The following is a 218,259-nucleotide window of genomic DNA, read 5'->3' on the forward strand; positions in this document are numbered from 1 at the left end:
CCTGAAATTTGCCCAGATTCTGTTCTTTCTTCACTTTGCCTCCAGAAAGATAAAGCCACGCACGACCTCTGAGTGATGGAGGGATGCCCTTCTGACAACGCAACTTCACCTTCAGAGAGGCGGAGAGAAAGACAGTGGGATTGTACACTTGTATTTTAGGATGACCTACAACCCTTAATGGCCAATGACATTTGCCATTACACAAATATTAAATGAAACTGAGAACTTGTGCTAATAAGCCTCATTTATACTTCTGTGTGAGTGCTAATTTAGTGTGCTTGCAAAACTCACTACCGCAGCAGTAATAGATTTTTTTTTTTAAAAAGAGCATTTCATTTCTATATTTGCTTAAAATTACATTATTTTGATGGCAAAATGTAACTGGAATAAAACTGGACATCGCAAATATTCGCAAAAGGCCTTGTGGAGCTGAATTACAGTAATTATGCATGAGCTGCAGATGTGGCGTCTAGCTGCTGTTAACTTGTGAAATGACTAACTCAGTGTTTTGTCTGGAAGGTTAGTCACTGAAGAGAGATTCGGCACCAAGAGAATCATCAATGAGAATTATAAAAGCAAATGGTAAAAAGCCATCTAACATTATTGTAGAGACTAGTGTCGCAGAGTTTTTTTGCGGGCCTGGTCATAACTTTATCTGATTCTATTAAACAGTTTGTGAAGCAAACGGTGTGTGAGATGTGTAGTCAAATTCCTAAGATAGCATCATGTGGACATAATTGCTGTTGTTGAACGTTTCGGCATTCTCTAAAGAATTTGAGCGATTCGAGAACAAAAGTAAAACCTGTGGACAAACACAGGCCTGATTGCCAGAGTCCAACCTTCTTGTGTTTTTTGGCCATCCACTTGTCCCAACTGTTCAGCATATCCAGCCATTTGGCTTCTCTCTGCCGGATCACGTCTGGAGGAATATCATCACTGTATCGAGAGAGAACAAAGAGAGATTAGATCGTTTATCTGATATAATATGCATGTAAGCACACCCACACATACAAAATCACGCATGCTAGCAAATATGGGGTTAGGAACAGAGAACCGGTTCTTGTTCAGAACAGACGTTCATGACAATCTGTTCTATTAATGGTAATTGTGTATCTGATCTGTGTTTATAAAAAACACCCTGACAGTGTTTTCTCAAACGCTATTCACCAGCAGAGCATCACTGCTACTGAATCTACAATGGCAGTTTTAATCAGCCTAACAACTCACTTCCTCACTGAACCGGTCAGAGCGCTTCTTCACCAATCATAACCACGCTTTCTTCATGTCCAGCTCAACAGGGAACCAGAAACCTGTTACTGTGTTATGTGTAGTTAAATATACATTTCTTAAAGTTGTACAATACAATCTGAAAAGCAGATTTAAAGAAATAAAAAATGCTTCTAATCCCTAAATAGTACATTTAGAAGCTCATCCTTTCATATTTACAAGCTCATCCCGATTTATTGACAAATTCATAAAACATTTTTTTTTTACAAATTCATCACTATATATTTACAAACTCACTTCCATTTATATACAAACCCATCTTTATATCTATGTTTAGAAATGAATCCCTATGCATTTACAAACTCGTCCCTATATTTTTAGACATTCATCTCTATATATTTGCAAACTCATCCCTTTGATTAGAAATTAATCCCTATATATTTACAAACTTGTCCCTATATGTTTAGAAATCCATCCCTATATATTTACAAACTCATCCCTATGTTTAGAAATTAATCCCTATATTTACAAATGCATTCCTATTACAAACTCATGCCCGTTTAGAAATGCATGCCTTTATATTAACAAATTCATCTCTCTCTCTATATATAAACTCATCCCTAGGTTTAGAAATTCATCTCTATACATTTACAAATGCATCCCTATTCATCCCTGTGTTTAGAAAATCATCTTAAACACAGGGATGTCTTTACAATACATTGTCGATATACAGTAGTCAACATTTGAAGTGGATCAAAACCTTTCAAAAACCTTTTTTGATCCACTTCAAATGTTGAATACTGTATTTACAAACGCATCCCTATATATTAAACGAGCATCCCTATGTTTAGAAACGTATTAAATTGCTATTCATTAACAAACCCGTCCCCATATATATTTAGAAGCTTGTTAACTCTTGACCTGATATGTCCACTCCAACTCAACTGTTTGAAAAGCATAACGTGTGTGTCAAATTAGCTCAACTGAATCAGAGTCCTGTACTGTAGGCGTCATCATATGTTCACAGGAAGTTCTTCTGACGGAAACTCAAAACACAAGCTGCTTTCCACTGATGAAGAAAAATCACCCATTTTTAACTACTACCGTCATGTTTAGCAACTTACATGTTTTCAAATAAATTACTTGGTTGCACAACCTCTATGTGATGTTAATGTGGGATGACTGTTTATGAGAATGCTCTGGGCAGATAGATGGAGATCACAGGGGAAAGCCCTGTTTCTGGGAATCTTTCTGTCTGATTGTGTTCATGTGACCCCAGCACCTCGGCCTAAAAGCCTTTTTATTACAACCAGCTGACAGACACACCCTTGCATATGAGATTGAGTGGCTTTATATCAGATAAAACACAGGAAAATATTACAATACAGAGATTTACAGTCATTTTCCTCCAGAAAACGTGAGCGCATGTCTGTACAAAACCTGCCACTACAATTAGGGTTAGGGGTAAAAGCATTAGAAACAACACTTATAATGGCTCTGGTCCTGCTTCTGTGTGTCACAACTGTAGTGACCGAAGCTCTGATCGGTGGACTGACTCAGGTCAGAGGAGATCCGACATATTAAGCACTGAAGATATATTTTGACAGTGCTTTTACTTATCAAATGGGAAAAGATTAGCATACACTGAATGAAAAAAGATTACACGATTATTACTCAAAGCCCCCGCTGAATAAGAAACAATGACATGATGCTGATTAACCATATGAAAACAATACAAACAAAAAAAAAGTACATTTCCAAGAATGTGGGACATATTTTTTCATTCTTTTTCTTTATTTTGGATAATCTTATTTTTCCCTGATGGTATGAAAAGTATGTTGGGGACGTCCATCCCTGAGAAACCATCCAACCCACCCAATAATCCTTTGGCAAAAGGTTAGAGACCGGACAGGCTGCGTAAACCCTGAAGGCACACGCTCACGCACGGTCTTGAAATGGAAAGCAAATATACTCGCACACACACTGTGTGTACACAGATTACGCAGTCCAGATTGGATTATCATCAGCGATCAGATTACAGATGACTGCGGTTGTTCAGATCTATAGAACAGAAACAGGGCCCGCCGTTCGCCTGTTTACTTTTCCCGTGTACGCAGGTCCAGCTAATTGTGTTATGCTGAAAACACAAAGACAGAGATGAATGTAGGCTGGAGGACGGACTGAAGTACAAGAGGAGCGGTCTCATGTAAAGGGTAGGGTAGTGCACTTTCACCCAACAAGTATCATATAAGTACTCTAAAAGTGTTTCCTTTCACCCTATAGACACGTTCTTCAGGTCAAAGCAGAAAGCCTGCAGTTAGTTAGGAAAACAGGAAGCACATGACTACAGCGGGAAAAATCCCTTCGTTCCCTTCCTGGTACTCACTATATATGGGCAAAACAACAGGCAGGCAGACAGACAAACAAGCTGACTAAAGAACTGAAAGTGTCAATATAAGTTACTTAAATGTGTGTGTGTGTGTGTGTGTGTGTGTGTGGGGGGGGGGGGGGGGGGGGGGGGGGGTTATATGAAATATTGCAAACAATAGCCATTTTCCATCAACCTATTTTTAAGCAAATTTTGGGATATCGCCAAAAAAAAAACTTGATGAAAACACCAAGATGTGCATAAAAACTTATGTGCTCAACTGAGTCGGATCATTTTTTTTATTCGATAAGAAGACATGTGCATAAACTAAAATGGAAACACATTCACCAAATATATATACCCTGATGCGCAACAAAAAAACTCACTTGACTTTGCCCCTACAGAGGATGTGATTGGAAAACTGGACTAACCAGTGGACCAATTTCATTGCACAGCATCTCAGATGTTGTTTTTACGGTGGCCGAGAGAGCTCAACGCGCTGCAACTGAAGAAAACACATGCAAATACAAAAACACCTGCAAATTAAGAAAACATCTTCATCAGTTTCACAACACAGGTGTGCTCCAAATACTCACAACACAACCAAATACAGAAACACGCTGCAAATAACACAGACCACAACAAAAATGTTTCCGGGGACCCCAATAAGTGATGAACCCGGCAGGGATGTGCTTATTGCTCGTGTGCATCCCTATGCCCTACTCCCTTCGAAGGGCAGACGGCAGAGCTCTTGAAGTGGGACTTTGGAGTGAGCAGGGCACTAGTGTGCCATTATGTAGCCGTTTGGAAAGCACTTGATGAAGGGAGCACCGAAAGACAACGTAATTTCCTCTTTGTTTTCACCTGGGATGTTCCCATGACAACACAGCACTGTTTCCATCAGCTGAATAGCTGTTCTTACCAGAAATATCTTATTGATGCTGTTAACATAACTGTTGCAAATAAATATACATTTTATACAAAAAAAAGTTTTTAAAATACGTGTTATTTATCTGTGTGTGAGTGTCTCAACTTTAAAACTTGCCGTCTCATCTTTGGACCCTGCATTACACTAACATTTCTTATGAAACTTATTTAAACATGACAACATTTGTACAATGTAACTGATGTATAGATTAATATCTTTACCTCATGTTCTTTTTCTCTATCTTTTTTATTTATTTATTTGAGTTTTCAGCTCATTGTTCTTTTCTCATTAGTATTCTGATGACATTGACATATTGTTAATACATTTAAAATAAAATCAAGTAGACTTTGAAGTGTAAGCATGTCCCAGCCGGGTTCGTCACTTATTGGGGTCCCCTGGAAACATTTTCGTTGTGGTCTGTGTTATTTGCAGTGCGTTTCTGTATTTGGTTGTGTTGTGAGTATTTGGAGCACACATGTTGTGAAACTGATTAAGATGTTTTCTTAAAGGGGTAGTTCACCCAAAAATGAAAATTCTGTCAGTAATTACTCACACTCATGTTGTTCCAACTCCGTAAGACTTTTGTTCATCTTCGGAACACAAATAAAGGTTGAGAGCCGGCCCAGAGAGTTAGTAAAGACAATGTTTACAATGTCCAAGTGACTACAGTGGTTCAACCATAAGTTTATCAAGCGACGAGAATACTTTTTCATCAGAACGTAGGCTCACTATTGGCCGACGCTGGTCATGTGTGTAATGGTGTGATGCTGGCCAATAGTGAGCCTACGTTCTGACGTACAGCCCAGAAGCGCTGCGCTGTTACACTACGTGAACTCACTCAGAGGCCCACACAGAAGAAAATGAATAGTTAAATAAAGTCGTTATTTTTGGGGGTTTTTTTGCACACAAAAAGTATTCTCGTCGCTTGATAAACTTATGGTTGAGCCACTGTAGTCACTTGGACAATTTTAAACATTGTCTTTACTAACTTTCTGGGCCGGCAGATGACATTACATAGAAGCCTATGGAGGAGTGATCTGAAGAGCTCTAAGATTTAATCAAAAATATCTTAATTTGTGTTCCGAAGATGAACGAAATTCTTACGGGTTGGAACAACATGAGGGTGAGTAATTACTGACACAATTTTCATTTTTGGGTGAACTAACCCTTTAATTTGCGGGTGTTTTTCCCAAACACCAGGCATCCGAACGCAAGATAACATGACAGTGTTTGTTGTGTTTCGTTCTGTGCGCTCTGAGACGCAAGTCATTTATGATGTAGGATAAAAGAGCCACAGCGTCTTCCCCGCCAATTCCCCAGGAAGTGACGAGATCGTTCTCTTGAACAAATGGAATGGAAACGCATCTTTATTTCCAAATGATTTATGCGATATTCCAATTTTGCACTTAAGTTAAATTCGCACCTTTGTATGGAAACATAGCTATTGTTCTACATTACAGAAAAATAAACCACTAAACCATAATAATGAGCCTTAAGCACACACATTAAAGGAGAACTCCAGTCAATTTTAACATTGAGCTCATTTTTGTGTAAATTTGGAGTGCTGTCAGTACAGAGAACAACGACAAAAATCGGTGTTGCCTACACAGTGTTATCCTCTTTTTAAAATTTGCACGCTGTTGACTTCAATGGGGCCAGTTTTAAATCTGCTTTTAGCCTCTTAACATCCTTGATGTGTCATTACAAGTGCCCAGCCATTGTGAGTGATTCCTTCAGAGTGAACGCGGTGAATCTGACTGCAGTAGATGTGAAAGACATGAATAAAAAGGGAAGTTAATTCAGCCAGGTACAGGTATGAGCGCTGGCTGAATTAACTTAATTTTTATTCATATCTTTCACATCTACTGCAGTATTTTTTTAGTATGAACAAAAAATGTGTTGGTCATCACATTCAAAATAACATTTATATATAATAGTTTTGAAGTGCTGGAAAAAGATGAGTAGTACTTGTAAGCGTTTGACTATTTCTGTCACATTATGATTACAGTTACTACATTAAATCCATGGTGAATGTTGCTGATTCAACAGAAGTGTTTCTCCTGGTTTCCACGTCAGCGCTGTTTGATCTGATATCTATGGTTTAGAACAGAGAACTCTGCACCGAATTGGAATGTTTCTCACTGGATCTCGCAGCTATGATGTTATTCTGAGGCGAATTCAATGGATTTATTCAATGGATCTCCAGAGTCTGGATCTCCTAGTAACAGTGTCGCGTGATCGAGGTCGGCCCGCAAGCGATTTTTTTTTTCCCAGGATGGTAGGGGAAGACTCATGAATATTCATTAGGGAAGTCATCCCTGATTGGTCTTAACCCCAGTGACGGGTAGGTTTAGGGGAGGGGTGGGGTTAGGGGTAGGTCATCAGACCAATCAGGGATGACTTCCCTAATGAATATTCATGAGTCTTCCCCTACCATCCTGGGAAAAAATATATCGCGGCCCGCAAATGGCAAGTTCGGAGCGCGGAGCGCTGCGCTGTCTATTATTGGTCCGAACTAATAAACAGTCCGTGAAGCATAAAGGAGTAGCGCATTTTCGTTCCGCTTTCATTTTGTTTGGATTCGCTGCTCGGCAACGTTGTGGTCGCGCCAGCGTGACCTAAATAAATATTTGGTCGCACCGGCAGGAAAAATGGTCTCAAAATGCGACCAACTGGTCGCAGTCTGGAGCCCTGACAACTGAGGCACCTAACCCCCAATCGCTCCACAGGCGCCGCAACAAAAATGTCTGCCCACCGCTCTGGGTGTGTGTCCAATACTCACTGCTGTGTGTGCGCACTTGGATGGGTGAAATGCAGAGCACTAATTCTGAGTATGGGACACCATACTTGGCTACACTTCACTTCACTAATAATAGCGCATATTTATCTAGGTTAATGTTAGAGCAAGATAAGATAAGCCATGTTTGAGGTTGATGAATGATAGGCGAACATTTGAATTTCCTGCCCAACATAATTACCATATGGGCCAGCCGTGTTACTTTGACTAGTGACTTTGCCACTTCCTGTGCAGGTTTTTTTTTTTGCTACCAAAATTTGTGTGTATACACAAACAAAACAAAAGCACATGAAGGGAGCATTAGCCTCTTCTAAACAACTAATGTTTGGTCGACTATTAGATGGCAACCCTAATCATATAGATAGTTCAGACTAAATTCAGATTGGATGAACCATGTTCAAAGTGAGAAACCGTCAAAAAAAACTATTTTTGGCCACAAGTTAAGTCAGTTTAAATAAAAAAGTTCCTATTTGTAAAACATCTCAAAATCAGAGAACATCATAAGACACAAATACAGATGAAGCTCTGTTGTGTGCTTGCCGAACGTGAACAGGTTCACTAAAACGCTCCCCAGAGGCTTGGCGCTCAGTTTCATCTCCATGGCAGTAGTAAACAAACGGAGGGAAACAAAAGCCAAGAGGTGATTTGTCATAAATGAGTCTTCTCCATAGAGAAGTGCAACTGTCATTGTCAATTGTGCAGACAAACTGTCCTCGTTGCATAAGCACAGTCGTCTTTCTTTAACAGACTTAATTTCATTAAGCATGAATGATTTTTCTGTCATGATGGTCCACAGCAAACACAGAATCCTCAAAGACCTCTTTTATATGATATTCGATGGGAAAGAAAGAGCGATGTGTGTGTGAGAGAGAAGGAAAATTGGAGAAAAATGCAATTTTCCAATACAAATGCACATAAAGGGCTAAAGCAGATTTTTCCTACAGTCGAAGTCAAAACCAATGTAATGCATTTCTTATAAGATAGAGAATCAGCATATTTCTGAGGAATGGATTTTGATATAAAAAATAAAAATAAAAAAAAGTATTGAGAGTATTTACACAAATGAAAAAATCTTTACTATATTTCAAAAGTTTGGGTCGTGAGGTCTCTTTGATGATTTGAAAGAAGTCTCTTTTTCTCACCAAGGCTGCATTTATTTGATCAAAAACAGTAAAAACAACAATATTGTGAAATATTATTACAATTTAAAAGAACTGTTTCCTATTTGAATGTATTTTTTTAAACTGTAATTTATTCCTGTGCTCAAATCTGACACATGATCCTTCAGAAATCATTCTAATATGATGATTCGATGCTCAAGAAACATTTCTGACTATTATCAATGTTGAAAACAGTTGTGCTGTTCATATTGTGTATATATATATATATATATATATATACATACACACACAAACTGCAAAAAAAAAGAAAAAAGAAACATCCCTTTTTCAGGATACTGTATTTTAAAGATAATTTTGTAAAATCCAAATAAGCTTTACACAGTTTTATTGGAAAGTGCTAAACAATTTTTGCACATGCAGAACAGTCCTTAAAGGGTTAGTTCAACCAAAACTGAAAATTATCCCATGACTCACTCAAGCGATCCTAGCTGTATATGGCCTTTCAGATTTTCTGCCAAGCAAAATGTAAATCAAGCATTTCATTATGTTACACAAGATGTGTTATCTGCCAAAGTATTACATAAGTGAACATGTGGGGATCAGTGAATGTAAAGAATTTACAGAGCTTTTGTGAGGATCTGCTAGCACTCATCAGAGTTTAAAGCAGACCCAATGTCTTGAGCTATTTTATCAGCGAGTAAAACTATTTAGACGCCTGACCGCCACACTATTGCCTGTAGAATGAACTAAATGAGTCACTGAGCAGTTTTATTTCACAACTGAAAACACTTGCAGGGAGTTTCTGCCAAAACAAATCAATGAGCCATTCTGAGTGCTAAAGGGAGTTCACAGCAAGAAGGGAAACGTCCTGCATGAGAGCCTAAATGAGAGACTGGAAAGAAACATTCTGTTACAAAGGGAATAAGGGAGATTCTTCATGTGAACTGTAGAGGACTGATGTGCCTTTCTGTGATTAATTCAACAGCAGATTCATTTGATACGAGCATGTTTCCTTGGCCAAACAGAACTGCATTGTCCCGAGCCATTAGAGACACTCATAAGTCAATGCAAAACAGACAAGTGTTTGTAATAGATGCATAGGAAGAGAATGCAGGCAATTTACTTGATCATCTAAAGAAAAAATAAATGAATTTGGCGTGAACATTAGTTTGTACAATTATATCCAGTCTTGTGACTAATACACTATAGTTGTATGGGGTGAATAAGGCTTTTTATTTTGAAAGATATAAATTGTTTTATTGCACAACTGGATGCATTAATTTGTTAGACATTAATGATGTTACAAAAATGTTTATATTTCAAATAAATGCTGTTCTTTTGAACTTTCTATTTTTCAAAGAATCCTGAAAAAAATCGTATCACATTTTCCACAAATATATTAACCTGGAATAATGTTTTTAACATGATTAATAATAAATGTTTTTTGAGCATCAAATCAGCATTTTAGAATGATTTCTGAAGGATCATGTGACACTGAAGACTGGAGGAATGATGCTGAAAATACAGCTTTGATCACAGCAATAAATTACATTTTAAAATATATTCGAATAGAAAACAGTTATTTTAAAATGTAATAATATTTAAAAATATTGCTATTTTTACTGTGTTTTTGATATTTTATATCAAATATTTTTTATTTATTTTTTCAAATAAATGCAGTCTTGGTGAAAATAAGAAACTCCTTTCAAAAACATTTAACAAATCTTACCAAAATGGTAAATGTGTAAATTATACCAATATTTACACTTTTCTGCTTCTTTGGGCCTCCAAATAAATAGTAAATTCACAAACAAATTAAGAACATGGAAAGCAAATGATATCACACAGACACAGCTTATGATATTACATAAGAATATCCGTCCGGTATTACATGGCTGGAGGAACGTGAGCTGACCAAGCACTTCTCAAAGCTAGCTAGTCGGCTTAGAAGAACTCAGCAAGAACTACCACTGGGGACTTTAGTGGTGTTAAAGACCTGTCAACTCATCTGCGCTCACATGGACGAGGACGAGGACTTTCAGCAAAGACTGTCCTCAGAGTCCACTTAATGCAGATGTGAAAATGTGGCACAAACTCACAAAAAACATCAGTAGCTTCACAGTAACTTTCATGAGGAGATCATTAACAAACATTAGTAAGGACATTTTAATATATGTGTGTGTGTGTGTGTGTGTGTGTGTGTGTGTGTGTGTGTGTGTGTGTGTGTGTGTGTGTGTGTGTGTGTGTGTGTGTGTGTGTGTGTGTGTGTGTATCTATGTATCTATGTATCTATGTATCTATATATCTATATATCTATATATGTGTGTGTGGAAATATGTGAAAGTTTCAAAATCACATGACAGTTATAACTATTGTGCCTGTTAGGTATTATATGACGCTGAATAATATTTGTAAATGTTATCAATGAAAGGTAGTATATAGTGTTAACGTTACTGATTCTCTGGCATAAACTGACAGGTATTTATGGTTAATGTCTCTCTTTTCTCTCCATAAATGTGACTGCCACTTACTTTTCTCCTGCGCTCTGTTGAGCTCCTCCTATGAACCCATATCTGTCGGTCTGGGTCTCCGTGTTGGCGAACCCGTTGAGCTCGGAGTCTGAGCCCAGAGAAGAGCTCTCGTGCTCGGCCAGATTATCCGGCGTGGCCCTCGGACTCCTGCTGTCCCTCCACTGCACTCCGTTCCCCGACTGAAGCTTAACGTTAGCCATGATGAATATGCGCTCCAAACGCGACAAATGAACTTGCTTTTGGCCCAAGCAAGAATAAAATGTCTTTTGACACACAGATAGTGGATTTCCTCCTGACAACCGCCTCAAACTATCAACACACTGAGATGTGAGCCTCACAGCCTCCAGTGACACTAACGATACGCCATATCTGATGGTTAAGACATTAAAGTGAAGTAAAACTGAGGTTTATCTGACCCTGACAGGCCATTGTGGATATTTACCACCAGCTATATCTATAAACGACAGTTTCACAGAAGACACGTACATAAATACATATTATTAATGAATGTATTAAATTAGCTTAGCAAAGTAATAATATCTCTCCGTCTGAGGAAATCTCTAGAGCTAGTTTAGTATGGCTGAAACAAACTGGAACTCGACTGAATGTAAGTTAATGTTTGTCTTCTGTCAGATTCTGTCAAACAAACCACAATTGTAAGTTATAAGCTAACAAGCTAACCTGACGTACAAAAGCACAGCTTGACAACTCTCCGTATAGACGAATGAAACTCAGACTCACTGTGTTGTAAAGTCAGCATTTGTATTATGTTCTGACGCGATGGTTTTAATCTTATTTCATATAATCTGTGTTTATGAGCGTTTGTATGTGACTAACTGAGTGGCTTGAGCTAAAGTCGCAGTCGCGAGCTTTAAGGAGGCGTGGCTGATTATGCGCAGTACAGCGCGCGCGTGCACAATGCAGTATTATTTACATCACCTTATAATTGCAAGTGCAAACATTAACATAATAAACATAATAATTAACTCTATTGATTGATAATATACACAGATTTTGAAATATAGATATTTGTACATCGTTTTTGGTACATAACAAACAGCAATTTATGTAATTTATGTTTATTTATATATTTGTATGGTGTAGCTATTACACATAAAATAATTATATTATTAAATAATAGTAATAATAATTGGCGTATTAAAATAATTTAATAATGTTTATTTATTATTTATTTAACTGCTTATTTTACATCCTAAAAGGCTTTCCAGTTACTTCGAGCTCAATGGTTAACCATGTCATCCGCACTGATTATTGCCTCTCATTATGGCAAAGCAATTATACGTGTATCCTTCACATGCGGCTCTCATGATTGTCATAAAAGTGCCCTAAGGGAAGTCGACTCGTGATGAACGTTCTTACACATTCAGTTCACATGAGCACGAACACACACACACATTCGGATGTAGGCCTACTTTGTGTTTCTGAAGAAAGAAAAAAAAAAGAGAGAGATTTTGAATGAATCTTCTATATATAAACATATATTTTCAGATTTCAGTGCTGGTAGGTCATTATTCAGTCCAAATGAAGCTAATGGCTGCCCTCCTGTGGGTGACTCAAATATCACCATGTGCCAGAGGCACGTGAAGCTTGATTCACGTGCAGGACGAATGCAAATGATGGGAAAGCACAAATAAAATCTATAGTAAAATCTGAATCATAATCAAGCCGAGTGCAAACAGAATTCAATTCTGCTGTAAAGAAGCTCTAAAAAGACATTAGTGTCATTATTCAGTTCAGTGTTGATTCGGTTGAGTTCAATAACTGTGTAAAGTTCGTCAATTGGAATCATGAGTTCAATTCAGCTTTTAAGGCTTTAAGCAGTTCTGGAGAAAACAATGATCTCATCATCCATCTCAGTGGTCTCATCTATAATATTGCAGAATATTTAAGGTATAGTTCACCCAAAAATTAAAATTCTGACTTAATTTACTCACCCTCATGTTGTTCCAAACCTGAATGAGTTTCTTTCTTCTACTGAACACAAAAGAAGATATTTTGAAGAATGTTGGTATATCTTCTTTTGTGTTCAGCAGAAGAAAGAAACACTACAGGTTCGAAACAAGTTGAGGATGAGTAAATTATGTCAGAATTTTTATTTAGTATTTAGTATTTATGTAGTATTTTTGCTATTTACAAACACACATGCGTTCTCTTGAGCTCTGTTTAAACCACACGACACCTCATCATGTCATTTTTCTGCATCTCTTGATTTTTGTTCAGATTAAGTTAACATTTCACTCTACCACAGTGAATTACACACTGTAAAACAAAAGTTGCTGCCTTAAATTTTTTAAGGACAATCAACTTGGATGTTTAAGTCATTTCAACTTAAATTATATTAAACTGACTTTTAAAAAATTAGTCAATGAGATTTGTAAAACTGTAAAAAAAAAGAAAAAGAAAAAAAAGTTAAAATTGCTTAACTTATTTTGATAAGACATAACTGTAAAAACATAACTGTCATAACTTATTGACCATAAAATATTTACAGGGCAGTAATGCAATTTTATAATAGTCACATTCTTTGTAGGCTACTACAATTATTACTTTATGTGTAAGTTTGATTTAAATTCTCAGTGATTTATTTTAAATTTTTAAATGCATTACAATTATGTTTTTTTGTTGTTGTTTTTTTTTCATGTGTTTAGAGAAATAAACAGTTTTATTCTGCAGAAAAGCCAAGGTTGACTCTGAAAGTAAGGGAGAGATTGGATTGTATAGCGTTATTAAACAATAGAGGATAAAAATGAACTCAGTTTCTAAGAGTTTCCTGGATAGGTATATATACTATATATATATATATAAGAATTATAAAGAATTCTGACCATTTTAGTATATGACCATTTATATATATATAAAAGCCCTAGCCTTGAGCATCACATCTGGGTCCTCTGTCCACATGTAGGCCCTGCAGATCGACCCTTACACCCCAGGTCTCGTCCTGCAACACTTCCCCTCACGTGTGTAAGTGTGTAACTGGCAGGAAGTGTTTCATCAAAGCAAATGAATGCAGCTTTGCAGATTGTGCCCCAAACGTAAGAGTTAGCAGGCTCTGTCCACTCTTCTCTCTGTCTTACACGTGTACGTGAGTGTGACAGGAGAGAGAGATTTCCAGCGGGCTGAGAGATGAGATGATCAGTGTTCACTCTCTCTCTCTCCTCTCACTGGCACGTGCCTCAGCTCTCCGACTGAGAATAAAGGATCGGAGACAATGTGCAGCCAGCAAGAAAAGTAGACAACTGAGGGTTTCCTCACAGATACTTCTACATACAGGACAACAGGGATCACGTTTCCCTCTGTGGCTGATTCTTCAAGGTTTCTGAAAACTTGAAAAATAAAACTTGTGCAAATGATGTTTTATGTGACTAGTAATTTTGAGACATTTATCACATGCCCTGTAATGAAAATCTGACCATAGCCTTGGTCCAATGTTGTTACTGTTAACTAAAACTAAAGGTAATAAAAATCGTTTTCGGTCATTGAAATAAAGCTATGATAAAAAAAATTAAAAAAAATTATTAGATGAAAAACTTCAATGTAAAATTAGAAATGTTGCTTTGGCAACTAAATGAAGTTTAATTTAATTTGCTAAAATTACTAAAACTGAAAAAAAATATTAAGCTTAATTGTAAAAAGCTCACAGCAAAAGCTCACAGCATGAAAATGGAAAATATAAAAATAAAAGCTCATTTAAAATATTAATAAATACTATAATTGTAGGCTATATAAATATTTCTAAAATAACAGTAAAATAGTAATAAATAAACAGTTATAACAGTCTTGGTAGTAAAAAGTTATACAAGATTAATCACATTTTTAAAGTTAGTTTAATGCAGTTTAAGTTGAAATGACTTAAACATCCAAGTTGATTGTACTTAAAAAATTAAGGCAGCAACTTTTTTACAGTGACTGTTATACGGTTCGGTTTAGTATTTGACATGTATTTGTAAAGTTATTTACAGTCAGTAGAAAGTCTGTTTGGGAGCATCAAAATAAAGTGTAAGTAGATATTAAGCAGACAGTTTACCAATACTCTTGACATGCAGTTGCAAAGTTACTTATAGTCAGTATAATATCTATAGTGGATTGAAACAAAGTGTTGCTGAATCTTTTAATACAGAATCATTGTTGACATAAAAAAAAAACTTAAAATAATTGTAGAGGAGACAGAAAAGCAGTGTTAAAACTTTGAATTAGCTTTTATTTTTATACGCTTATGTATTTTTATTTAAGTTTCAGTTTTAGCCATTTTGTTTGTGCATTTGTCTTCTTTTTTTTATTTCAGTTCTAGCTTGTTTTTTTGTTTTTGTGTACACCAAGTTAAACTAAATGAAATGGCCAAGATTGTTTTTATGCTTTTAGTTTTCGTTTCAGTTATAATTATATCCCTTCAGGAAAGTTGAGGAATCGCCCTCAGCCTTTAAGCAGTGATGGGCTTTCCCCAATAACTCTAAGGCAAGCTGAGCCACATTATCATGAATCACTTTGCTGCTCTGCTGTTATTAAGTTTCCTTTGGTTGACACCTTCTTACCACAAGCCAAATGCGAAGACAGCACCACCACATATGTGCGATTCGTGCATTTTAATGGTTCATAATGACATAAGGGTGAGTTTCATTTTTATGTCAACTGTCCCTTTAAATGCAAAATATCTAGAAGCAAAAAGCCATTAATATTAATGTGAAACATATGTTGAGTTCAAAGAATACTCATTGCACAAAAACAGTGACACAATAATAACTCAGAGTCATATTTTAGTATAAACACTATATTTTTATTTAAATATTTTACAACTTGGAAAACATATTTACAGGAACTTATCTTGCATTGTTACACTGTACACACAGAAAGTGTAGTTCTCATTTGCACATTGTCTGCTTCAGAGACTGAGAGACTCATCTTGACTGCAGAAGCACCATAGAAACAATAAAATAAGAGAAGGACAGATGATACAACCGAAAGTGACGACACTGCTGAAAGCGACACCCAGACGAGACACGCAAGCTTTGCCACACAAAGGCCTCTGGATGGGACAGTATGAGATTTTAAGGCGTCTATGGTGTGTTGATTTGTATAATGGAGCCGCTGCCATCCAGGTTGACTCACAGTGAAACACAGACACAGATTAGCATTCAGCCCAAAGTCAGGGAGGCAAGTTTCCTTAAATTAGGATGTAAGAACATTGCTCTATATTAAAAGTGCATCTGATTTGATTGGGATGGGCCATAACAAAAGCCTTTGGAAAAAAAAGGTGTGTGTGTGTATGACAGACAAAGTGGCAAAACCCCAGACACAAGTCACAACATCATCTCATGCAATGACACTAACTAAAGGAAAAATGTGTACTTTATGCACCACCAGTGATGCCGAACAGAACTGCATGTCTTCAAACCAGTTTAATTGGCTTTGTTCACACAAATAAGTCCGATTTATTTTTCATATTCTATCCCTAGGACTGCATCGTCATTTTGCAAAAAATGAAGGTAAGGATCAAATCAGATTGTTCAGTCAATAAATCGGTCGAGTAAAGTAATGAAATGATACCAAATACTTTCAGATACAACAAATGAGAGTAGCTGTCTGTGTGGATGGAGAGGACGGAAAACTGAGAAAAAGAATTAGTCGAATTTTGCAGTAACATTTTAGCATTTGAATGATGATATATGTGGTGCGTTCATAATGACTGTAATCGGATTTCTTAGACTAGATTTATTTATTTTTATTGTTTTATTTATAATTTAATGATTTTTTTTCCTCGTTCCTGACACAAACAAAAGTAATTCTTATTGCTTGTCTGAACAAAGCTAAACACTGACATCACAGTAGAGCTGGTCAAACAGACTGCACTTCTGTCCGCTGCCTCTAGAGGCGCTGCAATTACACACATCACCTTTGGCTAAAATAAGATGACTCATTTTGTAATTGTCAAGTACACAACTGATCTTAATCATTGCACATTACTGGCTGTTCCGTTGATTTCCATTTCATTTATCTAGAAAGAAAAGCGGACATGGGACACAATGGTGATTCCGGCAGATACTCTCAACATTTAACGATTAGTTTGCAGTCTTCAAAGGTGGCACGTTGGGGGAGACCTTGGCCATGCTGGTCTTATGGCTTTCCTGCTTTGGTTTTCTTTACAGATTAACACAATGTGGATTTGAGACATCGACTTCAACATGACCACGACCCACAGTTCTGGTCTAATTGTGTTGGAGGCACAACTGAGGACTTGATTATAGTCCTCCTCACTATCTGTAGGTGAAGAACTAGAGCCATGCCTCTGTGGAACAAAGGCCATACATACATCAATCAGTTTTACTAATCGAATGCATACTTGACTGACGTTTGCCATCCTGGGGCATGCATGCTTGGGAAACTGGAAAAACTCTAACTAAAAAGACGCATTTTTTCAATAACTATTGCTTGATGGTTTCCCAATCTCAATAAACTGGACAAAAATATAACCATTGTGTGTAGTTTCTGCTTTTCATACAGTAGAATCTGTGCTCCATTTTATTGAAAGACTGCAAGGCAATTACTCTCGACACTCAATCAGCTTTTGTCGCTTTTTTGTGAAATGAAATCGTCATCAGCTCAACCATTTTATATTTTACAGGTAAAAACATTCATATAAATAAATGTAGTCACTCACACATTTATAATTTACAAAAAATTAAAGCAGCACATGAATGTGAAAATGGTCTCTAGAACCAATCTAGAGCGACACAAATAAATGTGTTAGATACCCTTCAATCAATTAAAAAAATAACCCAAGCCTCACTAGGGAGCACAGAAAACACCAACAGGCCTTACAGTCGATCCAAAGTTCCCTAGCTTATGCATTCTGTTGAATCTTGACCACTAAAAGCTAAATATTTATAAAAATAAACATTTATTTATATACCTGACCTTTCGATTCATGAAAAGCATTGCCAGATGCTAGCCATTTGTGCATGTAGACTTTCAAACTCAAGAGGTGAAGTCATGTAAATATACATCCAACACGGAATCACAGTCAACGTCAACATCCACCGTCCCCGTGAGCGAGTGGATCCGGGTATTTGCGGATTGTGACATTCTCTGGTATGACGTCTGTGCAGTTTAGTTTCCATCTCTTATAAATCAAACACGATGTCATTTATAACCCAACTCCTTCCCGCCCTTGAACTTGCAATCCATTATCTGAGACCTCACGAAGTGACAGTGAAGGCTGTATAACTCTAGAGGCAGACATGCTGGCTGAACACAACTAGTCAGCACATACTAAAGCACTTGCATTTCCCAACATGTTTAAATCTAGCCAGGCCTCCCTCTGAACATTAACTGACCTTTCGTTTACAGCTTAACCAAAGCCGACCAACAACCAAACAGGACACTTGTACACGTACACACACGTAGAAGCACTTCAGCTCATATAAACTTCAGAGACGTTCACATTTTTCTCTCAAGGTATAGACAATCAACAATTTAACAACAAAGACTACTTTTCATTTGAAATATGACACATCTCCTTCCATTAGAAACCCTTTTTTGTAGTAATGCATGGCCCGCCTTGCCCCTTGAGAAACTAGAAATGACACAGATTAACAACACAGGTGAAAGATTCTCAAAATCATTTTGGGAGTGAGGTCATCAATTTTGGACTGTTTGTTGGCGATGTAGTACCACTTGCATCACCACCCGACCACAGGTTCGTGCTCTCCTCTCAGCGTTGACTGGAGATCTACTCGAGAAATGGAAGAATGGAAAGGGGTGCTTGGAGATGTGAGATGGGGAGCAGTGCAATAGGACGGGGTGGAAGACACAGGTGTACGAGAGGAGCAAGCTCCACTGAGCGCGCTCAGTCTGTGTATTCTGCCACAATGGACAGCAGCACTGTGATGTCATCAGGCTTCCCCCCTGAAATGACAACAAAACGATGACAAGGTCAGTCTCTCCGATTACGGACATTCAAAGAAGTTTTGGGATCACAACGGTAATGGAAAATCGAGGACCTCTTTTTGTAGACTCACCTCTTACATTCAGCCCGTTGTCACAGGCAAACTGGGCGAAAGGGGACATGTAGTTGGGGTCGTAGGCCAACTGATGAGCCTGTTCAGCGATGCTGCGGGCAGTCTGCTGGATACTATCATAGTTGGTGTTCTGAGGCAAAATAAATAGAAAAAAATGATTGGAAAACGTAAGAATACAGTCTTAGACCAGGGGATTATTTGCCAGTTATACAGCCATTTTGAGATTATACGAAATGGGCCGATAACTTGAAGAAGAAAAAAAATTAAAATGTAGAAAGCGCAAAAGTATAGTGTTAGACCGACATATCAGACAGAAGGATTAATCGTCAATTACACAGCCATTTTGAGATTATCAGAACAGGCCAAAAAACGAAGAAAAAAAAGAATGAGTGCAAAGAAAAAGTGCAAAAGTACCCAAAAGTATATTGTTAGACCGATATATCGGCCAGGGGGATTAATCGTCAATTATACAACCATTTTGAGATTATCAAAACGGGCCGATAATCTGAAGATACATTTTTTTAATAAAAATGTAGAAAGTGTAAGAGTACCGAAAAGTATATTGTTAGACCGATTTACCGGCCAGGGGAATTAATCATTAATTATACAGCCATTTTGAGATCACTATAACGGGCCGATAACCTGAAAATAAATCAAATGAAAAAGGTGGAATGTGTACAATTAACCAATTGTTAGAGCGACATATCGACCAGGGGGATTAACTGGCGGTTATCCGCCTGCATTGAGATTATTGGAAAGGGCCGATAACCTGAAGAAAAATGAAAAAGGTGGAAAGTTTACATATAACCAAGTATGGTGTTCGACCAATATATATTGGCCAGACAGTTTTATTTTTGAGATTATTGGTATCGGCCGATAATCGTGGACACTGGTCTGCTTGGGTCCAGTTTTGTCTTATTTGCCATCATAACGTGTTATATACATATATAAATGCAATATATTGGCCACTCCATTCTCTATAATATTGGTATGGGCCAAAATACAAATCAGTTGACTGTCACCCCAATAGTTTCACATTTATTGCAACTATTTTCTGTACCTTCAGCTTCTTGAGTTCTTGCAGGATCATGTAATCTGGCATGTTGTCAAAGAGGCCATCGGAAGCGGTCAAAATAATGTCCCCTAACTGGACATCAAAGGAGGAGCTATCTGCCGCCTCAGGACTGAAAGAGAGAGACAGAAAGAAATGCAGTTAGACTTCTGCACAGTTAAACCCAATATAAGATGTACATGGCACATGTCAAGCATTCGACAATACCAGTGTATTTTAATGACTATTACATGGCACCACATACAAACAAATTGATGCCAAGTCTGGAACATTTTTATAAAAAATGTAATGTAACCTTCTGAATTTCACTGATAAAAAAAAAAAAAAATCTAATATGTCAAGTGTTCTACAGTTCTAATTTGTATGGGCAATGATCCAGTCATTTTGTAGAAAAGTTAATGGGGAAACAATGATCTAATCCACCGAATTAGAATGAGACACTTGATGAGGGTTGAAACTCAAGTAGTGGGGCAAGAGGGTAACAGGGCACAGATCAGTCTGACCTAAACGGCGGGTAATGGACACTTGGGTTTAAGAGAACTCGTTCAGACCCAACATGACCTCTGGAACAAATTCAAGCAGTCAGGTTGTTTTCTTGGAAACTAGACTGGCCTCTTCTAGCTCCAAATCCCTTGAGGCAGAATTTTAGTTTAATCCATCTTAGTGCATTGGGCAAGTATTGGAGCTCCGATTATAGGTCACATATAAGGTAAAATGAGGACACAAAATATCAAGACTTTAGAAAGAGATATTTTACTAAAATCTTGAGTCACATTTACCTTTGTATAGACAAAATTCTACATACAAAATGCAGTCATCTCAATAGGAATTGACTGGGAATTTTGGGTGAGAAAAGAAAGTCGAAAGTTTCCCATTTTTGTAGTACACTTTTGACATTGGGTAATGTTTTGCCAATGTGACTGCTCTTTAAGCAGTGCATGGAAATTGATTTGATGTAAATACTTGCTCTGATAACTGTCACAATGTTGGCCACATTGGTGAGAAAAATTTGTAAATGTACAATCTGTTTAAAACTTGCTGCCACTATGCTAGACACCTGTGGTTGTTTTCCAGAGCTCTGTGTCAATCTATCGCATTTAGCCCAAAATTTGTAAGTCTGAATGCAAAGAAAACACAGCTCTCCCAAACAAGTTGCACAATTTGAAGTATTATTCATGTCTTTAGCCCAACCAGCACTGGATAAGTTACGTACATCAGGATAGAAGATTGTTTGAATCCTTAATCTGATTTTCAGTCAACCGACAAAGTACAAAGTCGCTTTCCAGAACCTTTACTATCTCTGATACTCTGTGGTAGAACGAGCTTCCAACCTGATTTGCTGAGAATATTGCAACCTTCAAGAAGACACCTCTACCACAAAGGCACTCTGACAACTTTGTGGTACTGAGACTATTGTTGACTCTTGATATGATAAATTGCTTGTGGTGCTCCTTGTACTGTATGTAAATTGCTTTGGATAAATATGTCTGCTAAATGACTAAATGATCAGTGCATTTTTCATCTTACAATATCTGCAGCGCATAAACTGTTAATGGCAAAATATCTTTTGCAAAAGATAAGAACATTCATTGGCCATTTCGCAATGAAAATAATGTTAACATAGAACTCAAAGAGGCTGCAAAAGTAAATGCATGAAAATGCACTCGGGTGACACTCAGGTCAGATTCCCTGCAGCACATCCGCACATGAGAAGGTTAGATGAGTGTTTTCTGTGGAGGTCTGCCATAATGACCTCCGGACGACACACAAATCTTAAGGTCCCACGTAAATTTAGCAGGACACAAGGAGCTTAAAATAATCACACCCTCTACTTCGACTTGAAAAAAAAAAAAAAAAATGACACAAGTTTTCAGCACATCCCTGATTGGCTGATTTGCTTCACCACCCTCTCTCTTTGATTGGAGGTTTTGGGTTGTTTGCGTGTGTTTGCCCTGGCAAGACTGCGGCAGTGAGGCTAGAATCACATGGCCTTGACATTGAGGATTTGGGCAAGCAAGCACACACACACACACACACACACACACACACACACACACACACACACACACACACACACACACACACACACACACACACACACACACACACACACACACACACACACACACACACACACACACACACACACACACACACTACTACAGGGTTCAGGAGAATCCCAGCTAAAATCTGCAAACTCTGCTCAATCTAATCAAGTGGAAACTCATCTAATAAGCATACCAAAAAATATATTTTTTAATATCTAGTTTTAAATGCATGTTCAAAGTTTTTAGAAATGTATTATGTATATACATGCTGGATTCAAAGGGTTAAAAAAAAAAAACTTTCAGAAAAGTTTACACTTAATGACCATGATCAAGTATTAAGTTAACATATTTCCTTATGCCTTATTAAAACAATATAGTTTTTATATTTTAAATAATAATAATAATAATATTATATATATATATATATATATATAAAATTGTTTTATTATTATCCTTTTTCTTTATTATAATACCATAATCTCCCCCCAAAATATAAAAATCGTACAATTCAGAAATGAAAAACATGCTCGCTATAGGTATATTCAAGTCATTATATGTATGAACTGCATTTTATAAATGTATTTTTTAATAATAGATCCAGTAGAGAAAGAAAAGACAGGAAATGACAATGGTAAGAGGAGGGAACGTGATGAATCAAACTCAAGCTCACGTGGCCTGCATAAGCACTAGATGAATGTGTTGGCTCCTACACTGGGTGCATTTTACACTATTAATTGAAGTAAAAGCCACACGGCCCCCACAGACAGACATCTGTGACGCTGATCTGTAACAGGCCACCATCTGTGATACTGCAGTGAGTGTATCGGCTATCACCTGTCACTCAACACCACTCCCTCAGCCCCCGGCGGCGCGATGGACAGCTGGAAGGGTGTGTTGAAGTAGTGCTGCTGCTCATCTGACCGATGGACCACCTCTCCACCTCGAACCACCAAGAAGCCCGAGTCTCCCAGGTTACAGGTGTGTATCCTGTGACTCTGACGATCCAGAACGACTATACAAGCTGTGCTGCTCCCTAGATGAGAGACAAAGAGAATGAAATATCAATATCAACTACTAGCATCAGAGTTGAAGTTGAAGTAACGAATAAAAGGAAAACATTATTTTTTAAATTTACACTATAACGTGTGAAATTAATTTTTGCTTGCACATAAAACAAATTATTAAATATTTACATATAAAAACAATTGAGAACCTTTGTCCCCATAACATAGTCATGTGACCTATATACTATGCATGACACCATGTCATCACTGCAAACGGGTGACATAATGCATTGTGGCTCCTATTATATAAGAAGCGGTGTACACTGCGAGCAGCGTGACGCCCATGCAGGGTCAAATCGTTGCGTGTAAAGTATGTCAGGGAGACTAACATGTCCATGGCAAAAAAAACGTAACATGCTAAACAACCACAAGCAAATAATCACATCTAAGAACAAAAGTAAGGCCAAAGTAAAAGTAATTTATGTGACATGTTCTTTTATAAAACACAATCAGTAATGCTTTACAGCAAGGTTCAGTTTGTTAGCATTAAAAGCAAACAATAAACAACTTTTTACAGCAATTTTATCTAGGTTAATATTGAATATATATATAGCCTATATATATATATATATATATATACTATTGTTCATTTTCAATAATGTTTGTTCATTATATTTTAATTAATGAATAACATTTAAAATATTTTAAAAGAAATTACAAATCAAAAGGGTCAGTAAGATTTTTTTTTTAAAAGATACGTATCTGCATAAATAAATGTATGCGTGAACAAAGGTGATCGTAAAGACATTTATAATGCTAAAAAAAGATTTGTTTCAAATAAATACTGTTCCTTTGAATTCTCTATTCAAAGAATCCTGAAAACAAATAATAAAAAAATAACTATTTGTTTTCCATCAAAACTATGAAGCAGCACAACTGTTCAGCAGATAATAATTATTTCTGAAGAATCATGTGACAATAATGATGCTGAAAATTCAGCAGGAATACATTTGAATATTTGAACTATATTTTTGATCAAATAAATGCAGCCTTGAACACTGAGCAGAAGAGACTTTTTAAAAACATGAAAATAATCTAACCGTACGCTTGTGCATGTAAACATTAATGATTCATAAATGCTGCAAAAATATTGCTCATCATTGTTCGTTCATGACACCCAACATGTTAATTGACGTTAACAATTTTTTAACCATTTTGTTAACCTATTCTTTTAAAATAGCATTGATCAGCTTTTAGGTTTAACACTAAAAATACAGGCGAGGGTCTCTCAGTTTATCACTAAACACAACCTTTCCTTCTCTCGATCCCTGGCCAAAGCCTTGTAGCCCAGCAGCCTTGTCCTAGAACGGTCACCTACAGACCTTTATCGCTCCACGTGCCTTCCCAAAATAAAAGAGGCAAACAACTCAGCAAGACGAAGAACATAGAGTGACATTTCTGACAGCCCTTGATGTCAGGTTTCAGCAAAAAGACGACCAGTTGCGTGCTTGGTAATCCAATAAGAATCTAACTTAGGCTTTGCTCTTAGTGTCACATCAGAAACATGCGAGGTTAAAACCGCATCCCGAACATTTGTTAACTTAAACCATTAACATTTCTGCTCCGTGAAAACTGTTCCATGACAACACTAAATAATATTTACATTACAAGAACAAGATAGTTTCAACAATAAACACACTATTGCAGTATTTTAAGATATTTGAAATTGATTTTTGAAATTTTCCTGATGAGACCTTTGTAAAAGTATCCAATAAGGAACTTTCAGAATAATATGTTTGTCTACTGATATTAGAGGCGGGACAGTTCAGTAAAATATGCTTAATGGAGTCTTACAGAAATCCTTTCCGAGATGGAAGACGAATCAAGAGAAATGGATTATAAATACACTTCATTCAATGCAGAAATCAATTGATAAATATTAATTCAAACTTATTTTAAATATTTTAAAATAAGGGGGAGGCTACTAAGTTACTTGCTTAACCCACAAAATAGGAGTAGTTTTAAAGCTTAGGAGCCTGGCTTTACAGTGATTATAGGGAATATGACCATCACTTAACAAGTGCTTTAAATTTGCTGACATATTAGAAGTGCTCTATTTTCATAGCGTAAAAAATAACTGTAAAATCATTGTACATAACAGATAGACGTGTCATATATCGTTGAAAATGTCTCAACTAGCAGAAAACAACAAGCATATTTGTTTCAGTTAGAGAACAAACTATACCAAGGACTTCCGGGATCCGATCGTGTCGCGATCCTGACGCAGTGTTTGCCAATGTCATTTGAAAGTTCAACCACTGGAAGCTGGATCTCAGGTGTGGTGAGTGGGTATAGTGGGGACGATGTGAAGAGGCCAATCGGATACGGTTTAACAGCTGGATTGGATCGATCGCTCAGATTGACAGGTCTTGATTTACTGTGCGCCACAGAATAGGATCTAAAGCTGAAACAGCTCTGGAAGATCATCACTCATCCACCAGGATCTTATTACTTGTTCTTTATTCTATGTACTTCTATTGTGGCGTTTACACAAGTAAGTAGTTCTTAATTACCTCGTGTGTCTGCCTCACGTGTTCTGCACATGAGCACCTCAAAACTACACACCCATCATTAAGTTTGATCAATATCAATTATAATCAACAATTCATCAATAATCGACTAATCGTTAGCATCCCTACTCGGAAACTAACTGAAATAAAATAAGTTGAAGTACTAAAATGTAAAATAAATAAAAATAAAAGCTAAAAAATAAATTAAAATAAACTTAAGAGTAAGACCAAACTTATTTTGCTTCAAGCTTATTTAAAATATTAATAAATTCTATTAAATAATGCTAAAATAACACTCTATAAGACACCTGACAGCAAAATTTCAGACACCGGTTTTCAGCTCTACAATTGTCCAAAAAAACTAATCTTAATATTATGGTGGAAAAAACCTAGACAAGAATCAATCCCCTACATCACGACACAAGGCCAGTGAGTCATCCTGCAGTGGTTTAATTCACTTACCCTATACCAGCAGCAGTGAGTGTATGTGTGTGTTAGTGTGGATATGATCTTACCCAGCAGTGGTACTTTGTTCTGCAGGAGTTCATAGTATCCGGAGGTCAGGATGCCCACGGGGCTGCTGGGAGTGAATCGGCCCTCCTTCACGAGCCGTTCGCACGTCCTCATCAGTGTGGCGGAGAACTGAGATGGGTCAACGCCGTAATCCCTCCAGCCCCCGACGCCATCCGCAACACCTGGGACAGAAAGAGCGGGGAAAGATATTGTTTTATTGTATTGTTAATGCTAACCTGAAGGTTTCAACACCTAAAGATGAGAAGAAAGGAAGCGATGGCAGTTTTTGATGCCGCAGAGACAGATGGCAGCTATAACAAACCTCTTTCCTGGCCTACCGACTGACTGCGCATTGTGATGGTAATGCAAAACGGCTGTCAGTGTCTGCAACAGCGTGACTGACGCCTTCATTCAACAAAGAGGTCGTTAGATGCTAGGGGTGTGTGACAATATATGATGTCACAATATATTGCAATACAAAAATGCAACAATATGTATCGTGGATAGTGACAATCTGTATTGTGTATAGTTCAACGAAAATGAAAATTACTGTGTGAGAAAAAAGTGTGTCATTATTACTATATTAAACTACTATATATAATGATGAATATAGTGTAAAATAATGCAATGGGGGAATATTTGTGGGTCCTGATAATGGCAAATGCCTTATGTTAACAGTAAAAAGTGGCCTACACTATTTTAAATATGTCTAGTCCAGTGACAGAGAGCAGCCATATTAGTCTAAAATAATTCTGTATATAATAATATACAGTATTATAGTATATAGTTATAATAATTCAGCTTCAGAATCATGAATATTTTTATTTCTGGTGTCTCCATTGTCCCGTGCATTGGGATACCAGCACCAAGTCCAAGCCTATTCATTTACATCCACAATCATGTAACGCCAAATTTTGTATTTTAATCTTACAGCAAATTTTTTTAACCTTTTATCATATGTCTTGGAGTATCACAATAATACCGTATCATGAGTTCAGTATCGAGATAAGTATCGAATTGTGACACGAGGGTATCGTTACACTCCTATTAGACGAATATCTTGTGAAGCCTTTGAACTTTCGTGTAGGATTTACTATGAAAAAATGCTCATTTAGATTCCACGAATAATGACAAAGAAACGGCAAGCAAAACGCTGAATTAAATGTGAAATTGGGCAGAAAAATAAAAAATTCTCTTGTAAAATGTACTCCAGCAATCTTTGTTTTATTTACAACTTCGAAAACTTCTAGTAATTGCTGGTTATTCTTTACAAAATCTAAACTCAAGGACTGCCAGTTTCTCATTTTGAAAAAAGAAGCAGCTATTTACGAAATTCAACCATTTAGGATTTGTCACAAAGATAATTATAAATGTATCATTTAAAATCACCACCATTTGTTTTAAAAAGTAGTTAGCTACACAACAGACAAACTAACAGCTATTTACATTGAAGATATTTAAGGAGACTATAAATAACTATCTGATGAAATATTATGAAATATGAAACACCTAAAGGCTGTGTGTGTCCAATATAGCATAGCATAAAATGCTATATGCTATGTTGCTGTGTTATGATGCGCTACACTGCTACTTTCCTTGTTACTGGAAAGTTCCACTGTTTTGAAAACAGCTGAGATACTGTCACACTGCTGGAAAATGTTGTCTACCCAACTCTGATACTGTGTGACATCTTACTCTCACTTCATATTGTAACCACACACGGAGAATTGAGAGATTGCATAGGCACAAAAGGAGATCCAGGCTCAAAAGGAATGAAGGGCAACTTATCAGAGTTAAACATGATTTAGAGCAGCACAAGTCAAGCCACCACTAACATCTCAATGGAGCTTTGCAAACAAGACCAACTGGTCATCACAAGGATGCAAACATACTGAAGTTAGAGTAGGAACAAATCTTCAAAATGCAGAAAGAATGTGACATTATAACTTGCCGTATACTGTATCGTAAGACTTTGCAGGAAGAAATGTTTATTATTACTGTCATATGACGTAACATTAAATGTCTAACAGCCAAGCCAAATAGCGAAGTCAGATGAGTGATTCAATGACTCAAATCTTTATTCAACAAACGTTCGTATTTAGTTTCAGAAACATTAACCTGAGATGGACATATTTACTATAGCAAATGGCTAAAGGGAACGGCTCTCTGAGGAAACGTCCATCTGTTTACACCAGCGAACACTTGAACGTATTGAAAAACACGTATTGTTATACTTCGTTGCACAACATTACATTTTTAGAGTCATTAATCAAAGTTAAAACGTTCTTGAAAATAGTACAAATAAATCCTATGAAATGAAAATTAAATAATATAGTTTTAATGAATCCCAACACTGAAAAAGTGTTTCATCCAACTGCTAATGTGATTTCAAAGGTTCACACCCCCCTGAAACTTCCTCATGAACCGCTGAGATAACAGCGACAACAATAAGGGCTCCAAATAAACCCTCTAGCTGTTTCTTAAGGGCAGCTCATTAAGCTGACTGGAAAATGAAGATCACCTACAACTGACCTTTAAAGACTTGTGATAGGAAATGTAGGAGTTAACCAGACTAAGTGGGCAGAGACACAATTAAATTTAATTAAGTATATGTATAAAAAAGGGCAGATGATATTGCAAAATCATCTCTGGCTAGGGTGATCAGGACTATTATATACATGACTGGACCAAGAAACCGTGTGCAACAGTGGCCATCCGCTCTTTCAGTGGCCTTGGTTACAAAAGTAATTTTCCCATTCATTTTTCTCATACGGCGTACAAGGAGAATTAAAATATCACAAACTTAGATTTGCAGCAAAGTTATTTGAAAATCAGACCCAATAAAAGTACAAAACTGTGTTAAGAGTGAACTACAATCCCATGAAGCATTGTCAATCAAATAAAAAAAGGTGAATAAATATAAAACTATTGATTTAAATGTTTATAGTGCATATAGAAACAGTATATTTTATGTTTATTGCAAAATCTTTTTTTTAAATAAGTAAGTAAAAAAATAAGTGTGCTGATGGCTTCTGCAAAAGCATATAGGCTACTATTAAACCTGGTAACAACCTGGTAGCTCTGCCTGTTAACGTTTTATAAGTTATCGTTAAAATCAATTCCCCTATGAAAAAAACATATGTGATTTTTACTTCCGAACGTTGCGCTCTAAAGCTGCGGAGACACTAGACTTTGAGCACACGAATGCCGTGTCCCGATTCAGAGGCTGCATCCTTCAAAGGCTGCATTCGAAGGCCGACTGAGTCGCAGCGGTGCGACGAAGGCTGTCCCAAATGCGGCCTCCAAATGCATCCTTCGTTTCCCGTGAAATAAAGGATTCAATAGATGGATCCTTCATGGCATTCCCTACCCCAGAATTCATTGCGCGCCAGTGAAGACAGGACTTTTTTGAGAGAATTTGCCAAATTACACTTTTAAATTTAAGTATTAGGTTTCAACTTACTCAAATATCTAATGACACAGCGTCTTTTTTTTTTTTTTTACAAACATGAATTCAACATATAACAAAACATACAGTCGACTCTACTGCAAAAATATGCATTCTTTAAATTCAGTCAAGCGGTCACGCAATGAGGTATCGATCTTCTATTGGTCACACGTCTTCACATGATGCGAATTAGCAGTTCATAGTTCACCAATCTTAAATTTAGGAAAAACTTCTTTGAAAGAGCTTGCGTTTCCAGTCTGATACATTTGCGTATGAATGGAATGAAAAGTGTAGTGTGACAGTCTCTTAACAACAACGACCTGGAATGGTGACAGTTTTGTACCAGCACGTTTTTGCACTTACATTTAGAAGCCAATAAATGCAGTAACTTGTATTTTGACCTAAGTTATGTGCAACCACAGTAATTTTAGGGCTGAACAGCTGGTCTGCTGCTCACGTGCTTATTAGTCTGTAACAAAAGCTGGAGAACCTTCATTGTAGCACATGGATGTATTAGGGAACTCATTGTTTTCTTGTATTTTGAATCACAGCACATTTTCCCCATGAAACCCCTCCGGTATTATTATTTTTTAGGATGACTATATTATGTTGCAGAAACATAAAGAGGATAGTCTTTGGGTCAAAGTAAGGACAATGAAGCCGCCTGTGTGTGTCGCTGTCACGTGGAAGCGAATAAACAACATGGCGGCCTCCATGCTCAACCGTTCTGACCTTTACAAAGAGCTCCTGCACAATGTACAAGTGAGCCCTCAAGCCTCCTACATGTTATAATAGAGTGAAATTATAGCTCATATCGTTCTTTCAAGTGATCAAACTACTTAAAACATTAATATTCATAGTGTACAGTCATCAAATCAATAGAGGCAAATAAAGTACACTCGATCGGAGAAATCTATTCATGTTCAGCACACCTGACCTCACAACATGTCATCTATATCCATGTTTCCGTGATGGAAAGGTTTTACATGGAAATGATTCTAGTTTCTGCCGCTAGTAGCGCTTAAGGGTTTCAGCAGCCTTTCTGGGTGAAAGGTCAACCCGGATTACCCAAGCTCATTTTGCATAAAATTTTGATTTTATATGATATATAATATGTATAATCGGTTGCCCGGCTGCTCCTTATTTAAAGAAAGTATGTTAAAACTACCAACGCAATCAGGAAAATCGCAAAGATTGAAAAAGAGGGAGGTTATTTAAGGTGAGGGCTGGACTGATCGTCCCTCACACCCTCTCCATCATGAAATGAGTGCTGACATTAACCCGTGAAGGTCATGTTCGTAGTTAAAAGCCCCTAACAAGTGCATATATATGTTATCACATACATTATCATTCACATACATGTTATCAGGTTCATGATCACTCACCCAAGACGTCCGCGGACTTGTGCCGGGCAATGAAGCAGGCATCATCGCCGTAGCACATGCCTTTCTTCAGGATCCCCTTCCGAAAGTCCTTCCCGAAGCCGCAGCTGGCCGTGATCAGGCTGTAGTCTCTGCCGTCCGTTTGCGAGAGTCCGCCCAGGACAGCCCTGGCAACGATCCTGCCATAGGAAAGTACCGATAACATTCCCCTCCTCCGGTAAACGGTAAGCGTTTAGATGCCGAGCCCGTGTCCCGTGTGTCTAGTATCCGCGCGCGCGTGCACTACCTGCGCCTCTGTGCTCCAGCATTCGCAGATCAACCACACAAGTCAAACCGAGCCCGTTTAAAAGTGATACAGGGTCTTCTTTACTGAAAGCCGGACACGTTAAATATATGGCTGTTTTATGTCTTCGCGGATTTAACAGACAAAGTTCCTCCAGCACACTCCATCCTATCGCACATCCTCCCGTGTACTCGCTCGCATTCTCGGTCACCACAGTAGCAGCGCCCGTGTTCCGGAGACGAGCACATACGGGACCCGGGGGGCGTCACGTGACCCGCTGCGGTGACGTCAGAGCGTAGTGGAAACCCAAGGACGTAGTGGAAGAACACGTGCTGCGGTCTGCTGAGTATTGATTACTCCTGCGACTTCTGTGAAGGCTTATTTTTCCAGTGCATATATAGAGAGACAGCCAGACAGCCAGCCTGTTTGTGTGTGATAAAAAAAAATAAAAATAAATGTATATCAGTAAACTATATTATAAAATGTAAAAAAAAAAAAAAATATATATATATATATATGTTTGTGTGTGTGTGTGTACTAAAACAAATAAAAAACTTTATTAAATCAATAAACCATATTATATAATGTAATAATAAAAAAATTATAATATATAAGTATATGGCATTAATAATAAAAAAAAGTTCACTGTAGTGGTTGCGAAAACAAAAATAAATCACTAGAGATAGATTTCTTGTAGCCTAAATATTACAGCCCTGAACAAAACTATTCATAGACTTGACAACATCTTGGATCACGCTTTGCATAATTAATAATCAAAAGAGTATGGCATTTCTGAATTGTTATAACCAGGTAGACAGTTTGACCTATTCATTTATTCAATTATATTTTACTGTTATATATAGATGAGCCACGGAAATTGCTTTGTTTGGATTTTAATGGGATCTGCAGTGTAATCCCACAATGCATTTCACTTCCTAGATACCAGTGACACACTGCGCTGTAACCAAGCATGGCGGCGTTATGCTGTCTTATTATTTTGACATATTTAGAAACCGCGTTCTGTATTGAAGACACGAACACTACAGGAAACATTAATGTTGCACTCAGAGACACAAACGACACGTCTTCCGATCGAGATGAATCGCTTAATTTCACGGAGCTGGGAGTCAGTTCTACTCCGTCTGATGTCCCTCCTTCAGCAGCCTGGACGCCCGAATCCGTGACCGCATTACCGGAGCAGACCGAGAGCTCGGAGATCGTCATTCCCGACCCCGACGCGACGCCCGAGTCCCCGCGAGCCGCCGCGTCAGCACCGCCTCTGCTCCTGTCGGGTGTCCTCCCTACCCCGCTCACCGACGGTAGGGGTGTGAAGCCTGAGTAATCTGACCGAAACAGTGTGCTTGTTTCCTCGTTTCAGCCTAACTCAGTGTGTGTTCCCGCAGTCGTGCAGCTGTGCCCGTGTAACGTGCAGCGCGAGCAGTGTGACATCAACTGCTGCTGTGACCCGGACTGCGCGGAGGAGCTGTCTCTCTTCACTCGCTGCTCACCGGACACTGTCAGGTCAACACACCGGAACAGTAGATGACATTATCCCTTTTCATATCCATATATATAGATATAGACTCACTGTTTAGATGAGGGTCCAGTTCTCTCTAACTAACTAATAACTACGACTTTTGCCTCAATAAACCCCTAATTACTGCTTATTAATAGTTAGTAAGGTAGTTGTTAAGTTTAGGTATTGGGCAGGGTTAAGGGACGTAGAATATCGTCATGCAGAATAAGCCATTAATATGTGCTTTATAAGTACTAATAAACAGACAACATCAGTAATATGCATGCTAATAAGCAACTAGTTAATAGTGAGAATTGGACCCTAAACTAAAGTGTTACCATCAATTAGGTGAAATAAGTAAAAAATAAATGACATCTATCTATCTATCTATCTATCTATCTATCTATCTATCTATCTATCTATATGTCTGTCTGTCTGTCTGTCTGTCTATCTATCTATCTATCTATCTATCTTCTATTTGTCTATCTATCTATCTATCTATCTTCTATTTGTGAATCTATCTATCTTCTATTTGTCTATCTATCTATCTATCTATCTATCTATCTATCTATCTATCTATTTGTCTGTCTGTTCATCTATCTATCTATCTATCTATCTATCTATCTATCTATCTATCTATCTATCTATCTATCTATCTATCTATCTATCTATCTATTTGTCTGTCTGTTCATCTATCTATCTATCTATCTATCTATCTATCTATCTATCTATCTATCTATCTATCTATCTATCTATTTGTCTGTCTGTTCATCTATCTATCTATCTATCTATCTATCTATCTATCTATCTATCTATCTATCTATCTATCTATCTATCTATCTATCTATCTATCTATCTATCTATCTATCTATTTGTCCAATTCAATCAGTCTGTCTATCTGTCATTCAATCTTTTTTGTCAATGTTTTAAAGGTTAAAAAGTTGAAATAGATAAATAGAAAAACAGACAGATAGACAAACTTATCTGTCTGTTTTTCTATATATCTATCGGTCTGTCGTTCTATCTATCTATCTATCTATCTATCTATCTATCTATCTATCTATCTATCTATCTATCTATCTATCTATCTATCTATATACCAAGTACCATAATTAAAAATAACTTTTTATAAAAACATATTCTGAGTAGTAATTTATAATTTATAAAAAAATTATAATCTAACTCGTCATTTAAATCCAATGTTCATTGCATTATTTGACGATTTGGGATTAATTAGGACTAACATTTTTGTGATATTGCAATCAAATGTTTATGATGGGGCATTTATTACCGTTTCTGACTTGATTTTGTGTTTGTTTTTGTATTTTGTTCTTGACAGTAATTAAATAATAATTTTATGAAAAAATAAATCCTTCTATGATCCTTACAGTAATGATCCCAGACTGTGCAACCGGGAGTCCGTGGTCTATTCCCTGAGCTCTACACCAGAGGGGTTATCTCGAGTTCAGTCCACTGTCCAGCGACAGCTCAACCCTGATGTCTTCTGCATTCAGACTGCTAACTGTACGGCAATCTGGGAAATCTTTACAATTCATTCTTCATTCCTAAACTCTAATACACCTATAGTCTATTAAGCAATAATGGATTTAAAACAATTTAAAGTGGATTTACAGTATATATTGACATTCAAGACATGCTGTGAATGGTTTTAACAAGCAAATGTTTTCAATCAGTTTAAATTTCTCCCTCTGTTCCTCCTAAGATGAAGAAGGCTTGACGTTTGCGACACCAGAAGTTCCCACCGAGGAGAATTTTGACTCCCTTTTTGGCCGATTTTTGGGATTCTTCTTTGGCCGTCAGAGCTCGACCAGTGCACTTCAAAGTCCTGATGTGGGAAATTCATCAGGATACCAGGTAAACTTTTTGAATATTTGTAAATGGGATATTTGTCGTTAGTCCTGTATGGCTTTCTTTCTTCTGTGAGTGTGACAGATGCTGTCTAGTCCAGTAATCTGGATGACACTTACATTAGCATCAGGTTACATGTAGGAAACAGCGCTGGAATAGATTTAATGTGATTATAACCGATCAGTGTCTGCACTGATATACAGTTTCACCCTCTCTGCCAATGTTTTCACTTTTATTAAAAAACATATTGATTTTTAAAATGTCAGGATGGTTGTTTTTCTGCAGAAGTGGAATGCGTAACTTTAAAAGAATCGGATTAATGTGTCCATTCCCCATTTAACATGACAGCTTGTATTAATGTTCTCTTGAATTGATCACTCTTGTTACCAATGTTTAAGCAGTCTCTGTGTCTCTGTTCTGCCCTCAGTATGGTGATGTCATTCACACAGTGAATGCGGAGGGGGAGCAGATGTTTTTCACCTTTCCTGCCGCCGCGGGCACAGCTCACTGCTCAGACGCAAACCCTGCAGGTAGACAGAACAAATATTTTAGAAAATGTTAGTGCTGCATGTCCATAAAGTTAAGCTAAGGGATTTTTTCATCTATTTTAATAGCAACGACAGCAAGCTGCATGGTTTGAGGTAATATTAGCTATGTTTCCATCCAAAGTTGCGAATTTAACTTGTGCATGAAATTGGAATATTGCATAAAACATTTGTGAATAAAGCAGCATTTCCATCCCATGTGTTCAAGAGGATGAAAGCGTCACTTCTTGGGAAACTGGTGCAAAATATCTGTAATAAAAATGGAAGTTGCTGCAATCGGGGAAAGCCACTGTGGCTCTTTTATCCTACATCATAAATGACTTGCGTCTCAGAGACGAAGCGCTATAAACACTCGTGTTATCTTGCGTTCGGATGCCTGGTGTTTGGGAACGCAATCGTGCGAGACGCTTCTGGGAGGTCGTTAGTTTATGCGTATGTATTCTTATTGGATAAAAAAATGATGTGCCTCAATTAAGTGCGTACGTTTTTTAATGCACATTTTCAGAATTTATGCACATTTTGGCGTTTCCATCCAATGTTTTTATGCAATATCCCAAAATTTGCATAAAACAGGTGGATGGAAACATAGCTATCTTTAGCAGCAACAGTGTGGGACAATTCACATGTCAAAGTGTAATATATAGGTTTAGAGGTTTGTACATATATTTGTTCATATGTTGGGGTTGAACCACTTGCACCAGACTAGATCTTCTTATCTTTTGCTGAACAGATTTCCCTGTTATTTTACAGGTTTTCTGAAGGATCAGACAAGCAGATGTATGAGGAGCTTTGATTTGGCGCGTGATTGTGCAACACTTGAAGCTCTGGCCTTGAGGACTTATATTAATTTCAACATCCGTTCTGTGAGTTCCTTGGTCTTTAAGGCGGCTTTATTTACCATTTTGATGTTACTATGTCATATAACAACCTCTGTTTGTTTTCTCTAGGGGAAAAAACAGGAATCTCAAGTAAGTGTTTGGAATTTCACATGATGAATTATTTGCATTTAAAGACATCTTCATGTATCTTTACATACATTTTGTTTGTTACCTGAGGTCATTGGTGTGGAAGTGGCAGCCATTACCCTGCAGTCTTTGGAGGGCACGCGGACGCCAGTGGACCCAGCTGACAGTGCCGCCTATTTTCCTTTGCTCCTGGAGTCTGGTGACATCTGCAACAATGTTGTTCAGGAGGTGTGCACATAATGCCCCTATTACTAGTATATCAGAAATCTGAAATGTGTCAGGATTCGTAAACTGTTTAATAAGGTCGTGACTATTCTGTCAGGTGAAATACACTTTCAGGTACAGTGAAGCTGGGGAAATCCTGAATGTGTTGGCATCGTTTTTGCTGGGAGCCATTAAAAGCGTCACGGTGCCCATTCAACAAGAGTTTCATATTACATTCATGCGGGTACTTAATTCTACCCTTTCAATATTTTCTTGAAACTTCTTGGATCTTATCTTATCAAGATGGAAGTCATAGTTTTGTGTACATTCTTTGATAGGAGATCTCCAGCACAGCAGGGTTACGTTTCAGTGGCAATCCTGGCTATGTGGTGGGACGGCCCCTTGTGGCCGGAACAAGAAAAGCCGAATATCCTTTATTAGAACCTGTTTGGGCAGATGTCTTACATCTTTTATTGAACACCACTAATTTAGTCCCTAAAATGTAAAAAAAAAAAAAAAAGGATTCAACTGTTTAAACATATTTCTCATAACTACGTTTTTTTGACAACTAAAACAATTAACACAAACATCATAGAAATTTTAAAGTGTGCAATAAAGCACCACAAAATGTCCACCACAATGTTTTGGATATTTAAAAAAAAAACTAATCACATTTGAATATTAATTTTAATATATTCAGTAAATTAGTGCATTTTAGAAAATGAAGTGTTCTTTCACCATAGTCCACAAGTTAATTTATTATTTACATTAATAATTTGTATATTGGTGAAATTTCAAACAATCATTATTAATATTGTGTATTAATGTTTCTGAAAATATGTTGTGTCTATGACATCATGTTAATTCAGTGAAAATGAAATTGAAAAATATTATTATTTATTTAGAATTATTTCAAAAGTGTGCTAGTGTTTATTTTCCATAATAGATTTTAATTAATAAATGCAAAGCCTGTCATGTATCCAAACATCCACCGTTGTGGCACAGTCCTTGACCCCTGTTTTACTGGGATAGTTCAGTCCACTGACCCAAAAGGATCACTCACTATCCTCCAAAACTCTGGGAATCAGGATTGCTTGCTTGGCTCGTCTCAGCGCTCCCCTGTCATGTTTGGGATTGACATGGTATCAGGCTGCACTCTGAAGTAAGAGGCTTTTGTAATAATAATAATAATAATGATTATTAAATAATAATGATTTGTGTTTTGATGAATATAGACAAGCATTGTCCAACAACCAATTATGTACTATTAAATGTGCATTCATGTCCTCCCTTCCTTAGGCTGTCTGATGGAGTTAATTGTTCTCTGGTATCTGAAGTCATTTTATGGACACTAAAAGGACAGAGCTTCCCCGATCATGTGGCCTCGTTTGGGAATTCCTTGCCTCAGAACCCCTTGGACTGGGTGCCAATACAAAACCAAACAATAACATCGGTAAACAGCATACTTGTCATTTTCTCTGTGTGTGGAGTGGAGAACTCATGCTGAAGTTTGGAATTTCTTTAAAGAGAAGTGTCTAAGTTAGGGGAAATGTTGACATGTAAACATGGCTGGCAGTGACCATGATGATGCAAAGCTGATTTGTAAGCACTGTTTATTCTTTTAACGAATGTCTTGTGTCACTTTATGGTTTACTAAGGGCACACAAGTTTGCAGCATACCACTGTCTTATCATCTTGAAGTAAAATGGACCAAGTACGGAACCTTGGTGAACCCCCAGGCTCAGATTGTGAGCGTCATGGAAACAATCATTACTAACACCAGCAGTTTGGTAAGTTAACATCCCAGAACATTTTTCATGACTTTTAGCCATTATGTAAAACTTTTATTTATGAAAACATAAGCTCATTTTTTAGGTCTTTATTAAAACCATTAGATATTATACGTGAAATCAGGGGCCAGTTGCACAAACATAGCCACTATGTTAGGAATGTGTCTTAAGAACTAGTCTGACCAACCAGCAGTTAACCAAGGGGTAATCAGTCATATCTTTTGGATTCAAATTACCTAACTTTTTTTATGTTGGGGGGAGACTAAATTGTAAGACTAGTCAAGCAGTTTATGCAACTGGCCACAGATATAAAGTTAACAATGTAACCTTTTTTGTTTAGGCCCTCCTTACCAGTGCCAGTGGTCTTCTGTCTGTCACAAGCTCAGTGCGTTTTATTGATGTGTCCGCATCTGCCAGTCCAGGATTCAAAGTTCCTCCTACAATTGACGCTAAACTGCCCTTTGACTTTTTCTTTCCATTTGTATAATGGAATATTTCTGAATCTCTTTTGGCAACAGCAAGAAAGACCACTTATTTCTCTGTCCATTCTCAGGTCTTTTTTTTTTTTTTTTTTTTAGAAAAAGGTTGTATATGGTGTATAATAATAACCTTTGGTGTATAAAGGTTGTATATGGTGTATAATAATAACCTTTGGTGTATAAAGGTTGTATATGGTGTATAATAATAACCTTTGGTGTATAAAGGTTGTATATGGTGTATATAAAGTCATGTTGTATATAATGTGCTGATTCATATTTAAAAACAAATAAAGAATACTTTCATACCAGTGTACTGATCTGAGACTATATAATACATAGGTATCAGTACACAAACACATATATTTTATATATATATATAATGTGTGTCTAAACAATTAAATTCAAAGATATGTGTGCACAGTGAAATGAACATTCATTTTTACAATATTTACTCAAAATTCACTATAAAATGTGCACTATTCATTGTAAAATCTGTTGTTTAATGTTTGAACTGTTACATTAGTGAACTACCACTACTGTTAATAAGCCATTTCATCAACCAGGTAGATATGTTGGTCAATCAATATTTCGTTTTTATTTATTTTTTACAAAACAGTATTTATTGCATAGCTTTCAGTTGCTCAAACACATTGACAATTAGAATGAGAAAAACGTTAAGAGAAAGTGCAGTTCATAGATAAAACAGCAATATTGGATATGATATTTTGGAAAATAGTCATTCAGAGAAAAAAAAAAAAATCAATCAATCTATTGAGTTTAAATTTCCAGTATATACCTTGTGCAGTTTATATATTTCCTTTGTTTGTTTGTTTTTTATTTTTTTATTGACCTACATGGGTCACTGGCTTTATTAACCATCTACCCTTATTTGTGCCACTAAAGATCTGCCAGGGGACAGAGATCGAATGACAATAAACATCACTGTAACATGACCTTCTTCACATTTCATGTGGAATGAATAGACATGATTAGTCTTGAGCTCATTCTCATGTTGTGATATGCGTTTAATGAATAACCCTGGTGCTTCAAAGCTCAATGTTGTGCTGTTTTAAGAGCACACGAAGCCTGGCATTTTCTTCGTCCTGTTGAAAGATTAAATTAATTAATTTAATAATTAATACAATCATGGCCGCGGGAACTAGGGGTGCTGAGGGTGCTGCAGCACCCCCTGACGACAGCTGTTTCACTACATTGGAATTTAAGATGACATGACTTTTAAATTACTTTTTGTTTTTCAACCTGTTTTTTAAGAACACCTTCAACCCATATAAAATGACTCTAAAGATTATTTCGATTTTATATGTTGTCGAATAGGGTTGTATGACTCTAAAAGAAATGAATATATCATAAGGCAATTAGCCGATGTCGCATGGAGTGAGTGACGTGACACTGGTTGAGGACCAGCATCTCAGAACTGATTTGACACTCATTTAAAGGGTTAGTTCACCCAAAAATTAAAATTCTGTCAGTAATTACTCACCCTCATGTTGTTTCAACCCCGTAAGACTTTCGTTCATCTTCGGAACACAAATTAAGATATTTTTGATGAAATCTGAGAGCTGACTCACTCCTCCACAGGCTTATGGACACTATAACTTGCTGGCCCAGAAAATGTATTAAAGACATTGTTAATATAGTCCAAGTGACTACAGTGGCTCAATCTTAAGTTTATAAAGCGACGAGAATACTTTTTGTGTGCAAAAACAAACAAAAATAACGACTTTATTCCACTTTTCATTTCCTTCTCTCTGGGCCTCGAGTCTTTTCACGTAGTGTAATAGCGTAGCGCGTATCACACACATGACTAGCGTCGCCCAATAGTGAACCTACGTGGTGACGTCAAACACAGACGCGCTACGCTATTACACTACGTGAAAAGACTCGAGGTGGAAAAGTGGAATAAAGTCGTTAATTTTGTTTGTTTTTGCGCACAAAAAGTATTCTCGTCGCTTTATAAACTTAAGATTGAGCCACTGGAGTCACTTGGACTATATTAACAATGTCTTTAATACATTTTCTGGGCCAGCAAGTGATAGTGTCTTAGAAGCCTATGGAGGAGTGAGACAGCACTCAGATTTAATCAAAAATATCTTAATTTGTGTTCCGAAGATGAACGAAGGTCTTTACGGGGTTGGAACAACATGAGGGTGAGTAATTACTGACAGAATTTTCATTTTTGGGTGAACTAACCCTTTAATGCATGTGAAAAAACTAAATATAGATGTATTGAATTAAGCATTCATCGGCATTAGGGGCTGTTCACACAGAACGTCAACCATTCCACTCTGCTACTTTTCCATTGTTTTTCAGTGTGAACGCACTACTCGTGTTTAACTGATTGTGCTCACGTCTCGCGCATGACACAGCATTCTCAAAACGCAGCACTCAAGTTAAAATAAGTTCAACTAAAACGCGCCTCGAGACCTTGCGATTATTACCCCCCTCGTTGAAGTCAGTACCTGATTGCCTAATCCTAACCCCTCCCCTAATCCTAACCCCTCCCCCACAACTAATCCTAAATCTACCAATACTAGGGGGGTAATCATTTGGCGGGGGTCGAAATTCGGCACAACACCGGCACTCCTGAGTAAGTATCATAAGGTAATATGCAGATTTGTGTGCTGTGCTTTTTTAAATGTATCATGAGTTCTGAGCGTTCTCACAACTCTGTACTCATTCATTTGTATGTTCATCTTTTTGTTTGGGCTGTTTAATATAAGGATTTTGTTTTAAAAAACTCTACCATTGCACCGCCCCGCAATATCAAGCCCCGCCCCCAGCACCCCCCTGATAAAATATGTTCCCGCGGCTATGAATACAATTAATCATTACTAATGTTAAAGAAGAGCTACTCACCATTTTTGAGTTCCGCTCTTGAAGTTCATTGACTTGATGAACAAGGTTTCCATTGATCTCCTTTAGTTTCTGAACTCTGTGATGGGCACGATTTTTCACCGACAGCAAGATACCTATAAGAGAGTAAACAAGTAAGAAAAGACACAAAAAAATGTAAGATACTAGAGTGCAACAGTGGGTTCCAGAAGTATAACAACCTATACATTTTGTCTGTAGAGATTTTTTTGTGTGATTATGTACATAAACATATAATCAATTACTTAAGTAAAATGGCCCAAGTACGAAACCTTGGTGAACCCCAAGGCTCATAATGTGAGCATCATGGAAACAATAATCACTGATTCCAGCAGATACCGAAACATTCATGACTTTCAAATGTTTTCAAAAGTTTTATATATTTATTTTATTAATTAATTAAATGCCAATAATTTTATATTTTACTGATGTTTTTGACTTGATTACACATTTGCAACAATTATTAGGATGAACAATTAATTTCCTTATTAAAGAATTTAAGTACTTTAAGTACCCTAAAAAGAAAATGAATGGGAAAAACACATCCAGATCCAGGGTACCTGAAAAGTGAGTGATTATTGTTGCACTCAATTGCTGGGTAAAAATCATTCCCGTACCATTAATGATCCTGGCCACTCTCCACAGCCTGAGCAAGATCAGAAGCCCCATGGCATCAAATGCATCTTCCTTCGTGATATATACAATATCCAGGATAAAGGATACCACCACCACAATCCCATCAAACACCTCAAACTTATGGTGGAGGAATTCTAGGCGATAGGCAAAGATTTTTCCACACAGCTCCACCATGAAGAATGTGAGAAGGGCGAGGCTGAGATAGTGGAATACCTGGAATGATGAAAGCAATAAATTGGATAGTGGATAATTACAGAATAATTGCTGACATCTCATATTTCTGTTGAAATATGACATTATCATCCATATTTAGTGCTGACTGGGCTTCTGAAGTGCACTCACCTGTGGGGCGATTCTGTGATGATCTGCTTGAATGATAGACAAGTCAATAAGCAGCTCGCATAGAACGAAAATGGCATCCAAGACGACCAAGCACACAACAACGATCTAATCAACAAAATAACAGTCCAAAGTTATGTTCATTGATGTAAAAAAAATATATCTATGTATATAAATATTCATATACATATCAAGAGTGTGATCGTTTACCTGAAACCTCTCTGTTCTGTAGAGGCGGCGTAGGGAGTCCCTGAAGCTGACCTGGTCCAAGTGCTGCCCTGTGGCAAGCTCGATGTCTTCACTGGCATCATGTGGTTCCTCTTCATGCCACTGTCCGGCGGTGCTTTGCTCATCGCCCACCGCTGTGAAATGCTTCAAATAACGGGACATTTTCCTCAGGGGTCACATGAGTTGAACGCTACACAAACGGAACAGCACCTTGAGCATCAGAATCAATGAATCTGATTTATATATTCAGTATTCAGATTTGTGATTTTTTTTAATTGTAAAGAAATTTCATCATGAAGATGGCTTGAACCAAAGGTGAGACCAAGGCTAGTTGTCTCACTTTTACTCAAGTAATTATTTTAAAGTCAGTTTATGTGGGCACAATCTTGTTCACAATTTTTAAAAATAAATAAATACAATGTAAAAAGTGATCGACTTACCTTTAAAAAGTGAGGAAACGTTGCCTTAAAATTATAAAGTAAATACACTTCATGTGTAATTGAAAAAAATTGGTTATGTGGAATTGTCAAGTTCACATAACTTTTTTTTTCAATTACGCATACTTAATCATTTTAAAGCAACTGGTTTCCTCGCTTTTTATAAGTTAAGTCAACTGCATAAACTCTTAACACTATACAAAAAACATACACTGTACAAAAAAACACTATACTAGCAAGGCTAATTGTTGTCATATCCATTCAAGGCGCAATTTTAAGCAACATTAAAACAGTATTAAATATAAAGCAATGAATGAAATAGCAAATTGTGAACGGTAACATGCAGAAAAAGCTAATATAATCAATCATACATTTTAGATAGTGGTTTCATTGTATGTTGCCTACTAGCAATTACATAAAATTTTGATGATTCTGAAATTAGTTTGGATGACTGAATCATTTTTTTTTTTTTAATTAAGAGGCAAACGTTAATCAGATCTAAAATAGCCTATTCTATGCATAAATAACAGTAGTTCAATAGCCTACATGTTATCGCCACTTTAAATGGCGTTTCAGTAGGCTATTCAAATCTTAAGTTTGAAGAAAGGTTTTGCATGCCACATCTACAGAAATCTTCAACAGATGTCTTATTTTAAGAGACATTTCAAAACAATTTATAACAAAAGTGCAGTATTTCTGACTAAATAAAATGACAGTATTTTTCTGTCTATTAAGCAGAGCCGACATGCATCATGAAACACTCACTTTTCATCCGTGACTTGAGCTTAACTCGTGATTTCCTGTGACATTTGAACATTTAAAGTCAACGAATTTTACACGTGCAATGTTTACGAGTGACAACAATTAAATGTAAGACATTTGACTTATCTGGTCATTTTAATTTTTGATTTCAGCTGAAGGAGACAGTGTCATTAAAATTTTTCAGATTATTCAGACAGTCAGACTATTTAATTCGGGCACAGTTCAAAAAGAGAGAAAGGTTACAGTGCTAATAATAATAATAATATTTACCAGTTTTGTTGCTGGAACAATGTTGCTAACGGCTAACGCAGCATTTTTTCAGGAGCAACAATCCGAATTCTGTGAAAAACTTTGACCCTAAACTCCGCCTCTGCAACATGAACGTGATCCTCTGCACAGGATGCAGTCTGAAGGAAGTGACATTTCCCAAATCCTTGACCACATTATAGGGATATGCACGAGACCCAAGAACTGTGGCACTGGCTTTATGAAGTAGCCTACTGAAACGTTGACATTTATAATTTAACACGAATTTGGATGTTTTAAAGGTTAAAAAGTTGAACAGTCAGATAGCCAAGATAGACAGACAGACAGACAGATAGATAGATAGATAGATAGATAGATAGATAGATAGATAGATAGAACGACAGACAGACAGACAGACAGACCGATATATATAGGCTATAGCCGCTATACAGAAAAACAGACTGATAAGTGTGTCTATCTGTCTGTTTTTCTATTTATCTATCTATCTGTCTGCTATCTGACTTTTCAACTTTTTAACCTTTAAAACATTGACAAAAAAGATTGAATGACAGATAGACAGACAAACAGATTGAATTGGACAAACAGACAGACAGACAGACAGATAGATAGATAGATAGATAGATAGATAGATAGATAGATAGAGCGACAGATACAAATAGACAGACAGACAGACTGAACGACAGACAAATAGTCAGATAGATGGAACGACAGACAGACAAATAGACAGACAGATAGATTGAACGACAGATAGACAGACAGATAGATAGACAGATAGATGGAACGACAGACAGACAAATAGACAGACAGATAGATTGAACGACAGATAGACAGACAGATAGATAGACAGATGATAGACAGATAGATAGTTTGTCTATCTGTCTGTTTTTCTATCTGTCTGTCTATCTATCTGTCTGTCTGTCTATCTATCTGTCTGTCTATTTGTCTGTCTGTCGTTCCATCTATCTGTCTATCTATCTGTCTAGGCTATCTGACTTTTCAACTTTTTAACCTTTAAAACATCCAAATTCGTGTTAAATAATTTTTTCGCCATTGAAAACAAAGAAAATGTTTTTTAAAAGGCTCAGTGTTTTTTACCCATAACATAAAAGTCAATGGGGCCCAAAACTGTAAGTTTCATTCAGGCTAAACTGCGCTGTGCTTCTCTGTGTGTAAGCATGCTTGTTACCAAGTTACTAACTGAATGAATGAAGTAACCAGTGTCCCCCTCTGAAAATGCCACAGCTCCCATATCTCACATTTTGTAGCAAACACACTGGCTGGAGATCAGTAACACACATTAGCCAATTCTGTGGTCGACCTTTGAAATCCTTTACAGCCTGTCAACATTTTATTCAGCTTCAGTCGGAGTTCCCTTTCTCAAGAATGTGAAATGGTTTGTGCCGTTGATTTGTACACCCCAATGACCAATTGGAAATACAATATATATGTTGTTTGTTGGTGGTATATTACAGGGTGTGTGACAAAAATGTCAATCAAGTAATGTTCAAACTGAAAGGGCAGAAGCTCCCATCAGTATATCTCAGTACATCTATCTTAAAAGTTTATGGATGGCATGTAGAAGTTTAAGGATGAAAGTGTTTAAGGATTATGGCAAATTTGGTTTATCTTTTGTTTAGTTAATCACTAAACGGGGGACTTTTGCCTCACACTGAGCAACATTTAAATGATTTTTAATCATTGTTGCGTTGTGTTGTTCCATCAATATTGAATATAAAGATATTTTTGGATCGTCAAGCACTTTGTGAACATAAAAAGGTAGCATTTTGCTCCAAAGTGTCCTGCTGTGTCACTTCTGCTGGCCAGTAGGAGGCGCTGTTTAGCTAGAGAAAAAGCGAATGAACAAACTTTTCATTGCTGTTCTACCATAGACTGTAAAAAAATTCTACACATTGTTTCCAGTTTAATCAGTGTAGCATTTACAAAGGTCATACACATTTTACTGCAAACTAGAAAATATAGACTACAGTTTAGTCCAAAAAAGCACTACCATCGAACTTGATCTAAACAGGGTAAAACCCTAAAATAGACCTCAACATATGGGATGAATAGCTTCAACTGTTACCCAGTATGAATGGGGTGCATACAGACCAGTCCAGAGACCCGAACTCAGTGAATCTGTAACTGTGTTGAACTCTGTTTTTTTTTTGTTTTTTTTTAGTAAGTTATAAAACAAGGACGCTTGAATAATTTAATAATTAATAACCGAATCATTTTGGGGGCATCCTATTCATTATTGCTGAACTCTCTTAAAGGGATATACTCCACCCAAAAATGGAAAATTCTCTCACATTTACTCAGCCTTATCCCGTCCAAGATGTATGACTTTCTTTCTCCTGTGAAACACAAATGGAAACTTTTAGAAAAACAGGCCTATTCCATCTCTGCGAGTTCATATAATGGAAGTGGATGGGTCCCTCAAGTCGACACTTCAAAAACCACACTAAGTGAACATAAGGGTAACCCATTCTACCACAGTAGATGAGTCAATAGTGTCTTCTAAATAAAAGGTCTGTGTGAGAAAAATGCTGATGTTTTAAACATCACTTCCGTTTAACTGTCAGTAGCCTACTCTGTGAAGCTGATGTTGTCTGGGTGAGTAAATTATGAGAGAATTTTCCATTATTTCCTGGGGACTCACTCACAGCTCTGCACATTTAATATGTCTCCTTTATCTGACACACCCAGTTCAGTTCATAGAGCTCTTTCCTAACGAGCTGATGATCTGAATCAGGTGTGTTAAATGAGGGAGACATATAAAACTGTGCAGAGCTGTGGGTCCCCAGGACCTGTGTTCGGGAATCTTTCACCTTCACGCAAAATTCCCAAATCGGATGGATTCCTATAGAAATGATTGGATTTCCACCATGTAAATTCGGCACTTATAGTAAGTGCGTAAATCCGCTCCACTCATATACGCTGCTCCAGTCCGGCTGTTTTTTTCTTCTTGCAAAACATGTTGACGTGTTTATTACATTAACAATATGTTCAATGTTATCAGAATACAAATGAGAAAAGAAGAGTTAACAAAGAGCTGAAGACAAAAAAAAAAAAGAAAAGGGGAAAAAAAAAGAACATGAGGGTAAGATATTAATCTCCGGCTTTCTTGGAGACGTGCAAAGATTGGCGCTTTTGAGCTTTTCGATTATGTAGAAGAGAAATACCAACTAATTCGTCCATTTTATAATTTAATCAGGCTATAGCAGGTTACTTATTTTTATAGAACTGTTCTATAAAACATCAAATATAGTTAATATCTGCAAGGTTGTGACAACGTCTGATATTCAGTACAGCAGCGCTCTCGCGCGAGTGATTTGGCTTAAATTGCGCGTGGACTATTTGCTTTTACTTATTAAACAGGGACATTAAAAGAGTGCAGGGCAGAAAATGAATATACTGATGGAGCTTAAGAGAAGAAACTGCCGCTCGACGGAATAAATGCTGCAGATAAATAAGTTTCTCCTCCCAGAGACTGAGAGAAGCGTGCGGGGCGTCAGGAGTGTGTCGGACTCGGCTGCAGGTAACACAACGCACCCTTTATGCGCGCGCTGGAGGCGGGAGCAGCTCTGGGCTGCTGGGGTGGGGTGTGACTGGACCGGAGGATCCGGTTTCGCCGGCAGAGAGAGAGAGAGAGAGAGAGAGAGAGAAACACACACACACACACACACACACTCACTGGTTGGCCGTTTCTCCTCTCACTCTCCACCGCACGCTGTTCCAGCACACAGCGCGCTGTTCTGGAGGACTCTGGTCCATGAGACACGCTGTGAGTGACTGCTCATCTTCTCTGGTGTGTTGGTAAGCCATATTCATCACACTCAGCAACAGATGCAGACTCGAAGCATTGCTGGAGGTCCTTATAATAACAATTTCTGTCATTCTTAACTACTGTTTGGAACAGTTATTGAACGGTTTATGAAAGCGCTAGGGCTAGTTATCACGTGAGGAAGTTGTCTCAAGATCTGTATAGGACAGTCGAGTCTATAAAGTCCAATTAAACAAATGATTGGTTTTCTAACAGTGGTTTTGTATGTTGGTTTCAAACACCTAGTTGGTTTATTAAAGCATCCTAAATTAGGGATCTAATTCTATTCCCCAAAGCTAAAATTACATTATGCTATCTTCCTATTTTTGTAATAGCTGCAAGTCAACACAATAAAAAAAGTCATTTTTTAAAAACTTTGTTCAATTTATTTTATTACAGTATTTGTTGGTCATTTAATATTTTGTTAATGTTATATTTTACTTGTTAGCTGGTTTATAAATGTCTTAGTCTACGGTTTTAATTTTGCAGTAAGGCTGTTTAATGGCAGGCTCCATTGAGACGTCTTACCCTATATAGTACGTCAACATGTTCCACTATAGGATCAATAGTGTGTTAAATGAACTGTATCTTTCTTGTGGGGCAATACTAGTGGAAATGTTCAAAAGTGTATAGCCAAGTCATTGTATGTACAGAATCTGAATTCCAAATATGTGCACTTGTAGAGGAGTCAGTTTGTTCAGGGGAGTTATCTGAGTCCTGTTAGAAGGAAGATTTGAACGGTCACTTCAGAAACTTATCTAAGTGAAAAATACACTATTGTTCAAACGTTTGGGGTTGGTAAGATTTTTTTTTTTAATATTTTTTGAAAGGAGTCTCTTAAATGCTCACCAAGGCTGTATGTGATAAAGCATGTTAGAATTTTGGCAATATTGTGAAATATTATGACAATTTAAAATAACTGTTTTCTGTTATAATAAAAACAATTCCTGTGATCAAAGCTGAATTTTCAGCATCATTACTCCAGTCTTCAGTGTCACATGATCCTTCAGAAATCCTTCTAATATTTGATTTGATGCTCAAGAAACATTTCTTATTATCATCAATGTTGAAAGCAGTTGTGCTGCATGCTTAATATTTTCGTGGAAACCGTGCTAAAATTTTTTCTAGGGTCTTTGGTGAAAAAGTTCAAGATTTGTTCGAAAAGGAAATGCTTCGATAAATTATGTATTTACTGTCACTTTTGATCAATTTAATGCATTCTTGCTGAATAAAATGATTAATTTCATTAAAAAAAACATCTCACTGACCTCAAACTTTTGAACTGTAGTGTATGTACAAGGAAAGTGATGTTACTAAGTGCCTTTTATGCCACACATACTGATAAAATAACAATGATTTTTAACACACTAATAAGAAGTACACAGGCGTTCCTCATTCCAGTTGCAGGTTAAATCAGGATCAAACAGTCATTTGATCTGAAAAAGGAAATGCAACCTAAAACATTTACAAAACTTACAATGAATTCCTTCAGATAAACACCGTTTTACTTTTTAACTGTTGGGCCGTCTGCCAAACTGAATCTACTTCCTCTGCACTAACAGAATGATGGGTATTGCTCAAAGCATAGGATGTAGCATTAGTTAAATAGTCATTTCATTCTTAATAGAGCGCTGTTGCACGTCTAGACATCAAACTCATTTGAACATTCAATGGCAGCTTTAAATCAAAACTCCATTTTAATCTCAGTCCCCACTTAGTTTCCCATACCGGTGAGTTTTTTTTTTTTTTTTTTATAATGTCTTATTAAACTTTGTCTCTCTGATTATATATGAAAAAAAAAATCCTCACACTAATGCCCGCTTTCTTTTTCTCTCTCTCTCTCACACACAAACACACACACATTCAAGCTTATTAATATTAATTTCCTGTGCTATCCTGGGTTTGGAATATCTGGAGTGTTTGCAGCAGTCTGTAGGTGTTTATTATACATTATGCGGCACTGAAACAAATCACTGCTAATTCCCTGACAATACTGGCATGCAAATTCAAAGGCTTATCTAAATCTTCTAATCTTAATGGAGACTGAAGGTGAAAGTGTGATTTCTGCACCGCTGGCACCACCAAAACAAGACTGAGTCCAGTAGCGTGAGTTTGAAGCAGAACTGCCTGTTTATCATAAACAATGGAGAACAGGTAGAGTTTTGCGGCCCTATTTGATGTCGCAGCAATTGCACACTTTTTAAGGGACCGTTCACCTGACTTTTTGTTCATACAATAGCAATGGGATCCATTCAATGATGTTTTGGACCCCAATCATTTAATGGACAAAAACATTCTTCAGCATATATTCTTTGTTGTTCCTCAGAAAAAAAGTTCAGGTTTGGAATGACATGAGGTGAGCGAATGGTGACAGAATTTTAATTTTGGGGTGAATTGTCCCTTTAAAGGTGCTCTAAGCGATGTTGGGTGATGTCATATCTTGTTGACGTTCGAAGTATTCTCAAACAAAACGGAGGCTAGCTCGACCCTTGACCCTCCCTCCTCCTCATCCCGTCACCCTCCCTTCCGTGCTTCCTGAAACAGGCTTTTCCAATGTGAATTTGGGATTTCGCACGTTCCTTCTCCTTTTTCCCTCTTCTTTGCTATTTGTTGATCGGAACGTCGTCTCTTTTGTCGTGTGTCGGCCATATCAAAATTCAAGAGAATATAATTCTAACGTTAGTCGTTGTTAGGACATCTCTCCTCTAGCTAACTTCCCTCTTCATGCTTTTCTCTCCTCCACTCCCCACACCCCCCTTCATGTGCACGCGCACTAACCCCCACCCCCAAATCATTCTTGTCGGTTATTGGCTGGAACACTGTTTGTTATGTTTCGTGGTCCAGGCTGGGCCAGTTTGTTTTTGTTGCTGTTTGTGGAGCCTGGGCTGTCTACAGAGACCGCAATTTTTTTACAGTGTGTTCCCAATGTGTATAGTGAGGAGATGTTAGCTGTATGTGACAAAAAATGTTTCAGCCTAAAAAACACGTGACATCGCTTAGAGCACCTTTTAGTTAAATTATTTCATGGAATGCTCCATCATATTTATCTGCAATTACTGGGAGTCTTTTTGCTCTTCATGGTCAATTCTTTGAGTCCCAAAGCCAGTATGTTGTAGGTTTCTCTCTTGCTTCCAGAAGACGAATCTGGTGTCCGTCTCATGCTTAAAAAGCTGTCACTATAGCCCTGCCAACCTGTTGAGGAGATTGCTATGGTGACTAGGTGTCCTCAATTATGTGATCTCTATAGCAATGAGCGGTCCTGCTGTTTTGGGCTGAAAGAAGCAGTTGACCAATTGAGACATGCCACAAAGCTTTATTAAAGAGAAGGAAAATTAAAAATCAAGTTGACGCGTTGCACTGCATTGCGACTAAATATTATATTTAGCTTGCATTCATAGTCTATTAATGTGAAAGCCTTTGTGCAGTTTTTGATTTTGAGTTATTCAATATCATGTGATTTAATTAGGCTGTGTTTGAAATTGCACAGTGCATTAACCATTTTCAACAATATGCAATAGTTCAGATGGTATTTGCAACATTTAAAGTGATAGTTCTCCCAAAAATTTAAATTATGCCATCATGTACTGACCTTCATGTTGTTTTGAAACTGTATTACTTTCTTTCTTTTGTGGAACATAAACAAAGATATAAGAATGTTTGGAACCATACAACATTGGACCCCATTTACCATTGTATCAAACTAAAAAATGCAGATAATTTTCTTTTGAGTGAACTATCCCTTTAATTCTGCAAGTGTAGATCAAGTTAGTGTAGAAAATGTCTTTGCGTACTGAAAGGTTAATTTGCATAATAATCCAAGCTGGTCTTAACTTTTTGCAATCCTATCAAATAGTGACTCAAGAAAGTAGGTAAAATGATTTTAGTTGCATTCATTCACCATGCTGGCAATAGAAGGTCAAGTCAAGAGCAGTGCATTATGGGATACAGTATTTTTCACAGTGATCTCATATACAGCACATTTTGGCCATACGAGTATTCAATACATTGAACATTTGCATAAGGTGTACAGTATGTATCTGTAAACACAGCCGGTGTTATATTGTAAATTCCAGATCAGATTCTTATAGTGCTAGGCTGATGCATTGCTGGATCTCTCTTCTGGCTGAATTAAGAGCCACTTGTTGTACAAATAGGCAGGATTTTCTGTTCTCGCTGCTCTGTTCAAGAGCATATTTGTGTTTTATAAAGATTTCAGGGTTGAGAACATTTTTATGAACAAGTGTCCTTCAATTGTGGCTGAAATGTGGGAAACATGTGGCTAGTGGCTTCATGGTAAACCATGATCTGTCAGTACTCATTCTAGACATTAAAATATGTTTTTTTCTTTTTTAGGATTCATTCTTCCATACACCCAATCAAATCTGCTGTTTGAAACAAATTGGTTATGTATATCACAATGAATTATATACTGTATAAAAATGCTTGTGGCTTGTTTGGAAGGGAGGTCTGAATGACAGAGACATAAATGTTGTCCTTCTAAGACTGCATTGAATGAAGACAAGTGTCCTCTAATTTTCCTTTTCTGTGAGTTCTGAAGGCGTATTGTTCTTTTTTTTTGGGGGGCTGAGGTTGACCGTAAATATGAAGTGGCTTTGAATTAAGAGGCTGCTGGATGTCGGAAACCTCAAGTTGAAGGAGGTGCAGATATTTTGTCGTAATTAGAGACTGGTGTGTTTTTAAAGTGCTGACATAATTTGAGATGTGTTTTGTTGTATGTTGGTTTCAGGAGGAGTATGAATGGTGGTTGTGTATGAAGGGGCCTATTTGTGTTTAAGCTAACATTAAATCAAAATTCAGTCTATTTGCATTTCTAATTGATGTCCAAATGTTATTGTGAATGATTAAATAGTGCATGTTTTTCCAAATACATTTTTTCTTTTTTTGTCTTCATAATCTTAAAATATAACTTTCTTCTCCTTTAAAATGACTTTTCCGTTGACTTCACCAACCGCTTTCCTCCAACTAATGGTGCGATCATGTCTGAAATATTGTATTTTCAAGCTAAATGAACATGAATGCCACCATAAAGTGGTAATTATGAGTGGGAAACTCTGGATTTTCTTTGAACCTCGAGTTGGGACTTGGGAGCATGTAAAAGAAAAATATGAATGGATTTAGTGTCTGTAAATTACATTTAAGTTGCATAAACAAAATCTGACAGTATTGTACAATTACAGTAGTATTTTAAATTACATTAAGCAAAAACTCACACCTGGTGTGCATTTCTTTATTTACCATTTTGTAGAAGTAGAACCAAAAAATATTACTGTATTTTTTGTAGAAAAGGTACATTGCCATCCGACAAAAGTGACTTGAACACACTTGTCATCATATTTACAAATTCCCAACTCATAAACTTCCTAGTATCACGCAGAACAGACTTGACTCACAGTTCATTTCAATAGTTTGGCATTAGCATGTTGCTAAGCTAGCAATACTCTAATATAAAAATACATAAGGCACATATATTGGATAAAACAGTATAAATTAGATCCTTGATTAAAACTATTTTAATCATTTAATTTGTGACTAATAAGTGTTGCACTGGAATTTTGGCAGGCTTGAATATTTGGCTGAAACAGCAAAAAAAATGATTAATTTTCAGTTTTAGCTGAAATAGTTTTGGAGGGCCAAAATCAATGAAACAGTGACATTTATTTAGCACTTTTCTGGTGACACATTTTCATTGTCTTGGCGTCTATTTCATGCAGACAAATGTGGAAAAGCTACAACAGGTAAACTTGTCAGCAATGTGGACACATTCTAATAACTATAAAAATCATAACACAAACATTCTGGGTAAAAGTCTTAATTAGATCTATTTTTAATTATAAGAATTCTAAGTGAAAATGTGGTCTCTTAGGAGGAAATATAAATATGCTGAGACTCGCCTGAAACTGATTTCAGTAGTTTGGAATAAGCATGTTGCCAAGCTAATATATCACTTTAAATACTAAATTAAGTGTTAGCCATTTCACAGTTTAAATATTGGCACAAGCCAATATAAATATGAAATAAATATAAATTCCTGATAAAATCAAGTCCCACCCTACATCCTCAGTGAACATCCTGTTTCACTGAGAAATGTGTCGCAAACAGACATAAAATGGCTTGTGAACACTGTTTTATGTTGATTTTAAAAGCAGGCCATGTGATAGGTATGATCTGGCTCGCACACGAAGATATTCAACTTAATTAAGGGGAATGAGAATCACCTGAGGCCCAGAAGGACATCAAAGAGGCCTTTCTCTCTCTCTCTCTCTCTCTTCTGCTCTGTTTCTCTAAAGCTCACACATTCCCTGGTTTTCCACGATTAACTTCTTTCCGTCCCCTTTAAATCCGGTACCAACCATCACATATTCATGTTGGTCCACACTGTTTAAATCTGGTCCACCAGCAACCAGCATCCCATGCTGGTCCCAGCATGCTAAACATACCTTGCGCTGGTGACCTTGTGTGTTTTTCAGCGGGGCCTCTCTTCCCCCTTGTTTTCCATGAAAGGAACATGAGCAACACCTGGAATTGCTTTCTCTGGTGTCCTCCCTCTAATGCAGCAGTGAAACACCAGGACTTGACTTGGCTTGTGTGTCCGTGGACTCTCTTTTTCTCAATCTGGATACCCCACCTTGGTAAATTAGCTGGTTCAGACAGTTCCTCTTCAAAGACATCTCTGCAACCCTCAAGGGAATGCTGATGTCTTCTTTCAGTGGTGCTGATGTGCTTCTTTCAAAAACAACAGGCGCTGGGTGTAGAATAGATTTCCAATAAAATATTTTATTCCAGTCGTTGTGATTCTGCAGCATTGCTCGGTTACACAACCCGAAGCATCTATTATTTATATAAGCATTGACAGTTTAAAGGAAAGTCGTGGATCAGGATTTTAGATCATTCATTTATGAAGAAAAATGCGAAGCTCTTTTATGTTCCTCCTTGCCTTTTTCGTGTGTGCGTCAGGCTTGTCTTTGATGATGGGAGCTGTACTTACACAGGGAAATGGACATGCAGCTGGTGCTGTCTAATTTAATGAGGGACCAACAGGAAGCCCATGTCGGACACCCGTGCCCTGTGGACACAGGAAGTAGTTTAATTAAGAGCAAAGTCGCTGCATACAGAGTGATGTTGAGGGGTTCTCTTTATTTCCTTCTCTGTCTATCTCTTTACATCCCCTGTCTGGCAGTAAAATTCATTTTTAGGCTGTCATGCCAGAAAAGTAGTGCAGTTGGTGTAGTTGATGCTCAGAAAAAATATTTTAAAAGGACGTCACACCTGTCAAGTTCCTAGAAATGGACTATTTCTATTTATGTTGGTTTCATATGGTATTGGGAAACTGTTTTTATACCATTTTCAAAAAAGTTTAAATTTGGTGTCATCTGGCACAACCATCAAGTAAAAAAAGAATGTATTTGTCTTAACACCTTTTCCTTACACAACCTGTGAGTGTATACATCTAAGTCATTAAAAAGAGTCAAAAGAGCTTTTAAATATATTTTTCAAGGTAAAAAGTATGTTAACAGATATTGTGAATTAATTAATATATATAATTCCTTTCTGGTTAAACCACATGACACGTTCACCTTTTGATCTAACTTTTCCTTGTCATAAAAAGGACAAATCTGTTATTTTAAAAGACGTTGATCCTGAGACAGAGGCTGCGTCCGAAATCGCTTACTCACTTGAGTAGGTACTTATTTTGAATAAGTGCGTACTTCGCGACCGCTTAAAGTATGTTCTATATAGTATGAACGTGTGTAGTATGAATGTAATACATCCGCCATGTTATCGTCATCATGTGACTTACCAGCGTCAGTTGTGTCGCTTCACTGCAATTCATAAAATCCTCTCCCGTGGCCTCATGGGATAGTAAAGTGTCCATCTTATGCACACTTCAGAATCTCGCTGGAAGAAGTAGTTCATCCGGGAACTTTTTGCCTACTCTTTTGTTTTTTGAGTACTGTGAATTTGAACATAACACTTTTGTCACATACAGTTTGTTTGCCTACAGGGAAGTATGCGATTTCAGATGCACCCACAATCATGAGGCTCTCTCTCTATGACGTAATTTCCTGCATGTTTTCACATATTGGTTGCACCACATGACTTTGCTAAGTGGTTTGTTAAAATATCAAGAATTTAATTGTTTTAACAAGGCTTTTTTTAATATATTTTTTTATTGTGATATTTGCACAGTTTAGGTATCCCAAAAATCTTAAAATTAATTATAATTCAGGAACATATAAGTGGTGTATTAAAATAATTGTACGCTTTAATACACAGGCATGCAAAATGTCTCTGTGTTTTAAGTCCTCTCTGTGTAAGGCTCTTACTGCAGTCAGGCGCAAGGGTCAGCAGAAGCCTGTGAAAATGAAAATTGCAAAATGAGGAAAAAAACACACCATTTCCTGACTGCACACCACAGCCAGATAGTATAACTGCAGCTGACTCTGCAGTTGAAGGCTTGTGAAAGTAATTGAACTAATGTAAATGCGCTTGGTTCTCAAACCAGACGATACTCATAGACGCGCTAGAGCTTTTACACTGATTAAGATCTTTGAGGAAGTTGTAAGAAAATAGTGACCTGAAACAGAAGGCATTAACAGCATTGCCGCAAAATTTTGTGCATGTAGTGTTTTTTTTAAAACTGAAAGTGCCACCTGTAGTCAGTCATTTTATGCCTTAAAACTAATCTTTAATCACTGAAATTACATACTTAAACGTTTCCTTGAATTTTTTTTTCATGCCTTAAAGGTGGTATCAGTGATTTCAGGCCCAAAAATATTTTTATCACATTCATCTAATCTTTCCTAACGAAAGATTGGTTTCCAACCAATCACCGACAGGAGGAGGGTGCTGTGAGGTTTTGTGCTCGTGCACGGCTGCACGCGAAGTCAGAGCTGAAGAAAAAGCTGGCTCAAAACCTCACAGCACCCTCCCCCTGTCGGTGATTGGTTGGAACACTATTTGTTTTGGTTTTGAGTGTTTGGCTAAACCATTTGTTTTTGTGTGCAGATCTCAGAGCCTAGGCTGCCTACAGAGACGCGGTTTTTTGACGGCATGCTTATGGGGCGGGCAGCTAGCGGATCGTTAGGAAAGATTAGATGAATGTGATAAAAATATTTTTGGGCCTGAAATCACTGATACCACCTTTAATATAGCTTGAATGTAACTCTACACCCTTGCCTCATTTAGTATACATGGTTCTATGAATATGCAAATGAGCCCCGCCTCCACTCACTCACAGCAGCTCAGAGATCCACTCTTTGACGATCACACGTTGACATGATTGGTTACTAGGTAGTTTGTGACGTCACAAACGCCAGCAATTTCAAACCGTGTTTTTGAGACTGTCTTTGGTTCACTGCAGTTTTAAGGAGAAAATACTCAGCAATGGTGTTGGCTTATCAATTTGCACATGGTTTGTCTTAAAGCATATTAAAAACACCACATAAACATATGTCTAATTTATTTCTGCTAGGAAAGCAGCTTATAAGCTGGTTGCTGTATTTTGGAACAAGGTATTTGGCGTTTAAGAGCTGGTAGATCATCTTAGACCAGCAACCAAACAAACAACATTTTGGTCGTACTAGCTCAAGGAGTTCAGGCTGGTTTATTAGAACATGTTGGCTGGGCAACCAGTAAATGACCAGCTTATACCAGTTAGCATGTTCCAAAACACAGCTGGACTTTCCAACAGGGATGATAAAGTTTGACCACAGAGTAGGCCAACATTTAAAGAACAAGCTGTTGTTATAGCAAAATGGCAAATCACATCTATTAAAACAACACTCTTTTTCAGAAGGGAATATTGAAGTGTCCCTTTCTCATTTGTTTGAGGTTGTCAAGCCCCTCCTAACTTTCCTCAGAGCTGTTCAGCCGTGTGTTTGGTCCGTGGTCTTGGCTCTGGTGTTGTGTGGCATTGGCACAGCGGGGAGAATGAATTGCTGGCAGACTCGTGCTGTGCTCGTCCTGGCCGCCGTACGAGTGAGCTGGAACAGCACAACATGGTGTGAGGCGTCTTTTGCACCACTCATGTGTGAGCTCCTAAATGAGACGAGGAGAAAGAAAAGATTTGTCATCTTATGTCACCACCGTGAGAGAGATTCAGTTGCTGAATTATACAGCTGAATTATACAGCAACTGACTTCTCTTTGCTGTTGTATACAATATCAAATAGGTTCAATATCAAAAAAGGAAATCCTGATGTAAGAGTGATGATGAGTGAATAATTAAATTAGTAATTGGGAGTGAATAATTAAGTGTAAATTAGTAAAGAATTTAAAGGTGAGTGGGTGAATGAGTCTGTCAATTATACGAGTGAGTGAATAAATGAAAAGGTTTATGAATGGCACCCTACACCAGATACGAGTGGCTGGACGTATCAAAGGCCAATACAACCCATTATAATCATATATAATACTGACAGTGGTTGTGCACAGGTTAAACATTGTTAGTGTGAACCAATAAGTGATTGAATGAATCAGTCAGTTAGTGTAAGAATGAAGGAATAAGTGATTGAATGAATCAGTCAGTAAGTGTAAGAATGAGTGAGTACATCATTAAATGAATCAGTCAGTAAGTGAAAGAATGAATGAATAATTGATTGATTGAATGAGTCAGCCTTGTAACTGTTGCATCTTGTGCACTCAATAGCCACAAACAGTCGTACAAATACAACAGCTGGGACTAATTAAACTAAATAAAAATGTCTCAACTCCTTTTCACTGCACTTAGAGTGAGTGAGTGTGTTAGTGAGTAAGAGAGTGCGTGTGTGGCTGAGAGTGCGTGTGTGACAGAGTGCGTGTGTGACAGAGAGTGCGTGTGTGACAGAGAGTGCGTGTGTGACAGAGAGAGTGTGTGTGTGAGTGAGTGAGTGTGTGTGAGTGAGTTTGTGTTTGTGTGAGTGAGTAAAATAAAGAAAAGAGATTACATTAACTAGACCATGAGTAAAATAATGAGTGAATCAGTAAGTGAATGAGTGTATTGGGAGAATCAGTAAGTGAATGAAGGTGTAAGTGAATGAATGCATGACTTATTGTATAAATAGGTGAGTGAGTGAATTGATGGTTGGATGGAGTGTTTTAATAATTGAGTGGGTTCATATTTGAGTGCCAGTCTCAGATAAATAGACATCCCCCTCCTCAGTGCTGGTCTGTGTCCAACTCCCCTTGATACAGTCCAGTATTCACCACTAACATAACTAATCCTTTCATTAAATCAAGCCTCCCACTAACCTATAAAGAGCTAATTGTGTGGTGAGTCAGCACACACAAACACACAAGCACTCACACATATTCAGAGATTCCTACATCTCTTTACACCCTTTTTTTCACGTTGTATCTTTTACCACCACAGCTTTCCAACTTGCTAACACAGTGTTCCTGTGTGTTCCCGTGATCACAGATACACATGTGTTTGTGACTGTGGGCATATGCACGTGTGTATGTCTATGAATGCTCTGCCTTTCGTGTATGTTTGCTCAACTTACAGTGCGGCTGTTCTTCCCCCGTGTGAGTTGTCAGGTGTGTTCCCATAAGACTGCTTTTAACACACATCTCTTATTTTCACACATCAGTGACAGCACTGTTCTCCAGAACTGGAGCCGTCCCAGAATGCTTTGTTGGCTGCCTAGGTCCTGAATTTAGACCTTTAGGTCACTTTAAAATAAACACGGCGTGTTTGCAAATAAGAGACTAACTTGAACCCTGTCTCCCTCATCTCTGTTTTGTCTGTTTAATGGTATGATAATGCCAAGCTATCAGTATTGATGTACTTTGAAGCCTGACTGATTAACATACAGGAGACCTTCATCCACCTACGGATCTGTTTCTACAGAACATAATGAATTTAATCTTCCTTTCTCTACCTTTTTCTAGATAAATCTGTGAAGAACAGAAGCTGCACATGATGAAACATGCAGAAGACTCTGAAGAGATTAAGGAAGTCATAGAGACTGCCTGAAAACTCTTTGGGAAACAACATTTTTGTCTTTTCAACAACATTGGACTGTTATATGGAGTTTAAAGAAACGGATGGCATATGAGCAGCCAACAAATTTTTAATGGACCAAAGCCATTGACGTTTAATGGCTAAACCTGCAATGAATGGTTTTCTCTTTTGGGTCATTGTGAGTGCTGTAGAATGGAGGATCCATTCCAGACATTCTCTCGAGGGTCTGTCACGCTACCTCCAAGAAGAATGAGCAATTTTCACCAGATGGAGATATGCGCATGTCGCTACTGAACTGGTCAAATGGTTTATTTGTCTGGACAGAGAACTAAGAGTACCCTGAAGAGGAGGAAGTGGCCGTAACTTGACCCATGACAAAGTATGTGGCTGAAGAGCCAGGCTGAAGTTTAAAGAGCGGGTGAAATGGTAATCGACAGTAAAAATTTGAACAAAACTTGCTTTGTTGTCTGCACCTGGGAAATATGAGACTTTAGTCAACAGACAAAACACAAACACTTCTTCTTCTTCTTCTTAATCAAAGACATATACGCTGGTGACTTAACAAGCAGTTCTGGCACAGGCAGCCTTTGGCTGATCTTTGTCTTGTTTTTGATGGTACACACAGATGCCCCAACTTTATTGAACTACATCTTCTTACCCGCCTTGTTGTTGAGGTTGTCCGTTGTGATGCTGCGCAGGGGTCTGCTGTTCTGGCTCTCACGTGTGGGTGTTCTGTTAGTGGTGGTGTGCTGTTGCCTTTCCCTCCTTTATGTCATCTCTTGCAGCCCCCACGCTGATGAGCCCATGGCTGGGCAACCCCTTCCCAGGCCTGGAGGGATGGCTATTGCTGGGGGTCCAAGCAGGCCAGGTGGTGTTGGAGGTGCCCCTATTGGCCCTGCTGGACGTGAAGGGTTTCAGGCCCTGCTTCAAGAGCGGGAAGAGCAGCACCGGCAGCATATTGCCAGCTTGAAAAAACAAATTGCTCAACTTAAAGAGGCTCTCCAGGAACGGAGCGAACAACTTAAGGGCATGCAGAACTCTTTGGAGAAGACAGCTGGGAGGGGCACGGGGGGTGACGTGGCTGACGAGCGCAGTCACAGCGACCTGCAGGAGTTCCTACGCAGCCAGCTGAGCCGGGCTGAGGTACACAGTGGCGTGCGACTGCCAAGCGAGTATGCTGTGGTGCCCTTTGAGAGCTTCACCTTACAACGCGTCTACCAGCTGGAAATGGGGTTGACCCGTCACCCCGAGGAGAAGCCGGTGAGGAAGGACCGCAGGGACGAGCTGGGGGAGGTGGTGGAGAGTGCGCTGCAGTCCCTCAATGCCCCGCATCAAGGTGGAGACAGAATGAAAGCCAGTAAAGTCTACACACCATCAGACTTTATAGAAGGTAAGAAGCTAATATTCCAGGCTCAGTTCAAGTTAAGCTCAATCGACAGCCAATCTGTAAATGTTAAAATACTGACTGTTTCAATAGTATAGCCACAATATTTTAGTGTTACATGGTGTAAGTTAAGAGTGGTTTGGAAAGGATGGTAGGAGTTTTTTGGAAACATTATTTATGCTATTCCATTTAGTGCTGCTGGTGCAGAGATGATAAACTTTACCTTAAATAATGTACCATGGGACATATCTGCATGTCTCTGGGCCATTGATTTAGGTTTTTAGAGCTTGTTGGACACATTTGGAAAAAAAATATCTCAAAATGATATCTGAAGCATGTTGCAGAAGTTGTATACTGTGTTTCTTGCATCCTTAGAACCAAATCAGTAAAACAATAGTGCGTCCCGTAAACCATGGTAACATGCTAGTCAGGATATCCTGTGATGACTCTAGGAAATGAACACAGATGTTTTATATTCCGAGATGTGTCATCTCTGCCATTTCCTCTAGAGAGAAAGTGGCGCATCTCAGTGGTTATAGACTTTACAGGAAATACAATATTCATGTTGCTATGCACCTTGTTTAGTCACAAATAACAGTTCCCAGCACTTGAAACTGCAGTGCTAGAATTGAGCTATGGTTAAATTTGCAAACTTTCAAGATCAGTTAGCTAAGCTGAAAGCACAAGTGAGATTTACCAAGCATTCCTGCTGAAAAGACCAGCATAGAATTTTCATGCTAGTTTATGCTGGTTTGTTGCTGGTCTAGCCGGTGTTATCAAATAAAAAAATAAATGTGTGCATCTTTAAAAAGAAGACTAGGCTATTTCTTGTCAATTCGAGCCTCTTCTGAGTCCTTTTGACTGTATAATTGAATAGACCTACTCTACTTCACATCAACAATGGAGAGCTTGTGAAGAATTCAAAGAGAGCCAAGGCCAAAGTCTTAGCCAGAGGCCCTGTCTGTTAAAACTTACAACGCAGTGTCCAGATACAATGTCAGTTTACCCAGACGTCTTGCTAACACTGAACGAGACTGAATAATATTGTTGGACATTCTAAAAATATTTGGCCCTGAAAAAACACTTAAAGCTTGACAATTACCCCTGAAACAGTGCTTCAGCAAACTGGAATGTTTACAGAAAACGTGTATTTTCTACCCACAAAATAACTTTCCCACCCCGTCCCTCAAGGGATACATGTTTCTCTCTCATTATCCTGTGTCCGTTATCTCTGTTGGCTAACTGTATATAGTGCTCCTTTACCCAGACCTTTTTTGTGGTGACAAGATCCAATTTAGAGAGGGAAAGAAATCCCAGGTTAATGCTAAAAGTGCAATTTTTCCCTGAGATAATGTTACCAATGTTCGGTAACTCACGTGATTATGTTGAGCGAAGAAATGTTTTGTCTTATTTACTGTAGCTAGTTTTTCAGTGAGGTGGAACTCAGCCTGCGGGTTATGCTTTGATGTTTTTGCTGTTAGTAGCTTGTATTGATTCAGATGGCTTCCCTAATGGCCCTGCTTTTCCCATAAAAGCATTTTATGTGTGGAATGGAAAGGGGCTGGACATGATCATTATTCCAGTTTGCTAAGGCAGACAACATCACTGTTGCTGCTTTGGGTTCGGGATTTAGACAAACTTGTGTGGCTTGTTGAATTGTGCTTTAATTTATCTCAACGATCAAACTTGCACATTTCACCAGGCAGACCATAAAACAGGTGAAAAAATCCCACAGACTTCTATTGATAGAAGATCTCGAGACATATCAATGGACCAGAATATTATAAAAGTGGAGTCTGTTGACTTTGTCCAGTAAGCGAACGCATACTGTAGAAACCATCCAGAACACTCAAGCAATTGCATAGAAATGACCTAAACACTGCACAGAACACCATAGCAACTTTCATACAAATTTATCACAAAATTAGATACACATACTTCCCAGTTTAGATCATAATACAATTACCACACTGTGCTACCAAAGCTAATGAAGTATGAAGCTGTGAAGTATACATACTTCATTCAACTCTTAACCAAATGGGACTGTTGTGTGCAAACCTTGAAGAGCATGATATTCTATTTCTCTAGAATAAGAGTCATTATGCCTTTTATAGCACTATCAGCACCACTGATATGGAACCTGAACAATAGGCCTACACATTTGATGCTGTACAGTGCAGATCTCTCTAAAGAGTTTGTCTGGATCATTTCAGAAGCGTGAAAGTATTTTACCCAAGACTCAGATGACCTGGTACTCTCTCAACATCTGCCCAGATGTTTCTTCTGAAATTCATAGCTAGAGAAATATTAGAGTTCAAATTGCAATGTGTGACTTTTCCTTGAAGACTTTGGAGAGAAATCTCGTTCTCCATTGAGTTTCATTGCTGTGTCATTTTTATCCTATAAGACTAGTTAGTTCTTTGTCGCAATTAATGACAATATTTGATTTTGTATGTTGTTTATCAATTATGAATGTTCATATTCTGATAGGAAATAAAAAACAACAAATGAGATATATTTATTATCTCAATTTCTCATTCACTAAGCATTTATAAGCTAAAATATGTTTGTGAAATCTGCGAAAGATTGTCGTTTTCACAAACAAATCATGATTCACAAATACCTTTCATACTAAAACGTATTATAAATTCGCAAAAAAAATCCATAAATGTTGGAGCAACTTAAACCACACATACTCAAAAATCACATGCTCTTTGGCTGCGTCCGAAAGCTTAAAAATGCTGCCTTCCCAGAAAGCATTTCAAGGCACGTCTAAATCTTGTCTCCTGAGATACCTTCATCTGATCGATTTTTATTTTATTAAATTTTTAATGGCAGCTTTGATGTATCCTTCGCTGGCTTTGATATCCCACAATCCTGTGCTTTCCATTCTGTGAAAGTTACATAATAAAAATAAAGATGGCATCTGAAAGTTGTGGTTTCTGGTCAATTTGTGTGTTAATGTACATTTTTGACCAACGTTTTCCACTTTTGATGTAATTTCTAGTAAGAAATTATTATTGTAGTTATTAAATATTCACTTATTTATCACCAAATCTCTCTCTATTTTGCTGTAAATCATTAAAACGTTATGCTGCTTTAGAAGTCTGTCCGAAATCAGCGCAAACGCTGCCTATAAAGTCAGCGAGGCAACAAATCAGCTTCCTAAGTTTTCGAACGCAGCCTGCAGAGGTGGGTAGAGTACCCAAAAACTGTACTCAAGTAAAAGTACAAGTACTTATAGAAATATTTACTCAAAGTAAAAGTAAAAGTAATAATCTTAATAGTTACTTGAGTAAGAGTAAAAAAGTATCCAATGAAAAAACTACTCAAGTAGCGAGTAACTTACTTCGGATCATATAGGCCTCTATTTTATATATATATATATATATATATATATATATATATATATATATATATATATATATATATATATATAGGCTACAGTATATATATATATGAAGACTTCAGATGCAAAAGCCTCTGAGTGCCATCTGAAACTTTCTTCTAAAACAAGCTTTTTTATCAAGCTTGTATATTTAAGTTCAGTAATTTCACTTTAATGACAATTAATAGGTACTTTTCATTGCCATTTAAGTGAAATAACTGAACATAAACATACAAACTTGATAAAAATGCTCTTTTAGAAGAAAATTTCAGATGGTACTTAGAGGCTTTTGCATCTGAAGTCGTCATATATATATAAAATAATATTATTTAGATTTTTTTTTATTTAAATGACTATTATTTTCATAAGTAGATTGGCTCTCTTTGGAACAAAAAACATTATTTCTGCCATCTGTAGCCCGAAAATCATTGCCTGTCCTTTGGTTTGTATAATAGTAACTTATACAACTACATTTGGATTATTAGACAATGTCGAAATGAAGTGAATCTGCAGAGTGTTGCATTCAAAGGCATGTAATTGACACAGAGAAGAAAGAGTTAAAACTCTTCACATGTGCTCGCGCTCATGACTGCTACTGAACATCTGAACACACAAAAACAAACACAAGTACATCGACGGATCTTCTTCTGTCTGTTCTCCAAAATATAATCAAATGTATATTTCTGCAAGCATGTTTAAACTGGTTAACTGTGTGTACGGCAGGCAAAGGCATTCGTTTTCAAGTCGAGTTCGTACGCCACTGCGCAACAGTACACACAAACTACCGCAGGATGGCGGGTGTTCATAAACTGTGAACAATGGTAGCTTATTTAATGTAGAAATTAATGTATTATGTCCAAAAAACGGGTAATGTCATCCTTTCTAGTAGTGCTATCATGGCATAATAATCTGTTTGGTTGTAAAATGTATTACCTGAGTTAAATGAAATCGAATGTATCGTCCTGTGGAATCATTCATTCACAGACAGCTTACGAAGATGTTCAACTAATAAAGATCTTCATCGCTGGCAAATATATGATGCATTTGAAGATTTGCTCTCACTTGACTGTACTGTAGGTCCACGGCCACTTCATCCAACGCTGATGTTCTTAAATCTTCCTGTTACGACTCCGAGTCGAGTGTGAATTGCAATCGCTTCAGATGATTCAGTGCGTGCAGGAACTGAACAGAATCAGGAACTGAATCATTCAAACTGATTCGCGAACCGATTTAGACAGATCTACCAACTTGTTTGATGAAGTCTTTGAACAGAATCGACTCAAAAGAGTGATTCATTTGTGAATTGAGCATCGCTCAAGCCCAGAAAAAAAGATACATCGCGCTTGGAATAAACTACGCATTTAACAACACATTGCATTAAAATAAAGTAACGAGAAGGACGTCGCCCAACGTAACGAAGTAAAAGTACAGTTTTTTCATTAGAAATGTACTCGAGTAAAAGTAATAAGTACCCACATTCAAATCTACTCTTAAAAGTACAATTTTTCCAAAAAAATACTCAAGTAAATGTAACGAAGTAAATGTACTTCGTTACTACCCACCTCTGGCAGCCTGAATGTCCTTATAATCATGTTAAGATAAAATTTGATACATTTCATCTTAATTATATTTCATCACATACAGTGAAACAGAAAAAAGCGACATTAGCTCAGAATACTCCAAATTCATTAACATTAGAACATGGTTAGCAAATTCATGCATGTACACACAATTAGGCAAAATTATTTTTCGTGAGAATTTCTCCTTGGCATATAAATATGAAATAATCCATGCAAATGTTAGTGAATAAGACCCACCGTCTCCTTTTTAGAGTTTTAGAAGAGAATCCAAAAATGTCTCACACTGTCCTCGAATTTGCCAAGACAAAAACATCTAGAGACAAAGTTGCAAATACAATGTTACTTTCCTCTGGGTTTTTCAGGCAAGAGATTTGTGACAATCTTTTCAATGTCTGCGTTTTTAATCTTGATTTTGAATCTAGTCTTCCGTCATGTTTGTGTGTTTATCTTTGAAGTATTTGTCCTTGAGCTTTAGTTTTCTTTGAATTTTGCTTTGCTTGTGCGTGTGTGTGTGCGTGTCCGTGTGGGTGTTCGGGAAAATCGCTCCTTTTCTTCACTGTTCTCCATGTCTTCTCATCTCTGCAGGCATGGCGCGCACTGAAAAGGACAAGGGCACGCTGTACGAGCTGACCTTCCGCGGCGAGCAGAAGCTGGAGTTCCGCAGGCTGGTTCTCTTCCGCCCCTTCGGCCCCCTCGTGAAAGTGAAAAGTGAGCTTGTGGAGACCGCCAACATGCCCATTAACATTGTGCTGCCTCTGTCCCAGAGAGCCGACAAATTCAAACAGTTTATGCACAACTTCAGGTGACACCTCTCATTCTTTTCGTTCTCTGTTATTATCTGTTATTTATCATCCTCTGCCCCCTTCTTTCTTTCTTTCTTTCTTTCTTTCTTTCTTTCTTTCTTTCTTTCTTTCTTTCTTTCTTTCTTTCTTTCTTTCTTTCTTTCTTTCTTTCTTTCTTTCTTTCTTTCTTTCTTTCTTTCTTTCTCACATTCATACATATCTTCCTGGCACTTTCCACGAATAAGGTATGCTTTGGTGTCCAGTATTTTTAAAGCTTTATTTGTTGAATTTATATTCAGTTCATTTTAGCATGCAAACCTAATTTCGCACGATTTACTCAATCACACAAAACATAAAACACCTTAAATAACCTTTAATATTTAAAGACTAATATATATTTTGTAGTATATATTTTGTCTATTTAATTTTGATGTGTATTTAATGTTTTTTAAACTCTTAGAAGAACAGGTTCTATATAGAACTTTAAAGGGTTCTGTCAGGTTCCCATCATGGGATCATGTTATGGATTTAGTTTTAATGAATTAATTTAGTTTTAGTCTTTTTTTTTTTTACACCAAAAATCCTATTTTATAAAATAAGCCATTTTCTATCCCATTTTTTACCCTCTCTTTCGAACACTCTCTTTTTGCCCACTGCTATCAATTGGTAACAGTTTTGCATATTACAATAATTTTCCATGTCCCCGCCATTACATGTGTGGAATTGTTTTGAAAACTTCCGATGTTTAAAAATATCTGCAAGTTGCGTAGTTACAAACACTTGCCAACAATGTGAAACATTTATGCGTATTAAATATGCTTTATAAGTCTCAGTTGTGTCAAATAAAGCTTAAGTATTTGGAGTTACTACAGTTATAATTGACAAATGATAACTTACGGTGTTTCATGTAAACAAATTATGAATGAATGTACCATTGTCGTTCTTATAGGCTATTCAAAGTTCATTATTTTAAATAAAGTGAAAAGGGTATACATTGTCATTTGCAGTGTTGTGTTTTAAATAAAAATGCGGTAGTTGGCACTGCATGCATCATCTTTTATTTTTAGTCTCTGAAAAGCCTGCGTCGAACTGTTTGCAGTAAAATGAAGCGATCAAATGAACGGTCTTACTGACATGATCTGACTGGAACTTCGTTAAAAATAAAGTTTATCCACACTTTCTTAGGATGGTTTTTCCAGAAATTGGCACTTCAAAACATCTTGTGATACAGGCTTTCCTGTAGCTCAGTGGTAAGAGCATTGCGTTAACAACGCAAGGTTGTGGGTTCGATCCCAGGGGATTGCACATACCTATGTATAAATGTATATGATAATGCAATGTAAGTCGCTTTGGATAAAAGCGTCTGCCAAATGCATAAATGGTATATGTAAATCTTGTAATCCTCAGATGTATCTTTATCATTTTGTTGCTGGATTATTCCTGTGTTTTTGACATGACATGACATATGCTAAATGGTGGGCGGGGCTAAAGAGGCAATGATGTAGAAGTAGGTGTTGATCTTCTTCTGCAGAGGCGGTCTTTCATCGCACTATGACGTAATAACGTCCGGTTCAGTGTTTGCGGTAGTCTAGTCCTGCAGTTCCTCTGAAATCCTCCACCTGCCTAGATCTAAATCTGCTAAGTGATTTATGCATCACAGCTTACATGCATACATGCTCACAGCAGCGTGTCTGTGTATCCAATGGCAGTGGCAAGTTCATACAGTCGCAGAAGCAGCGTAGCAGATATAGTCCACCAAATCTAAATATATTAACATTACCATATTCATTAACATGCCAAAACTATTTTGAGAGTTCCTATTTTTTTACCCTATTTGTGAAAAGTTTCTTCAGTCCTTTTTTCCCCTATACATCTGTTAGACTTTCTGAATCATTTTTCTCCAACCTCGACAGCCTGTTTTACATCTAATTTCAGTTTTTTTTAATTAGTGCCTCTGAGCAGTGTTTTAAGAGTCTTCTATTAGGCGTTGAACAAACACTTTGACCTCATTCTCGTTTCAGAGGCATGAGAGGACAAACAAGGGGATTGTGGGTTACGATCAGAATGAGCTCAATGCCAGCAGACCATCACACTAATTTGTTGTGGCATGTACATAGTAGCACAGCATATAGATAGTGTTTGTATACTCAGCCCAAAAACTGCTTCTAGTTTTTCCGTGTGCATGCGCTTTTGTCGCTCAGTCATGATAGAAGATATTTCAGTTTATATATTTTCGTGCCAAGTTGTAGAATAGGATATGAATATATGAATACTGGATGTGCCATTTAAAAAGGCATTAACAAAACCCCATAACTACTGTTCAGAAGTTTCAAATGCTCAATACGGCTGTATTTATTGGATCAAAAATACAATAAAATCAGGATTATAGTGAAATGTTATTACAATTTAATGTAACTGTGTTTTCGAAGCTGAATTTTCAGCATAATTACTCCAGTGTTCAGAGTCACATGATCCTTCAGAAATCAGTCTAATATGATGATTTGATGTTCAGGAAACATTTATCATTATGGTCAATGTTGAAAACAGTTTTGCTGCTCAATAATTTTTTGGAAACCGTAATACATATTTTTCAGGATGCTTTGATTAATACAAAGTTCAAAATAACAACATTTATTTGAAATAGAACATTTTTGTGACATTAAGAATGTTTTTATTGTCATATTTAATGCACCCTTGCAATAAATCTTACTGACCCCAAACTTTTGAATGGTAGTGTATTTATATGCTAATTTATGTTTTTTTTCCCCTCAGAATTATACAGAGGTATTGCACATTATATCGGAGAACTATGAGCTCCAGAGACATTGATAAATGTTTAATAAATAAGGAAAATTAGGTTTGAATGTGGCACGGGCAATATGTTTCCATGCTTCTCTCCATACTTTTGTTCAATAAAATGGTAAGAAGACCTAAAAATGGTAAAAACAAAAAAAGATGTCTCTTTCCCATTCAAGTTTCCCCCCCTCAGGGATTAAACCAAATCTGAACCGCTAAACTACCACTAACCATCAAAAATCATCATGTCACTCTTTAGAACTGAAGCATCTCTGAAGTCTAACCATGCTTTTATTGTGCATTGGACATAAAAAGATCATGTTCAGGATCTTCTCAAAACACTCGCCACACTTCTGTCAGAATGTGGCTGCTTCAGATCAGGAATCTCCCGCTAGCACTGCAGTCCTTGTGTGTTGCGATTGCAGTGGCCCTGTAGGGTGATCTTGTCTTGTCAAAATCTGCAACAGTATCTTCATACATGCTTCTCTCAAGGCCGACTCTTTCATCTTGCATAATTTCTTCCCACTGAGCTCATTGCAATGCATTCTGGGATTTATAATGTATGTAATTATGCTACCTATTTTTATGATGCCTACTCTACCCACAATGCTTTGTATAGTTTTTGTTGTAGTAATGCAAAATATTTTGATTTGGCATCACAGTATATCAATTATGAATAATATCTTGGTTTTAAAGTGTTTTGCACTTATTATATTTGTCGTCCTCTGTTTTCTCTTACTCCGTTTTCAGTCAATGTTCGTTTCGAGCTGGTGCAGCTGTAGATCTCGCTGAGTGCTGACCTCAGTGTGTGTTTGTTTCTGTGCATGTCTACAGAGAGGTGTGTGTGAAGCAGGACGGGCGGGTGCACCTCACCGTGGTTTACTTTGGAAGGGACCAGATGAACGAGGTCAAAGGAACCTTGGAGAACACATCGAGGTATGGCATGTTAATATATATGTGTGTGTGTCCACACAGTGGAGCAGATAAGGCTGAGGTTACGGCTGAGAAATACAGTTATTCAAAAAGGAACCAGAGGGGTTTCATAAGTTCCTTCCAGTAATCCCGAATGCATTATGGGTATCGACCGAACTGTAGGTCTTTAAACTGATCTAATGAGCACACTCAGCTTCTGCTATCAGTAAGTCTACATAGTGCTAATCAACATTAATAATTCCTTTAAATTTATAGATCAAGCAAGACTTAAAATACCCATCTTCATGAATATATTAAATGCTGAACGAGTTCTATTAATAAAAGATGATGATTATATACTGAGTAATAGTCAAATGCACAGTCAGCTTGAATTTTTAACAAATTTTGGGTGGTGTTAAATATATGTCATTTTACAATAGATATTAATGAATATCGGATTATAATATATCTTGTAATAAATATATAAATGTAGAATACATGACATTCATATGTATTACATATATCTTTAACAGTACAAAAACAAGTATAATATAGCTTTTATACAGTACAATAATTTCATAAACAAGCAATTCGTAACTTTCTTGGTCAAACAAAATATATTGTATTATTTCTATTTTTATATATAATATTATTATTATTATTATTATATTATATTATGCTGATGACATGTATAACAGGCGCCCTCTTAGGCCTGTTTCAGACTTGACGTATTTTTTCGGTGCCCATGTTAACAGATTGGATCATTCACACTGTACACTGAGGCGGCGCGGTGCCGTGATCGTTTTGATGCCGAGTCTATTTTTGCTGCGCCACTGAATTAAAGCTGCAGTGCATTGTTCTTGTTAACATGAAACATAACAAATGAGGTGTTCCAGGTTTCACAATCACCATATGACATTCAGCGCTGTGAAGTTTTTTTAATACACGGACACATAATTGCCAGGACCTTTCACCAGACCTTAAATTCAATGAAAGTCTTTGGGATGTGCTGGAGTAGATTTTATTGTCAATACAAGATCTTGGAAAAAAATGTGTATACCTCTTAATAGAAATATCGTCACAACAATTATATCCATCAAGAGGTGCATACATTTTTGGTCAAGATCTTGTATTGACAATGCAATAGTCCATCTGTAAAGTCTCCTCCAGCACATCCCAAAGACTCTCAATGAAGTTAACGTCTGGACTCAGAGGAGCCAATTCATGTGTGAAAATGATTCTTCTTTCTCCTCACAGCCATTCTTTCACAATCTGATCCTGATGAATCTTGACATTTTGTCATCCTGGAATATGGCCATGATGCGTCTTCCTAAGAAATGAAAATCTACACACTCCATCAATTAGGGTTAGAAGAACTGTTACCAAATATATAACATGTAAGAAACATTGCAATAATGATCCAGTCATAAACTCTTAAGCATTTGCCTATTTAAATCCAAACAGCTGCTACTTTTTATTTTATTTTTGCCGGGCAGTGTATATACTGTATATACAGCATGTTATATGCATATAGAGATATATATGTGTGGGACAGTAGGAGAGGGACACGGTCGCATCGCAGCAGAGTATGCTGCCCATCATAAATCAAAGCATATAATGTCGTCGGCCAATGAAATTGGTGTGTTTATCACATGTGCTTCAGATAGCGTACCCCTATAGCGTCAATCCAAGAGCCGTGTTGAAGTTCCCTTTCTCAGGGAGCCATCAGTTAATGTCATAACCCGAAATGCTTTCTAATATTCTTTGACTCTTTGTTATCATCAATCGCACTGGCACACACACCTCAAATCTGTAATCATGAGAGCACAGCTGGGGTTAGCGGCACTGTCGTGATTACAGATTGGAGGTCAGTGAATCTGCACTGTTAGACTGCAGTGACTCTGACCTCCATCCAGTGTGGAAATAACAGGTCACCTCAGATGCTGCTCGGAGGCAGATGAAATCAACAGAGCAGTTGATTGCCTGGAATCCAGCCAGGGTCATGCTGGAAACCTCCCTGCATTGCAGCGGATAAGATATCTCTCAATTCACAGGAAGAAAATGGCTTTTCTCTTTATGCAGAAGCATTGAAATGCAACTGGACTCATTGGTTTTCAGATCTATCTTCTTTGACCAGGTTGTTCCCACATACAAGGACACTTTTTGGAGTGGATTTGTTAGAGAAATGGGAAAGCAATCATGGCCTTGTACCTTTCAAGATAGGGAAGGGCCAATAATCAGCACAGCTCTTGTTCCTTCTGTGGGAATTCATTGGCTTCTCTCTGATCCAGAAATCAAGGGATCTTAATTATTTCTGTACTTTAGACTAACTGGATTCTCCACAATTTCCTTATTGTTCATTCCAGCTCTCTTCCAGACAACTAGAGCTAATTGGTTGTAACTTCCCAGCAGCCCTGCATGCTTATACCTTCATTTCTTAAAGTCATTTTCCTTAAATACAAGTGATAGGATTGACCAAAAAATGACATTTCTCTCATCATTTACTCACCCTCACGTCGTTCCAAACCCCGTTCATATTCGAAACACAAAGGAAGATCTTTTTGATGAATCTGAGAGATTTCTGTTCCTCTATTGACGGCCTACACAACTACCTCTTTCAAGCCCCAGAAAGGTAGTAAAGACGTCATTAAAGTACACAAAGCACTTGCGTAGCTTAATAAAATTTAGGTTAAATCACTGGAGTCACATGGATTACTTTAATGACGTCTTTTTACTACCTTTCTGAGGCTTGAAAGTGGTAGTTGTGTAGACTGTCGATGGAGGGACAGAAAGCTCTCAGATTTCATTAATCAGATTTCATTATTATCAGTATTCCATAAATACCACAGAAAATCATTTTAATCAGTCATTATATCATATTTGCCAAAATGTTTTACAGTGTAGCCCTCCATTAAGTACAGTGAAACCAAAATTATTGCCTTTCTGTGGTAGTGAACATTATTCCACAAATTGTGTCTCCCGGGTCACCTTGTGTGTCCTGAATTTGCCCATATGAGTATTTCTACTAATACTTGCCATAAGGATTTTGGTGAGCTGCAGAACTAACCATTGCCCTTGAACATCTGACCACAACTTCAATGTGCCATTTAAAAAATGAAATGTTTTTTTATTTTGCCTAATACTCAGTTTCTAGCTGATAAAAATTAGCATTCTAAGGGAGAAAGCATATTGTAAATGTATTGTTGCAGTAGATAATGCATCATATCATAAACAAGATGAATGACTATAAATGCATGAATCAAACCCACTTGGAATGATCACAAGTTTTGACACTATTTTCCACACATCATTTTTGTGATTTATGTCCCTGTATGTGGGTAGAGAAAAATAATTTGAGAAGAGGGAAATTGCTCACAGTTGCTATTACCTTCATTTTGCACACACTTCATACAGCATCTGACAGTTGCTGCATTGGCTGACTGATCATTTGTATAAATGCTTGAATCCCACATCACCAAGAGTCACTTTCACTTTTGTTGCCTTGAATGACCAACGCTAACAACTTCTTACTTTAACTAAATGCCTGCTATTAGCCTGAGAGGTTGACTGAGAGAGCCTCGAAATAGCAGAAAGCATGAGACGAAATGATGATGATAAACAATTAGCAGGGTAAACATTTTTTTTTATCATCGTAGCCCTCAAACTGTATTCACTTTATAGCCCTTAATTCTGTAATTGTGGACAAATGTGGGCACAGAGGACTCAGATGTGACCCTATTTTTTATTTATTATAAATGTTATATCACTGTCTTCGATAAAATTTTGTCTATCCATTTATGGTGTGTTTTTTTTATTTTGGGGGTATTTTTGAATTTATTTACTTCAAAAAGTACCATATTTTCTATGTAAATTATGCTTATTTTTTTGAGTGTGAGTTTTTGGCATGATGAGAATGTTGTACAGGATCAGCCCTTCATTTGTGTGTATGTTAGATATGCATTGTATTGGATCTATTGATTTATTTTTACAAAAAAACAAGAAGAATGCTCTAAATTACAGTTTTTGCTCTAAATTACATTACTTTCACTTTCACTTTCACTTTCACCTTCACTGTCACTGTCACTTTCACTTTCACTTTCACTTTTTCCCATTCATTTCTATGGGTGCCCATTTTTGACCCAAATACAAGATTAAGGATTTTTTTTTTTTTACCCACTTAACATTGTAGAATTGAGTCAAAAAAAATTGTGTGTGTTCAGGAGGCAAACTTAGGAAAAGTGGCCAAGTCTTGTACCGCTCAGATCAAGGGAAGTATTTTTAAAAAATAAATCAACATTATTTTGCCCACATTTGTCCAGAATACGGTTTTAGGGTTAATTTCATTTTTCAATGCTCAGACTTCATCCTGTACTTTGTCTGACCAGCACAAATCTAGCAAGTGTTATTATACCACACACTGTAAAACTGCCAGAAATTTACCGTAAAAATACAGTAGAAGCATTTTAGGTCTTACAGATTTAACTTAAATTTACAACATATTTCATTAACTGAAATAATGTTAATATACCAACCTATACTAATATCTGTTTTGTACCTTTGTAATACAATGACAACCACCAAAAATGAGAAAGTCACATGATGAATCAAAGCTCATCACAAGAAGCTTTTCCTCAAGCTGAGAAGGTCAATACTAATATATAGAAGGTGCACAGAGTCATTCACACACTAAACACCATCATGGGAACACACATGACATGAAAAAATGCAATAAATATTCATTTAACAACATTAGATGTAACATAAAACCCTAATGTACATAACTGATTAGGAAAAAAAAAACTAAGAAAAATGGTTATTTCAATTGAAATACATCAAATTTGAAGTGTCACATAGGGAATTCTGGGAATGTCAATTTATGTTTTTTATACTGTAAATTATACAATGACTTGAAATTTAACAGTATTTAACAGGTTAAGGTTAGATAACAGTTATTCACCATAGTAAGTAAACTTACTGTTAAACGGTTCACAGGTTTTTACTGTCACATTTTTACCGTTAAAATCACGATCATTTTTTACAGTGCACAAAAAGAAATGGAAAATTACAATGCAAGCTTGTTTCCTCCACGGAATAAAAAAAAAAAAAGGTAATTGTGACTTTTGACAGTTGTGACAATTGGTAGTTGTGTCGCAGTTACCTTTTTTATTATTATTCTGTGGCGGAAACAAGCTTCCATAAATTGCAGCTTTACAACATCGTCCGTTGACGTGAAAAACCTTGAGATGGAGACATTCTTTTATATCTCGAACTTTTGAAGATAAAGATCTCTTGAAACCACACAATCTTAAGATTAAACGACAATAGCAAGCATTGCAAGAGCAAGAAAATAAGCAGAATTATAAAAAATATAATGAATGTAATTATATATATATATATATATATATATATATATATATATATATATATATGAGTATATAAATGAATAAAAAACTGAAAAAATAATCAACAGAAATGTTCACATTGCTGTTAAAAATCTGTAGACGCTTCACTGCTATAAGATCATCAGTGTCAGTCCTCACAGAAGTAGGTAGATGTGATATCCGGATCTGCCGGGCAAAGTCAATCCATACACATGAATAATTTGTGTTCATTTGAGAAAGGGAAGAGAGTGTAAGTAACACTGCATTATACAAACCTGGTTCATGTTAATATTGATGATGACATTTATAATCCAAGTGCTCATTATGAAATAACCACAATTTCAGCATCACCCTGAAGTGATCAGACATGCTAGGAACTGTGTGTGGATTCATTTAGATAAAGTTTGGGGGACAAATTTGTCTCCAGAATTGAGCAAAATCTAATAAAAACCAGGCTAAGTATACTGTAAACTAGATATAGTGTATATAGTGTAGTCTATTGTGATTTATAATTAGCCCCATATAAAATAGTAGAGGTCCCAAAGCTGAAGTGAAATGGAAAAAATGCAATGAATGACGGAATGAAAACTATCCTAGACAGCCTTTGAAAACAAGTCAGTATCATGCAAGGAAATATTTGGAGAGGTTTTTTTTTTTTTTTTGGCTGATGGTGAATTGAATATCACATGCATGCTGAAACGCCCCGGGCTCTTTTCCAAATCTGTTCCGCTAATGTGACTTAAATCAAATCTTGTTTGTTACAAACGGCTATTTGTAACTGCTCTAAATCTTCAGGACTAGTGGCTCTTGAACACTTTTTTTTTTGCAGGCTATACTGTATGTTAACAATGACTGGTTTTTATTCAGTGCAACTCCCATGGGTTGCAGCAATATTTTCGTGGGTTATGAATCTCGGTCAGGGAAAGTAGGTGCTTTTTTTATTTTTTTTATTTCAGGCAGACATTCTGGCCTATTTTTTGCATTGGGCCAATGAGAGCAGCGGGCAGCCACATGTGACAGGTGCTTTACAAGCATTTTTCTAGTGTCTGAATGCTTGTGGCTCCAGGGTTTTATTGCTTTTTTATGAATACCATCTTTTCTGTCTTTTTGTGTCCTGTTCATGTTTGCATGCCACCAAACCAAAGTTTAGAGTTGGTAAGATTTTTTGTTTTTGAAAGAAAAAAATACAGTAAGACAATAATATTACAAATTAAAACATTTTATATATTTTTTTATTAATTAATTAATTAATAATAATAATAATGATTATATATTAGTATTGATATATTTAAAACTGTAATTTATTCCACTGATGGTAAAGCTGAATTTTCAGCATCATTACTCCAGTCTTCAGTGTCACATGATCCTTCAGATATCATTGGTAACACTTTACTTAAAGCCTTTATGTATAATGCATTATAAACGTATTCATAATGTACATTATAATGCATCAAATCTTTTCATAAATAATTGTAATTAAAGTTAAAATGCAATGTAATGTTTGCAGATTACTTGTTACTTCTGAAATTGGTTGTCGTGTTTTAATGCATTATACTTTCTAAAGGTGTAACAATTAATAGATATTATATCTAGTATTATAATGCATTATAACTGTGGTTACATTTAGTCATGAGACCAAGCAATGCATTACAATGCATAATTCATGTATTAAAATACTTTTATAAAGCATTATGTATGAAGACTTTGAGTAAAGTGTTACCAAATCATTCTAATATGCTGATTTGATGCTCAAGAAACATTATTATTATTATTATTATTATTATCAATGTTGAAAACAGTAAGATTTGTAAGATTATAAATGTCTTTATTCTTGAGTAATTTAATGAGTACTTCCTGATTAAAAGTATTCTTTTTTTTTGAAGTCTTTGCCCAAAATCAAAACCGTTGTAAAAAACAAAAACAACAAAATGTATGTTTATTAAAAAAAGTCTTTCTCAGGCCAAAGACTGATCCTCTCTCCATTAGAGTGGAGTGTCTGATACCGTGGTGATTCACTGCTAGTGATTCAGTAATATAAAGGAAGTGTCTCTTCCTGTTCCTACTAAAACAGCTGTATGGCTTTAATAGCAGGTATTATCTCTGCACTCTGTGTGTGGTGGCATTGAGCTTTTATACAGCTTGGCTCAAGCCCAGCACATTACACTTTAATCATCTAGTGTGTCTCTGTGTGTATGCGGTTGATTGTATTCATAGTCACACAGACTGGCTGAGGATGCCTGTTATTCCCTCTATCCATGAGAAGTGATGCAGGTCACGCTGTAAAATCTGCACCCGCCATCAATCACAGCACATCTTTCACTACCGTCACAATCGACTTAATTTCCCCCCAACAGACAGTGAAACATGTATATTTAGTGCGCTTAGTTTTAGTGGTAATGTACTCTTTGTATTCATGATGGATTCACATGGTTTTGAAAAACTTTGGTACCATTTTCATTAAAATATTTTAAATCTTTTTACAGTCTTTAAATTCTTTAAGATAAAAAGTTTTAGAAGTCTAGATGTGTTGTGATTGGTCGGCTTGATCAGCGTGTTGTGATTGGTCAACTACTTCCAGCGTGTTTGGGAAATGTCCCCTTACAATAACTATGAGTTTCAACACAGTATTAACCCTTTATTTTGCTTATGCCTTGGGTGGGAATTATTTAAATGAGGGATATCCATTTTGGGGGTGGGACTTGGGTGCTGACCATGCTGATTGGTTGAGTTCACGCAGCATTTTGATTGGTTGACTCCACGCAGCATTTTAATTCAATTAATTGTTAAAAGTCTGTCGCGGTGCGTGCAGTAAGGGTTGTTTGCTATTCGAATCAACAATGGAGTTTAAAAAATACGACCGATGGACCGACGACGAGGTTCAGACTTTTATTAAGGTTATATGCGGAGGACAAAATCCAGTGGGAACTGGTCCTACGTCACCGGACTATTTGCCTAATCTTCACGGTACTTTAGACCACAATGGAAACGCAAACAGCAATTGATCTGGGGGAAAAAAGTTCCTGGGACAAATTGTTCCGGGTAATTTCAGTGGAAACGCGGCTATACACACGAAAATTATGTCAAAATACCCGTCTCGGCAAGTATTCTCTCGGTTGTGTCATAAGTGAACAGTTGAGAAAGAAACCGGATGTGTGTCAGTATATGCGGTCCGTGCATTCGGTCTTAAAGTGACAGCAGCCTAATATTCCTGCTGTCATTAATGTTAATAAAATAAAATAAAATAAAAATACAGCTTTAACAAAGATGAACATGCGTTTACTTTTTACATTTTACATGTAAGCAGCTTGTATGATAAGTGTGCCGCATAAAGAGTGAGTACCAAGCATCATCTCCAGGTGCTCCCTTGAGAACCAGACCAAAAAAATCACGTGCTCCCCTGATAATAGGTCCTCTTTAAAGTAAAACAAAAAACAAAAAAAGGTCTAATAATCTGATATTTTAATTGATCTGGACACATAGTCATGAAGGTCTACAGATGCTTATGATTTGTTTCCTGATTTGTCTCTTGTTGATATGACGTTGTTTCCAGAAAAACAGATGTTGTTAAAGAACAACATAAGATAATGCTCATCAATGAGAGAACGTTCCAGTGACCGTTTATGAGACAGTCTGTGATTTTCTTGCAGGGAGCTGAACTTCCGTAACTTCACTCTGATCCAGCTGAACGAGGAGTTTTCTCGGGGTCGAGGGCTGGATGTGGGCGCTCGTGCCTGGAAGGGAGGCAATGTCCTGCTCTTCTTCTGTGACGTGGACATCTTCTTCACAGCCGACTTCCTGAACACATGTCGTCTTAATGCCCAGCCCGGTGAGAGAAAAGAGGAAACACTATATATAGCCCCAAAAAGTATTTGGACACTTAAAAATGGCCAACATTGATGATAATCAGAGATGTTTCCTGAGCAGCAAATCATCATATTAGAATGATTTCTGAAGGATCATGTGATAATTCAGGAATAAATTATTTACCCCAAACTTTTGACCGGTAGTGTAAATACATTTATATTGTTTCTGAGACTATAAGAGAGAGGATGGCCATCTAATAAAGTGCTTTATTGTTGTGTTGGTATCATAGCCAGCTGTGTGATGGCATTGTCTTACTCTGTCTTAGGAAAGAAAGTGTTTTACCCAGTTCTCTTCAGCCAGTACAATCCAGCTGTAATCTACGGCAGCCACGATCACACCCCCCCTGTGGAACAGCAGCTGGTAATGCAACTCATTTCATCAGGAGATTAAAATGCTTCATCAAGTTTGATGTGATTAATTGCCGCATTGTGATGGAACACACAATCATCACGGTCGCGTGGCATTGATATTCTGGACGTGTAGATAATAAAGAGCTTGATTAAATGTGCTGATAATGCGCAAATGCTGATTGAATTGAGAAAATCTATTGGCCTATATATTGGACTATAATAATAATGGACTATATATTTTGCAATAATTATATTTAAAAAAAATTGTTTTTGCTATTATTAGAGTGATGTAATTTAGCTATTACCATGCATATTAGGGACAAATGGGGGGAAGCATATACAAGATATCTCTGTCTCTCTTAACTGCATTTTGCTAAAAAAGACCCTTCATGATTTTGTTCCATATATATATATATATATATATATATATATATATATATATATATATATATATATATATATATATTTTGATGGGTTAATGCAAGACAAATCACACATTTGTGTTGCCACATATCTGGATGAAATAATCCTAAATAAGCCTCTGATGGGAAATGTTCCACTGAGGAAAAAGTTGTTTTGTGTTATCTAGTGGCTATTATTATAGTTACGTTTTTATTTTTAATTCCGTGAAAATAAATTTTTTTGACTGTACTAAAGCGTAAAAGTACCATAATATGGTTGTTGAGCTTTAGGAAACATGCAAAATTCAGTAACACTTTATTTTACAGTGTCATTGTTACATGTATACTTACCATAGTAATAACAGTAAATTATGCATAATTACAATCAGCTAACTCACAACCAAATCATTATCCTACCCTAACATTATAGTAAGTACATGTTGTTAATTACTATTACTCAGTACTTAAATATATAATTACACTGTAACAAAGACATCTTAAAATAAAGTGTAACCCAAAATTCAAATACTTGTTTCTTTGAAAAACAATGCAAGAGCCAGTTATTCTACTTTGAATGTGCGTTCCAGGTCGAAATGGGTTTTGTTTTGGTTTGGTTTGTGTAATCTTGCCCACTGACAGTTTACCCAGTAGTATTTCCACACCCGGGTTGCCAGTTGGTGGAAAGCACAGTGTATTGCAGCCATGGAAACCAGCAAACAAACTGACAGAAAACTCAAAGCCACACTAAGTAGAAATTGTGTTTTTGTCAAACAGCGACCCCTAGAGTCGCTGTGGAATACTTGCACTGTCGTAAATTATATTATAAAATTTTTACATGATTGCAGCTAAATCACAAGTAAATAGTCTATAGTCTAGGCCTACTGTATAATTTAATTTGTGTTGTTTTTATTGGAATGTAAACATTACAAAATGCCAGATAACATCAATTAAGTTAAATGTACGTCGCATTATTTCATAACATTGGCCGTTATGATGTCATTAGACATGATTATTGCAATTTATCATAATAGTTTGCAAATTGTGCTCGTTTACACTATTTACAACCTCTACGTTAGGCTTATAATTATGTGAGATATTGAAAGCTGTTCTCATGATAATCGCAGGAATCAATCAACAGCGTCGTCTGATATCCCTCAGGACTACGTGATAAATACACAGTCACAACACCCGAGTTCAGCTGGCAAACTAATTCGTGAGGCATAGCTATCTGATTTATCAAAACGATTCCATTTACACCTGGTCACAATTCAATTCGATCTTCAATTCTCGCGCTATATGCAGATTTAATGGAGTGCACGTCACCGAGATATGAGCTGCATTTTATAGATCATCAGCTAAAATTTCAAAATCAAAGACCGCAATAAGAGAGAGCAGTAACAGCCCTGGTAAGATCATTTCGTTTCTTTACTTTTAATGATGAAGATTGTGTGTTAAGCGTCTGCGACTTACTTTCACTTTGATTTGCGATAGTTTGCACATTGGCTTGATGCAGTTGCTCCTCTGCGGTGATGCGTGTTCCAGCGCGTCGTCATATCTGGATATAACATAATAGCCTATACAACGCTCTCACACGTTTTTTTTTGTTGTTTTTTTTTGCATTTTTGGGAGGAGTACAATTTACATATGTGGTTTCAACAACCATATGCATTTACACTTGTCCAGTTTCGGCCAGGTGTAAACAACCCCCATGACAAAAACATACGCACGAAAGCCGAAAACAAACGCTGGTTGGCCTCTCACGTCCAAATTTGACGAAGTGGTGGGGGCAGTGACGTATGCCGTAAAGCAGTCGAATTTTGTAGTTCTTTTGGTGCTCTTGTTACTACCCGAACACCGAAGTTACATAGTGCCAGTAAAAGCGATACAGACCCTGTCAGGCTATGGCAGACGTGTCATTCAACCTATTGTAAGTCGATGTACCATCACACGGATCTTGGAAATATATTATGAAGGTTGAAAAGTTACATAGTGTCGCTTTAAAGGCACACTATGCAGTTTCTGTTTTTCTCAAACAGCGACCCCTAGAGTCGCTGTGGAGTACTTGTATTTAACGTTACTGTCGTAAAACCACTCGCACAGAGCCGTCTCTGCACTCGTCCGACCGCGCTTTCCTCGTTTTCTTCGTCGACTCTGCCATGATTCACGTCTGAAATGCGGGCTAGTGTCTTCCATAGAGGCTGCTTCATACGTTGTGCCGTAAAGCTTCTACGAGTTCGTTTACCATCAAAATGATTTTGAAGCTGTTATATTAAGGTACAAATCTTGCATAGTGTGCCTTTAAGACTACAATGGAGGAGTTTCAGGGAGTTCAGAAACCATGCTTACTGAAATAGAGAATAACTCCCTTTGGAGTGACATTGTGCTTTGTTACTTTGCAAACCTTTTCCATGGTCAAACAGCAACTTAACGCCCACTTTCAGTTTACTCAGAAGTATTTCAATACCCTGGGTTGTCAATTGGTGGAAAACATAGTGTAACTGCAGCCGTGAAAGCCAGCAAACTGGGTCAGAGATCGCAGATTCTACCCAACCTAAAAAGCCTCGGCATTCATCTAAAAAGCTCCATGACCAGAGGCATAAATATTGGAGATGCGTTTGAGAGATGGCTCTCTGGCTCCAATATTTTGAATTTGGACTGCAGTACCCATTTCAACCACTAGCTGTCAATATTACAGACCGCACCTTTTAACGATAATAACACTTGTTGAAATTCTTTTCAAATCACCATCATTCTTTGAGTTTGTTATATAGTTACTGGCAACTGGCAGTTTTATTTACTCACCAAATCAATTTTTACACACATTTGCGACTTGGCAAGTGATAAAATTGGACCGTGAATGAGACACAAGATACCCATCAGTCATACTCATACTCATCAGTATTCACTCCTTTACAGATCATTAAAAAGGACACTGGCTTTTGGAGGGACTTTGGGTTTGGAATGACCTGCCAATACAGATCCGACTTCATCAATATAGGTAAATGTCCTTTTTAAGATCATTTTGAATGTAAAAAGCTCTTATGTAGAGACAGTATGTAGAAGTAAAATACAAACCATCAAATAATAATGCAATCTCAGTGAACACAACAGGTCCGACGACCTGTGAGAATCAAGCAGTTCTCATGACTTAACCGATTACCTGTGTGGACATGAGTAACATTACCTGACACAACAAGGGCTGATACTGATGCTTCAGCAGAGTTTAGTAGAGTCACATGACATGGACATCTCAGCAGACAGATGGCAAAAATACCATGCTCCATTAAGGGAAGTCAATACTTTGTTTCATAAGCACAATTAAGCAAATACATAATGTACACCATAAACTGTTCAAATGGAGATTCAGACTGAACAAATACACATTTACACGCTTTCCTACACAATAACACAGGAACAGACAACAGAGCTGTTTGTCCTGAGGGAAGTTCAAACTTCCTTTTAACAACAACAGATGATGCATGTAAACAACGTGTTCATTCAACATTTTCTTTTTGGCGGATGCATTATTGCAGCTGACCGCATTAACAATACAGGGGTCAGATTTAAATGCGCTGCTGCTGCCTTAGATAGGAATAATAAGCTATTTCTGCCTGATTGACAAAATCTTTAGAATAAAATTCTTCTTGACTGCCTTTTTCTTCTCTTAAAGGGATAGTTTACACAAAAGTGACAATTATTTAATCATTTACCTAAATTACATTCTTTCTTCTGTGGAACTCAAAAGAATTTAGTAAAAAGGATCTTTGTGGGGTTTTTTGTCCATACAATGATGTTTTGGACCAATGATTGTAAATTGTTTCAACATGGAACAAATATTTCACAATGTTTAATGCTAAATGGTTATAAAAAGGGCACCTAAATATGTATAAATCAACGAAAGTACAGATCTGTACAGAAAGACGTTTAATATAGCGTTGCACAATTTTACTGATTAATCCTTTATCCATGATGTTGATTCACCCATGAATAAACGTTTAAATGTCGGATGGGTATGGACCGAGACAGCTGAAACATTTTTCAGAATATCGTCTTTGTGTTACACAGAAGAAAGTCGTAAAGGTGTGTATGGACCATAGACTGTAAAAAATATGGACAAAGCGTCTGTGACGTCACCCATAGACTTTCTGAAGAACGGGTTTGAAGCCGTTTATGGGGGGTATGGGCGGCGCCATCTTGGAAAATCTTGGGAAACCCTAACCCCGCCCACCTTCTGACGCAGCGCGCGTCACTCAGCTCGCTCTGCTACTCCGGTTATCTCTGTGTATATTTTAGGCAACGAAATATGTTATAAAACACCATACTAACTCTTTTCGTTTTCATTTAAAGAAATCTTAAACATTATAGCCACACAAATGTGGTTCAGGCAACGCGTATTGATTATATTCACTGCACATAACGTTTGCCTATTTATAACAAAACGAAATATAAAACACAAACCTGCCTCTTTTCGTTTTAAATATAATATAAAAATATTAAACATTTTAATATGGTCCAGGCAATATGTGCATTTGTACTAAACAACAGATGTTGCAGTAAACAACATTACAGATCATCTTCGTTGTATTAAAATTTAAAATGACAAAACTCAACCCAGTCTCTTTTTGTTAAATTTCAGTTTTATCAATATTAGCTATTATAAAAGTATAAGTAAAAGGTAAAGTTACAATAAGCTATACAAATAAAGCAAACAATTCAGTCAAACATAAAAAGTCATGCGCTCGATCTAGTCTAACCATACAACGGTACAAGTTAAATATAGCTTATAAAGTTATGAAACTTCCCCTCAGCCAAAACGATTGCCCACGAGACCAAAAATCGCCCGTTAGATATAGACAAGACGAATTATATCTCATGTTTAACCACTACAGAGACGCCAGAGTCAGCGGCAAACCTCAAAACGTCTAGCCGATGAAAGGCTGCTCCAGGCGGGGTACATCGCGCCGAGCGCCCGGTCATCGCTGGATCTCACAACTGGATACAATTTTCATAAATCTTTATAAATAAACCACAGATTTGAGCTTTAAACAACTACATTCTCGCCTGAAAAACTCTTAAAACTACATTTCATGATACAGAAACAGTAGTATTATATGTCAACTGTATTAAAAAATGGCGCTTCTTATGTTGTCATTCTGCCTTTCAGCTGTCAATCAAGCTGTCAATCAAAGTTAACCACGCCCTTATTGTCATACATTTTATATCTAAATACTATCTAAACTAACGAGTTAGAAAAAAAATCACTACCCTCGCCGTTGTCAGGCACTCGGAACCTATCGAAAAATCCAATAAAAGTCCATGGGACCAACCTGTAAAAACATGATTTTATGCTGTGAAAACGGACATTTTAACATGGGGGCTATGGACATTTGCTCCCTTTTGGGACCTTCCCCTAGCGGATTTTCGATGTATTGCAGTTTTTCGCACTTCCGGGTAGGCTTCATTTTTCAGATCAGAATGTTGCCCCTTGGTATGGACAGGAGGAGAGAGTAATTTTTTGGATGAACTGTCCCTTTAAGAAGTCATAGCGATTTTTAGGTTATATGACAAAACAACTGAACATGTTGAGACTATAGCCACTTTCCCACCATTACGGTGAACCATTCTCTTTGCTTAACTGTTCAATTTCTTGCTGATCCGGCCCAGCCGGTATGGATATGGTTTTATTAGTGTGTGTGTGTGTGTGTGTGTGTGTGTGTGTGTGCAAAATTTCTTAAATAGATACATGCATGTTTGTGTTTTTATATATACAAAATAATTATACACAGTACACACATTGTGTAAACAAACTTTTATTTTGGATGCGATTAATCGCTTCACAGCCCTAGATTACTTTTTCAAATAAGTAGTGCAAGTTACTTTGTTTTCCCATGTGTTGACTGACAGGTCTCATGTCCCCATGTTGAGAGAAATCTGGTGCAGAGGCGTTGTGTGTGCTGTAACGGTTTGCAATCGTGCCGTGCCTAACCAATCTCAAGTGGAAATATAACTGGAACCGTTCCTTACCGTTCTTAGAACCATTTGGCCAGAAGAATTTGCTAGAATTTGGATTTTAGTATCTTGAGAAGACATGAGCTCCACATCTCTATTGCTTGAGGGTTCCATCTTTTGCTATTCAAGAAATGTGATGATGTTCATGTTCCTATTGACTGTCTCCTACTCTTCCAGGGGGTTTCGATGTGGACATTAAAGGCTGGGGCGGCGAGGACGTGCACCTGTACAGGAAGTACCTCCACAGTAATCTACTGGTAGTGCGCGCCCCGTCCCGTGGCCTCTTCCACCTGTGGCATGAGAAGCGCTGCGCGGACGAGTTACCCCCGGACCAGTACAAGATGTGCATGCAGTCCAAGGCCATGAACGAAGCCTCGCACGGCCAGCTGGGAATGCTGCTCTTCCGACACGAGATCGAGGCTCACCTCCGCAAACAGAAACAGAGGAGCGGAGCCAAAAAAGCTTGATGGATGTTACCTCTTCTTTACATGCTCTCAAAGGGATAGTTCACATGAGGACATTCTGTCCTCGTTTACTCGCGCTCGTGACATTTGCCGTTCTTTGTTTTGTGGAAGCAAAATGTTCTGGTTGTTCTTTTCACTGCACAATAAAGTCATCATAAAAGGGGTCCACATGAAGCCCAACATTACAAAATCTTGTTCTGTTTCTACCGTCTTGGAAATCCTGGAATATAGCACAAACATTAGGCAATGGGTACTGACAGAAGTTTCATGATTCGATTCCGGTTTGCAGACTGATTCAATCCCGATCTCGATTCACAAGCTTTTCATTTCAGTTTGATCACGATTCAATTTGATTCAATGCGTATACAAACATTTTAATTGAACATTAGGCAGTTTTTATATTAATAAAATTATCATAATAACTTTTAATGATATAATTACTGCAGTTCGTTTTTAAAATATAAATATTTAAAGTCCCTGCTGAAAAAAACGTCAACAAGAAACCATCAGAGAAGTTCTAATATTTTCCACTACGAATACCATTACAAACACTACAAACCATCAACTGGTAACTATTAAAACCATTACCAAATGGTTTCCAGTAGCATAGTTGGCAAGTTGTGAATAACACATAACGGTGACTGTAAAATATGTATTTTAGGTATGGGTGTGGCATATGTTGAGTTTAGAGTTTTGGATGGGGTCATTTGGGCTTGTTTTGGGCTATTTTTGATTGGCCTTTGGGCTGGTTTTGTTACACAGACCTGGCAACCCTGTTTTGAGACATATTCCATTAGGATTTAGTGATTTTAACATGCCACCAATAGAAGGCAACAAATTACCAGTAGAGACCCACAGGGACCATTACAGTTTCCGTCACAACCAATACAATTCCCATTATAGCCATTAAAACCATTACAAATTCAGTGAGGGTTTCTATTCGGGTTTTTTTTTTTGTCAGTAGGGATGTGCCTGTCATAAACACTGTTTTCATGACGTATTTATACAAACATTAAATAGCCTATTGAAGAACAAGTTAAGGAAAAGTATAATATAGTACATAGCAAAATGATCCTTTCTAGAGTAAATTTTTCTAGCTGACTATCGAGTTTATGAATGACATTTTTGACTGCTGCTTTGCTGAAGGCTAGCAATCTGTCACGCCACAGGAAAGAGCGCCAAAACGCCAATTTATTGTTTGAACATTACAATTGACAGAATTGCAAAGCTGAGACTTTGTTTCATATCAAAAGTAGCCATGCAAAAGCTTATTGAGATTTATTGAATGGGAGGCGCGCTACAAATATTAAAGTTTTGTTCACACATCAACTTGGGATTTAATACTCAAGATTGGTTAATCAAAATGAGAATCGATTAACACTGACAAATTTACATGTTCAACCCAGTCCTGTTTAAAATAAGTAGCCTACTTTTGCTGCATTTTTGAAGTTTTAAAGTGCATTGTATTAATCACACAGGAAAAGAGCAACCTGTACATTCTTCAGAATTTCTCCTGCACAGTGATTCTGTTGGAACGACACGAGCGCGAGTAAATGGCGACAGAATTAATTTATGTTATGCATGAGAGGATAAGTGGAGGAATTATACAGTACTGCCTTCAGTGAAGAGCCGGTTTTAGTAAGACTGACGCACACACCCAAACAATGAGATAACCGAGAGACGCCACAGGAACAGAGCATTTAGACAGACGTTCCCTAAAGACAAGATAGGGAAGCGTGGGTGTGCAGCAGAGGACCTTCAGTCTCCTTGGATTCCTACAAAATGATCGAGATGCAGCTCATGCTGTGTCTGTGATGCACTTCACGTGCTCAGTGAGTTACGCTGATAAACTGCTGTCTTTTGGAAAGAGTTCTGTACTATACACTAACTAACTAGTACAAATTACATTTAGATTTATTTTATTTTAATTTTTTTTGGAATGCAATAAAATGCCTTATTGCTGTTAATGTATAATTGTGAATCGTTGCGTAAGGCTATTAAGGGTCTTAATGCATGTATCTAGACAACTGTCCTGACAGTTTACATGACGAGCGGTTCAAAGAACTGCAATTCATTTTATGTTTGATTTATTAATGTTGTGGCGCCGCCTAGTGGTGCCAACTGGTTAGTCGACAGTGACCTGATGGTTTTTATGGAGGACTTTATTTTATACTCAAATGATAACGTAACACAAATTTATAATTGTTTTTGAAATTGGAAATCAAATTCTAATATTTAATTTTTTAGAGTGACCAAGAATCATACTTGATCATTTGTATTGAAGGATTCGATGAGTATTATGAGTACTGAATATTAACAGTATTGGTTAGAGATTATTTAATGATTCTTCCAAATGCTTGTATTTGTTCACAATTTACAATCTACAGATTTAGCAGATTTTTTTTAAGTTCATGCAGAATACAAGTCTGTCGGGTATAAAAATACATCAGGGTGCAAAGCACTTCTATAGCGGTGTACAATGGCTTAAAATAATTATTTATTGGGGGGCCTTTTTCACCCCAAAAACTCAAAGCTTGTATGTCTATTTGTATTCTTTAAATATGTTGTTATAGGGATAAACTCGTTCTCATTTGTTGTAAATGAAAAATCATTTAGATTTTGTGAGGACAAAGCAGAAAATAAAGCAAAAGAATGTGACTAATTTTCATACTTCTTCATTTATTTACTAAAACCATCGACTACGATTGAGAATGCGTTGTGTGGCCTTCACCGCTAGATGGCAGCATTGCATTTCAGACGGGATGAACATTCTGTAGGCCTACTGTTTTCTGATTATGCATAGGCCTACTATATTATTATTTTTGAAAATGTATGACAATACACTATTTATTTTAAATATTTGTATTGACTTAAAGTCATCTTTTCTCATTTTTGTTTTATTCAGTCATTAAATTATTACTAGCCTACATTATTTATTTTTACATAGGCCTACTTTAAACATTGTAAACATTAGATTTTCCTGCTCACTATATTTCTCAGAACCTTCTTATTTAAAAAAATATATATTATAGACATTTGCTACGATAAACATTATAATTAACGATATCATTATTATCCAATATTTCAAAATTAGGCTTTTCACACAATATTTATTTATAAATTCCATTTAGCCTAATTAAATTTGCCTATGTCTCACAGAACATTTTAAAATGACTGATTTGCTCTGATAATCTGTTTGGGTTCAAACTACATGCTATAGTGGATAAATGTTCGTGCATCGGTAGCTTAAACGGTCCTGTAGAAACCGTCAGGATTTTAAAACGTTACCGACTTGGTCCTCCACATTGATTTTGCTCTGCAAGCGTTCTGCACGGTGCAATACAAGACTTTAGCGCACATCGTTTTATATCATGCCAATTTATAAATTCAAGCGATTTTAAACTATAAAAGTAGCTAGCCTACTCGTCACCATGTCAGTAGGACAAAGCCGCCTCTCGCGAGTGTCAGACACAATTAAAACCTATCTGTAGGCCTATTATTAATGAGAATCAGACAACAAAAGAAAAGCTTTAATAAGGATTCATCTATATTTAACTTATACAATTATGACTATGCATAATTAGGAATTATAATTATATTTATAATTAGACTATGAGTTATTTTATATTTGATTATTCAATTTCAGTGGTATTTTTACTTGAATAGGCCTACTACTGTTGCATGTATACCTGAAAAAATATACAGCATTGTTTAATTTGTATTTTTATTCTATTGTAGGCCTATTTATTTATGCTACTGCTTCTAATGTTCTAATTCTTGTTTTATTTCTGACTATTGCAACAAATTAAGGTACCTCATAAAAAACATACATTGTGTTTTTAAAGTAGATGTTGAAGTAGGCTATATATATATATATATATATATATATATATATATATATAATTATTTTATTTTTGACCATGGTGGGCTATCTACTTTGGTATCGAGTATCGTGTAGGCTACTTTTGGTGGTATCGGTATCGACTCTACTCGATTTTTGGTCTCGTGGCATCACAGCTACTAATTACTGTACATATTCAACAGTGTAATTAGATTACTGTTGTAATTCCCTCTAAATAGTAAACTTATTACTTATTACTTTCTAAATCCTATATTAACCTCGACCAGTTGAACAATACAAGGATAGACATGAAACTGCACTTTTAATTCTTTAAAATAAATCAAATCAAATTGCTTAAATTATTCTTGAACCGACCAAAGTATTTAAATGAAGGTTACATTAAAAACATACATTTGATCATTAGACGTTACATTTTGATGTTAAATCCACTGTTGTTTTATAAAGGCTAAGGCTAGATTGTTTTAGTCTACAGTAGGCTACCATTTAATACAATTGCATCAGAAAAAAATAATAATCTCTTACTTTACTTTTTCAAGGGAAAGGTAATTAAATGACAGTAATGAATTACTTTAGTCATTCTTTACAACCAAAACTGCTAAGTAGGTTTATGTATATTTTTTCTTAGATCGTTTCTGACTAGGCTACTCAAGATACAGTTTAGATTAAATTATATGCGCGGATGGGCGTGGTCAGAGGGGCGTGGCTTATGCTGAGAGACGCGATTGGCTGTACTAATCCTCAGCTGTTGTCCGTCATGACAGCTAGCTGAAGCTCTCTTCACTGGCAGTGAGTCCGAAGACACCCGAGACGTCAATATACCGGCTCGCCATCGTTTATTCTTAACCTCATGCGGTGAAATGGTCATCTTATCTAAGGAACTACTACAACCAAGTAGCTCGCTCTACCTCCTCTCCGGCTGATTACTTGTCGTCATTACGCAGTCAATGTTAAGAGTGTGTGAGCTCGCGTTAGTGCGCGTCTCTTTCAGTAGCGCTCTAGAGGTGGACTCTCCGTTAGTCTGTTTACTGTGGGAACACTGAGGAGGACGCCTTAAATAAACCCTTTATCTTCATAACTGACACACAGAAGGACACTGACACGATGTTCGAAACCAGAGGAATCCCCTTTATGTTGCTTGACATCGCGTGCCTAATACTAGGTAAGCATCATTTTGTTAAGTACGATACTGTAGCCTACTTTTTACTTAATTAATTTCATCGATATTGTTTTGACTGCAGTAAGTCTTATAGCGGAGTGACACATATAACCTGTTTATGCGTTCAGAAGTGCTGTACAGAAAGATTTTGAAGGCATAAATACACTAAAGGCGTATCTGGACGTGTCAGTTGTTTTAGATGTTGCCATGCACGTTTTTTAATTGCATGAGATTCAACATTGCAACAGTAGTAGCCTACTCACTTACACAATAACCTCGTAAGACACCCATAATGTGCGTCATAATGCACACTGGAGCCCTCGTCATACACTCATCTTGCGTTATCAACTTTTCCCTAATAACAGGGCGTTACCTTTATGCAGAGATTCTCTTATGCACAACAATGGCACGTGAAACTCAACTGAAAATCCTTTCAAATCCATGGAGAAACCCTACAGCTTTTTTAAACAGCAACCCATATACTCTACTGTAATAATGTATAGGCTATTATTGCATGGTAGTGTAATATATACTACCCCGCATTCTCTCAGAGAATTTTCCATTTTCCTGAGAACAGTTCAATCTGGCAACTAGCCCCGGTCTCCCTTATATCACATAATAATGTGATTTATTCCTATACAATTATTTTAAAATCCTTATTCAAATAATAACAACAGACTGAACACTTCATGGAAATTCATTGGTCAAAATATGTGGGAACCGTGTAATATAATTCTTAATTATTATATGCTTAATCTTTTTGGTCCCCAACAGTCTTACATAATTTATCATGGAAGTTTTGATCTGTATTTTTTCCCCCCATGCACTTGGATATGTTTTTACACAAAGAACAAACAGATTGGACTTTCCACAAAGTAGCCATCTGAGTCATATGAGGGATGTTCGTTCTTGTCCTTTGCTAGATGTACCAAGATGGAGGAATGATTTTAGTCAGCATTATTATTAAGGATGATAAAGTATAATATCCCAACACATATGCTGGTTATTTTTCTCATTTAAAAGTAGCTTTTATGGCTGTCATAAAAGCTGTCACACTCATGTGTCACGTGTCTTTCTTCTTTACAGGGAAGCCTTGTTTGGTTTTTGCATTCGCAGATGTATATTTACATATACCACTGGTATCACCTAAACTCAAACTCACAGAAGACCATCCCACTAGTGTTGGTTTCGCCCTATTGGCATTTACAATGGGGCTTCAGTGGATCTCAGAACAATTAAGTTTTACCTCAATTCAGCTCTTCCTTCTTTCAGGCTTGAGCAGCCAGCTTTATCTATACGTGTGCGTATGTCACATGCACTCAGTGTCAGTAACAGACCCATAGTCTTTTACTGGGAGAGGAGCCTCAGGTTCTATGAATGTGGGTTTGTGTTGTTTTCCCATGATGGTTTGCAACAATAGCCCGAGGCTATAGAGGACTCAAAGTTTACATATGAGCTCTCATGTTAGACTTTAAACCGTCAGGTTGCATTAGTGCAATACGGGACAGATAAAGACATTAGCGTCAGCTAAAATTTAAGAGGCTGTAAGTGACAATAGCAAGGTGTCTGGTACGAGCACTAAGAAAGGATGACAGAAAGCATTTACATTGGAAAATAAGTGTTTGAAGTGTGGTTGTGATCAATTTAGCCCTTGGATTTGGAAGATGGATTATGAAATTAGCACCATTCAAAAATATATTTAAAATATAATGCATAAATACAATACATGTCATTGACCCCTTGTAAAACTGTCATCAGTCACTGTTGGCTTTACATATTTCACTTCAAAATAACAGATATTCAAGAGTAGGTTTACACGACAAATGGAAACGTTTTTCCTTTGCATTGTCAAAATGATCCTGTTCACACGGATCTGTGAAAACGACTAAAAACGCTGTATTATTCATGCCAGGCCAGTAGATGGCGATGTCACTTTGTAAAGAAACACTACACACCTATAGATTAAACACGTAAACGCATGATGTCCCCGTTTTCACAAATTCATGTTTGTACACGGAGATAATAACGGTATCGTTTTCAATATCTTGCACTTTGAAATACGTTATCAAAAGTTAGCATTTTCAGGCCGTTGTCGTGTAAATGAACGGCCAAAGCGCTTTAAAAGTTTTCCGTTTCAGTTGAAAACGGTGTCGTGTAAACAACAGCCCCAAAGTCTAGTACACCACCTGTCTTTTCTGAACAAGCTTTCTCATTATGAACCCACATCCATTATGTAATTCTTATCTCTTAGGTGGCAGCAGCCAATCATCAACACTGGAAATCAGCCCTTGCGTTTGATTGGTTGGTAGACCCTTTATGGAGTTGTTAACCCATTGTTAACCCTTCTTTACCTACAGCCGGCCTCCCGCTTGCAGCGTTTAACCTGGGTAAAATCAAACCGTATCAGCGGGGCTTTTTCTGTAATGACGAGAGCATCAGCTATCCCTTCCACTCCAGCACCGTCACCTCCACTGTGCTCTACACAGTGGGCTTCACACTTCCCATATGTAGTGTAAGTAATCCCAGAGACAGTAGCAAATACACACTACATGCCCAGCGTCCTCCCTCAAAAGTCTGTAGTGCACTCAAGCTTGTTTCAAGGGATTCATCTTGAGAGTTTAATTGACTATTGCAGTCACAGGAAGTGGCCCTTCATTGTAAATGAACAAACAGTCAAATAGACACCGAAGAGCAGCTGTTTCAACATGACTCCTGACCACTGAACAGGTGCAAACTGCAATTTCAGTAGAGCTTTGTTTGGTGGATTGAAAGCAGCTGTTCAAGTCACTTTATCTGTGATCGCATTAGGCCGTCTAACATTGTGTCTACACTGGAAGAGAGAGACCACTGTCCACTGAGGTTGTCTACACTGGAAGTATCAATGGAGGAGTCAGCTGTGGGCTCAAGCCTACACTGAAAATTCTAATTCCTTAACTTTGTATAGGTTATTTTATAAAAGCAAAATAATGTTACACTTAATGATACATGTGGAGAACAAATTGTGAACTCTTTAGGGATGCACAGTATATCAGTGAAGTATCCGTTATTGGACAATTTTTTATTTATTTTAAAATTATACACATTGTTTGATATTGGACATTTATTAGTGCATGCACATTTCCACTATTTTTTATTTACAAAGTTAATAGTTTTTTAAATCACTAATTTAAATGTTAATCATTTTAATGTTCCAATTTTTATACTGCACATTATAACATTGTGACGCCTAGATTCACATGTACATTTACGACAATTGTTTTTAGTAATTTATTTAATTTTATTTAGACAAAATATTTTAGAATTTTAACATCAGGCCATTTATTAATAATCGCCCATAATATAAAAATAATTATCAGCCCTAAATTACATCGAAAGCTACAATTAATTTAAAAAAGATTTTTACGTATTTACAAAGAAACACTTTCTACTTGTGTTTAAAAAATGAGGACCAATGTTACTTACCAATCATAACACTAGGCCTTATATATTAAACATGAGCAAAACTAATTTCTTTGTAAATGTGAACCCCCCCCCCCCCCCCCCCCCCCCCCAAAAAAAAAAAAAACATGATATGCATGCAGACAGTTAAAAACAAAAGCTGACAGGTCAGAGACTTAACAAGCTGGCTCATTCAGAAGTTATTTACAAACATAACAAATAATATTCATCTTTTGTAAATAAAATTATTCCATTTCAGACAACTGGGGTAAATAATAAATAATACTGGTGTACGTCAAAGATAGAATCCATAAACTAAAGGTGTGACATAAAAGACACTTCCAATGTAGACTGTGTATTGTGATGGACTACTTGTGTCCGGTGTAGACATCGTGTTGGGATTGAAGAAATTTCGGCAGCTCTGCTAGGGATACTCTGGGCATGTTGCTTGTCATCAACTTCTTAGCCAAGGATGTCCACCAAGTACAAGGAATTGCCTTTAGCTGTTTCAGATTAGCTCAGGTTTGAGGTATTTTGAGGTTTGAATTTAAACGCACCCTCCTTCAATGCACTGCGGTTTCTTGGGTTTACCCACCAAACCACAGAAACTTCCTGAATATGTTTAGGAAGAGTCACCGTTTAGTCACAAGTCAAGTACTCATGTTCATGCTTTTATGTCAAGTTTATTGTGTAAATATTTGCATCAAAACAGTTTTAACACAAAATTCGGCAAAAAACTTAAATAAATAAACCTCGCCCCGATTGAAGGCGTATCTGGGATATTGTGATCTGTCTGGAATGTGATAACAGTGGATAGTTAATATCTTCTGGAGCACAGATGCCATAGTTTTGCCTTTTCTCCAAAAGTTTCAGCAATACTTTCCTTGATTAACCCCATATGACATCACCCTCATGATTGAGAAAACCTCAAACTTCCCATAGTGCAAGATTTGGGTTTGACCTCTACGTAAGCAGCCCTCAGCTTCCACTCGCCTGCCAAGTCGCTTCAGGCTGCATGAAAATGATGATCTAACCGAGCGATCCGTCCGCTGTGAATGTTACACCGATGCTCTCAATGACTCTGAAATCCTATACGTTCAGACAGCGCATCACAGACCATGACAATGCAGCTTTCACCGAAGATAGCAAGAAGATACGGTGTAATGTTAGGAGGCTTCAGGTAACCTGCTCTGATCCACATGGCAGATTGAGCGGTTCATGGGCGTTCACACGCACACAGATGTCTCAGCAGACCATATTCACTGCATGTTGGGTAAATGTCTTAATCTCTACCACATGCTTTGCTGCCACGCTTGAGTAACCTTCATGTCCCCAACAGGCTTGTAAAGTTTCTGCCGGTCTCACCACGGTCACCCTCTCTGCGCTTTTCTGATGTTTATGTTGCCACTTTAATGCTTAACTGTGGTGGAGCAGCATTTAAAAGCTCTTTTATAACATGATGGTGTGAAAAACCACAGGAAAGGCATATTTAGAGACTATAATGCGTTGTTCACACTTGGCGACCCAGTGTCATTCATCGTCAGTGTTAAGCGAATGTGGCGACTACCAGTGGTGGAAAGTGAAGCTCACATGATCTGTCTCCTGTGATATACTGTAGTCATGACTTGATAAGACTGATAACTTAATTGTACTGTAAGTGTTTATGATGTTCAGTATGATTGACTCTGCCCACATACAGTGATATAATAAAATGATGCATGGAAAACCATGTCAGCAACCTCAAGCAATAAAATTGCTGTCAGTTGTGAACAGGGCTTGAGAGAGAGAGAGAGAGAGAGAGAGAGAAAGATTTCACACCATCTGTTTATCAGAATGTTCTGACGTACAAATACGCAATGTTTTGACAAGATCTACCCCTCACCATAGCGTGCCGTTGAATAATTTGAGCTATTTTTGGCACATTCCACTTCCCCTTTTGACCTCAAAACCAATGGAGAATGAAAACAAAGCAATAAAACGCATTTTAACAAGAATAGCCTGCATTATGCAAAGACAAAGTGTAACTTTTAGCTAAATTCAGCCGGGGCTGCCACACCACGCCATTTTCTAACCCTTTGTTCATTATGTGTTCAAGTAGAAAACCTAATGTCTGTCTAACCCACAGCTTTCCTTTCTGTACGAGCACCTCCCTGAGGAGAACGCCATTTGCTTGAATTGGGGAGAATAGGGTACGAAGCACACTTTTAACCTTTGTTTTGTTTTCTCTCTCAATGCTTCTTTTTTTGCTAGTTGGACTCCCATTCGCAATACTCAATATACAACACAAAACATTCAAACGAGGATTTTTCTGTAACGATGACTCTATCAAGTACCCATATAAAGAAGACACCATTTCCTATCAGTTAGTAGGAGGAGTAATGATTCCTATCACTGTGATTTCTGTAAGTGCCCGTCTGTTTGTTACTTACAGCTCACCCCTCTCTCATCTCATTGTGCCTCTTAATGTTTGTGTGCTTCTCTGGTCAGTACGACTGTTCTCATGCCAGCTTAAGAAACAGAACTTTAAGATCTAACCACAGTACAAAGGACACGCAGTCCTGTAGATAGAGGCTTAAAGGGATCGTTCAATCACATATGAACATTCTGTCATTGTTTAGTCACCCTGTTCCAAACCTGTATAATGTACTTTTTCTGTTGAACTCAAAATGAGATGCTTTGAAGCAATTTCATTCTGTCCAATCAAAGCATACAGTGACCAGAAGCTGTCAAGGTCCCAAAAAAAGTGTCAAAAGTGCTACATCTGGCTCATGTGCTGTATTCCAAGTCATCTGAAGTCATACAGTAGCTTTGTGTGAGGAACAGAACCGAAATTGAATTCTTTATTCACTGCCTTTATGTGTTTGTTACGAGGCGTTGTGACTTCAAACTTGCAACAAACGTGTGACATTAATAACTGCGCACATTGAAATCTTGGAATATCTGTTTACACCTGGTATTAAGGTGCGTTTGGGTCGATCTGATCATTAGTAGACGAGGAAGACACATATCTGTTTACATCCGTCTCTTTTGTCCACTTTCAACCACATCTGTCCTGTTTTCTTCGAGGGGAGGGTTTATGGATGAGTAAATGTATGTTTTTTTTTTCCAGATATTTCAATCTAATGGTCAAAATAAACGGTCATAAACAACCCAAAATGTACGGACAAAACAAAAACATATGGAGAGCAGCAGCTTTCCTTTCTGCTCTGACAGCCGCAAGACCAGCTAAACGCTGTGAGTGTGAGTTAGAAATCAGGAATGGTGAGAGAACATTGTGCTTGGTACGTTTTTTGTCTTTAAACCAAACTTGGGTCTTCAGCCGACAAAGTTTTAATCCCGTCTGGCTAGCGCACTTCCCGTAATGTTTACGCGTTAGGTTAGTAGGCGGAGAGAAGACGGTCTTTTGTGGCTGTTCGAACGCATTCGACCTCATGAGGGTTTACACTATGAAAGCAATCCGGTCTGATGTGTTTTCGACTACCTCTGGAAGTGGTCAAAAGTGGCCAAACTCAAAACGTTTTTGACCAAGATTACACTTGTATTTAGAGTCGTCTACTTCTGATCAGATCGACCAAAACGCATCTTAATACCAGGTGTCTTAATAACAGGGCCTTGGAGTCACATGGACTGCTTTTATGGTTCTTTTTGAGTCCTGACAGTTTCTGTGTTCTTTCAGTGTTTGGAAAAGATGAGCATTCTTGTCAATTGTCCCTTGAAAGAAAGGAACTCAAATGTGTTGAAATTATTTTTGGGTGAACTAACATTTGCAATTTAAGCCATATTTGACCTTAAAGTACTTATGTGGAAACAACGTTTTCTGGTCTTCCACCCACATATATTCTCTCATATACCACAGACAGTCTTGTGGTGAGGAGTTTAGACTAGAGTTGGAGACACTCTCTGTGGTTACATCTCATAACTGTTTCTTTAATGCAGGCTTTTTATCTTGTGTGATACCATCTACAATTTCAACATTGTCCTTTTAAGGGTATTAGAAAAATATGTTTAAACTGAGCTTACCTATTATGGTTAACATTATATACATACTTATATACACACACATTCACATCTGTATAACCTCACAGTCACCCATGTAAGCTCAAAGCACATGTCCCTCTGCCGTAATGTTTTTAAAAACGTTTGATTTAGGTTATTGCTAATGTAGTTTTTGAAAATGCAGCGTTCTATGTATTTTAACCTGCATATTTTAGTAAAGTAAAGGTAAAAAGAAAGCACAACAAATTGTATCATCTTAATATACATTATATATATATATAATAAAACTGTATTACCATCACTAGACCGAGGTCAGTGTAGACACTAGGGCTGCACAATATATCGAAATTATCGAAATATCGCAACAGCTTGCAATAACTGGGGTCATGAACTAAAGACAGAGAAAATCACTCACTGCTCTTGGCTGAATAACTTTAGTAGCTTTAATAAGAATCAGTATATATTTAATTCATACAGTGAAAACTAAGCAGTGTTTATTTTTACATTTGATTATTCAGTTTCTGTTGTTAAATAAACCTAACGTAGGCCTACCTGAAACCCTAAACCCTGTGGTTTACACTGATGTTAAAATAAAATGTATTATGCTACAGTAAAACACTGCTGTTCACTTTTAGAAGCTGTAGGGATGTTTTCTTGTCACAAAAAGAATGTGAAACACAAATGTTGGTTATATCATTTTAAATATATTTTAAAGATAATTTAAGTTTATTTTACACACTTTAGGCATTATCGTGTCTCATATCGAATATCGCATTATTTAATGAGTTATCGCCATTTTTCTTCAATATCGTGCAGCCCTAGTAGACACCATATAACGAGAGAGACGGAAGTACAGTCCATTAAGTAAGTTGTACTGGTGTGTACTTCATTCTTGATTGTTCAGTTGATTAGATTTGAACTAGATTTGAGCTATGGTTGTCTGGTTGTACTGTTGTCCCATCCCTCACAGCCTTGTTAACGTCAAATTAAATATGGTGTCTCCTCTGATCGAGGCCAACAGGGATAACCTCTAAAGGAGGCAATGCAAACATGGGTAACTGTGATGTTAGGGACATTTTAGGGAAATTCCTGTGATAGCTGCATTGTCAAGTGCTTCTACTGTTCGATCTTGTCTTCTATTCTTGTACGTGTGGACATCCTTGTGAGAAACAATCCTCAAATATCCTCATATTACAAATACGTAACTGGTTGTAACAAAATTTTTGACTTCACCAGAACAAAGAAAAGTAATGCTTCATTGCTTCCTCTCCCATCACAGATGATCATAGGGGAGTGCCTTTCAGTCTATCTAAACCGCATCAAATCAAAGTCTTTCTGCAACAGTTATGTGGCCTGTATCTATAAGGCCATTGGCACCTTTGTGTTTGGTGCCGCCATGAGCCAATCACTCACTGACATTGCCAAGTATTCAATTGGCCGACTGCGGCCACACTTCCTGGATGTGTGCAAACCGGACTGGTCGCAGATCAACTGCACAGGAGGGGCTTACATCGAGGACTTCATCTGTACTGGGGACACAACCAAGGTCAATGAGGGAAGGTAGGTAACACTTCCTTTAGGTTCACTAGTTCACCATTCTTCACAGGGGTGGCCAATCATGCTCTTGGAGGGCCACTTTCCTGCAGAGTTAAGCTCTGACCTGCTCTAACATTTCTCCCTGGGCTGCGTTTCACAAAAGCATCGTAAGCCTAAGTTGATAGTATAGACCATTGGTGGTAATTGTTCTGCGATCAACTTAAGCTTACGATGCTTTTGGGAAACGCAGCCCTGGAACTTTCCAATGAACCTAGACCTTGATCAAAGACCTTGATTAGTTGGTCAGTGATTAGTTGGGTCAGGTCATTTGGGGTTGGAGATAAATTTTGCAGGGAGAAGACACTCCAGAAGTGGGATTGGACACCCCTCCCTTAGTTCATGAATGAATTATTCTGTTACATTTTATATAGCGCTTTTCTCTGCACTCAAAGTGCTTTACATATGGAAGGGGGAATCTCCTCAACCACCACCAATGTGCAGCATCCACCTGAATGATGCGACGGCAGCCATATTGCGCCAGAACGCCCACCACACAACAGCTTTTCAGTGGAGTGATGAAGCTAATCAGTATACAGTATATGGGGATGATTAGGAGACCATGATGATGGACAGAGGCCAATGGACAAATTTTGCCTGGATGCCGGGGTTACACCCCTACTTTTTTCCGAAGGACATCCTGGAATCTTTAATGACCACAAAGTGTCAGGAACTCGGTTTAATGTCTCATCAGAAGGACGAGACACACTACTGCAGGGTTGTCCAATATTTCTCCTGTAGGGCCAACTTCTAGCAGAGTTTAGCACTATCCCTAATTAACCACATCTGAACCAGCTAAACCAAGTTCTTGAGGATCACTAGAAACATCTAGGCTGGTGTGATGGCGCTAAACTCTGCAGGCCCTTCAGGAGCAGAATTGGACACCCCTGGACTATTGCGTATCCTGCTCTGGATGTGAGAGTTGTTGTAAGAAAGGGAAGTTTGTCCTTGAGGTGGAAGTAGGAATCCTTCAAATATGTTCTTTAATCTGGTTCCATCCTGGAAACTTCCTACCCAGTCTAGCCTGCATCTGCATACATTATTAGACAAGCTTGTCCCTTAAAATGACTTGGCGTCAGAACATTTTTGGACAGATGGATTCTACATGGAATTAGGCATAGTTGTAAAGATTTACAGGAAGGTGTCTTATTAGCAGAACCAGTTCAGTTGTGTTCTCAAGTGTGCCATGAGTTCTTTGTATCTGGCATTGAGAAGAAACTCCCTCATTAACATTGAAATGAAGGGCTTCTTCTGAAACGTTTATTGTGAACCCTTTTGGGTCAGTTGGCCACCCAGGCTCTTGGTGGAAATCTGTGGTTCACACACTGTAGTGGTCTCTAATCCTGTGGTAAACCATTTCAGAGCACGCAGGGTTTCTGTTTGGGTCCTTGGGACAGACTCAAGGCCAGCAGAATCCCAGGACCTCTCAGAATGCTCTTATTTAACATAGGTGTGGTTCCCATCTCTCTCACCTCTTTAGTGGTTGTCTAGTGTTTGCCTAGGAGACGATGCCATTTATAGAACAAATAACGAGCAGGATGGGTCTGAGCCCAGAATAACCCGGATCACCTTTCACACGGGAGTGTTCTCCTCTGGAAAAAGGGATCTTCTCACTAGGCAAGCAAGTATATTTGCTTGTAAAAGGAGTGAGAGAGTCCTCTAGGTCAAGTAAAACAGTTCAAATATCTGAAGCATGTCTTCATTTCTATGAGTCTGTTGCCCTTTAATGCAGTTTTGTCCTCATGCAGATCAGTCACATTCAGTCTGCAATGCTTTATTGTAGCTTCTCCGCCTCACAGATAATTCACTTTAGCTCTACTTTGTCTCATGACTGGGTCTGTAATTCAATCAGCAGGAATATTGAAGATCTGGCGTCATCATGTTCGCAGTGGATGACTATGGCAGTTAGTTCTGTGCTGCTTGTATTTTTCCAGATTTATTTGCCGTCATTCACTAGGCGGATACTCCTAGTCGACAAGTGGTCTAACCTTAAGTAAACAGGAACACACAAAAGCCTGCCGGATAGCCAGACCACCCTCCCTCTCTGATGCTTTCCGTACTTCCCCTGCCCCGACCCCACCGGTCAACACATGTCTCCCCCAAGCATGCCTTTATCACCCGGAAAAGGGTGTGTGTGTGTGTTTGCTTTTTGTAAAGGGACTGTTTTATGGGACCAAATGGGACAATGTAAATCTTCACCCAGCCTGAGCTTCAGTGTTAAGATTCCATTCCTGCCAATTTGTCAAAGTAATTGTTATTTTGTTTTTACAGAGTTGCAAAACAAATGTCAGCTTCGACTTAAAGGCTTCATGCTGTTGCACAAGCACATGTTTACATGTATTAAGTATAGCCCTTCTGCGTTACCCACATTGATTATTTTTTTGTTTTGCAGACTCTCGTTCTATTCGGGTCACTCCTCTTTCTCCATGTACTGCATGTTGTTCCTGGCAGTAAGTGTATTTTCATTATTCTTTGCATGTCCTTTGTCAGGGGTGCAGTTCACCCAAACGTTAATATTCTGTAATTGACTCACCCTCATGTCGTTCCAAACCTGTAGGAATGAATTTCTTCTGTAGAACATACAAGAAATATTTTTTTTTATATCCCACACAATGAAAGTCAATAGGGCCCAATGGTATTTTGGACCCCACTGACTTTCATTTAATGAACAAACAGTTTAATTATTCTTCAGAACATCTGTTATGATAAAGATAAAACGGAGTGCAGGTTTGGAACAACAAGAGGATGAGTAAATGATGATGGAATAATAATTTTTGTGTGGACTATCCATTTAAATAAAAATTTGTTCTCAATTCTATAGAGTATTCTTGTACTGATGTCCTTGATTAATCAGTTAACATTTAAACCACAATGTTACATAACCGAATAACAACCCAGAACCAAACTGGTCCAGTGAATAGAGTGACCAGGAAATGGGATAAATGGATGTAGATTTGTTTTACAACAGATTTTCCCATTGGAAAATCCCCATTATGTCACAGTGCAGTGTATTGATTCAGTAGAGCAATCTTAAGGATTATTATGTCATTCTGCTTAACTTCTCCATTACAGCCTAGTTAGCAAACGCAACCTACCATAATCTTATCACGAGAGTACAAGCTTTAAAGACATGCAGCCAAAGTTCACAGCACATTTGACCCGGGGTCAATGTTCAGCAACACTCAGAAAGATAACATTGTACTATATTTTGCGTTAAAATGACCCCTCGATACTGAAATGAACTGCCTTACCACGTTCAAATTTACATTACAAGCATTAACCACATAAATCTAAACCAGAAACGATTCTTGAGCTTGTGTGCACTATTTTTACAGATCTCCAAAGATTTCTGGGAATCTTTGCCCAGCGTGGGGGATTTCGTCCCATCAACTTGTCAAAGTAATCCTTAGTTTGTGTTAAGAGTTGCTAAACAAACGTCAGCTTTGATTTTAGGTTTTCAAAACAGTTGCACAAGCACGTCTACATGTAGTGGTAGTTAAACAGACCATGTTTTGCCCACATTGACTCCTTGTTGCAAACTATCGTTCTACTCGGATCACTCCATCAAACCTCTAAATGAGTAATGAATTTGACAACAAGACCTGTAATGTGATCGCATGATGATTAAAATTTAAGGATAATCTACATTTCTTGGAAGCTCAGCATAGTCAACTAAAATAACTTGACTTGGTTCCTGTTAAAGGAAGTATTTACTTTGTTGTTGGAGCGGATTAATGTGGCAGCTTTGATGCGTCATGCCAGAATTTTAGATACATTTCCCTTGAGCATGAGATAAGAAAAATAAGCCACTTCATAAACAGGAAAAAATTGGTTGCATGGTATCTGTAATAACATTAAAACAATACACACAACACTTGCTGAAATAAACATGAATGTTAATGAGGTCATCAAGCCACATGTGCTGTGAGTTTGGCAGGCAGCATATTTGAAACCGCTCTCATATTCAATGAGCTTGAACAGCCTTTTCTTTCTCAAAGCTTTATCTTCAAGCTAGAATGCAAGCTGAATGGGCACGGCTCCTTCGACCCACGCTCCAGTTCTTCCTGATCGCCGCCTCCATCTATACGGGACTGTCCCGTGTGTCAGACTACAAACACCACTGGAGTGATGTACTCACAGGCCTCATACAAGGAGCCATCGTGGCTTTACTAGTGGTGAGTGATTAACCACAAATTGACCAAAGTACACCCAAAAATTAAGTCACTTGTCCTCACATTTATGACTGTGTAATCTCCGTGTAACAGAATCAGTATTATTTTAGATTTTTTTAATTAATGTTATACTAAAGTACTTAATATTTGGAATTAGCTTTCATTTTTATTGTAGGTTTTTTCATGTACATAAAACGATGTTGTCAAAACGATTCCCATTCACACAGTTCCGCAAAAACTATTAAAAACACTTATTCATGCCAGGCCAGTATGTGGCGATGTAACTTTGTAAAGAAACACTACGCACCTATAGACTGAAGATATAGAGAGCCTAAGTCCCTCCCCTTCCGGTTGACCACCATGGGACCTTATTTCGGAAAAATATTGTATGGTAGTCAATGGCGAGAGACAACAAATATTTTGATCTCGTTTGAATTTTTCCCTGAATTACACATATGATGTTTGTCAATTTAAAAGATACATTTTAAAGTCAAGAAAGTCGCAGTTTGATGTAAAACTGTTGAGGTATAAGACTGTGAAAATACGTAATTACAAAGACTACAAAGCCAAAAGGCGCACATGTGACGTCATACCTTTTCTCTCAATGAATGAAGCTAACTTTACTGAAGCTAACATCTGTCATTTTTTCTATAGTCTTACGTTATAATCGTAACGTTACGCCGTCATGCCTGAGTGTTTTGTACCAGACTGCACACATACGTTCATAGTGCGAGACGAGAGATGTAGTTCATTGAGTTATTTTGACATAAAACTAAATGTTACTCTTCTGTTTTATGACAAACTGCGACTTTCTTGACTTTCATAATTATCTTTTAAATTGACAAACATCATGTGTGTAATTCAGGGCACGGTTCAGACGGAATAAAAGATAAGTTGTCTCTCGCCATTGACTACCATACATATTTTTTCCGAAATAAGGTCCCATGAGCCGGAAGCGGAGGGGCGGGACTTAGGCTCTCTATAATACGCATGTGCGTGACGTCACCGTTTTCACAAATTCAAGTTGTAGTAGTTTACACAGAGAGAATAACAGTAGTTTTCATAAACGTGCACTTTGAAGCATGTTTTCAAAAGTTAGCATTTTTAGGCCCCCAAAACGCTGTTGTCGTGCAAATGAACGGCCAAAACACTTCCAAAAAGTATTTTTTACTTTGTTACTGTACTTAAGTTAATTTCAGGTATCTGTATTTTAGAGTATTTTTATTTTGGAAAGATTTGAATTCACTTCATTCCAAAGCATTATATCATACTTCTTACTCCACTACATTTTATAAAAACATGTTCCTCGTTAGTCTGAACCGAAGAAATTGTCACATGCTCCGAGACGTGAACGAGCTTGATTCTTTTCACGAGTTCGCATCGGTTCTCGAGTCAACAACTCACTGAATCACGAAACTGACTAACGACTAACTGCACGAAAAGTTACAAATGCCGAATTTTAGGATTTATTTTTGTTAAAATCATATTTAGGTTACGACTGTCAGTTGTTTCTGACCTAAAATCTATTGTAAAGGGCTGAGCTTGTTTAAGCATGAAAGCATGCTTTGGGTTCTAAAAACTATGCAAATGAATGCCCATTTATCTCCCCTGCTGTTATTTTTCAAATGATATAAAACTAGTAGTTCCTCTTGAAACAAACACATTTTGGCCTGTAACCTATTCAAGCTCCACCTGTGTTAGTACATTTACTCCCTATTTGCAAAATAAATAAAAGTTCTTGATTTTTAATGTACTATGTAAAATTAACAAGAGTAATATTTTATTAGGGCATCTGTACGTTAACTCAAGTCCTTGATTTGTGTACTTCGTCCTCCACTGCTCAAAACAAGGTCAAAATCTGTCAGTTTTGAAGTCCAGCAGCCTCATTAGCCTCAAGTCCTCAAATGCAACTTTGTTTGTGTTCCACAGGAAATGGATAAATATGGGTTTGAGTGACACAAGTGTTATTTTCTTAATACAGAACATTGATATTTCAGGCTCCGCCACTGTGACTAAATTACATCACCTCCTCTTACACCCTACAGGTTTTCTGTGTGTCGGATTTCTTCAAAAAGAAAGTCGAACCTCAGAAAGAGGCAGAGATCCCACACACCACCTTACAAGAGACGCCGACGAATGGAAACCATTACGAGAACCCAAGCTAAGCTGTGACGAACGGAAGGGGTTTCAGCGTGCACCCACTATGAGGGCAGACCACTAGAGTGGAAACCTGTGAATGTAACCTTGCTTTTCAATGTTCTCACGATACCCCTTTCTGGGGGTCCGTTTATGGACACTGTCCCACGTTGCCTTGGCTGGACTGCTTCTGCTGCTACCACAGCTTCCTGTGTATCTCCAAAAACTAATATAAGTGTACCTCTATTATGCCACAAAAGAAAACAACTTTTTTATCTGTATGAAAAAGAATCACTATACAGACTTTTTTTTATTAAAATTGTTAAAACTGTATGTACAATATATTGCGCTTTTATGATGAAAACAAGAACCCATTATGCTCGTTGAACACAAATAAAATAATGTTCCGTGTACATTCTGTCCTTCTGTGTTTTGATGCAAAATGAACAATGACTTAAAAAAAAAAAGGAACTAGGAAAAGCGAGCGGTCAAAAAAAACAACACAGGATTCACAGGTAAAGACTGGCAGCAAACACGATATCCCTCTTAATCTTCGTTATACCTGTGAAAAACAAGAAAAAAAAATGTTTTAAAATGAAACCCACAGCCACCCTCAAAACACTGATATAAGTGGAAACTGGAAAGGCAGTGTGCCTAGTGTGCCGCCTATCTAGGGAGCATGCTGAGGAGTCATAGACATGCTGCACGACACTTCAGGCTGCTCCATTAGGTATACCTCATTTTGGCCAACATTCCCCTACTATTCCCTACATCAGGAACTTTAAGCAACAGCAGCCGATGGAATAGCATAGGCGTTCTGTTGCGCACACGCGACTCTAACGGTTCCTTCCTGACGTTCTACTGTAACCGTCTACTATGGGAGGATAGCTGTTATGTTGCATTTTAACCATGTCATTTATGTACATCATCTGTATATCATTTAATGCCAAAAGCAACTCTTCTCTTGCATTTATTAAAAACAAATTTTTTTGTACTTTGTCAAATACTAAGTTACGCCATCCTGTTTATTGCTGCTCATGTGTTCAAGTCGTCCTGGGAAGTTCATATTCACGAGGTGGGAAGTCGTCTTTAAGACGTCATGCGTGTTCAAGTCATTTTCGGAGGAGTGAGATGGTATCAAGGTTTTTAACTACACTTCTAAAGAACAAAGAATGTGCATCAGGTGTGTTTTGCTTTTGTTTAATTTATGAAGCCAATGTAAACTTTAGCCTTACATATTATATTGTATATTACAATCAGGGCTTGACATTAACTTTTTTGCTCACTAGCCAATGTGGCTAGTGGTTTTCCAAAGTTACTAGCCACACAGCATTTTTACTAGCCACATTTTTGTTTTTGTGAAATAACCTTTTAAAAGTCGACTATGGCGTGCTAAAATTTACTTGAACTAGATTTACAACCCTTTTAAATGTAAAACCACTGTACACACCCAAATCAAGACTACACAAAACAGGTAATTATCATTAGCTCTGATAAGGTTGTGTGTAAAGCTCCTTCTTTAAAATAAAACCATGTATTATATTACATATCGCCACATAGCTCCACCGGCATACACTGTGTGCATGTAATACTTATTAGGGCTGTCAAAATTGCTAAAAAATGACGTTCGAATATTCTCTCTAAAAAAAAACACATAGCCTATATTCGAACTATTCGAACATGGTTGCGCATTTTGTCAATGACTCGCATTACGTCAATAACAGGGCAAATTAATACAAAGAGACATAACTACTTGTATAGGTAGTTTATTTAAGTTTAAACACATTTGACAACCTATTACCTACACAAAAACAAGTAAATCAACTAATGGCCAAGACCGCAGACCTCACTCTCGCTCACTCACTCGCAGGCACTCTTTCTCTCTCTCACCCTCATGCTGCGTTCACACCAAACGCGAATAGAGCGTCTGACGCGAGTGTAAAGACCTTTTTACAGTCTATGGTAAAGACGCGTTTACGCGCGTCTGGAGGTCTTGCGGCGCGAATGAGGCGTCACGCTCTCTGCGCATAACGGTTTAAATGAACAACAATAAGCAAATGTTGAGTGCTGATCAAGAGTTTTCTGCAAGCAATTTAAGGTCGCGACTCTTATATAGCAGGCTTCATTCAGTGATTGAAAAATATTATTAACAATAATTGAAGTTTTTAGCCTATATAGAACCGACATTGAACGCTCCGAGCGAGCTGTGCTGTGGTAAACATGGAACTTTTCCTTGACATGAAACGGTAAATAATCAAACCAGTGGAAGCCTGCAGTGCATGAAACTGCTGTATCTGACCTACCTTATTCATGCAATATCTATTCAGTCATTACAGTAGCCTACACTTTAGTAATGTTTCTGTTTAAAGTTAACGCTTCTTCCTGTTACCTGTCCCTGACCCCCCAGGCAGCGCCCACTCGCGAAGCAGACAGCCGCGCCTCTGCTACCGGGGGCGTTTTTCCACATTCGAATATTCATTTTCACCTTCGAAATTCTGTTTTTTAAAACTATTCGAATATATATTCGAATTTAGAATATTCGTTGACAGCCCTATGGGAGTTGTAGTGTCGTAGTGTCACACTTATTTCAGATGCCTTTTGAAAAGACTACAATTATTCAACCCGCCACAGTGGCTAGTTGGAGTGACTATGTTACCCGCCACGAGCAAAATCCACCCGCATTTGGCGGGTGTTAATGTCAAGCCCTGATTACAATGCTATCATATTTTGTGCAGGCAATTAGCTTACTAGAATAGCCTGAAAATATCACTGCTAAATAAGTATATTGTGTTATATAGTTAAGTTAACTATAAGTAATATAAGTAATGCAAGTTAAATATTGTGTTATTCCGCCATATTTCTCACTGAAACTCGCAGTCCTCCCGTGTCTACCGCGCGCCCGCGCCCGACACGCAAATATTATTCCACCTGTTACATCAAATATTAGCGTGTCACCGTGCTTCAACATAAGCCCGCGTGCAGGACTCAACATAAGGGTATAGGGGGCGATTTGGCATATTTTGCATATCTTTTATAGAGGGTCCCACAATGCATTGCAGCAAACTGGTGGACAACTACAAATATTCTTTTCATTCTATATTGAAAAGTATTGATAATGCAATCCAATTAAAAATGGTCAGCTATTTACTTGACATTTGTCTGTGCTGTATATTTAGACTTGTTAAAATTATTGGCAAGTAGCTTAATAACATACTAACATTCAAATGTATTGGAATTGATTTTGACCTACATATTTGCTAGCAAATCAAATACTAAATTAGCTTAGCAGCATGCTATCATCCAACTAGATTGGAATTGATTTGGACATTTGCTAGCTTATCGTATACCGTGTAATTGGATTTAGCAACATGCTTAAAACAAAAAGTGTATTGGAATCAATTGAGCAATTTTTATGCTTAGCACGTTATTAGCTTAGCAATATGCTAACAAGTCTCCCACTTCTATCTACATGTGAAGATCATTTGTAATCATCCCAGTCAACAGCCAAATTAACATGATCTTGGATTGTGGCTTTATAGTTAACGTTATCTTAGATCTCAACCCCACAGGTTCACAGAATGTGATCAATAATTCAATCTTTCCAAGATGCTTCACCAGTCAAGTGCTTAAAGCTGCCCACAATAAACTGGATACTCTTTGCACATGGCTCTATTTAGCTGAATGAGTCACACCACGAGTCTACAGCATGTCCTACCCGTTGCAAACTTGTTCTCCAGCTCCGTGTTTCCGATGGCCTTGGCCGCCTGGCACATCTGCCTCATGAGCTCCTCCAATCTGCGCATACAGCGGATAATACTGCCTGAGAGAGAGAGAGAGAGAGAGAGAGAGAGAGAGAGAGAGAGAGAGAGAGAGAGAGAGAGAGAGAGAGAGAGAGAGAGAGAAAGAGAAAGAGTAAGTCCTCTCTGTGCTCACTACATACCAATCACATATGGTCATTTTCAGTGCTTGTAACCCATAGTTCCAATGTCCAGTTGCATTAGAAATGTTTATCTCTAAGAAACCTTTCTTGGCACAAGGGGCTTTACTGGCATGATGTTCCAAGATCTCCAATGAGACCAATCCAGTACGAGGTGAAAGGGGGATGGAGGGAAAGAGAATAGGGGAACTTCTACATTTTTCATAGAACATCCCTCCCTGACCACAATTTATCACTACAAGTGCTTTGCTGTTTGCTAATGCACACGAACGCAGCCAAAATCTCACTCAGGGGCTGGAGCACGGACACATGGGGATTTTTTTTTTTTGACAGCAAGACATGAGATCCGTGTTTCAAGGCTTGCGTCATGCTGCGGACACGGCTAAATCTCAGAGCAGAGGCCTCTGGACAAGACATGCTGAAGAGACGTCTTAAACCCTTTCATTTCCCAACATGTCTCATGCTGTACTTAAGTCTGGACCAACAACAACATCGCCGATTCCCACTTTTCTCACAACCTAATTACATTTGTTCATTTCTGGGAAACAGATGATATGAAAATAGTCTTTTTATAGTAGAACTCAAAACAAGCCATTGTCGGGAAATAGAGCTGGGCAATATGGGTAAAAAAATAAAACATTCTTCCCCCCCCCCCCCAAATATCAATAGTTGTGTTAGCTAGTGCATTGAAAGTGTAATTTCTCCCTCAAATATTTCTCCCTCAACAGCCACTATAATCCTGATTCAAAAAAAAAAAAAGGCAAAAAAAAAAGGGAATATACAAACATAACAAAAAAATAAATACATAGTACCAAATGAAATGTCATTCTATGTACCAATATAACTAAGATTTAATAAATAAAATTCCACTGTGTATATTTGAAATATATTTACATTTTCTATAAATATATTTTACACAACACCTTATATGGACTTAAGTGAACATTCACAAAAAATTATTCACTGAAACTGATAGGCTAAGACACAAAACTGGCCAAAGGAAAAGAGCCTTACAATCGCAGCAATGTTCAACTGATATGCTTTAAATCGCAAATATGCGAAAGCTCGACGAGCAGAAATGCAGTATTTTTGTGACGGCTGACTGTTGTTCTGAGGGAACTAGTACCTTCAAACACATCTGTCATTTTGCATATCTGAGCGAACGAGGAGCCGTTGGCCCAGGTGTAGACCACATCCATCAGGTGCGGGCGGAACTGGTTCAGGTAAGTGTCCTCGTTCACGTCCAGCTTGGCCTCTGCGGACACCTTAGCAATTCGCTTGGCACATTCCTACAACCACAGCAGCAGAACACACACATTCAAGACAATATAGGACAATTCCCACCGCAGACAATTTGGCTTCTGAAGCTTGGAATATTATATAAAAATGTGGATTTAGATTTATCGGCCAATATATCGGTTATCCGCTTTTAAATATAATTAAATATCAGCTATAGGCCAAAATGTTCATATTGGTGCATCCCTATTTTTAAGAGTGCCATCTCTTAATTTTATACTATACAGCAAATGTAGTAGTGAAATGAGGCCATCAAACTGTCCTACATGTACCACACAGAAACTCCTCACACACTGTAAAAACAGTCAAACTGTTCAAAACAGAGTCTATGGAAGATCAGACTGACCTATCTGCATAATCCGTGAATGCAAACAGAGGAGGGAGTTTAAGAGTTATTTGGTAAATAGTGTGTGTGATAGTGAGCTTGTAATGTGAAGAATTTCAGGGTGGTTGAACAAGTCCTCCCCCTCGAACACACTACCTGCATCTGTCGCAGGGGTCCCGCCAGCTGCTCCGTCAGTTTGGGCATCTCATTAGCCTGTGGACGGAAAGAGGCAATAAAGGAACACTGTCAGAACAAATATATCACAGTGACAGAGCAATTTAACTTTCAAAATGATGCATAATAGGAATGTGATCTGCCAGGCTTCATGGGAGAGGCTTTCATTTTAGTTTTGAACAATGGATGACATCAAATATGTTTAAAATAGATTAACTTCTTAAAAGCAACAGGTAAACTCATGTGACAAAACCCCTTAATAAATTGAAAGGCTCAAAAAATGTCAATTGGTGTTACACCACAAGACTTAATTTGGCAGGAAAATGTTCTTAAATATTAAGCAGTACAGCAGTAATGTAATATTTTTCCTAAGAAACAATAATAATTGATTATGCTATATTATATATCTACTACTATTTCCTCCTTTTATTTAGGATTTCTTTTCTCATTAGGATTTCAGGACAGCTCTACCACATTTTGGACTTAAAAACAAAAACATGTTTAAAAACAAAATTTTATTCAAGTCACTATGTATGAATTGCATTTCTTAAACATTTGAAATCAATTAATAGATCAGGACTAGGGTGGGCGATATGACCAAAATCTTGTAATCACAACGCGAGTCATTTTATTTAACACTGGACCACAAGGTTTTAGGTAGGGATGAGCGAGTACAGCATTATCTGTATCTGTTAACCATATGAATTATCTGTATCTGTACTCGGACTGGGCGGGGCCTAACCCGGAAGTGGGCGGGATTTAACCCGGAAGTGGGTCGGGGTTGTCTTGAAATGGGCGGGGCTTTAACCGGTATGTTATTTTAAGCATGCAATTGATATGGGTTGATCAGAAATTGTTATATTTATTGCTGATTAGAAAACTATTTACATGACAGCATCAGCATTGAGCTTCAGATCAATGGGTTTGATCACGATAACAAACGAACAACAGAACAAGTTTTGCAACAATGAATACAACATATGCGGTTGCAATTATGAAGTAAAATGTAATGAACAAGAGTTTTCATCTAGGGCTGGGTGATATGGACCAAAAGTCATATCCCGATATATTTAGGCTGAATTTCGATATACGATATATATATCCCAATATTTTTTATTTTTCATGTTTTATTTTTTTCTAAATTTGTTAACACACACACACACAAGTACTGTCCCCCTTTACTTAACATAAATTGTAAGAATATGACTAATAGTAAAGACTAGTACTAATAAACATTAGGCCTATGCTAAAGGTATTAAATAGCAGTCCCAAACTAGTTTTTGTTAATACAATGTTGGTATGAGCCACTAGAGTCATTTAAAAATATAAAAAAATAACACAAAGAAAAATAGTGGCATTTTGGGGTTAATATGGAAACGACAGTTACCATGGTGAATACACAATACTAACAAGAACTGTTAATGAAACATGGAAACTGCTCCTGGTGAATAGAATGAAAATCATCCCTGCATTACTTTTATTTTCGTGTAATTTACAACGTAACGGCGTTGCATGCTCATAGTTTCTTTTGCACTTTATATACAGTGAGGCGATACACAGCGCGCGCCGCCGCATTTGTGCGTGCAATTGAGTGTGCGCTACGACTACAGTATAACGGCTGACAGGACAAGAAAGTTCGTTTTTCTGAGGTGAAAGACTTTATTTCATGTTATAACATAACACGCTCTAAACACGCACGCAAAGTGGAATAGGAGGAGCGGGGGCGCGGGGAGCAGTGCAGAGAGCTCCGGGTCAGCTGGCTTGGAGCAAGGATCACAGCGCAAATTTGAACTATATCGATATATGCGATATGGTCTAATTCCATATCGCATTTAATATATATATATATATTCTTTATATCGATATATCGCCCAGCCCTAATCTCAACATAACTTTCTTTTTTTTTTAATCTGAGCACAGATATTGACTCGTATTACTCGTATAATACTCGTACTCGACAAAAGTGCTTTATCCGTACCGGATACTCGTTTCAGCCGAGTATCCGGCTCAACTCTAGTTTTAGGATATACTTTTTTTTTTTTCATACCATTGAAAATTCATAAATCTCATCACCAGGATTCACTCGGCACTTTCACCCAGTTCCATGGTCAAATAAAACGTTTAAACTCCTCTCTCTGCTGCGGGATGCTTTTCCTTTTTATCCCAGTCTTTCCCACCAGCGTATGGCAGGTGACAAGGCTCAAATTGACAGATGACTACCAAGAATAAGCAGCTGTCCCATGACCAACACGCTTCACAAACCAACATGCACGACGGGATCAGACATAACACTGGGTGAACAAATGGTGTGTTTGAGGTGGGAATATCTGTTTGTGAGATTTTCTGTTTTTGCTACTGCGCCTTTAAAGCCCAACGCAAACACAGCCGAATAGTCTTTCAGAAGTTTGTTTAATCTCTCCCGGAATTTTTTTATTTATTTTTACTGTGAAACAACGTGCACGGCTAATTTGCAGTGTACACAGCATCATTTTCGGCATCAGCATGTATCCCGTTTTTTTTTTTTTTTTTGGCTGCATGTATGGAATTTGAAAACTTCCAAATGAACAACACTTTTCTTACAAATTGACTTACAATATCTATGGTATCAAATCAAATAATGATTATAATGATAATTTTTATGAGCTAATTTCCATATAGTGCAATCATTCAATGAACATGGCATGCTCTTCACAAGTCTCAAATAGAAGCTGGGCCTTTGAATAACCTCATTCCCTGCATTCATGACCATTTCAATACAAACACAACCGGTTATTTGGGCCCATAACTGTCATAACCCATTGACTGCTCTCATATTACATCCTCACCACATCTCAGCATGTGCATGACGACGTTTTGGCCTTACGTTTTCCTGGAAGACGAAGCAGCTGAGGAGAGCGGTGGCCTGCTCCGCCGTCAGGTCGTTGAACAGCCCGTTAAACACCATCTCAGTCAGCAGCAGCTCATCTGCACTGTAAACACAGGAAATACACAAGACGCTTTACACACAAGCCTGAGTACTCAAAATAAGGGCTGTTGGAGTGCAAAATTGGAGTTTTGTTTGCTTTTAGACACATGTCTGTTAGCTATAACTGTTTAGAACAAGGACTAGAATTGTGAACAATGTGAACTAGAATTATTTTTTCTCACCTGCTGATCTCACAGGCCACACGGCCTTTCACCTCAATGACATCAGAGGAAGTGGCGAATCCCAGGCGTCGCAACACGCGCTTTCTGCACTTCAGCTCATCCATCTGCAGCACAGTGCGAGCTCTCTTCAGCTCCCGCTTCGCCGCTTTAATGTCCCCTGCAATCTGACACACACAAGCACAGTGAGAAAACACATATTACAGCTTTAAATGTGGTTTAACACATCAGTTTCCACGTCAACAACTACATGTTCCTGAAACAAACGTACATTTGAAAGACGCATGTTCCAGGAAGAAACAACAGAATAGTAGAGCTACTCATAACACACCTGTCACACGCTCTTGCGTACAAAATACACCATTAGAGCTTTCCACAAACAAACGGCATCTGTAAACACGCACTCGATTTTTTTTTTTCTCGCACTCAGTTAAAACGTTTGCATGTTACTCATCAACAAACTTGACGGCAAAGGCGGCACATAGAAAACAAGGCGGTATCTGAAGTGTAATGATTTAACGCATAGACTTCACACTGTCACAACACACTGAATACACAAAACTAGTGGAGACAGCGCCACCATCTAAGTGCATTAAACATGGGCAAACATTTGTCTAACTTAAGTCATGGTTCTTTGTTCCACATGATGCAGAACATTTTTCTTCAATATCAGCCAATGCATGTGAAGTTACTACTCTAAAACAAACTTTATTTTTGCTGTACGACAAACACCCAAACGGAACTGCTGGTCATGGAGAAGAGGGCGGCAAACAGGAAGTGGGTCACGTTCCTTTTTATATTTTCAGATTTCATTTACATCATTCATTTTATTTAGAAGTATAAGTAATTTTGTTATGTGCTTTTATCCTTTTTATTAGTTAGGCTTCTTTAATCTCTCTATTTAGCTTTATTTTTATCACTGGTTTATTATTTAGCTTTGTTTTTATTTCAGTTTTAGAACTTGAACATTATTTCAGTTAGTTGCCAAGGCAACATTTCTGATTTAAATTTTTATAACTTTCGCATCTAGTATTTATTTATATTTTATTTATTTATATTATTGATTACTGAAAATGATCTTTAATAGTTTATTTTTAACTTAAGACATTGATAATGCCCTGAACTGAAAATATCAAAACACACTTGATTGCAATAATTACCTACGGATCAAAAGTTATAAATTATGGTTCTTGTACTCATAGTCTTTGAACTTAAAATCCTATCAACATCAGAGTGCTATACATTTCAGCACTGACCTGTAGTGACAGAGGACTATATTAAACACTTAGCTACCATTCACTAAAAGAGAAAACCCAAATCAGTCCAGATAGCTAAGCTAATACCAGTTGAGACAGAAAGGTTAAATGGTGTTGGCCTTCTAAGGCACAATTGATTCACCCCTTACAAGACTCTGCCCTAATGCCATTACCCTCTTTACAGCTTATCTGAGATCTTTCTAAAGTGATTCAGGCTCAGACTGAAAACAGGACACTGAGAAGAGCCAAACTGTTCTCAAGCAAAAAGGGCAAGAATGTCTCACTCCCCCAGAAACCACATCCAACAATCAACAACACATTCTTTAGCATTTAATAACCAAACTCGCTGTATGGTGTATTGCTGATGCTAATGTGTGGTCTGAATGGCATGACCTACATTCATGCCTACAACTAGGACATGAGGTCAATGAACAATTGCACCTCACGATAAACCAGAAAATGTGTCAATAACCTGAAAGAGAGTAAAGATCATTCAAATCACCCAAGAAATAAGATACATTGAATATTTTATAATAGACTTAAAAAGCTAAAAACAATACGAGTTTAAATTATAAAAACTAAGTTTTTAAATAATGATGTGCTAAGGTATATTTCAGGATAATCCAATGAATAAATCCAATAATTAATACAATTCTAAGAGAAATAACGATATATTAATTATAATATATACATTATATATTTTAAGTTAATATATAATATAAAAGTTTTTTATAATTTGTACAATATTTTAAGTATAGAAATAATATACTAAGAGAAATAAAAATCAAATGATATGAAATATCATACAATATTTATACAATATTTATTTTAAAGCTGCAGTCCGCAGTTTTTCCTCTTTGTCGCCATCTCTGTTTGAAATCTGCAACTGCAGTTACTCGCGGAATTATCAACTTTACATGGGTTGTGCCTCGACACGGCACAGCGCGGATGAATTAATGTTTTGAGGAGAATGTGCGGCTGTCAGTCGCTGCGCCGGTGTGGATACTGGCATTCGGAATCACAGATTATACTTTTTGGAAGTATGACCAACATAAGAATTTTCACCGGAAAATGTCATCCAACTTTTGTCATCCAACAGTAACATCCACTTTTGTTCTGACCAACTAAGGGAAAAAAAGCATTGCAGTAAATGGCGCTGATTAAATCTAACGATCGCTTATCATATCACGTCAAACCGAGCAAATTATACTTTGTTCTCAAATTGTTAATGTTAACAACATCAGCATTGCGTGACTACATCCTTGTTTTCGCATGGGCCGGTTGCAGTCTCTTTTTTTCTGTAGCCACTCCGAAGTCTTTTGCCTTTTACAACGGGTGAATCTCCAGTTGTCATTGGTGATTGTCGTTTGAACCTTTTATTCAGGATGTGAAGAGACTTTCAATCAGCATAACAAAACATTTCTGGAACAAATCAGCTACCCTGCGTTTAATACAGAAAGTATTAGGTTCTCTAGGCCATAGTGAAGGTTCAGTTCTGGGTTAGTTCCTGTAGATCTTTATAGAACAGGGTTGATCTAACCAAGTCTAATCTGGTTTGGAGGGATTTTCCAAGTCTCCATGATGCATCTGACCATTTGATCCCATAACGCGTACTCCCAACAACAAATATAACCCATGTGCAAAGCCTACAGAGACCGTATTAAAACAAAAACACTTATCCTCTTAATACCGTTGCACAATGTGGTCAACTATGTGGCCGTATGATTGTTGTGATCCGATCTGAGCACCTATTCACCCTGCACTAAAGCCAGTTTCCAGCTTTTGTTTGGTTCTGGTGGACCTTCAAGATTTCAGCTGCAGGAAATGACATCCACCCCTTCTAGCACGCTAAACAATGGAGCCATATTTCAAATGACATTTGTGACTCCTGCACTGACCAGAAAAAGGCTGCGTCTATGAAAATAAATGACACTTATATCATTTCCAGCTTTGACTTCTGCACATTCACGCACATCCTAGAGGACTCACCAGCGCTTTCTTCTCACACAGTGTGTAAACTGCCTCCAGGTTGGGGTCGCTGTGCAGGGGGTGCGTGTACATCCTGTGCTCGAATGCCTCCACCTTCTGAATGACCTTCTTCAGCGCTGGATCCTTGATACCCATGTCATCTATGGGATCAAGCAGCGGAACACCATCTGGGAAACGTTTCTGCACCTCCTGGGAACGAGAAGCAGTCATGTGCTTTAATCTTTAAAATCTCTCATTATTATAATGATCATCACTCAACACCTTCCATTAGGAGAACGGTTGAGATGATCCAACAGGAAAAAGTCGCATGACCGCTCCTAGAGATTAGCGTCTGCAACTGATTGAGGCCAATTCAGTGAAGTGTAAAGGAACTGTGTGATCGTGTAGGAAAGGGTTCAGGACTAACAAGATTAAGCAATTTGCTACACTCGGCACAGAACAACACAGATGTACCCTAACTTTTTGTAGTGTAGTGCATGTGTGGTAGTATGCAAAAGTGGTAAAAAGCTTCAGTATCCCTCATTTGAATAATTCCCACCCAAGGCATATGCAAAAAAAGAGGCAAGTCCTGGTTGAGTTGTGTTGAAACTAGCAGTTATGGTAAGGGGCGCTGTGTTTTCAGAACATTCAAGCATGAAAACCTGTTCTAGCAGAGCCCAAAATCAAGCCTAAATCAAGACTTTGTATAAGGGCATAATAGGTTCCCTTTAATACAGTGAAATGTGTTAAGTTAATACCTAAATACTGATCATTTTGAATTGAATTGTGTAAAAAGATCTTAATTTTTAAATGAGAATTATATATAAAAATACACACGAGTAGTAAGCCATTCAAAATATACCCACTGTGTGTGTGCACGCGCACTGACCTGTATGGATTTAAGCATGCTCTGTCGGTTGTCGTAGGGCCGCAGGTCTTTGGGGATGTAGAGCCGAACAGAGCTAATGGAGGTGATGAGATGAAGAATCACAGGAACAACCTGAACGATAAACAGACAGTTCTGATTGGACGAACCTCTGCATGAAGAACTTCACATCGTGGCCATATATGACCAAAACCCACAGCGAGAAGCAGGAGGGTCAATCTAAACACATTTAGCAGGACCGGCGCAGACATAAAGCAGAGTTTACGAGCCCACAGAGATGGGGAAGAAAAATAAGAGCCATAAGCTAAAGCCATTGAGCCTCAAACCTCTGGAGCGCCGGCTAAATTGCTTAAGGTTTGGGGGAAGAGGTCAAGAGAGGAAAACAATGACAAAATCACAACTGTATCGTGGCACTTTGTGATTTTTATGCTGTGACAAGTTGTCGACAAAAAAACTATTTTCAGGAATATAAAGCAAGCTGAAATTAAATATTAGATCAAATTATTTTAGATATAAAAAAGATTATTTTTACAAGTTGATTGCCTTGGCAACTAACTGAAATAAGTTTCAGCTTAAGTACTGAAATTACAAAAAAAAATTATAATAAAAAAAATCCCTAATGAGCACAAAACAAAATTACTCAAATTTAAACAAATTATAAAAATAAAAGCTAATTCAAATTATTAATAAACAAACAAATCTTAACACGCACATTGCTGGCAGGGTAAAAAAAAAAAAAGTTTGGTTTTAATTTTTGGTTTTTGATTTAATAAAGTTAAATCAAACACTTCACAGTCTCCTTTGCATAAATTATACATTTAATATAGATTAATCTTTATTAAAGCTACAAGAGGTATTCAGGTCAGGAGCAGTGATTGATTTTCTCTGTCTTGTTCTTTGGTTAACATTAATGACATAGAGAGCAGCAGGTTTATTAGGCTGCTGTCACTTTACGATCAGAAAGTGCATGTCACGGATCTGACACAACTTTTTAAGGTCATTTAAGACTTTAAATAATTTAAGACTTTATAAGGATACTCGCCAAAGCGGTATTTTGGCATAGGTTTGTGTATTTTACTGTTTAAGCGCAAAAGAGAACTCTATGCGAAACGGCTTTCTGTGCGCACGAGTCACGTGTGTCACAGACAGGAAATTCACAAACAACACGTCAGTACAGATTTAAGCTTTTTACGTTTTTGCGTCTTATCGTGCTGGAATGGTTTAATAGCACTTGAATGAATGATAGCATGATCATATAATATAAAAAAAATATTAATATAATAATATAAAAAACAAATGCTCTGGTAATTGCTAGCCTGGGTTTCCCCATGCTGCCTTGTGCGCAGCGTGATTTTATTCACGCTGCTAGGCAGCCTGGATTCCATGGACTAGATTTTCGCCTCAGCGAGGGGACCAATCACAGAACTGGGAGGGAGCAGCAACACGATGACGACGTCTATGCGACACACCGAAGCAGTTTGTTTATATCTATGGATCCAACATGGCAGCAGACGTGAAGTTACCTTTCGATGCAGCCTTAGATAGTGTTCTAAGTAGTTTAGAACGCAAGTTTATTTCATCATCTGACGTTAGCCAGGCTAGGTAATTGTGTTAAATACTAATTTATATTTTTAATCGCGTTAAACTAGAGAAAAAAAAAATCTTTTTTCAGCAGCCCTAGTTTCTATGTGAAATCTAAGCAGGTGTGTCAATTCTGGGCTATGTTAACCATCAAATACTCTCACCTGCATCTCGCCCTTTTCCCCTGGGCCTGCTGGTTTGGCTGCCTCTGTGGCCGCGTTCTTTACGCTGTCTTTGCTGCAGTGGACCAGAACCTCCACCACAAACAACGGGTCAACATCACCACCTCCAGCCTACAAAGAACATACACAATTTTTTTCTGCACCAAAAAAAGAAGACGACAGAATTTGTTTTTCCATGACCATTAGACAGGACTCCATGACCTTTAAGGGATCCTATTATGCCCTTTTACGCAGTAGCACCTCAATGCAGAACACGAGATCCGGGGGGCGGAGTTGGATCCAGATGTAAGGGGTGGAGATTGGTAGGTTTAGGGGTGGGTTTAGGGATTAAGGGGTGGAGATGGGTAGGTTTAGGGGTGGGTTTAGGGATTAAGGGGTGGAGATGGGTAGGTTTAGGTATTTGTAAGGTGGGAGGAGTTGGATCTAGATCTAGAGGAGTTGGATCTAGATCCAACTCCTCCCCGTGGATTTCATGTTCTGCAGTGAGGACCATCTCCTTTTACGAAGTCTTGACTTTGTTTTTGGGGTGTACTAGAATGTTATCATGCTATTTTTTAACTTTCTTATACATTATAGATGCAATGTTATCCACCATTAAATCGTGATACTTGTGTCGGAAAACTAAGGTAAAACAAACAGTAATCGATCACTAAACCATGGTTAATTTTCCTAAGGATCTGCGAAGCGTCTTACAAAAGCGAGAGCTTACAAAAGCAACAGAAAACAAGCTGTTCTTCATAGAAATGTGCAGCGCACAGATAAACGTTGGGGTTACAATGTTCAGGAACAGTGTTAAAAATAAATTATAACCACTCAAAGTTCTTCAGCCTTAGGAAGGTCAAAGTTTTTCGAAATGTTTGAGGGGAAAAAACGTCTCTCTGACATGGCACCAACACGGTCTTCTCTAACGCAGCTCATCTAGGCCTCGTCCCTTTTTTCTGCGCATTCCGGGGGCGGGGATTATTTAAACGAGTAACATTGTGACTCATAAGATCCGGAAAAAACGCGTTGTAGTTCTTGAAAAGTGGATTCTGTTAAATAAAATATATCTCTCTCTGGAATGGACTTTGTAACCTTGCAGATCTTTTTTATGCTCAAACAGCAACATTACACACTAACTAAAGTTGAAAAAGTGGAAAAGCATAATAGGACCCCTTTAAAATAATTGTTCTTTTGCTGCTGGGCATTTCAGAACCAAGTGGTGATACATGTCATCATGTCTGATGAAAGAAAGCTGCCTGTTCTTGCAGCTTAAGCCTGGAATACACAACACGGCTTTTAAAAACCGTACAGTTTTTAAAACACTAGGCATCAAACACTTGCTGATTTAGTAAATGGTTACAGAGAAAACTGAACATCACACACTAAATGACTGAGGATCACACACTACCAGACTTTAAGGGCGTGAGTCTACCAAATCATTTGAAAAAAATATGCTTTGGTGGAGACACAGCCTAAGTCTTTCCAAACACAAACTCATGCAGAAAGGTGTCTCATTGCTAAGAGAAACAAAAACTATTCTAAAATTGGATAAAATGTCAAACATGTTTGAAATAATCTGAATGGATTGGATATAATATGTTTTGTGATCTCGGACTGCCCAAAATCTGCAAGTTGTCTCTGACTTTCAGCAACTAGCACTGACTTCACTTTTGCACAGATTTTTTCCACGATTTGTTGTCTAGACATGTAGTGTATTACAGCCTTTAGTTAACTTTTTTCCACTTGGAAGGACATTTTGAGTTCTGAAAGTACAAGAACTAGTACAAGTCTCAAAAGATCAAGGAAAATGTTATTCCTCATGACACATGACCCCTTATAGTTGGGCACTTTCACCACAAAAAGACGGGAAAAAAACCCCAGATAATACCTTGACATTTGCCTTCTTTTGGAAATTGACGATTACACCCCAACCAAAATCCAGATCTTCCTTTTTCACCTGGAAATGAAAAACCCCAAAAGTGCTTAGAATTTTCAGTTTTTGTACAACAAAGTCTTTGTACAGAAAGAGCCACTGGCCACTTACCCTGACCAGTCTGCCCGGCTGCAGGAAGGGCAGGCAATATCTCGGTTTATGAACAAACTCCTCGATTTCCTTGCCCAGTTTGGCCAGCTGCTGACGGATCTTGTAGTAGGTCACCACGCTCTCTTCATTGGGGATTCGTATTGCATTATACTCCTCCTCCAGCTTTTTCATTTCTGTGAGAATCACAGAAAATAAAAGACACGAGTGAGAAACAAAGAAGTTCTGTAACAACTATATGACAACCCAATTATTGATTCTATGTAAATTCTAATGAACAAGAAATCTAGTTAACCAAATTTTAACTTGTGTTGTGCTAACATCATACTGCATATGACTAACAGACTTTTCTATCAAACACAAACAAGGACATTTTGAAAAATGTTCCTGCTGTTCTGTTTCACTGAGAACAACATGATGATGCATAAATGATTACAGAATTTATCTATGGAAAATATTCCTTTAAATCATAATCGTTCTTACTCTCCACAACTCCAGGCACGGCTCTATAGTGCTGGAACTGGTAGAAGGACTTCTCCAGCATGTACTCTGGGTTGATCTCCTCCACACGCAGTAGATTGAGCACCATGTTGTACGTCAGGTGGAATGCACTGTTCAGAGGATCTGCCGTACCCTACGAGAATACAAGGTGTTACTCAATAAATCATGAATCCAACACAATCCATTGACACCCATATGGTGGAAGAATGAGGGAGTTCACTACATTCATTCGCTGTGAACTGAGATGTGGAATATGCCGAAAGTGCTTCGCTTTGAAATATGCAGAGCAAAAGACTATACACTTATGCAGCCTTTTGAGATTTGATAAGGGCACTAAGCCACATCACATTTTTGCTTTTTGTTCACTTGACAGATACATTGCCTAAGCAAAGTCACACAAAAAAATACCTTTTATGTTATATTTGGTTCATTATGAAACTGTGCCAATTCATATTAAACTATGATGGGCCGTCAAGAGTCTAGGTAATAAATGGGAAACACTGATATAATAAAAAGCACATTTACCCACAATTTTTACTTGCCTTAAATGCCTGAAAAATCACATGCATAAACATTACAAGTACAGACAAATGAATAGTCTAATCAGAGTTTTGAATTGAATCACTGAAACAATTTGAACAAATTCATAGAAACACATCAAGGATTCTAATCGTCTTGAGCCAAGGAATCAGAGGGAATATTTTGTTTTGTTTCTATCCTTTAGTTCAAAAGTGTGTGTGTGTGTTCACTTCTCCTAATGTGTGGGTGCACTAACTTGGATGGGTTAAATGCAGAGGACAAATTCTGAGTATGGATTACTATATTTGGCCTTCACATGTCAAAAAGAAAAAAAGAAAGAATTTGGACAGTTGGTGGCACTAGAGGGACTGAGTTAGAGACTTCAAATTTGCTATGGTCAATGTTGGGACTGTCCTGTATCTGTTTGACAAATTTCACAATTTCATTTTTACCATAGTTTTATGGGCTGCCATGGACGCCAGAGCAGAAGAAAACTAATGGATGAAAAGAAAGCTTGTGCTACCAAGCCAAACATCTCTTAAATTCCACAACGCAAATAAAATAAAACATTCAACCAATGAAGCCTTTATACATGAGTAAACAACTGACCACGCTAAGAGTAAGAAAACCACAGAACTGTCTATAAATCAACAGGTTTTGCAACACAGAGTCTGATTCTACGCAGGCCCAGAGAAGAAAATTGAGAAGGCAGTACTGATGTGTGCCAGAAAATTCATTTTAGTGACTTGGCTTTCTCAGTATTCTCTTTGAAACTTACAAAAGAACCATAATAAAAGTACAATTTTAATTCAGTCAAAAGGGCATTGAGCAAGACTTTTTAAAGGACCCCAAGCAGAGATGGGATGTGGGAATCCAAGCTTCAGAGGGGGGAATCATGAGTCTGCAGGGACGAATCCTGGCAGCCAGGCATGTGAGACCGAGAGAGCTTATGTACTTCATGTTAAAGAGTGTATTAATGAATGGGGCGGCCCCTTACAGAGGGTGCCAAGGCTTAGAGGAGGATAAGGGGTTTAGGATCAGAAAGTTTGTGCGTCAGAGTGTGTTGGCCATCACCTGAACAAAACTTGAGGAGAACTGCTTAAAAGAACAGTTCTCCCAAATATGAAAACAAAAATAAAGATTCATCAATGTCATGGCGTGTTGGCATGTTTACCTTCAGTAACTGTTTGCCAATCGCAGGGCTCATCTTCTCATCCACCATGAAAATGACTATTCCCCTCTCATCCATTCCTCTTCTGCCGGCACGTCCTGACATCTGGATATACTCTCCAGAGGTGATCTAATGTGGGGGGTGGAAAAATATGAATTCATTACTATTGCAGAAGTTGGTTAAATTAACCATGCACAGTACGTGTAATCACACTGTTGGCTAAATACGGTTTTCTGAATTATCTACTACAAAAAATCTATAAAATTATATTAAACACTGAACATTTACTTTACATTAAAATTTTTTATTTTGACAAGAAAAACAGTCTTATTTACAGCAAACCAACTGTAAAGGACACACCCAAACATGTAGTGCATTACATTTAATTACATTTTATTTAAATATTAATTAACTTATGTATATCCTGTTTTGTTCCATTTTGTTTTGTTAATGTTTATAGAAATGTAGTAGTTAATAAATGGCTCAAAATAAATGGCTACGAAACTGTGGTTACCAAGGACCAAAATGGATGAAGTGTTCACAAGTGGTTCACAGTCACACTGTTGAAAACAGTTGGGCTAGTAAATATTTTCACGAATACCGTGATACATTTTTTTTTTTAAAGGATTCTTTGATGAACAAAAACAATATTTTTTTTGTTGTTGTTAAATCTTACAAGCCAAACTTTTGAACTGTGGTTTATACTTTATATTTTGCATTTCTCTCCATTGATTTTAATAGATCAGGAAAATGGGCGTTCTGTTAACGTGCATAATGGTGGTAAAATCACCACAAGATGTGGTTGTTAATAGATTTTGCTGTAGGGAAACATCTGCAGTTGCCCAAACGATAAGGTTTCCATCTGAAAGTTCCTAACTGGTACGGCTCTGATAAATCACAATCTGGCACCAAACTCAAACAATGTAACATATCAGCCCATTAGTTTTGCAAATATTGTTTTTGCCTGATAACCCCTCCTAACGTTCCTCTGCTATATTACAGCAACCCATAGCTGACCCCGGATCAGTCTCATCTTCTATTAACTGCTAAAAGTCCCAGAGAGGGGCTCAGTGCCTGCAAACTTTGAATGTTCGTTTTCTGGCAGACTCATGGATACCAGATGTTCCTCACAAAACGTTTTAGATGGCAGCTTCCATCGCTCACTCGCTCTGTGCTGGAGTATTAAGCCAAGGGCCTCTTTTATTCACAACAGCTTGAGTCATTGCCTCACACTCACGCAAACAATACGTGGCAGCTTGGACAGCACCGTTGCTCGACCCTGTGTCCTCTCTGTGCAACGGTGGACGAAGAGGCAAAGAACTGCATTGGGAAATTTGATTAGTGATTTTGGTGAGAAGCAGGATAGAGGATAGTTTGTGATTTACCCAGCGGAAGTCTTTTCCGTCAAATTTGCGTGCACTGGTAAAGAGCACGGTTCGCGCAGGCATGTTGATTCCCATGGCAAATGTTTCTGTAGCAAACAAGGCCTAGAGAGAGAGAGAGAGAGAGAGACAGACAGAGAGAGAGAGAGAGAGAGGTTACACCAAACCATTACCACAGACACACACAAGCTATTATGAACATTTTGGCTGAGAAACTAGTGAGGTGTCTTAAAGGGGCAGTGCACCCAAACACAAATCGCATTCCTTTAGTCAAACCTGTATGACTTTCTTCCATGGAACACAAAACTTTAAGAATATCCTGGCTTCTCCTGGGTGGACGATATGACCTAAATCTTTAATCGGTGTATGTTATTTTCGCTGAACGCTAAACCTAAATTTAAATACACATGCATGCATACATACACACATTGCATCAGTAGATGCATTTCTACCATTGGATGGTTGAATTGAAATGAAGAAAAAAACTAAACTGAAGCCATACAATCATTTTGTGTGAGCAGCGCACAACTCACGGTATTGCTCCAAGAAATTATAGTGGCATTAGATTAATTCAGTTTAAAGTCAATGTAAATCTAAAGTCTTTGGTAAAGTGTCAAAGATGGTGCACTCATTACTATGAATGGGAGAAAGTGCAATGCGTAATATGGCGGAATAAGTCCCGCCTTCTAAATAAAAGAGGCAATCGGTAAAGCCATCGTCTCCCTGCAGCTGCCGCTAGAAGCTCTGGCTGCCAGAGAGAAACAGTCTGTGTTCTGAGACGCACACCTAGGACGCCACATGCACACTGGCTGGTCCAGCCTGATTTGAAGATTTGAGCATTTAGAAACAAAATTCTTGAGACAGCTGTTGTCATTTTTGACAGCTGTTTGGAAACCTTGTTTCCCATGAGAGAATTTTCATACAGGAAAAACAAGATGGTGAGTGAATTGAAAACTAAATAAAGGTTGTCAACTCCATGTTCAGCCAATGTGAAAGTGTTCATCCAACATTACACATCCAGTCACCTTTATCAGACCCTCAGAGAACAGGATCTCAATGGTCTCTTTGAGGATCGGGAGGAGGCCGCCGTGATGAATCCCAATTCCTCTCTTCAGTAACGGCAGAACATGCTCCACCTGTTGAGAAATGATCTCGATTAAACACACACAGCTTCAGGACTCGGACAGGCCATTACTGCGTTTAATCACAGCTCGGTCAGATCAACATAGTGAAGCTAATACCAGCTTAAAGCTTAAACCAGCTTAAAGACCTAGTAACACCGAGGCCGAATTTTCCAAGACACAAACAAGCACAACAACATTTTCAAGGAATAGTTGACCTAAAAATGAAAAGTTGGTCATTGTTTACTAGCACAACTGGTCAAGCTTAACTCTTTCCCCGCCATTGACGGAATTTTCTGGCTTTCAGTGTTTTCACTGTTGTACAGTAGGGGGCGCTATGACATCATCTGAAAGAGTACAGAATCTCCTGATCAAAACACATGCGAAGATGATGCAGAAACAATCGATAACATATGTAATCATATGCATATGTAAAATAACACGATCACCAACAATCAAACAGCATATAAATCAAAACCGCCTAACGTTACTGAATGAAACGTCGACCTAGGACGAGCTATAGGACTGTGAGGCTTTGGGAGTGTTGCTGGACTCGGATTTCCGAGTTGGAGCTGATCTCTTCCATACAATGAGATTTATCTTATTTAAAATGTAAAGATTTGATACATATAAAAATTCAAACAATACGAGGAATAAATAAAATTCAAACAATGAGGAATAAAATTCAAATCTATCATTTTTGTGAGGGTAGTGAAAATATCCGCAAATGCAAATCTGGGTCAACAGCGTGAAGAGCTCAGGATGAGCTTGCAGAAATATAGCATTGAGAACAAACAGGCAGGGGTCAAGTTGAAGGATGGTCCGTTCCTCATAAAGGCAACATTTACACACTGAAAATTTGAACTAGTCCTGTAATCACTCATCCTCCAACAGCAGGCGTTCTGATGAAGGATCATTTTATCTTCACACTGACATAGCAGCGTCCTTGAAGACCATCTGATCTGAGATCAGCACCTCTACTGCATGAGCACAAGCCTAACTCTGCTCTCCTACAACATGCAAAAGGATGACAGCAAAAATGATGTAGGAGTAACAGTGAACAGGAGTGCTGAAGAGAGTGGAAAGTTTTACGAGCCTCTTAAAACCATTTTGGGAATTGCTAACACAGATTCACCTCAAACAAGTTTCACATGTACTTTGCTGTGGTTTGTGTGGTAGGTCTTCAATTAACAAAGCAAGAACTTATGAGTTTAAGTGAATATTTCGGTAAAACAGAAGAACTTTACAAATCGGGATTTTAATTATAGTACAAGAAAGAACATCTTTAAATGTGGTCCATGTGAGGAAAATATTAGGGTAGTCAAAAAGATAAAAATTGATTTATTAGCAATTGTGTATGTGCCACTTACTATCATTAAAAGTATCGGTTACACTATTTTAAGGTGTCATTGTTACAGTGTAATTATATATTTAAGTACAGAGTAATATTAAGCAACAACATGTACTTACTATAGGGGTAGGACTACGGTTTGGTTGAGGGTTAGTTGCATGTAATTATGCATCATTTACTGTTATTACTATTGTAAGTACATGTAACGTATGTAACAAGGACACTAAAATAAAGTGTTACCAAAATATCAAAAGTTTGGGGTAGGTAAAAAAAATGTAATATGAAAATTTCTTATGCTCACCGCATTTATTTTCAATTTATTAAAAAGACAGGGTAACACTATTTTAAGTTACATTTACTATTATTACTATAGTAAGTACATGACATGTAACTACGTCACCTTAAAACAAAGTGTTACCAAAGACAGTAAAACGGTAATATTGCAATCTAAACTAACTGTTTTACTATATTTTAATAAAAAAATATTTATTATTCCTGTGATGGCAAAGCTGAGTTTTCAGCATCATTACTTTAGTAGGGATTTCACGGTGAGGAAAATTCACACAAATGTGCGACAACATCTGTATTACTGATACCACCGGGGGCATCAGGGAGACACTATCAATATGCCAGGTATTGAAATCGCTTTTGAATGCACGCTTGCTTTTCAATTTTGTTTTCAAATTCGTGATCACGTGTACTTAGTGTATAGGGAGCAGTGGTACGGACCACACATTTTACCAGACACTCAGGATCTGTTGCGCATCAAATCCTCCATCATCCTGTCAGTCATCTCTCCATACCCTCTTCACGTGATAAGTGAAATCTGACTCCTGCTGCACTAGTGCTGATACTGCAGCTGAGCCACATGGAGCAGAGCAGATGCTTTCAGTTTTTATTTTTTTCTCTGAATACTTCATCTAAATCTTGTCATTATTGACTGCATTGGTGTTGCTGTGGATGTGACAGAGCATGATGGCGTGTGCTCTCAGGCACATCCAAGTGTTGCAATTTTTTGATTCTTATTGAAATATTTGGATCTTTGAGAGTACAAGTCTGGTGTTACATACATGTGCATTAGCTCAATGGCAGCAATCTAATTTTCAAATTAGATTAGTAAAAAAGGTTTCTTAAAAAAAAAAGAAAAACATTACTGTTGTAAAGATTGTGACTACTTTAAACAAATGTCATGCAAGTAAAATAAGAAATATGACATTAATATGAGCATTTACAATATTCAGGCAGCAAGAAGCATTATTTTCTAAGCAAATAAATATCATCAATTTTATAATTTTATCGTCAACATAGACCAATGAAATGTGATGTATGATAGGTGCAAAAAGTATATGTAGTTGCAGCTTCTGGCTGTAAAATATCGGTAGGCAGATTCTGGGTCTGCTAGTTTATGATAAACATTTTGTAAGCTTTATATTCTTGCTGAACACAGACAGTTTTGGCAGAATTATATTGTCCTTATGTTATTCAGCCTGGGGTGGCGCTCTAATGACAATTGATAGACTTTAGTACTGGTGTTAATCTTGTTAATGAAATCTCACAAAAAAAAAATGTACGACCATTATTCTCCATGACTAATACGAGACGACACCAACATCCTTAAACGATAACTGTGACTATATCAACCTGCAATATCGTTAAGACGAGACTAAAATGTAGTTAAAAAAATTAAAACTTAAGAGACGACAAAACATTTCGACTGTTTTTAACAAGCCGACAGGCTAAGTTCACATACTTGTTGCTCTGAAAAGCAATGCTACAGCCAGTTATTCTACTTTGAAATGTGTTCCGTGTCGGAACGTCTGTTTTTGTTTTGGTCTGTGATCTCGCCCACTGCCAATTTACCCAGTAGCATTTCCACACCCCGGGTTGCCAGTTGGTGGAAAACCGCAAACAAACTAGATCAGAGAGTCACGAATCTGAGAGCTGTCTCACTCCTTCATAGGCTGCTAGGTAATGTCATCTACCGGCCCAGAAAAGCTAGTAAAGAAATCGTTAAAATAGTCCAAGTAACTACAGTGGCTCAACCTTAAGTTTATCAAGTGACGAGAATACTTATTGTGCGAAAAAGAAAAGAAAAAAATAACGACATTATTCAACTTTTCATTTTCTTCTGTGTGGGCCTGACGCGAGTTCACGAGAGCGCCACGACGCATGCGCGAGAACTGCGATGATGACGCAGATGGGTCTCGATGTAGTGTTTAAGATGGTTCTAAAGTGTGCATTTCCTGGATGTCTGAATCGTGAGAAACCGAGAAAACATAAGTGCCTTACCAATGCCGCAAAATGAATGGCTTCCCTTTCACACTTTCCCATCAAATGATCGTGAGCGTCATCATCTCAGTTCTCGCGCATGCGTCGTGGCGCTCTAGTGATCTCAGGTCAGAGGCCCACACAGAAGAAAATTAATAGTTGAATAAAGTCGTTATTTTTGTTTGTTTTTTGCACACAAAAAGTATTCTCTTCACTTGATAAACTTAAGGTTGAGCCACTGTAGTCACTTGGACTATTTTAACAATGTTTTTACTAACTTTTCTGGGCCGGCAGATACAAACAAAGACAGACAGACAAACAAGTAAGCTGGAGTTTAGTGATCTCCATTTGAGATTTTCTGCTTATTTCGTTTTCTGCTGTGTTCAGTCACGAGCCGCTTTGCTGCGACTAAATCTGCGATCAAACCTTCTCAGTGATGAACCGTAATAAATCCAAACATGGATCTCTCGAATATATTTGTGATTGTGGTTGCTGAATAAATGCACTTACGCAACTTCTTTGTGACAACACAGTCTTTTTTGCTGTTGTTTTAATACATTAATGTAATTTGGAATTATTGGATTTCTAGGAATTTTACTGTTTTACCAGCAGGCCTATATAAATAAGGAAACTAGATGAGGTAAAATAAACCATGTGTATGGGTTGACAATCTCTTGATTTGTGCTTGTAGGTCAAAGTGCAATAATCGCAAAAATACATTTCTATTTATTATAATTGATCATAATTCTGAGCAAAATAATCAGGATTAATTTAACCATCATGCAGCATGATGAAAATCGGACTAAGTTTTCATTGACTAAAACTAGACTAAAATACTCCGACTAAAAAAACTTGACTAAACAAAAACAGGACAACTAAGGTTGACTAAATATGATAAAAACTAAAAAGTACATTTTGAAACAGGACTAAGACTACATTTTTTAAAAAGCTGACAAAATTAACACTTTAGTACACACGACAAACTCATAGAATGCCATCTTGCCAAGTATCCTCCGAATGTTGTTTTAAAATATTACAAGTTATGGAGGAATTCCAGTGAGGAAAAGACAGCCATGTCTATTCTCAAACATAAAACAGACACAACAGAACTACGGTATATAAAAGCTATTCACATGAGCAAGTTTAAACTAAAGGGTTTATACTTTCAGTAATTTGATACGCTACTCCACATAGGAAGAACAGACGTGCCAACTAGTAACTGACTTGATGCAGACACACAGCTGAAGCGGACTGATAGTCTTGTTCTGGAGTAAGGTTTACGTAAGGTCACGTAAAAATAAGCGTGACTGCCAGAAATCTGCCCCAATGCCTCTCAATTAGTGTGCGCTGCAGTTCCATTTTTCTCCACAGATTTACATCTGCTGGCCCGCTTAGCATCATGATACATGCCTGCCGAAGCCATGCGCTAAATTTGAATATATCTTGCTATATTGAATATAAATAGTCAAGAATATACAAAATATTGTGTTGTAGAATGCTGAGCACATGCATAATTTATTATTAGTTCAGTGTATACAGAGGTCTATGTTTGCATGAATGTTTTGGTGGGGCTCTGGTGCCACACCTGCCCTTACAGACGAGCCGCGGATGAGTATATGCAAAGAATTTACCTGTGGCAGCTTTTTATCTTCATCAGAGAGGCAGTCTGTGGCGTTGCTGAACACTTCCTCCACCAGTTTCTTCTCGTCATCTGTGATTGGATAGAGAAATTAGAAATTAGAAATCAAACTGGGAATTTCAGAGGACCAGTGCTAGAAAGTGCAAATGGCTTTTGGTAGTTCAGTGTGCATGTGTCAGCTCAAAGGCCTCCGAAACACAACCAGCATTACAATGTTAGGTGTGTGTGTGCGCTTTACACAGCTGCTCAAAGGACTTTCCATGATCGTATGAAAAATCACTACAAACCAGAGAGATATAGACATAGTAGGGTCAGTGTAGACAATGAAAATATCCAAAAAGGGTATTGAGGAAAGGGAGAGTTGCCATGTTTTCCTGCTCCCAACAGAGGCTAGAAACAATGTGTCATGATGGATTAGAACATCTCTATTTCTGCCTGTGGCACGTGGTGTAGTCTGGTCTCACAAGGCTTAGCACATTCAAATTTACAGCAGAAATTAAAAACTAAATTTAAACCAGCAGTTCAACTGGTTTTGCTGCATTTCCAACACAATGGCAAAGTTATCACAAGCAAGTCTTTAAAATAAAACACTGAAATTTTTGAAAACAACAGCAATAAAAGCTTTCAAAGTCATGCAATTAAATGTATTAAACTATTTTTAGCAACATTAACAAATATTACATTTTACAATATAATAATTTCAAATTAACTTGCACTCTTTAAACAGTTCAATTTAGCAGTCTTTAATGGTCATGGTGTAATGTATTAAGTAAAAAGTAATATATTTAATATCTTATTCATAATATAATAATTTTTCTGAATTTTCAAATTTCATTAATAAAAAAAAAAAAAATCAGGTTGTACCAAATTCAATTTAACAACCTCAATTTACCTGCAGGGGTCCTCTTTTTTTCCCTATGATTTTGCATTTTGGTTGCACCACATGACTTTGATTTGGCAAATAAATGTTTAAAATATTTATAATATTTCAACAGCTGCTTCGATGCTTATTTTTTTATTTCCAAGAATAAATAATAAAACAGACAAAAGTACTTAAGGTTTTCTTTTCAAGAATTGTGTTCTTTTAATAAAACTTTGTCTTTATGATGATATCAGGACAGTTGAACGACCTTCACTTTTTTTTTACAGAGTTTATTCAGTTATTCTAATATGCATGACCATATGACCATTACTGTTTTTTCCCCCCATTTTATATACAAAAGAACAGACCAACCAGAACAAAACCACTGATAGAGAGGAACAAGTGCATTTGAATATGGTAATAAGGACACAGCATTACCACAATATCTCTGCAGCGGTCACTGCTGAAGCAATGCCTCAAAAGATCAGAAAACCAAGAGACCAATCTACTTTTGCATGCGGGAAATGATGAAAATGTTCTGGAAACCCAATAAAAATAAAATCACACTTGAGCTGGAAAGCTCTTATGATGACATCTGCTCAGATAGAGCCAATGAAAACAGTCTCCCCACCTAAAGCAAGACTCGCAAAACAGTAACAGCTGTGTGGATGACAGCTAGTGCGGTCCCAAGTGCTCACCCATATACCATCAAAGGCACAGGACTTCAAGTTTTAAGTGCACACAATTCACAACCAAAACAAGTTTAAAAATCCGCAATAATGCAACGCTTCTGTGTGTCACCACATCAGTCACTTTTAAAATAAATTAAATTAAGCCGTGTAAACCAAAGCGGTATGGGAAGTGGCAAAATTTGAGAATGTTAAGAGTCACACATGCTGTCCATTTCCCTTAAAAGAGAACAGAAGGTTTGACACGTCAATAGACCGAAGAGGAAGGGCCACGTTCGTGCATTTGGCTCTGTAACACATTCTGCTTCAAATAGATGAATACTTGATGAAGAACTCCCTGGAACTGTTTTAGAAATGGAAAAATTCCCCAAAGCAACACAAACTTAGCTCATTTCTTTTTCTGACACTTTATTTGGCCATGATTTGTTTTTAAATCTCTTTCTAATTAATAGGAAAGATAAATAATCATCGCGCCAATATCTGAGCAATAAGAGTGAGATTAACCTTAAGTTCTAGAATGGAAAACTAGCAAATATTTCTCCAAAGAAAAATGTTATGCTCTTCCAAGGCCTAGTTTAGCCCTTGCAAGTGCATAAGCAACAGTAATAGTCTTAGCAAGAAGCATTATTAATTATTATAACATTAATACCTGTGTTGAAATCCAGTTTAGCCACTTGCAGTGCATAGGCCTCACATTCTTTCTTACTGAAGCTGAAGATGATCACCGGCTGGAAGTTCCTTTCCATGATCATCTTCACGATCTTGAAGACGTTAGATGGACCTGACCAAAAATACCATAAATAAACAAAACACCAAACCAAAAAATAAAAAGCAGCAATGATATAATACAACAATCAGCATGTTCCAAACATCTAATGCCCTGTTAATGCTTAATATTAATATCAATTCTAAGGCGATTTGCTCACATGTGGATATTGCTAAAACACAAGCGTATATGTGAGATACTGAACATGCATTTTTCATTTTGTAATCCAGTGTTTATTAACCATTTATTGGTTGTCTGTGAATTGTTGGTATGCCTGACAGCAAAATTCAGTGATGGGAAGTTTTAAAAAAAAAATGTATCAAGCTGTACATCCTATCACTAGGCAGTAAGTTAAGCTTGATAAGAATTCTGCTCAGGTCACATTTGTGGCAAATTTAAATGAAGTGCGTTTGGGAGTCTGAAGACTACTTTGTGCTTTATCCATCTCAGCTGACTAGTTGTAACCAGCTCACCTGAGATGAATGTTACTATTAGGTGTAAACAGAGCCATATTGTTGCTTCAGATAATTCAATATGAACAATTCACAGTAAATCAATGGGAGTCCATCTGAGGTTAATCTGAACTTGTAACTGAATTGTGGCCCCTAAATGTACAATATTACACAATAGTACCTTAAAATCAACATGTAACATTTCACAACACATTGTACGTCCATAATCTGATGTTATTTCAATGCAAAAAGGCACATTAAACAAATAAAAGGAATAAAATGTGGGGTTGGATCAAATTGATTGGATCTTAAAAGTGGGTGTCGGATACCAGAATAGAGCAACTTTTTCTGTCCTTGCAATAACATTGATCATGCCATTTTGATTTTGTATTGGCTTTTAAATACTAACCTTTGGTTCCACCCCTTCTGCCTTTGGGGTCCCATTTGCCCCCAGTGTTGCCTCCACTGTCCCCCACATCCCTCAGGACCTGCATAGCGGTGTTAAAATTGTCTTCTCTGAAGTCTCCCTGACAAGAAATGCCCCAAAAAATATGATTACGTAACTGCAGTTATAGTAGGAACATTTTTTTAAACTTGATCAGCTTGTTGCGTAGCTGTGGCTTGGCAGTTATACAAAACACACACGCACTCTGATATTTCAGCATTCAGGATCTGTGCTTAATTACATGTGGATGTGTCATTCTTGAATGAAAGCTCCAGTCTACACCCATGTCAGATAATGGTACACAAATTCCCTTCATTGTAAAACAGAGGGCGGCGCACACACCCGAGATCACACAGGTATGTTTAACCTTCATCTCTGAATAGTTGCAATAAAGCTTTTATTCCGTCATCAAAGTATTTGGCTACTTACGTTCTCGTCCACAACAAGATGGAGTCCATCGCCCCCTGCTGGAAAGACGTAGTGCTGCAGTGGAGTGGGGCGGTAGTCTGTGTACACCACGTGACAGGGCTGCAAGTAAACAAGGAAATCACACTCATCCTGGAGGCATTAAGAACTCAGATCCACTTCCTTTAAACTGAATCCATTTGCTTTAGCAAACATTGCTGATTATAGTAGACCAGACCTTCTGCGCTTGCTCTGTACTGGGTTAGTGGGGCATTTTGAGTGATGGACAACATTCAGTGTTTTATAAATATTTTTTATATACTTATTGTATTTATTAATATTTTGAATTAGCTTTTTTATATTTTCAGATTTCATTTTAATTTTAATATAAGGTTATAATTTTGTTGAGCATTTTAGCTTTAATTTATTTTTATTTCAGCTTTAGCCTTAGTAATTTTAGCACTTTAACTTATTTCAGTTTCCAATTGTTTTAAATGGAATTTTAAATGAAATCTAATATTTATTTTATCTCAATTTCCAAAAACAATTTTCAAATGTTTTAGTTCACAATAACACTGGATAGGAGATTTCTAGGGCTGATAGGCGTTAACGTTGAAAGGCATTCTGGGTGGTGGCTAACATGTTCAGACTGATTGTTTTAACATAAGAGTGATTGACAGCAGGTTGCTAAGGTGTTCTAGATGGTTGCTAGGCTATTAATTGAGACAGAAATTTAGAGCAATTTAAAGCAGATCAAAGGCTTGTGTGTTGACATTTGGATTTTAAATTCATGAACACTTAAGCAGACTTTGAACATTCTATCAATCTTAGTATTTAATTATAGGAACTAAAGTTAAGAATGTTCAATGCAAGTCTATGGGATATTAGACTTTTCACTGGAGGAAAAGCACCAGATCTGTCAGGAAAACAAAAATCAGAATGAACACAATGACCCACCTGTTTATGGAGGTGGCAAATCCACTCTGCAAACTGTCGAGCGTTGGGTATGGTGGCTGACAGGAAGACATGGTGCACATTGTCCGGCAGTAGGATGATGGTTTCCTCCCACACAACTCCACGCTCTGCAGGTCACATGACCCAGAAAGACAAACTCAATGACAGCAAACATGCAATAAACTTACGCACTTCACAATATTTCAGGTAACTTTTGTATTTTCTGCTGATTAAACATTATATACAACCTACCCGAGTCTCTCATGTAATGGATCTCATCAAAGATGACCCATGCCACCTCCCTCATAACCTCTGACCCTCTGTAGAGCATGCTCCTCAAAATCTGAAAGAAAACACCCCAACAGAACAATAAATCAATAAAGAACCAGTCGTTGATGTTTCGGCGGATAACGGGCCGCTGTCTCACCTCGGTGGTCATGACTAGACAGGAAGCTGTGGGGTTAATAGTGACGTCACCGGTCATCAGACCCACATCCTGGAACTCTTCGTACATCTCTCTGTACTTCTGATTGCTCAAAGCTTTGATGGGACTGGTGAAGATGACTCGCTGCTTTTCTCGGAGCGCCAGGGCAATGGCATACCTGCGTGCAGAAGGACACACACTGAGATCTAAAGCAGTGTTTCTCAACCACTGCATCACAAGACCGTTTTGAGTGGGTAGCAGTGTGTAGTCAGACACAACAACTTAATTCTTAATTCACAACAATGGTTTTCTGATGCAAGACTTTTATTTGGAAAGATGTATGTGAAAGCTGTTGACTCTTTCTGTCAGACAGAATGGGTTTTTCCATTCTACTGCACTACTTTTCCATAGTTTCTCTATGTAAATGCGCTAGACGGACGTGTTTGAGTGCTTGCATCTCACGTCTTTTGTGTGTGACACGGCGTTCTAAAAACATGAAGTTAAACTTATAAAACACGTCTCAAGACTTCTGCTTTTTGTTCTACCGACCTGCGTCTCATTGTCCTGATTCAGTCCTGATGTCAAGCTAAGTGTCAGAGTCATTATTCTAACGTTATTTTCATAACTTGTCAGGCCCAGTTCACACAATGCATTTTTGTGGTAAAAATCCTAAGGATGCAATGTTGTTACATTGACAATTACCAAAAAGTACAAATACAGTACGTAACTGGCACATGTGTTAGCTGAGAAGGATTTGCATGCAGGTATGTTTATTCTATTCATCAGAATCAGTGTTTTATTAACGGTTATACAACTGGCTGTTGAATGCTTAAATCTGATTGGTTAACGAACATTCTGAGGTGTGCAATTATTTTCAGGGAAGCGCACGACCGCATTACAGTTACATATCACTTCGCCAAATTATTTCAAACACACACACAAACACAGTAATGTGTTGTCAGCGCTGCTCTGATGATTTTGTCAGTAAAATAGTTTAACAACTTAAAAGTTACAACACATTTCTCACTAACGCTGTTCTTGGAGCAGATGAACTTACAGTTTCACTATTAGTAGAGACGCACACTGTTGAGAGACGCGGTGACTCAGGTAATTCATACATACTTGATAACTCTCTCTCCCTCTAATAACTGCATTAGTCTTATCTGTGGCTCAAGCCTCCTTTTACTATCTCTAAAATTATGTTTTGGGATTACAGAGGCGTGGGATTAGATGCATTTTCTTAACGGCCGTTTCCCACCGCAAACGGCACATATTTTTTCCGGTGTGCATGTTAACCAGTGAGTGCATTCACACCAGGAGCAGGAGCGTCACGTGAGCAGCAGTGAAGAGGGGGTTTCGGCGCAGAGTCTATTTTTGCTGCGCAGCTCACGCTCAATTAAAGTGAAAGCACACTTTTGATGGACAAAACAAAAATTATTTCACAAAAAAGTGCCCAAAATGCACAGAATAAGCATGTCTAGTGTGTTTTAACTAGAACTGGAGAATGTCAGAAAAGAAAAGAAAAATATTTATACAAGATTTACCTCGCTTTTAATTATTCAGTTTGGCTGAAAGTATGGTGTATTATAAAAAAACTACAGTAAATGAGTCAGAAAATATGATATAAACTTTCTTTTAGTTTACCATGTAATAGGCTACAGACAGTTAGCACTACCAAAGTCAAACCTGAGTTTGTGGGATGCGTCTATAGGGTTATCTATAGTTTACTGTCTTGTAAACATATCGAAGTGACTAAAACAACATGATCAGAGCTGCTTTCTTGCTTGTTTACCATTTACATATCCACATGTACACACCCCATGATAACAAACTTTCGAGACTATCAAGTTTACCAACTTCTAAAAACAAATATTGTTGTCTTTGTAAAGAAATGCTTGCTTATATGTAGCCTTGGAGTCACTGCTGTGACGCTGTACAGACACTTCCAGTGTAAACACTCTTGCACGTCTGCAGCGACGAATATTACCAAAATACTACCAATTGTATATTTTTTATGACAGTGATGGTTCATCCCAACTTGTTATTCAGACTAACTTTGTTAACCAGCAGCCATGTCACCCTGTAGCCCAAGACTGGTTGCCCACTGAAGCTAAGCAGGGCTGGGCCTGGTTAGTACCTGGATGGGAGACCTCCTGAGAAAACCAGGTTGCTGCTGGAAGAGGTGTTAGTGAGGCCAGCAGGGGGTGCTCACCCTGTGGTCTGTGTGGGTCCTAATGCCCCAGTATAGTGACGGGGACACTATACTGTTAAAGAGCACCGTCCTTCGGATGAGACGTTAAACCGAGGCCCTGACTCTCTGTGGTCATTAAAAATCCCAGGATGTCTTTCGAAAGAGTAGGGGTGTAACCCCGGCATCCTGGCCAAATTTGCCCAGTGGCCTCTGTCCATCATGGCCTCCTAATCATCCCCATATATACTGATTGGCTTCATCACTGTCTCCTCTCCACCAGTAAGCTGGTGTGTGGTGGGCGTTCTGGCGCAATATGGCTGCCGTCGCATCATCCAAGTGGATGCTGCACATTGGTGGTGGTTGAGGAGATCCCCCTTCTATGTAAAGCGCTTTGAGTGCTGAGAAAAGCGCTATATAAATGTAATGAATTATTATTATTATTATTATTTAATATACCTTGTAATACTGTTTGTTCATCAGTGTTAGTGATATTCTTACAATTTATGTGTATGTTAAGTGAAGAGGGACGTTACTTGTGTGTGCGTCAACCATTTTTGAGAAATAAATTTGCTTGGTTCAAATTCATAAAAATTTAGGTTGTGGCTTAATGACAATGGGAAACTGTGTGTCCGATGGCCGAACCAGTTGAGAACCACTGATCTAAAGAACTGATCTGAAGCAAAAGTGCGCACAGAATATATTTCAGTTTAACGGACACTCACTCTGCACACACTGTCTTTCCTGCCGACGTGTGGGCCGACACAAGCACAGACTGGTTGTTATCGATGCACAGGATGGCCTCACGCTGGAAAGGGTCGAGTAAGAAGGGGTACTCCTGCATGAGGGAAAGCAAACCATGTTCAAACAAAGGCAAAGCATTGATCTTGTCATGGGATGTTCAATGAGGTTCAAATCACCTTGGCAGCTTTTCCAACGCGTGGTTTCAGCGGAGTGTATTCCTCACTGGCAGGAAGAACCACCTGAGAAAGGAAGATGGGGGTCACCACATGATCATTTCACAGAGAGATGTTTATTTCTACTGTGTGTTTATGTGTTTACCTCATGAGTGCAGCCCTCCACGGTCTCCACCTGCTCCGCTTTCACTTTAGGCATGAGCTCTGACAGACTGAAGGATGACACAGATGGACAGAATTACTAGAGGTCAACCAAGAGTGGATTTCACTCAGAGGTATAACTAATGTTGCAAAACAAATAATCAGCCCAATAATAGTTTAAATGAATAATATTAATTGCTATTTCATTTAATGATAACACGTTGCAATAAGGTCTCATTTGTTACCATTAGGTAATGTATCACATAAAAGATTGCAGTGATGAGCATTGAGCGGATGACAGCCTGTTGATCGCGTGAATGAAGATCTTATCATTGCAACGCAGTTTCTGCACTCTCACTAATGATTTCACCAATGCAAACATGATGTAAATACAGTAAGAGCTTCGTTGTGCAGTGTAACCGTCATTGATTTCATAACGAGTTTTGGTAAGTGTCCAGATAAACTCGCCGCGCTGTGTGATTGACAGCTTGGGCGATTGGAAAGGGATTGTTCTTTGATCGCTTTCTGTATATATTTTAATCACAGTTTAAATAAGATTATTTTCATCGTACTAAGAGAAACGATGTGAAGTTGATATTTTAGTCACTGGCTTGATTTACTGATGCATAAACAGTATTGAACGATTTTGAGAGAAAGATTATCTGTCTGAACTTGAACATTTACACATCAGAAATTCACATAACCCACTGGTTCTTCAGAGGCTCGGATGAAGGAACTAGAAAAATACTTTTGTGTACATTTGTACGTCCAAACACTGAGCAACTGCCATGCTTCGCTCGTTTGCAAGTCATGATGTCTCTCGAGGAAAAAACCAATATCACGCTCGCGCGGCTCATTTTCTCATGGGCGGCCAAATTCTCTTTGCGGGCAAAGCAGAGAAAGGGGAGGTGACCTTTCACCTTATGACGACCTTAAGGGGAAGAATCCAGATTCACCCATCTGAGCTTTCATTTTCTCAAAGGCGAAGCAGGATACCCAGGGCTTGGTTTACACCTATCACAATTTCTAGCCACTGGGGGACCATAGGCAGGCTAGGGGAACTCATATTAATGTTAAAAAACCTCATAAAGGGAAATTTTCAAGCCATGAGACCTTTAACTAACATGAACTACAATGAGCAATACCATTTGTTACAGTATTTGTTCATTTTTGTTAACATTAGTTAATAATAATAATCCAGATGTTCATTGTTTGTTCATATTAGTTCACTAACTAATGTTGACAAATACAACTTTTGATTTGAATAATGTATTGGTAAACGTTAAAATTAACATTAAAGATTAATGTCATATACACGTAGGACGACTTGAGGGTGAGTAAATCGTGGGCTAATTTTCTTTGTTGGGTGAACTATCCTTTTAATACCCAGGATTTATTGTTAAACTCGGGTAAATAATGAGCAATGTGAGGCAAGATAACCCTGGGTTTGCATTTTGCAATGACCCAGTTCAAGTTCAAGTATGAAAATCCCTTAGGAAGTATTTCAGACATAGTACACAAACAGTACATCAAGTACACCAATCTTACTTGATCTCCTCAGCTGACACTGTTTCCAGCTTTTGTCTTTTCCCAAGCACCACCTCGTCTGGAGCGTCATTTTCTTCATCTCTTTTGCGGACCGCTGCTGAATCGCCCTGCGGTTTATCGGCTTTATTGAGCGTCTTCCTATTAGATGTAAAGACAACAAGGATTCACTCAACAGTCATCTAGTGCATCAGTACAGATTACTAAACTAAGATGAAGTGGCTGGTAGGATATTCTTGCTGGTCTCCAGGGTAACGTTACTGCTAAAGCATTTTCAAGTAACGTTAGCCTATAATCTAGGTGGTTGCTATTGTGTAGCATACGGAGTGTATTGTGTGTACAGGGAGATCGTCAGGTAGGGGTATTTTAAGTTTCTATCAATGACTCGTCACATGTGTTCAGTAAGACCAGACAAATACTACAATATATATTGATTAGTTCTGCAAAATAAACATATATCGCCAACGTGTACATACCCTGACTGAGCTACGGACTTTGGAGTTGCTTTTTTGCTGGAACCGGCCTGTTCTTCATCAAACACGCTGAACAAATCGTCTCCAAAGGCGTCCGCCATGACTTCAAACCCTACAGACACAAATCCCACACAGACCTCGTGCCGGAAATGACATGCGCCGCGTCGAACCTGTGAAGTGAGCAACGAAAATAGACAGTCAAACTAAATGTTTCTCTCTAAAATAATCACAATAACAAATTCCAGAATACATTGTAATTTAATCAAGGAATTTTCCGTAATTTGAGTTTGGTATTTAATTACTTTTATTTAGTGACTAAAACTTTAAAGAGACTTTAATAGGTTTTGATAGACTACAACAAATGCCTCTGCAACTTTGAACATGTTCATTCTACTGTCCTTTTAAATTAAGTATTTTGTCCTGTTTTTCTCTCTCTCTTAGGACGTGTGGAGGCCCTAAATAAATAGATATTTAGAAAATAAAGGTTTCCGCTGAACTTTTAATTTGAAAGAAGCTTCTGTAGTTTCAGCCTTCACGGACTCTCATAGAGTTGGCTTAGCTGGATGTGTCAGCACAGTCTTCTTTAGCATTTTCCAGATATAAAATGTGTGTTTATAGAAATGTTGATCGTTTTGTGTACTGATCAGTAACAGACACTTGAACTGATTATTTTTGCGATGGGTGGGAAGAAGAAGAAGTCGGCAGCGGTTCCCACGAGTGTGTGTGTGCAGCCGGTTACTGTGAACGCGACCAATGCAGCATCTGAACCCACGGGCAAAAAACCCCAACAGAGACCAAACCATGAGAAGTCAGCCTCGAAGGAAAACAAACCCAGAGGTCAGACGTCCTTTTAAAAGCTGCATTGCTTCTAATCTGTGTGAGGAGTTTGATGCATTAGACATTCACAAGCATTATGTAATTATATGACAATATATAAATCAACATTGTTATAACATTTCTACTTATTTGAATGCAGATGCACTGTGTAGTGTAATAATCAATGAGAGTTATTATACAGTAAGTGTTGCATTGATTCACGTGATGTTCAGAGCCTGTACAATTTTGACAGTTGTCTGCAAATGTCTTTAATATTTGTTATTTCTTTTCTTGTAGCTCCCAAAACATATGGTCTTAACACTAATGCACAGACGGACACAAGCAGTGTGGCTGATAAATCTATCCTGAAGGTATGTCTCACATTCATATAGTTCATGTTTATACGTTCATAACTGAAAACCTATCCAGTCTAAAAATAACAGTTGTTACACAACTGACCTGCATAAATGACTTCTGCAGACAGATTAATACATTTGAACACATAAAGTCACTTTGGGTCAGTTAAATATTTCAGCAAGGATGCTTTAAATTGATCATAAAATGATAGAAAGACATTTATAATGTTTTATTTTCTATTTCAAAATAAATGCTGTTCTTTTGAACTTTCTATTTATCAAAGAATCCTGAAAAAAAAAAAGATATATATATATATATATCACAGTTTCCACAAAATTATGAAGCAGCACAACTGTTTTCAACATTGATAATAATCATAAATGTGTCTTGAGCATCAAATCATCATATTAGAATGATTTCTGGAGGATCGTGTGACACTGAAGACTGGAGTAATGATGCTGAAAATTCAGCTTTGATCACAGGAATAAGTTACATTTAAAAATGCATTATAGTTGTTTTAAGCTGTAATAATATTTCATAATACTGTTTTTACTGTATTCCTGATCAAATAAATGCTGCTTTGGGTGAACATATGCATAAAAAAATTAAAACTTGAAAGTTATTGTACACATCAATGTCTGTTAGTAGTATTATCAATATTAATATCTGTTTTTTTTGCATGTCTCGAAGGTTGTTATCCATCCAGAACTGGAAAGGAAGGTGATCAAGTTGATCAATGATTACAGGCAAGAAAATGCTGATAAAGGACCAATATCTGGAAGAATCACCTCCAAGAAGTTGCTGGTAATTCTTTCCCTTTTTTCTTTTCTTTTAATTGTAAAAAAACAAAGAATATTATTTATTATCTGAGAATTTTCAAAGAACATCATCTATCATATATTGTGTGTCAGGATTTGTACACAGCCTTGCAGAAGTTCCAGTTTAAGACGGAGCACATCGAGGAGGCCATGAAGAGCAGCGTGCTGTATGGAGGAGATCTGCACTCGGCGCTCGACTGGCTCTGTCTGAATCTCAGAGACGGTAAAAGCTTCAGATTGCAGTCATAAACTTCATAAACCCATTTCGTGCTGCTCAAACCTCTAAACCCTTGTTTTGCTTTTCTGTGAATAAAGATGAGCTACCGGAGGGTTTCAGCCAAAAGATGCAAGATGAGAAACAGAAGACTCGTCCTAAGTACCAGCCTCCTAAAGAGGACAAGAAGCAGCTGGTGATGAAAGAAGCCCCCAAAGAGGAGGAGAAACCTAAGGCAAAGGTGTGTTAAAGTGTCCTTTTATGATGAATCACTTTTTTCTTTTAAAAGTTCCCCTATTATGCTATTTTAAAGGTTCCTAATTTTTGTAGGTCTCCTACAATAGGTTTACATGCATCCATGGTGAAAAAAGCACTTTAATTTTCTTATAATATACATTGCAGCATCAGCTTTTTTCTCACAGTGTCTGAAATGGTTCGATAAAGTATTCGGTCTCTCTAAAAGCCTATTTTCTACTCTGCTCTGATTGGGCAGATGACCCAGTCTGTTGTGATTTGTCTACTCTGCTCTGATTGGGCAGATGACCCAGTCTGTTGTGATTCGTCTACTCTGCTCTCATTGGTCAGATGTCCCAGTCTGTTGTGATTGGTCAACCGCTTACAGTACATGTCAGAAACAAAACGGCCATTACTATATCTGAATTTCAGCTCTGCGTCTTCCTCAGCACTTGACACGGTGATACGAACAATAACTATGGCTTTACGTCGGTTTTATCGGATCAATCCTAGCCCAAGTCCTCATTGTTTGTAAGCGCATGCAAAGTGGATGCAGATGTGCAGATGTCGAAAACACAAACCAAACTCTTCCAGGCCTCACCTACAACTACAGTGTTTGAGAGTCAAAGTAGACGTTGTTCACGGGCAGCCAATGAAGACTCCAGGCTCCAAATTTGTTACAAACCTACGTAGCTTTGTGCTGGAAGTAAGACAGGAAATTACTGATGCTTTGTTTTAGACAGTTCAGAATCGCTGCTTTTACAATTTTTCAATTACTCCATTGATCATTTAGCCTGACAAGCCAGACTCACATCAAGATGTTGAGTCTGGGAACACACCATTGGCAGGGCTCAATCCGAAGGGCGGGATAAACGGTTGTCTTTTAAATTCCCTCTGCATGCAATAGGATAGCGCCTCAACCAACCAGAGCGTTTTCCCACCAGCGGAGCTAGTTGAAAGATTAGACTTTTGCCTTATCCGGTCGGAAAAACTACGAACACATTTTCTTTTTTTAAGAATGACTTCAGTGCCGTTCTTTGTTCATTTCTCAAAGAAAAGCTTAACTCCAAGTCTTCCAGAGTCGCGGCCAAAGCCGATTCGAAAGACGCTGTTCGCCAGCAGCAGCCGCCATCATCTTTGTTTTCAAGTAGCAGACCGTCACAACTCTGTCGTCATTATGTAAAGCCCGCCCGCCGACTCTATACACGATGTGATCGGCCTGACTAGAGTTTGGTTTTTCCAGCTCGCAAGCCAACGGAGAGTTGCTAGACGACACTGGCTGCAAAATAAAATTTGCTGCCGCTAGGGTGCGTCTAGATTTCTAGGCTATTTATCATTCACTTTGATCGTTGAGACTGTGCAGACATTTTACATTCACAAACAGCTATATTCCACACTATATGAAACGTAATATCTGAAAAAGCATAATGGGGCACTTTAATTCAAAAAAAATTTATTTGATGTCAGAGTCCTGTAAAAGAGGGTGGCAGTATGAAGGAGTGGATCCTGCGCTATGCTGAACAATCTGAAGATCAGAGCAGCGAAGAAGATGAAAACACGGACACAAGTGTTTATAACCCAGAGTTGGAGGAGAAGTTTGATCCTGTGAGTTTTACTGAGTCTAGTTTCTATAATATGCCGGTATTACGCCTGCAGCTTCCCATAAAATCCCATGCTCTTCTTGCAGAATGACAGATACCTGCTGCTGAGCGCTCAGCTGTATGATGCCAAGGACATGGCCACAGGATCGAAGGCCAAGAAGGACAAAGCAGGGCAGAGGACAGCACAAGATCGCATCAGAGTCATCCAGCAAGGTCTCTGTGCCGGCAGTGTTCGCTACTTTAGGGTATTTGTTAATTGTATAGAATGTGAGGAAGGGTTACTATGAATTTGGTTCTTAATAGTGTTTGTTTACATTACAGAAATGAAGTCGTTGGAGTGTCATCCAATGTTTAATTCAGCTATCAAGGTTAAAGACACTCCTAAAGAGGAAAAGAAGCCAGTTACACTCACTGATGGAAAGGAGGAACTCAACTTCAGCCTCTTTGAGCAAGCAGACGCACCACCAGCAGAAAAAAGTAAGAGTAATACTTTTTTTTATATATATATTTTATGTATATTTATTTAGTTCAATAGTTTTATTTTTGTTTTGTGGTTGTTGTTTTTTTCCTGTTTAGTCTATATCGTTTTATTTTATGCTATGTTGTCATTTTATATTTTTGTTTATGGTATTTTGTTATTTTACATGATTTTTGTTTTATGTTATGTTTTACATTTTATTTTGTTATTTATTTTATTATATTTGTCATGTTTATTTTACATTTTCATCTTTTTATTTTTATGCTATTGCTTTATTCAGTTTATTTTGTGATATTTTATTTCATGCTGTTCTATGTTTTTGTTTATTTTATTTTGTTACTTTATATTTTCGCTATTTCTGTTTGTTATTGTATGCTCATATGCTGCTTATTTTTTTTTGTTTTATTTTATGCTGTTTAATTGTTTTCTTTCTTGTTTAATTTTTGTTGTTTTACATTATTTTGTCATTTTATGTTTATGCTATTATTTATAAATGTATCTTTTATTTTAAATTAATGCTGGTATTTTATTGTTTTGTTTTATGCTATGTCATAATGTAATTTTGTAATATATATATATATATGTTTTTTAACGAAACATTTTATTTTAACTTCATGCTGTTGTTTTATTTTGTTGTTTTGTTTTATGCTATGATGTAAAAATTATTTTTTTACATTTATTTTATTCAATGCTTCTGCTTGTGCTTATGATTCGGTAATGCCTAGGTTCATTGGCAGATATTAAAGGGATAGTTCACTTTGAAATTAATTTTTGGTATGTTTTAGCTTACCTCAAGGGCATCCAAGATGTAGGTGTCTTTTTTTCCGCAGTAGTTTCAATTTTGATATTTTTAGGTCAAACCGTTCTTGTCTGTCAGTCATATAATGCAGGTCTATGGTCACGGTCTCAAAACACAAGCACAGAGTCCAAATTAAAACAATTCCCCGTCGTCCAAATTAAACAATTCCCCATCGTAAGTACACATTGATGGCCTAAGACACGAAACGAGCGGTTTGTGTGAGAAAACGAACAGTATTTATATCGTTTTTACCTCTTATACGCAGACATGTCCGAGTGATCTGATCTGACGTGTACGCAGACTGGTGCATAGATATATACACTAGATGTCGCCTTGTCTACGGCAACTGCCGTAGACAAGGCGACATCTAGTGTGTATATATCTATGCACCAGTCTGCGTACATCTTGGATGCCCTTGAGGTAAGCTAAAACATACCAAAAATTAATTTCAAAGTGAACTATCCCTTTAATGTATTTTTTTGCATCTCTGATTATTTATTTTTTGTCTGATCATTGTTGATGCCCTAGCGGAGAAAAAGCAGAAGGAGCCCAAAGACATCCGAAACTTTGACTACACCTCAAGGAGCTGGACTGGCAAGTCTCCTAAACAGTTTTTGATTGATTGGTGCAGGAAAAACCTCCCGAAGAGCCCTCCACCATCCTTCGACAAAATTTCAGTCGGGAGATATTGGAAATGCAAGTATGTTGTATACAATTGCATTTTTGATTCTGACTGTGTACTGAATGCAGATTTGACTGTCTGGTTATTTGTCCTTGATGTCAGAGTGCGCATTCATAGGCCTAATGACGTTTTGGAGGTGTGTCCCACTATCCTGACTGAAGACGGCATGCAAGCCCATCACTTAGGAGCCACGCTTGCCCTTTATAAACTAGTCAAAGGACAGGTGAGTTTCAAAACAGTTCACATATTAGGCAGATAGATGCTTGCTTTATGTATTTCATTCATTTAATCTTTGATCTCCATTAGTCTGTGCATCAGCTGCTGCCGCCCACCTACCGCGACGTGTGGCTTGAGTGGCGAGATGACGAACAAAAAGAGGAGGAGCAAACCCTCTCCGCCATCAACAAACCACGTGACCAGTTCATTGCACGCCTGCTCACTCGCCTCAAACAGCAGCAGGCCCTCCAACTGCAGTCCGAGCCCCAGGAAAGTCTCCAGGACACTGAACCGGAAGACTCCTGGGAGAACCTGGATGTGCAGGAGGACCACGAACCCCAGCACGGAGGAGGCCTGATGGTGGCGGAGGCGTCCCGCAGGCTGTTCCTCAAACTGCGAGGCTCTCCTGTGGCGCACAGGCTGCTGGCTGAGAGGGAGCAGCTGCCTGTTTTCCAGCACCGTGAGAAGGTGCTAGATGCTCTCCGGCGCCACCGCGTGCTGGTGATCGCTGGGGAAACGGGAAGCGGGAAGAGCACACAGATTCCTCAGTTCATCCTGGAGGAGCTTCTGGCCGCTGGGGAGGCCGCGCAGCCATGCAATGTGGTGGTGACGCAACCCAGAAGGATTTCAGCCACGAGTCTGGCCAGCAGGGTGTCGCAGGAGCTGGGGAGTGAGGACGGACCGGGAGGCAAGGTTAGATCTCTGGAAGATGCTTTATAAAACTGTGTATGTGGAAATACCTTGCTTTTAATGTTGTTCATCTCTAATAAGTCAGGTGGTATGTGATAGGAATCAAACATTTGGGCTAGTAACCTTAAAAGTTGTAGGTTCAAACACCACAGACAGTCCTTGAGCTACTGCCTTTTAAAGGTTGTATCAGTGATTTCAGGCCCAAACATAAATGATCACATTCATCTTATCTTTCCTAACGATCCGCTAGCTGCCCGCCCCATAAGCAGGCCGTCAAAAAAAACGCGTCTCTGTAGCCAGCCTCTGAGATCTGCACACAAAAACAATTGGTTTCACCACCACTCAAAACCAAAGTAAATAGTATTCCAACCAATCGTCGACAGGGGTGGGTGTTGTGAGGTTTTGCACTCGTGCACGGCTGCCTATGATGGCTGCACGCGAAAACCTCACGTGGTGAGGTATTTCACTATTTATTTTGGTTTTGAGTGGTGGTGAAACCAATTGTTTTTGTGTGCAGATCTCAGAGCCTAGGCTGGCTACAGAGATGCGTTTTTTTTGACGGCCTGCTTATGGGGTGGGCAGCTAGCGTATCGTTAGGAAAGATTAAGTTAGATGAATGTGATCATTCATGTTTGGGCCTGAAATCACTGATACAACCTTTAAGGCTCAACAATAATAGCTAGGATGCAATTCATGAAAATTGGGCACTTCTGGAAAAGTTTTAGATTTTTGGCAGGGTGTTAGGTATAGGCCTAAGGTTTTCAAAAATCCATGGGTACAAGTTGGGGTGGCCCCCCTAGTGGCAGTTATCCATAAAATCCAAATTGGCCCCCGCCGAAAAGAGAAAAGGTTATATCTCAGCTTCCTTTAGTCTTAAATTGTTGTATAATGTAATTTTTTCTACTTTGTTTGATACAAGGAATCCAATTCTGATATATTCTTCTTATTTTAAGTCCATTTCCATGTTAAATATATTATCATAGTCATATTTAGCTCAAATAAACTGTCAATATCTCTGAAAAAGTCACATTGAAATATTACTCAGGGCCCTAGACCCATATTTTTACCTCCAAGGTATGCTTTTCTTTGTTGATTGGACAGGTCACTATCACTATAGTGTCAAAAATCACATGTTGTGACCAAAAGGACCATTGTTGAGGCTTTAAATGAACACAACTTCAGAACTATGCCACAGTGAAAAGTTATATTATGCTTTTCACCATGTTAAGGATCAATATTACATTTTAGTCAAATAACACACACAAAAAAAACATACTTAAACATCATGTATTTATTAAAAAAAAATTTGTTTCACTCTTCATCATTATTAGTACAGCCTCCCTCACACTTGCACAATGTGGTACAGCAAAGTCCAGCTTGGTGGCACTTACAGTTGCCCTTACAGGCAACCACACAGCCACAGTTGAGGAGGAGTGAGCATCCCTTGCTGACATCTTCCAGATCTGTCCAATATGGCACCCAGACTTTGGTTCTGTCATTCCAATCCCAACCCAACTTACTGGGGTCTGGAATCTCTGGAGTTTTGGAGAGGGACTGCTTCCAGACAAAAGCTGCAGTGTGCAGGGCACGCTTCCCAAGCTGGAAAAAGGCATGCTGGGTCGGGGGGATTGAATCCAGGGACTTGAGGCCATGAGTGAAAAGAAGCTTCCGGTTTTCATTGACTGACTTGACACCGCAGTTCTTACTACAATACAGCGTTCGAGAACTCGCATGTGCACTGATTCCAGTGTGAGGCTGGTTGGGTCTTGGGTGATCACAATGAGGGTGTCGGTGACTTCTGGGTAAGCTGCCCACGCATTCCATGCAGTTTTTTTTGCCAATTCCATACATTGCTGATACAACATCACATCCTGTGAACGCGTGGAAGAGGGGCAGTGCTTGGCATTTTTGAGATCCCAACATTTCTGAGATGTGGTGGATTGGAATATCTTTATATGCCTTCCCTGATCCAAATCCAATCCACAGCTCTGAGAGGCCTAACTCCTGGAACAGATTGATGGCCAGCACAGCCACATCACTATCTACTGTCCTTAGGTAAGCCTTGGTGTGACCCTGTTCGGCAGCATGATGTAAATGTAGCATCATTCGTGTGTCTGCTTCCTCTTGCTGACATGGTGACAATGCTTCTAGGTCAGTAGGTTTGTTGCTCAGGACCAAGTTAGCCTTTGTTGTGAGGAGGAGGTACTTTGAGCCAGCTGTTGTCTTCAGAAGTTCGTCACTGATGTTCTGAAACAGCTCATCTTTATTTTGACCGTCCTTGAGGAACTTCTGCAATTGAGCTCCCTTTGGCAGAGGTATCTTAGCGGAGACTCGTGTTCTGTACCCTGCTGTCCCACCATGCTTAACACGAGTCTGGGATTTGAGACTTGCCTCTATATACTTGTCCCAGACTGCATCCACTCTTGTCGTCTTGTCAGTCATCAGACTGTGTAAGTATGGCACCAAGTCCATCTGAGTGTACTCTCCAAACACTCTGGCACACTGGGTTTTGATGATGTGTATTACTGCCGCCATATCAAGCACGACCACAGAAGCTTCTTTGGCTGATGGAGAGGGGCCAGGACCTGAATGAATTGAGGACCTGAATGAGTTTATTTCAACCAGCAGCAGCAGATCATACAAATGAACAGAAGATTTTAAATAAAGACTAGCCGATTGAAAAGGGTTACGACAGAAGCAGAGCTTAAAGGTGCCGAACCCTTGTTCACCCTATCTAAGACAAACAGAAAATATGATATATACAGACCTGGCATTCCTGGTAAGCACCTAGGAATATCTGACTTGGTTCCTGACCGCAGCTTGCCTTGATTGGACAAAGATGGAGGCTCACGCTGATTCTCATGCTTGAAGTCATCGATGTCCAGATCAGGACGGGCTCGTAGGGACATGAAGAGCTTGGTGACAAGAGCTGTATTTGCCTTGGCAGACCACAACTTGCTGGCACCCTTCTTCAGATCCACGGGTGGCCTGTTCGTGAATGTGAACAAATTGGCCCTTGGAATGACATCAGATAGGGGCTTGGTGGCTTTTTCTACTCTGTGCCTTACAAACTCTGTGAACATGGCTTTGCCGATGTTAGGAGCTTCCCTGAGGGAATTGGAGATCTCATGGTCAATGACCTCACCAGTGTCTAGGGTGATGAGCTTTGTACCCATTTCTTTGAAGGGATTGACTATTTTATCTTCCTTTGCAAGATCGCATAGTTCTTTCAGATGATTGAGGAACTGCTTCTGTTCAGCAGCTGAGGATTCTGGATGTTCTAGACTTTCCTTCTCGCTTGAGGCAGAGAAACAGGCAACCTCAAACTCATCAATGGCCCGTAGCACTTCCGGTTTTGAGAGCTCGTTTATCTCCTTCTCCTCATGCTGGGCATACAAGCCCTTTGAACCACTGTCCTCCTTCAGAAACTTAATACTGTGTTCCTGGCTCTGATCAAGCGCCATAAGGGAGAATTTTTTATCTCCACGTTGGACCACAAACTTCCCCTCCATGAACGCCTCGTGGACTGCTGGATATGGGTATCTGGCAGGTTTGCCATGTCCTTCAGGAATACTGGCATCCAGCGGGCATAATTTGTATGCCCAAAGGCAAATAAACACGGGCACAAATCTTCGAGGGCATTCAGGGTCAGTGGCCAATTCCCCACTTGCGGACCACGGATGAGGCGGCAGTTGATCATGAGGTAGTCTCGAACTGTTAGCCAGTAAGAGGTTGTTGGAGCATTATTCCTGAGTCGACTCTCCCACATCTCCATGCTTTCATGAGGCCCATAGCCCTCTTGGCAGTACTCCTCATATGCCTGTACTTTGAGTACATGGAGCCAGGCAAGGGTAAGCTGGTAGGCATACCGTGTACGTTTGACATGCTTGCCGCTTAGTAGAGATGCTGCAACACCAGTATTGAAGATCTTTGCAAGGGCAAACCTCCGGTCCCATCCAGAGCCAGCTAACAGCTTATCTCCACACTCTTGGGACACCTTGCTTTAATCAGCAAACATGAAGCTCTGGTGAAGGCTGTTGAGCAGAATCAAGTCACCCATGTCTGAAATGTGGGTGAAAATGGGTTTATACACCTCTAGATCAGTGGTTCTCAATTCCAGTCCTCGGGACCCGCTGCTCTGCACATTTTGTATGTCTCTCTTATCTGACACACACGGTTCAGTTCATGGAGTCTCTCCTAACGAGCTGATGATCTGGTTCAGGTGTGTTAAATAAGGGAGACATACAAAATGTGCAGAGCAGCGGGTCCCGAGGACTGGAATTGAGAACCACTGCTCTAGATAATCCTTTCAAGGACTTTCAAAATAGTTCTGAGATGAGTTCTAAGAACTACTCACATCAAGTTAGCAAAAGTAAAAGCTAGTTTCCTATCACTCTAAATTAAGTGTTATTATGTTATTACCCAGTAATAAATGAATTTACATTATGTCAAACTATGTAAAGCCTACCTTGTTCATACTAGAGTAATATACTGTATTTCACGGAAGTAATTAATGCCTATGTACATGTTTTTTTTTTTTTTATCCATGTACTGTTATCCACCTCAGTAGCCTAATCAAGATCGGTGTAAATGTCACCTTGCTTTAGCAAAAAAGTAAGCTAGTCTGACCTTAGCCAGAGTTTTAGAACAGCTGTTATGAGAGGGTTCCCCTAACCCAGTGGTTCTCAAACTTTTTTGGTCCTTCCCCACTTTAGATGAGGAGGAATTTTCAAGCCCCATCGCCCCAACACAATGCTAATTTAAAGCCCAACAAGCTTAACATGTTCCAATTTATTGAACTAACAAGTAGTATCAGAGTAACAAGTTGTATCTAAAATACAAACTATATACATCAAATAACAGAAAGTTAAAAAATAAAGAAAATAAAAGTGCAGCTGTGTCGTAATAACTTGCATGAAATAAAAAAATTTTTAGAAAATAAAAGTTGCAGCTGTGTAATTTTTTTTACTAATTTCAAAAATAGAAATTTATCCATGTTTTGTTATTGTTTTTTTTCAAGGCGACTGTTATTTTAGAACGTTCCCCCTTAATGTTTCCATGGCGACGCGTCATATTTGTCACGTGACACACCGCAGCCACAATAACACTGTATGACAGATTGCCTTAATTTCCTTACAGACATCAGTGTGTATTTTACAAACTCCAAATGTATTGTTTTACTCGTGCTTATGTGTATTTAAATGGCTGAAACCTAAAATAAACATTATTAGGTTGAAAACACTGCATAGTTGTGATATATGACAGCGCTGAGCTCGTCCGACTCTGGCTCAGCGCCAGCCAACGCGCGAAAGCACAATTTGAATCTGGCAGTGATGTCACTTCACTGAACATTCTAAATCCCATATGTGGGACCGTACTCTCAGGGGCACAGAAATAAAAATCTCTACTCTCTAGTCTAGTGCGCGGTCTTGCTCCAGATTCCGGAAGATTTGATCATTACCATATAAGGCATAAAAAGGAAAATGTCCTCATGTTTGGCGCGCCCCACCTGTCACGTCTCTATTCCCCACCAGTGGGGCGCGCCCCACAGTTTGAGAAACACTGCCCTAACTGAATACTAAAATATATTTAAAAACAAAACTTCCTTGGTTGTTCAATATTGTTACAATCTGCTGATTTTCTTTCAATTGAGAAATAAAGCGGAATTTGCATATATTAGCTAGCTAGCAAGCTACCAAGAGCTAGCAAGCTCAGTAATCAACATGGCGAATTCAAACTACTCAGAGGAATGTGGGCAAGTCAGTGTACCCTTAAAATATGTAAAATCACTGTACACTTACCTCACATATGGTCCTTGTATCATATCAAGTAGAAAAAGTGTCATTATACAACAATTTAAGACAAAAGAGAAAAGATTATATCTCAACTTCCTTTTATGCGGGCACCATTCTGGTTTTTATCGATACCGGCCACTAGAGGGCCACCCCAACTTGGAAGCACTTCGACTTCGGCGCAGTAATATCTTCACTCGTGAAAAATCCTCTCACCGGCCCCCGCTCCCTCTAGTGAAGATATTACTGCGCCGAAGTCGAAGTGCTTCCAAGCACTTGCTATGGTATTCCGCCATACAATATAGTTATCCATTTTACACGCTTAGAAAAGCGCAATGTTTTGTTTTGTGTCACCGTCCTAGGTCGAGTTACACTACGCGAGTAACTGTATTTAAATAGGGAAAACGTGGAGGTGTTTGGTAGCTTCTCTGCTTGGCCCATATTGAATGAACTGGACTAAGCTAAGTGCTAACAAAGTTTCGCCGCAAGACAGCGATTTAGTGCACGCACTGAGACGAGAGAGGTATGTATCAACTCGTCTTAGTTAAGGGAATAACATAGTTTAATATGAAAAAACGGTGAAGTAACCCTTTAAGGTGTGGTGAGAATTAAAAATTGAAAATAAAACTATTTGTATTTTTTTTTAATTATTATTATTAATTCTTTTTTATTGTTTCTTCTTATTATTTTTATATAAAATATTTTAACAAAACCACGTAAAACTTAAAATATTAATGTGTGAAAAAAATGTGTCCACCAAATAAATGCCTTGTAGTGCAACTAACAGGAAAAAAAATGAAAATGTCATGTCACTCCCCAAAAACATATTTTTAAATTAACAAATGACATTTGTAAAAAAATAAATTAAAAAAAAGCCCTTATAAAATTTTTAAATGTATAAAATGTTTGTCTGCCAAATTGGGTCATGTGGTGCAACCAACAACAAAAAAACAACAACATAAAAACGGAAATATCATAGAGAAGGACCACCGCATGACTGTTTGTCAAGGTCAATATGTCTCTAAAAATGTCAGTGAATTTAACTAAAAAAAAAAAGAAAAAGAAAAAAAAAAGATGTTGTAAGATGTAATGTGGTGTGCGCCCCAGAAACTTGATATTCATAAATGAATAGTTTATGATATTTGGAAACAAATATACATTTTACCATAAAAAAAAAAAAAATATATATATAAACATAAACTGTATATATGAAAACATGATTAAGATGCACTTGCATGTTTTCAAAGTGTAAGGAAACACCACATGAGTTAAATGAATACTTGAATTAATAACAAATCGTCTAAAAGGTTTTCAAACCCATATCTAAGAACTTGACACTTGCAAAATAAGTCCAAAGAACTCCAGTAAAGGTGTCGTATGGGTAGTTGACGGCAGAGACACCATGGTAACAATATTGTGGAATATTTGCATTACAGAATTCACTGTGTGGATACCAGATCCGTATGGAGAACCGCTCTGGTGACGCCACACGACTGCTGTACTGCACCACTGGAGTTCTGCTGCGCAAACTACAGCAGGACCGGCTCCTCAGCTCCCTCACTCACATCATCGTGGACGAGGTCTGGCTCGCATACATCTGGGGATATACCCACACTTAAGGCTGGACCATGTAACCCAAAAATTATGTCTCAATATTTTAGGTGCACGAGCGCAGCGTACAGTCAGATTTCCTCCTCACAATTCTGAAAGATGTGGTTCATAAGCGTGCAGATCTGCGTTTGATCTTGATGAGCGCTACAGTCGACTGTCAGAAGTTTGCCAACTACTTCAACCGCTGTCCTGTGGTCACCATACCTGGCAGAACTTTCCCTGTGGAGGCAAGATTATATACATCTAAATAAATATCAACAAATACTGTATATTTACATCATGGTTTGTTTATTTTGAAATAAATTCCAAATAAGAAAAAAATCCTAAAAACTGTGGTGGTACTGTAGGTGTTTCACCTGGAGGATATCGTGGAGGAGACGGGATATGTTCTGGAGCAGGACTCGGAGTACAGTCAGAAGTTTGTGGAGGAGGAAGACGAGGTCAGCATCAGTATCGCACAGAAAGGAGGAAAGACTATTCAGCACCAGGTGAGACAGAAATCCACATTTCTTTTTTCAACAGAAGAATTTCATCAGTCCAAGATTAATGCTGCGTCCCCATTCGCATATTATTTGTCCTAAATAGTGTTCGAAATTAGAGTTCTCCTTGCTTTGCTCCATAAAAAGTAACTTAATTTATTACACACAATGAAATATATATTAATGAATTAAATGCACATTTCTGTAGGTGGCATTTTAAAGATGATTAATATCATCAAATGTTTTTAGAAGAAACATATAATAGGTAATTCATACAGATTTTTTTTATTATTATTATTTTTTTTATTAATTAAAGGGTTAGTTTCCTCTGTCATTAGACTTCTGTCATTAATTACTCACCCTCATGTCTTTTCAAACACGTAGGACTTTCGTTCATCTTAGGAACACAAATGAAGATCTTTTTAATGAAATCTGAGATTTCTGTCCCTCCATTCGCAGTCTACGCAACTAACACTCTGACGCTTTAAAAAGTTCATAAAGAGATCAGTATGAAGGTAATATGATGCCATAAAGTATCGCATGCGCAGGTTAAGATTTGTGAAAGTGTACATAATATTGCAAGCGTAAATCAAATTTGCATATGCAAGAAAAAATTTAAAGGTGTAAATCGCCTTTCAGGTGAAAGAAAAAAAATATTTGCAGCATTTGACTGTTATTCGTAAGTGTAATTCATGTATTGTGAAACTGCAGCTTCATGCTAACGCATAATAAATATGATCTGTATTGTGTCCGCACTTTTTTTCGCACAAATACGGCCAAAAGCACTGCAAGCCTGTGAACAGCAATTTGCAAGCGAAAACAACTGAGTCAGGAACTGCAAAACATGGACCCGGTCCATTATTTTCTTAGGTTAGTTAGCATGCGTAAGGCTATTCTGTGGCGTGTCATTGCAGGCATATACTATTTTGTAAATGTTTGTTCTTATATTCTCTTCAGGAGCTGATTGTGAGGGACTCTGGTTCAGGCTGGGATCTGGGCCCTGAGCTGGATCACTTCAGCAGCCGGACACGACACGTCCTGAAGTACATGAATCCCAATAAGATAAATATGGATCTGATATTAGACCTGCTGGCGTACCTTGGTAAGATAACAACACATATACTGTATACTAGGGATGGGCATGATTAATCGACGATCGATAATTGATCGTTAAGAATTTCGTCGATCACGTTTATTTGTTATCGATTAAACTAATGCAGGTTGCGTTGCGTAGTGTGAGTCTTGAAGCAATGGAATTAATTTTAGCGCGGAGGTACCTGTGCATCCCGGCAACGTCAGTCCCCTCAGAGCGGGTGTTTTCGGCGGCTGGACTGGCTGTCACCAGGTCGCGTCTGATCCCAGATCATGTCAACATGCTTATCTTTCTCAACAGAAATCAGTAGACTGGTGCAGAAGTTCTATGTGAACTTCATGCGTTTTCTCAGATCGGATAGCTATCTGATTTATCAAAACGATTCCATTTACACCTGGTCACATAAATGTGTTTTTGCAAAACGGATATAAATCCGATCTTGAATTCCCGCGCTATATGCATATTTAAATTGTTGCACGTCATTGAAAGCAAACGATATGAGCTGCATTTTATTGATCATCAGCGAAAATTTCTAAATCAAAGACCGCAACAAGATACTGCGGCAACAGCCCTGGTAAGATCATTTCGGTTCTTTACTTTTAATGAAGATGATTGTGTGTTGATGAATGACTTTCACTTTGATTTGCGATAGTTTGCACGTTGGCTTGATGAATAGATGCTCATCTGTGGTGATGCGTGTTGAAGTAGCGTCGTCATATCTGGATATAACATGACATATAGCCTATAACACGCTCTCACACGTTTATTTCTTATCATTTTTGGGATAAGTCAAATTTGCATATGTGGTTTCAACAACCAGATGCATTTACTCTTGTCCAGTTTCGTCTGGAATGCGTGGCACTTGGTGTTTTATGCCCCCAACGGCGCCTTCCAGGCAGCGAGGGGATGGGTAGGTTTAAGGTTGAGGGTAGGGTTAGCTGCCTCTAAGGAGCCATTGGGGGCCTAAAACACCATCGAGCGGAATGCGTCTCAGATCTCCTCCTGAAGTGGTTTGAGCGATCGGATTTAAATCCGTCTCGAATGCGTTTCGGAGGGCATTTAGATTTGGTCTTTTCACGACCGGAGAGCTATCCGATCACAGAAAACGGATGAAGTGGCCATGGGTCTCTGTTTAAGAACGCCGGCTCGCAGCTGCAGGTTCCGCTGGTTTAGAGCACCGCAGGAATCTTCAAGTCTACCGAACGTCCAGTTTCACTGCCACAAGTTGATCTTCTTGTAATAAAGATCTCATCGAGGACAAACAAACTGTATTTTTGTTTTTTCATTGCATTTTTAATTTATAAAAAGTTAAAGAAATAATGAATTTCAATATAAAAATATTAATGATTAATCGATTGTCGATCGTTAATTCTCCCGACGATCGACTAAGAAAATTTAATCGAATGCCCATCCCTACTGTATACACAGTCAGTAGTTATAGTGACTGAACATGCACCTTATTAGAATGCATACTTTATTATTAGTAGTGTTTGCTAATGGAAGCAACACTCGCAGTTTCCTTAAAGACTGTAAAAATCTACTCGTTAAAGGTTTTATGAATAAATGGAGTACCTCTGGTTCTTTTCCTAAGATAAATCACCTCAGTTTCGTGATGTGGATGGTGCGGTTCTGGTCTTCCTCCCAGGCCTGGCTCATATTCAACAGCTGCATGATCTACTGACCACCGACAAGAGGTTCAGCTCAAAGAACAGGTAACTCCGGCCTATATTTGGGGCTTCATAGAGACAGGAACTAAACAGAGCGTTACTGACAGACTGAGAAGAGAGGTTCTGCAACCATGTAAAATATGGGAAAAATTATTATTTTTGAACATTCAAGCATGAAAACCTGTTCTAGTCGAGCACAAAATCAAGACTTTGTAAAGGGGCATAAAATGTTTTGTGTACCGTTCAAAAAGTTTGGAATAATTAGGTTTTTTAATGTTTTATTGTATTTATTAAGCCTCTTATTGTCACCTAATCAAAATACAGTAATAACAGTAATATTGTGAAATATGATTACAATTTAAAATAACTGTTTTCTTTTTTAATATATTTAAAAATGTCATTTAATTCCTGTGATCAAAGCAACATTTTCAGCATCATTAATAATTTTTTGTGTCACATGATCCTTCAGAAATCATTCTAATATGCTAATATAAAGACCTTGCATTACATTTTCTCAGAAATAAGGCATTCTTGCCATGCTCCATAAGTAACTTAATTTATTAAATACAATGAAATATATAATTAAATACAAATTTCTGTAGATGGCATTTATTTTCAAATGTTATTTTATTTATTTTGTAATATGTTTATGTTGTGTTTGTTAACATATAGATACAAGCTGGTCGCCCTCCACTCCTCACTGTCGTCCCAGGACCAGTCTTCTGCATTCACAGTGCCCCCTCCTGGAGTGAGAAAGGTCAGAAGAGCATATTATATATACATAGTTTTCACATGACATCACCGCCCACCTGCAGGGCAAAACAAGGCTTTCCTCCATTCCCGCCAATAATTTTGACCAGGTTTATACTAAGTATTAAAGTAGTAAGACAGTGGTATTAAAACACCAAATTCAGTATGATGATGCATACTACGTACAGGCAAGCAGATGAACCCGGAATATAAACACAATGCGCAGTTTAGCATGAATTGTTTTTCAAAGAAACATTGAACCTTTTAGCATTAGTGATTGAAATAGTGCAGCAGGTGCTGTGCATGGATCACAAGTTCCCCAAACGTTTCCCTCTTTTAAGCTGCAGTACTTTGGTCGTTTTGCCCTCCAGGTCTCATGACGGAAAACTATGAATTACTATTTCTGCAGTGCATAGTATGTATACACCATCTTCATTTCTCTTTAAGATTGTTCTGTCCACAAACATCGCTGAGACTGGCGTCACCATTCCTGATGTGGTCTTTGTCATTGACACAGGAAAAACAAAAGAAAATCGGTGAGACGGGGCAGAACATATCTGATATTAACTGTCTATGATGGAATGGTTTTGAATGTTAGCGGCTGTCTTCTGTTTCTGGTTTCAGGTATCATGAAAGCAGCCAGATGAGCTCTCTGGTGGAGACGTTTGTGAGTAAAGCCAGCGCCCTCCAGAGGCAGGGGAGGGCAGGACGTGTTCGAGAGGGCTACTGTTTCCGCCTTTATCCTAAATTCAGGTACAACGATAGACTTTTCTTCCTGATTGTGACGTATATCCGAGTGAAACAGGTTCTGGAACAAGAACAAATGTAGGGTGGGACTTGATTTTGTCTGTAGGGAATTGATTGGATGGTTGTGGTTTGCTGTTGGTGGATCTTATTTGAGTGACAGGTTATTGCCCCGCCCTCACGCCAGTAAACACATCATTAGAGAAGAGATGAGCTGCAAGAGGGAGGGGAAGTCACTTTGATGAAAAATCACGAGAGGTCATGAATTTAAATGATGTTCACGGATAAATCCTTTATAATAAATACAGGAATTTTACATAAAAAAAAACCCAAGAATTGTCCATTTAGATTTTTTCGTGACTTTAAAGATTGTGGCACATACAGTACTAACCTTCCATCAGAGAATCAGTGACCTGTTTTGGTTGGCAATATCATATTTTATATGATATTTTTGCATCGCATGAGAAGTAAATTTACATGACGATTTAGTTATTGATAATTTTTTTATTGCAATTTGGTGGACAGAAAACTGAAAAAGAGCAAAAACAGCTTCAAATTATTCAATACTTGAAACGGAAGACTCAAAACAGTAAAACTAATATTATAAAATGAATAGATCTCATCTTATATACTGTAAATATATACATTTTTATATATATATATACACACACACACACACGTCATTCTCATGTTCTTTGTTTTCCCACAACAGATTTGAGAGCTTTATTGCCTACTCCATCCCTGAGATTCTCAGAGTGCCTTTGGAGGAGCTTTGCCTTCATATTATGTTAAGTACCATGTTTTTCTATTTAATCTACTCTACCATTCAAAAGTTTGTTTTTCGGTAAGATATTTTAATGTTTTTGAAAGAAAACATATTTAATGCTTGCCAAGGCTGGCACTCGAGAATACAGTAAAGCTACATTATTGTGAAATATTACTACTATCTAAAATGACTGTTTTCTGTAATATATTTTGAAATGCAATTTATTCCAGTGATCAAAGCTGAATTTTCAGCATTATTACTCCAGTCTTCAGTGTCACATGATCCTTCAGAAATCAGTCGAACATGCTGATTTGATGCTCGGTTTATTTTGATGCTCCCCTTTAGACATTCTGTTGACTATAAGTAATGTTGCACCTTCATGTCTACTAACTCTCATTAGAGTATTAGTTAGGGTTAGTAGAAGTTGACACGTAGTTGCAAAGTAACAGTACTTACAGTCAATAGAATATCTAAAAAAATAAAGTGTTAGCAGATAATAAGCAGAGAGTCTATTAATACTCTAATCACTGGTAGTTGACATGTAGTTGCAAAGTTACTAAAGTGGATCATGGAAATAAAGTTACCAACCTTTCTTATTATTATCAGTGTTGACGACAGTTGTGCTCCTTAATATTTTTTGTGGAAACCTTGATACATTTTAGGGATTAATGTCTTTCAAAAAAGTCTTACTGACCCCAAACCTTTGAAAGCATAAAGCCTCTTTTTCAGTGAATGACACTGAAATCTGAAACCTATTTCTGTTCGTGTTAACAGAAGTGTGATTATGGCTCTCCAGAGGATTTCCTGTGTCGAGCTCTCGATGCCCCTCAGCCGCAGGCCGTGTGTAATGCTGTCAGCCTTCTGAGGAAGATCAACGCCTGTCAGCAAGATAGCCACACCCTCACACCGCTCGGCCATCACTTGGCTGCACTTCCAGTCAATGTCAAGATTGGCAAAATGCTCATCTTTGGTGCCATCTTTGGCTGCCTGGAACCCATTGTGAGCGTTTTTTCAGCATGTTATTAATTTCTAACAAACAAAAAAAGAAAATTCTGTCATATTCGCTCCTAACCTGTATGACTTTCATTCTTTTGTGGAACTTTAGTGTGCTTTACCTGTTTTTATCCATACAATGAAAGTCAATGGGGTCCAAAACAACACTGAGAAATTCATAATGTTACATAATGTAACATATGTTTATTTTTCAGGCCACCATTGCAGCGGCCATGTCTGAGAAGTCCCCGTTTGCTACTCCTATGAGCAGGAAGGAGGAGGCCAACCTGGCTAAAGCTGCTCTAGCAGTCGTAAACTCAGATCACATGACCATCTACAATGCTTACCTTGGGTAATCACTCATGTTCAACAAAACAGTACTTCATGGAAAAAGGAAGTGAAATCGTTGTAATGAAGTTAGTGTTTTATTGACAGGTGGAAGAGTTCACGGGGCGAGGGAACGCGTGCTGAGATGGTCTACTGCAGGAGACACTTCCTGAATCGCACCGCCCTCATGACGATTGAGGTGACGTCCTCTTACAGCTACGAACGCACTTGTTGATTCATTTGCTGAGTCATGATAATTAACAAATGTACCTCTGATCTGCTAGAACTTGCGATGATTGATCTGCGTGTGTGCAAAAAATGTTTCTTTTAAGGTATAAAAAGTGTGTCCGAGATGAAGAGGAGGAGAAGTATTTAAAAATCTAGTTTAAAACACTAGTGTTAGGCTTTTAAAAATGTATTCTTTGCATTCTTGTTGGTTTCGTACATTTTGTTCATACATCATTTATATCGCCGTTTATTTTAGATTAATGTCTCTGTGGTGTAACCATCCAGTGATATTTTAGTATTATTAATATATTATTAAAGTATGAATTAATATTTTGAACTAGCCTTTATTTTTATATTTAATTTAACTGCTTTTGTCATTTTTATTAGTTATTTTTTATATTTCGGTAACATTTTACAATAACACTTTCCATTTGTTAATATTAGTTAACTGAACTAACAATGAGCATTTATTAATCTTAGTTAAGGTTAATTTCAACATTTACTAATACACTAATACATTGCATTGTGAAGCGACCTTGGGTTCTTGAAAGGCGCTATAGAAAATAAACATATTATTATTATTATTATTATTAAAATCTAAATTTGTATCTGTAAATGTAATTTAATGTACAATTAATTTAATTAAAAAGTTTTTCCTTCGCGTTTTTCGCGTACAGATGATAACGTTGTGAAAATGATCCCGTTCACACGGATCTGCGAAAACGACTAAAAACGCTGTATTATTCATGCCAGGCCAGTAGATGGCGATGCAACTTTGTGAAGAAACACTACGCGCCTATAGACTGAACACGTTCTTGTGGTGAACAAGCTATTTTTAAACAATATCATGAATCTCAACATTTTTGAATCACGAATATAATGAAGTTTACTGAAGTTAGTCCAGTTGACACTTTTTTGGTCTACAGAGGCCATAAGGGTGTGTGGTCTACACTCTGTTTTTTGGTCTACAGAGGCCTGTCTGTGATTAATTATTTCCTGTTTTGTGGTTTTCAGTCACATGATAACAAAATGGCGTCCTGCGTGTTGGGTACACAACACTTTTTTTCAAATTTTTTCAAATACTAATAATATAAAAAAAAAGACTTTTTTCAGAATCTCTAGATAGTTCCATCTCCTTGTCTTTTTTTCTTTTTTTTACTTTAAGGCCCTGTTGGCATTAAAGGGATACTCCACTTCAAAATGAAAATTCTGTCATCATATACTCACCCTCATGTTGTTTCAAACCTGTATGAATTTCTTTCTTCTGCTGAACAGAAAGGAAGATATTTAGAAGAATGTCAGTAACCAGACAGTTTCTGGTACCATTGACTTCCATAGTAGGAAAAAAAATATACTATGGAAGTCAATGGTACCAGAAACTGTCTGGTTACTGACATTCTTCTAAATATCTCCCTTTCTGTTCAGCAGAAGAAAGAAATTCATACAGGTTTGAAACAACATGAGGGTGAGTAGGCCTATATGATGACAGAATTTTCATTTTAAAGTGGAGTATCCCTTTAAGATGTGTTTTGGTCGATCGGATCACAAGTGGACGACGCTAAATACCACTTCCAGGGGTAGTCGAAAACACATTAGTCCGGATTGCTTTCGTAGTGTAAATTCTCATGTGGTCGAATGTGTTCGAACGGCCACATAAGCTGCTGCTCTCCGTATGTTTTACCCGTCATCTCCGGGCGCGGAGAATTATTTATTTCATTAGATCGATAAGATCTGGAAAAAAAACATACATTTACCCACCCATAGACCCTCCCCTCAAATAAATCAGGACAGAAGTGGTTGAAAGTGGACAAAGGAGACAGATTAAAATACTAGGTGTAAACGGGTATGTGTCTCCCTCGTCTAGTAGTGATCAGATCGACCAAAACGCACCTTAATACACGCCTTAATCACAAAAATTTAAGTCACAAAAATATAAAAATGTATGGAATGAATTTATAAATTCAGAAATATAGGTTTATTCAACTAAATGTATGAATTTTGAGTGTGTTTTTGAATAACTAGAGGCAATACATTAAACTGACTTTTAATTTAGTGTTGAACTTCCTCCTCAGGATGTGAAGAAGGAGCTCATTAGGATGGTGGAGCAGGCCGGTTTCACAGCCTCCAAACCCAGCCGGACTCCTCGCTCTCGACCCAGCGCCGAACCCAAAGCCCTCGGCTCGCTCTCCAAGCAGGACGTCTCTGTTCTCAATGCCGTGCTGACGGCGGGTCTGTATGACAGCGTGGGCCGTATCCTCTACACCCCCTCTGTGGACGTTCAGGATCGGCTGGTGTGTGTGGTAGAGACTGCTCAGGGGAAGGCCCATGTTCACCCCTCCTCCGTCAACCGCTTCCTGCAGACCCACGGTTGGCTGCTCTTCCAGGAAAAGGTGTGTTGGGGTTAGCTTTAATATATGACTGTTGCATTTAGTGTTTTTTTATTTTTTTATCCATCCCATGTCAGTCACATTCTAGTACATGGCTTACTCTGCGGAAGCGTTTTATTATTTGGCAATCAAATTTATGGGTGAAGCAAGCATTTTAATTTCTGTATTAAAATTCATTTTAATCATTTTGACATTTGTTTTGGGGGCATAAAATACAATGAAAGAAAGGAAATGTTTGAAAAGAAAACCTTACGTTTTTTGGCATTATATTCTATTATTTCTTAGAAAAATATTTTATTAAAATTATGTAATTATATTGTTATATTACATTTTAATAAAATTGCTTACCGGTATTAATACTTGCAAAAACGTCCTCAAAATCATGTGGTGTGACCAACATGCTGGAAAAAAAATACTTATTTTCATAACGAGATGGTGCGGCGACTCAAAAACAATTATATTTATGGTAATAAAGGTGTAATAAATACTTTTACCTTGACATTTTTATTTTAAAACATTTTGGAAATAAAAATTAAGGTGTTTTCTGAAACATTTCTTTAAAAAGTTTTTTAAAACCAAATGGAAACCAACATAAAAACATACATTTCATTTAAAATAACTTTTCACCTACTTTTCCTTACTTTTTTAATGACTTTTCCTTTTCATCATTATGGACACTCTTATGTCATTGACCCTTATCATTTGTGTATTTGAACCACTATTTTCTCATTTTGCCTACAGGTGAAATACTCTAAGGTGTTTCTAAGAGACACTACGTTGATCTGTCCTTTATCATTGCTGCTGTTTGGAGGTGATATTGATGTGCAACACAGGGAGAGGCTCATCTCTCTGGATGGATGGATCCACTTCCAGGTCAGGGAAAGGTTTTGCATGATGTCCTGTTTCATTGGTTATCCATGCTTGGCTGGTTACCTGCTTTGCATTGATCACCTCATTGGCAGGAGCACTGAGGCATCACAAAATGGTTTGTCAAACTGTGAGATAACTCTGTTATCTGTTTCAATTCCCATCAGGCTCCAGTCAGAATTGGTGTGATCTTCAAACACCTTCGCAAGCTGATGGACTCCCTCCTGGAGAGGAAATTGGCCAACCCTAAAATGAATTTGGAAGGTAACTTTAACCGTACAAGTAACTGGTTATTAAATGAATGAATCATTATATTTATAGTCAGTTAGTATATTTATACACATACCTTTTCGAACAGTCTTTGTATTGTGAACGTCTTTCATTTTTATCCTCTTCAGATGAGAAGACCATACAGATCATCACAGAACTGATCAAGTCAGAAAACATGCCCTGAGGAAGTGCCTGTTTATATTCAACCATGAATTGACTATGAATTAAATGGTGACAAACCTCACAGAGGGGTGAGGCTGTAAATTATATTGCCAAACTATAAAAATATTTTAAGACAAACAAAATGTTTGTGGTATTCTTCAAATCCATTACCATAATAGACTGACAGGGTTGTGTTTTTACTAAAAGCCTGTAGGAATGCAGATGAACAATTTTGTGGTGATAATGTTATTGTTTTGTTACTGATATACATAAATGCAATATCAAGTTATGTAAAGTGGTTAAAATTCATGATTCATAAATAATAGACATTAAAGGTTAACTTGGGTAATGTTCCTGACACAGTGGACTGGGAAAAACAGTCCACTAAAGGGACATCTTTGCTTTCGCTAGCAAAACCTTTGCGTTCCCCCTAGAACCTTTACGTTCCCCTGAGATATTTTGCGTTCACTGGCAAAACCTTTACGTTCCCCTGAGAAACTTTGCGTTCGCTAGCAAAACCTTTGCGTTCCCCCTAGAACCTTTACGTTCCCCTGAGAAACTTTGCGTTCGCTAGCAAAACCTTTAAGTTCCCCCTAGAACCTTTACGTTCCCCTGAGATATTTTGCGTTCACTGGCAAAACCTTTACGTTCCCCTGAGAAACTTTGCGTTCGCTGGCAAAACCTTTGCGTTCCCCCTAGAACCTTTACGTTCCCCTGAGAACCTTTACGTTCCCCTGAGAAACTTTGCGTTCACTAGCAAAACCTTTGCGTTCCCCCTAGAAACTTTACGTTCCCCTGAGAACCTTTACGTTCCCCTGAGAAACTTTGCGTTCGCTAGCAAAACCTTTAAGTTCCCCCTAGAACCTTTACGTTCCCCTGAGATATTTTGCGTTCACTGGCAAAACCTTTACGTTCCCCTGAGAAACTTTGCGTTCGCTGGCAAAACCTTTACGTTCCCCCTAGAACCTTTACGTTCCCCTGAGATATTTTGCGTTCACTGGCAAAACCTTTACGTTCCCCTGAGAAACTTTGCGTTCGCTAGCAAAACCTTTGCGTTCCCCCTAGAACCTTTACGTTCCCCTGAGAACCTTTACGTTCCCCTGAGAAACTTTGCGTTCGCTTGCAAAACCTTTGCGTTCCCCCTAGAACCTTTACGTTCCCCTGAGAAACTTTGCATTCGCTGGCAAAACATTTGCGTTCCCCCTAGAACCTTTATGTTCCCCTGAGAAACTTTGCGTTCGCTAGCAAAACCTTTGCGTTCCCCCTAGAACCTTTACGTTCCCCTGAGATATTTTGCGTTCACTGGCAAAACCTTTACGTTCCCCTGAGAAACTTTGCGTTCACTAGCAAAACCTTTACGTTCCCCCTAGAACCTTTACGTTCCCCTGAGATATTTTGCGTTCACTGGCAAAACCTTTACGTTCCCCTGAGATATTTTGCGTTCGCTGGCAAAACCTTTACGTTCCCCCTAGAACCTTTACGTTCCCCCTAGAACCTTTACGTTCCCCTGAGATATTTTGCGTTCGCTGGCAAAACCTTTACGTTCCCCCTAGAACCTTTACGTTCCCCCTAGAACCTTTACGTTCCCCCTAGAACCTTTACGTTCCCCTGAGAAACTTTGTATGAGAAGCTCGCATTATATGAATTATAGTCTGTTATTCAGACTCTTTGAAAGTTGAAATTGAGTTACATGCTTTCAGGCTCCACATTAACATCCGTCTGCTTTAAAAGCCTATAAAATATTAATAATAATTACATTAGTGTACTTCCTGACAAACCCATCAAGGCAAGGCAAGATTATTTAGCACATTTCATACACTATGCTAATTCAAAGTACTTTACACAGAAAGGAATTAAAATAATCACACAATAAAAACAAGGAAAATTAAAACAGTTTATTAACAGGAATTAAAAGAGATATAAAGATGATACAGTTATAAAAGATAATAGATAGATAGATTCTGTCTGGCAAACCACCGGTGTATCATATTTTTCACAGCTACTTGTTTTACTGTGAGATTTTCCCATGTGGATTGTACAGTGTCTGTGGTGTTCTTTCAGCGCGCTTAAGTAATCTATTGGACGTCTCCAATCCGATTTTTCACCTAAAATCGGACAGGAAGAGCTCTAGGAAAGGAATCGATCCATTCCGCACACCAAAGATTTGTTCGGAGGCTCTAGGACTGACTCCAGTCTGCACCCCACAGAACATATTTTCTGTGATAGATACAGTGTAATCAGTCGGAGATACAGTATTCATTCAGTAAATGCTAAACAAATGTGTTTTGAGTCTGGATTTGAATGTGACTTCTGTATAGGAGCACATCTGATCTCTTCTGGAAGCTGGTTCCAGCATAATAGCTAAAAGCAGACTCACCATGCTTAGTGTGAACCCTTGGTATTTCTAGCTGATGTGATCCTAATGATCTGAGTGATCTGTTAGGTTTATAATGAACAACATTATTTCCAGCAGGGAAGATAGATCTTGAACCACGTGTTACTCAGTGCTCAGTGTTTTCCGCTAGAATAGAATGGAATAAAATGAAGTGTTGTTATTTTTAATTAAAACTACTAAAAATCATTTTTGGTAATTGAAATAAAGCTTAAAATAAAACAAAATATTAGATGAAAAACTTCTAGGTGATATTGTGACCTAGAAGGGGATATAAAACTATTCTTATCACCATGTCGTGGTTACATTATCAATAGAATAGATAGACCACATGACTGGAAAGGACAGGTGGAAACTGTTGCAATGTAAAATGTTGGACTATAAGAACATTTAGAGATGTTCTTAGGGTGTATGAGATGTTCATACACCCTAAAACTTTATTCTCTTCTAAAATTGTACTAAGAATGCGTAGTTTTCTAAACAAAAAACAGCTATGGACGACTCATGAAGTATTAATATTGATGTGAAGGATTCCAACGTACACAAGAGCAGCGTGCGAGGCGGAGGAGCTTCGGTTGCCGCTGAAATGAAGGGCGCTCAGAAGCGCGCGGACTCGAGGCACGCGACGCGTCGCTACAAACACGCGCACCTGACGACAACGGTCGCGCTGTGATGTCACTCCAGGTCTGACAGAAACACTGTGTGCGCACACTCTCACTCGCATCACTCCACCATGCAGACCTGCTTCTACACTCAGCTGTCTTATTTTATGGTAGGATTATTACAGTACGACGAAAGAAAAAAGCATTAAGAATTTGCTTGAGAGTCATTTTATGAAATTTCATCAGCAGGATAATGGAGCAAGCCCAGACATCCAGTCATCTAATGAAGATCTGTTGTTGGACTTTGCCACAGGTGAGAAGTTCTATAGACCTGAGAAAATGACAAAGCACTTAGAAACAATTAAGAAATTAGATACAGATACGAATTTACACCTGAAAACTGAAAATATGTCATTGTGTTTTTATTATTGTTGTATTATAGTAGCTGGTATTATTTTATATGTTATATTTTTATAAAAAATTTTTTTTTAAAAAACACTGAATATAGTCTTTCTCTTCTCCACAGGCGAGTATCAGTCACCAGCCACACATGAAGTATCAGAACACACAGATCTCTCTCTAGAGCTCAATAGACAGGTGGGGGTGAGACAGTGCAGCTTTAACAATAGCATCTCATAATATAACTGCTTTAAACTTTTTATTGTGTTTCTTTAATTATTACTTGCCTTATTTTCGTCTCTAATTAAATTTGCCAGAATTGCTCTGTCTTGTCCCCAACCCAAACTATATGGGTCTATGGGTCAATTCCAAAACTTTGGAATTCCCTGCCTTTGGAGATTAGGCAAGCTGAATCTCTTAGTGTTTTTAAATCTTCCCTGAAAACTTATTTGTTTAGGGTAGCTTTTATATAACTGTTTATAATTGCTATATTATTGTTATTTATTATACATTTTATTGTTTTATTTTATTAATGCATTGTTTGTTCTGTAGGTGTATGCTTTGTGAAGCGCTTTGAGATGCCTTTTAAAGGCGCTATTTAAAAATAAAGTTTATTATTATTTATTATTATATAATTTTCCCTGTATCATAAATATATAGTGTTAAAATAGTTAATAGTGTTAAAATCAGGGAGATTCACTTTTTTTTGTGCACTTTTTCATATTTTCCATTCATTTATGTCAAGAACCCTATCAAGCATTGTAGAGAACAATTTTTTTATTTTATTTTTTTGGCTTATGTTTTTATGGAGAAGTTTTTTTCTATTTATAGAACAGGTTTTGTATTTCTTTTTTAAACTGACTGACCGTATGCCCTTGATCTGAGAATAAAGTTCATTTCTGTGGTAAAGCCTGTAATACTCAAAATAGTTTGTGTGTGTGTGTTCAGTAGCACGGGCGTGCATGTACCCACGCATGCACAGGTCCGAGGCTGCTTATATTTGCAAGCACACATGAAACAATTGAAACTGAAACTGCATGCCTTATCTAAACAAGCTTTTGTGGTTTATTCTTTGTCACAGTTGTAAAAGTATGCTCAATTTCTCAAACCCAACAATTTTTCAAAGTTGCAAACACTAAAGTAACAGTTTTTTTTTTTTTTTTTTTTTTACTATACCAAAACAGAAATGATAAACCAAGAATATAAGTATATTTCTTTGCAATTTTACTTTGTCTCACTTAATGTAAAAAAAACTAGACATATTTTTCTGAGGAGCAAACTGGAATTAAATAGCTTTATGTCGTGTAAAAAACACCTTTTTGACCCGTTCGATAAATGTCAGTCACAAATGTAACCCCTGGGATCAAATCGTTTTAGGGAACCAGCGAACAACAGAGTCATGAGAAAATATTCACACGCTGCAGTTGCTGATTTCCACAAGAAAAAATGTCCTATGTGACATAACTGAAGACCACTTCCCTATTTGTTGTGTTTTATTGCTTAGTGACTCATAAATGATCAAATCTCATCACTGCAAGCAAGAGTCGTTCAGGCCACACTTTGTCAATCCATCCTTATATTTTTAATCCAAATAACTGGGTAATCTATTCAAATTATGTGGCATGTCGTCCAATTCAGTTTCCTATATGAAAGCTTCTGCCTGTGACAATGATTCTTCAAGTATGCAAACTGAATGACTCTGAATGAACTCATTCTGAGCGTGATGTTTTGACAGCACATGTTTGACCAGATGAATCACATCATCTCTGATGTCTCCATACCAGCGCTCGCATACTTCACTAATTGTATTACTGAGTAATAACCATGTGCGTCTCTCTCCACAGCTTCATGCCACTCTCAGGAGAAAGCAAGAGGAAATATCCGCCCTGAAGGAGACGAATGCCCAGCTGAGAAGTCTGGCTAAACAGACTGAGCATTACGCTACATTACTAGATGTAAAGCATCATTATTTTATATAAATAAGAGTATAAATCAGAGTTCCTTATGATTGTGATTACACAATAAGAAATACTCTTCCATCCATGAAGGGCAAATGACAATCACAATTTTGAAGTCAACTTATTTACCTTTTTACTGCACAACCCTGGTTTTATTGTGAACATTTCATCTGTTCATGTTTTTCCAAAGAAAAAACTGTCCATCCACCACCAACACAATCCTCCAATCAATTCCTGATCGAATCCAGTCCCGTCCAACCATTTTTCTAATTTAAGATCCTGTTTCACCCAGAAATACATCAGATTTGGAAGTAAATGCACTGTGAACGTTTGATCCTGGAACAACATTCCTGTCCAAAAACACTGTCCTAACCATATCCCTACCCCAACCCGTAATTTATATAAGAATGGTGTAGAAGCCCCTAACCCTTGTTGTAAGCCAAAACTTGACATTAACTAAAAAAACATCCCTCAGATCTGTCTGATGGACTGGAAAGTTGTTCCAGGATCAACAAGGATGTTGATCCAGAAACATGTCCTACTTGGTGAAATCACGTTAACCACAAATGACCGTTTTTCAATTCCACTTCCTGTCTTCTAGATCTTGACAACTTCGTTCCAGAGAGACTCTGTGTCACACTGTACGCCTGTGAGCTCAACAGAGGATCATTCTTCTGAACACTCCTGGATCTCTCTGCTCACACTGGAAAAGCCATCGGATCCATCTTCCACAGCTCTAACTAACTCCACCAGTTCTGACACACAAAGCCCAACATCAGGGGTCAAGCGGCAGCTGTGGTCCAGCTGGAATGAGCTTCTCTGTGAAGGACTTCTCTGTGAAGACACCAGCTTGAGCTGTCCGTCAGGATCCAAGCAGCTCAGGCTTGATAATGAACTTGCACAGGTAGACTTGGAGCATCTGAAGGCCCAGCTGGACCAGGATGAACCGGCTCCTCAACAACTATTAGAAGATTCAGTGGTGACTAAGAATCAAAGCTTTGAGATGTCCTCTGAAGGGCTGGACGCACAGAGGAAGAACATATTTGGGGCTTTCCAGGGACTTCGGGTGGTTACGGAAACCCCATCCATCAAATCTGATCTGAACATGAACAGTGATGATTGGAAATATGTGTGCTTCAAGACCTCAATCAGAGACCACAGTACAGTAAAGACAAAGGTTTTCCCACATGGAAAGGCATTCACCTCTCACACACCAATTGGATCTTGTCGGTTCCTTTGGGTTCCTAATGAGCATTGAACAGATACAGTATATGGTCCTGTTTACACCTGCGTTTTGAACGATCTGATCACTACTAGACGAGGGAGACACATACCCGTTTACACCTGGTGTTTTAATCTGCCTCTTTTGTCCACTTTCAACCACTTCTGTCCTGATTTATTTGAGGGGAGGGTCTATGGCTGGGTATATGTATGCTTTTTTTTTTTTTTTTATCTAATGGAAGAAATAAGCTTGCGCAATTTACATATAAATGAGACCGGAGACGACGGAAAGACATACGTAGAGCAGCAGAGTGTGTGTTATAAATCAGGAATGGTGAGAGAACATCATGCTTGGTACATTTTTCGTCTTCAAACCAAACTTGGATCTTCCCATAATGTTTACGCGTTAGGTCAGTAGGCGGAGAGAAGACGGTCGCATTTGACCTCATGAGCGTTTACACTACGAAAACAATCCTGTCTAATGTGTTTTCGACTACCTCTGGAAGTGGTCAAAAGTGGCTCAAAACGTTTTAGACCCCGTTTACACCTGTATTTAGCGTCCTCCACCTGTGATCCGATCGACCAAAACGCATCTTAATTCCAAGTCTAAATAGGACCTAAGATTCAAAGAGTATTCCATGTTTAGACCAGCCAGTCCTTATTTGATTAAGGATGCTTCTGAATTCCCACACCTTCATAGTATAAACTGAATTCTGTGAAGAACTTCTCAGTCATCGGTCAACCTTAAGGCATGTTCATATCAAGAGTGATAACTATAATGATGACTATATTAGCGTCCACACCAACAGACAGAATCATTCTGTTTATTTCAAGCGTGCACTGCAGTTTTGTTGTCCATCACTTTAAATGTTCGAGCTCTTTAAAGCAGGATGGATTTATCAGCTGGAAAAAAATATTCTGAACAATATTGTTCCTCTGTGCTGTTTTCGTTTCAGTTGTAGTGTGGATTCTGCTATTCTGTTACATTTAGAATGATTTTCAGAACTAAATCTTTATCTTTATAGTTATCGTCCTTGGTGTGAAAAGGCCTTAACTTAAAAATAAAGTATAATCTATAGTTCAATGAAGAACCTTTAACATCCATCGAATCTTTTCATAGCATTAAAAGCTATATGTATAAAGTAGAAAAAGGTTCTTCAGATTATAAAAATATTCTTCAGATTAAGAAGAAAAAAAGGTTATTTTAAGAACTTTTCACTGTCTGAAAGGTTCTTTGGGGAACCAAAAATGGTTCTATTGCATGGCAATGCACTTTTGGATCCTTTAATTTTGAAGTGACCACGAAATCAAAATTGAGTGTTCTTATTTTTAAGGAATATTGCAGTATTTGTTATAAATGACTCATCTGTGCTCATTTTTTAAATTCATGTGTCCTCGTAATCTTTAATCAAAGTAACTTCCCCTCCCTCTTGCGGCTTTTTTCTCTTCTCTGATGATGTGTTTACTGACGTGAGGGCGGGGCAACTTGTCACTCACATGAGATCGTCCAATAGCAAACCACAATCATCCAATCAATTCCTCATGGACAAAATCAAGTCCGGTCCTACATTTGTTCTTGTTCAAGAAACCGTTTCACTTGGATATACATCCAATAGGGAAGAAAAGACTATCGCAACTTCTGTTTCATGCCGACTTTAAGAGTGTATGCTGGTTATATGTAGTATGTATAACTTTACGGACATAGTATATCCGTAATCTTAGAATTTTACTTATTTTATGTATTAGCAAAAACAATTTAACCACAAGGACTTACTCAGTTTCTACAGGTACAGCACTCACTGTTCAACTTTTAAATCTGACGGCTCCTCAGCTCCCATGGCCTTATGGGATATCGACTGGTTGCACACTCAAGTTTGTTCACTCGGCAGCCATCTTGGAAATGTTTTCTATTCATGACTCAAAAGGACACTCCTCAACAGAGGAATAAAGCTGACATACCACACTGTTCATCAATGGACAATGGGATCAAATAATATATACATTTATTGAAGAAACGTATCCAGTGGTGCAGGACTATGTATTGACAGTGTCTAGAATATTACATAAGAAATAAATTATACTTTTTGTGGTCTTTTAAAAGCTGCTTTACAGGTGAAGTGTGTACCACTAGCTGAACCGAACAGAAATGTAAAAATAATGACCAAAAATTGTCTTCCATTGGCTAGCCAAACTGGTAGACCCGCCCCCAAACTCACGCCATTGGTTGAGCCTAAACAGGCTGCTCAAACAAACTGCAATTCCATTTGGAACCATTAGAGGTACAATGTTGTGCACTCCACCTTTAAATTCCTTAATCTAAATTAGTCAACCTTTTTTACAGTGATTAAAATACAAAGATTTTTACAATGTTTTGATGATCAATTGTTATCAATGTAGTGAGAACTTCAAGATTAGACTTTTTACCACTACGCAAATGCAATAGTGTCAAAACTCACTCTGTTTGCAAGGGTGGTAGTTAAGATGCTTTTTACACAGCGATATGAACACCCCCTTCATGCCAGGACACAATATATATTCTCACCACACAGTGTGAGGATGCCGGCAACAGCATTAGAAGATAACCAATGTGCTTTTCAGCCCTTGATGGAAAAAGTCGCAAATGCCTTCACTGTATTCCTATTGAGCAGCAGAAGGGTTTGCGAAGACTGGAAAAGAACATAACAATAACTGAAACACCATTTCCTCAAGGAAACATTCAAGAGATTCATAAACAACATTAGTAACTGTATAATACTTGCTCTAGCATTAATATTACTGTTTGTAAACTGTACGTCAAGGTTACATTCCTTCAAGAATTCTTACCGAATTAAGCTCTTATTAGTATCGTATTAGGCTGTACCCTGGTTCCGCTACAGTCGAGTATAAAGGATCATCTGAAGGATGAAAGATACAACAAGAATTGGGAATTGTACAAACATACAGAAGAGAATGTATAAACACATCGCTATATACATAATATTTTCATACTTTCTGCAGTTGGCGGTGGAGGAGCTGCTGCTCTCCTGAAATATAACACAGCAAGACATAAGATAATATAAAAGCAGGAATTTACGTAAGAAATAAAGTGACTGACTAATCGTTGAATGTCTGTTTGCAAGATCCATCTGTAGGGAGTGAGGGGTCACCTGCCAGCTGTTGGAAGTGAGCGAACTCCAGCCGATCTCTGATTATTGTAGAAGTTCTCATATGGAACAGGTGCTGAGGAAATATCAGTTTAACAAACATTACAGGGATAGTTTAACCAAACATAAAATGTCATCAAGCTTATATTTGAGTGTAACGCTGCTCTTTACTTTATTGCGGACCATCAAGCTCTGATAAGGACAAAAAAGCACAATAAAACTAGACCAAACTTTTCAGAAGATAAATGATAGCTTGATGTGAGGAAATTTGAATCCCCACCACCTCAAATCTCATTTGCAGCATATTCAAACCAGGTTTTGCCTTGTAATTAAACACAGTGCATGAAATTGGAATATGTAATATCAGAAACTTTTATGTTCAAAGTCATATAGATGAATTTTATGGTGCTTTTATGATGCTTTTTGTTATACAAGGACAAGAACAGAACAATTTACAAGAGTACATGAACAATTTATTTTCTATTTAAATTAAAGCTAAAAGTTTACATAGCAAAATACAAAGTAAAAGTACAGTTACATTGGTGAAATGTCTGCTCAATTTTGCGCAATAAAGATCCATTGTCCTTTCAATAGTGTTGTAATCAGGGCTTGACATTAAAACCCGCCAAATGCGTGTGGATTTCAGCAGTGGCGTGTAACAGTCACTCCTACTAGACACCTGGGCGGGTTGAATTTTATATATAATATATACACTTTTCAATTGTAGTCTTTTAAAAAGACATCTGAAATAATAAAGTGCAATGTAGTGTTGTCAAAAATATAGATTTTTCGATACATATTGATACTGAAATAATCCAAATGCTTCCAATACTCTTTCTGCAGAATAGATATACGATACCAGCGGCACTTTCTAGCTCTCTCATCTCTCCGACAGCGAGTTGACACACAAACCTGCCTCCCCTCACTCCCTCGTTTCATTTGCTCTGGATAATTATTGTTGGTGTTACAGGGTTTGAATTTCGCCACATTTGTGCTCATACCCAAAGTGAGCGCACATAAAGCTGCCTCTTAGTACTAAATTGAGCTCTTTTTCGCTGCAAATTGCACTTAAACAGTCAAATACACGCAAAATAATGTCAAAATGCCGGTCTTGACGAGTTTTCATGTAAACACAGTAAGTTTTGTTTTCAGTGAATGTAAACAGTTGAGAAAGAAAACGCATGTGTAACAGACGTATAATGGATCCGTGGGTCAGGTCTGAAATTGACAGCAGCCTAATATTCATGCAGCCAAATTATAAGATAATATTAAAAATATATATGTGGCAGTTTTCCCCCTATGGTATCGATGTCAAAATTGTGGCCAGTGAAAACGCTGAGTGTCTAGTAACTTTAGAAAACCACTAGCCACAGTTAATATCAAGCCCTGGTTGTAATGTATGGAGTTCAGTTCACAAGAAAGTCACTTTCAAACCAAGCAGCTTTCTGTTGGTCAATGTGGTAAATTCACTTGAACCCAATGTGAAATCTGTGAGGAAATATCTTTTTTTCTGTGGATTGTGACAAAAAACTCGTTGAGATTACCTGGCGGTTTGTCTCCGGTTCTTCTGAGGTTGACAAAATGCTCAATGTCTTCTTGAACATTACATTGCTCCAGTGACTTCCTCACTTCCTCATAGATCTGCATAAAACAGAAGTGGACATGGTAAGGCAAGTTCCATATGTGGGTCTTACCTGATGGTGCACAGCTCAGGTTACCTCGTCGCTGGTGACACACTGCTGGGAGAGATGGTTGAGATGGGTCCACACTACGTTCCTCAGCATGTTGATCCTTTCCACTTCCTGTTTCTCAAAAAACTGCAGCAACATGCACATGAGATGTCAAAGTAGAAAGATCATAACATTATAAAACAACCCCATAAAAATAACTTGTTAAAGCATGTTTGAATTCAGACAGTTTGTGTCGTTCAGTAGTTTAGAATTTTCGTTTGACGTTTAATGGTTTTGCTGTGAAACATGAAATACCATTTACAACCCATTTTCAAGATCAGGCTTCGCATGACCTGACATGATCAGGTTTGTTTTGTCATCGATCAGATGCGAAAAGCAGTCATCAGTGTCGGGGTGTGTGATGCAGGCCGGGGCGTAGCGCTCACCTCACATGCTTTGACATGCTCTTTCAGCCACTCCTCTCTCATCTTCCCTAGCGCCGACACATTCTGACTGTATATCTTGTCTAATACGCAGTCAAACAAAGGGCATAATTAGAAATGAAATAGAACATTTGTGTTGTGTGTAGGGCTGGGCAATACAACTAAATAAAGACAATATTTGTAGGCCTTTTGCAACACATTAACTACACATTGACATATGAACAACTACTCAGTAACTAACTAGAGAAGCCTTAAGAACAACATAAAAGTAGGTTTTAAAGATTAAGATGTATGTGTTTGATTCACTTAAAAGAACCGACTCATAAGACTTATTGGGAATCAGACTACCCTCATTCATGCTGTATATTAAGTAGCAGTGCTCAAAATGACCAATAATCAGCCAATTTATCCCTCTGGCCAATATATCGGTATATTATTCACTTGTCTTAATGCTCTCATATATACAAGCTGCAGAATTAGTCTATAGCATAGACTGTAAAAAATATGGACGTAGTGTCCGTGACTTCACTCGTAGGTTTCTGAAGAGCATTTTTGAAGCCCAAAGTGGGCGGAGCCAGCCGTCACCATCTTGGCAGCGCGTCACTCCCGGATAAACAGGATTTTAATATGGGGGGTCAATGGGATTGACTCTCTTTAACTCATCTATGAGCACCAAAATGACATATTTAAAAGTCACTTCATGCCTTTAAATAGCTTGAATGTAAATACATTTATCATAAGCGGATCTATGAATATGCAAATTTTCCCCGCCTCCACTCACTCACACCAGCTCACAGATTCACTCGGCCAACTTTACTGTAGTAAACGCTGCACAATGGTATCGCTCTTTACTACGTCGGACACATAACGGTAATTTAACCGATTAGCCTTTTGCTTGACTATGTTATCAAACAGCTAATAATGTGTTGCTAATGTTACACAAACTATGTTCAACTTCAGATCTCAGTCTGCTTTTCTAAAAATCTGTATCCTTAGAAACGCTTTGAACATCTAGGATTGTCAGTGGAGAAAGGCATATAGTTCATCATAACATCATAATATACATCATTTACCCGCTATATTACTAAAAAGTACCAGATTTTTTTATATCAACAGAAAAATATACCGGGATAACCTGGCTTCTCTCGAGACTCCACTGCTTCAGAGAATAGTTAATGATATGCTAAAGCCCGCCGGCACGCTGATGTGATTGGTAACAAGGTAGTTTGTGACGTCAGAACACCAGCGATTTTGAGACTGTCTTTGGTTCACTGCAGTTTTAAGGAGAAAATACTCAGCAATGGTGTGGACTTATGAATTTGCACATGGTTAGTCTTAAAGCATATCAAAAACACCACATAGACATTCAAACAACATAAAAGCTGGATTTTCACCACAGGGGGTCTTAATAAAAGAAGCTTAATAGCCAGATCAAAAAAGAGCATATAAACAAAATTTACAATATTCAATATTGCTTAGTTTTATATTCCCAAAAGAATCATTAAAAACGGAATATATTGCCCAGCCCTATTTAAAGAATATTATTATTAGTATTACTATTAATATAAGTATTAGTGCATCTTCTTACCGGCTTCCTCTGCTGTCTGCTTGGCTTGCTGTGTTTTGGCGTACAGCTTGAGAGAGTATGAGAGAGTGACATCATTTACAACAGAATGTCTTTGTACGGTCATTCACATCTTACCAGCACATATTAAAGACAGCTAAACGGCACTTCTCTCTTTTTTAGCTGTGCTCTAAAAACAGTAGTTTCCTATCGCGTCTATTTTTACTCTCTGAACGGATGAAGACATATGGTTGACTCGCTACACATGTTTTATAGCCTTTCAAGAGTCTTGTCCTCAGGGTATCACAAATACTTCCAACATTACTGCCATGTTTTACGATGATTCACAGTACTGTACATGCTCTGGCAGTCATCTGTTCCCATGCGTGGCCTTGCTGGTTTGTTTTGCATTGCTATCCTTACACATTTGCCTTCTCTGGAGATACGCTGAATTTAGGCCTGAATTTATGTTTGCTTTTCTCTCCATTTAGAAAAGAAAGTGTTCCAGGCACAATATGCTAATAACGCCATCTTACACACCAAACAGAATTAGATTTTAATTTTCAGAAGGACATATAAGTGCTTGCAGGGCAGCACAAGAATAGTGTTACAGTTTTGTGTATGCATTATGCTTGTTTTAAAATGATAAAACAGATGCAAGGAAAGGAAACCGAATGAGAATTCATATGCAAATGTCACAATGAACGCAAGATACGATGACAGCAGTTTCTTCTGTGCGCTTTGAGACGCAAGTCATTTATGATGTAGGATAAAAGAGTCACAGTGATTGCAACAACTTCCATTTTTATTCGATATGTTGTGCCAATTTCCCAGGACGTGTCGAGTTTGTTCTTTTGAATACATTGGATGGACACGCTGCTTTTTTAATTTTTATTGGCAAATGTTTTATTCAATTTTCCAATTCCAATATTCCAAGTTAACTTCACACCTTTGGATGGAAACATAACTAGTGTCAGCTACGTTTGGATTGTACCAGGTCGCTCTAGAATCATCTCAAATTGGCTGGAATGTGTTAAAATCCTTTAATCCAGAGGAAGTTCCAGTAAGGTACAGTCACTGTACTAAATGTACTAAACTAAACAAGTCCTCTTTTATCTACAGAAAGTACTTTCTATTTCTATTTCTTTTTCCTGTTCTCTCTTTTGCCCCCACACACTCGCACGCACAGGTCTTGTCAGTGCTCTCCTCCATATTTCAGTTTCTCTGCTAAATGACAAGTAGTGAGGTGGCTGTTTTCTTTTTCCTTTTTTAAACATACAGCTTCTCTATTAGAAACACTGTCGAACACTTCTGAGCACAAACTCAAGTAATTCCCACACACTTAATCTCCCACACACATAACAACCACTCAAGTCTTCTGAAATGACGAGCAGGCTTAATTCATTAAAAACAGAAATTACGCTTGGGCTTTTTATAAATAAGATGCATAAGAAAGTAGTTCTACATACAAGAGGTATAAAAACCTCTAAAAAGTCTTGGTGTAACAGTGTAAGAGTGCAACAGTCTGGTTCCGGAAGTAAAACGCCATTCATTCTCTCCATTGAGAAATTGATTTTTAACGATAACTTATAAACCTTTAAAGACAAACTTGCTGTGAGCTACAAGGTTGTTAATCGATGGTATTTGCTTCTGTTAAAGGGATGGTTCGGAGTCATTTCAACTCCAATACGTGATGTATCTCTTAAATTACGCCACTAATAATGCCCAGAATGGTACCAAACTTCTACAGTAGTACAAATAGGTTCTGTACTCCTAAAACGATGCATTGGAAAGTTTGTAAGTGGGTGGGAGACATGACATGCAATTCTACCCGTCCATGATGTCATAACCTAATAAAAATGGGTATTTGTTAAAAATATATATCTTCATGTTGTTCCTCTGACAAGATATTATTACAGCATACCATAGCTGTAGTTGGTGTATAAAGACCTCTCCTTCAAATTTTTATCTAAACATCAAAATTGTCATGTGGTGTGACTGTCCGGGATATGTGTGACCTTACTAATATGACAATATATATCAGCAAAGTATAAATAATTGATAGATTTACAGTTTAAGTAACAGAATTAGGCCATTTCAACAGACACAGAAAGTGTTGATGTCTGTGTATGATTTTAAAGCAAGTTCTGGCCAAATACATTTTGTCCGTAAAATGGGCGTCATATGGTGTGACACTGCAATCTATATTTTGAACAGGCAATAATTTGGACATCATTATGATGAAGAGGTCCACACTCAACCAGTAAGTTGCAGTGTCATCTCTGGAGTGGTTTGCAAGGTCAAGAGTTGAGTTCTGGCTTTTTAATTTTTAATTAAAAAGCTCTGTATCTGATATGCTCACTAGTGGTCAATGTTTTGTGTCTTATGGTGTGACATTATTTACATAAAAATTAAACACTTTTATACGAATTTTACTTATTAATTCTTAAAAATCATTCCTGCCATGTGGCAATTTACATGCTAAGTATAAGCTAGCTGTTTTTAGTTAACCAAGAGATTAGCTTAACTGAACCAAACGTCATATGGTGGTGGTAGTGGCGCAATGGATAAGACACATGCCTTTGGTGTGAGAGACCCGGGTTCGAATCCACTGTGAGACACCAATGTGTCCCTGAGCAAGACACTTAACCCCTAGTTGCTCCAGAGGCGTGCGACCTCTGACATATATAGCAATTGTAAGTCGCTTTGGATAAGAGTGTCAGCTAAATGAATAAATGTAAATGTAAATGTAATATGGTGTGACACTGTTATCATATGGTGTGACTGTTTTTCTAAGTCACACCATATGATATATTTGTCACACAATATTACATACACCTTTTTTAATGATAAATAAATAACTATTCAAAACATATTCAATGATAATAGTGAATGTTTAATAGTGAACATTAAATTACCTATACAATTAATGTATTTCTTTTCAATTTTATACTTAATTTAATGTTCTTGAAGTGAGATGGTGTTTGATTTACTCATATTTATGAGTTTCTTATAATTTTAAAAGTTTTAAAACAATGTTAGTATGTTTTTTAATTAATGTTAACTGAATTGAATTAATTGAATGTTGAATGCAAATAAAATACAGTTTTTTGCATTGACAAATTGTGGAGTGGTGCATTTCATCATATAGCGTGACACTATATAATTTGGTGTGACATTCAGAATTGTGCCAGTAAAAATACTTTCTTAATTATAAATCATAAAAAAGTCAACGGAACACAAGAGAAATAGTATCAGCAAGAGTCACAAGCATTTTCATAGATTTATAACCGGGTTTAACATAATTAATCTAAAATATCTGGAAAGGCTGAGGAGAGATGACTTACTTTACATGATGATTTAGAAAAACAATACAAAATCTAATGAATCTGCACAAAAGAAATGTTAAATCTTAAGATAGTAATGAAAACAATTTATGTTGAAGTTAGTTACTTAGGGAGAGTATATCCCATTTTCATTTTATATAGAATAACTTTTATGTCACACCATATGACAATTTTAGGCACGAATGCAACAAATTGGTGAATAAATCCAATTTCAAATACAAAATCTAAAAGACCACATATATTGTGGGAAATGCAAGAGTCAGTACAACACAACTCAATATTTTTTATGTGTAATATTTGAAGTAAAAAATAAAAACTTTTTTCAGGCTTATATGTCTCCCACCCAAGTACATCAAGAGTTTATTTAAATAACACTTGCCTGATGGCTTATGCTACCGCTAACTCGGAACTCCTGATGTACTTACAAACTTTCCAATGCCTCGTTTTATGAGTATAGAACCTATTTGTACTACTGTAGAAGTTTGGTACCATTCTGGGCATTATTAGTGGCGTAATTTACGAGATACATCATAGGATCCATTAGCGCCTGCACTAAGCCATTCGGCTGATATCTCTAAATAAGCTCTAACTTTAATAATGTTCGACCAAGGGAAAAAAAGGCTTCTTGGGGGGTGTTTGGCTCGAGGTCATGGTGCAAAGGACCCTAGGTTGAAATTACTCCGAACCATCCCTTTAAAGACGTCAGCCTGCATTATTTCAAACGTAGTTTTAAAATAATCGTGTTTAAAGGTCCCATGACATGCTACTTTTTGTAGGCTTTAATATAGTCCTTAGTGGTCCTTAGTACTGTATTTGAAATCTCTTTCCAAAAATTCAGCCTCGGTGCAGAATTATAGCCACTACAAGCCAGTCCCAGAATGAGCTTCCTTCAGACAGGCCGTTTCGGTGTCTGTAGCTTTAAATAGTAATGAGGAGGAGAAAGGCGGCGCAAGGTGGAGGGTGGGTGTGGCCTTGACCATCTTGCGCAACGGTACCATGCATGTTTGTTTATGTTGGATATATTGCATGGGCACGAAGACACGCAGTCGTTCAAGCATTTCAGTTTGACCCAGAATCTGATCCAGATGGAGAAGCAACGGATGAGGAAGTTGCAACTCAGCGGCTCCAGCAGGACGTTTCCGAATGGTTAGTTTAAAATATTATGTCTGGATACGGTACTTTATTCGGATGGTTTACAGTTATCATCATGTAGCTAACGCGAACCTACTGTTGCCTTTTCATGAGATATCTGTAACGTCTGTAATTGATCTTATTACAATTACATCAAGCTCTGCAATCTTGAAATGCGGATATCGCGCGCGCCATAAATCCAACAGGAAAACGGTTATCCAAATAACAAAGAAATGTACAACACTCGCGTTACAGTATGTGTAACTTGATGCTGTCTACCTTTACATTAGCGCAAGTAACTGCATAGCTAATGTGACAGCCACATATACGTGTAACAAGCTAGGTAACCATAAACAGTAAAGCAACACACTTATAATTTGTTGACTTACTTGTCCGACGTTCAGCAAGCCCAGCTCTGTATTGACCATTCGATGTTCATTTGTACATCCAATTATTGAGCAATTATTATGCTTCGCTCGCTCAAAAGCCATGATATCTCTCGTGGACAAACTAAAATCGCGCGCGCGCGATCAACTTCCTAGCTCATTTTCTCATGGGCGAGAAATATTCTCTGGGCGGGCAAAGCAGAGAAAGGGGAGGTAACATTTCTCCTTATAACGTCATAAGGAGGAGATTCAAGATCAGCCCGGTTGAGCTTCCATTTTCTCAAAGGCAGAGAAAAATAGCAAAAGCTCGATTTACACCGATTACAATTTTTAGAAACTTGGGGACCATATACAGGCTAGGGGAACTCATATTAATGTTAAAAAACCTCAGAAAGTGGAAATTTCATGTCATGGGACCTTTAACAGTGGAATTCATGGTGAAAAACTACATTACCCATGATGCTGTACAGAAAATTACACCAATCAGAGTCGAAACAACCAAAATGTGCCAAAAGAGCTCTTTTGCTCCGCCCACTCCAGTGAAACACTGCGAATGACGTAATCAAGTCTCCCTACACCGCTCTCAAAATACTTAAATGTTTGAACATGCATATTTTGCAATAATCTTACATTGTTTTTACGTATACATAATCAACATTTGTCCATGAGTAGTTTTAAATTTCTCCATAGTTTTTAATTTATGTTGTTCGCAATGCATCATGGGATTGTAGTTCTTTCCCTCACTAAAGCTGTTAAGTACAGTCTTGTACCTTTATATTTTTGTCAGTTTTTCAAATACTTTTTTGCTTCAAATCAAAGTTATAATGTTGTGATTCACCTCGTAGCTGATTCGCTTTGTTCATCATGGCGTATAACACTTTAACAAAGACTTTTTTTAAATCCCTATGGGAGAAATGAACGGGAAAAATACGTCCGGAACCAACGCCACTGAAAAAGTGGGCGGGCACTGATGCACTCTATAACCGTTCTAGTCTATGGATAGTCTATAACTTTTTTAATACATTTCATGGAGGCAGCCGCTTTGTGTCGGGTAGTTCTATCCATGGACTGACATTCCATTACAAAATGGAGTCTGTTTGTAAATCGGTTCAGATTACTGATAGAAGTTTAATAGTTAACAGTTAAGGGTTTGGATCAATCTTTAACCAGAGGAATATCAATAAAGTGATGCCTTGCTAACACTGTAAAAAGTGCAAGTAAAAGCAAAATGCATGAAGCCAGGAAAAGAAAAGAGGCTTCTAAATATGCACAACAGCAAAGAAAATGTAAATGAAAGCAAGATTCTTGCAGCGGTCATACAGGATAGGAAAACACAGATGCACACTCACTCTTCTACTTGCATACCTTTTCTTGCTGCTTGGAACTGCTAGTGGTGGCGTTTCTGTTCATGTTCTGCTCTGCTTCCTCTTTATCTCGACACTTTTGATCATAGGTCTTCTTTGCCTTAAAAATACCCATTGACATTTAACCAATGCATCTTATGTCTAACTATAATCTATATTATATATGAGCTATAATATTCCGGTCAAAATTGCATTATACTTTATTTTAACGTGACGTAGTTACATTGTACTTACTCTAGATAAATACTGAGTAATATTAATTAACTACATGAACTTACTATAGAGTTACGGTTAGGGTTTGGTTGAGGATTAGTTACTTGCAATTGTGCATAATTTACTGTTATTACTATAGTAAGTGCATGAAGTAACGTGTAACTATATTACCTTAAAATATAGTGTTACCCAAAACTGTCTATGCATCTTTATTATACTGTATACAGAAACACAATACTACACTACCAACTAAAAGTGGACACATTTTTCTGAACGCATGTTTCTCATGATCTCAAAAACATTGTGATCTAGAGATTAAGGCAGAAAAATATAGAATACACAAACGTAGACAATGACTAATCATGCCTATGTATTAATCACCTTCTAATATTTGAATCATATTTATTTAAATGGATGAGTTGAGCAGATAGTGAAGAAAAAGCAACAAAGCTATTACAATATGTGTTTTTGACAACTTTACTGTTATTCTAAATGTGGAAAATTGTAATAAAAAGTCATTTTTAAAAAGCACAATTATCTTAGATAGGTACACAAATAAATTTGTTTATTTCCACAAATGGGTCATGTGTTTTCTCAGCTAAGAAATACGGATGCTTTATGGGAAACCTTAATGCAAATAAAAAATAAGGAAACCTACCTGAATATATCAAGTTCAAAACTTTTTTAAGTTTGAATAAGAAGCGGTCATGTTAATGAACAATGCCATTCAGCACTGATCACTTCCCATTTTGTATGGCTAAAATCAGGTGCACTTATTCACTTCCCTCCTGCCACTGCTTCAGAAAATACACTTCCCATAAAGGGCATAAGTTACCATATAAAAGTGGGGCTGAACCACCTATTATAGCAAAGCCCAGATGGAAGGCAGTATAAAGACAGTACATAGTTCCTGAGTACGCTTTGCTCTCTGATGTATGCTTACCTCAGCTGTTTTCTTATACTGAGCACCCTTCTGCTTATGAAGAGCGTCCATCTGCTGTTCTACCTGAAAAAAAAACACATCTTTTTAATTTCATTTCTTCAATTTAACACGAGTATCATTATGTACTGTAGAAAATTAAGTGTCATTTTTTCCCTAGTTAAAATACTTTCTCCTATACTATAAGCAAGTCATTTGTAGGTTCATTCACCTGGAAAGTGTAAACATTTTCTAACTCTATCAAAACACTGTGCTGTTTGTTTAGCGCATTCCGACCAGACAGCATAGCAACACAGGCTCAGCCAATCCTGTGAGTTGGAGGCTGGGCTATCTGTTTGTTTGACCAATGGCTTCACAGCATGAAGACTTATGAAGAAACCGCTCGTTTTAAAATCTTCACAGTCTACTGACATTTTGTTATTGCATCTGCTTCAAACATTACAGTATTCATGATAACTACAATAAGTAAATCCACTTCACCAGTTAAAGTGGTCCAATAATGCCCTTTTCACAAGATGTAAAATAAATCTCTGAAGTCCCCAGAGTGTGTATGTGAAGTTTTAGCTCAAAATATCCCACACATTTTTTTTTATAGCATGTTAAAATTGTCACTTTTTGAGGGTGAGCAAAAAACACGCAGTTTTCGTGTGTGTCCCTTTAAATGCAAATGAGCTGCTGCTCCCGGTACAGAGGGCGGAGCTTCCAGAGCTTGTGTGTTAGCAGCATCAATTACCTCACACAAACACGCACTGAAAATGTAAAAAACGTTTAGCCTTTCATGTTCAAACTGGAGTTGGACAAAGATGGAGAGACTCAAGAAGAAGTGACAACATACAGAATGCAACAACAGGACATTTCTGAATGGTTAGTTGATGAATTTATGTAGATGATGTGGAGATCTTCTAGAATTTCTTGAAATTTTAGGGTTAGTGAAGAAGCTCATTGGTTTGTTGTAGTCATTAAAAAGCGATTTCTGTAAAAGAAAATATCTTCCTTTGCTTTGAACTTTGAGTGTCGTAACTTTGCAGATGTTGTTTATGCTCAAACAGCAACATTACACTAACTAAAGTTAAAAAAGTGAAATCATAATCAAATCAAAATAATCTAAATAATCATAATCAAAATAATTATTTTTCGACAGTGATGCCATAGAAATATGTATAATATGTATAATAATAAGTTACTAATAATAGTATTACGTTATCAATTTCGTATAATTATGAATTAATTAATTAATTCATTCATTATAATTAGTAATTATTAGTAATTACAATGGGTTTTTGGTTGACTGCCTGTGGTGAACACAAGCTCAATATATTTTCATGTTTTATTCTATGACATAAAATACACCAGTAATCCCCTCTTGTGATCTTTTTAAAGCTTTTACTTGTCTTGAAAAAGGCGGTTGCTGACAAGTGACTAAATGGCTACAAGTGACAACAGAGGTTCTCGGGACATTAAACGTCATCAGGCCGAACAGGTACAGTTACCTACTCACTAGTCCGCTTTCACAGCCTCGTTGCGTTTAGAATCTCGCTTTTGAAAACTACAGCCCCTTTCACACAGAGATTCCCGGAAAATACACTGATAAGGTGTCCTGGGGATCTGTCCTTGGATCGTTTGATTTTGGTTCATTCACACTGCCAGTGATTTTCTGGAATCTGTCCATGCAACACACCCCTTACAGTATTGATCCTTACGCCTTCCGGGACTGATCCCAGCAATGTTACTAGGTCCTCATCCCGGGATCAATCCCGAGACGTGTTTGCGTTCACAAAGAAGGAACTCTAGCAATTATATAGCAATTTTCTTGGAATTAATAAAACGTATTTAATAAAAATCATAAGCTTTGGTTGGTCAGAGAGCTTATTTTAATGCAATATTCCAAAAGCCAATGAAAAAGCCTTATTTATTTTTTTGTCGAGGGAACTAGGGTGATGCTAACTGCCGGTTTAGCCAACAAAAATACCTCATCACTCTCAGCGCACTATTGCTAATAATTCATTTTAGTATAGTAGCAGACCGTTTGTTGGAGGCTACATATTCTTCCCTGCATGCAGCTTTTGTTTTCACAGCTCAGGATAGTCGAAATAGTGAAGTGTTCATGAAGAATTGCGTGTTCGTGTTGTGTAATCAGTATTGAAATTTCCTTGCAACACCAGAGCAAATGGTCGCTTTTACACCTGGGTAAAAAAAAAAAACAGTGCCTTTTCCAAGAGATCCTGTGCCAACTGAGCAACAACCATCGAGATGAATAGGAACGCTAATGAATAACTTTCTCCAGATATGAAAAGTCTTTCCATTTAGTGACACTGGTAATGCAGATATGGCACACTTCACTTTTAATAAGTAAATTATAAAGTATGAAATGCTGCTTGTACATCTTACCTTCTTCCGGGCCTCTTTCTGTTTCTCTCTGAAGTCTTCTAATTTTTTTGCTTCCTCCCTCATGGTTTGGGCCAAATGCAGATGAGACAAACTCATATTTTCTGTTTCTAAACATTCAATTTAAACATAAGGGAGGGTAACAATAAACTGCAATCATTACATTTTCAGATAGTATTTACTCACGTAATTTGAAAACGTCAAGTGATCGTTTCAGGGTGCTAAAAACAGACAAAACATTGATGAGTAACCAACGTCCATTTTGTGCAATAAAACTATTGTAAAATTGCTGACATCAGTCACTTGTTAAGAACAGTTGCACTTTTTTTTATCACCCCATAGTAAGAGGAAAGACACAACCCACAAACCAACTACAAACATGTGACCAACACAGAGACTGTTTAGGTTTTAAATGAGTACATTTTAAAACTTTAAGTACATTTAAGAAATTTCTGCCTAAACAAATCAAAGAATTTAACCACTAAAACAAGACAAAAACCTAAAAAGTGTAAGTGGTGCATGCACACGTTGTTGTAGGCAGTTGCTAGAACCTTCCTATGGTGCTTTAATGTGGTTGCTTGATTACTGTTTACTGTCTCTAAAATGGCTCAGGTTCCTCATTTTATAGTCTGATTTCTTATAATATTAATAGCACACTTCTCAACAAGAAACTTCATGATTTAATTTCCGTAGCACAAATGCTCTATTTAATACTTAAGAGTTACCGGTTTACCTTTAAAATCCTTTCAAGCAATTGCAATTTGTAAAAACATAACCAAAATATTACCTGTAATTACTAGACATTAGTACTTACTTCATTTCGCTGTGTCCACACACTTTCTTAGACAAACCAAGCAGATCCTTGGCATATTTCTCTTCTATTGCAGCTCTGAAAAGTATGTTTTTATATTTTAGATAAATGTTTTGTATGTAAGCCAAGAAGAAATACTAATATTACTAATGAGTTTTAATCAGTCTGCTTGTTTGCCTAAAATCTATTTGTTAATATAATCAAATGTTCTACTAATTGTATGAAACATGAATATTGAGCATGTTACAGCAATAAGAAGGATTTTATGTTTCATAATTTCTAAACTGAGCAAACATTTCCACACCGCTTTGATATATTCTCCATCCTTGTTTAACATGCAGAAAACTATAAGTAAATCATTCATCTTTGTGAGATTTACATACTTCTGTAGCACTATCAAGACATGAATCAGTCTGACTAGGCAAATAAGATTGACATTGGATTACAAATAAACTGCATTTCTTTACAAATGCATTCACATTTGTTTTAGGGACATAATTTTAAAAACATTTTAAAAACATTATTTCAGTTCATTTTGATTTCATGTTGACTTTAAACCCAGTATTTGTTGCTGTAACAACAGCTGAGGGGTTAGTTCACCCAAATATGAAAGTTTTGTCATAATTTTCTCACCCTCATGTTGTTCCAAACCTGTATGAGTTGCTGTTGAACACAAAAGAACCAGACGGTAACCAGACAGTTGACATTAGCCATTGACTTCAATTGTATGAGAAAATAATAATATGGAAGTCAATGGGAAACTGTTTGGTTACAGACATTCTTCGAAATATCTTTTGTGTTCAGCAGAAGAAAAACGCATACAGGTTTGGAACAACTTGAGGGCAAGTAAATGATGACAGAGTTTACATTTGTGGGTGAACTATCCCTTTAGCAAAGCATGGGAACTTTTTTTAAACCGTAAAACATTTTCACATGAATAACAGGAAATCTTGCAACAATACTCGTCATGAGGCAGTGAAATTACATAATATTCGTGTGAGTGCACTAAAGGTAAATTTAGACGCGTGAGACCTTCAAGAGCTTCAGGTTAAAGTGTAAGACTAAAAGTGTTGACTGTGACTTCTCACCTGGCTTTCATGAAGTCCTCGATTTCTTTGCATGTCCTTTTGCCGTCATTCAAGTGCTGGATGATGCTGTCATATCCAGCTGTGCTGGTGATATCAGTGTTCTGCACACACAATTGAAGAATAAACAAAAAATACACAAAAAACATTCAAGTAACTTCACAAAAGTCACTCAGTTTTTGAACACCGACCCAGAAATCCACACAGAGCCACATAGTAGATCACTAATTCCTCACTCTAGTCTTCAGAAACATGGTGGTTTGGACTGTTGACTATCATTAACCATGAGAGCCCATCAGTCTATGTAATTTATAAGTCTGAGGGGCAGACATAGCATCATACCCAAAGCCACAGTCAACATGAAATATCTCCCAAAATAAAAGCTAAGAAAACAAAACTAAATTGCACTTTAGTGCCTGCTTTGCCAAATAAGGTCTCAAAGATCCCAAGCTGGAATCATGGGCAATAGTTAAAGAACACGCAGGCATATTTGTATTTTCAATGTATTATTTCAGAAGATAATTTCTATTTGGGTTGTTTAATGGACTAATGTTACTTGGTTTCTCAGGATGTGCTGACCATACTTCCCTTAAGGGAATTGACGTTGTTTCGATATGTGACAGATGAGCTTAAAATAAAGCGTTTGCTAAATAACGTAAACCACATCAGATAAATTGATTATCATTTAGTATTGTGTAAATAAACAGTATCTTCACTATGTTTCACTAAACATCGACTTAATATCCCCCCCCAAAAAATACAAAACCCTTACCCAAAAATTATCCTTGAAATGTAGTTCTCTCATCACGTCGGCTGCTGTTTGCTCAGACAGAAAGTGACTCTGAAGTTCCGTATCAGACTGTAATAACGCAGTGACTGATTTCACACAGCAGAGATGGTCTGGTGCACATGGAGAGTATAAAACACTCGCCTCAGGGTCCTAAACGCGCATCTTTCACGTCTGTCCGGAGAGCGAAAGTTGCGGTGGAGCAGCAAACGGACTTTTCTTGGACTTTTCCACCACCTAGTGGCCGAACTGTGGAGCTGCAGTTCAAATCGCCTTCGGTGACTTTTCGACTTACAACTTTTCTTCAACTGAATACAGCATTTGCTTTAAACCTCTAGTTTATGAATGGATGTGTTAAATACTTCAGATGGTGACTTGCGATGATATAACAAGTTTCTTGTATATTTGTAAGTGCAGATAATGTTTGTTGAAGCAATGATGTACACTACCATTCAAAAGTTTGGGGTCAGTAAACATTTTTTATGTTTTAAAAAAAAGTCTCTTCTGCTCATCAAGGCTGCATTTATTTGATAAAATAAAATAAAAATAAAAATAAACAGTAATATTGTGAAATATTATGACAATTTAAATTGACTGTTTTCTATTTTAATATATTTTAAACTGTAATTCATTCCTGTGATCAAAGCTGAATTTTCAGCATCATTACTCCAGTCTTCAGTGTCACGTGATCCTTCAGAAATCATTCTAATATGATGATTTGATGCTCAAGAAACATTCATTATTATTATCAATATTGAAACCAGTTGTGTACAATTTTTTTCTTCAAAATTCTTTGATGAATAGAAAGTTCAAAAGAACAGCATTTATTTAAAATAGAATATTTACTAACATTATAAATGTCTTTACTGTAACTTTTTATCAGTTTGACTCATCCTTGATGAATAAAAGTATTGATTTATTTTATTTCTTCCCCCAAAAATAAAAATAAAATTCTTACTGACCCCAAACTTTTGAACGGTAGTGTTTAATGTTACAAAAGCTTTCCACTTCAGATAAATGCTGTTCTTTTGAACTTTCTATTCATCATAGCATCATGAAATAAAAATGTAAATAACTGTTTTCAACATTGATAATAATCATAAATGTTTCTTTAGCATCAAATCATCATATTAGAATGATTTCTGAAGGATCATGTGACACTGAAGACTGGAGTAATGATGCTGAAAATTCAGCTTTGATCACAGGAATAAATTACTTTTTAAAATATTTAAAATAGAAAACAGTCATTTTAAATTGTCATAATATTTCACAATATACTTATGGAATGGTCAATGGGGTCCATCAACTGTTTGCTTACAAACATTCTTCAAAATATCTTATTTTGTGTTCAGCAGAAGAAAAAAACTCATTCAGGTTTAGAACAAGAGGTTGAGAAATAGTTTGGTTTGAAAAAAAATTTCACCCCATTTTTGAGTGAACTATCCCTTTAAGCAAGTTGCAATCATGCGTTTTAAAAATGCAAGACTACATTTATTTGATCAAAAATAGTGAAAACTTTCATCTTATTACAATTTAAAATAACTGTTTTCTATTGTAATATATTTTAAAATGTCATTTATTCCTGTGATCAAAGCTGAATTTCCAGCATCATTCCTCCAGTCTTCAGTGTCTCATGATCCTTCAGAAATCATTCTAATATGATTTGATGCTCAAGAAAAAAATTATCGTCACTGTTGCCTTTTTCCCCCAATATTCTTCGAATAGGAAGTAAAAAAAAATTTTTTTTATTTGAAATATAAATCTTTTGTAACATTGTTTTTACTTTAGTTCTATTTAATCCATCCTTGCAGAATAGTCGTATTGATTTCTTTTAAATGTTAGTGTATCATTTTCCATTACTTTATCAGTTTTTCCAGTACCTTTATAGTTTTGTGAGAAATAAAACAAAATCCTTGGTGTGTGAATTTTCCTCATCTTTATTGAAAATGAAGGGCACAAATTCACACCCTATCTCTCTAGCAAAACCCTTTGAAAACCCCAACCACGATACTCAAAAAAAAAAAAAAAAAAAAAAAAAAAATACAATGAACAACTACTTCAAAAACACCTAATCTAAAATATACATACAAAGTGTCCTGGTCCCCACATTTGCCTTGTGAAACATGACACTCTACAAAGGGCAAAAACATAGTAATTACACATTAAGTGTTACTTCAAATTCATGATTAAAATCAGGTCTCTAGACTATGACCTGTCCCTTGACGGATTCAGAGAAGGTGTGGATACTGTGTTCGGGCTTTGGAGGGCAGCAGAAGCAGAATTGTAGAGTGAGACTCGGTTTAAAAAAAAGCATCCAAGTTGACAGTGAACTGCAGGCAGGTCTTATATATTCTTCACGGCGTCGTCAATCTCACTTATCTGCTCTTTCAGTTGGTTCCACTGCTCTGGGTTCAGGGAAATACCTGTAATAAACACATCAAACAGAACTAAATTAAAAAAATGTGTGCACGGATAAATTCAGTAAAAAATAAAATAAGATTTTGATTTCATGGTGACTTTAAAATCCAAACCCCAGTCAAGCAGCCCTGTCCCATTGATTAAAAAACTAATTGCTGAATCTCTACCAACTGGGATTTCTACTGTCACATGTGAATCTATGAAGAATAGACACCTACCTTTCCTGCCTGGTTTCATTTCACCTTCCTGGTCCATCCAGTATTCCCGGATATCAATCAGCACTTTCCCCTTGAAATCCCGAACACTCACATACCTCATCTTTCCTATCTTAAAAACAAAAACAATATAACATACAATATATGCAGTGTGGTAATGCTGTATCAAGTAAAGCTAAACATTTATGTCATCATATCTGTGTTAGATCATTCACCTGGAACATGTTATCTTTTTCACCGCTGCTGCTTTTGGAGGCAGACGACACTTTTGAAGTTTCTCCACTTTTTTGTTTCTTTGATGGCTTCTCTGGAGCTGCCTGCTTCTTTCTCTTTGGCTGAAATACAGAATTGTACATTGTATTGAAAGCCATTAACAGGAACTTAGGATTTCACATGAAGATGGTACTTCTAATCATGGCCGAGCGTGAATTTCAGAATGGCGCTTCGGTTTTAACAGTCAAAAATTAAGATGCAAGTAGTATAGCTAAACATTTCATATTTGACAAATGCGTTATAGAAATGATCCAGAACAACAGCTCAACCGAATCCGTTTTCAGCATATTAGGCATATAATTGAGAATGAATGTGTGAATATTGTGAATTCATTTAATGAACCAAGTTAAACTTTCCTGATAGTCTCAGTAATTCACTTAGGCTAATCCTTAAATTCTAAAATAATAGAAGTGGTCTTAATAATATATATATATATATATAAATAAATAAATGTAGATATTATTTTCTGTGGAAATCTCAGGACTAAAAAATACTCATCCTGTCAAACAAACGCTATTTTTCATTATTTTTCAACTGAGAAAAAGACTGACATGGTATTAAAGCTATTGTTATCCAATCTTTGCAATCCAGAATTAAAATGCACATAAGTAGAATAGATCAAGGGAATCAAAATGATCCCTGGGGCCCAACAAGCTGTTTCCGGCCTCGATAATTCTAAAACCCTGTGTTCGGTCATGCTTCTAGTGTTCTGACAACATGAAACTGGTGGATATTCTCAAAAAATATCCAATTTTGCAGATGCAAATACTTTTGGATGAAATATACCTTTATTTCAGTTAGTTAAAGGTGTAATGTGGGGATATTCGTGTCCATACCTTTGTGTCAACGTCACTGTCAGAGTCACTGTCTGAGGAAGAAGACAACACTTCCTTTGACTTAGGCATTCTGAAAAGGACAACACAATTTAAATGAAAAACCAAACCACAATTGTGAAAAGCATAAATTGCACTAATACATTCAGGACTATACTGCTTGAAAATAATCCTGGAATAAAAATATTCATAATCTAGGTGCAAGCAAATAACAATTTCATCATGGTTGCATCCTCGTGCTTTGCAATGATGTTTTCTAAGTCTATAAAAAATACATTTATTTTCCGAAGAAGCAATGCTTGCATTTTCGCATGTTGTGTTTTGCAGGTATTAAATTAGTGGAAGAGAACCTGATTCAAGGGCGTCAGTCGTTTACAACTATTATAAGAACAAACAAGGCCGAACATATGAACGCGCAGCAAAATGGCCATTTGCCAATAGTTTCCTTTCAATGAAAGATTATGTTATTGCAACATGTCGGCTGATATTATAGTCGTGCCCGAAAATTATACGAAGCTGCAAGTATCAAAATACTTACGTGATGTTGCAAGATAAATGTAGGGTAAACTGAGTTTAAAAAAACACACAGGCTCAATTCGATGCGCGCGATCGTTCTGCGAAACCTGTGCTGCTGAGCGCGCGCTTGCAAGCTGTACCAGGAAGCGCCCTTGAAGAACTGAATTGTGGGAAGTGTAGTTTTGATTACCCATTTCCAGCGCTATACTGCCATCCAAAGCCAAAGTGCAGTAACTACACATTTGGTAAAAAGTTGAGATAACCCGATAACCCTTTCGGAGTCGGACCCTGCGTCCATTACAATGGACATCACATGTCAACCCCCCCCTCCCCTTTTTCTTTTCTTTTCTTTTCTTTTCTTTTCTTTTCTTTTCTTTTCTTTTCTTTTCTTTTCTTTTCTTTTCTTTTTTACTTCTGGAGCATTTCACCCACCTAGTTTAAAGCCTGCAGTCCATGAGATTGGACGTTTGTCATCCAATCAAATGGCAGTAAAGCTGCATGTAGTAATTATATAAAAAAATAAAAAAAGAGAAGAGAAGAGATACATTGAAGAGAAGCATGTAAGCACTTCACTCCAAACACAGAAGCAAGCAACATTTTCTATGGTTTTATTAAATTTTTTTTTATATGTTTGCCAGTATTTCATAGTTTGTATGTAAAATAGAAAGATTGAACTTATTAATTAAAGTTAAAAATCGATTGTAGAATTGCAAGTTTTAAATCAGGATTTTTTTCAAATGTGTCTGTCCATTAGAATGTACACTGGGTTCAAAAGCATGTTACTGAAATCACACTCCAGTAACTGAAGTCCAGTAATGGACCTTCCTTCGGATGAGACGTAAAACCGAGGTCCTGACTCTCTGTGGTCATTAAAAATCCCAACAATCCTTTCGGATGTTTTTCGAAAGAGTAGGGGTGTAACCCCGGCATCCTGGCCAAATTTGCCCAGTGGCCTCTGTCCATCATGGCCTCCTAATCATCCCCATACTGATTGGCTTCGTCTCCTCTCCACCAGTAAGCTGGTGTGTGGTGGGCGTTCTGGCGCAATATGGCTGCCGTCGCATCATCCAAGTGGATGCTGCACATTGGTGGTGGTTGAGGAGATTCCCCCCTTCTATGTAAAGCGCTTTGAGTGCCGAGAAAAGCGCTATATAAATGTAATGAATTATTATTATTATTAATGCTGATTGAAATTTCTTATATAAAAAATCTATATCACAGTACCGATACATTTTTGAAACTTTTTCATATGCAAAATATATAGTTCTTGAAGTGCTTGAACATATAGCTGATGGAAATATCTCAGATGTTGACTTTATGTGGAGTGATGAGGAAGATGGAGATGTAAGAAAAATATCCATTTTTAAAACTTTATAAAGTCAAATGACTAGCTTCCGGCCAAACGAACATATGGATTTGACTTAAATCTAAAGCGTAACTTGAATATGAATATTTTTCTTACACAAACGCATCGCTTCGCTTCAGAAGGCCTTTATTTATCCCCCAGAGCCACATGCATGGAGCAGAAACAACCATTCACTGCCATTATAAAGCTTGGAAGCCAGGACATTTTTTAATATAACTCCGATTGTATTCGTCCCAAAGAAGAATGTCATTCTTATTGTCATTCTACATATTATATTATTATAATATAATATTATCGTTATTAGTACTTATTCAGAAAATTATAATAATATTTAGCAGTAATGTATCAATATAGATATTACAGTACAATACCGTATAATTAATTACAGCAAAAGCAGACCAAATTACGAAATACAGTAAAAATACAGTAGTACTATTTGGTAGTTTACAGTACTGATCTTGTGTACTGTAAAGTGAATTACAGAAATCGAAATACAGTAACTTGCTGGCAACCATGCTGCCAGTAATGTACTGTAAAAATACAAGAAAATCGTTAACAGAGAAATTGTTTCAAAGATGCACACAGGAAATTACTCTAACGTGAATGCATTGATTGATTCCTACGTTTATTTCATTATGAATAAACAAATGTGCGATCTATAAAGCAAAAACCTTACAATTAAAGTTTAAATGTTGTAATGTTCAAGTTTTTGATCTAAAAAAAAGAAAGATGCACAAAGAAAATGACTCTAACATGACCATATTGATTGATTCTAAGATATTTAGTTTGTTACAAACAATGTGCAATCTGTAAAACAAAAACCTCAAAATTAAAGTTGAAATGGTATACTGTTGAAAAGTTTTTGACCTTGAGAAAAAGCTTTAAGTATATACCAACAATTTTTATGTTTATTATTTAATTTTATGTTGGTACATTTTTGTGATGTACACCTGTTTTGACCTGACGTCCATTGAAATGGACAAAAAAAAATTACAATTAAAGCCAAACATTTTTTTTTTTTTTTTTTGGTCTCATTTATGAAGCCTCATGAGCTGGGAAAATGTACTTTTATATTTTTCAGAAACTTTAAACATAATTCAGGTCTGAAGGGGTTAAGGCTTGAAATTGGCTTTGTGAAATCTTTTCTGTCTTGTGACAAAGTCTTCAGAGAACCGAGAGTGTGTAAACCTAGGATAAACAGAGACTAATATTAGCGTAGACGCCATTCTTCTTATGATGTAACGAGTACATCAGGTGTTATGGGAAATGTTCCCGGTTCCGGCTGACCTAGTTTATGCAGCCTAACATTGAATTATAGAAGTTGATAATGTGTTGTGTATGCCAGGTTAAAGAGATTTATTTTTAGTCTAGATTTAAACTGACAAGAGTGTGTCTGCTTCCCGGACAATGTTACGAAGACTGTTCCAAAGTTTTGGTGCTAAATAGGAATAGGATCTACCGCCTGCCGTCGATTTTGGTACTCTAGGTATTATCAACTGGCCATAATTTTGAGATCGCAATAGACATGAAGGACTATAATGTGTTAGGAGCTTACTCAAGTACTGGGGAGCTAAACCATTTAGTGCTTTGTAAGTAATCAGCAATATTTTAAAATGTATATGATGTTTAACAGGGAGCCAATGCAGTGTTGACAGAACGGGGCTAATATGGTCATGGTTCTGGTAAGAACTCTAGCTGCTGTGTTTTGGACCAGCTGTAGTTTGTTTATTATGCGTGCAGGGCAACCACCCATAATTGTATTACAAGCCTTGATGTCATGAACACATGAATTAACTGTTCTTCATTTGTCATTAAGAGCATATGTTGTAATTTAGATATATATTTTAAGATGGAAGAATGCGGTTTTACAGATACTAGAAACGTGACTTTCAAATGAAAGATTGGTATCAAAGAGCACACCCAGGTTCCTAACCAACGATGAAGACTTGACAGAATATCCATCAAGTGTTAGACAGTATTCTAGGTTATTACGTGCGGAGGTTTTTGGTCCAATAATTAGAATCTCTGTTTTTTCAGAATTAAGTAGTAGGAAATTACTAGTCATCCAGGTTTTTATATCAGCCATGCATTCTGTTAATTTTGTGAAGTGGTAAGGGCAAGAAGAAATATACAGCTGAGTATCATCAGCATAACAGTGAAAACTAATGCCATGCTTCCTAATGATATCTCCCAAGGGTAGCATGTACAGAGTGAACAGCAACAGTCCAAGTACTGAGCCTTGATCGATATATGACATCTCTTCGTTTACTACTACAAACTGATAACGGTCAGATAAGTAAGATTTAAACTATGCCAATGCAATTCCACTAATGCCAACCAAGGGGCAACATTCTGATCTGAAAAATGAAGCCTACCCGGAAGTGCGAAAAACTGCAATACATCGAAAATCCGCTAGGGGAAGGTCCCAAAAGGGAGCAAATGTCTATAGCCCCCATGTTAAAATGTCCGTTTTCACAGCATAAAATCATGTTTTTACAGGTTGGTCCCATGGACTTTTATTGGATTTTTCGATAGGTTCCGAGTGCCTGACAACGGCGAGGGTAGTGAATTTTTTTCTAACTCGTTAGTTTAGATAGTATTTAGATATAAAATGTATGACAATAAGGGCGTGGTTAACTTTGATTGACAGCTTGATTGACAGCTGAAAGGCAGAATGACAACATAAGAAGCGCCATTTTTTAATACAGTTGACATATAATACTACTGTTTCTGTATCATGAAATGTAGTTTTAAGAGTTTTTCAGGCGAGAATGTAGTTGTTTAAAGCTCAAATCTGTGGTTTATTTATAAAGATTTATGAAAATTGTATCCAGTTGTGAGATCCAGCGATGACCGGGCGCTCGGCGCGATGTACCCCGCCTGGAGCAGCCTTTCATCGGCTAGACGTTTTGAGGTTTGCCGCTGACTCTGGCGTCTCTGTAGTGGTTAAACATGAGATATAATTCGTCTTGTCTATATCTAACGGGCGATTTTTGGTCTCGTGGGCAATCGTTTTGGCTGAGGGGAAGTTTCATAACTTTATAAGCTATATTTAACTTGTACCGTTGTATGGTTAGACTAGATCGAGCGCATGACTTTTTATGTTTGACTGAATTGTTTGCTTTATTTGTATAGCTTATTGTAACTTTACCTTTTACTTATACTTTTATAATAGCTAATATTGATAAAACTGAAATTTAACAAAAAGAGACTGGGTTGAGTTTTGTCATTTTAAATTTTAATACAACGAAGATGATCTGTAATGTTGTTTACTGCAACATCTGTTGTTTAGTACAAATGCACATATTGCCTGGACCATATTAAAATGTTTAATATTTTTATATTATATTTAAAACGAAAAGAGGCAGGTTTGTGTTTTATATTTCGTTTTGTTATAAATAGGCAAACGTTATGTGCAGTGAATATAATCAATACGCGTTGCCTGAACCACATTTGTGTGGCTATAATGTTTAAGATTTCTTTAAATGAAAACGAAAAGAGTTAGTATGGTGTTTTATAACATATTTCGTTGCCTAAAATATACACAGAGATAACCGGAGTAGCAGAGCGAGCTGAGTGACGCGCGCTGCGTCAGAAGGTGGGCGGGGTTAGGGTTTCCCAAGATTTTCCAAGATGGCGCCGCCCATACCCCCCATAAACGGCTTCAAACCCGTTCTTCAGAAAGTCTATGGGTGACGTCACAGACGCTTTGTCCATATTTTTTACAGTCTATGATGCCAACATAATTTTCAAGTCTATTTAAAAGAATGTTGTGGTCAATAGTATCAAATGCAGCACTACGGTCGAGTAACACTAATAGAGAGATACAACCACGATCGGATGATACGAGCAAATCATTTGTGACTCTAATGAGAGCAGTCTCAGTACTATGGTGCAGTCTAAATCCTGACTGTAAATCCTCACAGATACCATTTCTTTCTAGAAAGGAACATAGTTGTGAGAATACTGCCTTTTCTAGTATCTTTGACAGAAAAGGTAGATTCAATTGATATGATGCTCATGCATTATGTGTGTTAGGGCTGTGCACACTTCTCCAGCACCACCCTGGTGGTTCCCATCTCCACTGACTTCACCACGACCACCTGATCCTCCATGGTGTGGTCCTTCACCCCGCAGTCCAGGCCTGCCACTGCTACACGGCCCAGGCACACCATTGCTCCACCATCCAGACCCACCATTGCTAGACCATCCAGGCAGATTCCACCTGCAGATGGAATCAGGCACACTCAGTTGAGAGTGGGTTGAGACTCCGGTAGCAGAGCAGGGATGATTGTGTTAAAAGCAGAGGTGAAATCCACAAATAGGATCCTAGCATAGGTTCCTGGTGAATCCAGGTGTTGGAGGATGAAATGGAGGGCCATGTTAACTGCGTTGTCTGCAGATCTGTTGGCTCTGTAAGCAAACTGTCCAAGAGAGGGTCTGTGGTGGATTTGAGGTAGGACATCACCAGGCGCTCAAAGGACTTCATTACCACAGATGTCAGAGTGACCGGTCTGTAGTCATTAAGACCTGTTATCCTGGTTTTGATGGTTTCAGTGATGATGGTGGAGGTCTTAAAGCAGGGTGGTTAAAGCCTCTGTGTATTCATCCAGATTGTTGGTAGCAGTTCTGAATACATCTCAGTCAGTACAGTCCAAGCATGCCTGAAGTTCCTCAACAGCCTCTCTGGTCCACTGCTTTGATGTCTTCACAAGCGGTTTGGGGAGTTTTAATTTCTGTCTGCATGCAGGGATCAAATGGACCATGACGTGATCAGACCGTCCTAATGCAGCTCGTGGCACAGCGTGATAAGCTCTACTTACTGTAGTATAACAGTGATCCACAATGTTTTCCTCTCTGGTCGGGCATTTAATAGATTGTTTGTATCAAGCACAACTATAGTTCAACTATGTGCGCTCCACACACAATATCTGATCCACAAGTATGCGCTGTGCCTCCTGCGCTGTGGAATGTAAACACAGATCAGTATGAATGAAGCGAACTCACGCGGTGAGTAGAGGGCTTGCAGTTTATAGAAAATTATTCAAGATCAGGAGAACAATACTGCTGAATCACTGTCACATCATTGCACCATCTACTATTTGCGTAGAAACCAATTCCTCCACCCTTTGTCTTGCCTGAAAGTTCCGGATGGCGATCTTCTGCTCTGAAGAGTTGGAATCCTGACAGCTGTAGCGCAGAGTCTGGTATAAGTTCAGACAGCCTCGTTTCGGTGAAGCACAAGATGGAGGATGAAGAAAATTCTCTGATTTTCCCTACTAGTTCCTTGTTTTCATTAGTCTTTGTGTACTAAAGGCCTCATGTTTGCCATGTAAGTTAACTATGTTCCAGAATTATGGTTTCTAGTTCATGTTTATTTTGTGTTTCATGCTTTGGATTAACTCATGGTTTATGCTTCATGTAGTTGTTTTTTTGTTTTTGGAAGTTTTGAGTGGATGAATGATGAGCGCGAGACGCCGAAATGGATGCCAATAAGATTCTGAATGGAAAGTTTACTTTTAAAAAGTTGCCAAATGGTTCAATTGACAAGACCAAAGTGATCTGTGTGTTTTGTCGTTGTGAACTGAGCTATCATCGCAGCACGTCCAGTCTGAAACACAACTTGATGGCCAAGCACACACACAGCTGATGCGAATTCTCCACCCCCTCGTCAATATCAGGACCTCGTCAGTATTTCTTTCACCCTTTTATTGATGGACAGTGTAACATTGTGTGAGAGATTATTTGCTCCAAGTGAGAATGTTAGTGTGAAATTGAACACTACAGTATATGCCAATGTGGTTTTCAATAAAAAAACATTTGCACAAAGCAAGCCGATCCACTTTTCCATGTTGATAAGAGCATTAAAATGAGAAAAAATAATGGGACAAAAAGAAATCAAGAGACATTTAGAATAGATAAAAATGTGGGATTAATATTTTAATCGTTTGACAGCACTACTTATTTTAAATTTAAGAATTTTGCAAATGTTAATTCTTTGGTATTTTGTTAATTTGTTAAACATGTAAAACATTTTTTTTTTAAATGTTGTCATTTAACATTTTTGTTAAAAAGTTAATTTGGTAACTCTGTACATGTATGAGACAAATAAGGTTTTTAACACAACAGAATGATGTTGTGAAGCCGTAATCTTCCACTGCTTTTGCTTTGGTATAGTCTAATAACATTTGCTGATTGTGTACAAATGAGCATTAAGAAATATTTTTTCACTTCGTCACCTGCTTCCTGCGCTTCCCCTGCCTTTAAAATTAAACAAATATTTATGAAAAATTATAATAATAAAAAAATTATAAAGCCATTGTGTCAAGCAGGACGAGGCTGAGGGCCGGTGGTGGGATTACTGATGAGCAACGCACTGGTCTCGTATCTCTCACAGAGGAGTGGAAGCATAAAAGGAGCAATGACAGTGAAGGACGAGAGAGGCCAGGCCTGGACTTATGTTAGTTTTATTATATGTGGCAGCAGTCGTCCATGAGATGCAGCTGCCTTTAATTTTGTATTTGTTTATTTATAAAGTCTTTAAATGTTCGCCGGTTCCCACAACAACGAACTGTGTTACAGCCATTAATATACAGATTGCTACATTAGTGGTATGTATATAGAAATTAATGTGACAGATAAAGAAACAAATTAAGTTAAACAGGTGAATGTTTGCTCTGTTGAAGCTGCACAAACAAGTTGCTTAATCCTTAACTTCCTGCAACTTTTAAAAGTGTTATAAACTAAAGAAATTATAGACAAAACATGTTTTCTAATCAGACATAAGAAATAAAACACTTTCTCAGTTGGAGAACCACTCAACAATTTTACACAAAGAAACATTAAGATGCTATCATAATGCTTTTTATTGATTCAAGAGAAATTAATCAAACTTTTAGATTTATTAATAATGACATTACTTTGAGGTTTCTGTTAATGATTGAGCTCCTTTGTTGCTGCAGTGACTCATAACACTCTATAAAGTACATTTATGGATGGAGCCGTCAACACAGACGACCCACAGAAATCCCAGGTCAAAGCTCACATGCTTGTGGTTACTGGGACAGGCAACCATCGAGATCCAGTCTGTGCCAGCGGGGTTGGATCGAGTGACACCAGTTCTGCAAAAATCATTTATTTAATGTAGCATTTGATTTATATTAGAAAGTTAATCACTTTTGTTCATAGTGTTTAATATGACGAAGGTTCTATTTACCTTTGGTATAAGTTCCCTTGAGAGTTGACACCAAAGACACTGCCATCAGTTGCTACTTCAATCATGGACAGAAGTCCAGGAATATTCACAAAGCCAGACCCAGAACAGACATTACTAGACACATCCTGCACGAGACCCAAAGAAACACAAACCAGTCAACCATAATAAAGTCACATGAAATAACTGCGTTTGCTGCTTCCACACCAGTTTCTTTAGTTATGTCAGAAAATCGAACGTGTGTGAGGTCTAGTTTGTTAAAACCTGGTGTATTTAAACTTGAATTCATGCCCTTGTATTTAACATTATGACATCACCTTCAAGATGTAGATTTGGTCAGCGCTGTTCACTCCCCAACAGCTGTACGGGCCACAGCTGAAATACTTCAGATTTCCATTAATTGTAACCCAAGAAATATTGCTGGATGGCCATTTGTTATTAGCATCCATATTTAAGCAGAATATCTCATCATTCACATTGACACCTGAAATGATCTGATCACCTCCAGCATCCACTTGTTTGAGAAGGCCTAACAGTACAATCAACAGGTTGGATGAAAGATTTAAGAATAACAATAAGATAATGTCTTAAATTAATGACCGATTAAGCATGTATTGATTTCTGTAATTTCTCTTTTCACCTGGAAGCTGCACAAAGCGGCCACCCTGCAACTTGAAGACCTTGTCAGCTGTATTCACCCCGAGCAGACCAGCAGGACCAACACTGACGTGCTTTAGAGACGAGCCAACCTTTGTGAAGACATTATGATTTAGGACAAACACTTCATTTTGATCATTCACTCCAACCACAAAACCAGATCCAGCATCTATCTGCTTCAGTGTGCCATTCGTCACTCCACAGTTTAAAGCTGTGAAAACATGGAACAAAATGAGGACAAATAGACACTCACAAAATACATTACATACTGTTATATAAAACACCAGCAAAAAGTGTTTTAAATGGATTAATATATTGATGTTTCCAAATCACATTACAGCTTACCCAGAGTGGGAAGGAACTGGCAGCTGAAGAGTAGCAGGACACTCTGAAAAACCTTCATTGCTCTGTTCATAACCATAAATCATTTATATAAGTTAGTTCAATATGAGTAAAAATAAAACATAAGGAACACTAAATTAACATGAATTAAATGAAGAAAACTTTCTCTTGACAGACCAGAATTAAGCAGTCAGTGTGGATTCTTCTCTTCAATGATACATACAGGTACTTGGCATTTGCATCCAATGTTGACATGCTATTGAGGGGTCATTTAAATAGCCGAAATATGTTGCCTGATTAGACTGGGGGCTGATATGTTGCCTGATTATGCCGTTTGTTTCTATAGCTACATATTGCTGTCACCTGCACCTAGTTTAGTTCCTTTGTTTGCCCAGTGTATTTATACCCCCAGCTTAGTTCAATCTCTTGTAGGTTCTTGTTTGGACATGTAAACCTGGCTCAATTGGCCCAATGGAGGCATCCGGTCAGCGGGTGAAGGTTTTTGTGTGTTACTGTCTTTCCTCGTGGCAAAGTATTTTGATTAAATGAAATACATTTTCTCATATGCATTAACTTGTTATTTCATCTGACTCCATAAATGAAAAGGTTTTAATGATATATGTTCATCATTAAATGTGAGCGAATGTTTGACTATTCTTTTTAACTCTTTCCTGAAAATAATGTCACAGTCTGTTAGAATAAAAATCAAATGTTTACAATTTATTATGTCAGGTAAATGTATAATGCCAATTTCATAATCAGTTCAAAGATAATAGATACAAAACATCAAATGCTCTGGAATAAAGAGAGAAGATGCGAACCTTGACACTAGAAAATGCATGAATCGCTCTGAGCCTTTTGCTGCATTTCATTATATAGACAGAAACTTTTTTCACATGGAAACATCTGCTAACAATGGCAATTTGCCTTCAGAGTTTACACCTTTTGGGAACAGAATGCCATTTGCCTGGAAGACACAGCCTCTTGTGTACAAGTTATCCCTAAAACTCTTAATAACTTTTTACCTTTTGGTTTACTACTTTGGGAATGAGACATTTGTACCAGTCGCACTGAGACATTTCAAATGATAACAAACATGTATAATACTGTATGATAATTATTCACATCAAACCATATCGATTTTTGGGTGAATTGCAGGTGACCTCAGCATGAAAGAGAGAGAGTGGGGGAAGTGGGAAAGACATGTAGATTAAGATGATTCTGAGGTGAGACTTGCGTCTCGAATGGTGATGCTACCTTCACGAGAGTGAGTTCAAATGTTAATTTCCTTTGTTCTCTCAGAGAGTAGCCCTCTCTTCCAGTTCTTCCAGTTTTTCCAGTCTTACAGCTATCACCCTTCACCATTTGTTAGGGAGGCAGAAGAGGAAAAGGACGTCTGCCCCGTGCCAGCCACGGACCCCCAAGCCAGAGCACACTCCCGCTATGGAGCCAGAGCCAGCCACCATGTCCATTCCGGAGCCTGAGCCAGTTACCATTTCCGTCCCCTAGAGCCTACCGCCAGATCCATCCGGGAGTCAGTGCTTGTGGCCCAGTCCATCCCAGAGCCAGGAACGGATTACTGTCTGATTGATTTGTAGTCTGCAGATCCATGTCTCACCCTTTTCTTCACCCTCGAAATCTCTCCTTCTCTGCCGGTCCTGTCCGACTATATGGACTATCTGCTTCCGCCCAGAGTCCTTCCTCCTCCAGTGGTCAAGCTCTCCAGCTCTCTGGCTCCACCTCAGGCTTCTCCACTAAGTCCACAAAGGTTTTCGCGGCTGCAACACAAAATGAAAAAAGTACACTGATGCTAAGTGCACTCTAAAAAAAGAGGGTTCTTTAAAGGTTCTTTACACGTAGTAACAGTTCTATTTAGAACTGTATCGTCCTGAAGAAGCCTTTATATGATGAAATTAATGGTTCTTTGTGTTCGAGTTTAGGGTTCTTTATTCCCGCCTTTTTGTTTTTCAAATCTGTAACTGTCAGTCACCTCATTACTGATGTTCTGGAGCTCAGCTAGAACTAAACAGACTGTCAACATACTCTCAACAGGTAAATGATTTCTTTCTTAAAATGTCTATAAATTATAGCTTTAAAGGTCCTGTTTTTCCTGTGTTTTTGAAGCTTTGATTGTGTTTATAGTGTGCAATATAACATGTGTTCATGTTTCGCGTGTAAAAAAACACAGTATTTTTCACACAATTTACTTATCTGTATACCGCTGTTTTCACTGTCCTAAAAACGGGCTGATGACTTCCTTGTTCTATGAAGTCCCTCCTTCAGAAATACGTAACGAGTTCTGATTTTGCCAGCGGTTCCTGTGTTGTGATTCGACAGCAGTCTCACACGCTGCAAACGCGGCGCTCATGTTACAGCACACCGTTGCTCTCCGCTCGCCACTAGGTCGCGACCAGAGCCCAGATATCATTCTACCCCTAGCCACTCACGCGAAAGCGTGGGCAGAGCTCCCCGGGGTTTCAGACTGGGTGCTGAACATTATAGAAAGAGGCTATTCGCTACAGTTCGGTCGACGCCCGCAACGCAAAGCGGCGAATCGATACTACGGTAAAAAAGGAAGTAGCACACCTACTTCGAGCCGAAATAGCGAAGTTACTGAGCAAAGGGGCTATAGAACCCTTATCACAAGCTCAGAGTGAAGGGGGCATGTACAGCAGATATTTTCTGGTACCCAAAAAAGACGGGGGTCTCAGACCCATTCTAGATCTAAGACGACTAAACAAAGCACTTCTGAAACGACGATTCAGAATGCTCACGACCAAGAAAATCCTCTCGCAAATTTGCCAAGGGGACTGGTTCATGTCGATAGATCTGAAGGACGCTTATTTTCAAATCCAAATAGCGTCACGTCACAGGCGATTTTTGAAATTCGCCTTCCAGGGTCAGGCATATCAGTACACAGTCCTGCCATTTGGCCTATCCCTGGCACCTCGCGTATTCACGATGTGCATGGATGCAGCGCTCGCACCCCTCAGGCTCCGAGGCATACGAGTGCTGAATTATTTGGACGATTGGCTGGTTCTAGCTCGATCACAGTCGGAGCTCATAGAACACAGGACCATATTACTCGATCACCTCGAGAATTTAGGTCTCACAGTCAATTGGGCGAAGAGTTCGCTGTCTCCCAGTCAGAAAATATCTTTTCTGGGCACAGATCTGGACTCGCTGTCTATGACAGCACAGCTGTCGCCGCAGCGCAGACTAAGTATTCAGCGCATGACAGAGATTTTTCGCCACGACGCTTTAGTCCCACTCAAAAAGTTTCAAAGGATGCTGGGTCTCATGGCTTCAGCATCCTCGGTGCTTCAGCTGGGTCTGCTTCGCATGCGCCCGCTGCAGTATTGGTTGAAAGCGTGCGCGCCGCGCAGAGCTTGGACCTCCGGTCTCGCGCACCTCAAGGTCGATCAGAAATGCGTCGCAGCTCTGAAACCTTGGACAGTGACCGACTGGTACCGGTCAGGTGTAAGCCTGGGGACTTCCGCGAGTGTGAAGGTGGTGTCTACGGACGCCTCAACCTCGGGATGGGGAGCGCTGCTCGAGGGCAGACCGTTATTCGGCCAGTGGTCGGAACGGGAGAAGCTTCTGCATATAAACTGCCTGGAAATGATGGCAGTCGACAACGCGCTGAGGCGCTTTTGTCCCCAGATAAAAAGACGCCACGTCTTGGTCCGTTCGGACAACATGTCAGTGGTGGCTTATATAAATCACCAAGGAGGTATCAGATCCAGAATCCTTCACAGGCTGACGGAACGCCTCCTGGTCTGGGCTCAGCACAATCTGCGCTCGCTCAGGGCAGCGCATGTGCCCGGCCATCTGAATGTGGGACCAGACAGACTGTCCAGAAACAATCTTCCGGCAGGAGAATGGTCTTTACATCCACAGACAGTCAAACTGCTATGGAGGACATTTGGCAGAGCGGAAATAGACCTATTTGCGTCTCAAGAGAACGCTCATTGTCAGGAATTCTTCTCCAAGAGCAGGGATGCGCTGGCTCACGTCTGGCCCCGCTGCCCGCTCTATGCGTTTCCCCCTGTCACGCTCCTACCCCAGGTGCTAGAGCGAATCAGGGAGAGCGGATGCCCAGTGCTACTCGTCGCCCCATTTTGGACAAACCAAGTCTGGTTTCCAGTCCTGATGCAGCTGACGAGTACCGCCCCGTGGCCGATACCGGTGAGGAGGGATCTCCTCTCGCAGGCAAACGGCTCGATCTGGCATCCTCGCCCGGAGCTTTGGTCCCTACATGTGTGGGCCATCAACGGGTACCCGTTAACCTCCCAGCGGGAGTGTTAAACACGATCACACAGGCTAGAGCTCCATCTACGAGGCAGCTCTATTCCTCAAAATGGTCTGTGTTCACTAGCTGGTGTACAGCGAGTGGCACTTCACCCTCACGCTGTGGGGTGCCGGAGGTTCTCTCCTTTTTACAAGAGCTTCTGGATAAGGGCAGAACCCCATCCACGCTCAAAGTTTATGTGGCGGCCATAGCAGCGTTCGCTGAACCACCGCTTGGCCAGTCATTAGGAAGGAACGATCTGGTCATTCGCTTCCTTAGATGAGCTAAGAGGCTGAACCCTCCCAGACCGCCCTCAGTTCCCGTTTGGGACCTTTCCACGGTTCTGGAAGCCATGAAAGGTGCCCCATTCGAGCCAATACAGTCAATAGACCTGAAACTCTTGTCTTTCAAAACAGTGTTTCTTCTGGCTCTCGCTTCAGTGAAGCGCATAGGGGATTTGCAAGCGCTCTCAGTGAGCGCGACGTGTATGGAGTTTGGGCCTGTTTTCAGACAGACGGAGCAGCTCTTTGTTTTGTTCAGCGGACGCTCTAAGGGACTAGCTGCGTCAAAACAGAGTCTATCCAGATGGATAGTTGATGCTATAGCGCTAGCTTACACATCCAAGGGCCTGCAATGCCCGATAGGTGTCAAAGCGCACTCCACAAGAGGCATGGCCTCTTCGTGGGCTTGGTCCAGTGGGATTGCCTTGCAAGATATCTGTATGGCGGCAGGCTGGGCCTCCCCGTCTACATTTATAAGGTTTTATAACCTCGAGGTTCCCGCCTTACAGGCTGGGTTGCTCTCGGTTTAATTTTTCAGTATTACCCGCCCGATGCTATCGGCTCAGGATGCTGAAAACTGCTAGAGCGTCGATCACGGATCGTCCGTTTACTTCTGTGGGCAGTGCATTAGTCCCCCATATTTATCAGTCCAGGCCGAGTTCGCCCTGGCTGTGTGGAACACTTGATGTAATATGCTCTTATCAGAGCTCTATATTACAGGAATGATGCTATTCTAGACCCTCTTCCCGGATTCTCTGTGAGTCCCTTGTGATTAGGCACTGTATGAGCCCCGGGCACCTGCCCTTGGGACTTTAGTGTTATGTCTCAAGCACGCACGGCGTTTTGCACTGTGTTCCCCTAGCGTAAGATACTTACGCAAGTACGAGAGAACCTCTCGTAAGAGAACGTACTCGGTTACTAACGTAACCTCGGTTCTCTCTAGAAGAGGGAACGAGTACTTGCGTCTCTTGCCGTGCATGCGTCACGTTCTGATTCGCTTCAGCGATGAAAAAACTGACCAAACCAGCCTCTATTTATAGCCCTAGCCCCACCCGCTTTCGGCGGGACATGACGTAATGGGCGCGAAGCACCCTCATTGGTTCTAACGTCATGAGGGGCCTCTATTGATAGGCTGGTGCAGTTGCCGTAGAGCAGCCAATGGGCGCGCGAGCTGTCTCGCCCATGTCTGCATGCTGCTGCAATGCGTTTTACATTATTGCAAAATTAAGGATAATTTTTGGCTTCAATATCTCGAGGAAAAGAGGTTTTCCCCTAGCGTAAGATACTTACGCAAGTACTCGTTCCCTCTCCTAGAGAGAACCCAGGTTACGTTAGTAACCGAGTACATTTTAACTTCAGCAGCTGAAGTTGGCTGTTGCGATTACATATAATTTTTTGAACTTTATACACGTTTGTCTTATACACACAAAATAGCATCGAACTAACTGGCTATAAACAAACAGCGTTGGCATTGGTTTACGTTCTTGATCAAATCGAAAAATTACGTCATAAAATATACATGGAAAATACATTTACAAAATTAGTACATAATTACAAATTCAGGTCCAAAATGTTTGTACGCGTTTGTACGTGTAAGTGGCTACTGAAGCCAGCGCTGGCATTTGTTTACGTCCTTGATAAAACTAAAACATTACGTCTGAAATTATACATGCAAACATTATTAAGTCTTACTTACAGGTTGTGGCCCAACAACTGCTGCCTCTGGTTTTAAAGTTGGAACTGCTTCATGTTTTAGTAACAGTTTCTTGTTGAATCCGGCATTGAATTCGTGGAGATTCTGGAAGCTGTCTTCCGTAAAATGCGCAGCACATGAGCTATTACGATTGAAATTTTCAGGAACATAATCAAACATAAATTTTAGCCATTGTTGACGAACTACAGCGTCCGTATGAAGCCCGAACACAGAAGACCTGGCAGCTGGGTGAATATAACACACTTTCGACGGCATGGCTACTACAGCTCTCCACTATAACTCTTCCTCTTCGTCAAAGCCGCAGAATTATGGCCATGCCCCCTTTTTTGCATGGGTTAGTTACGTATAAAACCCGGGAAGTATCTCGTTGTAGTCCCATTCGAGTCGTTTTTGTAGGCATTAAACTTCCTGATTTTTAAAAGACGATATCTCTGCTTACGTTGAACTTTCAGCGCAGCAACTTTGCAGATGCTGTTCATGCATCAACAGCAACATTACACAACATTTAAAATGAAAAAAGTGAAATCACAATGAACCACCCCTTTAAGTCGATCAGGTTTCTTTATTATGCGTGATGATCTTATTATAGGAGAGTCATTTGTTTCTGCAGAATGACCATTGTCCAGGGGAATAGAAGAAGATGAAGAAGACTGCATGCCGGGTGGTGTTACATCTTCAGGTGAGACCAGAACTTCTTCTCCTTTAATGTCAGTCAGTGTTTGGCTCGTTTCTTGCGTCTTAAGAAGACTTCTGCGATTTCTCCGAAGCACCTGCCCAGTCCAGAAGTCATCATTTCAGGGGTTATTTTGCACATTTTTCTTCCATGGGGGCAATCCCGTTCCTTATTTCCATTTCAGAAAGTTGGCAACCCTAGCTGTCACCTCATCTACCCACTCTGCAGCAGTATGTCACCACTCGCTCCACTCGCATACTGGACCAATGCTTCGGTAACATCCCAGACGCATATAAGGCAGTGAGTCGCCCTCCTCTTGGAAGGTCCGATCACAACATCATTCATCTCCCTCCAACATACAGACAGAAAATCAGGCGTGAAAAACCACTCCTGAAAACTGTACGTCAATGGACTGAGGATGGGGAGGAGGAGCTCAGAGATTGTTTTGACTCTACGGATTGGCGCATGTTTTTTGACGCATGCTCTGATCATCATGAATTGACAGACACAATCACAGGCTATATCAAGTTCTGTGAAAAAACTGTAATCACCTCTAAGATAGTTCAGGTGTTTAGTAATAACAAGCCATGGCTCTCAAGGGATCTTAGAACGTGTCTGAATGAGAAAAGGACTGCATTTTTGAGTGTTAATTTGGTAACTCTGTACATGTGTGAGACAAATAAGGTTTTTAACACAACAGAATGATGTTGTGAAGCCGTAATCTTCCACTGCTTTTGCTTTGGTATAGTCTAATAACATTTGCTGATTGTGTACAAATGAGCATTAAGAAATATTTTTTCACTTCGTCACCTGCTTCCTGCGCTTCCCCTGCCTTTAAAATTAAACAAATATTTATGAAAAATTATAATAAAAAATTTTTTATAAAGCCATTGTGTCAAGCAGGACGAGGCTGAGGGCCGGTGGTGGGATTACTGATGAGCAATGCACTGGTCTCGTATCTCTCACAGAGGAGTGGAAGCATAAAAGGAGCAATGACAGTGAAGGACGAGAGAGGCCAGGCCTGGACTTATGTTAGTTTTATTATATGTGGCAGCAGTCGTCCATGAGATGCAGCTGCCTTTAATTTTGTATTTGTTTATTTATAAAGTCTTTAAATGTTCGCCGGTTCCCACAACAACGAACTGTGTTACAGCCATTAATATACAGATTGCTACATTAGTGGTATGTATATAGAAATTAATGTGACAGATAAAGAAACAAATTAAGTTAAACAGGTGAATGTTTGCTCTGTTGAAGCTGCACAAACAAGTTGCTTAATCCTTAACTTCCTGCAACTTTTAAAAGTGTTATAAACTAAAGAAATTATAGACAAAACATGTTTTCTAATCAGACATAAGAAATAAAACACTTTCTCAGTTGGAGAACCACTCAACAATTTTACACAAAGAAACATTAAGATGCTATCATAATGCTTTTTATTGATTCAAGAGAAATTAATCAAACTTTTAGATTTATTAATAATGACATTACTTTGAGGTTTCTGTTAATGATTGAGCTCCTTTGTTGCTGCAGTGACTCATAACACTCTATAAAGTACATTTATGGATGGAGCCGTCAACACAGACGACCCACAGAAATCCCAGGTCAAAGCTCACATGCTTGTGGTTACTGGGACAGGCAACCATCGAGATCCAGTCTGTGCCAGCGGGGTTGGATCGAGTGACACCAGTTCTGCAAAAATCATTTATTTAATGTAGCATTTGATTTATATTAGAAAGTTAATCACTTTTGTTCATAGTGTTTAATATGACGAAGGTTCTATTTACCTTTGGTATAAGTTCCCTTGAGAGTTGACACCAAAGACACTGCCATCAGTTGCTACTTCAATCATGGACAGAAGTCCAGGAATATTCACAAAGCCAGACCCAGAA

General features: G+C 38.0%; 13 protein-coding genes and 2 long non-coding RNA genes across 24 annotated transcripts in view; 5 read left to right on the plus strand and 10 right to left on the minus strand.

Annotated features, from left to right (window-relative positions):
• The window catches only part of tbc1d10ab (TBC1 domain family, member 10Ab), a 24,544-nt gene extending 12,693 nt beyond the window's left edge, over positions 1–11,851 (minus strand). The window contains exons 1-4 of the mRNA XM_082157731.1: positions 11,714–11,851; positions 10,973–11,208; positions 840–936; positions 2–109 (exon numbers count right to left, since the gene is read on the minus strand). Coding sequence (XP_082013857.1) covers positions 2–109; positions 840–936; positions 10,973–11,172 — 405 coding nt within the window. The 5' untranslated portion in view covers positions 11,173–11,208; positions 11,714–11,851. The remainder of the gene's footprint in view (position 1; positions 110–839; positions 937–10,972; positions 11,209–11,713) is intronic.
• A 3,894-nt stretch (positions 11,852–15,745) lies between these two features.
• On the minus strand, positions 15,746–31,585 carry pptc7b (protein phosphatase targeting COQ7 b). Of its 2 annotated transcripts, XR_014202451.1 has the most exons (7): positions 31,049–31,585; positions 26,218–26,397; positions 22,963–23,161; positions 20,069–20,192; positions 19,009–19,138; positions 18,247–18,895; positions 15,746–18,185 (listed from the first exon to the last, which is right to left on the minus strand). XR_014202451.1 is itself a non-coding variant. In XM_082158388.1 (6 exons), the coding sequence occupies exons 1-6, from the start codon at positions 31,248–31,250 to the stop codon at positions 18,837–18,839; spliced, it is 894 nt and encodes a 297-aa protein (XP_082014514.1). In that variant the 5' UTR covers positions 31,251–31,585; the 3' UTR covers positions 15,746–18,836. The 2 variants fall into 2 exon arrangements, 1 of the variants encoding a protein (XP_082014514.1); XM_082158388.1 differs by having other exon boundaries at positions 15,746–18,895.
• A 369-nt stretch (positions 31,586–31,954) lies between these two features.
• On the plus strand, positions 31,955–39,007 carry tctn1 (tectonic family member 1). Its single transcript, XM_082158391.1, has 14 exons — positions 31,955–32,647; positions 32,732–32,849; positions 34,235–34,368; positions 34,568–34,719; positions 35,141–35,243; positions 36,009–36,121; positions 36,206–36,226; positions 36,314–36,451; positions 36,546–36,671; positions 36,766–36,854; positions 37,452–37,589; positions 37,727–37,880; positions 38,086–38,217; positions 38,558–39,007. Exons 1-14 carry the CDS (start codon positions 32,299–32,301, stop codon positions 38,702–38,704), a joined length of 1,914 nt encoding a protein of 637 aa, XP_082014517.1. The 5' UTR covers positions 31,955–32,298; the 3' UTR covers positions 38,705–39,007.
• Positions 39,008–39,264: 257 nt separating this feature from the next.
• Positions 39,265–44,414, minus strand: hvcn1 (hydrogen voltage-gated channel 1). 2 transcript variants are annotated; one of them, XM_082158389.1, is made up of 6 exons: positions 44,261–44,414; positions 42,774–42,981; positions 42,567–42,671; positions 42,206–42,437; positions 41,574–41,686; positions 39,265–39,799 (listed from the first exon to the last, which is right to left on the minus strand). In XM_082158389.1, the coding sequence occupies exons 2-6, from the start codon at positions 42,951–42,953 to the stop codon at positions 39,743–39,745; spliced, it is 687 nt and encodes a 228-aa protein (XP_082014515.1). In that variant the 5' UTR covers positions 42,954–42,981; positions 44,261–44,414; the 3' UTR covers positions 39,265–39,742. The 2 variants fall into 2 exon arrangements, with proteins under 2 accessions (XP_082014515.1, XP_082014516.1); XM_082158390.1 differs by having other exon boundaries at positions 42,774–43,001; positions 44,261–44,397.
• Positions 44,415–47,409: 2,995 nt separating this feature from the next.
• Positions 47,410–90,017, plus strand: csgalnact1a (chondroitin sulfate N-acetylgalactosaminyltransferase 1a). Of its 2 annotated transcripts, none has more exons than XM_082156892.1 (8): positions 47,410–48,073; positions 59,972–61,434; positions 66,982–67,198; positions 70,809–70,910; positions 79,915–80,093; positions 80,397–80,491; positions 83,799–83,880; positions 87,069–90,017. In XM_082156892.1, the coding sequence occupies exons 2-8, from the start codon at positions 60,657–60,659 to the stop codon at positions 87,356–87,358; spliced, it is 1,743 nt and encodes a 580-aa protein (XP_082013018.1). In that variant the 5' UTR covers positions 47,410–48,073; positions 59,972–60,656; the 3' UTR covers positions 87,359–90,017. The 2 variants fall into 2 exon arrangements, with proteins under 2 accessions (XP_082013018.1, XP_082013019.1); XM_082156893.1 differs by having other exon boundaries at positions 47,410–48,065.
• Positions 53,695–58,869, minus strand: LOC309488640. Its single transcript, XR_014202227.1, has 2 exons — positions 57,243–58,869; positions 53,695–56,839 (listed from the first exon to the last, which is right to left on the minus strand). It is a non-coding gene; the product is annotated as an uncharacterized lncRNA (long non-coding RNA).
• A 1,953-nt stretch (positions 90,018–91,970) lies between the features above and the next one.
• plpp1a (phospholipid phosphatase 1a) lies at positions 91,971–108,121 on the plus strand. Of its 3 annotated transcripts, none has more exons than XM_082156897.1 (6): positions 91,971–92,376; positions 98,062–98,213; positions 101,087–101,367; positions 103,793–103,850; positions 105,399–105,575; positions 107,618–108,121. In XM_082156897.1, exons 1-6 carry the CDS (start codon positions 92,319–92,321, stop codon positions 107,735–107,737), a joined length of 846 nt encoding a protein of 281 aa, XP_082013023.1. In that variant the 5' UTR covers positions 91,971–92,318; the 3' UTR covers positions 107,738–108,121. The 3 variants fall into 3 exon arrangements, with proteins under 3 accessions (XP_082013023.1, XP_082013022.1, XP_082013024.1); XM_082156896.1 differs by lacking the exon at positions 98,062–98,213 and adding an exon at positions 94,731–94,885 and having other exon boundaries at positions 91,973–92,376; XM_082156898.1 differs by lacking the exon at positions 91,971–92,376 and adding an exon at positions 95,920–97,084.
• On the minus strand, positions 108,000–144,853 carry mtrex (Mtr4 exosome RNA helicase). Its single transcript, XM_082156889.1, has 27 exons — positions 144,697–144,853; positions 144,224–144,361; positions 142,680–142,746; positions 142,538–142,600; positions 142,343–142,455; positions 139,433–139,607; positions 139,258–139,348; positions 139,009–139,133; positions 138,076–138,174; positions 137,611–137,728; positions 136,633–136,764; positions 134,425–134,504; positions 129,079–129,189; positions 128,057–128,158; positions 126,675–126,800; positions 124,964–125,114; positions 124,484–124,656; positions 124,328–124,396; positions 122,440–122,568; positions 120,698–120,808; positions 119,830–120,018; positions 116,588–116,751; positions 116,304–116,409; positions 113,423–113,479; positions 112,772–112,934; positions 111,424–111,528; positions 108,000–108,270 (listed from the first exon to the last, which is right to left on the minus strand). The coding sequence occupies exons 1-27, from the start codon at positions 144,792–144,794 to the stop codon at positions 108,218–108,220; spliced, it is 3,108 nt and encodes a 1,035-aa protein (XP_082013015.1). The 5' UTR covers positions 144,795–144,853; the 3' UTR covers positions 108,000–108,217.
• A 321-nt stretch (positions 144,854–145,174) lies between these two features.
• Positions 145,175–169,877, plus strand: dhx29 (DEAH (Asp-Glu-Ala-His) box polypeptide 29). The gene is made up of 27 exons (XM_082156887.1): positions 145,175–145,530; positions 145,807–145,880; positions 146,557–146,670; positions 146,778–146,907; positions 147,000–147,139; positions 148,600–148,737; positions 148,820–148,946; positions 149,055–149,210; positions 150,539–150,710; positions 150,795–150,915; positions 150,999–151,601; positions 158,827–158,970; positions 159,052–159,228; positions 159,349–159,489; positions 160,438–160,582; positions 162,165–162,285; positions 162,913–162,997; positions 163,438–163,526; positions 163,615–163,743; positions 164,447–164,521; positions 165,274–165,499; positions 165,709–165,845; positions 165,929–166,019; positions 168,121–168,438; positions 169,177–169,308; positions 169,470–169,566; positions 169,701–169,877. Exons 1-27 carry the CDS (start codon positions 145,371–145,373, stop codon positions 169,754–169,756), a joined length of 4,098 nt encoding a protein of 1,365 aa, XP_082013013.1. The 5' UTR covers positions 145,175–145,370; the 3' UTR covers positions 169,757–169,877.
• LOC309488632 (uncharacterized protein) lies at positions 151,617–157,513 on the minus strand. 2 transcript variants are annotated; one of them, XM_082156890.1, is made up of 4 exons: positions 157,178–157,513; positions 155,891–156,282; positions 154,366–155,691; positions 151,617–154,183 (listed from the first exon to the last, which is right to left on the minus strand). In XM_082156890.1, the coding sequence occupies exons 3-4, from the start codon at positions 155,108–155,110 to the stop codon at positions 152,910–152,912; spliced, it is 2,019 nt and encodes a 672-aa protein (XP_082013016.1). In that variant the 5' UTR covers positions 155,111–155,691; positions 155,891–156,282; positions 157,178–157,513; the 3' UTR covers positions 151,617–152,909. The 2 variants fall into 2 exon arrangements, with proteins under 2 accessions (XP_082013016.1, XP_082013017.1); XM_082156891.1 differs by lacking the exon at positions 155,891–156,282 and having other exon boundaries at positions 154,366–155,660; positions 157,400–157,499.
• Positions 169,878–170,023: 146 nt separating the features above from the next.
• On the minus strand, positions 170,024–170,998 carry LOC309488639. Of its 4 annotated transcripts, none has more exons than XR_014202223.1 (3): positions 170,538–170,998; positions 170,376–170,416; positions 170,024–170,253 (listed from the first exon to the last, which is right to left on the minus strand). It is a non-coding gene; the product is annotated as an uncharacterized lncRNA (long non-coding RNA). The 4 variants fall into 4 exon arrangements; XR_014202224.1 differs by having other exon boundaries at positions 170,376–170,436; XR_014202225.1 differs by having other exon boundaries at positions 170,024–170,151; positions 170,335–170,436.
• Positions 170,999–171,246: 248 nt separating this feature from the next.
• On the plus strand, positions 171,247–177,360 carry mcidas (multiciliate differentiation and DNA synthesis associated cell cycle protein). The gene is made up of 5 exons (XM_082156895.1): positions 171,247–172,898; positions 172,975–173,041; positions 173,255–173,325; positions 174,972–175,082; positions 175,687–177,360. The coding sequence occupies exons 1-5, from the start codon at positions 172,860–172,862 to the stop codon at positions 176,341–176,343; spliced, it is 945 nt and encodes a 314-aa protein (XP_082013021.1). The 5' UTR covers positions 171,247–172,859; the 3' UTR covers positions 176,344–177,360.
• A 932-nt stretch (positions 177,361–178,292) lies between these two features.
• Positions 178,293–195,719, minus strand: pstpip2 (proline-serine-threonine phosphatase interacting protein 2). The gene is made up of 15 exons (XM_082156894.1): positions 195,561–195,719; positions 194,792–194,892; positions 193,707–193,781; positions 193,079–193,113; positions 192,896–193,002; positions 190,511–190,573; positions 189,356–189,454; positions 183,151–183,196; positions 181,566–181,645; positions 181,168–181,266; positions 180,994–181,090; positions 179,453–179,525; positions 179,295–179,329; positions 179,130–179,200; positions 178,293–178,972 (listed from the first exon to the last, which is right to left on the minus strand). The coding sequence occupies exons 1-14, from the start codon at positions 195,591–195,593 to the stop codon at positions 179,145–179,147; spliced, it is 999 nt and encodes a 332-aa protein (XP_082013020.1). The 5' UTR covers positions 195,594–195,719; the 3' UTR covers positions 178,293–178,972; positions 179,130–179,144.
• A 1,769-nt stretch (positions 195,720–197,488) lies between these two features.
• Positions 197,489–199,994, minus strand: sub1a (SUB1 regulator of transcription a). Its single transcript, XM_082156899.1, has 5 exons — positions 199,853–199,994; positions 199,318–199,387; positions 198,424–198,543; positions 198,212–198,320; positions 197,489–197,998 (listed from the first exon to the last, which is right to left on the minus strand). The coding sequence occupies exons 2-5, from the start codon at positions 199,384–199,386 to the stop codon at positions 197,919–197,921; spliced, it is 378 nt and encodes a 125-aa protein (XP_082013025.1). The 5' UTR covers position 199,387; positions 199,853–199,994; the 3' UTR covers positions 197,489–197,918.
• A 7,734-nt stretch (positions 199,995–207,728) lies between these two features.
• LOC309488746 (fish-egg lectin-like) lies at positions 207,729–209,628 on the minus strand. The gene is made up of 6 exons (XM_082157080.1): positions 209,586–209,628; positions 209,412–209,473; positions 209,050–209,277; positions 208,727–208,938; positions 208,413–208,537; positions 207,729–208,317 (listed from the first exon to the last, which is right to left on the minus strand). Exons 2-6 carry the CDS (start codon positions 209,467–209,469, stop codon positions 208,173–208,175), a joined length of 768 nt encoding a protein of 255 aa, XP_082013206.1. The 5' UTR covers positions 209,470–209,473; positions 209,586–209,628; the 3' UTR covers positions 207,729–208,172.
• Positions 209,629–218,259: the final 8,631 nt, after the last annotated feature.

This window comes from Leuciscus leuciscus, assembly GCF_965113295.1.
Source record: "Leuciscus leuciscus genome assembly, chromosome: 24".
In the NCBI taxonomy this organism is placed as follows: Eukaryota; Metazoa; Chordata; class Actinopteri; order Cypriniformes; family Leuciscidae; genus Leuciscus; species Leuciscus leuciscus.

What these genes read in the sequence shown, in the direction of transcription:
- pptc7b (XM_082158388.1), bottom strand. Translation starts at nt 31,250, where the DNA reads ATGTTATCGGTACTTTCCTATGGCAGGATCGTTGCCAGGGCTGTCCTG. An exon ending in CAAGTCCGCGGACGTCTTGG is followed by an intron (nt 26,398 to 31,048) that starts GTGAGTGATCAT and finishes TTTCTGTCCCAG; the next exon opens with GTGTTGCGGATGGCGTCGGG. An exon ending in GAACAAAGTACCACTGCTGG is followed by an intron (nt 23,162 to 26,217) that starts GTAAGATCATAT and finishes TCTCTCATCTAG; the next exon opens with GGAGCAGCACAGCTTGTATA.
- tctn1 (XM_082158391.1), top strand. Translation starts at nt 32,299, where the DNA reads ATGGCGGCGTTATGCTGTCTTATTATTTTGACATATTTAGAAACCGCG. An exon ending in TGCTCACCGGACACTGTCAG is followed by an intron (nt 32,850 to 34,234) that starts GTCAACACACCG and finishes TGATCCTTACAG; the next exon opens with TAATGATCCCAGACTGTGCA. An exon ending in GCAACAATGTTGTTCAGGAG is followed by an intron (nt 36,452 to 36,545) that starts GTGTGCACATAA and finishes CTATTCTGTCAG; the next exon opens with GTGAAATACACTTTCAGGTA.
- hvcn1 (XM_082158389.1), bottom strand. Translation starts at nt 42,953, where the DNA reads ATGTCCCGTTATTTGAAGCATTTCACAGCGGTGGGCGATGAGCAAAGC. An exon ending in AGTGGCCAGGATCATTAATG is followed by an intron (nt 41,687 to 42,205) that starts GTACGGGAATGA and finishes ACTCTCTTATAG; the next exon opens with GTATCTTGCTGTCGGTGAAA. An exon ending in AAGAGCGGAACTCAAAAATG is followed by an intron (nt 39,800 to 41,573) that starts GTGAGTAGCTCT and finishes ATCTTTCAACAG; the next exon opens with GACGAAGAAAATGCCAGGCT.
- csgalnact1a (XM_082156892.1), top strand. Translation starts at nt 60,657, where the DNA reads ATGGTACACACAGATGCCCCAACTTTATTGAACTACATCTTCTTACCC. An exon ending in CCCCTGTGGAACAGCAGCTG is followed by an intron (nt 80,492 to 83,798) that starts GTAATGCAACTC and finishes ACTCCTTTACAG; the next exon opens with ATCATTAAAAAGGACACTGG. An exon ending in ATCCGACTTCATCAATATAG is followed by an intron (nt 83,881 to 87,068) that starts GTAAATGTCCTT and finishes CTACTCTTCCAG; the next exon opens with GGGGTTTCGATGTGGACATT.
- plpp1a (XM_082156896.1), top strand. Translation starts at nt 92,319, where the DNA reads ATGTTCGAAACCAGAGGAATCCCCTTTATGTTGCTTGACATCGCGTGC. An exon ending in CATCGCGTGCCTAATACTAG is followed by an intron (nt 92,377 to 94,730) that starts GTAAGCATCATT and finishes CTTTACCTACAG; the next exon opens with CCGGCCTCCCGCTTGCAGCG. An exon ending in TCACACTTCCCATATGTAGT is followed by an intron (nt 94,886 to 101,086) that starts GTAAGTAATCCC and finishes CTCCCATCACAG; the next exon opens with ATGATCATAGGGGAGTGCCT.
- mtrex (XM_082156889.1), bottom strand. Translation starts at nt 144,794, where the DNA reads ATGGCGGACGCCTTTGGAGACGATTTGTTCAGCGTGTTTGATGAAGAA. An exon ending in TTGGCAAACAGTTACTGAAG is followed by an intron (nt 125,115 to 126,674) that starts GTAAACATGCCA and finishes GTATTCTCGTAG; the next exon opens with GGTACGGCAGATCCTCTGAA. An exon ending in GCATGCTTAAATCCATACAG is followed by an intron (nt 120,019 to 120,697) that starts GTCAGTGCGCGT and finishes TCTCGTTCCCAG; the next exon opens with GAGGTGCAGAAACGTTTCCC.
- dhx29 (XM_082156887.1), top strand. Translation starts at nt 145,371, where the DNA reads ATGGGTGGGAAGAAGAAGAAGTCGGCAGCGGTTCCCACGAGTGTGTGT. An exon ending in CTGTCTGAATCTCAGAGACG is followed by an intron (nt 146,908 to 146,999) that starts GTAAAAGCTTCA and finishes CTGTGAATAAAG; the next exon opens with ATGAGCTACCGGAGGGTTTC. An exon ending in AGGAGAAACCTAAGGCAAAG is followed by an intron (nt 147,140 to 148,599) that starts GTGTGTTAAAGT and finishes ATTTGATGTCAG; the next exon opens with AGTCCTGTAAAAGAGGGTGG.
- LOC309488632 (XM_082156890.1), bottom strand. Translation starts at nt 155,110, where the DNA reads ATGGAGGGGAAGTTTGTGGTCCAACGTGGAGATAAAAAATTCTCCCTT. An exon ending in GTGCTTACCAGGAATGCCAG is followed by an intron (nt 154,184 to 154,365) that starts GTCTGTATATAT and finishes CAATTCATTCAG; the next exon opens with GTCCTGGCCCCTCTCCATCA.
- mcidas (XM_082156895.1), top strand. Translation starts at nt 172,860, where the DNA reads ATGCAGACCTGCTTCTACACTCAGCTGTCTTATTTTATG. An exon ending in CTCAGCTGTCTTATTTTATG is followed by an intron (nt 172,899 to 172,974) that starts GTAGGATTATTA and finishes AAATTTCATCAG; the next exon opens with CAGGATAATGGAGCAAGCCC. An exon ending in GTTGTTGGACTTTGCCACAG is followed by an intron (nt 173,042 to 173,254) that starts GTGAGAAGTTCT and finishes TCTTCTCCACAG; the next exon opens with GCGAGTATCAGTCACCAGCC.
- pstpip2 (XM_082156894.1), bottom strand. Translation starts at nt 195,593, where the DNA reads ATGAGAGAACTACATTTCAAGGATAATTTTTGG. An exon ending in ATTTCAAGGATAATTTTTGG is followed by an intron (nt 194,893 to 195,560) that starts GTAAGGGTTTTG and finishes TTGTGTGTGCAG; the next exon opens with AACACTGATATCACCAGCAC. An exon ending in TCCACCGCCAACTGCAGAAA is followed by an intron (nt 179,201 to 179,294) that starts GTATGAAAATAT and finishes TTCATCCTTCAG; the next exon opens with ATGATCCTTTATACTCGACT.
- sub1a (XM_082156899.1), bottom strand. Translation starts at nt 199,386, where the DNA reads ATGCCTAAGTCAAAGGAAGTGTTGTCTTCTTCCTCAGACAGTGACTCT. An exon ending in ACAGTGACGTTGACACAAAG is followed by an intron (nt 198,544 to 199,317) that starts GTATGGACACGA and finishes TCTGTATTTCAG; the next exon opens with CCAAAGAGAAAGAAGCAGGC. An exon ending in AAAAAGATAACATGTTCCAG is followed by an intron (nt 198,321 to 198,423) that starts GTGAATGATCTA and finishes TTTGTTTTTAAG; the next exon opens with ATAGGAAAGATGAGGTATGT.
- LOC309488746 (XM_082157080.1), bottom strand. Translation starts at nt 209,469, where the DNA reads ATGAAGGTTTTTCAGAGTGTCCTGCTACTCTTCAGCTGCCAGTTCCTT. An exon ending in CCAGTTCCTTCCCACTCTGG is followed by an intron (nt 209,278 to 209,411) that starts GTAAGCTGTAAT and finishes ATGTTTTCACAG; the next exon opens with CTTTAAACTGTGGAGTGACG. An exon ending in CCGCTTTGTGCAGCTTCCAG is followed by an intron (nt 208,939 to 209,049) that starts GTGAAAAGAGAA and finishes TTGTACTGTTAG; the next exon opens with GCCTTCTCAAACAAGTGGAT.